The sequence below is a fragment of the Chelonoidis abingdonii genome, chromosome 4 (genome assembly GCF_003597395.2).
Source record: "Chelonoidis abingdonii isolate Lonesome George chromosome 4, CheloAbing_2.0, whole genome shotgun sequence".
Taxonomy (NCBI): Eukaryota; Metazoa; Chordata; order Testudines; family Testudinidae; genus Chelonoidis; species Chelonoidis abingdonii.
The window spans coordinates 67,971,657-68,225,968 of NC_133772.1; the positions used below are offsets into that span (position 1 = coordinate 67,971,657).

The 254,312-nt window shown below is 40.1% G+C and overlaps 1 protein-coding gene and 1 long non-coding RNA gene across 3 annotated transcripts; both read left to right on the forward strand.

Moving 5' to 3' along the window:
* Nucleotides 1-82,032: 82,032 nt before the first annotated feature.
* Nucleotides 82,033-98,289, forward strand: LOC142046652 (uncharacterized). Of its 2 annotated transcripts, XR_012655658.1 has the most exons (4): nt 82,033-82,098; nt 84,556-84,702; nt 87,673-87,756; nt 97,587-98,289. It is a non-coding gene; the product is annotated as an uncharacterized LOC142046652 (long non-coding RNA). The 2 variants fall into 2 exon arrangements; XR_012655659.1 differs by lacking the exon at nt 84,556-84,702.
* Nucleotides 98,290-114,192: 15,903 nt separating this feature from the next.
* Nucleotides 114,193-243,439, forward strand: ANO1 (anoctamin 1). Its single transcript, XM_075065240.1, has 27 exons — nt 114,193-114,272; nt 114,541-114,624; nt 159,231-159,409; nt 164,931-165,257; nt 170,682-170,780; nt 172,533-172,684; nt 174,216-174,270; nt 178,109-178,160; nt 183,128-183,183; nt 184,760-184,801; nt 190,376-190,440; nt 194,939-195,073; nt 199,442-199,602; nt 210,495-210,577; nt 213,735-213,806; nt 215,771-215,848; nt 216,979-217,053; nt 218,919-219,120; nt 220,124-220,235; nt 220,779-220,836; nt 220,932-221,032; nt 221,535-221,680; nt 224,576-224,728; nt 233,162-233,214; nt 236,601-236,785; nt 239,119-239,224; nt 241,916-243,439. Exons 2-27 carry the CDS (start codon nt 114,567-114,569, stop codon nt 242,174-242,176), a joined length of 3,066 nt encoding a protein of 1,021 aa, XP_074921341.1. The 5' UTR covers nt 114,193-114,272; nt 114,541-114,566; the 3' UTR covers nt 242,177-243,439.
* Nucleotides 243,440-254,312: the final 10,873 nt, after the last annotated feature.

Below are 254,312 nucleotides of genomic sequence, written 5' to 3' on the forward strand. Positions count from 1 at the left end.
CATAATTAAACCACCCCCAATGAATGGCAGTAGCTTTGTTAGCAGGAAAGCTTTTCCCGCCAACATAGTGCTGTCCATATCAGTACTTCTGTCAGTGTAATTTATGTCACTCAGACTGCGATGGGTATTTTTCCCCACACCCTTGAGCAACGTAAGTTATCCTGACAAAAGTGCTAGTGTAGACATAGCCTAAGTCATTTAGGGCTTGGCTACACTTGCAAGTTAGTACACAGTAAAGGAGTCCCGTGAGCACTAGCTCACTCCCCATCCACGCTGGCAAGGCACGTAGACTACTCAGACTCCACAGCTAGAGCTCTCCCGGTACTCCACCTCGGCGAGAGGAATAACATTTGCTGTGCCTTGGCTACAAAGCACGGGCATCAGTGTGAATGAGATGTTGCTTTACTGCACTCTGATCGGCCTCTGGAAACGTCCCATAATCTCTTTAAGTCAAGTGGCCACTCTTGTCATTGTTTTGAACTCCTGTAAGACTGCAGAAATGCCCTTTCAAAGCTCCATTTCTGACAGCCAGCGTGCAAGCTGTTACTGTGGAATGTTGTGTGTGAGAGAGAGGCAGAGGGAAAGGGGAGTCTGCTGCTGTGTGAACTTACAAGACAGCATGCTGACCTGCTCTCAGCCCCCCAAAAATGCACTCTCTTTCCCCCCACATATACACAACACACTCCCTGTCCCACTGCATCCCACCCACCCCCATTTGAAAAGTACGTTGCAGCCACTTGCATGCTGGGATAGCTACCACAATGCACTCCTCTCTGTGGCCATTACAAGAGCTGCTAATGTGGCCATGCCAGTGCGCTGGCAGCTGTCAGAGTGGACAGACTACAGCGCTTTCCCGAACGCGCTCCCTTCGACTCCAGAACTCCACCAGGGCGATCGGCAGAAGCACAGTCGACAGAGAAGCTGCGGCCGTTGATCCTGCACCATGATGATGGGAGGTAAGTCGAAATAAGATACGTCGATTTCAGCTACTCTATTCCTGTAACTGAAGTTGTGTATCTTACATCGACCCCCAGCCCCAGTGTATACCAGGCCATAAAGAGATAAGATGGGTGAGGTAATATCTTTCATTGACCTAAGTTCTGTTGGTGAAAGAAACAAACTTTTGAGCTACACAGTGCTCTTTCATAGGAACATGTTGGGGCAAGAATTCCTCTTCTTTGATTGTTAGTTGATTGAAAAACCAGAAAATCATTTGCAAAAAAATTAAATTTTAAAGTTTTGATTTTTGCTGAATCCAAAATGAACCCATTTTCTGACACTTTCCACCATATTTTTACCCAATATTTTTATCCAAATTTGTATTTTTCAATAATTTTAAACAAATTTCATTTTCCAAAACCCAGTGTTGAGTAGGGAAAATGTGATTTTTATTAAACAAAATATTTCTATAATGAATTAAAAATGATTGAGGATAAAATTTGTTGGAAAAAATCAGAAAATTTTTCAAAAAATGTTTCATTTACTTAAAAGCTATTTTTCAATTAAACTTCTAGTGCAAAAGATTTCAACCAGCATCCAGGCTTATACAGTGCCAGGTCTCCAGTCTTCAGTGGGAACAAAAATAAATTCTGTGAAATAACATTTTTCTAATATCTATTTATACTTATGTAGTCTAGGTTAAATACTTTAGGCATGCAGCCTAATTACATGTGAAAATCAGTCACTTAAAAGTACAAATTATAATTAAATGCCATTGTCTGATAAGCATGTGCATGCAAATATACATGAATTTTGCACATGTAGTTGCACACTGAATGTGTTTGAAAGTCTAGCAGTCTGGGAAAAAGTTTAAGCATTAAAAATTACTGTAAGGTAATTGGTTTACATTTAGCTTCTGCATGTATTTAACTGAATATTAATAAAGGAACAGATTAGCACAAAAGCAAAATACCACAAACCCTTAACTGTTCAATATTAGCCTCTGAAATTACACTAGATAACTGGCAAAAAAATGAGTAAAACAAACTGTATTTTCACTTTAATATCTAATTGCATCCTCATGGAGAAGGCAATGGTTAGGCTTGTCAGTGAGCTAAACTTGATATCCATGGTATATCTACATGGCGTCTGGGAGTGAGTCTCGCCAACTGGCTCCACAGACCTGTATTAGCAGGGCTTATGCTACCATGCTAAAAACTAGCTGTATAGATGTTGCAGTTGGGCCCAAGCCTACACCCCCACTCCACGACAACCCAAGTTGCAATGTCTACATAGGAATTTTTAGCGCACTAGAGCCAGGGCTGGTGCAACCATTTAGGCAAACTAGGCAGCTACCTAGGGCGCCTAGTGGTTGGGGGCGCCTGAAAGCCCCTTAAGGTGAGGAGGTGGAGGTGAGCTGGGTGGGGGGCGCGCAGAGAGGATTGCCTGCAATAACGAGGGGGGGGCGCACAGGGGAACCGCTCCCTGCCCCAGCTCACCTCCACTCTGCCTCCTCCGCTGAGCACACAGCCCAGCTCCAAGTCTCCTCCAATCAGCGCTGCAAGTCTCGGCGGGGAGGAGAATTAGAGCAGCGCCAACGTGCTCAGTGGAGGAGGCGGAGCCGAGGTGAACTGGGGCGGGCTACTCAGGCTAGCTTCCCTTGGGGGAGGTCTCCCCAGGCAGGGTTAGCTTCTGCAGGAGGTCTTCCCAGTCAGGGTTAGCTGCTGGTGGGCGGAGAGGGGGGAAGTCTCCCCAGGCAGGGTTAGCTGCCGGGGAAGTCTCCCAAGGCAAGGTTAGTTGCCATGGGGGGGACAGGGGGAGAGGGGTTAGCTGTCCCGGTGGGGGAGGGAGGGTAGCTGCTGCGGGGGGGGCTCCCCGGGTTGGGGGCTGAGTTAGCTGCCATCGTGGGGGCAGAGTTAGCTGGGGGGTGGGGATGCAAGGAGGAAGTTTCCGCTAGGGTGTGAAACTTCCTTGCACTGGCCCTGACTAGAGCAAGCCCCACTTAGACAAGTCTGTGGACTGGGGCTGGGACCTTAATAAGTCATTTCTATTTCTAATTATTGTGATTCTATGAAACTATATATTGACCAATGGCTTTACTCCATCCTTATGAATTCCATATTTCAAATTCCATTAAGGACAATGGAAGGACTCCCATTAACTATTATATGATGATGATGGTAGTGCCTAGGAACCAACCAAAAACATGGCCCATTGTACTAGGAACTGGATAGACACAGCATAGTAGACATCCCTGCCCTCAAAGAGCTTAAGATCTAAATAGATAATACAGTCACAGTGTAGGGGAAAGGGATACAAAGTGAGCTGAATCAGGCCAAGTGCTATTACATATAATGGACTGGGATCTGGCTAGTTAGTACCGTGGAATTCAACATCCTAATTAACACGATGGATATGAGAGAGTTGCTATGTTAGGGTCCAGTCTTTCTTCCTCTGATACCAATGTGCCTTTTTATCACTAATTCAAAGGAGCACAACTTGCCCTTAATCATGACTTTGTGTGTGTGTGTGTGTACTTTTCTGTATACATTTTTATATTATAAATAATTTAAAAAACATATTAACAAGTTTTTGACCTAAAAAGAAAACCAGCTGAATCTTGAACTAAAAGGTTTGTTTGGTTTGAATTTTTATCATTTTTTGGACTGGGTTTATATTGCTTTTTTTGGCAAGTTATAAAGTTAAGAAGTGAACGGTGACAATTCTTAACTGTGCATCAGCATGTAAAGTACCAGAGACTTTACCATGAGAGGGGACCATCAGGGTTTGAGCAAGAATTGCTGGATCTGGACTCTGATCTTGCTTCCTATACTCTGGTCTCTGAGTGAGTACTGTTGAGTCAGGCTTTTAGCCCCAGTAGGGTATTATTAGTAGTATAATTCAGGGGTTTTTCCATTTGCTTCTGGAAATCTCACAAACTCTATTAGTTCCAGGCATTTTTTCATACAGCCATACATAGATTCCATATTGTACCTGATCAATGTTATTGGGCTTTTTGCCTATATAAAGACATTAGAATTTGGATCACTTAGCATTAAAATCTGGATACTTTTGGTTTGGACTTTGAACTAGACATCTGAATGGATTTTGTTATTTTGAAAAATGTGCTTGCAGCCTTCCCCAGTGAGAGAATCTGGTTTTACTATTTCAAAAATGCTGCTCTTGTGACACATGAGGCAATTGGATGAAACTTGGGTCTCCTCCAGCTAGACCTTTTCTGATGAGATTGAGGAAAGGGAAGCTGCTATTCTGAGGATGCATTACAGCCCTCAGTCAGCTTGTTCCAATCTGAAGAGCTGTAAGAATTTTGAAGCATTATAAGCAATGAAAATCCACAGCTGCTATTCACATCCTGAAATTAGTCCCTCCCCAAAAGACTCTTTTGGATGATTATGTGATCCTGTCTTGCCACCCACTCACTCTGCCATTTCCTAAACTCTGATGTTCTTTACAGCATCTCTGGCAGTTAAAAGAACACATGTATCATTGCTGGTTTCTCCTGCCCACCCACTCCCAATAAGATGACTACAGTGACATTTTAATCAAGAACGAACAACGCACAATTTAAGAAGCAGGGTCTGAGGCTTCACCTGTACAGGAAAAATGCATCAGTTTAATTAAAATCTGTTTTTAAACCAATAGAGTTAAACTGATGCAAAGCCCTCTGTAATGGATGGATGACCTTAATTTGGCTTAAGAGTAATTTATTTTGCTTTAGCTTAAACTTAAATCCCAACTGATTTAGGCTAAATGAATAAAAGCTGCTGTTATACAGACATAACTGTCCACACAGGTATTTGCACTGATTTAGCTAAATCACTTTAAATTCACACTTTAGGTTATACCAGTTAAACTTTCCTATGTAGATACAGCCTTTCAAAAAGGGATTTTTAAAGACAACAGTTTTGATTCAATAAAGCACTTTTAAATGAGCCTAAATCCTATTGAAGTCAACAAGATTTATACACATGCTCCAAGTTAGGCATATGCTTACATGCTTTCCTGAATCAGGAACCTAATTTTGTTCCCATTGAAATCAGTAGCAAACTCTTCTTGACTTCAATGGGAGTAAACTGGGCTCTGACCAGTTTAATATTTACCGTGGCAAAGCCCTTTTCCAATGGTTTGTGTGTTTGCTTTATGATTTTAATGAAAGTTGTTTTCTAGGTACGAGTCCAAAATGGATCCTAGTACTCTAGAATAGTGAGGAAATGTGTTTCAACATTCTTTATATACAGGTTGGGTCTGCCTCTGCAAGATTCATTTGGACCTCCTTTATTTTGGAAAAAATTCCACCTGGATCTGAGTTTACAGCTTAGAACCATCTTCATTATGGTCCTGACTCCCTCTTTTTGACTCAGACATGATCTTTCATATATTTATTTTGAGATCAAAGAATGTTCTCCTTTTTGCCCTCAGTTTTGAGATCATTCTGTCATTATAATTGCATAGGCTTACACAAATTTTACCTAAAAAAAGTGGAGTGCACCAATTGCTTCTAGCAATTGCATTTGGGAATTGCACCTTTCCTCTATCACAGTGGTTGAGCTCATTGTTGTGCACTTAAAAGATACTGATGTTAAACGGAATGTATTGAGCCCTGCTACGAAGAACAAAATCAATGTTGTTTTTTTTAAGATGCATAGGGAAAGACGGAGGAGGTCTTTTACTCTAAAGCTTGGTAAAATCTGTACTTGCTACAAAAAAACCACCAGCAACAAAAACTAGCAATATACAGAGTATTTTTGTATTTTAGCTTCTTTCAGACAAATGGTATCTCTTGAAATATTTTCCAGAGTTAGACTCAACATCCCTTACTCAACAGTGCAAAGGTGGAGGGCTCTGGGTAGTAGAAGGACTAATAAGCTTGTGCACTGCAAATGACTTCCTCTGTTCTGCTCTTTATACAAATTCTTAACTCTTCAGGCTATTTCCCTGGTGCTCCACCTGGGATAAGGCAATTTTATGCTTTTGGCACAGTATCACAGTGTAGCCCTTAAATAATAATTATCTAAATAAATAGTACCCACAAGGGAGAGAAATACAGACATAGAGACAAGGGATCAAAGATATGTATTCATCTGAAAAGAGCTGGAGACAAAAGGTACCTCTGCACTGCAGCTGGGCGCATGCTTCCCAGCAGGTGTGGGTACACACACACTAGCTCTGTTCAAGCTAGCATGCAAAAAATAGCAGCATGGATGTTGTGGCACTGGCAGAACTTGGGCTACCTGCCTGACCACAAACCCACCTGGATCCCTGTGTACATATTTGGGCTGCTAGCCTGAGCCACTGCCCACACTACTCCTAGTTATGTTGCTATTTTTAATGTGTTACCTTGAGCGGAGCCAGTGTTTGTCTACCTGAGGTGGAAAGCATGTTCCCGGCTGCAGTGTAGATGTACCTTAAATAAGGCAGAGATCCATAGGGTACATGTACCCCGGTTGAGAACCACTGCTCCACACAGGCTTACCAATGCTGTTGTGAGTGTCTTTTCCTCAAGCTGGGGAGGAAAAGACACTCACAACACCATTGGTAAGGCTGTGTGGAGCAGTGGTTCTCAACCAGGGGTACGTGTACCACAGAGGGTATGCCAAGGTAGCTTTGCAGGTCAGGGCTGGCCTTACCATGAGGCGAACTGAGGCGGCCGCCTCAGGTGCCAGACTGTGTGCCGAGGAGGATGCCACTAGGACCCAGAGTGTAGAAAATTGTGTCTGCTGCTGATGCATATGTATTCTCTCTGCTCTAGATGCACAGAGATGGTGGAGTGCTGTGCTGGAGAAAGGAGGGCACAAGAGACAAAACAGGCAGGCAGGAGAAAAGGTAAGAAGGAATAACAGAAAGCAGCAGGAGCTACAGGGAGGGAGAGGAGGAGGAGCCTCTTAAGTACCTCTCTAGCACCCCCCGGGAACCTGGACTGATTAACACCAACTTCTCAGGGAGCTTCCTGTTTCCTGCTGCTTCCCTGAACCCATTTGAGGAGAACAGGCAGTCAACTGAAGTAGTAGGAGCCAGTTAAGCCCTTAAGACGCTGATATCTTCCCTCACTCAGGCCCTGCTACTGCCTGTTTATTTGTCCCCTTCAACTGAATGTTGAGAGCCACTATAGCTGGCACAGACAGAACAGCAGTCATGGAGTGAAGAAGAAAACACCCTCTGAGCACTTTCAGAAAAGAAAGAAAGCAAGCAAAGGAAGCTTTTCTATCTAAGCAGGAAGGAAGGAGCTCTCCTGAGATACATAGACACAAATGTTCATGGTGAGCCTTGGCCCCAGTGAGGATTGTGAGTGGTGAGGAGATGCCTGATCTTGCAGTTAGTCAGAGTGCAGGTGACCTGGCAGCTACTGCAGCATCCATATCTCCATCTCAATGGATGTAACCATGCACATTCCTGAAGAAAAGTGTAGATCAGAGAAGAGTGTGGTGGAGGCACAAGAAACAGCTGCTGCTGAGTTTAGTTCCTTAAGTCTAGATGATCCAGGACTGTGGACCCACTTGAGCAGTAGCCTGAGGGACTTCCTTGTACTGCATGGGCCACAGCAAGTGAAAAAACTTCATGTTCCCCAAAGACAATGAAAATAGAAAAAAGTTTCCATCCAACACATTTACTGGTGTGAAATCCCCAATGGTGACAAAGTGGAGAGGCCATGGCTTATGTACTCAAAAACCCAGAATGCTGCATACTGTTTTTGTTGCAAACTCTTCCAGTCTAATGTTCCAGCCACATTGGGTTCTACAGGAACAAAGGACTGGAAAAATCTGGCTAGAAATCTGGCATGCCATGAGAAGGCAGCAAATCACCAGAGAGCATTCATAGGTGGAAAGAGCTTGAGATGAGACTAAGATTTAAAGGCCACCATAGATGATCAGCATCAAGAGAAGATTGCATCAGAGTCTCTTTACTGGCAAAATGTTCTGAAAAGGCTCATTGCCATTGTGAGAATGCTTGCTACCCAAAACTAGCACTGCGTGGCACTTCAGATCAGCTGTATTGCCAAACAATGGAAACTTCCTTAAAAATTGTGGAGCTGATGGCTGAGTTTGATGCTGTACTCCAGAAGCATCTAAGAAGAATCACCACCCAAGAAATGTACACACACCACTACCTTGGAAAAACAATTCAAAATGAGATCATACAGTTACTGGCAACAAAATTCAACACAAAGATTGTGGCAGATCTGAAGTCAGCAAGATATTACTCTGTTATTCTGGACTGCACACCTGACATCAGCCATATGGAACAAATGACTTTAATGGTGCGTTTTGTAACAACAACAGAACCTAGTGAAAATGTCCCTGCAATGGTGACTGTCAGAGGGCATTTTCTAGAATTTATTGACATTGATGATACTACAGGAGCTGATATGACAAATGTGCTTCTTAAAAAGCTGGAAGATATGGGAATTGCAATAGCTGACATGAGAGGTCAGGGCTACGATAATGGTGCCAACATGAGAGGAAAGAACAGGAGGAATGGACAGACACGAATCTGAGAGTTAAACCTCAAGCTTTTTTGTCCCATGCAGGGCCGGCTCCAGGGTTTCTGCCGCCCCCAGTTGATCTCTCATTCATTGAATTCGGTGGCAGTTTTGGCAGTGGGTCCTTCATGAGAGGAATCAAAGCTTGAATAGTGAAGAACCAGACGGGCTGCCCCAATAGTGGGCACCCTTTGTAAAGCACCTGCTTCCTTAGCTTGGAAGCCCTGTCCCATGCAGTTTTCATTCATTGAACTTGGTGGTCAGTTAATGCAGCATCAGCTTCTAGTGAGGCTGCTGAATTTTTAATGTAATTCAAAGCATCTATTATTTTTCTCTGCATCAACTCATCGATGGCAAATTTTGAAGCAAAATCTGGGAACATCCTCTCTGACAACTGAAACCACTGAGTGCCACATGATGGGAAAGTCGAGTGGAGGCAATAAAGCCTATCAGACACCAAATTGGGAAGATAGCTAATGCCATAGCTGCCATTATGGAGGATAATGCATGACAGGAACTGTTCATGGGAGAACAGTGGCAGAGGGAAATGGAATCACCAGAAACATACATAACTTCAAATTTCTGTGTGACTTAGTGTTGTGACATGACATTCTGTTCAAAATAAATGTTGTAAGCAAGAGACTCCATGGCGTTGACCTTTAATATATCTGGAGCAATGGAACAACTGGACAAAAAAAAGTCATACCTGCAGTCTTACTGGTCAGATGAGATATTTCAAAATGTTCTAAAGAGTGCACAGAAGTTGGCAGAGGAACGTCACACTGAAGGTATTTTCCTACCCATTCAAGAATACAAGAGTCCTGAAGAAGACATTTTGATTACGAGGCACAGGATAATCCCATAAGAGACCTCAAATAACAATTCAAAGTTAAATTCTTTAACCAGGTGCTAGATTGTGCAATACAGTCAGTTGAAGAACATTTCATGCAGCTCAAGGAACACAGCAGTGTATTTGGAATGTTGTATGATATTCCAAAACTCCTCACTATACCTGAAGAAGACCTACACCAGCAATGCAGGGCACTAGAGACAGTGTTTACATATGATGACGTGCAATATTGATGCGAGTGATTTAGGTGATGAACTGAAAGTCCTTTCAAGATACATTTCAGCAGGATCAACTCCAAAGGCTGTTCTGGAGTATATGTGCACAAATAAAATGACCACCCTCTTTCCAAATGCTTTTGTTGCTCTGCACATACTTCTAACACTTCCTATAATGGTTGCCAGTGGAGAACGCAGCTTCTTCAAACTGACATTAATAAAAACACATCTATGCTGCACAAAGACACAAGAGAGGCTGGTCAGCTTTACAACCATCTCAACAGAGCATGAGCTGGCCCAGACTGTGGACCTTCAGCAGGAAGCAGTTCAAATCTTTGCAACGAAGAAGGTACGGAAAGCACCACTTTGATTATTCAAACAGATAAAAATGCCAGTGTTTACTATACAGACAAGAAAAATTACATTTGCTGTTGAGGCGTTTGAAAGTTAAGTGTTACTTAAAATTTTTGAACAAGGCATTTTAAGTTGTTAGTTCTCCTTTACTGGAGTAGGTAGCAGAGCAGTACCCTGAGAGGAGAAGAACAGAACGAAGGCAGAATTGAGACCTTTCAAAGTTTTGGCCCAAGTGAAGGGGTATGGGGGCATCATTTGAGCTCCTGGCCTCAGGTGCCAAAATGTTGTGGGCACTGTTGCAGGTGTTTAGGGGGAGCTCCTCCCAAGTGTGTGGAGCAGCACAGGGAAAGGCAGTGGAGCATCATGGGGCTAACTGGAGGCAAGCACTGACAGCTCAAATGAATGAGAGATGATAGGTAGGGTAGTGATTGATTGTGAAGGGCCTTGAAAGTGATTATAAGCAGCTTACGTTAGATGCAACAGAGATGCTGAAATGAATGGTGGAGACAATGGGAGTTGTTTAAGAAATGGGGAGGATGTCCCTGTTTTCTATGTATATGTGAGAAGGCAGGAAGTCAAAGACATAATGTGGTGTGTTTTGTCCTTACACTGTATTCAACTAATATGTATTTCCAATTGCCCCCCCCAACTTAAGTCTCTCCTTTTTGTACATTATTTGAGATATTGTTGCAGTTTTTATCCGTTAATTTTAAACATTTTTTTTCTCCTGCATTTTTCATTTTCAAAGCCTACAAAGTACTGTGCTGTTTTTCGATTGTATTTCTTGTCAGGCAGTGCTCCATGCCCTTGGCTACCAATGTCTCATCTAAACACTGCTGGACATTTAAAAAAATCCAGATGTGCCCATATGCTTAGTCACTGCATAATCTTCATTTGATTTCCTGTGCCTGTTGAAACACTCTCCTAAACTCAGAGCATGCTACAATTTAAACACCCTTCACAACCAGTCTCTCTCTCTCTCACACACACACACACCTCACTACGTTAACACTAGAATTGAGCACATGTTTCAACACATTTGCTGTGACTATTCATTTGACTGTTTAAACAAATTTGCTTTAGCTCCTTTTGCTTCACTTTCCCAATCTGCTCTAGCCAATGACTTTACTGGCAAAAATGTGTGTGGAAACACTGAATTTCAAGCAAACATTGAAAAGAGTCACAGGAAGTGAATTCTGAATGTGCAAATTTCAGTATTTGCCGCAGAAATCTAATCCTAAAACCTACATCCATCTAGTCAGATGCAGAAAGTTACCTATGTGTCTGAAGTATAATGCGCAATACATATTTTTTTAATGTAATTCCTCGGGAACTGTCATGTAATTTCATTCTATATAATACAAATGCCAGCCGGAATAACAATGGCAACAGCAGCAATGCACTACCTGCCTGTGAGGAAGATGTTGATAGGATAATTCCTTTTATTCTGTCTTTAATGGAAAATGGAACATATTGAACCTGCTTCTGCTCTCCCTTGTACGCAGTGTACACTGGAGTAATTCTAATGACTTCATTGCACACGTACACGTTCAACATAATCAGGTGCCCTGATTTTTCCTTTATAAAAAAATGTCCTGTTAGGACTAAATGCCAATAATAACATAGAACATATTGGATGAATTAGGGAGTTTTTACAATGTGGATGAAAAGTAAAATATGTATAGTAATCCTATATGTTTCTATAACTTCTTCTTGATTGCAGCGATACAGAAGATGATAAAAAACCTTCCCTTCCAAACTATAGTATGAATGAGTGGTATTATCTTCCTCAGTTCGTATGACTACATGACAAATAAACCCAAACATTAGTAATATAGCTCTAAATATTATTATCCCAAATAAGTTAATAGCACCTATTCCTCAAAGGTATTTAGATACCTACCTCCCATTGATTTCCCATTGGACGTTTTCATTTCACCACCTAAGAGGCCCAGTATAACAGGAATCAGATTGGAGGTTAGAACTCCTGAAGTCCTGCTATAGATTAAATGTGTAGCCTTTGGCAAGTCACTTCCCTTGCATCAGTTTCCCAATGTGCAGAACTAAGAACTATTTACTTGCCTCCCTGGGATACTGTGAGATGTAGTTAATGTTAATAAATTGGCATGCAGATGAACAGGATGATCTTAAAGGCCTTTTCTATACCTAGCTTCTATGAATGCATTTTAATTCTTTGGAGATATAATATGTTAAATCTTGTCACGTGATTGACTGTTATAAATATCTGCATATTTTTAGATGTATCACGGGAAGTCATTATCTGTTGCAGCCACCGCAAGTACTGTAGATCCCTGCATTTAATATATAGCTTTTCAAACATGGTTATTTTCACTATGGATAGAATCAGACCATTCTCACTTAATGGTGCTTATGCAATGTTATTGATGCAGAGTAAATTGACTCTATAAGCATATCAAGGAAACAATGTGATGCTTTAATCCTTCAGCATGTCTAGCTTTGTTGGCAAAACAACAAGGGCTTATAGATATTGTGACTGCTTTAATTTCTGCCCATATCTGGTAATAGGTCATAGCAACTATTTTAAAAAAAGAACTGAAATATTACTATAGGATCAAGGCAAAGGAAAGAACCGATTAGGAACCCACATGAAAAAATGTGAGGTCTAGGGGGCTATGAGGACATTTTGTCTCATGATGTAAGAGTTTTCTCATGGGAAAAGTAACACTTTGCTTAAATAACAGAAAATAGATAGTCAAGGACAATCAGTTTGTTGTTTGATGTAACAATGTTATCTGTTCTTCAGATTTTTTGTTTATGTTCAAGGCATAAACATAATTATTGAAGGAGGTTGTTTCATCTTCCCAGAGTACAAAAGTCCACTTGCTAATTGCCACATCAAATGATTCAGAGAAACCCAATAGAAACCTGCAAATGACTGTGAAAAAATTCAGGCCATCACTAAAGGCTGGGTACCCCTTTTTTTCGTGTGTGTGTGTGTGTGTGTGATTTCCCATCACAGATTAGGTTACTTGGGTGGGGGTCTTATCACACAGGAAGGGTCTGGCTGCAGATTAGTTCTGCACCATTGCAGGTCTGTTATGCCAGTCTCATCTTTGACCAAATCCACGGCTAGCACCTTTATTGTATTTTCGCGATAAGCAAGAACATTGGACTGCCTAAGGAACAAAGAGGGAAGCAGAAGGCCTACTGTGTTACTAAAATGTAACTTCTCTACTTTTGGTCATGCATCAGTGACATGAGTGCCAGGCCCCAGACTCTAACCCCACACAGAGCCAAAAAAAAGCTGTCAGTCTCGGCGTGTTCAAAGACATCTCCTTTGTGAGGATAAAACTATAGTGGCATGGTCCATATACTCACTAAAGCATGCCTGAAGTCAAAAAGTCATAGTCCTCCTTTGTACTTATTGCTGTTCACATTTTCTTTCATACTTGGTGCCCAATTACCACTGCTGTAATTTTTCTCTTGTTGGAAGCCAGATAAGTTTAGCCACCACTTATCCTATCCAGGTCATGACCTAATGTATTTAGACTATGCAAATATAAGTAGCAGTTCCCTTATCAGTGTAACCAGGTCTCTTTAACACTTAGAAAGCAGAAAGATAAATATACTTGGCAGATACAATTTGATCCATTGCTAAGCCTTCCATTTTACCGATGACCTATGGAGCTGGCATTCACACATATGTTAACTATTATAACCTTATACCCTTCAGTTAAGTCACTGAAACTGATCAATTTATGTTTACAAAGCCAGACTTACCTATAACAGCATGCAAACCTCATCTGTAACAATGAACAGTGGATTTTATGTGTCTAGCTGTAGAGTCTTTTATGCACATGCTTCTTGGGAAAAAATTGGCCAGATTCTGATCTCACTTATACCAGTTTTACACTGATCCAATTCCACTGATCTCACTGGAATTACTCCTGACTGACACCAATATCAACTGGATCAAGAATCAGGTTCCATTTAAAACCAGATTCAGACCTAGTGGAAGCCAACTGATTTCAGCACTGCCATCAGAATTTTAATTTTTCTGCATTTTCTGACTTTTGGGGATGAATTGAGCAGCCTTAATGTTACTTTACAACTCTAATGCTGCCCTCCCAGGACTGTTCTCTAAGACCTCTACCCTCTTCTCCTTCAAATCCTTTCTCAAAATCCACACCAGCCATGATGCCTACACAACATCAACCAGCATTTTAATGGTCAGGCTGAGAGGTGTGTGGAAAAAATTGATATTCTGTTATGTATTAAGTTAATTACAAAGCTCTCTGTGTGTTTGTATGAATACACACATAAGCAAGTGTGTGTGTGAGTGAGTGTGTGTGTGTATGCATTTTTCATGTTTTGATCATTTAATTCATCTCCACCTGTCATATATTGTTAGATGGTAAGCTTTTTAATGGAAGGACTGTGTCTACCTCTGTGTTAGTACAGCTTCTAGCACAATGAGAATACTGACTAAGGCCTCTATGGATGCTATTCCAATATCAAAATGATGTATATTATTGCATTATATTTCTTAACAAAAAGTTCAGAAGGAGGTCAAAGCATTTCAGAACTTTCAGATACTGAAGAGGGCATAATCTTTAAACCTCTTTTTAAATATTTAAACCCGTATTAGTGCTTGAGCCACTTTACAGCTACATTAGCATTTAAACAACTTGAAATCCGTAAGTGGCATGAGGTTTTAAAGCACAGTAGATCTTTAAACAACATAATAATCTAAACCACCTCAGATCCTCTTAAAAGCACCATCACTTAGAGAGTCATAACCATGTTACAGTGGCAGAATTGCTCAATCCAGTAATAGCATACATTGAAAAGTGTGTATGGCATTAAGCCCTTTACAGTTAGCCCTTTTAAATCCTTATGACTCTCTGCCTCACTGAAATGAACTGAAAAGCGCATGCTGAAAAGAGGTGCACACTTAATAGGCACCTAGTTAGATGGGCAGAAGATGCAATACCAGATCTGGATGAGGTTCCAGTTTAGAATGAATGGGGTGCGGATTCAAGTGTAAATTCAATAATGTCAAAATCCTATAATATTTTGGTCCCAAATGATGGAAATCTCACAAGATTGGCTGATCATCATAGTATCTGCTTTGTTGAATGACAGCTTTGAAAGACGCAAGGCCATCAGTTTTGTAGCATCCAACCCCTTGAATAGTAACTTCCGAAACCTAGTGTTTAGTAATCACAGAATAAACTTTTAGGCTGAAATTTTCCAAGCTAAGCCTACGGGGACTGATGTTCAAATCTCATTAAAATGAATTGGAATTGAGTACCAAAATCTCCTACATGACTTTGAAAATTTCAGCCTCACTCTTCATTATTTTGTTTTCAGTGTATAATGATATCCAGGCCAGATGATCCCTTATCTCCTGGAAGCAAATGCACAACTTATGTTAATGTTATCATGAATTGCATGGACACATCAAAGGGAGAATAGTCAAAACGGTGTTCTGTGATTCTTAAAAGTGTTCTGCCTGGTAGCCAGATCTTGCTCTCAGTGAAGTCAGTAGGAATTTTGCCATAGATTTTAGCCCATAGATAATATATTGTTAGAACAGTTTTCTAACTGTACAAGAGCTGAATTGTTTGAAGTCCCTTGGTAAGGATATTGTAAGCCTGAATCTCCTCTCACGTACACCAGTGTACACCATAACAAACTCCACTGAAATCAGTAGTTACAGCATTATGAGATGAAAGAAGATTCATGAGCAATATGGAGAGTAGAATTTGTTTCTATGAATTGTATATGCCTTCTAGTGTTATTTCCAGCATCACTATATAGTGTGACTCTTAATATGAAGAGTTTAAATACAATCCCATTCTGTTACCCACATTTTATTAGACATAGAGCAATGTTGGCAAATACCAGAATCAACCCTTTAACTAATCATGGAGACATAACAACATCTTAAGATGCTTCTTTAAACTACAGAGACTTCACAAGCCGTTATTAGGTATTTTGGTTCAAACCGTAGACAATTTTTTGTGATCACTACAGACATCCTCTGAGTATCCCCCTTGAATAGGTTATTATATGCTTTAATCATCTAAAGTTCTTAAATGGTAGTTAACTAATAGAGAAAAGAAGATAACTTATTTTAGGAAAATTAGAAACAACCTACTACTTACAGTGGAATCTTAATCAATCGAAAATGATGGCTCAGATTCATTATTTATTAAGTATCAGAGGGGTAGCCATGTTAGTCTGGATCTGTAAAAGCAACAAAGAGTCCTGTGGCACCTTATAGACTAACAGATGTATTGGAGCATGAGCTTTCGTGGGCGCATCCGACGAAGTGGGTATTCACCCACAAAAGCTCATGCTCCAATACATCTGTTACTCTACAAGGTGCCACAGGACTCTTTGCTGCTTTTATAATTTATTAAAATAGCTTAATCAGAATTAATGGCTGAGCAGAACAATTGGCTCATTTACACAAGCCATTTGATGGCAACTACAAATTTAGATGTGATTAAAGGCACAAAGTCAACCTTCCCACTTAAATATATGTCCATGTATTTGAAGGAATATATGGTCCTTAGTTTCAGATCTGGAAATCAGAGTGTGATCCTACACTCCTTGCCCAGGCAAAGCTCCTATGGAAGTCAAAAAGTTTGTTTGAATAGAGACTGCAGAATCATTCATTAGTATTCATTAATATTAATACTGTGAAAAAATATTGTATTGTGATTAAACTTCTAAGTCCCTATCACTATTAGTGCAGTGTCAGTCTTAAATGTAAGCCAGTGACTGAGAAATGAGTTAAGCTTTTGGTAAGTTCTAAACACTGAGTTTTCCTGACAAGATACAGCAGACAGAGGATTAATACCATTGCCATTGCACTTAATTTTTGTATTGCATTTTCAGCCCAGGATAACACTTTTAGTCCGAATTAGAAAGTAGTTTATTCCTATTTTTTTAGCAGTTCCAATTTTTAAAGGGATCTTCTTCATATCAATGTAATGAGGAACTGTGCCGTGGAAACAAGAGAGATATTCTTGGAAAAAACAATTCAGTAAGCAAGTTCATTCTTCCTTTTAAAAAAGCCCTCTGACTGCTTGATCTTATGGAAAGCTGTATAGTTAAAATCAGGAAGGAAAAGGGCATTACATGCATTTATCATATTGCTTTTCTAGGTTCAAATAGTCTACTTTTTTCTTGCTTCCATCCTTTAATCCATCTCTTTCTCCACAGCTGAACCAAATCTCTAAACATTAGCAGTTTGCTTTTTTAATACATCTCAGACCTAACTAATGAATAGTAATGATATAGGATCCAGCCACACTGAATGCAATAGGAGCTTTGCCATTGACTTAAAGGGTGAATAAGATCAAACCGTTACTGAGCCTTACTAAGTGAACCTATAGGGGTGATAGTCCCAAACCCTATATCCAAGCCCTCCAAAGTTTGGTAAAGTTAGTCTCCAGGTACAGACTTTGCAGTTGTCCCATTCACTATAATCTTCCAGATTCAAATTCTTCATGAATTTAGGGAAGACGGAAATTCGTTCCAAACTCTTTGACTCAAATCTTTCTCTGATTTCATTTTCTTAGAGTCCATATCCTTAGTGAGCACCTCACAGCAGCTTTTGATTGAAGAGCCAGTTTTATGGGATTCGTGGCAGATGTTAAGATATCACTCTTACCTAGAGTTAAGATGCATAGGAGAATAAAGAGTAGGGTTTCTTTTTATTAATGATGTGTCAATGTATGAAGATTCCTGAACATTTAGTAAAGGGATGTCAGGGTGGAGCAGCTGCACAGATTAAGAGCACAGTATCAGAGGGGTAGCCGTGTTAGTCTGGATGCTGCTTTTTTAAGAGCACAGTGAAATCCAACTTCTTTTCATCTTCTAATTTATACAGCTCTTTGTGAAATTACTCCACAGGGCAATGTGTGAATAACTACTAAGTAATGCATGATCCATCCCATTTAAAGGTGATACAAATGGGGCTACCTGGGTTAAGCCATCCCCATCCCTCAGTAGCTGTTGTAGGCAATTGAGCCAGTGATGAGAAAATGCAGTGTCATAAACTGATTCAAGTGATATGGGCTGATTCTTAGCTAATTATTTTATAGTTCATTGACATCCAGCAAATGTGAGAACTGCAAACCTTATAGCCACAAGGTGCCATAAGATAGCTGTAAACAAAATGTCTTTGATCCAACAAATGGTGTGCAATTCTGTACAAGCATCACTATGACAAAGCCTCACAGAAAGGGCTACTGCCAAATAAAAAATAAATGAGGCCCACCTCTGCTATTCCAATCCTGTGCCCATGGGAAAACATTGACATGAAAAAGTCCAAAGCACTGAACCTACCTGTCACACTCAAACCTTCATCTCTGATCCAGTAGATGTCTGTGAATTATAAAAGTAAAAGGACTCCTTCATTGGTGTCAGTATAAAATGAAAACCCTTATGAAAAGAGATCTCGTGCTCTCTGAGTCTCTAAGGCTACAGCTTGTCAGCATAAGATCTGTTGCTCAGAGGCGTGATTTAAATAAATCACATAGGCACTGGTGTGTACAGTGCTATTTCTGCGTAAGAGCTTCTCCCTCCGACATAAATACTGCCACTCACGGGGGCTGGAGTAGTTAAACCGATGTCAGCTTAGAGAGCATTGAAGCAGTGGCAACACTGTAAACTCCCTAGTGTAGCCATGCCCTAAAACTTTGTAATTCAAGGGGACAAGTAGAATTCTTGAAAACCTGTAAAAACAAGAATACAGTTAAAGCACCATGGAATATTTGCAGAAAACTTATACTAGAATCATAGAAGTGTAGGGCTGGAAGAGACCTCCAAAGGTCCTCTAGTCTTGTGCTGAGGCAGGATCAAGTATACCTAGCTCATCCCTGACTGGTGTTTGTCTAACCTGTTCTTAAAAACCTACAATGAGGGGGATTCCACAAACTCCCTTGGAAGCCTATTCCAGAGCTTAACTATATTAGCCATTAAATGTAGAGAGCCTGGCTTAGCTGACCACTTAGTGGCCTGGGATGCACAAGACATGGCTTCTATTTTTGGTTTTGGTACTGGCCTGCTAGTGACTTTGGGCTAGTAATTTCACCTCTTTGTGACTCAATTTCCCTATCTGTAATATGGGGATAATGATATGCTACCCCTTTTGTGAGGGGCTTTGTGAACTATTATTCTTTGTTTCCCTTTAAAGACATAAGTCCAAGAGTTAGCAGTAAAAAGCTGTCTACTAATTGTAGATAAATGTTACTTGCTGTTCCCACAAGCTTTAAGAATGATGTTTGAACCAGGAGAACATTAACTGAATGATTTTTAGTGCATCTGTTTAATAGTTGTTCTATAATTTTCACTGAAAGTAAATATTTATTCTGAAAAATCACAATGCAAGTTATTTTTATCTTTAATTAAGTGGCTCTTAAGTTTTCCTGTGTTACTTGATCTTCTCTTCAGTAAAATTATTGGGAATCCAAAAGATTTCTTGGTATCCATCCTTGAATTAATGTCAGTGGTGTACATTCAGACCAGATTTTAGTGAATTTATTTTGTCAATCGACGTGCAAGTATTTGGAGGAGAGGTTCAGCCTTCAACCATTCTTCAAATGAGACATAAATAACATGTGTTTAAAGGTTTATTAGCACTGTTTACAAAGAATACATAAAATCATCTTTTAATCTGTTACTGACAGATGTGAAGACTGCAAAACATTTACGAGGCAATTTGGTTTGAGATGTTGACCAAAGTGCCACTTAGTTGAGTGAGTTGGACATTTTTCTCAGAGTTTTTTGACATTATAACATATTTTAAAAGTACCATTTTTAAAATGTCCTTGCACAATAGAAATCCAAAGTAAAACTATTTGAAATTATTTTTTCTGTTTAATGTCAGTTCAGAAAGGTGTGTTGAACACCAAGGAAGAGAACCTACATGCTGCCATAAGAAGTTTATCACTCTGTTAGAATGAAATCTCACTGAGTACCTGAAAATAGAGGAATTAGATATTTACCTCATTGTGATAGATATAAAGAAAACCCCTTTTTCTGCATATGTCATTAGAGGGTATTCATATCCACCTCAAAATATAGGAAAACAGGACCCTTTCATTAGCTTTTTCACTGCAGCTTTGTATAGTCAAACCTCTTTTATAGGAAGGGGTTGCTCTTGGGGTTAAGGCACTGGACTAGGACTCAAGAGATCCAGGGTGAGTTTCCAGCTCTGCTGCATACCTCCTATGTGACTTGGGCAAGCCAATTACTCACTCTTTGCCTCAATTCCAATGTACTGCTTGTGTGATGTATCCTGCTCTTCGTTGTCTGTCTCGTCTATTTACACCATAAACTCTTCAGGGCCGGGACTGCCTCTTATGATGTGGGTTGTTTTGTTTTGTTTTGTTTTGTTTTTACAGTGCTTAACATAACAGGGCTCTGATCTCATTTGGATCCTCATATGGGTGCAAATAATTGTTGGTGTAAGTAATGTCATGTACACATGTGAGACTCTGATTTCATCACTAATTGGGTATCTCAATATCCAAAAGCTGTTAATTGTAGCTCACAATTATCTGCACTTGGCAACTATGGGCAAACAATAGGGAACCAGCTTTTAGAACCCTAGCCTTAGCTTCTCTTAGCGTGACCATATGTCTCAATTTTATAGGGACAGTCCCAATTTTTGGATCTTTTTCTTATATAGGCTCCTATTACCTCCCACCCCCTGTCCCGATTTTTCCCATTTGCTGTCTGGTCACCCTCACTTCTCTGTCCCTCAGTTTACTCATCTATCAAATATTGGCTGCAAAACTTAATTAGGCAGTATTTTATAAAGCACTTTAATGATCCTTGCAGAAACAAGGAATTAATTCAAAGCCTATCAATTAATTTTACTCTGATACCTTTACTGCAGCATCCTATTATTATTATTATTGTTTATTTATTATTTATTATAATATTTTAGTTCACCACATCCTCCCAAAGGAGATAATAGAAAAAGGCATGGTTTTTTTTTTCAAGCTTGGGACACCTTTCTCCTTCTGAAGGTTTGATTTTTTACAGAAAGCAAAGCAAACAGCCGAACTGTTCAATTTTTGATAGGAAAAACTTTGACTGAGTGTACATTCATTTAGGTAATTAATGCTTTAGTGCTAGTGGTCAGATATGCAATGGAGTTCAGCTCTGGTCAGATTTTTCTCCTTACTTTAATGACAAAATACAACACTGCGCATCTTTAGATCAATGATTTCTACTTAAGGAAACTCCACACTCTGATTTAGTTGATGAATGTCTATTGATTTATTATTACAAGTTTCTTTATTATTCACATCATAACTTTAAGTTCAGAAATGTTCTCTTTAATCTTATTTGTATTAGTATTCCACATACAGTTTGAGTTTGTGTTCTGAATGTCCTCTGCTCTCACCAAGTTTCCTTTAGAGTATAGAATATTTCCACGTGGGAGCTCCCATCATACCTTATGTTCTGTGAATATAAGCACATGGAATGTTTAGTTCCAGCAGTACTTTCTCTGCCCTGATTTCAGGCTGCATCCTGCTAAAGTTCTTAATACTAGATTCCCAAGTGGACTTTACTAGAAGTTATGGGAGTTCACCAAGATAGGATATGGTCAGTTCCACACTATATTGGAGCCATACCATAATACTTCCTTTATATGCATCTTTTTATCTAGCTGTTCAGCCAGAGGATAAGTAAGAACGGTCTCTTAGTTTTGAGCTCTGTAAATAAGAATTGCTGCAAAATTCTCCTCCCAGTTACATCTGGGCAATTGCATTGATTTACAGAGGAAAGGTGTTATGAGCAAAGGGATAGCCTGGGAAAAGGATAAAAGTGAGACTAAAAGAAGGAAGGAAGCTTAAGACAAGTCAACAAGATATAGGTTAACATGTCATTGGGCTTAAAATTGTGCTAAGTATAGAAAGAACTCAGAGATTTCAGATCTTCCATACAGAGATGGCCTAAGCCAAAACATTCAGGGATCTTTAGATATGGGGTTTTGTTGCAGGAACTTCTCTAGTTTCTAGGCTAGAGATTTTCAAAGGAACCTTTAATGGACTTATGTATCCAACTACCACTGAATTTCAGTGATATTGGGGCACTTAATGCCCTTAGTATATGTTGAAAATCCCAGTCTAAATGTTTAAATTATCTCTTTGCGCAATATTATGAATCCACTACATTTCCTAAGTTCTTATTGGATATCCAGTATCTCCACTGAAAGTGTGTATAATATATAGTTGAAAGCACTTACAGTAAACAGTCTCTAAAAATTGCTGTTCAATATTAGAAGGAAATTCCTTCCTTTCTTTCTTTTTAAAAATATCCTATTACAGCAAAATATCACCGGCTTAGAAGACATGATATAAATAATAGGCCCAATCCTGCATTGTGCTGAGTGACCTCAACTTCCATCAATTTCAAGGGCAATGGAGGTTGCTTGGTGTTCTTAAGGGTCAGCTTCATTTTATATCTTTTTTTGTTCATTTGCTTTCTGAAGAAAAAAAATGTTTCACATGAAAAAATGACAGATCAATAGCCTTATTGCTTGTGGTTGGCAGTACTGCATTCAGATGTCATGAATTTGGCCCAAAGTATCATGAGATTTGCTTTAAAAATCCTGATATTTTAAAAGAATAATAAATGTAGGACTCTGTAACCAGGAGGGCTAGAAACTAACTTTTCAAACAATGAAAGCTGAGATTCTCATGGAGATGTTAAACTACAAGAGCAGGGGCTTTAAGAAAATATTGTGAGACTCACACCAAAATCCTGAATGCTGGCAACACTGCTTGTTGATTGAAGTCCTTTAGTTTTACAATAGAACAAGGCTATTGCAAGCTGTAGCTGTGCAAGCTTCTTCAACAGACTCTTCTGATGTATCTTAAGGCTGAGCCTGGGAGCCCCCATTTTAAGGTAAGAGCGTATTCAACTCAGTTGGAAATACCTAAAGGTCGCTATCAACCTGAGCCAAGTCAAGCCACATAGGAGGTCACAAGCTGTGTTTCCCATTACCAATCATCTTCTCTACCATCCTGTTCCTTGTGATTTTTTTTTACATCTAGATAAGTGTAAGATATTTGAATTTTGTAAGGGGTTGCAAGAGTCCACCGATTTCAGAGGAATGGCATTGTCATACTGTGGGAAAGAATTTTTATTATCCTTTTAGAAATTAAGACTAGTTCGGGAATAGCTCCAAGAATATTATATAACTTATAAAATGTCTTTTTAAAAAGGAAACACTTTGTCTTTATACACACAAAAAAACAAAAACACAAACAAAAACAAAACAAAAACCAGAAAAACCCAGAAGCCTGTGAGATTCCCACCATCTGGACAGAGTTCTTTTTCTTCCCAGATGAATTAGTTGTCAGGAGAGGAATTATTTTAGGCATCAAGTTACCTATGATTGTGAGGGTACGTCTACACTGCACGATTATTTCGAATTAGCTTAAACCGATATTACAAAACAGATCTAATAAAATCGGTTTAGCGCGTCCACAGTGGGATCCCGAAATCGATTGTTTGCGTCCATGGTCCAAAGCTACCATCGATTTCAGGAGCGGTGCACTGTGGGTAGCTGTTCCTCAGCTATCCCATAGTTCCCACTTCCGTGTTGAGAGCACAGTGCCTGATGGGGCAGAAAACACTGCCCCGGGTGGTGCTGGGTACAGCCTCACCCCTCCCTTTGTGAAGGCAGCAGACAACCCTTTGGCGCCTTATTCGCGGAGTGCATTGAGCAAACGCCATAGCACAGCAATCTTTCCCTTTTTTTTTTCACGTGGTGGTGGGGGGAAATAAACTGAGGAGCTGTTCCCTGAACCACGCCAGACACTGTGTTTGAACCTACAGACATTGGGAGCTCAGCCAAGAATGCAAATAATTTTCAGAGACTGCTGTGGACTGTGGGATAGCTGGAGTCCTCAGTACCCCCTCCCTCCCTTCATGAGCGTCCATTTGAGTCTCTGGCTTCCCGTTACGCTTGTCACGCAGCGCTGTGTATCCTGGAGTTTTTTATTCAAACGCTTTGGCATTTCGTGTTCTGTAACGGAGCTGGATACAACAGATTTGTCTCCCCATACAGCGATCAGACCTAGTATCTCCCGTACGGTCTATGCTGGAGCTCTTTTTCGATTTCAAACTGCATCGCCAGCCGTGCTGATCAGAGCTCCACGCTGGGCAAGCAGGAAATGTAATTCAAAAGTTCGCGGGGCTTTTCCTGTTTACCTGCCTGCTGCATCCGAGTTCAGATTGCTGTCCAGAGCGGTCAGTGCTGCACTCTGGGATGCCGCCCGGAGGCCAATAACGTCGATTTCCGTCCACACGAACCCTAATCCGAGTTATCACTATCGAATTTAGCGCTACTCCTCTCGTTTGGGAGGAGTTCCGAAATCGATTTAAGGAGGCGGTTAACTCGATATTAATGACGACGTCGTGTGAACGGATACAGCGTTAAATCGGTATATCGGCCATTAAACCGATTTAAAGTCGCAGTGTAGACCTGGCCTCAGTGACAGACTAACACAAGAGCAGATGCAAGGTTACTGCTGTCTATCCATTATACAGAAAGGAGGCCCGGCTTGTACTTCTCACTGTGAATACTGACTTACATTATTAAAAGAGTAACTAGAAGCAGGTCAAATCCACAAAACTATCCATACTACGTATAATATTCTCTGTCAAATAGTGGATATTTTCTTGGGATATTGCTGAGGGAGGAGTCTTGATTGCCTTACAGTATACTACTGACTCAAAAGTTCATAGAAATATAAACATATCATTTCACTTAAAGAAGAATTGGTATGATAGAATTTAGGCTATGGAGAATTCTGCAGAAACTGTGTCTCTGGATAAAGCACTTGGTTTAGATACTGAAGTTGCTGTAAATCCACACAAATATGGTTACTATAAATAGCAATATTCTGGATTTATTCAAAGACATATTATCATGAGCACTGCAGCATATCTTGAAAAGAAGTCTATAATCATTTGAAAATAGAAACCATTAAAAACTCAGTATTCCCCACCCCAGGTGTCCACAGTAACTGGGCTAAGTTATTCAGCTAGAAGAATAGGGAATGGCTTGCTATTGCAATCACTATGCTTCTATGGAGTCTCTAATGACACCCAACATATTGCTATACCTGTTTAGAGCATATTATATATAACAATATATATCCCTACATATAGAGAAAGAGATATTGATATTAGAGCCATATGAAATACTTCTATGAATCCACATAAAACTTACCTGATTTTTTATGTATATTGAAATTTGCTTTGGTTCCTATATAAACCACAGATTGGTTTGGACGTAAAATCATATGGCAACCCAGGTATACTTGCAAATATCACAAACCTCGGCAATCCTTTGGGTGAACCTGGTCTGAGTTTTGAGTTCTGAATTTGCAACTATTATAACATTCTCCTCTCACCCCTATGGGTGGTATGTGTCTTCCTCAACCTCGGGTTCTCTACCAGAGGCCTGGGAGTTTGAGGGTTCTGCGCAGTATCTTAGCTGTTCCTAGCACTGCACTCTTCTGACAGCAGCTTCTGATGTTGTTCTGGGATCTGTTGGAGCCACTCACCCAGCTAGGAGTCACAGCCCCGAGTGCTCCTACCACCACTGGGACCACTTTGGCCTTCACTTTCACATCTCTCTAGTTCCTCTTTCAGGCCCTGGTACTTCTCCAGCTTCTCATATCTCTTCCTGATGTTGCTGTCACTTGGCAACTGCTATATTCTATCACCACCGCTGTCTTCTGGTCCTTGTCTATTACCAGATGTCTGGTTGATTGGCCAGTACCTGCCTGTCCGTCTGGATCTGGAAGTCCCACAGAATCTTAGCCCTGCTATTCTCACAACCTTCTGTGGAATCTCCCATCTGGTCTTGGAGGGTCTAGCCCATACGCTGTGCAGATGTTCCTGTACACAATGCCAGCCACTTGGTTGTGCCGTCAGTGTATGCTGTTCTGCCTGCATCTTACAGCCTGCCACTATGTGTTGACTGTCTCTGAAGCCTCTCTGCACAGTCTGCACCTTGGGTCCTCTCTAGTGTGGTAGACCCGCTTCAATGGATCTGGTGCTCAGTGCCTGTTCCTGTGCTGCTATGGATCAGTGCCTCGGTGCTGTCTTTTAGTCCAGCCCTTTCCAACCACTGGTAGGATTTCCCAATGTCAGCCACCTCAGCTATCTGTCGATGGTACATCCCATGCAGGGTCTTGTCTGGCATGGCCACTCTTCTGCTGGTCTTCCTCCCATGTCTTGCTGGCTGCCTCAGGCATTCTCTCAGCAGCTCATCTTGGGGGCCATCGTACTTAGATGTCTCCTGGATGTTCCGGGTTTCGTCCAGGACAGTGGCTTTGACGCTCACCAAGCCCCGCCCACCTTCTTTCCAGCTGGTATACAATCTCTGGGTGTTGGATTTGGGGTGGAAACCTCCGTGCATTGTGAGGAGCTTCCGGGTCTTCACATCGGCAGCCTCCATGTCCTCCTTTGGCCAGCTCACTATACCTGCATATATATATAGTTGCCATATGATTTCACGTCCAAACCAATCTGTGGTTTATATGGGAACCAAAGCAAATTTCAGTTACTTTGACTGAAAACTCAAAGTAAAATGTATGGCTGTGAGTCCTGCATAGATTAGAAAAGAAAAGAATATGTATGTGCACTCCATAAAGAATCCATGTATAACTAGATCCCCATGTTAAAAAGCTATTGCATACACAGTGTGTAGATAAAATTAACAGGTGTATATATGTGCATGTTAAATATTAACGACATCTGGCTATTTTCTCTCTACAGGACTTAATGAAACATAAGAGCACTGTGAACTGCAGTAGTAGACAATAAAGAAACAAAAAGAACAGTGCCACCTAGTGGTAAATAACATATTCAAAGTGAAAGACTGGTTTTCCATAGGTGCTTCACTCCAGAATTTTGAATTCAAACACAATTGGATTTAGCACCTTGCCTTTTGCCCATCGCTTTTCATGGTGAACCTGAAAGTGCTATAATATTTTTTTTTAATTTGGGGTTTAGCAAGTTGCTCAGTTATACCAACAAGAAATGTAACTGCTTACAATCAGCAGCTAAAACAAGAAGTTGTTAGACAGTAACTTCAGTAGACACGCATGGTCTGATTCACCATTGTGTTAATTCTGTTTTACACCAGTGAATCTGCCTTGAATTCAAACTCCTGAGCCACGTAACCATTCTTTAGTGGTTAAAAGATTTGCCCACGATCACACAGCAAAAGTGTGATAGAGCCAGGAACACACACGAGGAATATTGATTTAGCAACCAGAGCACACTGCTTCTTAGAGACAGTAGTTGGAATTAATTCACAAGGCCAGTTTTTCACAAATAGATTCTCAACCACCAAGTATGGTTTTGAATGAGCAAATCTGCACTTTTGGAATATGCATGTGTGTTCTATCTCAGCCTCTGTATGAAACATGAAACTGCATTATTCCAACATCTGAAATTCCAGCATAACTAAAAATTAGCCCCTATATTTTATCTCGGGTGAAATCCTGAGCCTATTGAATCAAGAGGAATGTTGCTATTTACTTCAATGGGGCCAGGATTTCACTCCACTGCGCATGTATATCTAAGACCACAGAACATTTTAGTTCTTACTACAAAGTATTTTTCCAAACTCGTGATCTGTTTACCAGTGCAACTAGTAGTAATGACATAATAAAAGACTGATAATTATCTGTAAGAACCATGGACTGTCTGGTACAGTATCTGACAATAAGTAATAAACAATCTGAAAGCTACTCCATTAATTTGCTCCATTGAATTGCTTTGGGATAAGGAAAGAACAATTACAGTTTTGTCATTAGAAGTTAGAACTAACTTTAAAAAACCCTCACATTTTTGGATGTATGCGAGCATCACTGAAAATAAGGAATGAGGGAGAGGAATATTGTTTAGACACATATTCTGCATGGAGTTTTGAGCAAATTTTCTTGGACATTTTCAGCCTAAGACTTAAAGTTACTGAGTTTATTTGTGTCATTAATTCTTGGCTCTTAAGCAATAGTACTGGTAATAAAGGGATTGAAATGTCTTTATCAAAGGTATGTCATTCATCGTAAGCAATAAAACCTACTCTTTGTCATAAATGTTGGTTTTAAGTGTTCTGCATGCAGCCAGGAGGAAAGACGCTTAAGTGAAACATTATAGGTAACTTTCGGGCAAAACTTAAGTAACCCGATTGCCGCTGAGATTTCAAGCTCCTGGATAAACAACCGTTTTACAATGGTATTGAAACAAGTAACTTTAAATTTTATAACACCACACCTGAAAAGACAATTCAGCTGATTTTTTATTGATGAATAAATTCCAATCCCACAATTCCAACTGAAGTCCATGAGTGCTGTGGATGCTCAGTACCCCCAAAACATCAGGTTCAATGTGTTTCAAGTTGGGCACTGAAAAATGGAGGCATCCAAAATCAGAAGCTGCTTTTGAAAGTTTTAGGCCAAAATTGGATTCAGAAGGTCACACAGGAATAAGAACCTGTTTTGTTGTTTTTTCAGACACAAAAATAAGCATATACTTTCTGTCTATATAGACTTTTGTTTTAGATCAGGGGTCGGCAACCTTTCAGAAATGCTGTGCCGAGTCTTCATTTAGTCACTCTAATTTAAGGTTTCGCGTGCCAGTAATACATTTTTAGAAGGTCTCTTTCTATAAGTCTATAATATATAACTAAACTATTGTTGTATGTAAAGTAAATAAAGTTTTTAAAATGTTTAAGAAGCTTTATTTAGAATTAAATTAAAATGCAGAGCCCCCTAGAGCGGTGGCCAGGACCTGGGCAGTGCGAGTGCCACTGAAAATCAGCTCGCGTGCCGCCTTTGTCACGCATGCCAAAGGTTGCTTACCCCTGTTTTAGATTAAGGAAAACAACAAGAAAAAAACTGAAAACCAGGTCTTTGCTGTAACTATTAGAGAAACTCCCTCCCAAAACGTAACAACAACTACATTAAAAATAAAAGTCAGATCCTTTGGCTTCAATGGTGCTATACTGATTTACACCGGCTGAGGAACTGGCTTAAAGCAGCCACAGCACTTCATCACTTTGGGCTAGACTGATGCTCTGAGTATCATAATACTTGTTTGCACTTGCTCCTGTGGGTAGAAAGTTGTAATACTCCTCCCACCCCATCATGCAAATTAGTTCCCCCCTGCTCTAATCTACATACTGCCCACCTAGTTCCTTGAAGAGGGAGTAGCCAGTGTGCAAGGGCGGCACTCCACACCAGACCCAGATCCAAGATCCATAGGCCACAAAGGCTGCCATGAGGCATGTAGGACAAGATCACAATCTAGGCTTTTGTGTCTAGCTATTGAAGGATAAATTGAGTACTGGCAGTGAGTGTGCTCTACCAATAGAGCATAATTTTGTGGAGTTCTTTTAGACATGGGGGAGTTTGGCACAAGATTCAGGAATGAGATATAATCCAACGTGCTATAATATTTCCAGAAAGATGATAAATAAACTGCCTGGTCTAATCTGAATTTCTGGGCAAGAAAAGGACTGTACCACTGAAGAATAGACAAATGGCTCTGGTCTAATGTAGAAAAATGTATTTCCATATTTTAAAAGTAGGTGCTATTTAAATGGATGATTCAATGTGAGTGCCAACAAAAATACACTGGCTCAGCATTTGCAGTTTTAGGATTGATCTTAATTTATTTCAACAAAATAAAGCAGAAGTCAACAACTTCAAAACCAAAACCAAAAAAAAACAAAAAAACAGACAGGCAACAAAGCACAGACAACAACCCAAGTTTCCAAATAAATTTTTGTTTCCTTCAGATGCCTCCTACCCTAGTCTGAGCTCTCTGGAAAGGATGGCCTTTATTCCCTGGAGAAGGTTCCCAGAATATGCCTTTGCTCTTTTTTTCTTAATGAAGAAATCAGTAGCATGCGCTTCTCTATCCTTAATTATACAGCTTCATGGAATAGATGGGCTTTTAAGTATCAGGGGCCTAACCTTGGTCTGTCTCTTTTCTCTGATCAACTCAAAAAAGACAGCTGTAAATAAAACAGCATGGATGGGATTAAAAATCTTGCGAGAGAAATCAGCATTTCTGCTCTCAGGAGGTCTGGATTCCCTGTGCTTCCATTTCAGACAACTGACTACTACAATCTGCCTTTCAGTCCTCAAATTACTGTCCCATGTATGTAGTACACCCAGTTTTAATGCATGTGACCCATTATATCTTAGTTGCTGGAAACATTATGATGTTTCCCTTATTCAGTTTAGCCTTCCTCTTCTCTCTACCTCCTCTCCTGATCTTAACAGACCACTCACCCTTTAGATGATTAGTATGACTGCATGCTAACAGATTCCTGTCCCAAGGAGCTTACAGCAGAAAAGTTCTAGGAGATGAAGAATTAATAGAGGAAAATGATGAGAAAAGAGGTAGATCTGCCAATTGTAACAGAGTGGGCTGTCCTTGTCAGGGTCAGGAGCATAGCCAGTCCTCTTCTGGAGAGAAGCCCAGATGGTACTTGCTGGGGGAACAGATAGTTCAGTGATTTGAGCATTAATCTACTAAACCCAGGGTTGTGAGTTCAATGCTTGAAGGGGACACTTAGGAGTGTGGGGCAAAAATCAGTATTTGGTCCTACAAGTGAAGGCAGGGTTGCTGGACTTAATGATGTTTCAGGGTCCCTTCCACTTCTGCAATACATAAATTTCAATTTATTTTTATTTAAACAGCTGACCCAGCTGGAGAACATTAAGTGATTGCATCCAAGTCCCACCTGGGGGATATAAATGAAGGCCTCAGCTGCCCAACTCTAGGGGAGGGTTTTCATCCCTTCCTAGACTTCAGAGCCCAAGCTCCAGCCTGAGCTGTAACTTCAAAGCACTGTCTATTTTTGCAGCATTAATGAGAGTCCCACAAACCTTAATCTGTTGACTTGAGCTGGGAGGCTTATTCCAAAATCCTAGACATACCCTTAGCTAGCAGAGGTCAGAAGTCCGCATAGTCTCAGTCAAGAACAGGACTATTGTTTTTGTTATTGTTCCACATGTCCTTCTGTTTGTGTATTGAGGGATAAATTAAGCCCTGAGGAAAGGGCTACAAACTGAACTGGACATGGCCGATTGTTTGTTTATCACAGGTTGGTGAGTGGGACCACCAGCCTACACCAATTATACTTAAGGAGAAAGATGGGACCACACTCGCCGTTAAGGCCCAGGTATAAACCCTGATAGGGGAAGCTTTGGGCCTTGTTTATATATACTGTTCACAAATATTGTTGAAGAAGTTACTTACTTCCCTTGAGATTGTGAAAAGAAGACTCTCAACATTTCCTTTGGGTACCTTTAAACAAAATACTTCTTTCAAACTAAAGACCTATAGACTCTGGAATCTCATAAATTAGATCATTTTTTGTAATCAGAGACCACAGGGCCTAGGTCACAGGGATTCAATGGCCCTATCTCATCCATTCTTGTAAAATAGAGTCTGACGGCTCTCTGTTGATGTATAAGCCCTCCCCATTAGTTCATATAAGGATCTGATCTCAGAGATTATGGGGCAGCAGTACTATGTACCCAGGGTATTTCTCCTCCTCTTTGGGTCTTGTGCTGACACATCAGTGTCTCTTCCCCACCTAACTACAGAGCATAGGGGCCAAGGACCCTGCAGAGACCAGAAACAGATATTCTTAAGCAAAAGGATTTCTAAGAGGCTTTCCAGCATGAACAGAGGCAGAAAGATCTGGTAATCTCGTAAGAAGTTGTTCTTGTGAGATTTTCAGCCCCTTATTGCAGTTCCACAAGAATCAGAAAAGAATCCAAATGTCTATAGGCTTATTAGTGATGGTTCAAAATTCAGAACTGGATCCAAACATCTCCCAAAACTAAGGTCCCCCATTTCTTGCTTATCCAAATTAAACCAAGAGTCCTGAGATTCTAACATTGGTCCACATTCTGCCATTACTTTTTAAACAGAACTCCCAGTTTGTCTCAAAAAGCCTAACAACTAATGGCGTAATCTGGTCCATGGTTATTCACTTAGGTTGTGAACCTAGAAATTACATCCCACACAGAGTTGTACTGAGTAGATAAGGACTCTGCAGAAGCTCAGAGCTCCACCTCTATGGAGCTCATTGTAGAATAGAGACCTTAGGTCCTGATCCAATGACTACTAAGTCAGAAGAACTCCTTCCATTGCACATTAGGCTGAGCCTTTAGAGCCCTGTGGTGACATCTGTGAGAGATTGGCCTAGTAACGAAATCTTAGTATCTAAGAAATTCAGCTTCCACAGCAATTGAAATAAGAAGAGGGAAGGAAACATGCAGTTTGCTGACAGAAATAAAATCACACACAGACACAGATAACTGCTTAGCTGAATGAGCATTTACTTGCTGGTATTTAAAAAATGCCAAAAGTGAATCATTATTTCCAATCCTTGCTCTGAAAATATACCCCAGGCCTAAAGCACAGCAAAGCATCATGTTCTAAACTCTGGCACCATATTTATTCACTGACACTAAGAAGTAATTTATTTTAATATGACTGAAGTAATAGATTTCAACAAATGGCCATGAGCTATGTATTAGATGGTGACAACAGCAGGTACGTATATGAATGTGTTATAATTCCACATAGGTCAATGCACAGATTAACAAAGCATTTTAGTCACAATTTAGGTCATAACATACAAAGTTGTCCAGTAGGTGGTGTTATGAGTCACAAGAACTGGAAGTTTCTCCAGAAAACTAAAGTAACTTGAACGTAAGGCTATGTTAACGTTTCATGGGTTTTTATAAAGTGTGGTATGCTAGATTAACTCTTAGAAAGTGGTTAATGAGAGTAATTCTATGTAGAATAAAATAACAATGCATATGGAGTAAACCATTTGCACAAGCAAACTCTGCATCCTGCAAGCCATTTCTTTCACAGGATTGCCATTCTGCCACAAATTCATGATGGTATTGTACAGAAGGTGATGAGGGTCAGGCCCTAAAAGCTGAGAGAATGATGGATTTACCAAACTAGTCCAGAAAAATGTGACTATTCTTGAAAAGAGGAGACCTGAGGAAGGGTGAACCTTTTTGCAACTCACATAGCTATTTAATCCTGTTGCGATTCCTACATAAGCAAGAAGTTACAAAATAAGGATGAGAGACATCAAGTAGTCTCCAACAGTTTACCAGTCAGGGCATATCCTGAACTCTAACTTTGTATCCTTGGTATCTTAGGCATTAGAGAGATACAGTACATTTCAGCTTTATCTCTGACTTTCCTTACTTTTGTGGTTTTGTGGTTCAATATAACCAAGTCTTCAGAAATTTTGACAATTTTAGATTCTTCATACTATTGTATCAAGTGAAACTAAATAAGATGTAGTCAATCTATTTTTTCATTCTAATGCTTTAGCCAGTAAAATATAAACATTCTGAAATATAAATATAAATATAAACATTCTGAAAATGAATAGCTGCTGAGAAAGAGCAATAGCATGGATTTGTCTGTAGCAGAATTATTGTGCCAATAACTATCCGCTTAGGGTCAGATTTTCAAAAAAGCCCATCACTGACATTTTCTATTATTTCAAGGGGAGCTTCTGGGAATTGAACACTTTTGAAAAGCTGGCCACTTCATTTAGACGTCTACCTGGGAGCTGAGTTCTTTTGGGCCCAGGCGTGGGAGCTAGTTCTTTGTGCATTTTCAGATGCCTGAGTCATGTGAACATGAACCCTGCTCTCTTCTTCTCAAAAGTAGGAAAACTGGTTTAATGATATGTTATTGAGGTCCAGAATGTGAGGAAAGGGTCTGCTCTCTTTTGTGTTTCATTACCTCATTTAATGTAACACATGATCTTATCCCATAGGTCCAGTGACGTGTCACTGTTCAGCACGTCACAAGACAATGCAGCCATTGATCCAGAGTCCTTAGGTTTCGGTTTAATTTTGCAAACCAGAGGGAGACATCCCCTGGCAACAGTGAGCTTGTGACTTCTGTCTGAAGGCTGAATTTGACAGTAAACGCTACAAAATTATATATTAACTTACAAAAATCCCTCGGGATGCAAAAGAAACAAAGACTGTTCTTCAGGTCCATCAGTTAATTACGTTATAAACACTAGCCCAATACAATTCAAATCATGGCTATTCTTGAGCATGAGACTATGGCTTAAACAGCACAAAACCACAGAAATGTGAGTTTATTTAACTACTGTATTCCCTGCTGCCTATTTGTTACTCCAGATGTGCATAATGTTTATCAACATCTCTGGTGTTCAGTGTGCTACAAGGCTGGAAGGAAAGTATAACTCCTAATGAAACAAAAATATACAAATGACCTTTTAATGTAGGTAAGGAGTTCAGAGTTACACAGTTGTTATTCCTTAATTGCTTGGATTAGAGCATTAGTGATCCAATGATAGTGCTTTCTTCAACGTGCTTACTTTCTGGTAAAGGGTAGCAGTCACATAGCTAGCCTCCTACTCCTTCATATGCGATTTCACATAGATAAGCCAGTAATGGAAAGAAACAAAAATTGAGAGAAACACAGTCAGTTGACTAAATATCTATTCATCAGCTATAAACATCTATTCAGAGGGTTTATCTCTAATTTGCCTTTCACCACCAGTTACTGTTTTACTGGTTTATGACAATTCTCTTGTTTATTACTGATAATTAAAGTGAGTAATATCAAGCTGTGACAGGGAGTGCTGATTTACCGGGAGTACAATAAAGAGAAATCATATAGCCTCAGCTATTTACTATGTTTAACAAGGGCAGGGTCGACAATACTTATAAGGAAATATAAAAAATGTTGAAAATGTTTGTGGGGCGAAAGGCATCCAAAAAGATGGCATTCAGTGAATATTTAACATGGATCCACCATTTCAGCTATATTACTCTTAATTATTAGTGTTATTATTTCTATTACCATAGTGCCTAGGAGCCATAATCTTGGAGCAGCAAAACCGCATTGTGCTAGGCTCTGTACAAACATAGAACTTTACCTGCTTTGTTTTCTGTTTATACTTTTTTAAAAAGATAGTAATATGTAGTCAATGTGTTTTAAATTTTGCAGAGGCAAAACAAATTGAACATCAAACTCAATCCAGTATGTTTTAGAATTTTAGCTAACTGGCTGTTTAACAAATTGTCTGTATCTAAATCCATAGAAAACATTGTGGTAATAATGTCCTGATGGCGTTCATTTTTGTGCCATGCAAGTATTTATATCATTAGCCATTAATTACAGGTGCAAGAGCTGGAGGTATGTTTAGTTTATTAGCACAGTGTACAGCTCAGAGGTGGGTAGTAGCGTAGCATACCCACAACATGTCTCTGCTTGGACATAGAAAGGCTCACTCATTAGAAAGGCAGTTTCAATGAGTGCTGAATATGTAACCGAAAATGTAGTCAATACACTATTAAGACAGTTAGGGCCTGATACAAAGCACATTGAAATCAATGAGAGTATTTTAGTTGGCATTAGTGGGCTTTGGATCAAGCCTTTATAAAGCAAAGCAATCTAATGCATAACATTGAAAGAAATCCCCATGCTTTGCTGAACTCCAGTGTGTGTGTTCCCTTGTTACTCAGAATTTCAAGCCAAGAAAATTCCAGACCAGGTCTGTAGAAGGTATGGCTTCTGCTTTTTCTACCAAAGTATTAACAATTCTCTATAAAGCAAATTCCAAGAGAAATTCTAAATGTTTAAAAATATTTTTACACTGGTATGCACCAACAATCTTTTCTAAGACATAAGCTGGATATTAATTTCTCTGTTTAGGCTGGCACTTTGCCAAGATTGCCTTAAAGCTTCAATAGGTAGTAAGCAGCATGTTATCAAACAGTTTTATAACGTGACAACCAATACAGGTAGCTGAGCTTTCACATAAACAATGAATATGACTTCTGTTTCTGCTGCCATTTTAAAATAGGAAACAAAGCATAAGAGATGTTTGAACCTAGGCAGCCATTGTTCCAAATACATGCAACTAGATGGCAAAATATTTATTCAGTTTGAAGAACGTATTCTAAAGAAAGACAATTTGATTCTGGAAGACCCACCCCTCTGAAGTGCTAAGCAATTCCAGTAAGATTCTTATGTTCAGTTGCCACTGACATAAATCCATTCAGCATCTCATAGGAAGTGCTTTGCATCTTTAATATGTTATGGACCTGTTCCTTGGTACAGGCTAAATCTGATTTATTATACTGCAAATGTGCAAAGGGACTTAAAGCTGCAATTCCCCTGTTAATGCCATTCACTCACCCCTCTCTGTATTGATTGGAACGGGATGTGGCCAGAATATAGTATGGTCTAGTCATCCTACGCCAGCCCAACAGTTCCTAAGGGATTGTTCCAACCAGTCTAAGTTATAGCAGTCATAGGAGTGCTATAACTTGCATTAGAGCTCAAAGTGGCCTCTTCCCACCTGCAGGGTGAGAGGAGGCAGAAAAGTGGCTTAGACCCTCTTTTGCATCATCTTCCACAGCTGGGCCTAGCCTGAGTTTAGCACCACTGATGATTCAGCCCTACATTTCTAACATATAAGAAACAAAAAGTAATTATTGTCTTTAAGAAGATGATGACCATCAAATTTAAATACCAGTGTTTTGGATAATGTCACACACTGCATAAGGTAGTTAAATCAATAAAATTTGCATGGATGAATATGTGACAATTTTGTTATGAACATACAAAAGCTCTTTAAATTCTATGGTATGAATTAAAAATATATTTGCTGGTTCTCTTTCTGCTTCTGTAGTTTTCAGAAGATAATTCCAGAGACTAAATTACAGTCTGGTGTGCCAACTCATAATTAAATTATTTATACAGTCATAGGCGGCACATAAGGGAGACTGGGAGAAGCTAAGCCTCCCCAAACCTCACGCTCCTTTGGGGGGGAGCAGTGGAGGATTTGGGGCCCCTGGAAGAATCTCTCCCAGCCATAGCTCTGGGGCTGGAGGGTAGCTTTTCCAGTGTTGGGGCCACAGCAGCCGGTGAGGCCTCAAGGGGAAGAGGCAGAACAGGATGGGGCCATGAGCAGGGTTACAGGTGGAAGGTGAGGAATGGGGAAGGGGCTCTGGGCTTGGAGTTCCAGCCCGGGCTGAGATGAGAGCTCAGTATGGTTCCAACTGAGGTTGAAAGCTCGATCCCAGCAGGGGGCTGAGCTCTCAGGCCCCCACACTCCCAGTGGCCCCGTCTGAATTCTCAGAACCCACTTCCCTGGCCAGGACCACAGGGAAGCTGCGAGCAGTGAGTGGGATGGCCTTGGCCAGAAGAGGAAAGGGGGATAGCATCTTCAAGGGGAAGCTTTACCTGACACCCATGTATACAAGGAAGCTGGGATTTTCAAAGAGGCCTAATTGAGTTAGTTGTCTAAGGCCTGGTCTACACTACGCTGTTAAACCGATTTTAACAGCGTTAAATCAATTTAACGCTGCACCCGTCCACACTACACTGCTCTTTATATCGATTTAAAGGGCTCTTTAAATTGATTTCTGTACTCCTACAAAACGAAGAGGAGAAGTGCTGAAAATCGATATACTATATCGGAATAGTGTTAGTGTGGACGGAAATCGATATTATTGGCCTCATTATTTTACAGTAGCTACCCACAGTGCACCGCTCCAGAAATCGATGCTAGCCTCGGACCATGGATGCACACCACCGAATTAAATGCCTAGTGGTGGACGCGCACAATCGACTTTAAATATCTGTTTATAAAATCGGTTTAAGCTAATTCGAATTTATCCTGTAGTGTAGACGTAGCCTAAATCACACTGAAATTCAATGGGAGCTGGACATCTAACTCATCTATGTCTCCAGATTACTGACATCAGATACCTGTATAATAGAAATATTTGGTCCCAGCTCTGGCAGCCAAACTTCCAGGTTCAAAAATCTCCAGAGGCTTTTTAATTGGTCAGGGGCTCAATAGGGACAATACAGGCCAGGTCACAACTGCGACTTTAAATCGGTTTTAATGGCCGATATACCGATTAACGCTGTATCCGTCACACGACGTCGTCATAATATCGAGTTAAACGGTCCTTAAATCAGATTTCGGAACTCCTCCCCAATGAGAGGGTAGCGCTAATTCGATAGCGATACTCGGATTAGGGTTCGTGTGGACGGAAAATCGACGTTATTGGCCTCCGGGCGGCATCCCAGAGTGCAGCACTGACCGCTCTGGACAGCAACTGAACTCGGATGCAGCGGGCAGGTAAAGCAGGAAAGCCCGCGAACTTTTGAATACATTCCCTGCTTGCCCAGCGTGGCAATGCAGTTTGAAATCGAAAAGAGCTCCAGCATAGACAGTAACGGGAGATACTAGGTCTGATCGCTGTATGGGGAGACAAATCTGTTGTACCAGCTCCGTTACAGAACACGAAATGCCCAAGCGTTTGAATAAAAAACTCCAGGATACACAGCGCTGCGTGACAAGCCGTAACGGGAAAGCCAGAGACTCAAATGGACGCTCCATGAAGGGAGGGAGGGGGTACTGAGACTCGCTTATGCCACAGTCCACAGCAGTCTTTGAATAATTAATTTGCATTCTTGGCTGAGCTCCCAAATGTGTAGGTCCAACACGTGTCTCGGCGCGGTTCAGGGAACAGCTCCTCAGTTTAGTCCCCCCTCCCCCACCACGTAAAAAAGAAAAGATTGCGTGGCTATGTGGCGTTTGCTTCATGCACTCCGCGAAAAAAAGGCGCCAAAGGGTTGTCTGCTGCCTCACAAAGGAGGTGTAGGCTGTTACCCAGCACCACCGGGGGCAGTGTTTTGCCCATCAGCACTGGTCTTCAACACGGAAGTGAAACATGGGATACTGTAGACAGCACCCACAGTTACCACCACTTCGAATCGATGGACTTTGGACCATGGACGCAAACAACAATTTCGGGATCCCACTGTGGACGCGCTAAACCGATTTTATTAGATCTGTTTTGTAATATCGGTTTAAGCTAATTCGAAATAATCGTGCAGTGTAGACGTACCCACAAGTATGAGAGTATTTAGGTCACATAGGGAACTGAAGTTCTGGCATAATACCAAAGAAGAGCACCAGTGCAGTGCAATTTATGTAGTGGGCCCAGAGAATGTTAAGGTTTTCTTGCTGTAATTGTTTCATTCTCTTTCACAGAGGCACCTTTCTTTGCAATTTAAACAAAGCTGTCAGGGATTAAGTTGAACCAACTAGCTGCTGATATTGTAATCCTTTTGCAGTTCATTGACCATAACTGAATTAAGCATTGGTCAAGTGCCATGTCACTAGTTCAATGGAATTCAGACTTTGGCACCCTGAAAAAGGCAACAGATGTGCTTTAATTGTTATATAATAACTTCTCTCTCTATATTTTTTTCAGTTTGCTGTGCTAATGAAATCTAATCTCATTGACCCTGCAGACAAAACCATAACATTAAGGACATTAATGGGAAGACAAAGGACCTGAACAATAACACAATTTGGCAAGAATCTAGCAATCAAAGCTTCACAGAATGTATTAGAAGTGACAGATGGCTGGACCTCATTTTCACAAGCCCCCTTTTTTAAGTTAGCTAAACAATCTGAGAATTAATGGCAAATATATGAAAACAACTTGTGTACACATAATCATTCTAAAATACAACTGCTTTCCCCAGAATTTCAGTAAATCAGAACAAAAACAAATTTGGTTCAATTAATTTATGTTGGAATTTCAAGTTATATCAGGGATGAATTTGAATCATAGTACATTATCTTGTGAATACAATAAATCATAAAAGGCCTCAGAGGTTATTCTACATAACACAGTAAAGGAAGTACTGAGTTTATTTCTTCACTTCATGTATAATGTCCATAAGCTCATGTCATGAACTCACTAGTGGAAAACAGATTAATAAAAGGACATTCAGTTTTTCACATATTTAGTTATTCCCTCTTTTGTAGTTGTGCATTTGAGTTTTCCTTCCTAAGTATCATGCTTCACTCTTCTCTTTATCGAATTTCATCTTGTTGAATTCAGACGATTTCTCCAGTTTGTCAGAGGTGTTTTGAATTGTAATCCTGTCCTCCAAAATGCTTGCAACTTCTCTCAGCTTGGTGTCATCTGCCAATTTTATAAGCGTACTCTTCACTCCATTATTCAAATTATTAATGAAAAAATTGAATAGTACCGGACCCAAAACTGACCCTTATGGAGCCCCACTAGATATGTCCTCCCAGTTTGACAGCAAACCATTGATAACTATTCTGAGTATGGTCTTTCAACCAGTTGTGCACCCGCCTTACAGTAATTTAATTAACCACATTTCCATAGTTTGCTTATGAGAGTGTCATGTCATACTTTGTTAAAAGCCTTACTAAAATCAAAATATATCACGTCAACTGCTTCCCCTCCTTATCCAATAGGCCAGTAACCCTGTCAAAGACATCTCTTAGAGGTATTATGAAAATAAATTAATTAGTGTTTGTGAAGCACTCTGATACTATAGTGATGAGTGCCTTAGAAAACCCCTTGAGGAAATTAATAGTTCTATCTTCAAAGCAGGGTTTGAATAATGCACAGTAATTAAGGCCTAAGGCCACACATTGAATAATGAGGAGAAAACAGTATATTGAATAGTTGCTTATTAAGTAAGCATCATCCATCCAGTTCACTATGTGGTAGGACTCCTATGGAAAAAAAAATGAGTACATGATCATATAGTTAGACTCTGTCATAAAACATATACACAAGACGTCCTTTTTAAAGTTGCACAGGCAATGTTCATTCTGGCATTTCCTAACTTTTAAATGCGTGGCTTTGCAACTTTAACAATGTTCTTTTAGCATAGATATATTGTGTGTAGCATAAAAAGAAGGAATAATGTTGGTGTTTAAACTTTTCAGCTTTTGACTGAAACCTTTGCTCTCAGACACGAACAGTTCTGCAAACGTTTAGAACTTCCAAAGACTACAAGTGCCAAATATTTACTAGGAATGCTAGAAAGTATTGTAATTTTTATCTTGTTCAGTATCACAGTCATGAATGGTTCCTAAGAGGTTGTTGTTTTCTACTGGTCAACTTGAGGGGAATTAGTTTAAAAGTTTAGTTACATGCATTTATATATCCCATTATTAATTGCCTTATATCAGTTCGGACTCACCTATTCATGTCTGTGTCAGGATATACTCTAGGAATTATTTCTGGGAAGTTCTGTGGCCTGTGTTATACAGGAAGTCAGATTGTATAATGGTCCCTTCTGGCTTTGGAATCTATGAATTCATGAAATCTGTTAATCTCTACAGCACACACAAAGGAGTAAAAGAACTAGGGTGATATCCTGGCCCAACTGAAGTCAATTGGAATTTTGGCATTGGCTTCAGAAGGCCAAGAATTTCACTCATAGTGTATGTTCACAATTTGTTTTATGTATCAAGATTGCATCAATTACATCCTTATTATGCCATGACAACAAACATATCTGCTCATCTTTACAAATAAGACAGCATCACTGAGAGAGCCATGGCAGTGAATTCAAGGCATAAAATGTCAGGAAATAGCTTGGTATGAAAAGGAAAAAAATATTTTCATGTTTAGAACAAAATTAGTAAGAAGGAAATATTAAAGGCATGCATCCCACAAATTGTTACATTAAATCAGAGTCATGAAGAGAACAAATCTCTCTCAAAACCCTGGCTCACACTTCTCACAGATGTGGTGGGAGTTTTTCATAAAAGGTCTCTTACTCTATTTGGATTTAGATCAATACTTTGTTCAATGAACCTTGACATTTGATCCATCATTACTTTCTCAAGAGGGAAGAAGGAAGATCCTTGTCTTCCTGAGAGCAGAAAACAATGACTGAAATAGGAATACTATATTTGTTGTTATGGCAATTTATTTAAAAAATGACATAACCCAATATCACAGACAGTACAAAGGCTACATCATGTTCTTAGCCTGCAAGTTATGCCTTACTGCGCAACATTGCCTCATATAGCAGCAACTATGGAGTTATGCTTTAAATATAAGTTTGAGGACAATGAATCAATATTTGGATCTGTAATACAGAGTAGAATAAAATCTTTTCAGCATATTCTGAGAAGTTCCAACATACCATAAAACAGTGTTCAAAACCCTTTTCTATTTCTAGTTGTCCGCATTATTCTAGAAGATAGGACTGTGATTAGAGATCTAAATAAATATATATCCACCAGCTGCAAACTAAAGAGAAATATATATCCACCAGCTGCAAACTAATAAGTCCATTGACAAATGGCAAAACAAAGTTTGCAGGGGTTTCCCCCCTTCTTTGCATTTTAGTGTTCAATTCTTTTTTCACACATACACACAACAGCAGGATTATTTTATTTCCTGGAATCACTTTAACTGCAGAATCACAGAAATGTAGGGCTGGAAAGTCCTTTGAGAAGTCATCAAGTCAAGCCCCTGCTCTGTGGCAGGACCTAGTAAACCTAGACTATCCTTGACAGGTTTTTGTGTGACTTGTTCTTAAAAACATCCAATGATGGGGATTCCACAGCCTCCTTTGGAAGCCTATTTCAGAGCTTAACTAGCCTTTTTAGGTAGAAAGTTTTTTCTAATATCTAACCTAAATCTCCCTTGCTACGGATTAAGCCCATCACTTCTTGTCCTACCGTCAGTGGACACAGAGAACAATTGATCACAGTCCTCTTTAGAACAGCCCTTAATATATTTGAAAATTGTTATCAGATCCCCTCTCAGGCTTCTTTTCTCAAGACTAAACATGCCCAGTTTTTTTAAACTTTTCCTCCTTATCAGGTTTTCTAAACCTTGTATCAGTTTGTTGCTCTCCTCTTGACTCTCTTCAATTTGTCCACATCTTTCTAAAGTGTGGTGCCCGGAACTGGACAATGTACTCCTGCTGAGGCCACACCAGTGCCAAGTAGAGCAGGCTAATTACACAAGTGTCTTGCATAAGACACTCCTGTTAATACACCCCAGAATGATATTACTGTTTTCTGCAATTGCATCACATTGTTGACTCATATTCACTTTGTGATCCACTATAACACTCAGATCCTTTACAGCAATACTACCACCTAGCCAGTTATTTTCCATTTTGTAGTCGTGCATTTGACTTTGCCTTCCCAGGTGAAGTACTTTGCAATTGTCTTTATTGAATGTCATCTTGTTGAATTTAGACCAATTCTCCAGTCAGTAAAGGTTGTTTTGAATTCTAATCCTGTCCTCCAAAGTGCTTGCAACCCCTCCCATCTTGGTGTCATCTGCATATTTTATAAACCTACTCTACTCCATTATCCAAGTCATTAATGAAAACATTGAATTGTACCCAAGACCGACCCTGCAGGACTGTACTAGATATGCCCTCTAGGTGATAGCAACATAGTGATAACTACTCTTTGAGTAAGGTCTTTCAACCAATTGCGCACCACCTTATAATAGTTTCATCTAGAACACATTTCCCTAGTTTGCTTATGCATGTCATATAGGTCAAGATATAATACACCTACTGTTTCCTCTCAACCAGTAGGCCAGTGACCCTGTCAAAGAACGAAATTAGGTTGGTTTGGAATGATTTGTTCTTGGCTATTCCTTATGGGGTATATCCTTACACATTGATTGTTTAATAATTTGTTCCAGTATCTTTCCAGGTATTGAATTTAGACTGACAGGTCTATAATTCCCCAAGGTCTTTTTGTTCCCCTTGTTAAGATAGCTACTATATTTACACTTCCTCAGTCTTCGAGACATCATCTTTCTCCAAAGATAATTGCAAACGGTTCCAAGATTGCTTCAGTTAGTTTCTTAAGTACCCTAGGATAAATTTCATCAGGCCCTGCCAACCTGAATACAGCTAACTTATTTAAATACTCTTTAACCTGCTCTTTCCCTGTTTTGGCTTGCATTCTCTCCTTCTTGTTGTTAACATTAATTATGTTGAGTATCTGGTTGCCATTAACCTTTTTAGTGAAGACTGAAGCAAAATAAGTATTGAAGACCTCAACTTTATTGATGTCATCATGTATTAGCTCTTCTTCCTCACTGAGTATGGCACCTACATTTTCCTTCATCTTTCCCTTCTCCTAGAAGTGAACATCTTCTTATTGTCTTTTATATCCCTTGCTAGGATAACTCATTTTGTGCTTTAGCCTTTCTGGTTTTATTCCTACATGCGTCTTCTATTCTTTTTGTACTCCTTCTTAGTAATTTATCCATGTTCCACCTTTTTGTATGATTTCTTTTTGATTTTCAAGTCCTAATGGAGTCATATTGGCCTCCTACTATTCTTCCTATCCTTTCTTTGCATTGTGATAGTTTGCAGTTGTACGTTTAATATTGTATCTTGAGAAACAACCAGCTCGCCTGAGCTCCTTTTTCCCTTAGATTTTCTTCCAGTTCCCTGAATTTGTTAAAGCCTGCTTTTATTGAAGTCCAGTGTCCTTATTTTGTGGCTCCCACTCCTTCTTTCCTTAGAATCTTGAAATCTTGCATTTCATGATCACTTTCACCCAAAATAACTTTCACCTTCAGAGTTGCTACCAATTCTGCCCTGTTGGTCAGAATCAAGCCTCTTTGGTTACTTCCTCCACCTTCTGGAACAAAAATATTGTCCCCAGTACATTCCAAGAACTTATTGGAAATTTTGTGTTTTGCCATATTACTTTTCCTACAGATATCTGGGTAATTAAATTCCCCCACTAATACCAGGTCTTGTGTTTTGGATATTTCTGTTATTTGTTCTAGAAATACCTCATCCACCTCTGTTTTCTGATTTGGTGGTATAGAGTAGATCTCTACCATGACATCACCCTTATTTTTTTACCCCTTTTATCTTTACAAAGAGATTCTCAACTGGTCTGTCTCCCACCTCCTTCTGGACCACGGAACAAGTGTATATATTCTTGATGTAAATGCTGTACTTCCTCACTGTTTACCAGGCCTGTCCTTCCTGAATAAGCAATACCCTTCTATACCAATATTTCAGTCATTAGGCTTATCTGTAATGCCAATTAAGTCATCATTTAGCTTACATACTAATATTGCAGTTTTTCCTGTTTATTCCCCATATCTTTGCATTTGTGTATAGACATCTAAGGTCTTGATCAGATTCCCCCATAGATTTCCCAAATAATATTGCCAAATATTCATAGGGAATAGATCACAAAATATTGGTGTGATGAGTTCGGTCAGAGGCCCCCTTGGGACTGTGACCTGACGTGCTGAGTTTACCTCTGAGCCTGTTTTCCTTGCCAGCCTGGGACTGCAGAACCCTGCCTTGTTGAGCCAGACATGCTAGCCTGCTGTAACACAGACCCAGGTCTGGTCTCATGCCCCCAGAGCTGCAGAGTTTAACCAAAAACTGCTCAGCAGGCATCCTGCCCCCAGCACCCAGACACCCAGCTCCCAATGAGATCCAAATCCCAAATAAATCCATTTTACTCTTATAAATCTTATACAGGATAAACTCACAAATTGTCTGCCCTCTATAACACTGATAGAGAGATATACACAGCTATTTGCTTCCCCAGGTATTAATCACTTACTCTCGCTTCATTAATAAACAAAAGTGATTTATTAAGTATAAAAAGTAGGATTTAAGTGGCTTCAAGTAATAACAGACAGAACAAAGTAAGTAACCAAGCAAAATAAATCAAAACACACAAGTCTAAGCCTAATACATTAAGAAACTGATTACAGGTAAAATCTCACCCTCTGAGATGTTCCAATAAGCTTCTTTCACAGACTAGACTCCTTCCTAGTCTGGGCCCAGTCCTTTCCCCTGGTACAGTCCTTGTTAGTTCCAGCAGACATCTTAGATGGAAAACATCTTAGGTCATGTTCTCATGACTGGCAGCCTCCTTTGTTATGTTCCACCTCTTTTATAGCTTTGGCACAAGGTGGGAATTTTTTGTCTCTCTGGGTTTCCATCCCTTTCTCTAAATGGAAAAGCACCAGGTTTAAAATGGATTGCAGTATCAGGTGATATGTTCACATGTCCTGTGAGACCCCAGCCTCCATTCTTCCTGAGTTGGCTCACACAAATACAAAAAGGTGTGCAAATAAATAAACCATTTACAACCTATTGTCCTACTCAATGGGAGCCATCAAGATTCAAAACCACCATTAATGGCCCATACTTTGCATAGTTACAATAGGACCTCAGAGTTATACTTCATATTTATAGTTTCAGATATAAGGATGACACATGCATACAAATAGGATGAATATATTCAGTAGGTCATAAGCTTTGTAATGATACCTTACAACAGACCTTTTGCATAAAGCATATTCCAGTTACATCATATTCACACCCATAAGCATATTTCCATAAAATATTATGGAGTGCAACATCACAATTGGATTGCTGAAATCCAGATTGTTAGAACATTAGACCTACCACAATATATTAGGCCATTGGTCTATCTGACTCAGGCAGTAACCAGAAACTAGTAGGAAGGAGGAATTGTGTGAGTGTTGGGTGCAAAGGAGGATGCAGCTGCTCTCTTTGAATCTAAGTAAGGTTATAACCAATACTAAGTAATCCTCAAAAGGCTCAGATTGAGGGCTTATATGAAATTTACATAAAACTTTTCAGTCTGAAATACAAGTCTAGAAATGTTATGATAGAAGAATATTGAGAGATTCCTGGAACTTCTGCTTCTGCTCATCTTTCATAACAGTGAGAGAACACCTTTTCTTGTGGTATTTAGGCATTTTGTCTTCAGTCAGGCATAAGTCTGGAATTTAGAAAAAAAACTATCTGAATATTTTAGAACCAAAAAGTCTGAGTTTGAATCTAGTAAAAGGTAAATGTTTGGTCACAACTCTTATTTTTTTGAACGCATTATCCATCTATACTTATAATGGGGAAACAGTGCCATAAATCCATCTTAAACTATTTTTGCTGGCTGCCCGTCAATTAGCTACTAATCCTTCTTGACTGCATTTTTTCTTGATTCTGAATGCAAATAACTTTACTTCTACAGAATATTCTAACACTCTCTCATTCATCACGATATTCCAAAAATCTAACCTGCATAAAGTGAAACTAACAAAATCAAGTTTCATAAACAGTACACATTTCCACTGTAAACATTTTCACTCAGTTCAGAGAATTTTCCAGTTTCACTATGCTAATGCCCCTAGTTCGGCCCAGCTCTGCTGATCGTAAGGTATAGTTACACCAGAAAAAGAATCCAATCTTTGATTTCATGAGATGATGACTGGAGATTACAGAACAGGGCTGATAACACATCTATCCCCTGGGTCTTTGTTTATAAGCTAGGATGTGAAAAGAAATCCCAAAGCCTCCCTCCATTTCTGTAAGTGAAGAAAAGCACAAACTTGCAGATCCAGCTCAGAGAGCCATAGTAGGGAGGAAAGTGCTAGCTACCTGCTTTCCCCAACTGAGTTGGCTTCAGCTCAGCAGATTAAGAGGGAGCATGACTGGGAGGAAAGCTGCTTCCGACATATTGGAGGGGAGGCAGTAAGGATATAATCACATATTTAATTAATTGCATAAAGCACTGTGATTGAGAAGGCTCTTACAAAGTAATAGTTGCAAAAAGTGCCAAGCTAGTACACTGGAGCACAGGGAGGTCTGTATCCTATGTCGTAATGGTTGTTATAACAGCTGGCTAAATTCAACATCAATTGCAGTGGACAAGCAGCAGTTGGGGGCCCTGCTTCTTGGCTGGCCACAAGGGACCCCCACTATAACCTGTCATCACTCATCTAATGAGCTTGAAACAAGAGCAAAGACTTCTTGATCATCATTTGCTATCTTTAGAAGGAGTGGCATGAACTCACAACTGCTGTGTGTGGCAGTCCCAGTTGGAGCTGAGCACTGGGTGCTGATGACAGAGTGTCAGGATCAATTTGCACTCACTCCTACACTCAAGTGGGCAGACACTGTAGATTCATAGGGCAAATACACGTTTGTTTCTCTCCTGGCTAAAGCAACATTTTAAAAAAGTCTTGCAAGTCAAACCAAATTGAAGCTATGATTGTGAAGCCAAATCAAATTAAAACATTCAGTATTATGATTTTGAAAGTACATTATTTGTGTGACTCCTTGGCTCATTATAATTATTTGATTAAAATTTGCTTACTTTTATATGGAGATAAAATACAAGATTAAACAAAGAACATGTCTTGTATTAATCTTAAATATGAGATCAGCTGAGAAATTCCAAACTCATAATGGCATAAATATGTGGGGTCTGAACCTGTAGAATACTAAGCAGTTTCTGTGAAGAGCTGCACATCCTCATCTCTCACTGCAGGATCATGACAGCCTTACTGAGCTTCTGTTAGACTTTTGGTGCCTAAACCCCATTATCTGGTGATCAGTAAGTTAGCTGACTTGCCCTTTGATCATACAGCGACTGTGGTTTGGTTGGTTGCTCCACTGATTTGATTAATATGTCTAATTGTCTATCTGTAGCAGCATCTGGTTAATATGGTAGAGTTAAGGGCCATCCAGAAACCCTGTAATCATAGCTTAGCATTCAAACTTTGGCCTGAGTGTAAGCACTCCATATCGAAGTGGAGCCAGGAAGGATTTTTCAAATAACTGTTTAGAGGGACAAATCAGTGATTTCAAGTCACAGGAATTGAGGCGTAATAGAAGTTCCATCATTCACAGGCTTTTTTTATATCACACCCAGTAATCAATAAGCAATTACATTTGGTGAACAATGCAGGCTATATCCTGGCCTATTTTTGTGGCTAGGGTGCACTTTCCTGCCCTAATTGAGGAAAGCAAGCTGTGGGAAGGAAACCTCTTTAGCTCCACTCCATGAGAGTCCTTCCTACTGGTGCAGATCTGGTTACCATGCCAACTAATGAACTTTCTTCATTAATTTTGAACAGCAGGCTGCAAATCCCAATTAAGGCCCCAATCCTACATAAATGTATGCACATGCTGTATTTAAACACATGCATAGGCCCAGTGATTTCGATAGGACTATTAATATGCTCACTGTTAATCATGTGCATAAAGGTTTGCTCAATTAGACCCCATTTGTGGGGGTAATAAAATCCCCATGTGACTGGTAGTCTTTGGCCAGGAGAGTCCTCACTATTCGGACTGTACTAGCAGGGGTGCTGTTGTACTGTTACATGAGGATTGAGATATGGATTGGTGGCTGAGATGTGGGGGAGAGGAAACATATTTCCTGGATGGAGTCAGTGCTATTAGCTACTCATTGTCATAAGCGTTGTTTCCACTTGTAACAACATTCTGAACAAAAGAATGGGTAAAAGCAATGAGAACTGTGGGGGACGGGGATATTATATTCATGTCTAGGTATATTTGCCCTCCTACTAACAGTGAACCTCACCATGAATTATTACACCATAAATCAGGCCTTAGACTAGTTTAATTATAGAAATGTCTCATTTAAAAAAAAGGAAGAAAAAACTAAAATTAAGGTCCTGACTCTGCAATATGATCCAGGTACATGCAGGGTTCTGCTTGCAAGGAGCATATTACAGGACGGGGCCTTACAATTTCACTGTCTCACTACAGGATACCTAAGCATATAGCAATCTCCTTTAACTTACAGCATGCTCTGGGATTCAGGTTCAGATTCTTTAGAACCACCATTCAGAATCTGAAAAGGTTGATTTGGCATCCAGATAACTCACTTGGGTTGTATTTGACATTCATAGGTGGATGTCTCAGCACAATATCCTTGTGGTATGAATAAAATGAGCTCCAGGCAATTGGCTGTGTGGAGTTTTTCAGGATGCAACTTTATAAAATTAAGGTCCTTTCTACCCTTTATAGACATCAGAAATTCCATGGCACCTTTAGCATTCCCATTCTTCTTGACCAACATTTCTCTTCCCAGCTCTGTTGTGCAATGTACTGTGTGCTGATTGGCTTATCCTTGACTCCAAAGGGTGATACTACTGCCCTATGTAAGTGTTTGCTAGCAATACATTACAAAAGGGCTCAAGACCCAAAATTCCCACCTGGCTCAGGATTTCAGACATCCCAAAAGTTTAGGTGTGTTCAGAGGCAGAATTTTGGTGTGGCCCATTGTAAAGATATGGGCCAGCTATGAAATTTGAATTCAGAATCTCATCTCCTCCAGAAAGTTCAAAGATTCTTCTATCCAGGGTTTTGGTTCAGATTCATCCACAATAATAGTGCTAGAACTTGTTTCTGTTGGGAAATAATATGATCATTGGTGCATCGTAACTCAGAAAAGGAAAATTGCTATGCAGTGACACTTATATATTCCTTACAGTGGTTCTCAAACTTTTGTACTGGTGACCCCTTTCACACAACAAACTTAAGAGTGCAACCCCCGCCTTATAAATTAAAAACACATTTAACTCTATTATAAATGCTGGAGGTGAAGCAGGGTTTAGGGTGGAGGCTGATAGCTCACCATCCCCATGTAATAACCTTGTGACCCTCTGAGGGGTCACGACCCCCAGTTTGAGAACCCTGTTTTACTACATTTAAAGTAGGTGTCTGAGATTTGCATAAACAGGAGCCTGAAGTTAAGCTCCTAAACCCTTAATTAGGCACATACATTCTTGAAAATCATGGCTTATAGGGGAAAAATAACTTAGGATTCAATTCTGCAACCCTTACGCACTGTGAGTAACACTTTCACAAGACAGCAGTTCTCTTACTCCTTATGCAGCTTGAGCAGGGTTTGCACTGAACTCAGTAGAACCGCTCATATCCATAAGTACTACCCAAGGTCAGTAAGGTTTACTGCATCAGGCACTTAGAAGAATTTGTTTTCTGACAACCTTTTCTCTACTACAGTATTTATTTTTCTTATCCCACCTCATTTACTAGATGAGATATAGCAATACCTATGGAGTGCATCACCACTGGCATCATTGTGACAATCGTTCTCCTGTACTGTACTATCATTTCTCAGCTATGACTCACTAACAGGCAAATCAAACTACTTGATTTCTTAATGCCATTTTTTAGATTATGCCACACTATGGCAGGAAGTGCATTGCCCTGTGGACCAACTTACCTTATCCCATATCACTTTACAAAGCACAAGGCTTTCTCGGTCCATCTTATGGGGGAGGTTAGGATGTTGCGGCTGTGCTCAATTCTCCTGGGCCAAATCCAAGAATATTTGCTCAATCCTTTACACTGTCAACAGTCCAGCTGACTCGGAGCTGCCATGTCCTGGAGGGGATGAGGCCATGGGAGTTTTGCCTAACTAAGAACAGAAAAAAAAGCTGAGATTCCCCTGCATCTCCTAATCCTGTATATGTCTTCTGTGAAGGGGACCCTTGTCTCCACACTGTCCCCTGGTCCCACCATCTCCCATTGTCCCCTGGACTGGACAACTCCTGCCAGCTCCCCCTACTTCCCTTGCAAAGATGAGGTGGCAGCATCCAAATCACAGAGGAGGCAGCAGGGAAACTCCCTCTGCTTTGCCTTTAGTTTGGGGGAGGGAAAAGAATGGTTTGCTTCCTTTACCTCTAAATCCATGTTGCTGGGGCCCTACATAATACCTGGGTGAGGTGGAGGGAGAGGCAGCATGCTATGCAGCGGCACTTCCCTATTCCAGAAGCCTGCCCCCCTACACACACACACACATACACACAGAGTGTGATCCACATTGTGCAGGCTCCCATACAGATGAGACGAGAGTATTATAGTGATTAGATCATGGGGGCCTGAGTGAGGACTTCATGATTTGGCCTAATAATTTTACTAGTCTTTGCTTTCATTGACATCAGTGAAGCTTTGCTGATTTACATCAGCTCAGGATCTGGCCCTTAACATTTTTGCTGTGCAGGGTTGGAGATATTAATGATTTAAAACATTACAGACAGCACAACAGTTTGAGCCAAAGCTGATAGTTTGCACACAGGGTTCAGCTACATGTGATTTTTAATGGCTGAAATGAAGGTGTCCTGGGAATCAGAATGTACAATGACAGAGTTACTTTGAATGGCATTGCTTTGAATGCGCATGAAAAACAACCTTAACAACAAAAAACATCTACATTTTACTGACATGTAGAGGCTGCCATCTGGTGGCAGTATTAAGAAATTGGTTATTGAAAATAATACACCAAATAATGAATACATTCATTAAAATTAGCTCTTGTAAAGTAATAAGTTCCTTATATAGGTAATAATGTACATACATTATATACACAAAGTGAAATCAAGCAGACCATTTCAACAGGGACTTACCTTTCAAGATTAAAAGGAGACATACATTGTGATTCAGGGTAATGTTGCCACTGCAATACTCAGCTCTTCAACAATTTCTTCAATGCATTAGGAATTGATATGTTTTCTCTGAATAACAGATCCCCCCCTGACTTTTTGGTGCATACATGTTTATACAATTTTTGTAAAAACAGTTGTTTTGTCTCACAAAAAAATCAACCATTTCAAAACTAGTTTCCATTCTGCACTGGAACAGAAATCAAAGTACTGAAAAGTTCCTAAACATAAATGTCAAAAAAAACAAAACAAAAAGAAAACCACTTTTGTACACTTTCAAATAAAAATTGTTATTTCAAATAGACATTTGAAGTAGTTTTAGTTTTTTAAACAAAAAAGAAAGAAAGAAAGGAAAGAAAAGAAAACAACGTTTCATGTTGGAATGCAACCAAATCACTATCTTGTTTTGAAATGTTGATTTGAAACAAAAAAAAATTGTTTCAACATTGCTTTCGGGAAAATCAAAATTTTTCATTAGAAATGACATTTTCCTGCAAAAAATTTCAGTTTCAACTAAACCATGTTTTTTGGCAGAAAAACTTTCCGCATAAGAAATTTTGACTACTGAATAATTGGAAATTGGAAATTTAAATATATTGTAAATATTATACATGTTTAGGTATCCCGAGCACAATATCATCTGGAATTCCAGTATGCCTCACAATTTAATAGAGTGAAACTCAGAGAAAAATACAAACAAAATCCTTTCTATTCCAAACCATGTTCCATATCATTCAGTGTTACATCCAGCTGTTTATTTAAAATTTAAAGAATTGCTTTAAAAAGAAAAAATACATTGGACCATAGATGAAGGAGTAAGAATAAATTACTTTGGCTAATTAATTATTCTCATATTAATATCATACTCTCTTTATTTTAGTGAGAATATAGTGACATTTCTGAAGACCTTATTCTCCCTAAATATCCGTTGATATTGGTAGGAATGTTGCCTAAGTAAAGACTAAATAATGTGATAGTAGGATGAGAGTCTCAGTTTGACGTATACAGAAGTGGGTAAGCATAAAGATGACCCTGAGCAGAGGGGCAACATAAAACTCTGCAGGCTCTGAGCCTGCACCATGAAAGTCTATGGGAGCTTTGCCACTGACATCAACAAGTGTAGGCTCAAGCCCCTAAGCACTTAAGTGGGTCTTTGTTGGTTCATAGGCCTTGTGCATCCTTCTACCCAGGGGTGAATTTTATTCATACTGTATATCATCCTCCAGCTTCACAAGTGATGAGATATTTCCCCTGAATTTGTAGACACAGAGGTCTTGAATCTTCATTGCATTAGTTTAGCCTCAGATTCTCCAAAAGTCTCTGTCTCTATCTCATCCAGATTGTTGTGTCTGCTCATTATGAGTTGGCAAGGCATAAAAATAGACTAAAATTGTCTGAACTCTCTAGAACACTGTAGCTACCCACATTTGATTTATGCTCTTTCTTCCCTTAAAATCATCAGCACTTCAGACTGTTCCAGGAAACATTGGTGGGAATTCTGTTCTCCTCCGCAGAGATGAATTATGTGACTAATACTGCATACACATACTAGAATCTCCTAATGACCACACATTGCAAAACTTCTGAAATAATGTTTCCAGAAAATGAAGGTACCAAAACAAGCTGCTTTTATTTGGGCACATGGCAGGGTATGATTTCTTCCTGAATGTTCAAGAATTTGAATAGTAAACGAATTGCCCCAGTACAGGATGATGCCTAAGCATGTGCGTGTGTTACTCCCCCTTGTTTCAATAGGACACCTGACATACTTAAGGTTATGGATGTGCTTAAATACCTTTCTGAATCATGGCCTATTCGAGTAGATAGATCTTTACATACTAGAACTTTCAACAAAATAAATGATTCTTTTTCAGGAGAAGGAAGGAAGTGTGGGAGTGGAGAACTGGTGTAAAAAGACTGACAAATACAATGACCACATCTACATATGTAGCCACAAAAACAAATAAATAGAACTGATTGAATGTTTAGTTCTTGGGACTGGGAGTCAGGGCCCCAGAGCTCTATTCCCAGATGTGTGCTAAGTCACTCTGGGTCTAATCCCAAACTCATAAAATCCAGTGGAAATACTCCATGTATCAGATCCTCTGTGTCTTTGGTTAGTCACCGACCCACTATGTACCTCATTTTATTCATCTGTTAATAGGTGAGTACGCTAAGTTAATTATTAATATTTGTCAAATGCTTTGTCGTGGAATGAAAGATCATATTGACATGCAAAGTCTTGTTATAACTTCTTTAAGATTTGGAAGGTGAATATGGGATAACCAATGGATCATCACAGCAGGTCCAAAAACAATGTAATGGAAAACATTAATTTTGGATGATTCCATTTCACAGGGTTCAAAGTGGGCCTGTTTTCCTCCCCACCTCCACCCCTCACAAAATTTTTTGATTTTTTTTAATTGAAAAGGGACAAAATTTTGTCCAGCTATTAATCATCTAGTGCTATGAATAGAGACCATAACATATCAATCCTTCCTCTCTAAACTTGCAGGTTTACTGACACCAGAGTATTATTCCTCTGCATTCATATCAATCTTTGAAAAGTGGTCATCTCTGCACTTTTGTGAAGGACTCTCTTCCATTTTTCACTCATTTGACTCTGTTTTTCTCAGTGCAGTGTTCTGGCTTTATGAATATACAACAGAAACCCAAACTGTGAACAAACTGACCTGGGACTCTTTTGAAAGATCATTTTATTTGATAAACAAATAATAAAATAAAATAAAATAGCATTAAGACAGTTTTCTTTCCTATTGAACTTTCAAGAAAAGCTTCTCCCAAACGGTCAGAAAATGAAATTGTGCCCCTTCAGTCAAATGCCTTGTCTGTAATTTCCACAATAGGGCACAGAAATCCATTTCAAATATTCACCACATTCATTCATTGCCCCTTTCTTCTAAGTGCAGGCCAGTGAACTAGAAGCCATTTTCTATTCTCAGTGTCCCACTGACCAGCTGATAAAAATAGATTCAAGAACTCAGACTCTAATCTCACAATGAGCTTTGTATAGGTGACCCCAAACATCCAAGCGGAGCCCTATTGTCTTCAATGGTGCTCCATCCAGAGGGAGAGGTCTGCCAACATGGAGTTTATTGCAGAATTAAAGCCTATGAATTTAGGTTCACAAAAAATTTCACTGGTAATGGTGATATTGCCTAGAGGCCCTATTCAGAGATTGGGATCCCATTGCACTAAAAAACCAGCTCCTCTACCAAACAGCTTATGATTGAAGTATATGATGAAACACAACAGACAGATACCACAAACAGATGTGGGATAGCACAAGTAACAATGATGCTAACTGTATGTAATAAAACATGGCCGTAGCAAAACTGCCCATCCATAGTCAGGTTTTTGGGGGGACCTTGGCATAGTAGAGATCTGAAGGAGGATAGCATGGTGATCTTGCAGATACTTATGAAGTGTTCCAGCCAAGAATAAGAGGCAGCACTGGAGAAAGTGCAAAGGAATTTGTGGGGAAAATTTGGTTAATGTGCAATGAAGGATGGCATCATTTCTGGAGCAGAGCAAAGGTCAACAGCTCAGCAGCTATGAGAGATCATAGTGGGGTCAGGAATAACCCATGAATTTGCTTAAAATTGAAGACAAGTAGTTTGTACTTGATTTAGTGGGGAAAAAGACCCACTATAAGGATACAAAAAGAAATTGGTGACATGGTTGAAATGAGGAGTCAGGCAGATGACTTTTCTAGCAGGTTTTTGAATGTATTTAAGGATGACAAGATGGCATTTGTCGAGAATAGAATTGGTTGAATTTCGGTCTTTGTCCATGAAGAGATTGTGAGACTAGTTTCAGCAGAATGCAAGTATGCAAGAGAGACCATCTAGGATGGAATTAGAGGAAAGGAAGTCCAAATAGCAAGTGTAACTAGTACATTCATTGAGCTGAGACATGACGCAGGTTAGAATGACTTTGCTCTACCAGTTTCTTAATAATAATAAATATTAGACCTAAGTACAGTGGCATTTTGAAGCAGGTCTGAAGCAAGAATGTTCCCTTAAAAGTAAATAAAGATAAAACAGATAGGATGTTATTTTCTATTAGCTCTCATCACATCTCTTTCCAATAGTTAAATTTTCTCCACACCAGATTTCTGGCAGAGCTGCTCTTTTCTCTCATTGGCTCAATGTGGTTGGAAATCTGAGGTATTTACTGAACACTCTATAAGGTGGAAATGCACCATCCCTGTCTAAAACTTATACATCTTGTCTTTTGAGAAATTTAAATTTTTGCACCAGCTAAAGTCTTCGGTCTGTTAAATATGGTTTTTTAAAACTCTCTTTTTTTGCAATATAAAATGGACGAAGGGACCATTTTTTCTTAAACAAATAAAAGTGTAATGGTGCAAATTTTATTTTAATGACTAGATGAAATCCTGTATTCCTTACTCAACCAAAATTCCCGTTGACTTCAAAATGCAGGACCCAAATACTCTAGTCCTTACTTGTTCAAAGCTCTGACTGACTTCATCTGTGCTCCCAAATGTGCATTTGTGTATGAATATAAGGTAAATACATGCATATATGGGTAACTAACCAAGGAGTAAAATAACAGGGTGAGGGGCTGCAAGATATAACAATGGTGGAGGACAGCTTCCCCTCTTCTGTTAGACCAGAGGAGAGTGCCTCCCTCCTTGGTTTGTGTAAGCAGAGCTCCCTCTTCTGACTGCTGTGATTAGATCTCTCCTCCTATTTTAACTACCTTAGGTAGCTATTTGCAAGTAAATTTTGTCTGTTGTCCCTTGTTGTATTGGATGGGAGTTTTGACTGAGTCGTGCACAGAGTGTGAACTGCAGGATTACCATAAAATAGAAATCTTCGTGGAAAATCTGAACTGATGTGTATAAAAGCCTCTGTGAACAGAACAAAAGATTAATTCCTGAGTTTTTATGTTTATTGGAAAGGGTATCTACATACAGTCAAATATTGCAACTTCACATTGCTATGAAGTAGTTTTCTTTACTATACAAGAATTCAGTAATTATCACTACAATTCTATCATTTGAAAATACGCAGATATTCAAGGATTAGGGACTAAAATATTGCAAAATGGGAATAGGACTGACATTCTACAAAGCTAATGCATCTACTTGTTCCTTAATATAGGTGGCCCATGTTCCCAAAGTTGGTAAACTGGAAGTACAGTTTAGTAGCCAGTAGATGGGGCTTGACATCTCCTACCAAGATATGTTTGGTTTATTTAGATTGGAAAGTTAAATCTTTCTTCCTTTTGGATTCTTTGCAAGCTTTTTTCTGCTTCTGGTTACTTTGAGAGTCTGATTTGTTGCCATGCTGTTATGCATTAGTTGGTTGTTGGTATTATACTGATTTATAGTGAGAAATAAATAATACCCAAATTTTAAGAAGCTTTTGAAACAAGAATTTGAACACTACAGTGATGGGGCCTGTCATGGTACAATTCCCCACTCTGAACCTGAGCGTCCAAAAGATGGGGTACCAGCATGAATCCCTCTAAGCTCAATTACCAGCTTAGTACTTGTAGCGCTGCCACCAACCAGGAATTCCAGTGCCTGGTTACTACTGGTCCTCCCAACCTTGCCGGGGAATCCCAAGACCCGACTCTCTGGATCTTAACACAAGGAAAGAAAATCCTTTCCCACGTTGCCTCTCTCAGGTTCCCCTCCCTGGGTTACCTAGAAGATCACTGTGATTCAAACTTTTTGAATTCTCAAACAGAGAGGAAATTCACCTTCCCTCTTCTTTCTCCCTTTCCAGACTCTCCTGAGAGAGAAAGTATCCTATCACAGAGAGAATAACCTTTCTCTCCTCCTTCCCTTTCTCCCACCAATTCCTGTGAATCCAGACCCAGTCCTCTGGGTCTCACCAGAATAAAAAAACAATCAGGTTCTTAAACAAGAAACTTTTATTAATGAGAGAAAAACAATAAAATTATCTTTAGTTAATTCATCATACATGGTTTTCAGCGATAGACACTGGGAATACCCTCCAGCCTAGTATACAGTACAAATTAAATCTTTCAGCAAAATACAAATTTGAACTCCTTCCAGCCAAATACACAATTAAACTCCTTCCAGCCAAATGCACATTTGCAAATAAAGAAACAAACATAAGCCTAACTCGCCTTATCTCCTAGTACTCACTATTTTGAACTGATAAGAGCCTGATTGGAGATGGAGAGAAACCTGGTTGCACGTCTTCACTCTCAGAACCAGAAGATAACAACCAATTTAACAGCACACAGAACTTCTGTCTCTCAGATTTGAAAGTATCTGTCCCTGATTGGTCCTCTTGGTCAGGTGACAGCAGGCTTCCTGAAATTGTTAACCTTACAGTCAAAGAGATAAAAAGTATATCGTTCTATCTGTTTATAACAGGGCCACAGAATATTTAGGTCAGAGTGGGAAACTGGCCATGGGCCCCTCCTGCTGCTCTGAGCTCCTGGCCCAGGAGGCAGCCCAGCCCCCCTGCATTCCCCTCCACTGCAGCTCAGCTCACTGCACCACTGGCACAATGCTCTGGGCAGTGGAGCTGCAAGCTCCTGGGCAGCGGCTGACCAGTGCTATGAGCTGCACAGTAGCGTGGCTGGTCCAGCTGGCGGACAGCTGCCTGTCTGGTGTTCTGGAGGCGCGGCTGTAGCCCTGCCCGCCACTGGTGCTCCGCAGCACGATAAGGGAGCAGGCGGTTGTGATAGAGGGCAGGGAGTTCGGAGGTGGGGTTGTGGATGGGATGGGCGGTCAGAGGGCAGGGAACAGGGGGGTTGAATGGGGGCAGGGATCCCAGGGGGCAGTCAGGAAGTGGGGGGGTTGGATGGGGCAGCAGGGGGGCAGTCATGGGACAGGGAGAAGGGGTGGTTGGATGGGGCAGGGGCTCCAGGGGACAGGAAGGTGAGGGGGAGTTGGAAGCGGTGGGGGGGGCAGTCAGGGGTGGTGTTCCGGGAGCGGTCAGGTGAGAGGGAGCAGGGGGGTGGATGGGGCAGGCATCCCAAAGAGGGTTGGGTAGACGGGGCAGGAGTCAAGAAGCGGGGGGCGGGTAAGATAGGGGGCAGGGGCTGGGCCACACCTGGCTGTTTTGGGAGGCAAAGCCTCCCCTAACCAGCCCTCCATACAATTTCTGAAATCCGATGTGGCCCTTAGGCCAAAAAGTTTGCCCGCCCCTATCTAGGTGGAGAGAGATGGTAGACTGGCAGTACAGAAGCTGACATTTTGTAGTAAACTCTTTAAAAGCACTGTTTCATATTATTGTAATTCCCAGGTCGTCTTCTTGCTTAAGGAAGTAACTTCTGAAGTGTTCTGCATTCAGAAAGGGTACTCAGCAAAGCACTTGCCTAATTTTAAGCAAGTGCTTGAGTGTGATTGAAGACAACAGAATTTAGCATGTGCTTAAGTGCTTTGCTGCATCCTGGTCTTAACTTATTTACCCCTTTTCACTCTATTGTTTGTGAGCCTAAAAAATACATTTTCTATGCATAGGTTTAAAGGAGTTCTTGGTCTGTGTTAAAGAATAAGGATGGTCTGTCACTATTTCTGTCTCCAAAAAAACCAACAAGTTTTAGACTAGCAACCAAGTATGAGATGTGAAAAATGACATTACTACTCTTCCAGAAATAATAGGGTGTAATGAAGGCTCCCATTCCGAATATAAAGGTTGAGGCTTGTTTACTCAGTGTGCTATTTTCCCAGCACAAGTCTTATGCACCACTTGAGTCTTAGGAATAACTCAGAAGAGAATTTACCCTCCCAAACACAAAATAACAGTTCAGGGCTATTTAGTTTGGGGATTTTGGTTTTGTTAGCAGATCTTGTATATTCTTTGTTCCTGAGCACATACTTAAAGCTCCCCCTCCAGCTGGTTTTTTTTTCCTCTGCAGAGTTTATAAGGACAGTAGACTACTGGCCCAATCAGCTGTCCGTAACTCAAACATGATTCACTGGTGTGTAAGTTGCTTGATATGTAGATATTCAACCTGTGACATTTACTCGTACACAAATAAATCATTAACAAATGGGTCCTTCAACTGTGTTAGAAAAAATAATTACAGAGATGTTATAATGCACCTGAGCAAAATTGATAACATTAATCATTCATAAATTTAAAACTGACAGTCTTCAGTAACTCAGTGACATCCACAAAACAAGCCCATGTATAAATATCTAATTTATCCATTTTTGACTTATCAGATCACTGCTGGAAGACAGAAAGAAAACACTTTTTATTCATGCTAAATAATTGAAAAATGGTTAAAACTTCCCCTCAAAACTTCTTGGGACCAAGACCAAACATGAAGATGTTCAGCCCAAAAGATATGTAGATAGATGATATTTTTTAAGAATGTTGTGGAAAACTGAGGATTAGAATAGAAAGCATATTTCATCCTTCACTAGAGTAGATGCCGCTGTAATTACAGTAACAGAAACAGCTAAACTAGGAAGATGACAGATGATAGGCAGAAGAAGTGGGGGGGTTCTGCATTTAGGATGAGTCAGAGTGAGTTTGCAGATAAAATGCAGTAAAATATTTTGGCTGGACAGTGTGAACAGAAGTTAGATAAGATAAGCCAAGTGATTCTCTGTAAGTGATCAGGTCTTTAAATATGCAGCAGAAGAGAGGTTGTGGAAGGACAGAGACATAGTGAATTATCTGCTAGTTCTATCAGTCTCTCAGTATGAGAGATTGTGGAGGAGATGTTGTGATAGTGCAATATTGCAGCTACAGGGGCAGCACAGTATTACACAGGAACAATTTCAATTTTAAGAAACCAAACTTCATAGGACATTGAATGCCCTGAGAAGTTGTAATTAAAACTCTTCAATGTGAGCTTCTCCAGGCAAGCAAGAAACATGAAGGAAGCAACACTACAATTAAAACTCATTCCAAGTCATCCTGATTAGCGAACCTGACAAAATGGTGTAGCCAAGAAATAAAAATAGAAGGAGCGTTGTCTAGAATTTATAGTAGACAGCTGGGACTCATGCCTCCTGGATTTCCAGTTGTGCCACTGACTTGCTCCCTTCATGTGAGCAAATCATGTAGTCACTCTATATCACAATTGCTCCATCTGTACAATGGAAAATTTAGATATTTATTAAAATCCACCAGTGAGGTCATTATTTTTCAGGTGTTTTGTGATACTTACATGAATGGTCCAATACCAAAGTGTACTTCACTAACCAGGCAGCCTTTAACTTTTTATTCATCCCTTCTTATCAGTGACACACTGGCCTTGTTACCTCATTCCACCAATGGCACAGCAACTTTGATACCCAGTTTGTATCCTTCTTTTATAGGCATCTTTGTGCTTTCTCTCATGCTGCTCCTTACATTTGGGATGCCTTCCCTCAACCAAGTCACCTCCTGCACACCTTCAAATCCCATCTAAAAACTCACTTCTGCCATCTTGCCTCTGAGACGTGTGTAGAAGGAAATGCTAAACACACAAATAAATATAAAAGCTGTTTTAATATAACCCTCAAGATGTTGGTTGTATCAAAAGGCCCTACCCAATGACTGCTAAGTCAATTAAAAGATTCCCATTGACTTCAGTGGGCATTAGATCAGGCGCTTATTGAGTAAGTGCATTATCTTGTTCTAATCTTCTTTATTCTTCCTCTCCCTTCCCACAATTTTGTCTGTTTTTGACCACCCCTATCATCCAGAGCCACATGCACTTTTTGTATCATGTTGAATCTAGATTGTATGCTACTTTGGGCAGGGATTGTTTTTTCTTTTATATAAGGCACACTTATCTTTTGGTGCTTGAATAATAATAAAAAATGTTATTTTAAAATGATGAACCATTTGATAAGAATAAGAAAACATAGTATGTTACATGTTAATTATCAGAAAGAAATATACCTCTACCCCAATACAACGTGGCCTAGTCTAACATGAATTCGGATATAATGCAGTAAAGCAGGGATCTGGGGAGCAGGGCTGCATGCTCCGGCAGATCAAAGCAAGTTCGATATAACATGGTTTCACCTATAACGCAGTAAGATTTTTTGGCTCCCGAGGACAACGTTATATCGAAGTAGAGGTGCATTAAACAAAGTAACAGAACACTTTAACTGACATTAATGAAACCCTGGAGATTCAGCATAGACAGAAAGTAAATGAAGAAACAATCACTAAGAACAAAGGGTGAATCTCAGACAGGATAAGGAAATGTCAGGTTAATCTGACAATTATTTAGCTTCTGTCTTTACAGAGCAGGGAGAGTCTGAAGAACTACTGGCCCATGGGGGTTAGATTTCCTAACATAGAGAGGGTGGAGTGAAAGATTGTTTAGATCATAAGGAAAATGGCTATGGGAAGACTGAATACACTTATGAGGACAAAAGTCTGAACAGTATGTGTAGGTGAGTTTCCAAGGAAGTAACCAAAATTAATGACATCCTTATTGATATTTTTAGATAATTGCTAATTCCTTTGTCCTCTGGACTAAATGACAAGGATAATGGAAGAGGCCCTGATTGGGAGAGAGCCAGAAATGAAATTTGGCTAATACCAAAATTAAAAGCACTGAAGTGACAAAGGGCGGTGCATGATTTTAAAAGATTTGGATTTTTCAGATAAATGAGAACTAGGGGTTGACGTATACAATGAAGGTTTGACATACAGAAGAGACTGACCTTATTTACCAGCCAAATTCATATGAGATGGGTCAGGATTACTAAAGATTTTACTATGACATGTAGCAGAGGTCAATTTCCACTAAGTGCAGTGGCTTCTGTTACAACACAGAAAAAGTAGGCGTAGAAGTCATTGGATATACACCAGAGACGAATTTTGGCAAATAAAGCTTTGGGCAAAAAAAATAGAGCAGGCTAGAGTGGAACAATTAGGAATCATGCTGACCTATGTAATGAGATTACAGGTAGATTGTCATCAGCCTCAATGTATGAAGAGAGAGAAAGAGTCTTATGTAAACAAGTAAAGCTGCCATACAAGGGTCTGACTCAAACTCCGGGAAACTGCCATGATTTGCCATAAAAATCTAGTAAATTTGACAAATTGCATAACACTTGACAAAAATATTAAACTACATTTTCCATGGAGTACAGCATAACTGTGGCCCAGATTTGTAAAGGTTTTTGGGTGTTGCTCCACTCATAAAATACGTAAATAGTCATTGGGCCAAAGAGAATGAGAGACTGACTATAGCCCTGTGGTTAGGTACTCATGAAGCAGGTGGGAGACCCAAGTTCAAGCTGTGCTCCTGTAAAATTTAAATATTTTATAAAATATGGAACAGGTTCAACAGAAGAAAGCTCCACCCCAGAATGTCCCATAGGCATTAGGGCAATCACCTGGGACTTGTGAGACAATGGTTCAAATCCCTGCATTCTGTATTAGGCAGGAAGGGAGGGTGCAACTGGGTCTCTGACATCTTGTGTAAGTGAATTAACCACAGGACTAAAGGTATAGGTTATTCCCCCTCCTTGTTTTTTCTTGACCTGACCTGGCTTAGCCTAACTCCAGGAAAGCATTCCCAGCTGTGAAACCCAAATGGAAGGAGGCACCTACTGCTTTTGTGGGTTGGGGTTTAAGCTCTGCCCTTTCCTTGGCATTTCCTACTGGCTGTTTTAGGCTAATCCCACTCAGAGTGCTGGTTCCCATTTGAGATGCCTAACTCTCCTCATGTGTTGTATAAGAAGCCTGGGTGCCTAGCCTGGTGATAGGGCACCTAAAAATTAGGGACTGCCAACACTTAGTCTAACTCCCCTTTGCTCTCTCCTTTCCAGTTCGTAAGTATATGTCTCCTCTTTTTATATTGCTTTTTTCCTGACTTTCCCCTGAAGAAAGTTTTCTTTGAAGCAGGGTGTGAATGGTGAGCCAAGATTTTTTAACAGTCTGAGTGGGTTCTGCTTGGCGTCTCTACCCTTTTGCTGAACCCAGCCAGTTATGTAAATAACTCAGTAGAAGAATTTTTGCCATTAAAGTAAAGAAAATGTACATTTCACCATTTTGGAGGAGGGGGGGGTCAGTGTGAGGAGTCTCCCCTCACATCAGGTTTTTCCTGAGGTAGCTCAATTGACTTTATTGGGGTTACTCAGGATTTACACTGGTGTAAGTGAGAGGAGAAACTAGCCTGGCCAAGACCATTTATTTCTTAAAGCCATCATGGGGATTATCTTCCATCAGGTATTTTTGCTTTTGACTAGCTTTCTGCAAGTCCAGAATGGTCCTGCACAGAATACAACACTGGGTGGGGGGACCAGAAGACTTAAGCTAAAGAGGTTGGATTAATTCAACAAAAGAGAGAGCACTTTTAAAGTTAGTTCTAGAGGTACTGAAAAAATCTATAATCGAGATCGATGAAACTGAATGAGAAATGAGGCTGAGAACATCACAAGTGAAGGGAAAAAGGAAAATTAAGAACAGACTGAGGATTCAGGCCCACAGATTCACTGACCTTGTAAACAAAAGGACTAATTTTCCAAGTAAGGGCATCAAATAAGTAAAGTTTAATGAGTTAGAGAGGAAGATGAACATTTTACTTGAGAGAGTGGATTTAAGGATTTAGTGACACAGCAGGAACACAGAATAGAGATAAACATAAAAGGCTTGTTCGACCCAGCAACCTTTCCCAGTTCAGCAATTCCGTATGGCTTTATACTTTTATCTCTGATTCATCGTTCTAAACAAAGTCAATTAAATGCCATAAGAAGAGTATTGTTGCACTGGAGGAGTAGATTTAGGTAGGCGAATCAGAGCCAAATTAATCCCTGGTGTAACACTCCTGAAGTCCAGAAGGGTCAACAGTGTTGTGCTAGGCATTAATTTGGCCCATTGACTTTATCTGGAGCTAAATAGCTCTGTATCCATATCAATGGAGAAGTGCCAAAAATAAAAAGCTGTCTCAATCTGGTTCCAGGGGGTCTACTTTCTGTTGTCACATCACGGTGTGTGATGTCATGAGCTGTGAAGCTCTGCTGTAGCAATTCTGCCATAATTTTAGACCACCAAGCTGGACTGACACTTCTTGTTTTAATCTGTGCATGAGAAGTTTGTTCTCTCTCTGGCAGTTCCTTAAAATGTTTACACAGCTTTTTACTGAGTGACTCAAATGGGTCAGGGGCAGAGTAAGGGATTCTCAGGCAGATTATAATGTTTTTTTCATAAACTTTTTCTTTGAAGTTGATGGGGGTGGGGGAGGTACAGTTCATGGCAATGGCCAGATACACAGAATCAAATGAAATCAAAAGGTATGGAAAGTATCAAGTGACTAGTAAGAGTAAAGGACAGCCAAAAACAAGAAGTCTGCAAGAATAAAAATCAGGCAATAAGAAATGTAGTAGATAGCAGTGCAACTTACACATAGCAAAGCATTAGAGAATGCCACCGCATTCATAGATATGGTAAGACAAAATAAAGGATATTGCAATAAACATGTTTCTGGCACAACAGCTGAGAAAGTGAATATCAAGCTGTCTAGAGTAGCACATGACCATGAGTGCCAACCTCAGGGCAGACTGTCAAGGAACAGGTCAAAAACCCCAAACTGGTTTAATGTTCTATAATTAGATTTCACCTACCAAGTAACAAGTGTGAATTCCTAAAGCACTATTACAGCCTTAGCATGGAGTCATAGACAGTCCCCTTTGGCACACCAGTCTAGATTGCCACCCAGGCAAGCCTGCCTTTGTGATACCAAAAATCACAACACTATTCATGTTACCACCAGTCATTTATCCGCAGGTCAATTGTACCTAAGATCTCAAACCAAAGACAATGCTTTTAGCCAATCCAATAGTACTAAAGATTCATTTACTATGAAAAAGAAATAGAGTTATTTTACAAGGTTAAAGCAGAGAAACATACACACATAAATGAAGATAGAGTCTTGGTTCCAAAAGCTATACATGCTATAATATGCAAGCCCTGTGTGTCTTTTAGGGCTAACCCAAATCAAATAGCTTGGGGCTCCCTTGCTTATGCTTAGATATATTGCCCTCTCCGAAATCCAAGCAGCATACTGATCCAGTTTCTTCTGGTCAGGCATTTTTATTCCATCCCCCTAGAGTAGAAGCTGATGGGATGAGTTCAGGCACAGATCCCCTCTTCATTCGTGAGGTGGAGAGAAATCAACAAAGTCTTTGTCCTTTGATATTTCACAGTAGCTCATTTGGTTTCAATGGAACTTCTTGTGGGCAGGACCAGCACTTTGTACTAACTAATGCCTCTTTCCTGTTTGGTGAGCTGTACAATTACAGAGGTTTACAATGCAAACACTCAAAATAACTTTATACTATGGGCTACAGATGTTATAAGTGAGATCAATACACACAGCATCCTACAAGCATTTCATCAAGTCTAAACATTCTTATCAACTTTACATCTATTTTAACAATGCTACTCACAGGTGAGCTAGACTGGTTTCCAGCTATGCATTTATCAAGGGGCCTTGGCCTGAGCTCCTGGTCTGGTCTACCAGCTCCTTGGCTCCTGGTCTACCAGCACCACAGTGAAATTAGAGGCTTTGGGAGGAGAATTTTGTTGTTTTATTTGAACTAGTTTGAGGAGTAAGAGAAGTCTTGAGATGGGATTTTAAGGTGGTCTGGGGTTCTGAGAGCAGCGGACAGAGGAAGACAGGAAGGGTCATCTCAAAAATCCTTAATCTCAAAGGATGGCTAAAAAAAGGGAATCATCCTGTGGTGGGAGCCATGTGGTGCTGACTATGATGGAAGCAGAGTCCAGAGAAATCACAGACTACAGTTGAAGTAAGGGTTAGAGAGAGAAATATAACTAAGGAAGAAAGGCTGACAGAAACCCACCTGTATACAGTTCTTGGGACAGGGACAATGGGAGAGTCCATAGCTCACTCTCATTGCCTTGCAGGGGGCTTGTGTATCATATGGAATGGTGTAACTGGAGAGCAATCACATCCACTTCCCCTCCCTAAGCAATAGTTCATCCTCGGCCACCTCCTTTCACCACTTTAAGCTCTGAAGAAGGGGACCCCCTACAATAGTCCCAGGAACACTAATGGGTTTTAGTTTCTGTTGTTGTATCTCACCTGAAAGGAGCAGTTAATTCCTTTCCCTGCTGTATAGTGAATAGCTCTGAGCTTCACTTGTGCTCTGCAAGCTATGAGTATTTATCCAGTTCTATGGATTTTTCACATCAATAGCACAAAGCTGATATTTTTTCAACAGTTGCTCAGAGATGTTTCTTCTTTAGGAAGAATGATCCCCTTGTCATGTTACAATAGTTACTTCAGGTCCCAAATACGTGCAGGCCCTTTTATGAGATTGTAGGTGTGTAGAGGTGTGTGGCGCTCCCTCACTACCAATCTCAGAGGGAGGCCACTCCTCTTTGCTGCCATGCCTCTGGAGTAGCAATCTATCAAAGGAGGAAAGTTAGCAGTCTCGCGGGCTCAACCCTGTCACAGGAGAGCAGCAAACAATTTCAGGACCCAAGCCCATAGGTGAGGCAGGGTCCCAAGCAGCCTAGAGTTCCAGCCCTCAAGTGGAGTACAGTAGTTAGGGACAGTTCAGGGGTCCAGGCCCTTGGGCAGGGTGGAGCGCCTTGCGATCTAGTGCTCTGGTCCTCATGCAGGGGCAAGCACCACCCACAGTCTATGGACTCAGGCCAGGGGTGAGCACCAAGCAGAGTCTATGGGGTCCCAGCAGGGGTCAGGTGCCCAGCAAACAGTCTACGGTGCCGGTAGTTGTCTCCTCAGGGCATACTGCCAGTGGCAATCCCAGCTACTCCTCCGCATCAGGTGGGTCTGGCAATCCTGCTCCCTGGGAGGTGTCCTCGGGGCAACAGAAGTCTACCACAGGTTCCAGTTCCAGCAGTGAGCTGGAGGAGTCTGCCTCGTCTGGCAGCTCCTGCTCAACCAAGCTACAGGGACTGCCTTTTATGTTTCCTATTCCTGTCTCACCTCTCCACATACAGCATGGTGGGCATGGACTTCCTGGTTCTGCCCACCAGGGGGTATATGGCCCTCCCTTGCTGCCAATCCCTGAGGGAGGCCACACCTCTTTGCTACAGGGATCCACTATGCATTCCTTCTGCCCTTTGGCCAAGAGGGAATAAGGGACAGGGCCATAGCCCTAACCTCCACTTTCTTAAATAGCTTTCAGGAGGCTTGTATAGCTGTCAGTACTGGCTTCAATCTGTTCCCTTAGGGTAAAGATGGGACTCATGCCTGGCATCTGCAAAGCGAACAATTAAGGTGCAGCTTCTTTGTTTCCTCCTCTTCCTTCCTCTTCCATCCTGTACCCATCTAGTTGTTAACCAGCAGGATTATCCTGTGCCTTGTATTATCAGTAATAGATGACTATTTATGTGTGGAGCAATCTGTGATACTTGGGTTTGAACAAAGTGATGCCAGAATGAGATCTCTTGTCATGCATTACATTTCCTACTTGCCCTATTAGCTTTACTGTTGCAGACTGGAGACACCAGAATCACATCTTCTTGCTATTTTTGCTTCATCTCATACTTCCCATTTAAACCACTCTCATAATAATTTTCTCCCACTTTGTTTCAAGCCAGGAAGAAGGCTTGAATACACTCTTCCCTTCTCTTCTCCATCAAACAGTCATTGAAATCCCTCCTTAAAACACACTTCTTCCACTAAGATTTTGATGATAATCCATCAAAAACAAATCCCATCCTGCATGGTTTTGAGACTGGACTGCATCTAGTGAATCAATTTATTATGTTTCTGAACTGTGACACTAAGATCATCCTCCCTGATTGAACTAAACTCATTATCTCTAGCTTGGCTGCATATATATACCTGCCCCTGGAAATTTCCACTACATGCATCTGACGAAGTGGGTATTCACCCACGAAAGCTCATGCTCCAAAACGTCTGTTAGTCTATAAGGTGCCACAAAATTCTTTGCTGCTTTTAAGATCAACCTACACTCCAGGACTGGGACTATGTCTTCCATTATACACAGCAACATGCACATCATTGGTGGTGATAGACATATTATTTTACAATTTAAAGCCCTATAATATGGTTACACTATTCGCAATCTACATCTTGGGAAAGTGATTGGATGCTAGCTTCAGAGACAGCCTTCAGCTATGCAAACAAAGGTTATTGTTAACAATTCACTCAATGAGGCCTGATGACTTGTACTTTTATCTACAGCTTCCTATTCTATAGGAGCATGAAAAGAAAAACTGCTGGTGGTGAATTGCTTTGGATATTAAAGATTAATCACATCTCAGTGCACTTCTAATCATTTTGAAAAATGAATATATTGGCAAAGGAGATCTCCAGAACTGTGTGTACCTGCTGGCTGTGCATTACTGGACCATTACAATCCTAATGCCACTTCCATCTTATAAATGGACTTCTGAGTTTACATTACCTGTTGGTGAGCACAGAAATTAGGAAGTGTAGGGTAATACGCACTAACAGCCTGATCCAAAGTCCATTAAAGTAAATGGAAAAAAATTCATTAGGTTTAGACCTTATGTATGGGAGCCAGCTTTGTCTTTGGACCACTGCATTATAATCTGCATTATACATATGAAAAAGATATAATATACTCTTCATTGTTTTTCTTAGTAGCCACTTTTTTGGTGTATCTAAAAAAATCTGTTTTGTTCAGTTAAATATATTTCTACACTGTATCTGAAAATATGTGACTCTATGAAGATCTTCATACTGGAAGATTGCCTAAACAAGGAAAGGGCCTAAAAGAAAGGAAAACGCCAAGAAAATAATGGATTGAGACCTTCCTGGAGACAAGAACCAGGTACAGTCAAATGCTGGAGCCCATAATTACTTAAAATTCTTTTGACCACTGTATTTCATTGTGAAATTAATCAAACTGTTTCTATTAGAAGCCGGGGATCATTTCCTTTCCTTAGATAAACACTTGAAGGTGCCAGACTCCTCTATGGAATGATAAATGACTTCCTAGACGTCATCATAAAGGAAGTTGTTCCTCATAACTCTTCTAAATCTGTTACACATCAAATTTCCTGTGCCTGGCTGCCACGCTGCGATGCTTTCCAAACTGTGTTTCACAAATTTTCAGTGTGCCCTCGAACATCAGGGCATTCCATTTCTAACTCAATCATTGGCCAAGTTTTCAAAACACAGGAGGCCATAGATTGGATTTGTAAGCTAGAATATTATGTCCTGCCTACCCAGAATAAAAACAAGACACAGTTCAGATGTGTGATTTATGGGCTGTTCCATTTAGTTTTATTCTGTGGTGAGACTGGAAAAAGATGAGATACAGGTTCTACTGAACTGATAATGGAATATGAGATTGCACTTTTACTGGTATTCTCTGTGATTTCATTGACAACCAATAAATATCATAACATCAGACCTGTAGAGTCTTCATCTATTTCCTTTACAACAAAATGGTTATAATAATGATACTTTGAGTTCTATAACACTTTGTATTGGTGGAGCATTCTTTATCAAAGCACTTTAATTCACCAAATTGCTTAAAGCCTAACAATCCCACAGTGAGATAAATTAATATTTTTCATATTCAGAGCTTGAGAAAATGAGATAGGGAGAATTTAAGTGACTCAACTAAGGTCACACAGCAAGTCTGCAGCAGAGTCAGAGACAGAAAGCAGATTTCTTGATGAGCAGTTCTATGTATTTAGCCACCAGATTCTGCTTTGTCTCAACACAGTGATCTAACGTCTTGCTCATTGACGCCAAATATAATCTGGATTTAATATATATCTGAAATCTATTGTACCAGAGGCTATTTTCTTCTGAAAGAATCCCAAACAAGTTATATCTACCTCTAAAAATGTATGTTTGATAGTTTTTTCCAGTAAGTGAATGTAAAGTATGGTTGGAGAAAGCTAGACTTCTTTATACAATTTAGAGATCCTTTTTAAAAAAAAGTCCATTATGAAGAGAAAATTATCCACAATTAGCTAGATGTCAAAGTGTTATAAGATGTACACACAATAATCTGAAGGTGTAAAATCATAGGATACTCTGCTTAGTCAAGCCTAAAAGGCATTTTATGCCTCTAATTTCAATGAACAAGGAAGTTTACTAGAAGAGGAGTCCCTTTAGAGCAGGGATGGGCAAACTTTTTGGCCTGAGGGCCACATCTGGATACGGAAATTGTATGATGAGCCATGAATGCTCACAAAAAAGGAGGTTGGAGTATGGGAGAGGGTGAGGCTTTGAGCTGGGGGTGTGGGCTCTGGGGTGGGGCCAGAAATGAGGAGTTCAGGGTTTGGGACCAAGGGGTTTGGAGGGCAGAAGGTGGATCAAGGTTGAGGCTGGGGGTTGGGACATGGGAGGGCATCAGGGGTGCAGGCTCCAGGCAGCGCTTAGCTCAAGCAGATCAAATCCCATCTCCGGCTCCTATGCAAAGGCATAGCCAGGCAGCTCTGCACGCTGCCCCATCCACAGGTGCTGCCTCTGCAGCTCCCATTGGCCATGGTTCCCAGCCAATGAGAACTGTTGGGGCCACACTTGGGGGGGCAGCATGCAGAGCCCCCGGGCTGCCCCTATGTGTAGGAGCCAGAGGGGGGGGACATGCCACTGCTTCTGGGAGTCATGCGAAGCCATGGCATGCGTGGAGTGGGGCAAACCCCCGACCCCGCTCCTCATCTAGAATGCCAGAGCAGGGCAACCCCCCAGCCCTTCTCCCCAGCAGGAGCTTGAGGGCTGGATTAAAATGTCTGGAGGGCTGGATGTGGTCCCCAGGCTGTAGTTTGCCCACCCCTGCTTTAGAGCCATCTATATTACTGTGTTAAACACTAGTGGAAGTTTTCCTGTTTATATCCTTCCTTTCCTTTACTTCCTATCTGTCAGTGACAATTGTGAGATATGCCACAGGAGTGCTCTCTAGAGAGCTGTGAATAAGTTCATTAAAAGAAATACAACTTTGTTGTCAAAAAAATTGGATGAAACTCCATCTAGTGCTCTACATTCCAATAATATTACATTCAAAAATTATTTGAAAACACCTGACACAATTTATGACAAGAACAATAGAAATGTACTGGAATTGACTCCTACTTCATCTTCATCCTAATGCACCTTCAACCATGAGAAGATGATACACTTAACTTTGGAATTTATCATATGCTTCATGGGTTGCTTCACTGCAGAGAACAGTGAAAAGGCAAAATGGATTTATTACTAATATTTTCAGGACCCATGATCAATTCCTTTCTCCCTTATCTTCTATTGAATTATTTTTGGAAACTGGGTTGCAAAGAATGCCTATACAGATGCTAATTTGTCTAGTTGTGAATCAGGCTCTTTAGTTGTTTTTAGGACTTTTGTTTGCTATTGTACTGTAACAGAAGAAAGGAAGTGCTTAGCATACTTCTGCCTATTTCACCTTAAAATGAATCATTTCTAAAAAGGATTCTTCAATTGGAAATTAATTATTTGAAAGAGAAAATGTTCATATTGGTTTATAGGTTCTGCTTGTGTGGACTGCTTATGATACCAATCGTTCATGGCTCTCCTTTAAATGCAACACCTTCATAGAAGGCATAGGTAACAAAACACTCAGCACTGTAAATCAGAGTATGTGTTTTTAATTTTGTGGGACACCATATATTAGGGGTGATTTTGTTTTTCATCTGGACTTCAATTAACAGAGATATAGATCTCTAACTGCACCTATTATTATTGCGTTGTGCACAGGGCCAGACTGAGGCATAGGCAATACAAGTGGGTGTATAGGGCCCAAGCTCCTGGACAGAGGTGATTACATAAGAATTTCTGCTTGCTTCATTTTTAAAAAAAGATACTTTCTAGCCCTCATAGTTGTGAAGAAATGTTCGAAAACATAACCTGAATGTAACAGGTGCAATGACATCTACTAAGGTCTTCAGACAGCCTGACACAATAGCTCTGAGACACATGAACTACCCCAGACATCACAATAGGGTACTAATTCCAAGACCCACTGCTCTGTGGGACCCATCAACACTAAGGCCATCAGTGCTCCTTGTACTCTACTTAAACAGTTCTTGTCAAAGTCTTTAATAACATCTTCCTAGCCAAAGGTCAGAACCAGTCCTCCATTCGCATCCTCCTTGACTGGTCACTGTCGGCAATGCTTTTCTTCATAAATTCATAGTTTATAAGGCTAGAAGGGACCACTGTGATTATCCAGTCTCACCACCTGTATAATACAGGCCACAGAGCTTCCCTGTTTCAAGCTGAGCAAGTCTCCTAAGGGAGGAGAGCTATCAGTGCTGCATAGAGAGAGATTTGTCTCTACTAGAGCAAGTTAAATGTAGAGAAACTTATTGTGGCTAACATACCTATTAAAGAAAGAACTATGCAAGAGCAGAGCTTAATAAGAGAAGACCACTCATGATGATGTAGAATTGGTTTGTTTGATACAACAATCACCGCAGTTATATGTAGATAGCCATAGAGCTAACTACAGTATGAAAGGTCCACTTTAGTGTGACAGCCTCTTTATGCACCTGATCTTCAAAACTTGTTTGCAAATATATTTCATTTTTTTAATGTAGGCCAAGAGATATCAGTTATGCCTGAGGAGGTTTCAGTAGCGTACCGTAATGTAATGTTAATCCCATTGCATTGAGAGTGTATCAAATATAAACTGCTTCTGACACTTCTCTGCTACAGAGAACATATTAGGGGTTTGTACCTAGAATTGTACTGAATGGTGTTAAGCACTGAAAAGGAACTCTTCTGTTTGGAAGTATTTCAAAAGTACACTTGCACCAGAACATAATGGGCAGTACAGGACAATAATTAGAATTGGCATCTATAAGTTTCTCTTGAGCCTTTTAATGTACATTTATCCTGAACTGTAAAAGGAAGACAAGACTATTTTTTTCAAAAAATACATACAAAATACTTTCTATTCTACTGACTTTCCAGACTGTGTCAAATTTGAAGAGCAAAATAATGTACAGCTATTTGGATTGTGAGCTGTTTGGGGGCAAAGACCATCTTTTTGTTCTGTGTTTATACAGCACCTAGCACCATAAGGTCCTAGTCGCTATGGTAATACATATAATAAACAATATGTGAACTGCACTGTATGTTCACTATTAGCTACACTGCATGATATGACTTAGAGTGTTATATGCTGCAGCCTACATCTGAGAGGTCTCTTGCTTCATGCAAAGAGCAATTACTATCCAGTTACCAGGGATGAGCCTTGGCCTGAATGTCTGGTGCAATTTAAGTGTGTTTAGCTCAAAGGTTTGGGGTTGGGTCCCATCTCTTCTATGTATTTTATTAGAAAACAAAGAGTGGTGTTAATCATTTGGCCCATTGATGTCAGTGATTAAAATCTCCCACCCTAAATAGATTTCCAATTTTTTGCATCAAACCAGTGAGCTATTAAACAACTGAGAAAGGAAAAGCATCCTCTGTTCTTCCTCTTCTAAAGTCCTCCCATGAGTCACTACCCTTTGTGTACTTGAATGTAAATATAGTGTCACAGCAAATTAATATTTGGAGTCTGAATGGTTTATTTTATTGGCCTACACAAGTTATTAAATCTGAATTATAATACATATAAATTAGTGGCCAGTGAGGGTTGTTTAGTTATCGAGAAGCCTTGCCATTGACAGAGTGACCTGTACTGGCTTTCTTGACAGAAAGAGTTGAAGTTGTTATACAAAATTCTGGACAATGTGGTATAAATATTTACCCACCCTTAAAGAGGTGCTGGATTCAGCCTCAGGATGTTAAACTCCAGGAGAAAGTACAAGTTTTCATAGGAAGTCAAGATCATGTTATACAGGGGAAACATCAGATCTTGATGTAGTAAATGAATGCTTGCACTAATAAGGTTATGATAAAAAGAAGCTTGGACTTGTGCTCAAGCACATCTCATTCATGCCTGCAATAAATAAATAAATAAATTAATTAAAATTTTTAAAAAGCATATATCCCCACAGACCCATCTCTGCGTGGGTTCCTATATGGTGCCTGTCAGTGTGGTATCGGAGATGGTGAACTCTCTTCAGTGCTGATACTTGTTATAAATTCATGACAACCAAAAAAGTCCCGTGAAGGCCTGAGACTTGGCTTTCCGTGTCAAAACACATCTTTCATCAGTTTTAGGAAAAATATCTGGTGATCTTTAGGTCAGGGTTTTGTTTCCATACCCCCAATACCAGTACCAGAAATGCAGGCACTGCTGGATAAATTACTGTGGAATTAGATTAGTGGAGTTTTTAATACTTATTTTTTCCCCTTTTAAAATGGCAGTGTGAGACTCAATGTCTTTAGGAAGGCCATGAGCAAGAATTTCAAAAGCTCCCTTCCAAAGCTTTGTCGATACTACCCATTTCCTACCTGCAACAATATCCCTGTTGTCCCTGGATTTTTATTTTTTATTTTTTTGAGGGAAAAAAAATCTAATATGCTTGATTATGTTAACCTGCATGATAAGGAGATGGATGAGTCCACCAAGCTTACTTTTACATGTGACCTACTGTAAATTAGGATACACCCAGGTCTCCAGAGATGAAAAGCTTGTCCATGAACCTATTAGGACACCATCCTGTTAGGCTTGTTGTTTGTTAAACAAGTGCTGAAGTTGTGCTCAGTTTTATAGACGACAAAAATACAAACATGATTCCTGTCCTGAGAAGTGTGAAAACCCCTTTATTGTAGATATTTGGAATGTTGGTCCTTTATATTTTTTACTTTTGTACTACCAGGATGTTTTTTGGAAAATGTGCCAAGGGGTTAAAGTAAAGAGGTTTCATGGGAGGACAGCTGTTGCTCTTCTGCTAAAGTAGAGAAGATTCCCCTTCCTCTCCTTGCTGTGAAAGAACAGGGCTGCTTGGCACATACAGACATTTAAATATGTTCTAACAGGATTGTTATTTATATATTCTACAGCACTGCAACTATGCTAGTCCCCTAAAAAAAAGAAACAAGGTGGTTCCTGAGCAGAACTACTAATGGTCTAATTTTAGACTGGATGCAACAAACAGGTAGCTAAAAAGTAGGGGAGAAGTTGATTGTCTATGTAAGTAAAATGTACAGATGTCATTGTTGGCTCATTTCTTTTCAGTCTCAATAGTGGAAGTGTCCTTTTAAGGAAGGAAGAACATATTCCTAGATCCCATGCTTTAAAGGTTAAGATGAGAAGCATCTTGCACTCTCTCTCACCCCTTCAACCTTCTAAACATAGATATCTTGTACTTTTGTACTATTTGGAAATCATATGTTAAGGGCCAGGTCCTCCACTGGTGTAAAGTCACAGAGCTCCAGTGACGTCCACATGTTTCTAGATACTACTTCTGCCCTAAATAGAGTGACCATATCCCAAAGGAAAAATGGGACACTGTGTAGGGCTAGCCCAAGTCCTTCCACCCCCCTGCGTGGGACTGGCCTAAGCCACTTATCTGAGCGTGGGTTCTCTCTCCCCCATGTGAGGCTGGTGGCACTGCTCGTCCCCTGCACGAGTTTGGGGCTGACATAGTTGCTTGCCCAAGCCCTGCCTGTCTCCTTGCACATTCATCCACACCCCACTTTTGTCAAAAAAGTGGGCATTTGTCCCGTTTGCTCAGGCCACCTGATCAAGTCAGCAAGAGCAAACAGGGCAAATGCTCACTTTTGCCAAAAACAAGTTGGGATGGCCGGGACATGGCTTAAAAAAGGGACTTTCGTGGTCAAAACAGGAAGTATGGTCACCTTAGTTCTAAATAGAGGTTTGGTAACCAGACAAACTTGGGTCAGGTACATGTTTATTGGAGACTGTGTCCTTTCTCCTTTGCTGTTATCTATCTTGCTGTCTGGCCTGCTGCAGTATAGGAGTCAACAGTTCCGACCACCCATAGCGTGTGCTTAGCAGCTGCAAGACATAGATGCCAACCTTCAGAATTCATTTTTCTAGCAGTAATATCTCCTGTGGCTGACTCTTTGGTTGGCATTAGGAGTAAGGTTTGATGGCAACCAGGGAATTTTCTTTAGAACATAGGAGAATAAGATCTCCATAACAATTCACTCCATCTAAGCTTTTCTTATGGGGAGTTCACTTATCCCTTGTACACATGAAAATAGGGTCTTGTCTGATTTTTCTGACACTCCATACATGAGGCACTAGTGGCAAGACTTTGAGAATTCTCAGCATTTATGAGACAAACAGCCATGGCTCACCTTGGGTTTTATGCAAGAAAAGGAATGTGAATCAAAAAAATTAAATTCACAGAACTTTGTGTGTGGCCTTCTCTGCTATGCAGAACATCTTTGTGTATGTTCATGTCTGCCATGGCTTTGAGAAAAGTCTTTTACTTGTATAGCAACAAACTATCATAAGTCAGAGTGTTTACGTTCTTAAGTGTTGTGTCATATTTCTTGACTAAGATAATGAAACAAATTAAACAAAACACCACACAGATTCTTCTGTTAGAAAACTTAACAAAATTCTTACAGATTCAGATTACAGCACTAGATAGATTTGACTAGCTTCATTTTCTATTTGACAAGAAATCTCAGCTGGCATGCTGAAAGCAAATGCTAAGTACAAATATACATTTTTCACATTAAATTACACAAGGAACGATGGTTTAGTTGTTACCCTCTTTCCACCTTCATCCTAACTTTTGCTTGAAGACTTCATTGAAAACCCTAGCCTAAAAGGAGCTAGATGCCCAAATGCTACTGGCTTTCAACAGGAGTTGGGCACTTCACTCTCTTAGATCCAGCCTAAACACAGATACACACATTTTTCACCAGCAGAGGATCTCTACTGACTTCAGCAAAGCTACATAGATTTTCACTAGTAGAGATGCTCACTTGACATATCTCAGAACCCCTAGGACACACATTGAGGGTGATTAATTACATACAGCTCGTGGGCCAGATCGGCAGCTGGTAGTATCTCAGTTTTCACAAGCTGAGATTTGTCCCATAAGTCAATGCATTATGAGTTACCAACAATGGTCATTTTCAAATTTTCTGAGAGAGTCAGTAATTTTGCAGTCTTTGAGGTGCCTTTGGTGGCAAAAGAGAGCTTATAGCTTTTCCAGGGATGTAGATGATGGGTGATCTTCTAAGGGCAAGGTCACCTAAAAGTGGGTGTCTAAATGAATATATCAGCACCCAAACAAGAGTGGCCTAACTTTCAGAAGCACTGACCACCCACAAGACAAAAAACTGGGCCACTCTTATTTAGGTCTGATATGTGGATTTGAAGTTAGATCCTTAAATCAGCTAAGTTTCCAAATGTTGCCCTTATTTTTCTAAATGCTTATCTGAATCAAACCCTGGATTTGGATGTGTAACCTAGATCTGCTCAGCGAGTTCTGTCTCCCTATAATGGTGGCTGAGCCATACATAGAAATGGATGAGTCTACTCCAGCCTTGGCTAAGAGCTGGTTTGTTTAGCTGAGGAGTGGAGGATCATGCTTTCAGATGCAAAGGTCCCATGTTTGATCTCTGCTGCCAGTGACCCATCCCAGGAATAAAAGAAGCTGATCCAACCACTTGTGTCTGAAAACCTAAGTTGGAAATCCTAGCATGAGTTGAAGTCTTAAATTGCTCAGTCATTTTAATCTGTCAATTTTATGTAAAACCATCGGGGGGGGGGCAAGGGAGAGAAACGGTGGTGACACATTAGGGCCATAAAGGCTACTGGAGTGCGAGGGCTCTCATAGCCAAACATGATGATAGAATCATAGGACTGGAAGGGACCTCAGTAGGTAATCTAGTCCAGTCCCTTGCACTAGACCATTCCTGACTGGTGTTTGGCTAACCTGTTCTTGAAAACATCCAAAAACAGATTCCACAATTTCCCTAGGAAATTTGTTTCCGTGCTTAAACACTCTGACAGTTAGGAAGTTTTTCCTAATATCTAACTAAACCTCCACTGCTGCAATTTAAAACCATTGCTGCTTGTCCTATCCTCAGTGGGTAAGGAGAACAATTTTTCACCCTCCTCCTTGTAGCAACCTTTTGTGTGCCTGAAACTATTATCATGTCTCCCCACTCAGTCTTCTCTTCTCCAGACTAAATACATCCAAGTTTTTCATCTTTCTCATAGGTCATGTTTTCTAAACCCTTTTAATTATTTTTGTTGCTCCCCAGTGGACTTCCTCCAATTTGTCCGCATCATTCCTGAAATGTCACCCAGAACTGGACACAATTCTCCACCTGAGACCTTTATCAGTGGAGAAGCTTTTTCAGCCTATGTGGAACGATTCCTCCCTTGCCACCTTCATTCATCTGAAATAAGAATGGGAGTCCCACCGTTTTTTCACTTTCAGTAAATTTTGCCATGATGAAGAGGCTTAGTAGACAAACGTGAATTTGATTCTTCCCCCACACACACACTCCACACAGTCTCGCACAAGGATAAGTTAAAGAGCAAGGATGAAGTAAACAAGACAGAACAAGAACTGTCTTGTTGCTGAGCAGACAAACACAACACTCTATCAGCATATTGTACTAAATGTCTTCATAGCAAGCAGTGATAATAAGATAATTTGCTTTTCTTGGCTGTGCTGATTGGACTACTCCCTATCCCATAATAGGCCTGAGATAGCAACAGCATGCATTTTCTCCACGCTACTGCTTGATTTTTTTTTTCCTAAAAATTATTGATCCCTCTCCAGATGATCTGGATTTGCATCTGTTTCAGCATCCTTCCCTGAGATTCAGTGAGAGAACCATACTCACATCATGAGCAATGCACATAAGTGTCTGGTAGATTGGATTCTTAATATGATGTTCTACAGAGAAACTTAAGTTTTGCAAGTACTGTACTTCCAGAAAAGGAAGTGTGTATAGCAGGAGAATGGAGACTGTATAATGAAACTGCATTTCTCCATCTACCACTTTTGGTTTAATTACATTAAAGGCACAGGAGAAAAAATGGTAAAATACTTTCCCACACCCAGATCTGCAGCCAAAGAAAAATGTTTTTTGCAAAATACCAGTGGTACTTGAACTTGGCTGAATTTCAGCATGGGATTGAATACCTATGTAATGCAGCATTTGGTGCTCATGGTCAAAGCTGATTAGATACTTACGTTTAAATTACAAACCATTATTACACTGGCTGCATGAATAATGGGTTTAGGATTTCAGCCTTTCTTTTTGTGATTAGTTCCCAACCTCCTCTCTTCCACTGCAGGGTAGCAAGGCCTTCATCCAAGGAAAACTGTGATCTCCTCTGTATTGAACAACTCTCTGAATACAGAGTTAAAGCCTGTCGACTCACAATTATGACAAAGAGCAATCCTACGATGCATAAGAGTTGTACCTTCAATTCCTTCTCTCATATTTGAGAGAGATACCATGCATCTCAGTAAATCACCGTAGGTGCTTTCAAATCCACCTGTACTTTAGTATTGTCATGTGGTGGTCAGTAGTCAAAAATCAGCATTTGCCCTCACTGAACACAATATCTGAGATAAACATTGCTTTTCTCTGCTCAGAATAGGAAGAACTTCAGTATCTCAGATAAAATTCTGTGAGTAGCTGTAGGTAAATAGTGACATTTTAGCAGTGTCTAAACCACTACACCTTAAGGACCAGATTGCAAAACGCTTTCCTCTCCATAGACCCCAATTTAGGAAAGCAATTAAGGATATGCTTAAGTTTATCCCTATTCAGGAGGGTACTTCAGCATATGCTTAATATTTAAGTACCCTTAAAGGTATGCTTCTTCAGCAGAGGCCATAATGATATTCACACACATTGTTCCACTGACTTTAGTCATCTGTGTAATTCCTTTCCAGTGTGTGTGGAGGGGTGGGGGGGGGGGGGGTGGAAAAATTTCACAACCTGGCCTTAAACCATCATCATTCTCTAATAACTGAGTAGTCCTGTATATGTACTATTTCTACAGCATAAACTGTGTATGTGTAATCTAAGTATATTTGATATATTTAATGACCTAGATAATAAGTATCAAATGTGGAATTTAAGAGGTTCTTTAGACCTCTTTGTATTTTTACTCACTATCAAATGCATGTTGCCTTCTCAGCTCTTTGCTATTTTCTATTTGTGGCAGTGGTTACACTGAAAAACTTAACCTTTGCTAGTTCACAAGTCTTGCCTTATACTCAGACTAGAACATAATTGCAATACTGATATCAATTGGAAATTCTGATAACTGATAATATTCAATAGAATATTTAAAATGATATTCAAACAAATTCACAAACTGCAGCTTACAATGACTAAAGCATCGGAGTCTGGGCAGTGGCATTGAGTGCCAAAATTTTCTGTTGTAGTCACTATACTTATTTCCAAAAAGTTACTGCAATTTTTTCTTTTCAGACCCTTTGTCTGGCATCCATTTTTAGAAGTACAGAAAAATTCCTCCAGCCTTCTAGATAGCTAAGTCCTAAAATGCTATTAAAAACTGTGTAAATATTTCTGTTGCTGGTGTTCCAGTTACCACAAAGGGTTGCTAAGCTATTATCTTTGTCAGGAAGTTTGTTTTGCCCTCATGAAGGAAAACTGCCAGTCATTTTAATGTGGTTATGCAAATAATATCCTGTTTTTCCAACAGATTCCATCAGAGCAGTCAAAAACACTCTTATCCTCAGTCTAAATCTAGTGCAGGGGTAGGCAACCTATGGCACACATGCTGAAGGTGGCACACGAGCTGATATTTTTTCAGTGGCACTCACACTGCCCAGGTCCTGACCACTGGTCCAGGGAGCTCTGCATTTTAATTTAATTTTAAATGAAGCTTCTTAAACATTTTAAAAACCTTAATTACTTTACATACAATAGTTGAGTTTATATTATATAGACTTAGAGAGACACCTTCTAAAAACATTAAAATGTATTACTGGCACGCAAAACCTTAAATTAGAGTGAATAAATGAAGACTCAGCACACCACTTCTGAAAGATTGCCAACCCTGAGCTAGATCTACTGAATCTTCCTCAGACAACAAGTGGCTCTTAGAAATATTGACAATGTTCTGGAGTGATTGCAAAGGTAAATTTATCTATATTTAACTTTGTCCCTGGAGACCACATCGCACAGAGCCCATGGTGGGAAGATTTTACTATTGCAAAATGAGGAAGACTATTACAAATGGTATATTTATCTCATGTTTATTATCAAAAGAACATAGTTAAACTATGATGTTGCGGTGTTTAATGGAAGGATACAGAGTGTGACACATTTAGGGAAAAGGAGACAATAAAGTGGTAGAGTTAATCATGGTAAAGTGTAAACAAGTATGTAAGCCTTTAACTGACTCTTTTGAACTGTAAATAGACTCCAGGATAGTGAGAATTTTAAACTTTTGTGAGTGTATGCGCACAGAAAGAGAAATGGCGTTTGAGGTCTCCACAGCATAGGCCCTGATTCAGCCAAGCATTTAAGCTTGTGCTTACCTTTAAGCAAGTGGTTAAGAGCTTTGCTGGATCAGGACATTTAGTGAGAGTGAGAACCAGAAAGTGAAACTGAATGTAAACAGAAACTGACACTGACTGGTCTAATCTCATTAGAGACCCAGGTAATTAAGGCATAAAAAGTAACTAGTTCAATTAACATAATGGTAAAAAGTGAAGTGCTAGTCCTTCAAATATGAAAATTATGTACATGCTTATGATTATCCCTTTGGACTGCTTGCATGGGTAAAGTTATGTACAAGCTAATATATATAGTGTGATGGGGCAAGGCCAGATGTCTACAGTAAAGTACTGAGCAACAGGTATGTTAGCCCCAGGCTAAACAAATCCCTAGTACCCTGGTAACCAAATGGCAGTTGCTCCAGGTTAATCAAGGCACCTGGAGCCAATTAAGATCTTTCTAGAAGGCAGTAGAGAGAGCTACTTTAATTAGAACACCTGCAGCCAATCAAGGCAGGCTAATCAGGGCACCTGGCTTTAAAAAGGAGCTCACTCCAGTCAGGCAAGGAGGAGCCAGAGGAGAAGGAGCGTGTGTGAGGAGCTGGGAGCAAGAAGGCAAGGAGCTGAGAGTGAGAGAGTGTACTGCTGGAGGATTGAGGAGGACAAGCATTATCAGACACCAGGAGGAAGGTCCTGTGGTGAGGATAAAGAAGGTGTTTGGAGGAGGCCATGGGGAAGTAGCCCAGGGAGTTGTAGCTGTCATGCAGCTGTTACAGGAGGCACTATAGACAGCTGCGATCCACAGGGCCCTGGGCTGGAACCCGGAGTAGAGGTTGGGCCCGGGTTCCCCCCAAACCTCCCAACTCCTGATCAGACACAGGAGGAGCTGACCCAGACTGTGGGTTCCACAAGAGGGGAAGATCACTGAAGTGAACAAATCCGCCAATAAGTGCAGGACCCACCAAGGTAGAGGAGGAACTTTGTCACAATAGGCATTATTCTAAATAGAATCCTAAAGTCCTCACTTGGTTTTGTTCACTAATTACTTCCTTGATTTCAATCACTGTTTTGCCTGAGTAAGGGCTTCCGGCTTTTGGCCACTGTCTTTTTATTATTCAAGGTAACATACTTTTTTTTATCATCAGATATAAGAAGATATAAACCTGGGTCCAATCTTGAACCAAAATGAACCTCACACTTTAAACTTGAGAAGAGTTCAGTTTATTTGTGTTAATTCTTGCATGCCTCTGCACTGCCTGGTGTGTTCCTCAGAAATGGAGGTTCCAAAATATTGCCAGGAAATATAGTGCAGTGTTTCTGACCTCTCTGAAATTGAGAAGTAATGAAAATCTGATCAAAGGTTTCATGAGATCTACAGTGTGACTTCCAGGCAATTTTATTCAACTAAATATGTAATGACCAATGTCTGAATTGTTTGAGTTTGGCCCATTAGTCACTCATGCTCTTGACACTGGTGACCATGCAGTGACGCAGAGCAACTAAAAGGACAGAAAAATATCCTTTCCAAAATGGTCATGTAATTCTATGATTTTAAACTGTAGAGTAGAATATCATGTGTACCGGAAGGACCATCTTGGTCTTACATCTCTATGGATCAATCCAATCTTTTTTGCTAAATCCACACTAATTGATGTGAGAATTTTGATGGTTAAAGTAGAAAAATCCTGTTGCCTTCTAGAAAATGTGCAAGCTGTTCTTTCAGAAAGAATCATATCTTGACAAAAAGGCATTTAATTAATCAACTTCCCTATTTTTCTTGTAGGTCTAATTACAGGTCTCCTATAAAGACTCTTGAATTGGGTCTGAATGGTATGCCTCTAATGCATACACCTTTTAAAATAGGCATTTTCTCCTAAATAAATGTAAGCATTAATGACAAATGTGCAGTTAGAAGCCCTAGGCTGAAGTTCTTTATATATGCACAGAGCAGATGCAGAAGGCGAGATAGTTGCTAGGCTTGAGAGACTGACTCAGCATCCATAGCCACTGAACGGTGGCTGTGTGAGGCAAGCTTGGATTGCTGTGTCTCTTTCTGTATCAGCACTGTGCATCAAGAATTTCAGTCTAGGCCTCGGTTTGAGATAGTGGCTCAGCATCCTTAGCCTCTCTTCGAAGACTGACAGCGAGGGTGCCAGATGCAATGGAAATAACTGTTCTTAATGTGCTTTAATACTAGGTTCCTTGGTATAGTGCAGAAGCATATGTGTGAAAAAGATGACTTCTATTTGTAGAAAATACAGCAAGATGACAAAGATGAGCCAATTACTGTTTGCTATTCAGATCAGTAATCCCATTAGTCAATCTGACTACATCCATGAGAAAGGTAAGCAGAATTTGAGCTGATTATATAAAATGTAGAAAAACCAATCAAAATTTGAACCAGCCTTCCTTTGGATGGCATGTGCTCTTTCATCAGTCTCTTCTGGGATAATGCATGTTCTAAACTGTCATAATGAAGATGGCAAGGACAAATAAAATGTAACTACAGGACCAGATCTTGTGAACAAAGTTCCCATTGACTTTAGCTGAGCTCCCACTAGAATCAATGGCGGTTTTGCCTGACTTAAGGACTGCAGGATTTGGCCTATATTGATTTGTATGCATGTGCTCAGAGGTTCACTGAATTGCAAAAATATAAATTCCATAAATGTGCAAGACTCCGTCAAACATAGGGATATTTTCCACTGCTGCTTTTCCAAGCATGCTACATTTAGTTTTCACTCATGAAAACCACCATCTTATACTACACAAATGCTTTCCTCTTCACTAATTTTTGGGTGGGAGAGGTTTGAGGTTTGTTTTACTGCATCGTGAAATAGTTTGTGCTGTTTTATTCTCTTACCTGGTTGATGTGATCACAAAAAGTCCATTTAGGGCTAAGCTTTTTGCTTCCATTTCTAACAGCAATGTTATGATGGAGATACATTAATTCAAATATATTCAGCAAGGACTAATGCAGAGATATAAAAAAATCTTACTATAATCCACTTGCATCAGGGCTTTCATTTTATTCTGAGTAACAGGTCAGGGTCAGCCACCTTCTCAAACCAAGTGACCTTTTATAGACGTGATATTCCAGGCCAATCCCCAATTTGTGTCTCTGGAGAACTGTTAAATCTCCTAGCCTGTCTTCTTTATTGAAAAATGGTAGATTTTGGGCATGCCTTTAACTAGTCATGCAAAATATCTAGTAGTAACTTCCAAAAGTATGGGTTCCTATATTTAATTAAACAGTCTTCCCTCAGGAAGGAGAAGGGGGAGCGTATTGAGACCATACCTGAACTGTCCCCCGGACAGAACAACAAAACTGAGTTGGATGTGGACAAACTTGTTACTATGAAATACTGGAATTGGGCTGGGTTTTTTAGATGGTTCAAGGGTACATGCTGAAGGATAGTGTCTACTGCAATGATACAAAGGCCTCATTTTAAGCATTAAGGCAGTACTGTGATAGAAATAATCATGGGGATAGAGGTGTGTGGTTTTATGTATTTATTTAGGCATGTTAGTTTTGGGGGAAGAAAGGTCAAGTTTTAAATATTTAGTCTCTTTAGTGTGCAATTGTCATGCTATGTCCACCATCTTTGAAGTCTTGTTTACTGCTGATTTGGTTCTTTAATATGTGTGAGAATTGTTAAAAGTGTTGCTACATCTGTGAACCAATAAAAACGACCTAAAGAAGTGGAATTTAATTATTTTAATATGTAAGCTGGGGTTTCCAAACGAGCCTGAGGTAGTTTAGAACACAATTCCAATTGCATGTCAAGGGGATTTAGGTACCTTTACTCCCTGACGCTCCTTTGAAAACAACAGTCAAACCTGGATTAAGGTGGAGGATTCAGGGTCTCTTTTTGCAGACTCCATTCAAGAGCTGAAATAATATCACAAATAGTGAACATAATTTTATGCATTAGCTTATCTTTAAAGGTAAGAAAGAACTCCATTTTTCCAGATTGTCTGTACCAAATGACTCCCTAGAGGTAACTAGTGAGCAGAATTGTTTCTAAATAGGGTGTTCAGTAAAGTTTTTTTTTTAAAAAAAACTTCAGTTATTGTAGGTTGATGCAGTTTACCAATTACATTTATGTTTTTCTGTTTTAAATTTAAAGAATTATAATGGGGAATTAGAGGTCCCAGAAGGTTAATGGAATGGGTTTGAACCGTCTAATATGTAAAAGGCTTTGTATCAACTCAGAAGTGACCAAAAATGTATGATTTGTAATTAAATAGGAATCCAGCAGTGATCCATTTATTCTGGGGAATTTGTAAGAAACTTTGTACAGTTCTATTACCTCCAAACTCCGTGATACTGAACTGGAAAGAGATTTTAATAGTGCCTTCTCTGAAAAATACGTTGTCTTATTGTTGACATAGCAATACTAGTTTGTCCATATTACTGAGGTTTTAATGCCATTCCACAGGGAAACACTTCTAGAAATTAAAAGGTAATATGACACAGGGGTTGCAAAGTTTCTACTCATTGTTCTGCTGATGTTGTCACTATCATTGATATGAGAGTCCTCACAAAGTTACCAGCTGTCTTTTACGTAAGTTATGCACTTAAAACATTAATATGACCTATAAAGACCATTCAATGCTTTAACACCCCCCCCCCACTCTCAAAATTATAGACTTGCTCAAAATATACTAGTGTGTGTTTCTTTAAGGCAGCTCAGCATTCAATAATGGGTTTTGTGGTGCTGTACCCAATTAAATGTATTGAGGGGTGGGTAAAGTATGTATTAACATTTTTCTTCAGTAAAACAGACTGTTGTGTTTTACAAGGTAAGTTAGACTTACCTATTCATTACTGTTGCCTAGGAGTTACATTCATTTCAACACCTTTCAGTTGTTTTGTTTTTTTTCTGGTGTGTGAATTTAATATTAATGCACCACTTCCACCTACTAAAGTTCCATGTGGCATGTAGTTTTCACATACAAGTCAGCCAGAGTATCTTGGTCCTTATTGCATCCCCTTATTATTTCTGGTCCTCTCATAATTCCATCATGCTCCAGGTGAAATAACTCCCATTTGTTCTAATGAAACCAGGCACAGGTCATTCAGAAGGAGCTGCCAATCCTGTAGTGGTTTTGTAATTTGAACAAATAGGGACTAGGTTTGGACCATAACAGCTAAACTCTTAAGTACTTTGACCTAAGCCAGGATTTGGACACAGTTGTCTAAAGGTGAAAGACTAGAGCACTGCTTCACTATCTTGCATCCTTGAATATATACACCTTGTCCCACTTTTGAAAGTTCTCTATCTATAGAATGCACTTCTTTGTATTACAGATTTTAAGACGAGAAGGAATTTTATGATTATCTAATCTGACCTCCTGCATAATACAGGCCAAACTTAGAAATATCTCCTTTCAGGTATGTAGTTCCAAAATTCCTGGTTGCGCTTATTTGCTTCTGTAGGGCTACTTGTGAAAATATAGTTTATTCATGTGAATAAAGTTTTGCAGGGTCAAGCCCATCGGTATAGCACAGGAAACTTCTACATTGTAAGAGAAATTTTTGTTTTGAGTGGTTTAGGAGATGTGTTAAATGAATTTGCAACTTTAATGTTCTTATAATGTATTTTTGGATGAAATATCAAAGTTAAGCAATGAAAAGTTAGGAAAAGCCAGATTTAATGTCTCCTGTGCAACCTAAATTCAGCCCCCTTATGTCTATGCACTATGATAGTCTTTAATTTCTAGTTTCAAGTCCTATCTCCAAAGTATGAAGACATTAAAACTTCTCAATGAAATGGTGGTAAGAATTTATTTTTTTACATGGGCAAAACATATTTCTCCTAACCTGCTTTTCAACAGCTGAACTGTTTTAGCTGAAATTTTCCCAAAAAATCTGCCTTAAGCAGATACGCAGCATATGACATTTCAACCCAAATGGTTTACATTCTCATAAAGCATATATACTACTGAAAAACAGGGTCTTACAATGAAAAGTGGTGGATGACCTTAACTATAGACATTGCTACCTATATGGAACTAGCAACATGATGAAACAAGTGTATGTTTTGTTTCTTAGGAAATATTTTCCTGTTTGGTAGACAATATATTGGTGATATGGCATACAGTGAAATGTATTGATAAGTCTGTACGTCTGCTATGTCCACAGAATGTGCTGTATATCTGTATATATAGTATATTTAGATTATTCTTTTTTAAAAAATCAGTCCCTATACATCTATCTTAACCATCATGCTCCTAAATTTTCTGGTCATAAAAAATCATGAACAGGCACAATCAAGTATAGATATTTAAACATAAAAGATATTTTAAACTTTCTATGATAGTACAGTCAACAGGAGCTATGACCCAATATTCTCAAGGTACTTTTCCAAGGTTAGCTACTTTATTATCTACTTGTAGTGTGATAATGCCTAGACAGAGGTCCCAGAAAGGGGACCAGTTCTTGTCCAAGGTAACTATGAAGATCAATTAAATTAGGTGCACATTATCCCTAATATACAGATAGGGAAATTGGGGCAAAGAAATTTGCTTTGCTTTACAACTGACCAGAGTCAATGGCATGACCAGGAACAGAATCCAGAACTGCTGACCTGCAATTCTGTTCTTTCATCACTAGACCTCATTCCCTTTATGTTGTAGCTTTAAAAGTATTACTTCTAAACTTGGTATCTATTTATGCAATACCACGTATTGCCTATATAAATTCTTCTGTAATGAGTATTGGCCTCTTCCGTGACATTCATAATCCATTTCTATAAAAGGAATCAGCTCTAGTAGTACAAGAAATAAATGTATGAAAAGACTTGACAATCCTGATACACGCATTTTAATAGCATAATGGATTAAAGAGTAATGATTCCTTTATTTTATTGATGTATGCACAACTCACGGTACACACTTGGTCAGAGTTTTGTGGGAAAACAGGGTGTCAGTCTGAATTCAGTAATGGTCACATAAATACAGGTTTTTGTACTAACAAAGTTTTAGAATGATTAGCTGGAATTAAGAATGAAAACAATACTGTAGGAGCACTCATACGTGATATAAGCAAAATGAATCATTGTACCTCTCTGGCTATCATGGGCATTAATTTCACTGCTTATAGAATCCCATAAATTACATGGCACTTGTAAGTAGCAAATCCTACTTTAGGATTTACTGTCTGCATCTACTTTAGCAAATGAAAGGAGATAAAAATATTGGGTCAAATTTATCCCTGTTGCAACTCAGCTGAAATCAATGGACTTACACTGAGTATAAACACAACCCATGTTAATCCAGTCTACCTTTAGTGTTTTAGTCCTCTGGAGGGTGAAAATTCATTCACAGAATGAAAAGTATTGCCAAAAATGAAATATTTGGTATTATGTCTGTGACAGGGCCAGGACTGAAGCCCATCATTGGATTAAAACATTTCCAAAGCGTAGCTGTATTCTGTCCTTTTTCATAAAGTAAATATTCTGCTATCCCTGAGAAACTGCACTTAAAAGCAGAACTCTTTTTCTTGCAGTGAGGTGAAGGCTAATTACTAAAGTATAGTAGAAATGAAAGAGTGACCAATAGTCAGCTACCTGGATTTCCAATTAAAATATGACCTACTGTATTTGTCTGTACAGAATACATATGTTAGACTTTCTGGAGTGATGCTGAAGAAGTCATGAACCTGCATTTTTCTCACGATGGATGGGATAGATTGTGTAGGGGTGAGTCCTACTGTATTTATAGCCCCAGTTCTCCAAAAAAGTCAACATCTCCTCCTTTCAGTTACATAGCTACATAGGCAATATTGATGCCATCTTTAACTAAGATTAGGTAATAAGGGTCAAATGCAGAAATCTTTAAGAGTTGTGACTGGGTATTAAAGCTGCTTTTTGAGGGGGGAGGGGGAGGGTCCTAACTAAGAACTTCAGAATTTGCCTTCAGGAATTGTTGTAATAGACCAGAGAAGTACTCTTGCTGTACTTGACATATAGCAAGAATTAGCGTTTTTTGCAAAATTTTGGTAAATGTGTTTTTGCAAAGTGTAACCAAAACACTAAGTTTCTTATAGCTCCAGTCAGAACAAGCTTGTTTCCCATATTCTCAGAACTACTTCATCTCTCCATTTTCTTATCTCTTCTAATTATACCTTTAATATGACTCTATTATGCAGGCAAAATTGGAGGAGACTTTAGCTCCTGCAGTCTGAATTTCTTCAGAGGAAGAAACATCCTTAATGGATAAGTTATCCAAAAAACACTAACAAAGACAGTGAGATACTAGGTCCTTTGGTTGAAAGTAGACGCCCAGTCATGGTCAATGCAGTCTGTAGCCTAGGACTGCTCCTAGATTCTTTTCTCAGTGACATGAGGCTTCCATATAGCAGCACCAGAGAATAATGCTTTCTACCATCCCTAGTTAGCTAGGAGCTCCATTCCATCCTGGTGAACAGTGACCTGGCCTCAGTTATTCATGCCTTTATCAATTCCTGGCTGAAATATAGCAATGTGATAAACCTCGGCATGAAGCCTTCAGCACTTAGGAAAGTGCAACTAGCACAGAACACGGCAATGCATCTCCTCAGCAGCACAGGCTACCCTCGCTCATTAAACTTGTGCTATGTTCTCTGTACTGGTTTCCCATTGAATATCGCTTCAAGTTCAAGATCTCAGTCCTTATTTTCAAGGTGGCAATGGTCTGGGCCTAGGATATCTAAAAGATTGCCTAAAGCTCAGGATGAAGACTCTGTTGGACAATCATGTTCCTCTAGCACAATGGAACTCCCTACATTAAGGGTAATACTCATCTGTGCAGGAGTTAGCACTTTTTCAAAGACCACCCCAAGTTTGTGGACCACCCCACAAGAATTGAGGACCATCACAATCCTCTCAACCTTCTGCTCTAAGAGCAAGGCACAGTTCTTTGACCTAGCCTTCTCTAAGATAAACATGTAGCAACATGTGTATGTTATAAAAATAAATTCCATAATAACATTCTACTGAACACACTCATCCCTCTGGGGACTGGATAAGAGAGCAAACGTGATGGATGTTAGTCACGTCGCTTAATAAACTACTGGAAGGCATTCAGATAATGTGGTGAGCATGATATAAAAATCTATATAGATTAAAATGAAATTAGTGCAAAATACACCAGATTCTGAGAGGTGCAACACCCACAGTTCTCATTTTCTCCCAGTCCCATGGAGAATGAGAAGAGACACCTCATGAGGCAATGTCACGGTTGTAATTTTCTCATAGGACTCTCCTGGACAGCCATATAGTGACTCTGTAATAACATGCTAGAATCTTTGAAGGGGAATCCCCCTAGAACGGAAATATCTTTAGAAGGAGCATCTCACTAACTAAGTTCAAGTCTGTGGGAAATTATGATGCTATGAGCTGTTCTTCTAAACTAGAGAGGAATGATATTTATTTTTAAATTATGGTTTATTCTTGGCAACTCCCCCATGGTGACTTTGTCCCAAAAACAAGACCTTTATGAGACTCTCAGGAGCTGGAAACCCCATTAGCAGTATTTATTCAGTAGACTTGACAAAGACAAATCTGGTTTTATAACTTTTCTCCTCCCACCCAGCTGTTCTTTTCCCTCCTCATTCCAGAGCAGTTACTATCTGTTAATATTAATAACCACTCTGTAGAGATGGAAGGAATAAATCTTCCAAATGAAGAGAAGATCCACTGGAAAGCAGCCCTTTATCTGGACAACCTGATAGATGGCACCAGATTTTATAGTTTTGAAATATTTTCTATTTTTTGTTTTTGTAGGATGGGGCATAAGGCAATGTTGTATGTAGGCATGCAGAAAACTTTGCTAATCTGAGTGCATTGTGTATGTTGTGAATGTATGCATATGTACATACAGACTATGAAGTTACCTGTAATTATGTATACAGTAGATTAGACCATTTTCTCTCTCTCGCCACTGAACACAAGGTGCATCTACTCTCCAAAAAGTGACTGTAAAATTGTGGTGTTTCATGTTAATGACTCAACAATTTCAGTATCAAATGTATTATCAATTTCAGATTTTCAATATCAGAGGTCCCCCCCACACCTCACTGCCAACTCTTCAACCTCAATCTGAGACTTTAGAATCAAGTTTGATTCTATTCTTAATTGTACATAATAAAAAATGTTTGCAGGCCAACTTGTGCCTCCGTGATATCTACGCAGACCCATTTACGTTAACAAGGTTGTATAGATTGGAACTTGGCAAACTCTTCTGTTGATTATGCACAAAAGAAAACCGGATCCAGCTCACAATATTGTATTGGTTTGGTTCTGCAGAGTTAGCAGTAGAAAAGAGCAGAAAAATCTTTAGTGGTTTAAAGGCGGGTATAATTCTGAATGCATGTGTAACCCACACACCTCTTGGGTATGGCGTTCTCTCTCATCTAGTGGCACCAAGATCACTTAGCAAAAGACAGATATTAACGAGTCTGCTCTACAGCTTTAGCTAAGAATCAGTTGGCTTTTAGCCCATGCAGTAGAGGCTTATAGACTGAGCTCCAGAGGTCCCAGTTTCGATCCTACAGGCAACCGGGGTCTGTCAACGTTACACATGCAGTAAGAAGTTGCCATTTTTACAGTCACTTTTTTCCAGAGTAGAATCACACTTCAGTGTGTTGCATGGTGTGCTCACAATTGTATTGGTAGTATGCATGCAATAACCAGGCTTTTATGCCTCCTAGTGATATTTCCCATCAGCACCAACAGTTCTTTCAAAAGAAACTGACAAATGGACAAAATCTTGGAAATCTTTTTAATTATTCACAACATGTGAAACTTCCCCCTGTGCAAGGGGTCAGCAGAGAGACTTCACACACCACTTTAGTCCCTATATGGAGGGCTTAAGTAGGAATAAAATTGTGCATAGATCTTTTACTTGCCCTGTGCAGAAGGGGGGTTAATATCAATCCTGGTGATTACTTTGTGAATTCATCCTCTGGACCTCACTTTGGTATACAAACTAGAGATGGTCCTGAATCAGAACCCTGGAACTGAACTCTGGATTGGACATCCTATTTAATATGCACACCAAAACTCAGAGACAAACATTCCTGAGGCTGCAGGATTTGGCCCTAAATTACACATTTCACTATTCCAAATAATTACATTTCTGCTACAGTCATTGTATTATGTGGAAATTTGCATTTCATTTGAGCCTGAACCAAAAAACGTTAGTGTCCATATTCATCTGAGTTTGCAGCTCAAAGCTGTTGATAATCAGGTTGAATGGTATGAGTGGCTTACCTGTTTGTCTGTGAATAAGTAAAAGTTGTTCAAAACTGCTCTCTGTTAGAGTCCTATAAATGTAGGGCTAAAAGGGATCTTGATAGGTCTTCTAGTCCAGTCCCCTGCACTCATGGCAGGACTAAGTATTATCTAAACCAGGAGTAGGCAACCTATGGCATGTGTGCCAAAGGTGGCACGCGAGTGGATTTTCTTAAACATTTTAAAAACCTTATTTACTTTCCATACAACAGTAGTGTAGTTATATATTAGACTTATAGAAAGAGGCCTTCTAAAAATGTTAAAATGTATTACTGGCACCTGAAACCTTAAATTAGAGTGAATAAATGAAGACTCGGCACACCACTTCTGAATAGGGTGACCAGATGTCTCGATTTTATAGGGACAGTCCCGATTTCGGAGTCTTTTTCTTATATAGGCCCCTCTTACCCCCAACCCCCTGTCTTGATTTTTCACATTTGCTGTCTGGTGACCCTACTTCTAAAAGGTTGCCGACCCCTGATCTAAACCATCCCTGACAGGTATTTGTCTAACTTAATCTTCCAGTGACAGAAATTCCACAACTTCCTTAGGTTATTTGTTCTAGTGCTTAGCTATCCTTACTCTTAGGAAGCTTTTCCTCATGTCTAACCTGAATCCCCTTTGCTGCAATTTAAGCCCAGTATTTCTTATCCTATCTTCAGTGGTTAAGGAGAACAATTTATCACCCTCCTTTTTATGTACTAGAAGACTGTTATGTCCCCCTTTAGTCTTCTCCTGACTAAACAAACCGTATTTTTTTCAATCTTCCCTCATAGGTCATGTTTTCTAGACCTTTATTTATGTTTGTTGCTCTCCTCTGGACTTTCTCCATTTGTCCATATCTTTCCTGAAGTTTGCTACCCTGAACTGGCCACAGTGCTCCAGCTGAGGCCTTATCAATGCTGAGTAGAGTGGAAGAATTGCTTCTCAGGTTTTGTTTACAACACTCCTGCTGATACGTTCCGGAATGTTTTGGGTTTTTTTTTAACAGTATTACATTGTTTGACTCCTATTTAGTTTGTGATCCACTATAACTCCCAGATCCTCTTCTGCAGTCATTTCCCACTTGTTCATCACAGTGTGTGACCTGTCCATTTTTCTTGAACTAAACTTGGAAAGATACTATTAAATTTAGAAAAGGAGAAAGCAAGTTCATATTTTTACTTCACTTTAAAGATATTTTCTATTTTTCACATGAATCTGCAAAGCCTCCATAGTATCTAGCACTTAGTTACTTATTTTAGGCTCAAAATGGCAAAAAATAACATTGACTTCAATTGGAATAGAATCAGAGTCCCCCTCTTATAACTCCGTGGCCAGGCACATGCAGTGTTTTGCATCATCTCCATGATCTTCTATTACAAAGATAAAATAAAGATGTTGGTGCTTAGGCTAGGGAAACTGAAAGAAGCCTGATGAACTTTCTTTTACACACAGCCCTGTTATAGTTTGATTTGGTTTAAATAAAATGTCTTGTGGTGACTTGCTTCGGTACCTCTTTTTAGTAAAACCATCTCAAGCATTCCCTGCAACAACACCCAAAATTTCCAATACAGCTTTGATTATTTTGTATGTTTTTATTTCCGAAGGTGGAGAAAGCTACTAGGGACTAGACTGTTCTAGATTTGATTTTTGACAAAGAAGGAGGAACACTCTGAGAACTTGAAAGTGGAAGGCAGCTTAGGTGAAAGTGATCATGAAATGGTAGAGTTCATGAGTCTAAGGCAGTGGTGGGCAACCTGAGGCCCATCAGTGTAATCTGCTGGTGGGCCACCAGACAGTTTGTTTCCACAGCTGCCTGCATCTCCCAGTGGCCACGGTTCGCCATTCTCGGCCGAGAGGGAAGATGCGGGAAGCGGCAGCTAAAGTGTCCTTGGCAGATGTAAGTAGGGAGAGCTTATTTTACATCCTCCCTCATAGCATACTTTTTATGATTTAGTAGAGCTAGAACCAAGTCTTGCCACCCAACACATGTGCGGGCATTGGCATGTATCTTTGTAAGATCAGCTACTTCACTTATACAAATATCGTAACTGAGTTGGGAAGGTATATGGTGATTCATGTCTGAGTATCAGGGCAGGGCAGCGTTTTTAAATAACCAACCAAGAAAAAAGGATATGCAAACTTACATAAAGACCCTTACATAGTTTAGACTTCTAGTTATTGAAAGTTGTGTAATCAAAGGTAAATAGGTATCTTGACTATAAAGCATACAATTCCTTGGAAACAATTGTCCAGTGCATAAGTTTAACACAATGCTTGTCTAACAAATTTTTCCTTTATTGGACTGTAAGATTCATCCCCCTCATTTAAAAAGATCAAATAAATAAACTTTAGTTTATGAAATCTATGTTTGCATATAAAACTGTTCTGCTGTTCATTGTAAGATAACTTTGGAGACATGGACTGTGTTATTATATCACTTCCATTAAACATTGGAAGCTCATGCTTTTACAAAAAAAATCATACAAACATTCTTCTCCTGTTAATCCAAACAGAGAGGTTGTGAACTGTACCTCAAAACAGAACTTTTCAATCGTTCTCTTTACATATCAGTAGCACCAATATGGTATGCCAACTACAATGTAATGTAATTGTCGTAGAAAAAGAAATTGTTTAAGGCAGAATACCTTCTGCATATAGCTCAGAGGCATTTTTAACCAAAAAAGGTAATATAGCATTTCACTGTTTATAATAGCAACATGAAATACGATGTTTCAAGCTGTTAGAGAAAACATATTTCAACCTTTCCTGCCCATTTCCAAGTTTCTTTCTTTTTAAAAACTGGCTATGATTTTCTGACATATTTATAGACAATTCCATTTTTCACTTTCAAAACATTTTAACAAAGCTTCAGAGATGAACAAAATATCACCTGAGTTCTAGCACTTATATAAGAATTTCTCACACAGTTTGGAACAAATAAACATGTAAAAATCAATCCCAGTGACTGACAGAAAGTGGAACTAATTAAAAAGACCAAAACTACAGAGATCATTTTTTGAGACAAACATGTCTTTTCCTTGAAAACTTATTTCATTATTTATAACACGAGCAAGGTTACTGCTGCAGTGTATCATGGATAACATTAATACCCTGGAAGTGTTTATAAATGTTTGGCATTGCAATGTGTTGGTCATTACCATTACTGTAATAAGATGAATGTAAATGTAAGCTCTGCTCAGTGAATTTCAATCCAGTACTTTAGGCCTCTGTCTTACCAGTGTACCTACACTGACTTCAGTAAAGCTACTCTTTGATTTACACCAATGTAGACAGAGGAGAATCAGTCTCCATGTAGTTTTCATTAAATGTTTTCTTACATAATTCCATTGCCTATTTAACAATAATACATTAAGCTATTCTGTGGGTCTAGGGTCAATGTTGCAGGGTGTTGAGCACCCTCAATTTCCTTAGACTTTGCCTTGCATTAGATACTGGGCAACCCTTGATCAGGCCCTGACACAAGTCAGGCAAAATGCACTCTCAGAATTACACTATGCTGTTATGTTCCATTGTGATCAGAGAAATGTCAGTGAATTTCCTGCTGGATTGGGGAACAGCAGTTGAGTAAGTTTAGGATGAAAGAGTTGTCTTCCTCAACGTGGAAAAAATTCCACAGTCAATGTCATTAAAGAAAAAAACACTTTTTGAAGTAAAATTTTTTATCATTTAATCATATCACTGTCTGTTCGCAAACTTTGCCCTAGCCATGATAGGATGGCCTGTGAAGCTTGTCCTGAAGATGAAATACTCTAACCATTGTTGGCATAAGTCAATTGCAAATTAAGCTTACAAACTTGTTGTTCAAGAAATTCAAGGTATATTCCATTAGAACACTGAACTCCACCTTTATTTATCAGCATGTTTTTATTTTTTCCCCATTAACTTCCTGTTCATATAAATCAAGAGGGTCCAATTTTGACTATAAGTTTCCTTTTATTTCAAGCACATTGTAGCATCTGAAACTGGAACACGGGAACAGGAGACTGCAACTGCACCTTCCACTGCAGAATGTTCTTCCTTGCCACTGTTACCAAGTAAGGAAGCCGTTTGATTATACTACTGTGCATTAAACTGACTGAAATTTATTTCATTTTATAATTTTGATTCTTTAGTATATTTTAGAATCCAGTTTATCTGAAGTTTGTTAGATTGCTCAACAGTTCTGTAAAAATCAAATGTGCTCAGTAAGCATTACAATTTTTTTAAAAATTAAAGCATTAGAGGTAACAAGTTATAGAGCACAAATCTCTGCAGATCCAATTTTGGTTGATGTTAGTGGAAATTCTCTGTGCAAAACAAATGGAGAATCTGCAGCAGAGCTACACGCTGCAGATAACACCGCTATAGCAATGCTGCATGCAACAGTATAGATAAGAAAGACACATTGTGGACTGGAGAGCTTTGCCTTCAAACATGCGTTATTGGATATCAAAGCTTGTGTCCACAATATGTACACTATTAGAGGCTGCTTTTTATTAATGTGTTACGTGGTGTTCGATGAATTCAGGCCATTATTTTTCAAAGGACAAAACAATAGTCTTAGTTGGAAATTGAAAGTAAAATAGAAAGTGAATTTATGGTGTAACCATCAGACTTTTTTTTCAAACTTGTCATTTAGCAGATGGCTTAATAATACAGCTAGTCAAAATTCAGAATTTCCTTTCCAGAGGAAATTCTGACATTTTGAAATATGCTACAAATGGAAATGTTTGAAAATATTTGGTTTCAGGTCAATAAAACATTATTAAAATATTTTGTTCAGATTGTGATTTTATGTAAAATTACAATTTATAATACAACATAAAATACAACAAATTTTAAAACAAAGTTGAAACATTCTGTTCTGATAGGTTTGAAGTGTTCCATTTTTGACCTTATTGAAACTTTTTCAATTTTTTTCTAAGTGAAATTTCATTGAGACATGTTATTGCAGAAAGTTTTGATTTTGACACAAGAGTCTTTTCCAATGCAAATTTTTTGACAAGCTCTAGATAGTAAATTGAGTATCAAGTGTGGAATGTCTCGCTTCCTTAGAACATGTTCAAATCCCAACACAGTTGATTCATACTTCTGAGGTAGCTATATTACCGTGCAGTTTTGTTGCATGAGGATCGTATGGATGACCAGATGTTTTGTGTACATGAAAGATGTTAGGGCACTGTTTGCAATAGTAGATGCTTGCTCTGGTGTCCTTGATTCACCCCTCTCTGTTGTTCATTGTGTTGCCTTCTGATTGGATACCACCCAAAGCAGATGGTTGTCAGTGGTGTTGCACGTACATCTGCCTATAAAATGGCAAGGGATAAAAGTCCGTGATCAAATGTAAAATATCTGTAGTTGAGAAAGAGAGCATAATGGAAAGAAAGCAGCAGGAATCAAAGATATTTCACAGGGGAGAAAAACCTAAAGATAAATATAGAAACACCACAGCAAGTACTAACTGTAGACAAAGGATCAACAAAAACATAGAGGTATCAGTCCTGGGCTGAAGTAGAATAGGTAATGCCTTGCATTTGCTATAATCTAAACTATCTGTCCCAGTTGTAAAGTCTAGTGAATAAACTTATTCCAGTTCATAGGCCATGGAGTTGTGGGGAGGCACTTGGTTCATGGCCTGACTATTTTTTGGCTCAGCCAGACTCCAGTGGTGCTGTGACCCCAGTGCTACTCACTCAAATTTGGAAAGGGTAGAGGCTATTGGGCCAGGGGGTCAGTCTGCTGGAGGTGGTTGTGGGATGCCTGAGAGGGCAAGAGAAGGGTAAGGCAGGGGTGCAAATCTATGCCCCCACCCTTAAATGGTGTGCCACAGCCCTCACAGGTAGTAAGGTGACTGCTATTGGCTCAAGTGGTGCAGGCTGAGGGTAGTTCTGGATAAATAAGGAATATCATGCAATCATATAAGAAGGAAACAAGCTTTTGCAAGTGCAAGAACCTAATCACAAAATAGCTGAATCATGATCATATTAAGAGTAGTGTGTGCATGTATAAGCAGTGAAGGCCACTGATATTTTTGGAAGTAACAAGCCAAATTTTACTCCCTTTCTTCCTCCTTTAAGTACCAGCTTAACATTTCCAAACCAAATGCTTCCCCACTCCCCAATTTCTATCCCCACCAACAGTCTCATATTAAATAAGAGAAGGAGTGGAAGCTAACCTGCTTTGGATGTGTAAGCTCTACCCTTTAGTGACTGGCCCACAGGGATGATAGATTTTCTGCTACTGTCAGTTAGAGCAGAGCGGTCCTTCTCAATCAGGAGTATGTGTACCCCTGTGGGTACATGGAGGTCTTCCAGCAGGTACATCAACTCATCTAGATATTTGCCTCGTTTTACAACAAACTACATAAAAAGCACTAGCAAAGTCAGTACAAACTAAAATTTCATACAGACAATGACTTGTTTATACTGATCTAGATGCACTTAAATGTAAGTACAATATTTATATTCCAAATGATTTATTTTATAGTTTGTGGCAAAAATGAGAAAGTAAGCAATTTTTCAGTAGTAGTGTGCTGTGACACTTTTTTTGTATTTTTGTCTGATTTTGTAAGCAAGTAGTTTTTCAGTGAGGTGAAACTTGGGGTACAGAACAAATCAGACTCCTGAAAGGGGTACAGCACTCTGGAAAGGTTGAGAGCCACTGAGTTAGAGAACATCTCCTTTAGATCAAACGAGGCCTTTGTTTTTGGAGCTGCAAAAGTAGGGGTTTAGTTCCAGGTCTGCAGTAGTATTTGATTTTCCTAGTAATTGTGTCTGTCATGAAAGCGTGAATTCCTTACAATAGGTAAATATTTTATCAATGAGGAGGTCAACCTCAGAAAAGTTAACTGATTAATGGTCACGTAGCACGTCATTGCCAGAGCTAGGAAAGATCAGATCTATTGACTGCCACACCTGTGCTTTAGTCACAGAATCATTCTAAGTTTGCATGATGTTTGCAAGCCTATTGAACTGAAAGAATACATCGTACGCTTTCTTTTATGAGGGTTTATTTACAGTACCAGACAAGTTTTCTCAACCTTAAACTCTACTGGTAATTCTGTATAAAACAAGTCAACGACTAGCAAGTAATAGTTACAACTTAAGCTTGCCCTGTTTTATGAGCACAGGGGAAAAAAGTTTTGTGCAATTCAGTACATGGTGAAATTAGCATAGTTTTCTCAAAGGAAGTGGTGAAAATCCTTGCTTGGAACATTTTATAGGTAGACTGAATAAGGCATTAATATTAATATTACCTTTATTACAGTAGTGAATAATAAATGACTTGTTCATCTTCATATCTGAATCAGTTCTTAGTTAGAAAAATCTGTTTTTAAAACCTGTAACTCATCTACAAAGGGTTTATTCCTTTGAAAAATAGCTCAATCTCTGTTTGTATGGGCTAGGCAGACAGAGGGGTTAGACCAGGGGTTGACAGCCTTTCAGAAGTGATGTTCCGAGTCTTCATTTATTCACTCTAATTTAAGGTTTTGCGTGCCAGTAAACATTTTAACATTTTTAGAAGGTCTTTCTATGTCTTTAATATATAACTAAACTATTGTTGTATGTAAAGTAAATAAGATTTTTAAAATGTTTAAGAAGCTTCATTGAAAATTTAATTATAATGCAGAGCCCCCTGGACTGGTAGCCAGGACCCAGACAGTGTGAGTGCCACTGAAAATCAGCTTGCATGCTGCCTTTGTTATGTGTGCCATAGGTTGCCTACTCCTGGGTTAGATAATTATCCTGAGAATTACAAGGGCATATGAAACCCAGGGTATGGCTACACTTGAAATTTCAAAGCGTTGCCGCCGTAGCGCTGTGGGAGCGCTCCCGCGGCAGCGCTTTGAAGTGTGAGTGTGGTCGGAGCGGCAGCGCTGGGAGAGAGCTCTCCCAGCGCTGCATGTAAACCACATCCTCTATGGGTGTAGTGTGCAGCGCTGGGAACCGCGCTCCCAGCGCTGCCGCACTGATTACACTGAGGCTTTACAGCGTTGCATCTTGCAGCACTCAAGGAGGTGTTTTTTCACACCCCTGAGCGCGAAAGTTGCAGCGCTGTAAAATGTCAGTGTAGCCAAACCCCCAGCAAGGAAGAGAAAGCACCCAAAAAAGCAGGAAATAGTTAAGGACAACATTTCTAATGGTAGAAGTCAATGAGGAAAGTTTAGATTTTTTTAAAAAAATGTTAGAAACAAAAACATTCTGTCAAAGCTATTCCCAAAATCCTAAAATTCCAAAGATTGCTCCCTCCTCATTCATTACACTCAAATGTTATGTTGGCTCATTGAATATGAGTATCTTTTTATGAGCAAGAGTGGAAATAGCAAATAATTGGTAAGTGATCCTTCACATATGTAACTTCAGAACATGACACAGGATTGTGCTGTAGGATTGCAAGAATTAGGAAATCAAGGCATACACTGGGCATTCAGGGCTTTAATTGTCATTTTTCAGTTATATATCCTAGTATATTGCAAGGAAATGCTGCTTCATAACTCAGGATGACAGGTACAACTCTTGGACCATCCCACTGTAGGAGAAAAGTTTTAGAAGCCTGTGACACATCACTCAATGAATAGTTCCATACAGAACAGAACTGGTTTCAAGCTGAGTCATATTTGGGGAAGGAGGGGGTTAAGGTTTATATGTACTCAGTAAAATTCACCCCTGTGAAGAGGGACAATCCAAGGCCTAGTTATCTCTTATGTGCCACTGCTGCCCTGTTTTTGGAATTTTAATGGTGCATAGAGCTCATGCTGACTCTCAGCACTGAGATGAATTTCACTGTGGGTATGTGCATATGCACATGTAAAGAAGTGGCCTTGAATCCAAACTCCAGATTCAGGTTCAGAGTTGACAAATCAAACCTCCACTTTTAAAATGGGAAAGTTCAAATCTGAATTTACATTTCAGGCTCCCAAGTTTAAGAATGTTTGGAATTGCCTATAAAAGGAATGCAAAATTCAGATCTGGAGCTGACATTTGGACTGAGTTAACACCTAATCCTCCAAATTCCACTGCAGTTTTCATTTTAAAAAAAAAAAAGCACTTGCATATCCTTTGGGATCAGTGTTCTCACTCGTACATCCCTGGCATTCAACAATTTCTACTGAGATGTTAAAATAACTTCCCTACATTGTAAAATAAACTGGATTTTACCCTCTGTAATATGAAATTATTCCAATTCCACTAGCAAAAGAACCAGCATACGAGGCACATAACAAGGATTTTTGTTTTAATTTTTATCTAATAAATTAATAAGAGCATATTACATTGTCACCCTTTGTTCTCAAAATCATTTTCACTTTTAAAAGTGTGAAGATTTGCAGCAGGTTTCTCTAATTTAACATGCAGGAGAAAAATTTAATCATTCAACCTGCTCCACTAGCTTGCTGGTGCCCCCTTGTGTTTAAAAAAAACGGATAAATTTTGCCTGGTGCTTTTTTAATCCTTTTAAGAAGTAAACTTCATACAGTAGAACTTGAAATACTGCAGCCAGTTGAAAAATCTAATTTTAAGGGGGGAAAATTGAACATTTGAAGTTATTTCATTTTCAAGGGCTCAAAATGGGTCACGTTTGTTTTTCATAAATGTTTTAAATGTTTAAATGTTATGGAAAATATTGAAAATAAAAATTCATTTTAAAATGAAAAATTTGGACAGTGCTGAAAATTTTTTTCATGTTTAATAACTATTTTTCAAAGAATTTGTTTTACTATCTCTATTACAATGGATCTCTTGAACCAAAAATATTTGTTCCACTATTATAGAGGTATTTCATAGAGACATGATTACTAAAACAAAACTAGGTACCTGTGGAGTGAGATACTACGCAGTATAAGGTTGGCGGAAGCTTGCCCTGTATTCTTAATCAGAGAAGGCATGGTAAGCAAAGATTTATAAGACCTGGGGCCTGATTCTGATGTCATTCCCATATGTGCTATATAGGCATATAGAAATTCTCTGAGCCCAGAATCCGCACCTGTATTATACAAGTAGGTTTGTCTGTCCCTTACTTGCTTTCATACCTTGGGCAAGTCATTTAACTATGCTGAGATTTAGTCTCACCATCTGTAAAAGGAGATATTAACACTATGTACCTTTTTTTTAACAGCATCTTGAGATGAGTGTGAAAGGCTATAAAATGTACCCTGTATGTCTGTCTGTCTTTTGGCACCATAAAAATGTTGTTGTTCATAGCTATATAATATCAACTTAGTGGGTAATGACTACATTTTGTGTTTAGTCATGTAAACAGAGCTAGGAGAAGGGGAAAAAAACATGGCATTCAGGTCGCAGAACTAACACAAATGTATTTGGGAATTCTCCTCTGAGTCAGCAGCAGAATTGTCAAGCACACATTTGATTGGGACTGGGGTTAATGGCAGAAAATTACACCCATCGTATCTGTTGCAACTGAGGTGTCAGTGTGTAGTCCACATTGATTTAGAAGCATAGGATGACATGTCAACAGCATATCTACCAAAAGAGAAATACTAGACTGTGGCACAGCAATTGGAATAGTGAGGTGCGGATGCAGGTTGGATGGATGGCTCATGCAGCAAGTTCTAAAGGATGCCAAAATGCATTGTGCTTCAAAAGGGGACATTTTAAGGCAAATTTTGAAAGGGACCTCAGCCTGGCCACCATGTGTTCACAAGTTTGCTTGTGCAAGTACTGTAGTTTGTGCATGCATTTTTGAATACTATCATCTGTGGAAATATATGATGGTATATACACTGTTATCTGAAGCCCCTTACATTGAATTTTCATCTGTGGTTATTAGGACTTTCCTGTATATACATCTGACTGCTGCCCTGAAAGCAGCACATATTCTGAGAGAGGATTCATTAGTCCAGGCTTTTGACTGAGAATCCCAAGGAGGGTAAGATCCAAATGACCTATCTTCAGCTACCTTTCTTTAGAGGTAGAAGGTTGTTTATTTGAGTTCTCTGGGACAGTCTTCATGAAATTCCCAATCAACAGTTTAAGGCTCAAATGATCCATTTATTAAGGGTGTATGGAGAAGATGAGATTAAAACAAAATGGTCTGCTTGACACTTCTAGACTGAAATATGACAAATTAATCTAGATAGGTTCACCTTAAATTTAAATTATTCTTATTCATTTTTAACATGCTACTGCTTGTGTTGAAGCACGCTGTGTTGCAGATGCTGCACCAGGTGTATTAGTTTTAATTATGTAATGAGATATGTGCAGCATACTTTACACCATTGCTGATTGCTCACATGTGGTTGTGTATGTGCAAACACACTCTGCTCTTGCACTTTATTATAATTGGGAAACAATCATAGCATCATTATTTTATTTAGATTATACAAAGCATAACATGAATGTGCTCATCAAATACTCTTGGCACCTTTGATTAATTTTTTTAAAATATGCTAATATAAACAGACCTGTCAATTCCCCAATAATGCAACACATAGCGATGACAGAAATGACCAAAATTAATTGACTGACCACATAATCTTCAAATGTGTACACTCATCCAAACCCAACACTCATATCCTTATGTGATATTCAGTCCTGCTTGGGTCTATGTATTCTTCCTGGCTAAATTATTCCATATAGAAAGGTTTTGTTGTTGTTGTTTTGTTTTTTTCCCTTTGGGGCACAGACAACAGAGATATATAGGTAGGAGGACTGAAGAAGACTACACATCTGTTCCTTTAACTATCAGCACCATCCTTGCATCTGATTTCTGCACAGTTTATTCCCTTTTTTGAAGTAAACCTTCAGGGGCCATGCTTGAATTTGGCCTCATTTGTTTTTAACACAAGCGCTCTAGAGATGAATTATTTATATCAACACAGGTAAGACAAAGAGTCCTATGGCACCTTATAGACCAACAGAAGTATTGGAGCATAAGCTTTCGTGGGTGAAGTGGGTATTCACCCACGAAAGTTTATGCTCCAATACTTCTGTTAGTCTATAAGGTGCCACAGGACTCTTTGTTGCTTTTTATAGATCCAGACTAACATGGCTACCCCTCTGATACAGCTAAGACAACTGACTTAAAACAAGCCAGAAATATTGACAACAGTAGAATATAGTTAAGGATGAAACATGAATACTTCACTACTTATGGTTGACTGTAAATGGGTTTTGTAATACTTGCATGTTAAATACCAGGGGAAATAATTATTGTATTGGACCCCTATGGCACGAGTGGATGAATATAAAACATGTGATTGTTTCCTGAGACATTCTGTAACCATAGTGCATTTGGTAACATCACCCAGATCGTTTTGCAACATAGTGTATCTTTTTTATACATTTTGTAATGACCAGGTTCTGATAACCTTCACTCACATTGAGTAGCACTTTAGTCCATGAGTAGCCCTGTTGGTTTCAGTGGGACCATATGAATAATAAAATTGATGAAATCTGACCCTAAATTATTTGCTGTCTCTGCATCAAATGTGCCATTAAGTAATTGACACATGGGTAGGTAGGTGTTCTAGTGATTTTATTCCGTGATATGTAATAAAGGTGTATCAATGTTGAGCTGTATTTTTCTACCTTAAATCATTATAGTGGTGGCAAATTGCCTCTGATTTCAATGTAAACCAGAGAGGAAGTATAATTATAGATTAAGGCCAGAAGGAACTATTGTGATCAAATGATAAATGTGCATACAGGAGTGACTGCTGCTCTTATGCTGTTCATATAACTTTGATTATATGTATGCTACCGTCTTCAACTATCCATTTAACCAAACTGCTAAAGAGATGTACTAGAAGGAGCACTGAGAAGGTTTCATAATACCTGAAGTGGATAAAAGGCTTAACCTCTTTTCTATACTTTTTCCTTTCTTTTCGTTGTAAATTGTACAGTGATCTTAGGCAACATCACAGTGTGGAACAGCTCACTGAATTCAACATGCATCTCTGGAGAAGAGTATATTACAAATGTAAAAAAAAAAAATGCCAAAGCGCATAAACAAATACTCGACTCTTTTCTCCATATAATCTAAAGGGGGCTGAAGGAACTTTAGCTGTAATAAGAACCATAAAGGATCTTGCTTTCTAGGCTAAGGGGAACACTGTCTGCTTTTTCTAACTGGTACCTCAGTAGAGTCAGAAAGATAAGATTTAGAATGCAGCAGTGGCTGGCATAGGTAAAGCTTGCCATTCAGAACCTATATTTGGCGTTAGATTGTGACTTGAACTACACACCCATGCAAGGGAGTAAGAAGAGTCATAACTCTCCTTATGCTCTCTTACATAGACCTTAGGTCCAGGCATGCAGGAATAGGTGGCTATCAGTGGGTGGGATAGGGAGGGGGAGGGAAATAACAAGTGGCTTGGTGCCATCCCTCCCCCCACTTGCTAGTGCAGCTGGGCTGGCATGGGGTTTGCTATAATTTCCTTCCCTCCAGAGCAAGGAAGGAGCAAGAGGAATTGTGACTCAGAGGTGTGTCTGAGTCAGTGTCTGTCTGGCTACTCCCATGGCAATGCAGCTTATACATAACTTCTTGCAGTTAATCAAAATCTAGCCTTCAAAGTCCTCCCTGGACCCACAGAAGGCATTACACCCCACAGTATCCTCCTCAGTGGGAGATGCACTGAGTTCCTTTAGCTTCCTCAATGTCTCTTGAAAACTTTTACCAGTACAAATGCTAAAACTTGTACTAGTTACTGTTAGCCTTTGAGAAGACCCCAAATCTTGGCTGCTGTAAAGTGAGCAAAGTAAACACAAGTAATCCAAGGGAGAATGGGGTGTCAAATGTGTTGTGTGTAAGCAGATGCTATAAAATAATAATTTAGGCCCAGATTCTGCAAGCACTAATGATCATGCTTAATTTTAAGTATGTGAGAACTGTCGGGGGGGACTAGTGCTTGAAGTTAAGCATGTGCATAAGTGTTTGCAGGATCAGGGCCACAGTGAACATTGTGCACTATTCATGGTTACTCCACAGAGAGCTAAGAAGAGAAGATCCCAAGGTAGGAAATATGGGGATCCCTTTTTTACTTTAAAATAAAGAGCTTGTATCTGAAACCTTCCTTCTCTCTCCTGCTGCTCTGCTAGCAGGTTTTATTTTCTTCATTCTTCTGTCATTGTTAATATAATAAAATGTTTGCTAAATGACTTTTAAAATGTATAGTGATCCAACTTCCACCTGTTTCATTGTGGATAACCCTGGCACAAGTGTTTATTGAGAAAGCAATAAATTAGTTTGGGTAGCAAATGCCCAGTTTGACATCTTTACCCAGTCCTATGCCCTAAAAATGCACCCTATATCTATTTATAAATTGAAATCTAAATACCTGTCTCACCCTTGCCCGAATGCAGCAAAGAGCTTAAGTCCTTCTAGCAGGAGCACTTACTTACCAGCTGAAAGGTATGTAAGTGTATGCGTTTTTTCATTTGAAGGGGAAAGAAGAAGTCAGCTCCGTACTAGTTACGATGCCTATACAAGAGGGCCCTGATCCTGCACACTAGCATATACGCTTACCTTTATTAGCTTGGCTAGTCTCATTGAAATCACATATTGGTGAGGTGGTGTCATTACATTTTGGGCCATAGCCTCTTGTTCATTTTTTTTATGCAAAACTCCAACTGACTTCATTGAGAATTCCTCAGTGGGAATGACAGGATGTAAACAGCAGGATAGCAAGTGCTTTGAGATCTGTGGATGAAGAGTGCTATATAAAAGTTAGGTATTGGGTATTATATGGTCCTATTGTATTCCTTGTATGTGCCTTACCTGCTGACATTTTGTAACTGACGATTGGAGGTGGGAGGTTATTTCTTAGTGCCACCATTGAAGAAAATACACTAGATATGGGATTATTGTAAACACAACCAGTGTTTTGTTTCATGATCATGTGATTATCTTCAAAGAGTTTTGCTTTATTGCCCAAGCTGTTTTCTTGGGTTCACCTTATTAAAATTCTACCATCAAAGCCAGGAGAGAATTAGTGATCTCCCTGCCACCCATAGAGTTCACCTCTAAGCCATCCATGGGCTTCATTAAAAATAATTCTAGGACAAAAATTATTAAATCATTCCAGGGCAACTGCAAGACAATTAGGGAAAACTCTGAACCCCCATAAAATGTCTGTTTTCTGTGTTTCAAATTATGTGAGAGGAGCCCTGCTATACTATCCAAGTATTCAGTATATTTTTCAGGAGCAAAGTATAAACATTGCATGCAAGTATATGTAATATAAGCTTGATTGCCAAGTGGGGCTGTCTCCTTCCCTGCTTGTGAGAAAGCATTTTTGTTCAAATGGGCAGACATATGAATACATACACTGGTCCATTCCGCTTCCTCCTTGCAAGTACTCACTCCAATGGTATATTGGGGATTATCACAGATGGAGGAGGGATACTGTTGGTAGAGCCCCCTGTTAAAACACTGACAGAACTTCACTGGCATTTACTGAAAGTTCAGTTAGCAGCTGTCACAGAGCCTGTCCCTTAAAGGGGAGTCAGCCTGCTTGCCACAGGCTTCTGTAAGAGAATGAGCCAACTCTGATACACCTGAAAGGAACTAAATCTGTAGGTGGTTGGTTGGCAGCTAATGAGCCTGATAAAGGGTTACCAGGGTGCAGCTGGGATAAGTTATAGAGACTAGAAGCGGGACCAGAACTCACCAGAGCAAAGGCTCTGGAAAGTGTGCTCTGAAGCACAGGTAACTGCCAAGCAATGGCTGGCAAGCCCAGCCTATCAGGAATGACATGCTGTACCAGAAAAAAGCTTCAGCTGTCAGATCTGGGTAGACCTCTAGCTCTGGGGAAGGGCCAGGTAGTGGCAAGATGCCTGATTCCAGGAAAGGGTCTGGGCAGAGAGAGCCCTGCTGGAGTGAAGAGATGAACCTAGGGGGGAATAATCTGTTTCAGGATATCCCTCTTCCAACTATGATGCTGGGATGATGCTGGGAAGAAAGCTTGCTTGTATTTTCATTGGATCTTTGGTTAATAAACTAGATCTCCACTCCCCCTCAGGAAGGCTGCATTGTTCCCTACATCAAGCCTTAGTGATCTTCTAGATGACATTGTGGGATAAGGAGGCAGGGAGCACCTACAAGGCCACACTTAGCAGCTCTCCCTGGCCATTGAGCCAGGACGCCCTGTGACAACAGCCATGCATCTGACGAAGTGGGTATTCACCCACGAAAGCTCATGCTCCAAAACGTCTGTTAGTCTATAAGGTGCCACAGGATTCTTTGCTCCTTTACAGATCCAGACTAACACGGCTACCCCTCTGATATGTGACAACAGCCTTATTCTCCAATGTACCTATGTTAATATTGCACAGGTGCACATTCTATTTGAGTGTATGGTACCTTTTTTGAGGGGAAGATTTTGCTTGCTGTACTTACATAAGTAGTCTGATGTAAAGGGGATAAATAAAATGAGCAAGATTTTTATGCTTTTTTTTCCCCATGAATCAGTTCAACTTAGCATTATAGACTTCAAGGCAAGAAGGGACCTTTAGTCTGAGCTCCATGCTTTGGTATTGACACATTCTCCATTCACAGGATGTTAGTGTGCTATCCAAATCACCTATCTACTGGCATTGCCTGTACAATGGTGAAACCAGAACTGTTTTTTGCTTTATCTGATCATTTTATATCCATGAATGCCCCAACATTCCTTATGAAAGCTACCTGGTACTTTGACATTAGGATATTAAAGAAGTCCATGGTCCTACACTTATCAATGTGGTGAAAAGGATTGTTGTGCTGTATGCCTTGATGATTGTATGAATGCAAATAATCATAAGTGGAAGCAACATATCCTGTAGATGGATGAAGACAGGACTGCTTCTTTGAATGCAAGTCTTTGTCCTCAAATTTGATCCTTTATAAGAGTACATGGCACCTACTGTATTTTTAATTTTCAAGACCTCTAATGAAGGTTTGATGAGTCATTAACATTTAGTATTGTCCCCATTCATCCAGATGTCTGGTTCAACATCTAAAACACCTAAAATAATTATACTGGTTGGCTGGCACAGAAACTTAATGTTTGAAATCTTACTTGTCAGACCAACATTTTCCAAGGCAGTTACAAAACAATTCATCATGAGAAGGGCTGCCTTTGAATGGGTTGTAGTCCCATTCAAGTCATCTACAAAGAGTAGCCTTTATCAAAAGGCATATGCTCTGTGATAACAACCAAACCATGAACGACTACTTTGTTGCAATGTATTGTGTGTATGTTTAGGAAAGGTCCTGATGCCCAGAATCTTCAGAGATGGTAAGAACCCTGATGTGAGGTATTCCACCTTCTTAAAATCCAACTTGCTATTTGCTTACCACTGATGGCTTAACTTTGGTCAGCCCCAGCTAGATAAATGAGTGATTTCACACCCACCAATCATGAAAATATCACTTCTACTCTTTTAACTGGATGCTTCTATGTTTATACAGCTATACTTTATGTATGAGAGTGTTCACAAAAAAGGATGAGTTGCTGAGTGTTACTCTATGCAATAAAACCTAGAAATGAGGTTTATGGGCTAGACTATGATAGAATCATAGAATATCAGGGTTGGAAGGGACCTCAGGAGGTCATCTAGTCCAACCCATGATATTTTGTCACACTGAGTAGCACCTAAACAGTCAGACTACTCACATCTATAAGGCTTTATTTAGTAAAAGTACTGGAATCTGGACCCCTATAGCTGTATTTTCCAAGACTACTATAGGCAGTTGATTTGTTGCATGTGAAGATTTCCAGTTTCTACTTTACAAAATCTATGGGGGGGGACTTGACTTTTTTTTTTATATTTTAAACTTTGTGAAATATATATTTTGATCTTGTGCTGATATTGGGTTCTGCTGTGACTCTCCAGTAGGAATGAATGAAATTTAGCCAAAGGAAAACAGAACTCTCTTAGATATTAAGGGCATGATCCTCTAGCAGTTTATATTCACATGAGTACGCATAACTAGATTAGGCTCAAATATATCACAGATCTACAACACAACATACTGTACTGCTACTCTAATAATAAAGCAAATACTGTACATTTTCAAAATTGCCTAAATTCATATATGCATAAAAATTAAAATTAAAAGGGAGTAAACAATGGGTTTTAAAAATAGCCTAAAAGCACATTGACTCATTTTCAAAGCCTCTCAGGATTACATTCTGTCAAGAAATTATCTAAATCCTAAAATTCCCTTGATTATACATTTACCCAACTGTGTCTTTCCACTCCATCACATCCAATTTCAAACTTATTCTGAGAAAGATTGTTCTCTTTGTTTTAGTACTGCAATGACCATAAAAGCCTAACCAGTTAAACCACCAAGGAAACCTGAGAGAGTGAAATTAGGAGTTTGATGACTGAAGCACTCCTTCAGTGAGAGAGAAAAGGAATCAGCTCTGTGGCCTAGTGCTATGCCTAGAAGGTAAGAGTTTGAGTTCTAATACCATCTCTAGCCCCCATTACTTCTGCAGCTTTGGGTAAGCCAGTTAGAGCTACACTGGCACCCTGCAATCTGCCCTGAATAAGGGGGATACCATAGCTGCACTGCTCCAGGTGCAATGCAGGCATCAAACTGACTCAGTCACAATAGGGTCCTTGCTTCCTCCTTGTTCTGTGAGAGAAGTAAACTGTGTCTGCCTCATTTTGGAAGCAGTGGTGGCCAGTGTATTGGGGAGAGGACAGAACCAAGGCCCAGCCTACTTGTGCAGGAGGGAAAGCAGAAGCCTTGCAGAGCTGCTCTCTCACACACATACCCCACCCACATATAACCTTCAATGCACGTAGCCCACTCAAGTGAGTGAGGGAGTTCCTTTATGCACTTTACTCCCTTGCACAAGTATTCATGAGCTCCAAAATGCTCTGCTTCTGTTTCCCCATCTCTAACATCACTGATGAGGCTCAGTCAGGTCTTTAAAGATATGTAGGCTCCAAGTGGTGCAGGTAAGGACCTAGTGGAAGTTTCAAAAGCACCTATCTGCATCTTTAGGCATCTCCATTAAAAACCAGGCCCTTAGGAATGATGTTAGATGACAAGGCCTACATATTCTAAAAAGAGGGGAAAATAAAGTTAAAAATAAAATTCTGGTGGACACTCAGCCATTAAATCATGATGTTCTGACTAGGCAGTTGAGCACCAGCAAGATGCATGAGGAGGGCGTCCTTACCACAGTCATATTAAATTTTGGCCTTTCCTTAAGTAAAAACCCAAAATGTGCTAAAGGATTTGTTTTCTTTAATGAAAGACTGGTTCAGCATCCACGAAGTCTGGGAAAGTTAAAGAAACAGTTAAACTATGATACACACAAGCAGATTAGGACATTGAAAATCCTCCAAAAGCAGGCAGGTCAGATATTACACAGAGGAGGAAGAAATCAATATCTTTAAAAATTACCCTGTTAAGTGTCATTTGGCTTTGCTGATGTCAGTGAACCACCAAAGACTTTATAGTGCTAATAGCATCTTAATTATCTTTTACTCTGATTACTATCAGCAGACAAGACACACTAATTTTCTCAGCGCCCTGAACACTGAGTGTGATGTCCAAGAACTCTCCCCAACCCCGTTAAAAGTTCTTCTGAGTCTGCAGTGTGTGGTTTCCAAAAGTTGCCTGTGCTTCTGCAGCCTGCTGGAGAAAAAAAATGTTAGTGACCTTTGAGAGGAATTCTCCCTGCATATGTCAGCTGCTGCCATCATTCAGGCAGGTTACTCAAACGCCCAAGGTCAGGTCACTTGCTGCAAATCCACTTTGTTTAAGGTAGATCTTCATTGAGATTTATTATATTTATCTATGAGTGTCATTTGCAGGGTTTTATGGATACATAAGAAGGCGCCTTCGTTGCTGTTTTGCAGGCTGCGGTTCAGCACTCCCCCTCCCCGCGCCCCTTGCCTGCAGCAAAACTGGAGGAGAGAGCCTGAAATCTCATTTGGCCTCCAAGTCTCCATCCTAACGTCTCTCCATTTTCTAGGTACCCCTAATTTCACCCATCCCCGCAATTTCGGAGTCTGACCTGAGCCTGGGATTACCACACCCGCCCGTTCAGCAGTAATGCGTCTCCTCCTGTAAAGGAAATGCTCCTCTCCCTACAATCCCTGTACAAAACACCCAGCTACAGGTGCTCCGATCTAAAATGCCTGTCAACCAACGGTGAAAATAGAGAGAGATCGTATTCGCTGCGCCTCAGGGCAGAGCCACAGAACGGAATAACTAGTTAGTCCAGCAAACACAAGCAAACCAAACCACAGGCGCGGTGGGGACCCTAGGTGATGCCTGGAGCCCGAAGCTGGTCTCTGCGGTACCGGGAGCGGGAAGTGCCCCCAACTCTTCCTCCGGCGGTTCCTCCTGCTGCTTAGGATCCGCATGTGCATGGGTGAGTCCCAGATCCGGGAGAGATTTGAAAAGAGACGCTCCCATCCTCCTGCTCCCGGCTGGATTTTCGTGCCTAGTTCTGCACCCATCCGAGTCACGTGGGGGGCTGGGTTCCCACTGCCTTATGCCTTCAGCAGCAGCAGTTAGTGTGAGCCGGACTCGGAGCAGAGCGCTGCTATTTAAAGTCAGTGCCTCTCTCTTCACCAGGGGGGCTCCTCTAGCAGCGGCTGCAGCAGCGATCGATTTAAACCCCCTGTGCATGACAGAGGCTGCATCTGTGACTTTCTGCGAGAGGAGCAGGGTCAGCTCTTAGGTGCGTTTTAAGCTGCTCTGTTTTCCAGGGCATCAAGTTGGGAATTTTCTCCGTTTTTTTTCCTCCCTTAAATTTGGCTGTCTTCAATTCCAGGGACCCTGCTCTTATTATTAGTGGTGGTAGTAGGATTGCTTGCAAATATATCGTGTGCCAACCTGCAGTAGCTGACTGGCTTCTTGTGCCCATTGAATGAAAGCCCTAAACATTTAAAAATCAAAGAGGGAGGATCCCTTCAATTTCAAATATTCTTTTTGGTACTAATTTGCAGCTGAGCTTTCCAGGCTTGGATAAGAAATGGATAAGGATGAGATTGACCTGCAGAGAATCCCCCCAGAGGCACCTTGGGGGCCACGTAAGTGTTTGTAGCAATGTGGGGAAATTCAAAAGGTCTTAGAGTTTGGATATTGGGGATGTTATTGGAAGGAAGGTCATTTTACTCTAGTTTAGTAATTCTAAAGGAAAACCAGATTATCCAAATGCTGTTTTCCCCATCTCTCCCCATCAGTAGTACCATTTTAAGGAATTTATTAGCAATTTTTATTTAATACTTTAAAATTCCAGGAGCAATATCCTTCTTAGCAAAGTACTGGCAAAATAAAGTCTTTATTTTCTTCTAAAACATAGAACATGATCAGTCATAGCTGCCCAAATATAGCAACTAAAAGCTCATTTTTTACAAAGCTAATCTACCCATGAAACACTGAAAAGTGCTGTATGCGGTAATGATATATAAACAAATACTATTTCAATGAATTCACATTATAAAATCAAAGACAAACAAAGAAGGACTTAAACTGAAATGTCTTTCTGTGTGTGTTTAAATGAGGTGTGCAGCTAATCAGTTATATCTTTGTTAAATAAGGTGAATTGTGTATCCCACTATCATTAAATAACAAGTGCAAACAGACATCTATCGATTGGAGAGTGAAAGTACATTCCTTGGCTGAGAACTTACTTAACATTTAGAACCAAAGAACAGATACCTTTGATGATATGGGACACAGGAAGAGAATTTCCTTGGTTTTCCCCTAGAAATAAATCATTGCCATGTGTATCTGTGTGTGTGTGTGTCTATATGCACACATCACAAATCTTCACTTACTTCATCAATTGGAAAACAAATGACACTATCAATGTTTATAGAATGAAATTTTCTCCTAGTTTAAAGGCTGTTAAACTCAGAACTGAGCTGCTAAACAGGAACATACTGTAACACTTGATAATCCAGCTGAACTGTATACAAACGGAGTAAATTTAGAATGGCAACGTTTATAAATTCCATGCTTTACAATCAAAATTCCAAATCTAACTGTGTGCTACTAAGAATAGCACAGGGAGCCCTTTCTTTACTCCCTTTTTTTGGATTCCCACGGAGACTGTTATCCTAAAGTCTGCCTATTAAACAGGCAAATATTTAACTGGAGTTCAGCCCATTTCTAAAAGTAACACTGTATGCTCATCAAATCTCAGACCAGCCAGAGCGTCTCAGGATAAAAAACAAATAAATAAAACATGTGTGGAAATCAATCTGACAGAAAACAGTTGGGTTTTATATCAAAATACTGCTCTTCCGCTGTCCATTAATTGCCCCCATATTAACATATTTATAGTAGAAGAAGAAATGTAACTTCTTCATTTCAAAGATGAACATGAAAGAGCACTTTGAAATAAAAAGCAGGAAAAACAGGGGAAGGTTGCGTGTTATCAAAGTACATTAACAGTGAAATCAATATGAGGACCAAATGCTAGAATTGTACTAAAAAGAAATACTATTTCTCATGAGGCAGGCAGCTATTTATCATAAGGCAATCAAAGAGATAAGCCAATAGAGCACTGAGAAATTGTTAATAATACTTTAGTGACATTCTCCATTTAATTTACTGATTCACCCATTAGCAGCATGAATTGAATGTACCCAATCGCATCAGTATGAGCAGGGAACAATTTGGTCTCACAAATACATCATGCATTTCTACTGACAAGCCATCCAAAAAGCTTCTTTTGAATGTTTTTAAAATATAAGCCATCTAACTATACTGCAGAGCTATAGATTGTCAGTTTACCTTGGGAACTTTTGCTCCCACTGCAAAAAGATGTAGGTCCCATTCCTGAAGTCTCTACTTGGTCCTTACTCAAGCAAAACTTCCACTGACTGCTTTTGCAATTTAGCCTGGAGTAAGGATTGAGGGACCTATTTTTTAAAAAAACAGAAGAGAATGGGTAAACAAAAGGAAAAATCTGCAAAAATAGATTGACTTATGTGAAACTATAGTTGAGCCTAAGTGTCATCAGTGCCCCTCTGCCACTGACTTGTCAGAAGCCCCTCCATGAATTTTGGGCTTCATTGGTAGCATGAAGGGGAAAGATCAAAGGGGATGAGTGTCATTTGCTGTGTCAGGGCCCCACAAACCCATAGACATGTGATAGTGAGTGGCATTGCTTACAGTTTTCAGCATTCTCTTATGCTGTGGAGTTGCAAGTAGAGGTAGTGCTGGGGCTCCCTCCATAAAGGAGGCATGGGCAACATAATGTCTGAAGGAACAGATCTATGCTGACATAGATAAGATGATACCTGGGGGAGCAGTTTGGAGGCAATAGGCCTGAGGCTCAGGATATCTTTGGGGCTGGAGGGCAAGGTCTCCTGCAGAGCTAGAATGGAATCAAATCCCCACTTCCATGTGTGAAGTTTAAACGATCAACCCCTTCCCCCACCCTCCCAGGAGTGAAATCTTGACCCTACTAAAGTCAATGGGAGTTTTGCCAGGATTTCACCCCATACCCATTTCCTTGGCTCTTCCTCTAGAAGAGATTATTCAGCCCTGAACTGGAACTTCTAGAGCAGGACTATAGATTTATTGTTTTATTACATTTCTGCTCTTGATAATACTTGAGCTTTTTCCACTACCAGTTAAACTGACAAATTATCTCCAGCTAATAATTAATCAGTAGTAATAAGAGACTAATAACTGCTTTGATTTTAGTTAGACTTTCTCTTCCAGCCCTGCAGTCATTCACCTCATTAACTTTGTTTTAATTTGAAATAACATATTCATTTATGGAAATGGGTATGTGTTAAGGCTGAGCACCTCCAGCAGGTAGATTTGATCAGTGACAGTTCTTGGGGTCTGTAGCCAGGTGTCTCACTCTGCTGAATAACTTGCAGTACAATATGTCTAGTCCTCCATAAGCCTGGCAAGCAGGACCAGGGCCGGTGCAACCATTTAGGCGATCTAGGCAGTTGCCTAGGACTCTAGGATTTGGGAGGCAGCATTTTCTTTGGCGGTGACCGCGGCAGCTGGATCTTTGGCTGCCCCGGTCGCCGCCAGCATTTAGGCGGAGGGAGCTGGGGCAGGGGAGCGTGGGGAGGGCCACCTGCAGCAAGTAAAGGGCGGGGCGGCGGCATCCAGGGGAACTCCCCGCCCCAGCTCACCTCTGCCCCACCTCCTCCCCGAGCACGCCATCGCCGCTTCACTTCTCCCGCCTCCTAGGCTTGCAGCACCTAAGCTGAATGGCGCCGCAAGCCCGGGAGGCGGGAGAAGTGAAGCAGTGATGGTGTGCTCAGGGAGGAGGTGGGACAGGGGTGAGCTGCTTCACTTCTTCCGTCTCCCAGGCTTGCGATGCCAATCAGCTTAGGCGCTGCAAGCCTGGGAGGTGGGAGAAGTGAAGCAGCGATGGCATGCTCAGGGTGGAGGTGGAACAGGGGTGAGCTGGGGCGGGTGGGGTGCCTCAAGGCGGGAGGTGGGGTGTGAGGAGCTGCCACAGGATGCGCGCCTCAGGGCGGAGGGGGGAGCTGCCATGGAGGGGGGGCGCCTCAGGTCGGGGTCTCGGGGACAGGGGAAGGCGCAAAGTGGAAGTTTCGCCTAGGGCGTGAAACATCCTTGCACCGACCCTGAGCAGGACAGTTCACCAGTTACTGCAAGGGGTTATGGAGCAAGTGAGTATCAGGAAATAAGTGACACAGCAGAGCTGGTAATGAGGTTAAGACCCAGCATGTTTACCACAACCAGAAGCTGCTATAGCTATGCTCTGTTGTTACGCAACTGTAGTTATGAAATATGGAAGAAGAGTAGCCTGCCAAAACAGAAGACAGAAGAGTCACGCCGGAAGTGGGAGCATTTGTTGGCACCAAGAGGGTGAAAATGTCCTTTTTAATTTTATTATACCCCCTGGATTCTGATGAGAAAAGGAAATACTGGGGACTCACTGTGAGTGGAGAGAGAGATTGTATTCAATCAGAATCACTTTTCTTGGGGAATCTTAGCAAACATTGCAGATTTCAGGGCCTGATCCTCATGCTGAATGCCTTCATCTCCCATTGGCTTCAAGGCACTGAGCACTTCTCGGGAGCTGCTCAGCACCTTGCACAACTGGGACCTTGGCAAGCAGCCCTTTCTGGTGCATTTATGGCAGCCTTCTTCACATATTATTAGAGTAAACCCGACATGTAAATACAAGGGAGGCATTTAGCTCTAATTCATCCACGAGCTGTAGGGGTATTTTCATACATTCTGAAAACAAAGCTAAGTATAACTCAAAGTGCTTAAATGTTCCTTTGTATACAGCTTAATATCCTAATAGATCCAGGTAGCTGTTTTGTTGAATTGCTTGTACAGCCTCGCAATGTATATTGTGAGGGCTGAATCCTGTATGGTGCTGAGGATGTTGAAATCAATGAGAGATGAGGGTGTTGAGCAGCTGTCTGGATTGGGCCTATACTGAATACAGGGACTTGACCTCAGACAAGGTGACAAAGCATTTCAAGTACTGTAGTCATCAGAGATCCATTTCATATGCAGTCACAGTTATTTTGTAGGTAAATAATAATCTATTTATTTTGACTCCATAGGCATAAACAGGCATATGTCATAATTTGTTTTTTTCCCCTTGTGATAATGGCTGGGGTCTTGACAATATACCTCTGGATATATAGTATCTAACTGCATCTGCTAGGCTAGTGACCATATTATGTGAAATTGGTCTGTATACTTTGGGAGATTACAGTAATAGCATGGATGGGGACAAGAGGAAAATGTGTACATGCATATTTAAAATTATGAGCCCCAACCATATTTGCCATAAACATTCTGCCTTTCTAACTGGATCCTAAAATCCAGATGCAGGCAGAACTTACTTTGACTTTAAGAGCAGTTAGATAGTTCCAGCAATGCTTTCATGCATATATCTTCATCACTTGTAGAACACCTTTCACACTGACACCTTCAGTACCTCAGTGGTACTATTAAAAAGTCAGTCCTGTGCCAAAGGTTAGAACACATTGGTATCTGAGAAATTGCTGCTATTTTCTGTTCTAAGTATAGGAAAATGCTGCAATGTCTTAGCTGCTACTCTAGATAATTTAAGTAACGTTTAGCCTTTTAGTAGCAATCAAAATTGGTGGCTTGTCAGTTAGAGCCCTCTCATGCAAACTTTTATTCATGGAAATAGTCCTTGCTAATATTTATATTCTGTGATTGTTAGCACTGGTTAGGACTACTCGCATGTATATGGCTTTGCAGGTTTTAAGCCCTTAGAGTGCAACTCCCCAAGATGGAATTTGTCACTTTTTAAATAATCTTTAAAGTTCCATAGATAGATAGCTATCTTTACAGAGAATCACGGCTTTCTTTTTAGAGGTTACAAGGGAACTTGTAAAACATTTTTCTCCTAGGTCAGTTGCACAACGTAGATGCTTATTGGTCATATTATAATCCTGATACTAGCCTTTTTACAGCACTTTTCAAATTGCTTTACAAAAATTTAAGGAATCATGTCAACATCCTGTGAGGCTGGTAAATATTATCATCTCCATTTTACAGAGGGAAGGATTCAGGCAGAGAAATTCAGTGACTTAATTTTGGCTGTAGATCAAATTAATTTGAGTTCTGAGGTTAAAACTCAGGTGTTTCTGGCGAGCAAGCCTGCAATCAGACCATTCCTGTCTGTATGCCAGGAAATTTGATCAGTATGCATCAGTATGTGCAAAATTCTTTCTCTTGTCCACACTACAGATATTTATTGCCTGGTCTGCACTCACTGATGTCAGTTGAAGTTCCGCTCACAGAACAAGCTCAGAATATAGCATAGAAATCTGCATGGCTGATTAGATCAAACAGCAAAATTCTGTCCAAGGAGAAGAGATTAAACACATTTAAAAGTACCTGGTTAATAATGACAGGAAAGGAAATGCATGGATAAAAATTAAATTCACAAATACAAAATTCAGAACATGTTACCTTAAAAAGGTGTTGTACTAGGTAAATCGCACAACCTCTATCCTGAGCCAGCTATCCTCAGCAGATACTTACTTCAGCAGCATCACAAGGCCAATGTTAAAGCAAGGATGAAAGGCTTTTAGACTCTTTTCTTCACTGTAGCCTTAAATATAAATAGTTGCTCTAAAATATAATTTATCCATGCCATCTTTTTCCATTGCTTTTATTTTTGGGGCAGTTTTACAATCGACTTGAGTGGGATAGGATAGGGCCTTATTTAGGACTCTTAGGATTTGATTCCTTAATTTCAGTGGGGTTTGAAAGCGTTCAACCCCTTACAGGATCTGGGCCTGCTTAGTTTGATCAATAGCAGGAAGAAATCTATTCATTTATGTCTAGTCTGTCATATTGTAATATCACTTCAAGATCTTGTTTCCCATCCCCCCATATGTTTGTGTATAGTGACTGATTTTTTTTTTCTGGACTGTCATGTAGAAATTCAAAGAACTTTGTGCCAACCTAGGGAAAAATTATTGCAATATACGAAAGAAGGAAGTATTTGTGCTAAAAGTCACTAAATTGACCCAAACTGCTTTGTGGTACTGATGTCTTAAAAGGGAATTCTGCACATGCATCTGTGTGCATACAGTTTTCTACTCCTATTCTAGCACCAGAGCCAGTGCAGGAAAATTTTCAGGGAGCACAGCAGACCTGTGGGTGTGTTTCACTGACTTGTGTACATATGCTTCCTGACTTGATAGTGGCATTGTATGCACACACGCACATGGGGTATTATGAGCAGGAACAATCTGCTCGCGGGATAGCTGAGAGATGAACATTCAGGCATGCATTAAAACTGCTTTCTTGAACATGAGTATGGGCCCATTTGGTGGTTGTGTGTGTGTGAGGGAGCTGAATTAGGCCCTGTGTCCTCTGCTCCAGTATTCAAGTGTGCACACTGTCACTATCAATGGAAGATATGTATTGAATGGTTTGGGGGCATCAGATGTAGCAGTAGTGAGAGGATAAGACTGAACAGACTGTGTCACAGCAAGCTATATCATGCAGAATGAAGCCCTGAAACAGTTCAACTCACTAGTGGAAATTATTACATTGCTGTATAAATCCTGCGTTCACTGGCACAGAGTCTGAACCTGGTCTAAAGAAGAAAAATGGTTCTCTATATGTAATATGCATTTCAGCATGTGGTCAGGCAAACCTCGCGCAGATGCTGGTATCTGAGTGCACATTGTGAACGTTCTTTTTGATGAATGACGAGTCAAGGTTTCTAAAAATAAATTAATGGTTTTTCCTTCTTTATTTCCTGTGACTTAATATATTTTATTCAACCATATAATTACCTGGAGACTTAGTGTAGCAGCTGAGTCACCAAGTTTGGATGTGAAACTGAACTGTCTCAACATTTGCAATGGGGTAGAGGATTAGGATCCTGGGTTCGTGATCTGAGTTGAGGATGAAAGGGGACTGGATCCGAGGTTCTGCTGCAGGCTTCTTTATTATACAGAATGTTCACGTTTAATTTGTAGAATATTGGGAAATGCCCTCTCCTGTCCCTTTAGCACTGTGGAGAGAGTTGGAAAAACCTCATAAATAAATGCATCTGCAAAATCAGCAAAAGAGAATCTAAGAAATCTACTAAGGTTGGTTAATTACTAGAATAATTAATCGTGAGGGAGCTTCCATTTAACTATTCCCTCAACACCACTCCTAATATTGATCAGGCTATAGTCCAAAATAACAATTACTTCCACTTCATTAAGTCAAGCAAATATTTTTTAAATAATTTAAGCTTCCTAGCACATACTCTCAGTTCATCATATTGCTGATAACAAGCCCATAATCTTGAATTCAAATAGGTCTGAAGATATATGTATTTCATTCAGGTTTTAAGTAAGCAAAGAGCCCAGCTTTTTGTGGGGATTATCTACTAAAATATCAGGATCTTCCAACCTATACAAAACATAAGTTTCTATGTCCTTGGAAAATACAGGGCCCAATCTAAAATATGCTTGGATGTCAATGGGGAATTGAGGGAGTACATCACTTTAGAGGAGACTCCGAGCACCTCCCAGGATTAGGTCCGCACAGCACCCTGTATATTCAACACAAAAGCAAACCTTATAAAGTATACTATATGTCTGACTAAAAGGTTCATCTTTAGGCAGTATAATGTATGCCTGATATAAGGGCTTGCCTTATAGATATGCTGTATGGACAATGGATGCGGAGGGCTTACTGAAGTCCACTATGCATTGTACTAATGTCAAAATATTCCACCTAATAAAAATGGAATGACTGAATTGTCTAGAGACATGACTTGGGTAATATTAAAACCTCCCTTCAAAATGATAGGTAGAGTCCTCAGGGCTGCTGTGTCCAGACAAGTGATTAAAGAAATTTAGATCATATCAATAACTGTATATTTTTCTAAGTGATATCTACTCCCTGACCTTGTGTGTATTACAAGATAAAATAAGAATTTTCCCTTTTCCCATCCATGCATTCCTTTTCTGGGCTTATGAGATACAGGCTCTTAAGTTTTTGGTACGTACAGTATGTACTATGTCTGTGCATTCTAATCCACATTACTAGCATTTCTTTATAGCCTCTGTTTGCAAATGTATTTTTTATGGAAGGATTGTTTCCTTTTTGTCTTTTTAGGAGCCATAACATGTTTAGCTTTATCCACACCTTAGAATTCCTGTTGTACTGTTTGCTGAAAAATAGAGTTTCTATGAATGTCAGTATATAGAGCCTTGTTAAAGTCTTCTGCACAGGGATGAATTGCATTCATATCATAGATTCTGAATGTCTAGATAATGAAATGAAATAAAAGTCTGAAAGTTGGACCAGCAAAAAAGAAAAAAAAAGAATAGAAGTTAGTTTTATCCTTGGATCCGTGCTTGCGTCTTCCAATTTCTTCAATGAAAGACACCTACAAGTACAACCAGAATTTAGCCTTAATTTTTTTTCGGTGTCATGGGATTGCAGGTTTCAAGGGACATGGAATTCAACGATCTAAAAGTAGAATCTTATTAGTAGGTGACCTGAGTTCTGTCTGAACAATTTTCTAGGTCCTCTGCTGATCACAGGGAAGCAGATTTGAAATATTATTTCACCTTTACAGTCCTAATCAATAATGATATTTGGCAGGCAGTTGAGTCTGGGCTAAAATGCATTTCAAAATGAAAGCTCAGTTTAGGACACGCCTTGGAGACTTAAACCAAACAACAAAGACAAGAAATTCAGTATCATAACTGAAACCCTGAGATAGGTTCAGTTATTGTGCCCCAGTGTTGTGTAGGAGGTTCAGGCTTTCCATAGGAATGTGTTACATATCTGAGCTACAGTACCTAAGGACATTCTCATACTCAAGAAATTCTCTTTTAAGTTGGATGAGGAGGCTAGATTGATCCAAGGGTTAAACACTGATATGTAACATTAATCTGAATAACCTGCTGAGGTGAGTTTATAATGGAATAAATCTTTTGTACTTCTAAAGCACCTTCCAACTACAGATATCAAAGTACCTTACAAACCATAATGAGCTTGCAATGGAGTTGCACAGATGTACCTGGGGGCATCATTTGGAGAAAATAGGCATTGCACAGGTCTTATTGAGAGTATGATTTGGTTTACCAAACCTTTATTACAAATGATTATGCATGAAGAGAGGACTTGACTTTCAGAACTCAATTTGAATTTGCTGGGCTGGCAGTTGAGGGCAAAACTTGAGTAAATCTGAAATGGAGTCAGTGAGAGACAATAAAACGTGGAACCACATAGTGGCATTTTTGCAACGTAGGCTGCTGCAAATTGCAGGGGGGGGAGACCAAAACAGCATATTTCTGCCCAGAATCAGGGGACTGTAATGCTAGTGTTTAAACCATCATTGCAACCCCATTTCTAAGCTGCTCCAGGTGTTCCTCAGCTACAGTTCAGGATCTGGGTGTAAAGCTGTCATGCTACACTCATTAGTTTGGCTATCTGCTTCAAAGAGATCATTGGCTGATCAGCACATTTAGAAAATATGGCTTAATTTTAGGTCCATATTAGTTTCCTCCTAGAGCAAATATGGTCTCAAACTCCGGTTATAACAATAATGGATAATAATGCTAACATCAACTGGAAGAAAAACTGCGTCTTAACAATACCATTTCAAATGATCATCTAAAAGGTATTTTCTCTTCATGCTGTTCCAGTAAATAAATGTGATAGAAGTATGAATCTTGAAGAAAAAAATCACTGCCAGAATATAAATGATTAGTTGGATGATAAAAAGCAGAACCTCTAAGCCCTGCCAATGGAAAAGCAGAACCCTTTTTCACACTTTAGACTTTAAAATTTCCTAGTAATACCTGCTGCATAAATATAAGCCTTTCAAGTTAATTGGTTTTAAATGGTGGGTACCTGCATTTCATTTTAATCTTTCTCCTCTTAGCAGCTTGCTAATAATCCTTCTGCTAAAGAAGATAGGCTCTTGTTTCCAAAACATAACATTTTTTACTTTTCCATTATAAATGAAGGAAGCCTCTTTTTTGAGTCAGTTTCTCTCTCTTGCAATGTATTTTTCCAGAGTAGTTTATCCAAGGCTAGTCTTGCAAGTTTCCAAGGCCTCTGGCTCTAATCCAGCAAAACACTTAAGCATGTGCTTATCTTTAAGCTTGTGAGTAGTCCCAATGCAGGGGCGGCTCCAGGCCCCAGCACGCCAAGAGCGTGCTTGGGGCGGCAAGCCGTGGGGGGCGCTCTCCTGGCGCTGCGAGGGCGGCAGGCAGGCTACCTCCGGTCCGCTGGTCCCACAGCTTCAGCGGACCTCCCGCAGGCATGCCTGCGAAGTCCACTGGTCCCACGGCTTCAAGACCGATGGACCCTCCACAGGCAAACTGCCGGAGGCAGCCTGCCTGCCGTGCTTGGGGCGGCAAAATCCCTAGAGCTGCCCCTGTCCCAATGATCACTTTTGGTGAAGAACAAGGTGGTCAAGTGGATGAAGGCCTGATCCTGGAGTCTCCAGGAATTAAAGATTAATCTTTAATTAAAGATTATGTCATGTGATTAAACCTCCAGGAATACGTCCAACCAAAATTGGCAACCCTACCTTCAGAGGCAATTGAATTTGCACAGTACTTTCCAAGATGTTCTCAGCACGCCCCCCACTAGCATAGTCTAAAGTGAAACATGGGACACTACTCTTTCTTTTAACTACTGAAGGCATGTCTACACTTACCTCCAGAATGATTGATCCAGCAGGGGGCGATTTATCACGTGTAGTGAAGATGTGATAAATCGACCACCGAACACTCTCCCGTCGACTCCACTATTCCACCAGAATGAGAAGCGTAGGCAGAGTCGACAGGGAAGCGTCAGCAGTCAACCTACCACAGTGAAGGCACCGCGATAAGTAGATCTAAGTACGTCGACTTCACTACATTATTCACATAGCTGAGGTTGCGTAACTGAGGTCAATTTAGTTTGGGCCCCCTTCTCAGCCCCAATGTACACCAGGCCTGAGTCACATTACAAGCTAAAGTCTGCATCCCTTTCTCAGGAATATTTTTAATTACTTCAGTGGGTGCTTAGTCTGAGTAAGACGTGTGGGATCCGCCCATTCTTCCTTAAAGATCCAATCCTGTGAGGTGTTGAGTACCCTGAATTCCATGTTAAATTACAAGGGTGCCTGTTCTACCTCCAGTTTAAGTTAGTGAGAGTTTTGCTATTGAGTTCAGTTCAGGAGCAGGAACACAGGTCTAATTGGAATTAAAGGTTCACTAACTCATAGGATCTAGCACTAAATCTTTATAGCAATGTCCAGTCAAAGCAGTCCTGGAGGGTCTGATACTGTTTTTGGTATGTTCACGTAATTCACCTGAAAGCAGTGAAGACCCAGTCATGCAACTGGCTCTCTCCAAACAGACCCCAACACATAGTAAAGTCTGGGGCACAGAACTGCCCACACAGAATCAACTGCAGAATTTAAGCCTGGAATTTTTTGCAGGTGGAAAAACAATACAGATCTATTTAAACCTTACCTACCCTCTATTAAAAAGAATAGTTAAAACAAATGCATTCTGTGTATATACTGCCAGTGGCTCAATACTAATCAACTGAAGAATATTCAAATTGAAAAATAATCAGTTTTCCTAGTCAGAGGGGTGACACATCCAAACACATTGAGAAGAGTGGGTTTCAGTTTCAGCTCAAAACACTGGACGAATTTCAGCCTTTACCAAATGTAATCCCATTGCCCTTTTGTTTCACAGCGGATTTTGGAACAGAATGTTTACATCTTGCCTCTTCTCTGAGTGGCTGTTTCTGTTATTACTATCTTTTTTTAGGAATAGGTTTTAAGACATAAAAAAGATGAAACTACAGGAGATAAAACAGAGACAGAAGTGGAAGGGGAAGGAGACACTTTAAAATAAACTGTGCGCTGGAAGTTTGCATTCTGTCCGGAACCTGAATTAGTTTTGGAGCAGCCTCATTATTTTTAATATCTATTTCCCCACTTGACTCTTTTGTCTGATTTTTTCCTTATTTATCATCTAAGTGACCCCTGAGGGGACACTTGTGAAACAAATACTAATCTCTAGTGAAGGACAAAAATGCAGCATTTGTTACACTGCAAATAGCTTGATAAGTTTACCAAAACCAAACTTTTGAATTCCCATAAATATTTGAAAATCCATCTTTTTGTTGTTGTTGTCCCTCTCCCCTGCCCCCAATGCTGCAGTGTTGCGGGGATCCGGAAGATGGAAGCAAAAAGGATGGGGTGGGGAGATATTGTCCCAGTGAAACTCAGGTTAAGCCAATTTTTGGGTGGCTGCCACCTCTTTCCACTTCCTGTGGTTGAGCAAATGCAGATAGGTTTGTAGTAGTGTAGTCTAACTGTGGGGGAACTGTTTCTCCCACTGGTTCACATGAACTGCTTTGAACTGGAACAGATGTGGATGTACAGAACTATCTGCTCACAGCAACCATTCCATTTATAACTGCAATTTTCTATTCAGGTCTTTATCATTTTAACTTATTTTGTGCTTCCACGTTCTGTTCCAAACCACATAATAAAATAGCCCCAGTTGGGTGAGTTTTCAACTTGCATTCAAAAACATTGGAAATATTATTCCTTGCATGACTTTATAATAGCAAGACTTTTCTGTTCAATGCTTTATTGATAATAGTGATAGGCTGAGGCAGTGTTCATTTTGGATCTGGAGCCTGTTTAAGGTGGGGTTCAGAATGCTGGCTCAAGATCAAACTCAGGCTACTCTGGATTCAGATTCAAGAGTGCTAAAAGCTCAAAAATTGTTCCTTACAATATTTAAACTCAAACTGGTCCTTTCATGAGACCTCTCTTTTATTGGATGATGTTCAAACTAGATGTGGAAAATAGATCCCTTCTTGGTTTGGATGCAATCCCTAACCAGATCAGTAATGACAGATTCAGATCCAGGGATTCAAATCCAATTCCCCTGAAATTCAGGCGTGTGTGTGGATGGTGGTTCAGATGAGCTCCTACACTGTTAAACTCTTCATTAATAAAATTCACCAAGGAATGCTTTCCATTCCATCTTACATAAGAACACAAGAATGGCCATAGTGGGTAAGACCAGTGGTCCATCTAGCCCAATATCTTGCTTCTGACAGTGGCTGGTGCCAGATACTTCAGAAGGAGTGAACAGAACAAGGCAATTTATCAAGTGATCCATCCCCTGTCATCCAGCCTCAGCTTCTTGTAGTTAGTGGCCTCGGGACATCTGTGTTATGAGGTTGTATCTTTGACCATCTTGGCTAATAGCCATTATGGACCTATCTGCCATGAACTTATATAATTTTTTGTTAACACACAGTTATATTTTGGCCTTCACGACATCCCCTGGCAATGAGTTCCACAGGTTGGCTGTGCCCTGTGTAAAGAAGTAGTTTGTTTTAAACCTGCTGCCTATTAATTTCATCATGTGACCCCTGGGTTTGTCTATGGTCAGAAAGAGAATATAGAACTTTTTCTCCACACCATTCATGATTTATAGACCTCTCTCATATTTCCCCCTGAGTCATCTCTTTTCTAAGCTGAATACTCCCAATCTTTTTACTCTTTCCTCATATGGAAGCTGTTCCATACACGTAATCATTTTTGTTGCCCTTCTCTGCTTTTTCCAGTTCTAATATATCTTTTTTGAGATGGGGTGACCAGAACTGCACACAGTATTCAAGTTGTGGGTGTACCATGATTCTATTTAGTGACATTATATTTTCTGTTTTATCTATCCCTTTCCTAATGGTTCCTAACATTCTGTTAGCTTTTTTGCTGATGCTGTACAATGAGCAGATGTTTTCAGAAGTGTATCCAGGGTGATTCCAAGATCTTTCTTGAGTGGTAGCAGCTAATTTGGAGCCCATCATTTTGTGTGTATAGTTGGGATTAAGTTTTCTAACATGCATTGCATTTATTAATATTGACTTTCATCTGCCATTTTCTTGCCCAGTCACCCAGTTTTGTGAGATCCCTTTGAAACTCGTCAGAGTCTGCTTTAGAGTTGACTATCTTGAGTAACTGTGTATTATCTGCAAACTTTGCCACCTCACTATTTACCCTTTTTCCAGATCATGTGTAAATATGTTGAACAGCTGTGGTCCCAGTACAGAACCTTAGGGGACCCTGCTATTTACCTCTCTCCACTGTGAAAGTCTATTTATTCCTACTCTTTGTTTCCTATCTTTTAACCAGTTACTGATTCATGAGAGAACTTTCCCTCTTATCCCATGACTCCTTAAGTTGCATAAAAGCCTTTGGTGAGAGACCTTGTCGAAGGCTTTCTGAAAGTCTAAGTACACTGGATCACTCTTGTCCACATGTTTATTTGACACCCCCGCCTCCAAAGAATTCTGATAGATTGAGGCATGATTTCCCTTTACAAAAGCCATGTTGACTCTTACCACAATGTATTGTGTTTATCTATGTGTCTGATCATTCTGTTCTTTGCTATAGTTTCAACCAATTTTCCTGGTACTGAAGTTAGGCTTCCTGGGCTATAACAGAATCACCTCTGGAGCCTTTTAAAAAATTGGCGTTACAGCTATCCTCCAGTAATCTGGTACAGAGGCTGATTTAAGTGGTAGGTTACATACCACAGTTAGTAGTTCTGCAATTCCATATTTGAGTTTCTTCAGAACTTTTAGGTGAATATTATCTGGTATTTATCAACTTGTTCCAAAACATCCTCTATTGAAACCTCAATTTGGATAGTTCCTCACATTTGCCATCTAAAAAGAATGGCCCAGGTGTGTGAATCTCCCTCACATCGCCACAATTAAGTCTCATAACATTTCTGTATAGTACATAGTTAAATGTTCTGACTCCTGCTGACTGAACTGCAAAGAGGTTAAGGCACATGCCCATGGTTGCAGAAAGAATCAGTGGCAATGTTGGGCTTAGAATTCAGAGATTATTGTCCCCAAGTCCTGTGCTCAGTAAACCAGATCACACTGCCTCTATTACAAAATTATTTTAGTGTTCAATTTTTTCAGAATGACTTCATTTGTTTGAGAATCAGGGGACTGTGCTTGTCAAATCATTTGTTTTTTAGCTCTCCAATTTCAGCCTTAATACAGCAAACAAATTTCCCCAAAGTTCAGAGACAGATAGGATCATAACCCAAATCATAAAAAAAAAGTCATAACCCTCTGGGATTCAGGCTGGGGTCATGCTTTCAAAGCTATCCATTTGAAGTGAGAGTTTTTGCTTCCCTTATTATGGTATTGACTAATGTGCATTTATGGGAATCCTTATGCATGCAGTATTCTCATACTATTCAGTTTGGTATAGTAAAGAACTGCAGGATCACATAGCAGGTTGTCATGTTTTGATGAAAAGGAAGAAGGAGCACCTCCCTTTCCTATGCTGCCATTTTGTTTGTACAGAAGGAAGTTCTATGGTCCATTTAAATCTCATCTGCCCGACGTATGTAGCTTGCTATATTTTTATTTTACTTATTTTAATTCCCATTAAGAGTTTTGCACGACAAGAAGCCACAGGAGTTCAGCTTTAAGTGCTTTTCTAATGCCTTTGAATATGTTCATGATTACATCTTCTACTGATGCCACTAGAAGAGTCCATTCCACAGATTAGCCCCTGAATTGAAAGATTTTCCTCCTAAATAACTGTACTTTCCCTGCATCATCTATTCTAAGCTTTAGCCCTTGCTTGATATATGTGCAAGCTATGAAATTCAGGTGCAGGGTGGTGTCCAGATTTCAAACATTTCCGAAGTTGAGGAAGTTTGGATTTGGAATTGAAGTTTTATATATTACATAGGCAGGGCCTAATTGCAAAATTCAGATCAAAGCAAAATTCAGCTCTGTATAGCCAACTCTCACAAAGTTCATTGGTGTTTGGACTGGGGACATCTCTAGTTTGTTCAGTCTTTTTCTTGAGCCTTTTACCCTGAATTGTTCTGTCCCCTCTACAGTTAGTGATTTATAATTGCCTGATAAAATATTGACAAATGCTAGATTTTATTTAAAGAATATCTAGTGTAGGCAACTTAGTATACAATTGTTGATGGGTCAATTCCACCTTTGTTTGCATTAGCTGATCCCTGTTGACTTTATCCTTTAAGCAGAAGTAATTTTAGGTAGTCTGCTTTTAGTCTAAGACTTTGCTATTTTGTATTCAGAGTAAACAAAGGCTGTAACCCCAAGTGGGTAGAATTAGGTGAGGAAAAGGAATGTGTTCTTTCCTTCAACAAATAAATCAGCTCCTTCTGCAGTGCAAGAGTATATACCAATGTAACAGGGTGTGTATAGTAAGCGTAAGCAGACATATTAACAGAGGGGAAATCTCTGACAAGTTTTAAGTATGTCCCCTGTTCAAGTGATTCTTTTAGCAGACAAGTCTGTCACATTTATTCCCTAATAACTTTTGACAATAGGCAGACATTACCACAGAGTTTATTTTAAGGAAGGTTGTTTAATTTTGCATCTTGGGTTTTTTTCCGGTTACTTTTCCTCTTTTTTTATACAAAAAATCAGGTCATTTATTGAGTTTGAGGTATGGTTATATTTGGGAAGGAAGCAATAGACACGGAGAACTGCTGGACTATATCCGCGATGTCTGGCTATAGGAAAAGTGCTCTCAACTCCCATGGTTTATGCAGACATAATTCCCACTGAAGTTAATGTGAGCTTTGTATACTCCAGTGACTGTAGAATCTGAAGCTCTATCCAGGAATGATTTTATATTCCTGAGTTATCTGTTGGTCATCAGGCAGGGAAAGGAAGACACAATTTTCTTGCACAAGGGAGGAATAGAGTGGTTAGAACCAAGCATCCTTACAGAGCTCCAATTCACCTTGTGTGCAACACTCTTACAGTTGCAATCCCCAGCCTTTCCTGGGCAGAGATTGAAAATTATGTTGAAGAATGCCAAACTGTGTGTCAGAACAGGACACTTGTTCTTTGGAACAAAGGAAATTGAAGCTAGGCTTCCAAAGAGAGATGCTAACCCATTTTGTGTCTTAGCACCATAAACCTGGGTCTGTGGGACCTGGGCTCGTGGACTTGGTTTTTCTAAGTCCATGCTGGAGTGTCCACATGGCATTGTAAACCTGCGCCTACAATTTCTGGACCTCAGTCTCACAGCAAACATGTAGCTACTGTATTGTGAAAACCTTCTGACTCAAGTTTGCTGCTTGAGCTGCATTGCACTGCAAATGAGGGGCCTTGAACCTGAGTTAGAGGGACTCGGACTCTGACCCCAGCAGGGTCCTAGGACCTGAGTGCTTGCTAACCCAAGTGAGACTGATTTTGTGTGTCAATGGGAAGGGGGCTTGAGCTCAAACCTGAGTCAGAGTTCGGGTTTTGAGTGCAATATAGAAAACAAATGCAGATATTCATTGCTTTCATGTCTCTACATTTACTGCTGCAGTCTCTCTGCAACAGTAAACTATAGGCTGAGTAGCTCCTGAGAGGCACTGAGTGCCCTCCACTCCCCTAGCTTCCCACGGTCAGAGGGCGCTCGGATGGAACAATGAGTCAGTATTAGGCAGCTGTGCAACATGCATCTGATCCGAGTAATGTATTCGGGGAAAGCAGGGCTGCCTTGCTTGGGAGAATGATCAAGGATTCAGGAGCAGGAGGAAGATAAGATTTAATTTGGGAATTTAGAGACTCAACTGGGAAGAAGGGTCTGGGAGGATTTTAAAGGGCTTTGGGTGGGATTACAATTTTGGTGAATCATGGGTTACATTTTGCTGAGTTTATTCCTATTTATGCTGCAGTACAGATGTATACAACACTTTGCAGTAGTAAAAATACTCCAAAGAACATATGTTCTGAGGATAAACACAGAATAGTACAATTACTACAAGAACTTAAAAGGCAAGTTGCGGTTGGATGTTAATGCAGGAACATGGAACTATCATACTGGATTAGACCAGTGGTCCATCTAGTCCAGTATCTTGTCTTCAACATTGGCCAGCACCAGATGCTTAAGAAGAAGGTTTAGCAGCAGGCAGCTATGAGATAGGATGACTTGACCCAATGGAAGTTTCCTCCCAGCCCCATTGCTAAACCCCAAAGCATTAGGGTTTTGTATCTCTTCTAAAACTCGTGTTTGGTTTTGTAGTATTTACTGTTACAACTCTGGATATTCTTTTTATCCATATAAATGTCTAATCCCTTTTGGAAATCTGCTAAGATCTTGGATTCAGTTGATATGTTGTGGCAATGAGTTCCACAGGCTAATGCACATTGTGTTAATAAGTATTTCTTTTTATCAAGTTTCCCTTTGCTGCCTCAGTTTCATTTAATGTCCCCTTGGACATTCAACAGGGGTGGGTGGAGGGTTAGAAGTGATTTAAAGGAACTTAGTGAATATTGATTTGGAAGCTGGTTCAATGCCGACTTCTGTAATTGGAAGAAGGCACGACAGCCAGATTGTCAATGGATATAAATCAGAGTAGCCTCACTGAAGGCCATCTATACCAGCTGAGGATGTGGCCCAGAATCAAAGAGTGGGCAAGGGAGTGGTAAGGAGGGAGGCATGGGTGATGATGGGAGGGTTAAACAAGATTTTTGTGATGTTATAGCATACAAATTACTCAATATTGTGGCAGTACAAAAGTAACAAATAAACGTTAATTTGTATTTGTATTTCTCTTGCTAGGGATTGCTTTGCTTTGTTGTATAAGAGCAAACTAAGGAATTTAATTTGAACATGCACAAAAGGAAAAGGAGGGGGGGAATTACGAAATGAAGATTTACTCAAAGTTTTGAGTTTAATATTTAAAACTCAAATATTTTCTTTCACTTAGTCTTTTAAAGGGAAAAATCCTGCTTTCAAAGTTTTTTTACATCCTTTCCAAATGCTTCTGTTGGAGGGGAAAAATCTGCTTTATGTGGTAGCGCTCAGAGTTTGTGTTGAAGTTTGAGCCTGTGTTTTCTTGACACAAAAGAAGACACATGCTCATAAGGAGGGAGAGCAAAGAAAACCAAAAGATAAAGAAAATGTGCCGGCAATCAGGGCCGGCTCTAGCCATTTCACCACCCCAAGCACAGCGGCATGCCTCAGGGGGCGCTCTGCAGCTCACCGGTCCCACGGCTCCGGTGGACCTCTCTCCTGGCAACTGGCAGAGCACCCCCCGCAGCATGCTGCCCCACGCATGCGTTTTGCGCACTGGGGCCTGGAGCCGGCCCTGCCGGCAATCACTTAATGTTTGCACGTAAGTTATTGGAAAACTGTGGGTAGAGCAGGGCACATGGAATCACTTTAGCATGCCAATCTGGTCACAGCAAAGTGTTGTAAGGTTAGATTTGTGCTGGCTTGCTGATCTTGACTCTGGTTAGACAGAAGTTAAACAGAGAAAAATAGGAGGAATAAGGTGATGCAGAAATTGACATGCTGTAGAGGGATTAGCAAGAGCTTTTAGTTCACCTCTTGTGGAAACGATACTCTCCTCTTCTTGCCTAGACTGGTCAAAAAAAATTTTCAAGATCAGGAAGAAGGTCCAGTGATGTGGTAATTGCCTGAGTACCAGCATATAGTGGTAATGATGTCCTTGAAGTGCTTTAAATTCTCTGCCATATTAATTTATTAAGTGCTTTAGGGAATAAAATAAAACAGCTGTCCTGCTATCTGCATATGGACATTTCATTTTATGAAGGTTCTAGTCTGGTCTAACAATCCTGTAACTTCACTAATAGCTTTGGAAAACCCTTTATCACCCATTTGGAGGTCAAAAATTAAAATGACTTTCCACTTCAGAGAAATTAAGGTTTTAATTCACTCTCAAGTCCAGCAAAACAGTGGATAAAGCATAGGGTGTGTATGGGTCTAGGCATGCATGCAATCAAAATGGAGACAAGAGCAGAGCTGTACATGCTCAGAAGATTCAGCTGAATGCAGAAGAGCTGGGGAAGCCAATGCAGAGAGAGGTAAGCATACTAGCATAGGCTATTAAACCTACCAGCATTTTACAATGGTACCAAAGCTGGGATATAAATTTATTTGTGACATCAGTGAAACTTTCTTCTGTCTCTGGCCTCTCTCACCCTTCCTCGATGATACCTCTCTCCTGTTACCTTCACCTGTAAGTTATTTTACAGTAATAACAATGTACACAACACATAACACTAACATACTACAAACTGCTGCTGCACTAGTCCTGTGCTAGAGTGGAAAATAAAAACTTACTATGTAAATCCTAAATATAGTGCTTTACAAGGGGAGGGCTTGTAGTCTATTAGTTTTTACCCTTCTGTTATTCACATGAAAAGAAAACCATGTAATGATCTCTCTGGTGTAAATGAAGTTAATAGTCAACAAAGCATATTTTATGGTGTGTAAAGGGAGATCCCTGTGAGAGGCGGTTAGTGAGAACAAGCCAAACGGAATGCATTGAAGGAGGAATCAGAGGCAGCAATATTACAGATGCACAAGTCATTGAACTCATTAAGCATTTTACAAAAGTTCAGTGTGGAGAGAATTTGTTAAAATTGGGAGTTTGCAGCATAGAATCAAGGAGTTCTCAGTAGATGCAAAATAAATGGAGAAAGATCCAGGTGATCTTACTGAATTTAAAAGATAAATAGAAGGAGGGACACTCTCCACAGTACTATTCTGTGTTCTTGGAACTTCAAAATCTTTGTGCCTTATGTCATAAAATATTATGCAGTATTTACAGAAATGATGCAAAAATGTTGGTTGCAGTATGGTAAGTCCTATTCATTTTTAAACCTTACTATGGAATACTGTAATGGCTTTTGTGTAAACAGGTAATTTACAAAAATTACAGGTTCATCTTTAGATGGAAAACTTAAGACTTCTATCTTGTTCTGAGTGATACATTCTCTTCTTCACCCCAGCATGTGTACATATTCCATTATCCTAGATGTGGTAAAAACATTTTCTGAAGGGCTTTATAAAAGTACTTCCACCTCTTTTTTTTTTTCCTTGATACCAACAGCTCTTGCACCCCTGAAAAGAAAATTGCTAAGAACTAATTAATGTGCCTGTAAGGTAAGAGAGTGTTAAGCTAATGTTTGTAATGGAAGTGTTCAAATTTTATGCACTTTTTGCTTAGATAGCTTTAGAAATTTGTTGCTTAAAGGCAAGGGCCAAGGTCCCACTAGGATCTACAGATGGACTCTAGAGGAGAGAAGAAGATGGATGGGTTAGATCTATGGCTAGGGTTTGGCCAGATTCCAGGTGGTTTCCATTACCTGCATCCTTTATTCTTCAGCCTACAGTATGCATATAGTTCTGACCATGTCCACTGAACTTTCCAGCATGAACGGAAAGGGATGTTATGTCAAAACTTCTTGGACTCTGTTACCATAGATATATTGGTTCACATTCTCCCTTTCCAGCCCTTTTCTCTGAGACAGGGGAAAGTTTATTTTAATGTGCAAATAGAAGAAGCAGGAAGACCGTAGCTCTATCTCTGTGTAATTAAACACTTAAGTATTGCCAGTGGGAAGCAACTGTTTTTAAAGTAACATGATGGAACTGTGTAGGAGTTTTGGTGGCAATAAGCCCAGGTATACTCACAACCGGGAGTACCCTCTCTCTGGCCTCATGTTTCAAATGTCCTTAAGGTCGGCCCCGTTAATGGGATCTGCTTACCTGTTTTTAAAGACCTGATTCAATAAGCAGATATATAACTTAAAGCGGGTAAATCAATGGAACTACTTGCATGTGTAATGTTACATGATACTAAGGCACCGTTCAGCAATGTAATTAAGTCCATATCTTAGTGAGGCTCAAATAGGATGAATGATTGTTCAGATTTTAAAGAAATATATAAAGATATCAATACATTTCATAATCCATATAATGGTAGCCTGTATATACAGATTATTCATACAGGGTAATTCTGGTAGAATGCACTGCATTATAGTTTAAGATTTTTTTTAAATCAGTTCTGCTTCTTTCTGTGAATTCTGTTTAGAGCTGGTTGAAATTTTTTCCAAATTTTGAGTCTGATTTTTTTCAGTTCAGATTTTTTTCCTGGAAATTTTCAATTTCAACAAAAAACAGAAAGAGAGGGAAAAATTTCAATAAAAATTCCAGTTTGTTCCTCTCTTTTTTTGCAAATAGCGCTGGAATTCCTATAGTATTTCAGAGATTTCTTTTTTTTGATATCTCCAATATCACAAAAGAAGCATCATAATGGAGGCATAGAGAATAGTAAGGCATTGATCAGAGTATGTAGGTGCTAATAATATTCTTCTTCGAGTGATTGCACGTGTCCAATCCATGGGAGGAGTATATGTGCCCAGTGTGCTATGCCTGGACATTTTTTTCCCCTGTCAGTATCTGTCAGGGCAGTGCATGTGCCCCTAGCACTCTTGCACCATTCCATTATGGTATACAGACCCGGGCTTCCCTCAACCACCTTCAGTTCCTTTTTTCTGCCCAAGATCAGTATTCGGAGCATATCAGCTTGCTACTGTACATTTTCTCCTACTGCAGGGGGTTTATCTCCCTTCTGTAAATAGTTAGCTAGTAGTACTTGTTTGTGTAAGTTACCATGGCTTGCTTTGTTGTTTTTTATTACAGCTTTGCGCATCAAATCCCTACTATACAAGGGGAATAGTCTCCCAGTACTGGGGTTTATGCCGATCTCCAGGCTTTAAGCCTTGTGCCAGCTGCAGAAAGTCTATGCTGATGAGTGACCCTTGTTCCAGGTGACTAAAGAGCCTTGATGAGAGTCACTTGCAAGATCTTACTCCTTCTGAACCTTCCCGTTCAGGATGGGCATCTGGTATTTCTACCTTGGTTAGCAGTGCCCCTCCAGAAATTGCATTGGAAAGTCTGCACCAATCTCTTTCTCTGGTGCCAGGAAGAAGCACAGAGCATTGGAACAGCATTCCTGAAAAGAGCCGAGCTCCTCCTGATGGTCAAGGTCCTCAGTACCATCTGCTAGTAAACTATCAGGAGGCAGAGTGCCATACAGGCTGTCTTCTGGACTCTCTCAAATTTGCCCACCTAGAACTAGACATTGTATTCCTGCTGAGGCCTCACCAGCACTGGGTAGAATGAGGAAATTACCTCTTGTGACTTACATAGGATGTTTCTATTAATATACCCACAAATTATATTAGCCTTTTTAGCAATTGCATCACATTGTTGACTCATATTCCATATGAGACTCACTAGACCCTGCAAATTCTTTTCAGCAATACTATTGCCTTGCCAGTTCTTCCCCATTTTGTAGTTATGCATTTGATTTTCTTTTCTTCCTAAGCATAGTACTTTGCACTTGTCTTTATTGATTTATAGCTTGTTGAATTCAGACCAATTCTTCAATTTGTCAAGGTCTTTTTGAATTCTAATTCTGCCCTCCAAAGTGCTTGCAACCCCTTCCAGCTTGGTGTCGTCTGCAAATTTTATAAGCATATTCTCCACTCCATTATCTAAGTCCTAATGAAAATACTGAATAGCATCAGACCCAGTACAGACCACTACTGGATCCCACTAGTTTCATCCTCCCAGTTTGACAGCAAACCATTGATAACTACTCTTTGAGTACAGCCTTTCAACTATTTGTGCACCTGTTTTATAGTAATTTCAACAGGACCACATTTCCTTAGTTTGCTTATGAGAATGCCATGTGGGATTGTGTCAAAAGCTATACAAAAATCAAGATATATTAGTTTAAAATTTCCATCCTATCCTCTAGGCAAGTAACCCTGTCAAAGAAGGAAATTAGGTTGGTTTGGCATGAGTTCTTGGCAAATCCATACTGGCTATTCTTTATAATCTTATCATCCTCTAGGTGATTATAAATTGATTGCTTAGTAAGTTGTTGCAGTATCTTTCCAGATATCAAAGTTAAGCTGACCGTTCCACAGTTCCCTGGATCCTCTTTCTCCTCCCCCTTTTGTTTTAAAGATGGATACTATGTTTGCCATTCTTCAGTTCTCTGGAACCTCACACGTCCTTTGTGAGTTCTTGAAGATAATAGTTAATCGCTGCAAGACTGCTTCAATTAGTTCCTTAAGTACTCTGGGACAAACTTCATCTGGCCCAGCCAACTTGAGTACATCCAGCTTATCTAAATATTCTTTAACTGTTTTTTCCCTATTTTGGCTTGTGTTCCTTCCTCCTTGTTGGTAATATTAATTGGATTGAGTCTGGTCGCAGTTTACCTTTTTAGTGATGACTGAAGCAAAATAGGCCTTCTTGAGGTTGTCTCTTATTACCTCTCCTTTCCTGCTACGTAGAGGTCCTATACTTTCCTTTGTCTTTCTCTTGATTTTAATGTGTTTATAGAACCTCTAATTTCCTTTTATGTCCTTTGCTAGGTGCAATTCATTTTGTGCCTTTCTGATTTTGCCCTTGCATGCTTGTGCTATTCATTTGTACTCATCCTCAGCAATTTTGTACTTGTTTCTACTTTTTTGCAGGATTCTTTTTTGATTGTCAGATCATTAAAGAGCTCGTGATGGAGCCATATTGGCTTCTTTTGTTTGCATCAGTATGGTTTGCTGTTGTGCCTTTAATACTGTCTCTTTGAAAAACTGTTAGCTCTCCTGAACTCCTTTTTTCCCTTAGATTTTCATCCCATGGGACCCTATTTACCACTTCTCCGAGTTTGTTAAAGTGCCTTTTTGAAGTCCATTGTCCTTATTTTGCATCTCACTCCTTCCTTTCCTTAGAATCATAAAATCTATCATTTCATAATCACTCACCCAAATTTCCCTCAACCTTCAGATTCACAGCCAGGTCCTTTCTGTTATTCAGAATGGAGTCTAAAGTGTCTGTCCCTCTGGATACTTCCTCTACCTTCTGAAACAAAAAGTTGGCCCTGCACTTTCAGTGTTGGACCATTCCAATTGGTTTTCTTATTTGAATTGTAATAAGAGGGAAGGCTGGCTATTGTCCTTTTTCTATTCCATCTTCTGCTGCTGTTCATAGCCTAATCAGTAAGGGTGTGGACATTTATTTGTAAAATCTATTGGAGGAGACCTGGAGGAGGGAGAGCTCTGAGGCTCTGCCAACCCTGCAAGTCATGAGAATCCCTCTAATGTCCCTCACATCCACTACAGGCATACTGCCATGCTGCGGATGCCCTGTGCTTCTGACCTGAATCCCCCATCCCATCACGACTCTGATGGAACTATGTTGCGTAATCATACCACTCCTCAGCTAACAGAAGATTCTCTTTCACACAGGGAGCTATGTTCCCATAAGCAGTACATACCAGTGAAGATTCTAAATGAGTGTTTTTGATGTTATCAGTGTGTCTAGTTATTGTCACATCACATAGCTCTTGATGCAATATTGCTTTACTCAGGTAAAGCCAATTTTAGGTTTTTTTTTAAAGATAATCAGTGGATAGAAATGTCCATCTTCTCGGCGTGAGCAATGATGTTACCACCAATGATGTCTGTAAATCTTAGAATTGTCTGGCCTTCCTCGATGATGCAATATGATTGATTAAAAATACTATTAAAGTCAGACAATAGCTTGTTGGTTAAAAAACAAAACAGAAAAACCACTATCTCTCACTGATTTATATGAAGCATATTTTCACTTGGGTGTGCTGCTGCCACAGTATTTCAATATTTAAAGAGCACTCCAAATTGTTTATTGAGCTGGTATGTGATATGCCATCCAAAACACCAGGGCCAATATCATAAATCACCCAGATGCAATCTGCATAAAGAAAAGAGCCAAACTGGGCATTAACATACCAGAAAAGTTCCAGATGATCAATGTGTCTCCAGCTATGTCAACATGATCCTAAATTATTATTTTTTTAATAAGAAGAATGAAGACACTAAGTTGTCTGTCTTCAGCTGCTTTTGGTATTTGATTAGCTGAATCTTGTTTAGGAGGCCTTGGGCCAAGTCCTGCACTTGTGCCTGAAGGTCTGCTCAGCCAGAGACAATAGAAAAGCCATCTGATATGACCAGCTGAAAAGGAATCCTGACAGTGCAGTGGAAAAATCCACATGGCAGGCTGGAGTAGGCGCTGGGATGTGCCCTTTCAGCTGGCCCACACTATTCAGTGGTGACAATGCTAGTATACATACATGTGCTTTTGTAATCACAGACACTCAACATCTTTGGAGTTAGCCATGCTCTGTCTGAACTTAATGGTGAAGATATTTATATATCCATCACCAAGGCATCTCCTGCCACAAGCTACCATTTTATCCCAGCCTCTCAAGCTATGAGAAACATCCCAGCACATGAGTCAGGAATATAGGTTGAAGCACCACATGCAATAGCCCCTATCACACACCCTACTACTCCAGCATAGCTCCTATGCTGGAAGAGAAGGGCGTAATGCAGAGCCCACTATGCTGTATCCATATCACTTGGAGATTCTCCTAGGCCAGGGACAAATCTGGCTGCGTTGCTATGTAAAGAAGCTGGAAACTGGTCCAGCAATCTGGCCCTGTATGTGTATGTATTAATTCTTGGAATGTATGCTTTTCAGGCCAGGGGCATTGTCCTCAAATAGGTTAATACAAGAGACAAGATGAGCGAGGTAATATATTTTACTAGACCATTTTCTGTTGGTGGAAGGAACAAGCTTTTGAGCTTCACAGAGATCTTTAGGTCTGGAGAAAGAAACTAGAGTGTCCAAACTAAATAGAAGGTGGGGCAGATTGTGACACATCAGACACATGTTGTAGGAGACCACTTAAAATGAAGAAGGCAATTAACACCTCTTCAGTCAGGACACTGGAAGATTAGTGGGCAACGGGGTGTTGTAAAAAATGGGCCATAAAACCAGTGTCTCTGTTAAGTCCATGGTTTTCAGTGTCCAGCAGAGTTATGAATTTAAGTTCCCAGGCTTGTCTTTTGAAGGGACTGTACAGATTTCCTTTAGAGATGTGGACTGAGAGGTCAGATATGGAGTGATTACTTTGTGAAAAGTGTTTGCCTATGGGTGATATGGTGTTTTTGTCGTATAATTTTTCTGAGAGTTCATTTGAGAGCTTAGTAATTTATCTGGCTTCACCCACATAGTCGTCATCGGAGCATCTGATGCACTGGATGGAGGTATGCCACATGTGGTGACAGGCATGTGTAGGACTCATAAATCTTGAAAGATGTGTTGGGGGGTGTCATAAACTGATGGTTAAGGGCTAATGTCTCTTTTACCTGTAAAGGGTTAAGAAGCTCAGTGAACCTGGCTGACACCTGACCAGAGGACCAATGGAGGGACAAGATACTTTCAAATCTTGGTGGAGGGAAGCTTTTGTTTGTGCTGTTTGTTTTGTTGGTTTTTCGCTTTCGGGATTGAGAGGGACAAGACGTACACCCAGGCTTCTCCAAATCTTTCTGAATCAGTCTTTCATGTTTCAAACTTGTAAGTAGCTAGGCAAGGCGGATTAGTCTTATGTTTGTTTTCTCAACTGGTAAATGTGTCTTTTTGCTGGAAGGATTTTTACCTCTGTTTGCTGTAACTTTGAATCTCAGGCTAGGGGTGGGAGTCCCTCTAGTCTATATGAATCTGAGTACCCTGTAAAGCATTTTCCATCCTGTTTTACAGAGATGATTTTTACCTTTTCTTTCTTTAATTAAAAGCTTTCTTTTTAAGAACCTGATTGATTTTTCCTTGTTTTAGAATCCAAGGGATTGAGTCTAAACTCACCAGGGATTGGTGGGGGGAAAAGGAAGGAGGGATGGTTAATTCCTCTTTGTTTTAAGATCCAAGGAGTTTGGATCGGTATGAAGCCTCTCAAGGCAACCCAGGGAGGGGAGAGTCTGAGGGGAAAAGAGGAGGATGGTTAATTTCCCCTTGTTTTAAGACCCAAGGGGTTTGGGTCTTGGGATCCCCAGGGAGGGTTTTGGGGGAACAGAAGGTGTGCCAGATACAGACTTCTGGCTGGTGGCAATGTACCAGATTTAAGCTAGTAATTAAGCTTAAAAGTGATCATGCAGGTCCCCACTTTTTGGATGCTAGAGTTCAAAGTAGGGGAGAAAACTTTGACAGGGGGGTATTGATCATCATAACAGTGGACATATGTCTACAGGTTTTGCATCTGTTATTCTGGCAGGATCTGGTGCCATTTTGAGTTGGTGTGTCCTGGTCAGTGGAGAGCTTGCTTCTGATGCTGATGTTGGAGGGGCGGGGCGAGGGAGTTAAAGGCCAGAAATTAATATTTTGCTTACATAGAGCAATGGCCTATCCAGTGTCATCACACCTGTTCCACTCTTACCACTGTTGTTCCATCACATCACATAATAGAATATCTCCAGGGCACAGAGTTCCAAAAATCCAAAAGGTTAAGAAAACAGCATGTGAGTAAATTCAAGGGCAAAACCAGGAAACTTTCTACATGAGGATTGAAACAGTTCCTTCCGTAACTCAATATTGCACCATATTCGGTTTTAATCTATAGGCCATCATTTATTACTGTTGCCCTGCACTCTAGTCAAATATTGCTATCAATAAAAGTACTGTGGCCAGCTGAAATGAATTTATTTTCCATTTTCAAACAACAAATTTATTCTCAGTGTATAATAATTTTAAAGGCAATCATTCTGATATGATTTTTGAAGAACACAAAGACTGAATGGTAATGTTTTCATTTCAGAAATAGAAGCACATTCATGAAAACAAAACCCTTTTAGCTGTCAAGCAATGCATGATGCTTTTGAAAACAAGTTGAACACGTTGGTGTGGAACAGAAATTATAAAGACTAAAACAGGAAAGTTTGCAGATAGATTGTAGTTGCAATATGTTGTTGAAACTCTTTTTGGAATTACAGATATGCTGAAGCAAGGTATCCAAAATAAAAAAGAAAATGGCTTTTCTCTAAATATTTTGATAAAAGCACAAACTTTCTATTATATGGAATATTATTTTCCATCATGTTTCTAGATTTGGAGAACAAATATTAAGGTTTAATTCCATTTTATTCCACTGTTTAGTATTCCTACTGAACTATCTGACAAACATTTACCAGATAAATGAACTAATGCACTTGCTTACTATTTCCTTCAAAACTATTTTTCAGTAAAGTAAAAATAGAAATAACATGGTGGAAGCATATAAACTTAATCCCATCTTGGAAGGAGGCAGAAGTGAGGAGAGAGAGAAATAATCCCTCTCTTTAAACTTCCAAAGTAAAACCCTGGCTCCATGAAGTCGATGGGAATTTTGCCATTGTCTTTCCTGGGGCCAGGAGTACATCCTAGAGCAAATCTACTAATAAGAACACAACACTTTCAGGAATCTCCCTGGGAAATGATGGCAAGAATTAATGTATGCTCTCCCTTTCCATATATCTTCATTTGTGCTGTGAATGCATTTCCCATTTCTCTTTTTTTCATTTAAGTTTTCAGAACACATAGTGAGTGTGGAATGCTATGGCCTGCTCTATGCCTTATTATGCTGGCCCAAAGGTTCTACATTGAAGATTCACAGTAATGTTAAAATACCTTTGATCATGAAGAAAACATTAATAATTTTATAAATGACTCCCTCCTCTCTGCAAGAGAACAATACGTTCTCTGTGTGCTGTAAACATATTTGTTTGTAGTCCCTTGTATCATTGATTTAAAGGTTAAAAAAGCTATTTTTCTGAAAAGCAGGAAAAAGTACACAAACAATAAACCTGTTTGCTGGCTGCTTAAATGTATGGTAGTTTTATATATTTTCTATTCACAATATAAACATAGGTTTTATGGGCTCAGTCCTGCAAACACAATTTTCATTGCAATTTGGAAATGAACAGGAGATTTGTCTGCACAAGAAATGCAGAATCTCACCCTGTTTTGGGAACACGATTGCATGAAGTCATTTGTAGCTAAGCTTTGATTGATAATAAGAATGATATGGTAACCATAATGGTTTCTGGTGATCTGTAGATAACACTGACTAGGTGATGATATTCTCTTTTTTGTGTTCTCTCTGGTTGTCAGGTCGTAGTACATCTGAAAACTAGCCTATATCAGCTGGAGTTTCTTAGTTGCAGGTCTTTTTTCTGCATGATGTTCTATAGAAGATAACCAATTTATCGTGAAATTAGTAAACTACATGGCAAAGTCAAAGTTCAACCATGCTATAATATTTTGTTTTTCTTTGAAGCATCTAATACTGGCTGCTTCCAGGGATAAGATACAAGACCACATTAGAACAGTGGTAATATCTGGTATGGCAAGTCCTGTCTGATGTCCTTTGGAACTATGCTGTCAGGAAGCAGGGAGATAGGGATGATTTTGAGAACAGGACAGGCCTAGAAGCATTGTGTATCTGTGCTCATGTACGTTCCCCTGCCACCTCTAAAACTCATGAGATTCCCCAGGTTTGAGGATAGAAGCCACAGCTCATTCCAAGGAATACAATTCGTAGCTGGCCATTGGAACTAGAGTGACAGCAAGTGTGAAAAATAGGGACAGAGGGTGGGGGGTAATAGGAGCCTATATAAGAAAAAGACCCCAAAATTGGGACTGTCCCTATAAAATCAGGGCATCTAGTCACCCTAATTGGAACAATCAAGAAGAAACTCTATGAAGAGAACCTCCAGGAGACTTCCTCTCTTATCCCTTTTTGTTGTGTATAGGAATGGGGTAGTATCTATTCAGATAGCTTATGAGCCCTCTTATGAGACTCCTCGTCTATTATTGCTGAAACCACCGGAACTTGATAGAACAGCAGTGTATATGCATAGCTAGACCTTGTGTGTTTGAATATAGGTAGTAAACATGGTTATTTGGAATCCGACTGCCTGTATGGTGTCTTCATATTCTTAGTGTTGTGCAGAAAGCAAAGACAAAACAGTTGTTTGGAAGGGATACTACCCAATTCCTATACACTGTAGCTTCAGATGGACTTTACTGCAACAGAGGGTGATCTGGCCCTCTATGAATCTTTATTCATTTCCCTGGTTGTAGTAACATTTGTACTTCCCTGACAAGGAGCATGTTGGAAAGTATCGGTATTTAACTTCAACCAGACTTTAAGGCAGCACCCTGTCTACCAATTTCTGGAATCATTTCAATCCATTCTAAATCTGTGAGAGAACATGATGTAACTAATTGCCATAGGTGTTTTTATTTCATCTACAAAACAGCAGCTTAATACAATAGACCTTTGTTAAGGAGGAGACTCTGTTTATGGTGCATACTGTAGACTGCATAGTCATAGTTGGCATCCCTTGTGAGGGCCAAAATATAAAGATTTTATGGGCTGCTTTAAATGTAATTCATTATTTTAGACTAAACATTATATTAATAAGGCTTTGCACTTCTAGTATGCCTTTCAGCTGAGGATCTCAAAGTTCTATATAAATACATTGGTCCAAATTCTGTCTCCAGCCAGCACTGAAAGTTGAGAATATGCTGACAGCTGAATTCTGTGCTCCAAGAATTTTGCTACCAGGATGGGATTCCCCCAGGAATCCTAAACAGGAGCAGCTTGCTTCCTTGAACAGCATATGCCACACATCCAGCTTGTGCACTAGCAGGCTATGGGCTGGACCTCTTCCTCAGCTAGCAGGCTACACCCTCTTGAAGTGCAGGGATCTGTGTGGTATTCAAATCTCTCCTAACACCTCCTGGAGAACAAGCAGAGATTCTGCCCTTTTATCTGGATGAGGAAAAGGCTTCCTATGTAGTCTACCTCCCTTGAACACAATCGACATTAATTAAATTAAAGGCATATTTCATATCCATCCAAGATGGTTCCCAACCTAATGAGTCTTTCCAACCTTATTTCTATTATTATACCCCTGTACTTACCTTTTTTAATGAGAGATAGAAAAGGATCACTTCACCCACCAATGAAATTTAGCAACTTATTAACATCATACAGTAACACTACATTACAGTTTAGAACAGGGAATGAAGAAGATGTCTGAATCCAGGTGAAACTGCGATATCTTTAATAACTACAGATACTACATCTCTCAGCACAGAATTTCTTAATATAGTGCTGAGGCATTGGTTCTGTACAACCTATTGAATCAAGCCCACCCCATTTTGCAATACATGCTATTTATTGGTGTTCTATGTAAATCTCCCATACAAGAACAGATTCAGCTCAACTGCATGTGGATTGAGAGATCTGATAGTATAGGAGTTTAAGGTGAAATGGCAGCATTTAGATATGGAACACTGCTAAGTGACCTTTAGACCACATTTATATGCTTACAAAACCTTCAGTAACATACAGTAACTCCTCACTTAACGTTGTAGTTATGTGCCTGAAAAATGTGACTCTAAGTGAAATGATGTTAAGCGAATCCAGTTTCCCCATAAGAATTAATGTAAATGGGGGGGATTAGGTTCCAGGGAATTTTTTTTCTTGCCAGACAAAAGGCCTTATATACATTTTAAACAATTTTAAACAAGCAATTTAATTCAAGTATTAAATTGGCTGGCAGCCCCCTATCATCTCCCCTATGTCCTGCCCCCAGCGCTTCCCACCTGCTGCAGACCCCACGAATCAGCGCCTTTCCCCTCTCCCTCTGCCTCCTGCCCATGGCAATCAGCTGGCGGGTGGGAGGCGCTGGGGGGGGAGCACATAGGGGGGCTGTGAGCCATGGACAAAGCAGGTGGCTAAATGAAGTTATAGGGGAGCATTGCACAACTTTAAACAAGCATGTTCTGTAATGGAGCAGGGACGTAACATTGAAACAGCGTTAAGCGAAAGGACATTAAGTGAGGAGTTACTGTATATGCTTCTGTAGAGACCCAAAAAGGGTAGAGCCCAGCATAGTATTAATTTACAATAAAAGATATAGATAAAACAATATGTAGTCTACTTATACCTCCACCCAGCAAGTACTAATGCATGTGTTTAAGTTTATGCAGTGAGTTGTCCCATTGATCTCAATGTGTAAAGTTAAGTATGTGCATAAATCATTGCAGGATTAGGGCCTTAGGCCATGCCCTATGTAACTTACACTCTGCTTAGTGTGTGTCCAGCGGGTAGCACAATAAAAGTAATAATGTTTGTACCCCCACTTGTACAAGTTCAGCATTGCAAGCTGTTATGGCTAAGTGCATTTTACATTTTTACTTATTTTGGATTAATAGGAGAAAGCAGTAGTTCGATGTCTGTGATAGCTCAAACATACATATTAAACCAACATATCTTAATATTTCCCTTAATATTCTTCTCTCACAAGCACCTCTGTCCTTTCTCCTGCACTGCTCCTCACACTAGGAGTGACACCCCATCTCCTAGGGGCCATGCAAACTAATAATAATTGCTATGTAAAAGTTCTGTTTAAAAAGAACTATCAGAATTCATAGGCTACAAAAACAATTAACTGCCCTTCATAACCTACTCTACCTTCTTTTCTATTGTTCTCTTTTCTATTGCCCATGGATCCAACACTTCAAAACACACTCACTGGAGTACTCTTTACTCATTTCAGTAAGCCCATTGAACTCAAATGGCTACTCATGTGAGTAAGGGTTGCAGGATTAAGGCCTTTCAATTGTAATCACTTTGCAGGGGTTACAGTGATTCTGCTCTCGATAACAGTGATGTAAATACAGAATGATTTCACTGAAATTATCCCACATGTGTATCAGTATAACGGGAGCAGAATTTGGCTCATTGTTTCTTTTATTTGGCTATAAATTACCATAAACAACTATGGGGTATGTAGATAATAAGAATTGTGCAAATTATGCAATTAGTCATACAAATAAATAGCTTCTCTCACAAGAACCTGTTAATATTGTGTGTAGAATAAAATAGTGGCCTTCTCAGTAAGGTTTTAATGAATCATGGAGACTGAAATCTTCTCCCCATAGGTCAGAAATGAGCCACATTGGTGGGATGGGGTGGCGGAGTGTTCCTTGACATTATCCCTGCTGTACTTGTCCTGGAGACAAGGAAAGGATTTCACTTTCCGGATCTGTTGTTCCTGGATTTTTGCGTTTTTTTTACAAGCACTAAAATGTATAAAGAAAACAAAGAGGAGGTGGTAAGTAGATTAACTTTGTGGGAAAGATTGTTCTCAGCTTAGTTTAAGCCTGATGGAACAGCCTGTACTTTTGAACGTTGCAGGTAGACAGAAAATCAAGGGAAAACCGAGGGTGCTGAGGAAGAATCCTGCTAGTAATGTACTTCCACAAAACCATGCTGTGGAAGTCAGATTTTCAGAAAATTCTGCTTTGAAACAGCAATTTTTCTTTATTTGTAGCAGGCGGAAGAATAGCACAATATAAGCCAAATGTAGAATCTAGAGAGGGGAAAACTCAGTACAAGTAGCAAACAAATATATTTGTTACAGACTACCAAGCAGCTTTCTTAACATGTTTTTTGTCCACAGTTAGTATGATGGGGCCATGACCAGACTCTGAATACTACTGTAATACAATAAATAATAGTAAACATGGTGCCATAATTTTAAGGATTCTAGTAACAAATTTGCAATACCAAAGCCCCTTTTGGAAAGGACCTATAATATGATTTTTAAACAATTATTTCACACAGGTAAAAATGATGTTTATTTTTACTGCCAATCGCTGAATGATTTTTAAATTCTCCAGCATTGCCACTGTAGAAATTGGACCCATATTTCTTACATGGCAATGAAACTAATTCTTTGTTTGACATGAGAGACTCTAATCCTTATATTCATGCAAAGGTTGGCAGAACAATATGCTCTTCTCTGTTGTATTTCAGTGTGTGTTGGGAACAACTGAGGTTTCAAACTTCGATGCATTTATTCCAGCCATTTTCTTAAACAGAGTCCTTAAACAGAAAACAAATGAAGATGAGATAAGAAAAAAAATCAGTTAAATTATCTCTGAGAGACATTTCATTCAGCTATCTGCAATAATTTGTTTACATACAGTCAAGGTGATTTCATGGTATTCTTTTAGCTGTGAACATACTTTACTTAAGAGCTGTATGTTACACTCAGCCTGCCTGCTGATCGTCCATTGATTCTAATTAAAATTTCTGGTTGTGGTTTAGAGCATTAAATGGCCATAAGAACTTATTACTAAAAATATTTAAACAGATTGTTTTGGTATGCAACCAGGGTGTCCAATACTGCAACTCTTATTCACGCCTGAAGTCCTGTTCCCATTAGTACTTCCACTGAAGTCAAAGGGAGAGAGTATTACTCAAGTGAGTTAGGGTTTCAGGATCAAGTCCCAAATTTCCATAAAAGAAAATAATCCATTTATAGTTATGAGAGGACAGTTTGGATGAGAATCTTAACAATCATGTTTCTAAAGTCTGAGCAAAGTGGGGGAGGGATAGCTCAATGGTTTGAGCATTGGCCTGCTAAACCCAGAGCTGTGAGTTCAGTCTTTGAGGGGGCCACTTAGGGATCCAGGGCAAGATCAGTGCTTGGTCCTGCTAGTGAAGGCACGGGGCTGAACTTGATGACCTTTCTGGGTCCCTTCCAGTTCTAGGAAATGGTATATCTCCATTTGAAAAATGTTTTCAACTGAGAGGGAATTCATTGGGGAAAATACTCCTGCACGTGCCATTCCCTTCCCCCACTGTCCCACTTAAATTTTACAATAGTATTTTTTTCAGGGTGACTGTCTTTCTGGTCTTCTTATTCATGATATTCCTCCCTCAGGCTTCTTTATCTTTGGTTCACCAGTGTTTGACCAGTGCTTGATTGTTGTTTTTTTAACTTTTTGTTTTCATCGCAACTGATGTCTTCTGGGGTTTTAAGTTTAATGAGTAGCTCTTTTCCCCTGAGGATTATCTGTCTGACAAAACTGGTTATTACCTGCATGGCCTTCTTCCCAAAAACATGCACCCACACATCTACCTCTAGGCAGAGGTTGGATGACTTGTTGCATACACATTAGGGAAGTAACCAGAGAATTCCATTCACCTTTTTCTAAGAAGGAAGGGGGAAATCACAAGATTAAGTTGACCCTGTATATGTAATGTACCATTCCACCACAAAAATGCAGCCTCCAACAGTAGGTAGTGCCCTGAGGAATAACTGAGTGGTGGACCTGAAAAGATTCATAAGATCATAGCAACTGAAAGCTTTTGTCAGATTCAGAAGCAGAATTACTGGAAGAAAATAAGAAAAACTGTTGTAACACTGTATTTCTAACTGGAATTATTCAGTTGTGATTTGGACTACCTTCTCCTTGTACCCTGGGGCAGCCTGCCTGGACCCTGAGTCCAAAGCTCACCTCTGGGCAGAAAACTGGGAATTGGTTACAGACCTCACTCTCTGGCCCATGGCACTTTGGCTATTATCGGTGCTGGGGGGAGAAGGGGTGTGGTCATAACTTGCTGCTGTTATAGACCATCTGCAAATTACCACTCACTTCCTTCACCTCCAGAACACGCCCACAGAAGTGGAATCATGACTCAGAAGTCTAGGATGTAGTGTCCTAGGGCTACTCCTGGAGTGATGCAATTTATGCCTCAGTCCTTTCGGGGCTGTGCCTAAAGACTACATCTAAGCCTGGAAGTACTGGCAATTTCTAAACTTAAGGGTGTTCAGATAAGTGCAAAGATTTTAGAACTCAAGCAAAATAAACTATTTAAACTTTTCCTAATCTAAGAAGCTTTGAGTTCAGTTTGATTTGAATTTTGAGCAGAGATTTGCTTATATTGTTTGTACCATTTCAACATTGTTTCCTGGAAAAACAAACAAACAAAACCTACTTCATAAGAAACAAAGCAACAGGATCCTCCACAAAAAGGCCACATAGTTTTTGTCATCTTCTGAAACTTTTCAACTGAGAACCTGGAAATCCTGCCACATCATTTCTTTTGGGAAAAGGATGTCTCAGGATCCAGAGGAAAACTCCCTAGAGTGCAGGGACTCCATGGAGAGCGTACCTCAGTCTTTTTATCTTAGTCCCTCCTCCCTAAGCATAGCTCGCCTCAAAATATTGAAGACGTTCTTTGGATGCACCTGTCCCTCCATCTGAACGGCAGAGTGAAAGTTAACATTCAAACCACTAGCACTAAGCCCTGGTGGATTTTCAGCTAAAATTTCCATGTTGCTGTTAGGGAATGATATTGTACACCTCTGAGCTCCTTTTCAGCTGGCTTTCCTTCCCCTTCCAAATGACTGATCCTCTCAAATATTCACGGGATTACAACCACACAGTGTTCAGATAGAGGGGGATAAACCTGTATGGGAGAAGGGGAGAATGCTGCAGCTTTGGCTCCAGTCCCATCATCCTTCCCCAACCTTGCATTCTGTGCCCATTGACCATATTTGGCCTATATTTGGGTTACCTTCATCTCCTTAATGCCTAAATGTGGAGGGAGAGAGAGGTCCATGAGAGATGCAACAAGAGTCCATATTAGTATTTCATCATCTCTGTCCTACTGTCCCAATTTATACTGCTCGCCCCCAAAAAAAAACTGCTGCTGAGAAACAGCAATTATTATAACCAGTTACTCTGTGGATCAAAAATCTTGAATGTGATTTCTCCCTAAAGACACACAAATACAAATCAAGAACCTATCTATCTTCACGAATTGTCAGGGATACAAAGATGTGGACATTAATGAGTAATGAAATTTCCTGCCAATGCCACAGGTCAATAAAATAGAAGACATTTATGCCTAATGTTGACTGTTCACGGGCGTGCCCAGTTCATTGAAACTATTGTTTAAATGTTGTTTAGCCAGGTGCATACAACACCATCATAATTCATATATGGTCAAGGCTGGTGAGACAGAGTACAGTATTTTATTATATACTACATACCTGTAGGTTTAATGAGATGCAAGGGCAAGGATAGAGAAGAAATAACTTATTGGCCCTCTCGGTTGGCCATTGAGAGAGCAGTAGTTATACAATACTTATATGCATCTCATGTAACGTGTTCTGATTGGCTAACAGAAAGGGCTATGATAGTCATACTCCCGGGACATCAAGAATGACCTTAGGGTAAAGAGACAGTGAAGTTGGTAATTTCCATAAAAGACATCATCCTAAGAAAAAATACGAGGTTATGCCCTTGACTCTACAGAGTGAGTGTGTGTTAACATGCTGTTCTTGCTATAGATACTAATATTTCTATAAATGCCACTGGAAATGTTTTCCAAATCAGAGAAAACATGAATTGTGTTTAATATGTTTAAAATAAAATAGGAATTGAAATCCATATAATTTACATAAACAAAAGTCTCAATTTGGAAAAGTGGCTTCAACATTTGTTTAAATGCTGCTAAAGTACAAAGGGGAGGTCTGAGGTATAATGTATGGCCACAAGCCATTCAAACTAAAATTCAGTTATGCTTACTATTCTGAACAGTATCCCAAAAATAAATGTAATGGTTTGCACCAGAGTGCTTTTACCTTTTAAGCCAGGGAGCAAATTTGAATTCACTAATTACATGCAGGTTAGGATTTTAGCTAAATGGCTTGGATTGACCTATCCAACATTAAATTATATTATGACATTCTGATGTAGAAAATGACTGCAAACTTGTTCTAACTAGGATCATATCAATTAAGTACTCACATTTCACATACTTTCTCGTAGTCATAATAAAACAAAATATTTGGTTCCTTACCTACTACGTTTACATTTGTTCTTTCATATATTGCCAGGCTACTGGTGTGCAAACACAGATGTAAATATATACTGGCAGATGGGTGATTGTTTGAATTCACACAATAGCACTGAGTCATCTGGACAGAGTTCCAGTCTGATCTTGCATGTATCCCATTTTAGACTCAATGATTTATGTTCAAAAATGCAACCTCCCAACAAACAGGGCTCAATTAACCACTTCCAATTTTCTCTTTATTTAAGCCTTTTTCTATACTTATGTTTTGCTGCACCACTGTAATTTGATCTGTTTTAGAATTCTTGGATAACTCCTAGACAAACACCCCTCAGTTCACAAACACACATTTTACAAGTGCTGAAGGTATATACAGATTCTTTAGCTTAGGAAAGCAGTAATGATCTGCTCACATGTTCCTGGTAACCTCAAAAGTCCTAATGAAGTCACTGGGATTTTATCAGGCACGAGAAGATTCAGAGTAGTGTTCAATATATGTTATAGAACCATTTGAACACTACATAGCTAGAGAATGAATGACTCAACCCTTAGGATTCTGCAACTTAGCACAGGGATATTACCTTCATATATGTAGGGAGCGGGTGTGTAAATATATATATTTTTCCTATATATGTGTGTACATATGAATGATAAAAATAGTTAATGTTCCACAATATAAAGTTGCATTGAGCTTTCCAGTGATTTCTTGATTTGTCCACAGCTCTACATTCCTCAAAAGAAAATCCTTTTGTTGTTTGAACTTCTTGTTCATTAATGATTTGCTAAGGTTTGGGATCTATGCCCATATGCTAAAGTGGAGTGGCACCTCCATTCTAAAGCAGTGTGCAAGCTGGGCATCGAGGTTCTCGTGAATTGCTTAAGTTACAAAGAGATGTTATAGTTTTGCCAAGAAACTGAAGAGGTGTGGGGAAAAGCACCACAGTTCTAAAGTAGCATGGAGCTGTGCACCAGTATTCTGAAGAAGGTGTCAGAAACACACATCATTCTAAAGGAGTGTGGGTGCTGAGCATCCAGGTTCCCAAAAAGCACAACAGTTGTGCCAAGGTTCTGAAGAAGTGTGGGAAATGTACATAGTTTTAAAGTGGCATGAGAGCTGGGTTCAAGATTTCAAAGAAGTATGGGAACTGAATGGGAATTCCAAAGATTCATAGAATCCGGATCCCATAGTTCCAAAGAAAAAGGATAGCTGCCCCAAATCTCTGACAAGCACAAGAACTATGCCGAGGTGACATACACGTCTCTGCTCACATCCTGGGTCAATGCCTTCACTACAATGGAACAGCTAACTCCTACATGTCCTTCTGTGATACTCATCTAGCCTGCAAGGAATCTGGAAGGTATTATAATATCCACCTTCTAGCCCTGCCTAGCCTAAGTGAGTTTTGAAGCCACTAGATTAATTGAGCCTGGAGCAAGAACTCTCCTCTGCGCCAGTCCTCAAAACACCAAGATAATCATATCACCCAATGAATCTGAACTAATGTAATAATTACAAATAAGATTCTAAGCCTTGCAAGGATACCTCAAAGTCCTTAGTAAAACATACTGGATGTAAGTCTCCAAAGACTTAATGAAGTATGCAGACTTCCTAAAGTCCATAGCAAAGCAGCCAGAAAACAAAGTTTTTAAAAGTCTACAGGTGTCAATTTGAAGAAATTCTAGTGCCATTCTAGCATGTAAAACACCATAAATCTAGGATATAATGTAATTTATATCCTGTAATTAGTCAAAAATATATGTAGCTATATTGAGGTACCAGAATTTTTTTCTTGATAACTTTATCAAAACACTAAAGAAATCTCTAACGACTATAAGAACTACCAACTTTAAGCTAGAGTTACATTTTTTGAAATATCAATAACCTTATAGGGGAAAAATACACAGAAGAACATTGTCATTTCAACAACCAAACATTAGAAAGGCAGGAACTGTAAATCCAGTTCAGAATTTGATAGTATAAAAACACCCAGTTAAGTACTCCAGACAACCTTATCTCACTTTTACTAGCATCTTGGGCAGCGGGGAGGATTAGAGCAAGAGTAATTTTTTGTAATAATTGATTTTATTTTATTAAATTTAATATTTGATCTTTTTTTGTTACTTTTAAGTTACTGTGTCTCTGGGGCAGGGAGGTGGTGGGTTTTTTGTTAACCTTTACTCCAACTTAAAGTACTGGTCTGTGTGTGTACACACACACACACACACACACACACCAGTACTTTAATATATATAAAATATATTTACAATACAATATGTGCAGAAGAGTTCAAGTTTAAATGCAAGTTTTGTTCAATAAACATAATATTAGCTAGTTCATATGTTGGATTGTGTTGTAAATGCTATGTGCTATTAGAAGATCAAACTTTTACATAATCCAGCTATTCTATTTAGGAAAGCACCAACTGACTGCAGTGTTAATTTGCAGGAGTGAGGATTGCAGCCTCAAGCCTTTGTTTACTTTCACTCTCCAGTTCCTCAGTTCTCTGTGAGGTGCTTGTCACTCACATCTTATATATCTCAAAATTGCTACCATTTCCACAGCCCATTGAAGTCAGTGGAAATCTTTCCATTGAGTCTACGAAGCTTTGAATCAAGCATAAAGCTTCTGAGTTCCTAGAAGTAGAACTACAGGTAAATATTGATACACTGAGTAGCTTTTATCACAACACAAAAGATGCTTTAACTGATACATGCTTTGGGTTTTATGCAGGTTCAATGGGAGTAGATCACATTGGGTTTTGAGGTTTTGTAAAATCTATTGCCGTATATATTTCCATGTTGATATTTATTACAGGCTATAATGTTCTGTGATGACCTTTATCACAGTATGTGTTTCTGTAGTGTCAACTGCGACAATAAGTATATGTTCAAACTGGTTAAAAGGATATATAGACTTTTGTAGCCAACCTTTAATTCCACAGTGGAAATCACCTCTACAGACTATTATTGTGGCAAATAATTCTTTACAGATGAGCTAAATCTGAAATAGTAAATTTGAATTTGGCTGAAGGTTGGCAATTTCAGATTAAGCTAAGAATTCATGAACTCAAAAAACCCAAATAACTTCTTTGCCTGTATAACTTGTATTAAAGATATACAAGGGTATTTTATCAGCCTAGTTAAGTACCAGACTCCCTTTTTTCAGCCCCAATTTGCATGCACAGAACTTGTCATTAATTACCTGACTTGCCCCCTTCTGAAAATTTACCTCACGGTTGAAGTATGGGTTGAATAAATTCAGAGAAGAGAAAAACAAAATTTGTAAAATGTTGCAGAATTTTATTTGCAGTGAAATGATGTGCCCTGATTCACCCCTATAGTTCATAGTATTGCCAACCCCAAATGTTCGAAAATCATGAGGCAGGCTCACCAATAATCATGAGATTATGTAAAAATAATAGATTTGGTGTTCTTTTTATTTGCCTTCTGCTTTTTGAACCTCTAGGCTGCCCTGGGGTCACATTTTTGAAGCTTTCTCCACTGCCACAAGGGCTAGAAACTTACTTTTTCTTTAAAAACGAAGGCTGAAATCATCACATATTCACTTGACTCCAGGAGCTGGGCTTTAAGGAAAACAATAATTATCATGAGACTCATGACAAAATCGTGAGAATTGGCAACACTGCTTACACATCTGTTTAAAGGCTAGTTACTTTCCAGAAGCTCTTAAACACACTATAGTGATTGAGATGCAGTTCTCACAGGAGAAATATTTAAAACCAAACACCAAGAAAATTCCACATTTTAAAGCTGAGAAAAAAATTGAGACTTCTGAAGTATATCAGGACCACTGCAGGCAGGAAAGGAAAACAAACACACCCAGGAGCTCTGGGCAACTCTTCCTCTTGAAAATAGTTGGAGGGTCAAATCTTCCAGTCCTTAAACAAATAAAACTCCTACTCTCATCAGCGCCTCCAGTCATAGATATTAACATGTGCTCAGTAACTATACACTTAAATATCTGAGCCATCTTATCCAGGGCTACACATTTTATACGCATTGGCTCAAGGACTATGTTTTCTGACATTCTGAACAGTGCTGAGCACATAGATGGTGCCTAGTGAATAATATAAATCCTGACAATAATTGTTGATTTTATGGACTCTATGGATGCAATTTCTGTTCTTTGCTCTGGAATTGGCCTGAATACAGCTGAAACCCTAAGAAATTGATACATAAACATATCTGATATTTATACAACACTTTCTCTCTCCTACCTTTACTCAAACTCAAAAAAAAAATTACAAAACAAAATGGTCTTGAGTTAAAATGTAAAATTTCACAGCAGCTATTACTTTGCAACCCAGCATATGGCAGGACCTGCCACTCCTTGGGGGTTTAGTGATCTCCTCTCATCTGACTCTTGTACTCTCTCTTTCTTCGTCCTTCCTGACCTCTGGGCTGTTTTTCATGGTGTCAGCCATGACATCCTTCCCAACCGCCTTGGGACTGTTTGGTGGAGTCTCAGAGAGCTGCCGTTCTTGGTTGTGCTCCCATCTGTCAGAGTCCTTTTTTTCAGCAGAGAGAGAGGCTGGTTCAGTGGATAGGGAGCTAGCCCTGAGATACCTAGGTTCTACTCCCACCATGGACTTCCTTTATGACCTCAGGCCAGTGCCTTAGGGACATAGTTTCAAGGTTTTTAGGCACCCAAAGATGTAGTTAGGCATCTAGTGGGGTTTACAAAGCACCTAACCTTCTAGGCACTTGTGAAAGTCTCACTAGATGCCTAAATACCTTTGAAAATCTGGCCTCTAGTTTCTCTGTGCCCAGTGCCTCATCTGTACAATGGGGATAACAACACAGCTCTACCTCACAGAGGGGCTGTGAAGATAAACAGGTTAGACATTGTGAGGTGCTCAGATACTATAGTGATTTGGCCACATAAGTACCACAGGTAAAGTGGGAACTTTATCTATGCCACTGCTATCGCTTCCCTTGGTTTTGGCCCCTTCTTTTCACCTATCCTCCTCATAGCTACCTCTTTTCTGAATGTAACTTGGGCTGTATTTCTTCTGAGTCCCCTGTGTTCTGTTTTTAACACTGCCCCTGCCCAAGTCCCTTGCAAAGGGGTTCCTGTTTTATAGGTTCATATAACAACTTCCAGATGCTTAATTTAATTATCAGCTCTTTCTTATCTTAATCACCCTGCCTCTTTTTGTAAACAAAATATGGACTCCCTACCCCAGGGGCACAAGCTGGGAGCAGCATCTCTCCTCTGCAGAACTCACATGTCACACTAAGACTGTGCTGCAGTTAAGAGCTCTGCCTGGGGCCAGGATGTGCACTATGAGCAGAGTTCCTGTACAAAACTGCCCCCACAAAATGGTGGCCTTGCCTTTTAGGTAAAAAATGTAGAGTCACTTGTACCCAACATAGAGGAAAAAATTCTATTGTACAATGGGAAAATGGCATGCAACATCCACTCTGCTGCTAATGCGCAGAATAATTTTATTTTTAACTAAGATGTATTCAAGTCCCTATGGGGCTGAGAAGAGACCATTAGAAAACACATCTTGAGTTTTAATAAGCACTGTAGAAAGCAATTTAAGTAATTATCCAGAAGGGAGCTGGAAAGAACTGAGGGCACAGTCAGGGTAGCAGGAAGTAAGGCTGAGAGGGGAGGAACAACAAAGCGTGGGAAGAGAGAAGGAAGGCGGGGCAGAGAAAGGCAAGAACTGGTTATGTTTCAGATGGGGTACATTGGGAGGGACTAAGAGTGGGATGCAAATGTTTAGACAACCTGTTCCTTTTTCTTTTAGGCACTGACAGTGCATTTCATGGGGTGGAATTTCTGCCAGAAGATTTTGGTGAGGGTCTGAATAAAACTGCAATGAGAGTGAATGAGAAATATTCCTCTCTACCTGCTGAGGAGAAGGGGATTCACATTATCAACATCCGAGCTATTGAAGACATCGGATACATCCAGCGTGAAAGTACAGTGAGTAGAGCAGTTATTAGTACTTATTTTCTGGGGTTTTGTGCCCTGACTCATCGCCTTGGAATCTGAGTGCTTTCATTCTTGGCGACATCACCCCTCTGCAAAAATATATAAAAGTTAAAAATATATGTTTGGGGATTTGGATAGAGTGAGTTCTGCACTATTCCTTGTCAGATGTGAACAGTTACCAGCAACCACAATACAGGCAATTTTAAAGGGTTTGTGTTGACTAATATATAGGAGGAAGGGAGTGAGAGAGATTGAGGGATCCTAATATGAGCTAAATCATATAAAGGGCTCCTTATTCCCAGATTAAACAAACCAGCAAATGAGGCAATGGCAGCTTTTTGAATCTGTGTGGCTGTATTGAAGAGAACCCTTAAATGTCTAAAAATATGCACCCAAAAGCTACAAATCTACATCTACTTGCATTGATAATGTTACACCAATAACCTGCAGTAGAGATTCCCTGTTGTCTGAATGGATTTTCACTGTCATTTGTTATGCCTTCATTAAATTTTTTAAGTAAAATGATTGTACCTTAAATACCCCTGGAGTAACTTCTAAATGTTGTAATGTAGATGCCCGGGTGGTTAGGAATCAGTAATCTCAAATACATGTATAAGGTCAATATATATATAGGTGTGTTGATACCACTGCTATCCCGTTGATCAATGTTGTCTCATTGTTTTCTTGAAATCCCTTGTCTGTATCCATCTGTTGTCTCTTGTCTTATACTCTTGTCTTTATGGCAGGATCTGTCCTTTTTATTTTTTTTTTCCGCTCCTGTTTGTACAGCATGTACCACAGTGGGGTCCTGGCCCATGTTTAGGGTTCCTAGGCACTATGGTTATACAAATTAATAATATAGATGAGGGAATAGAGGTTGAGAAGGGCCAAAACACAAATGTTAAATGATCAAGGCAAATGTAGTAGAAACAGAATATTATCTTCCACAATGGAGAAAGAATACTTAATTGGAATTGACTTGGGAGTGAAGAATACCACATGAGCAGCCTCTTAAGTGTGGGGATTTAAAACTAAAATGTCTTTTTAGTGGTTTTACCTTTTAGATTGAGCAGTTTGATCCTCATTTGGTGTAAATCAACATAGCTCTGCTTATTTCAATATAGCTACACTGATTTACATCAAATGAGGATATGACCTACCAATATCTTCTCAACCTTAACTCCAGGTTAATGTGGTTATTGGTTTGGGAATTTCCTTAGCATTATAGCAAGAAATTCCTGATATGCTTGCCAGGTGGAACTGTGTATCCTCCCCCAAGTACATAAATGATATTATATTATAGATTACAGGAGTGTAGCTGCTAATTTAATAGAATGGCACCAATATTTCTTCCAAGTTGTACTTGCAAGCTTCTTAAAATCTTTCCACCTTGCCAGTTCAGATGTAGACTTCATGATATCCTCATACTTTACTAATTTTATTGAGGCCAAGTCTATGGACTTCTTAAAGTCCTTAACCGATCAGGTTTTACCACAGTTTAAGTAGGACTCTGGGATGGGGTGGGGCAGGAGGAGTGGGGGAAGGAGAGGGGGTACAGAGCTGAGAATCTCAATGTGTGTGATATATTAACCCAGATTTGGGTTTGAGCTGTGGGGTGGGAGGTGTTTATCTCTGTGTTTCCCTGTCCCAATGATTTTAACAATTTCTAAGTTTAATTTGATTCTGTGCTGGGCTTAGAAAATGAAATGAGCCCATGAGCTGCTTAAATACTTGGCTGAATCCTTTCAGGGCTTATAGTCTCCACAGAAGATCATGGGGGAATGAAAGCTGTACAAATGTGAGTCCATTTGGGACCGAGAGAGGAGGGAGCCATATTTTTTTTTGTACCCTAGAGCATTGGCACATTTCCCTGCTTTTTTAGATCCTCAGTACAGTTCCCATTCTGTTTCTGAATCTTGGTGCTGTTCCCATGCTTTTTTGGAGCATTGGTGCAGTTCTTAAACCTTAGCAAATCACTAGTGAATGACTCCAGAATTAAACCATCTGTACTGTCCAATCCAAACATATGCACTAGAGCTCACCAAACACTCTGGAATAAAACACATTTTAAGTAAGTTGACCATGCTGCTTGGGGGAAATAACATGACAAAAACTATTACAACATTCCTTTTCACCCCCCCCCCAAAAAAAGTGAACAACATCTGTTTTTACTAAGGTGAAAATTTCCATTAGAATCATTAGAGAGAGAGGGCAGGGGAGGGAGGGAGTTTGCAAAGGAAGAGCTTAATTGAAAGAAGTGCTACTGGTCCTCATCATCCACTGAGCCAGATTCTTTAATACAGTTTGTCCCCTTTCTGCTGGCTAAAAGAGATCAGAAAGCAAATAAATCTTCTATGCCATCCTTTGCCACCTCTATTACAAAGGATGTTCTGGGGGCAGGGAAGGTGTGGCCACAGTGCACTGCACTCTGATGATCTCTAGATGATAGGTGGCCCATTGAGTGTGGGCCATAAACAACTGGCACACTTGTTCTAATCTGATGGAACCATCTGCTTGATTTAATGCAGAACTGGCTACAGAACCTGGGAGCTGAAAAATGGCTGCTTTGTGACTTCCACAGTCTAGCCCATTTATTTCAATAAGAATTGAAGACAATCGGCACTTTTCAGAATTGGCCCACTGATAGTTACTGAGCACCCCAGAAAGTCCCATTCACTTTGTGGGAATAGTAGGTGCTCATAGGATCAGGCCCTAATTTTTTTACCTTTTAGACCAGACTGCATTTTATTGAGGAATTCATTTGACCCCAGTTTTCAAATTAAATGAGACGTGATCATGATGGAACCCTCAGAGTTCCCAGGCCTTTCGAGAGTGGCTGTTGCACTTAAGAGGTTTAACTGCATGAAGACTGAAGTATTTTGTATCCCAGAATATTTTTCTGTCACAAAATCTGCACATTTTTTAATTGCCCCCTGCAAACTGAATGTCATTCTTGAAGGGGATGCTGAGGAGAGGAGCGATCCCATCTGGGCTCTTCCCCCATCAACAACTGAACAATTAGTAAATTATGCCTTGTTACCATTAGCTATGTTGTTATTATGCTCGTAAACTAAGAGAGACTTTTGCTTGGTCGCCTCAGCCTGGTTCTCTATTTAAAGTGTTTATCGGCTCCCTTCCAACTCGGGCAGGTTGGGAATTGCTGGCCAAAGTCAGAATATTGCCTGAGTGTAAATTGCACAATGACTTCAGAATTTGGCCTAATAATAGGCAAAAATCTTGGGCCCAGATTGTCTCCTGAAGGCACTGGCTTACATTAGAGGAAGTATGGAACTGCCCTATCCCAGAAGGAGTTCTAAGTCAGCAGGTTCCTGCAGGTTTGAAGGACAGTAGGTTGATAGTGCAGAAAGAGAGAGAGGATGAAGCCTCTTTAAATCAGCCTACCCATTCCAATAAAAACTGACTTTTTAGCAGAATTTACATATTTTTCGTGCATCCTGAAGGATTTTGTTTTAATCTGGTCCTAAGAACTTAATATTGAGTTTATTGTAGGCTGTAATCAATTGCACTCTGAATGTTATGAGCAGGGTCAAACCTTGTAATACTTTGAATTAAAACCTCACCAATAGGTATGACCAGATCCTTCAATTAACATAACTGTAAAGATAAGCCCCTCACCTAAGACAAAAGGAATACGTGAACCCACCTAGGAGCTTTTGCTGAGTGTGTTGTAGGTCCAATGTGAGTGGAAGGAAGGAGAGAAGGCTGAACAGACAGAAACAGGGAGAGACAGAAGCCTGGTCTACACTTAAAGTTAGGTCAACATAGTGGAGTGCTGTAAGGTATCCTGACCTAATCCGTGGTGTAGACACAGCTAGGTCAGTGGAAGAATGCTTCCATTGACTTAGCTACGGTGATTCAGGGCAGGGGAGTTTCTACAGAAACAGAGATACCCCTTCCCATCATTGTTGACTCCACTACACTACAGCAGAATAGTGGCACAGCAATGGTGATGTAGCTATGCAACTGTAGCATCTATAATGTAGAAACGGCCTAACAGAGAGAGAGAGCCAAAAGGAGCAGCTGAAAGTAGGGTATCTGACCCTGGAAGAACCTGGATGGGGTTTTTCAGTCAGGGATGCAGGCTGAAAAGAGTGTTTTTGGTGTTTGTTGAGCAAAAGAAACTGTTTCCTGGTCTTTGATTCCTTTTGCATTTAGAGACACAGGACTATGTACGTTTTTTGTAAATAAACAAAACTGCATCAAAGAAATATCTGTTACCAATTTCTGCTCCCAACAGGGACATCCCAGGGCCCCAAACTTTGACTAGGCACTTGCATCAAAACTGCTAACAATATGTAGCTCTCTTCATTTGAGGATGGCCTCTTTGTGAACACAATTGTGTTCCCCCAAATGCTTGCATTCACTGTCTTATGTACCAAACAAACTGCAGATGCACATATTGCAGTTGGACATTGATGGCCAATTGCTTTCATTTGCACCAGCAATTTATTACAGAGGGAAGTATTTCTTGCCTTAAAATTCTGCCTGCTAAATTAAAAGCCATAAAATGTACAAGGGCCCCTGAACCTTTGTAGTGTCACTGCTGCCATTAGTATTTACTATGAAAACAAGTAAAATCTATTGGCCAATTTCTCCCCTTGTAGCTATGTGTCCACATCCAAAGGCAGAATTTGGCATCGTGTGAGAAATACAGTGTATGAGAAAGGCGTATAAATAGTGTTATGTATTAATATTTTATTAATATTAATTTTTGTATTTACCCTGTTGAGTCTGGAATTAATAAAAAAATGATTGATTTAGGGTTCTACTGGAGTTGGAGTTTCAAAAATGCAGTTTCTGGTATCTCATAACACCAGTGTAAATAGGTTTTAATTTGCAGTGAATTATTCCAGTCTGGCGTACATCTCTTTTGTTACCATCAAATTGCAAAGAGACATGGACGGTACATGAGAAAAAAATCAAACTAAGCAAGGACTGAACTTGGTTCCCTGTCTACTATCCACTTGCATTTTTGGCTCAGCTACATAGCCAGCTGGCTCCTGTTAGTCTCTCTGTAAGCTGATCTCTTTCCTCAGATGATGCAAACTTGCAGCCATAGATAAGAGAAGTGAGAAATGTTTGCACATGAAATTAATCTGTTTATCAGAATTAAAACATAGATGTCTTTGGTGAAGGACAGATGATCTTACTGGTGATTAGCCTACAAAGGGAGAAAATCAAACCCACCAAGTAGCTCACTTATGAACTAGACATCTGGTAATTAGATTAAATCCCAGTCATTTTATCTATTTATTTCTGACCAATAAAACTCCAACTCCAAATCAAGAGAATTGCAGGTGTTAACTTGCAAAATCTTTGACTAAGTGGCACAGGAGGCAGTCCTCAAACTCTCATGTATTTGAAAATAAGATGTTCTCTGCTCTGTACAAGGAGAAATAATGTGAATGTGGTTTCTTTTAATATTTGTGTGTTTGGTGTCCTTGTCTCTAAGAGAACTAATTACTCTTCTTCCCTCTCCCATTGTTCACAGTTATTAAATTCTCTGTGTCAGGATCCAGATGCCAACTGCAAACATGGACTCTATTTTAGAGATGGCAAGAGGAAAGTGGACTACATCTTGGTTTACCATTACAAGAAATCCTCAGTCAGTAAGACGCTCACTAGACGAATTTATCACAATGACTCAAATGCCCGAAGCGTCAAACAGGATCATCAGCTTCCTGGGAAGGCTGGGCACCTTGACGTGGGAGAAAGTGAGACTCACATGGACTATCATGAAGATGATAAGAGATTCCGCAGAGAGGAGTATGAAGGCAACCTCATGGAGGCTGGTCTGGAATTGGAAAGAGATGAAGATGTAAATAAACTTTTGAACTCTTTTACCTTAATAAGATAAGTAAGGGCCAAATACTGAGAAATATCAAGCAGTTCCTGAGAACTTGAAACCCCTGTTGACTCTTGTGGGAGTTACAGATGCTCATGGCCTCCCAGTATTGACTTTTATTTTTTGTAGCACCCTCAATTCCCTTTCATACGAGTCATCCTAGCAACTAGGTTGTCAGCCCCTAGTGTAGTTGATCTCCCAGTATATAAGAGACAGTTTCTGAAGTGAAGGTTTTTTAATTTTTTTTAAATTCATATTTTAATTTCTCAAGAAAAAAACGTGATGCAGGCTTCTCATGACATTTTCATCCTCCAGGAATTGAAGTACTCTGAGCAATTAGCGAAGAAAAAACTGGAGCACTTCTAGAACTGTCTTATCTGATATGAATATGCAACTTACTATACTTCTAGACAGGGCCGTCTGGGGGGGGGGCAAGTGGGGCAATTTGCCCCAGGCCCTGCAGGAGCCCCCATGAAAATATAGTATTCTATAGTATTGCAACTTTTTTAATGGAAGGGGCCCCCGAAATTGTTTTGCCCCAGGCCCCCTGAATCTTCTGGATTGCTTCTAGATCTTAACTGCCTGAAGTCTGCACTAAATTCAGATGGGTATCAACAGCCCCAAAGAGCCTGATATGTCGCTGAGATCAGTAATGAATAAACCCTAGTAGTTGTGAGAAGAGTACACATTACCTCAATTTTTGTCTTAGCATAATAGGATATAACTTTTGCTTCTTCATAAATGTAATATAATACAAACTGATAGCACATTTTGAAACCACTGGGAAAATGTTACTCTATATGCTCAGTAGTAATATTTAAATTCTCTCAGCTATTCATATTATATATAATGTTCATAGCATCAATCAACTTCATGGCCTAAACAAACAAATATACTGTGAACACATTCAGGACAGTAGCATATATAGCCTCTCATGGTGTGGAGGGGCTGAAATGAATGGAATCCCCTTGGCTGTTCACACACTCTCCTCTCACTTAGTCCACACAAGGCCCTCCATGCAGACGCTACAGGTTTCTGTGGGTGGGGGTGGGAGGATAACCAGACAGTGGCATGGAGAAGTCTTTATGTAGCATTGTCCCAAGACAAACCAGTTGAGAAATTCCCATGGAAATGAGTTCTGACCCTATTAATATTAAGCACCACCCCCTAGGACCTGTCTCTTATTGTCTATAACACGCCTCCCCTCTCACCCCTGAGAGATAGTGTGGGGTGATAAGGAACAAGGTGGCAGGGAGGCATGGTTCCTGAGGGAGTCCTACTGCTGGGGAAAGAGAGAAGCCAAGGGAGTACCATAGAAGAGCCAGCCATCAGTGAATGTCCTGGACATCTTTGCAAATGGCCAGATCAGACATGTGTGAGTTTTCTCCGCAGATCTCAGGATATCCATATATTTTGGAGAGCCCTTTCTCCTATCCAAGGCCTGCAAAACCTGCCTTCTCTCCCTCAGGAACTCAGTATTTCCCTCCAATTGTACCCCTCTTATGGGTTTGTCCTGGCCATAGCTTTCTCCTCCCTGTTGGAGAGGAACTGAGGACAAAAGTGGAGTGGAGGAGGAGAGAAGGTATAGAAGAGGTGACCAGTGTCAATCCTTACAGTATTTAATACATCTCAGAGTTGGGCTTCTGAACATCATGGGCTTTTAAAACAGCAAATACATTAATATAGACATTGGGGTGGAAATTGTCATGGAATTGCTAAAAGTGATCTTTAACTGATCTACATGGTACTCTTCATAATTAGCCTCCTTGTTAAAATATGTAGAATTTTTAAAAAATCTGTATTTTAAGAGACTTTTTGAAAGTCCTTAAGATGGACCCACATCAAACCCTGAGATAGGAACACCCCTGAACCTTTTGGACTTTTCAAAATCGAGATGTGAATTTGACCTAACCCTTAGATTGAACAACTTTCTGTTGCTGTGTTTAAAATATTGACCTAGATCTGAAGTTTCTCATTTTAGGACCATCTCTTGAAAGTTCATGTTATGGTGTATCCTTGGTTACAACAGAAGTCACTGACACGTTAATATTACAGCTAAAACTGAGCGTGAAAAAAAACTCCAGCTTCAAACACCCTTTGAACTTTGGTCAATATCCAAACTGCATCTAAATTCTGTGGATTGGGCCCACTTGTAATTCCAATCTGTTTGAAAAAGAGCTATTTACACTGAAATTGTCACATTTCAGTTTAGCCTCCAAAGGAATGAAATCTGTTCATGGGGGCCTTGTAAATGGTCTAGATTAAGTGCTAGATTAAGTGCAGATTTCAGATCTTATTTCATCTTTCCACTATAATTAGAGATCAGTGATGCTGTATATAACTCCTTTCACCTGCACAGCAGAAACAATGTGTTCTATTAAAAGACTGTTTGACTATGTAAAATGATTGAGGGTGTATGTGATCTGCTGCCAGTGTGATTAGCAAAGATAGCCATGGTCAGATTCATTTCAAAGGAAGCGACTATGTTTTAATTAACTGATCCAGTCAATATGCCTGAGGTTGCAGAGGGAGAAGGTAAACATTTTGTAAGTTTTATTTACAAGATTTAAGAGCTGAGTCTTAAATCTGTGATCTGCTCATTAAAAAATCCTCAATATATCCATTAAACATTCATGAATGTATGGATAGGACAAACTCTGGAAAAGTAAAATGAGTTTCCATTTCAGGTTCTATATTCCCAAATATAAGTAACAAGAGCCTTCCATCTAATTTGCCAACTACCATAGTAGATTGGCAATTTCCTTGTGCCAAGTCATGCAGATTAAAATAGTTTACACGGCAGGGTGTCCCCACCTCTGACATGTAATACTGCTTTAAATAATGTTGAAGGTCTTTGAGTTCAAACTAGGACATCATGCATACCCATCCCGAGGTACACTGTCCTCTCAATACAAGATATCAAAACAGAAAAGAAATGTACAGAGATGAGAGCCACAGGGATCTACCTCAACTTTCATGTCCAAAGCTTGAGTGTAAGGCAAAAGGCTTGCAGCTACTTGCTTGAGTCTGAAAGGCGTTATTGAGAGAGCCATGAAGTCACACTGCAGATCTTTAATACTAGTAAAAGTGAACATTTGTTAAAAGGAAGACCTATATTAAGTTGTTTAAATTTTCTTCTGTGAAGTTAACTCATAAATGTTTTTGAAGCTATGACACATTGGAGGATGGCAACTATTTATGTCCCCTGAATAATGTATTTCCAGAAAGCTGGTGCAGAGTATTGCAAGCTGAAAACAAGCTTTTATACTTGCATAAGCAAGTACAGCAGCGAGAATGGAAAGATAAAGCCAGAAAGAATGAAGTCTTTTGCTGTTTAAAGCTATACCTCAGTTTAAACGGAATAGCCTGTTGATCTGATCAGTGATAAGAACCATTCACTTTAATGCTTTGAAATGGTGAGGGGAGAAAACTACTATCACAATATAATTTATATTTAAATACATGTGCATCTGACAAGGGCCTGAAGGATCATGGGTGGCTGTAGGTGTTGGAAAATCTCTAACGCACATGGCTGAGGATGACAAGAACAGGAATCGGACAAGGCACTCTACTTTTGCTGGTTGCACACCTTCCTAAGGTTCCCCTTTTCAGTGGCATGATGGCATCTAGACAATATATTTGGGGGGAAGGAGGAGGAAGATGTTTTTTTCCTCATGCATATTTGGAGTTTCCAGCACTTCCACTGCACACGGGAACAAAAGGCCCAATGCTGTTATCTGTCATCTTTGTGAGTATATATACTTTTGAAAGCATGGAATCACCCCAGGTTCTTCCTTACTTTCAGTGTTACAAGAGAGATGGTCATGCTTTTGAAGATTCCTGTTCTTCAAATACCTGTACTACTGGCCTTAAAATTCTCAGCAGACTTAGTTGCCTTTGCACATAGATAACACAGCTGTTCATGTGAAAGCTCCTCCATTTATGTGCAGGCCAGAGATGAGGCAAGTAGGTACTTCAATAAGGAAGTCAAATCTTCTCCGCAGCTTTTAGGTCACACAATACAAAAATATCTGAAAACCCAAATATTACTTGTAAACTTGGCTGCCAAAGGAAGGCAGAAAATAGATGGGAGCAATTCCCGTGGTCTGTATGTGTTAATGAGCTCCATGGCTTCCTCTTAACGCTAAGTGCTGATTTTGAAGCTTAGCAATGTGCCTCAAATCAAATGTCACCAGTCTGCTCTTGTGAAATGCATTGGCATGTCGTGTCTGTTCCACTTTGCAATTACATACTGCACTCAGTACATGCAGCTCAGAAGCTGCAAGCATGAACTTTCTCAGCAGCTGAGTCACTACTGGGGGTAGTAAGGAACAAGCCCCTGAGAGCAAATTTGTTTGTTAAAAATAAGTTGTATAATAGAAAAGATGAATGAACCCCAACTCTGCATGATTGAGCAGGGACAGCCAACCCCATCCCTGTATGCTAGCATTTGGAGGGTGGGGGTCAGGATTGTTATAGGAACCATTACACCAACTCTCTGCCTCTTCACATAGTCAGCTATGCTGGCTTTAGGACAGCTACATGTCAGCCATGCAGTACAAAGTGGCCCTAATGCAGGGAAGAATCTGGACCAATATATGAAGAAATTGGATATTTTCCTATAAATCTTTCTGTAGTATTAATATAAAAGTTTACCATTTAAGCTCAGATGTATACAACAACTCTGCAAATGAAGCATTTTTGCCTCTTTCTTACAAGAAGACTGTCATTCTGATCCTTAGAGGTTCTGAGCATATGCTGTGAGACGCCGCTGACTATCCTCAACTCCATTTACATCAGTCCATTTAACACCTTGCACAAGATGCTCAGACCTCATAGGATCAGGCCCTTTTGGGTATGTCTACAACCCCGCCACCTCGCCATGTCCTAGAATCCAGTCCAGCCCTGCTATGAGCCCAAACACGTACATCACAGTTAAAGTCCCTTAGCCTGTGAGCCCTGAAAGCCAAGTGAGCTGGCATGAGGCAGCTGTGTATTTTTAATTGCAGTGTAGACATACTCTTGTCTGATTCAAATGTGAGTGACTGGGTTTATTTTCCTTGTCCTTAGCAAATACCTTTTATTTTCCAAACAACTCTTATTTTCTCACTTTAAAATAAGATAATTATTTTACCTTGGGATAATTATTTTGTTGGAGGACAATGGTGTTTCTTGTTTGTGGTTTGAGCACCTTGTGGACAGTAAATCAGATGATTTATTCAATGATAATATTGTTGGTATTTAGAAGCAGTTGTTTCCCAGTTTTGTTTTAAACAGATGAGATTTATAATATTGTCTGTTGTGGACTACTTGATTCCTCCATGTGTATGAAACTGAAAGAAAAATAGCATCATATTTTATTTCATCTGAATTGTTGTCTGTCTCCTCCTTTTTTAGACTAAAATACATGGGGTTGGATTTGTAAAAATACATGCACCTTGGAATGTTTTGTGCCGGGAGGCAGAATTTCTGAAACTCAAGATGCCCACAAAAAAGGTTTGTGATCATTTTCTTTTTCTCCAAGAGTCATACCTCCACATACACACAGAATGTACACTCAACACTTATGTAGGGCTTTTCATCCTCACAGCACTTTACAAGCATTAACTAATCCTCACAACAACTTTGCGAGGGAGATAAGTATTCCTATTTGCCTTTTACACATAAGGAAATTGAGGAGGAATGCCTAATTAACTTGCCTAATGCTACAGAAAGAATCCTGTTCATAACTGGGAACAGAAATCAAGAGTTCCTAGTTCCTGGTCTTATTCTTCACATGATACAAATGAGTTTGTACAGTATCTCATACCTTCAGCATATTTTGAAATGGTAGATTGCAGCTGATAATGGACTCTTAAATATACACTATGTGGAATATTTATTTTTTCTTACTCCAGCAAAGCCCCAATCCTGAACACACATGTGGGAGTAGCATTTTGCATGCAAATAATTCCGTTGAGCTCAGAGACTACTTGTGTGCATAAAGTTAATCATGCATGTAAGTGTTTGCAGGATCTGGAACTAAATTAGCTTAGAATAAATTACTCTTTGGAATATTTGAAGTATCATTATAAAAGTGATAGTGTATTTTCTCCAGAGACCAAAATTTAAATAATCTTTGATATGAAGCTGTACTATTCAGTGAACATAATTTAGAGGTGGATTAATATTTAATGATATCTCAAGTGCCAGTTCCAGACACTGCAGAGAAAGAAGTCTCTAATGGAACAAGAGACAGCCTCAAAACCCAAAGTAATTTATTGCAAGTAAAACTAAATTTAAACTTTTGGTTTAAATATTGTATTAGTGGCATCCTAGCCCACTTATCGCTTTATTTACTTTAATTATGTTTCCTCTTTTGTTAAGGCCATTAAGCTCCTTGGAGCAATAGTATCAAATAGGAAAGAGCATTTTTGTCAAGAGAGTAAGTGAGAGGTTTCTAAGCTTTCAGGCCATAGTCTAATTATTGCCTGTACCTAGCAGAAATGAGGAATGAATTTTCACTTGGCTGCACCTAGAAATGAGCTCAAACCAAACCCCTTCATCTAGACACGTCAGGTAGTTTGTATCTGGCTTTAGAGCAGAACTTTGTGGCTCAGACTGTGCAGTTTATTCTTTTTTTTTAAATCTTCTAAGACAATTCCTGTATAACTTTGGCACTTGTTTGGTACGATAGGCCCAAATTGCCCTTACTGCACTGGTGAAAAGTAGATCCACTTTGGTTCCATTACATGAAAGCTGCAGGATGCTAAAAGCCTATAATGCATGGCATTCACATGCAAGCTTCCCTGGGCAACCTAGAGGTCAGAAGTATGCTCCTGATGTGGTTACACTCATTAGTTCTTGGGAGAAGGAATCCATTGCTATGTGGATCTTCCAGTCCTTGCTCTCACCCCACAGAGCGGCTTATGATGGCCACAGAAGTTACGTCAACCTTTAAGCTGCTGTAGTGGCCACAGAGTAGTTCTATGATTTTAGCTCTGTGAAGCAGTCAGCCTTATCCTTTGGAATGAATAAGGGGCAGGATTTGACTCTTAGGGAATAATTGAACTCTGAGTTTGCTTCAATTTGCCCCTTTCGTCCATCTGTTTCTCAACCTTTTAAAGAAGGTAGAGCAATAGCACACTGCTCCTTATTAGTTTATTTGAGTGTATTTATTTAAATGATGGTTTTATTCCTTATACTTCAGTACTTTTATTAATAATTTGATAGCAATACAGTATTAATTGTTCATTTCCTTCTTCTCAGGTGTATCAGATAAATCAAGCCCATGGTCTTTTGAAAAAAATTAATTCTGTAATTCAAAAAATAACAGAACCTATCCAGCCAAAAGTAGCAGAACACAAACCAGAGACAGTGAAACGCCTCTCTTATCCCTTCTCCCGGGAGAAGCAACACTTGTAAGTGAAAGCTTCATCTAAATTAACTGCTTGCATCAACAGGATCAAGTCTTTGTAATACCACTTGAGACACAGGCATGAATAGGTTAATCGAAAAATGTGCATCAGCACTGATATTGCAGAAATGATCATTAAAATGGTCACTTTTCCTTTTCATAATAAGTTAAATCTTATCTAGTTCACTGTGCAGGAATCGGGCTTTTTAAGAATCTCTGTGTGGCATTTGCATTCATTTTAGCTGTCATATAATATATGTAGCAACCCTCCTGACCAAAGTAACAAATATGCCTTTTTGACTACAAAGATAAATGTGTATCATAATACTTAGAGTTTTACTATGGTCCTTTTCACTGCAAAAATAAAGTGTTCAGTAAGATTTATAGATGGGAGTGTGGCTTGATAAACATAACTGATAGCCTCCTTAATAGTATATGGGCAGGTAATGCATGTATTGTGTACCATCTACAAGAAGAGGGCTTGATATGGCTCTCTTAGAAGTCAGTGGGAGTTTTGCCATTGATTTCAACAGCAGCAGGTTTGGGCCCATTAAGAGATCTCAAGAATAATTGAAATTGTGTATATACGCATGTCAGGAAAAATGGAAAAAGCAGAGGGTGGCAAAAGTTTTGTGTCCTCTGGAAACCTCTGGCAAGACTATTCTATAGGCCCTCCTGGTGTCTCATCCCAGGAGCAGAGAGGTTTTAAAAGGATGTGGCTCTGGGAGAAGAGGCGTGGTTTATATGTATACCCAAACACAATTCCCCAGAGCAAATAATAGTCTTTGGGCACAGCATTTCCACCAAAGACATTTATTTTTTATCTTTAGTGGACACAGAACATGAAAGGGAGCTGTGCAGTAGGATGGTATCAAGCAGAATATGGGTGCATGTAAATGACATGTTTGCAGAGTATGTCTCCTTTGCTATATGTCCAGAGTTGTAGAAATTGACCTGATATGTGAATTTATCGCATGAGGGATGTTCATCCAATAAAATAATTGGATGCTAGAGTATTACAAAGGGTCATATTTAGTAACTTGCCCTTGAATTGAGAAGGATCTTACACTTGTCTGGTCTCACTTTTTTTTTTTCCCCAATAAAACTACTTTTAGAATAATTATGGAATAAAGGAGGCAAAAGCTGAGCCAGCATAATTAACAAAAGAACTCTTGGCTAGATCAAAAAAATCACTGGGTGAAATGCTAGGTCAGTGTTATGCAGGAAGTCAGAGTAGATGATCATAACAGTCCCTTTTGGCCTTAAAAATCTATGAATCTATAAAACCAATGAAACCTGTTGCCAAACCCCCTAAACTGTGGAATTTGGGACTGGCATTTCTTTTAGAAGGGATATTAGATTAGATTCATTTTATATTTATTCATTGACAATAACATTCATCATAAGCAGTAAACATTACTGTTCAGCAGTATCCCCAGGATAAATGAGAAGAGGTCACCAAGTGTAGAAAATGATAGGCAGCTTTTTACCTAATGAGCATTCTTTTTTTTCTCTCCTTTCTAATGTTTTAACAGATTTGATTTGTCTGACAAAGACTCCTTTTTTGACAGCAAAACTAGAAGCACAATAGTAAGTATTGTATTTTAAAATAATTTGCAGCAGGGTTATTCCCATAATTATGTGGGTTTCAAGTGCTCCTTTGCGAGTTTTAATCCAAACTCCCAGTACCAAATGCCACTAATTGTCAATGGTAGAAATTATTTAAATAACAAAATGAAGCATTTCCAGGGCACAGTTCTAGTGTGGCTGCTAAATACTGTTTGGAATTAACAGTACAGTTTTGATTCTATTAGGCTTTGTCCACACTTATGGTGGTGTGTAGAGTACAGGCACTACACGTGTAGAAACATGCTGCTATGAAAGGCAGGGTGCGTCCACACTTCTCACTGCAGCGTGTAGCTACATGCAGCAGTGAAAGACTCTGGCAACGGGGAGGCAATGAGGTGTCTTTCTTCACTGCTTTCCACCTGCCAGAGCCTTTCAATATTGCCGGAGCCTTTCACTGCAACTGGAAAAGTCTCTGGCAGCAGGGAGGCAGCGGGACACCACACTGCTAAAAATAGTAGCGTAGACATGGTAGGTGCTGTCTAGGCATGTTGAGAGCAGCGTAGGCTACATTCACTGGGGGTTCAGGTATTTTGGGTACTCTACTCTGCTTGCCTAAGCTGTGCCTCACCATTTACACTGCTGTTTATACACATGCTCACTTTGCGTGCAGTGTCTGTACTTTACACACCACCAAATGTGTAGATAGAATCTCAATAATTCTGGGACACACCATGAACTAATGGATAGAGCACCAGACTGGGACTCAGAAGATCTGGATGCCTTTCCTGGCTCTGCCACAGGTCTGCTGGATAACACTGGGCAAGTCACTTCCCCTTCCTATGCCTATATTCCCCTATTTGTAAAGTGAGGCTACTGACCTACTTTGTAAAGAGCTTTGAGATTTACTGATGAAAAACGTTATCTAAGAGCTACGTATTACTGGTACAGTTGGATATTTTTAAAGCAGCATTGGGCTATGAAGCAGAATTTACATCTCCTAGCTTTTAAAATAATATCTGTATTTAACAACAAAAATGGCATTAAACCAAGCTTAACAGAAACAGAAGTCACTGAACTTCAATCAGAGTTATTGTCTGAATGACCATTCCCCTTTATTGTATTAACTTTTGACATTCACTTCTATGGTGCACTTTAGGCAGTGCTAGGGTAGACTTTCAGAACTCTAATAATATTTAGCAGGTATATAGACTCTTTCATCCACAGAGTTCTTTACAAAGGAAGTCAGTATCATTCCCCCTCGCCCCCATTTTACAGACGGTGAAACTGAAGCATTTGGGAGTGAAGTGACTTGCCCAAAGTATACAGTGAATTAGTTCAGAGTCAGGAATAGAATACAGATTCTGCCTCCAGAGCTGGTGTTGTCTTCACTAGACACACTCCCTCTTCTACTGCTTGTACAGCATTTTATAAATTTGCCCTAATATACATCCCTGCAACTCCATTGCAGGACTTAATGCTCTGTGTGTAAAAGTGCCATAGAGAGACAAGGTGAGTGAGGTAATACCATTGATTGGACAAACGTCTATTGGTGAGAGAGCCAAGCTTTCAAGCTTATACAGAGCTCTTATGAAGAGCTATTATTATTTATTAATTGTTTTGTGCCAGAGATGTGCAATGCAAATAAAAATAGTCCCTGCCTCCAGAACATTTACAATCTAGGGACTAGATTGTGCCTTAGGCATGTTAGAGGTAATGTAGTCTAGTGGATAGGGTACTGGCTGTGGAGTCAGGAAACCTGGGTAGTATTGCAGGCTCTGTTCTTGACCTATGATGTCACCATGAGCAGATAATTTTACCTTTTCTGTGACTGGATTTCCTCCTATCTTCTGTCTGTCTTGTCCATTTAGTTTGTAAGCTCTTCTGGGCAGGTTGTCTCTTACCATGTTTTCACAATGGAGTTCTGGCACTACAAAAATACAGAAAATAATAATGGGGTCCCCAATCTCATCTGGGACCTTTAGAGGCAAATAATAATAGAGGAATAATTCCTCTGGGGTGCCTCTAACTTCCTGCCAACTTGTTTCCTTGCTCATCTGCTGTATAAACCCTGAGCATCCCCAGACACTATAATTCAGGTAGCCCTTACACAGCTATATGATGGCAAGGGAATCCTCACACACAGACATGCCCCTTGGCTGTGTCAGGGTAAGGTGTGAGGGAGGAGTAGTCACAATATAGCCCTAAATTAAGAAAAGAGCAAAGAGAGGAGATAAAAGGTTTGGGCAGGGAACAAAGACGAAAGGAATATGATCAAGCAGTCCCTTGAGAAGCTAATGCATGTGTCTCAAGATGGGAGGAAGATTGGCCTAGTGGATAGGGAACTTGATAGGGCTTCAAGAGACTGCAATTCAATTTTCAATTCAACCACAGGTTTCCTATATGAACTTAGGCAAGTTGCTTAGTCTACTCTGTGTCTCAGTTCTCAATCTGTAAAATGAGGATAATATTTTCTTACCTCATTTCAATGTTGCGAGGATAAAATCCACCCACGATTATGAGGCATTCACATTCTGTGGTGGAGTCATATATGTACCTCATAAGATATAAGCAAAGACATCCAAAATTAACCCTTTGAATGTTTATATGAATAGGCATGTAATTTACAGTGCCAGAGTATACTTGGGCATCCTTAGTACGTAAATTCTTCACTAAATAGATCTCAAAGATTCTTTTGGCTCCATCCAGGTCTGTATGGTAGAGTCCTTCAGCATTACACTTCTGAAACTGGTGCACTCTCTCAAAGCACTGACTTATAAATGTGGCTGCACTATCAAGTTATAAACATTAATTGGCCCTCTCGAATATCTTTAAGAAGGTCAACAGCACCCTCGGCTCCCACCTGCCTTGAACGAAGAGAGGAATGTCCCATATATTCACCTGCCTATTCAGTTCAAGAGGAAAAGGAAATTGCATGATGGTGCCCTAGGCTGGGGAATGGTGTAGAGGAGCGAGAGCAGGCCAGCATCCTGAAGAAACCACTTTGTGGTTCTCCTGACTGGACAGGGTAAAGGGGAGTAGGGTGCTGTCCCTCACAGAGTTCATATATTATTTCATTCATTTTTAATTACAAAAGAATTTTCCCTAGCCTCCCTCCAGGTCCAATATGTGCTTCATTGTATGATAGCACAACTCTTTACTGAAACAACAGGGATGAGTATTCAGCCACTCAGGCTGCCTGGTGGAACATGCAAAATGTTCAACAATAAATTAAATAATAAATAAATGCCATTTTTGGCACTGAAGTCATAATGCCTAGGAAATTTTAGTGTCAAGTTATTTTATTATGTAACTCAGTGATTGAAAAATGGTGAGTTTTTGGAGCTTTGCTTAGATCTAATGGGCCAGATCCTCAGGTGATAAAATATGCACAGCTCCATTTTAGTCAATGAAGCTATGTCAGTTTACACCAGTTGAGGATCTAATGCTATATGCCAGGTTAGTAACATACAAGATGCTTGTAGGAAAAGATCTTTAATCTGGGATCTATGTATTTCCTGTGGTGCCTATGAATAGCATCACTATCATAGTGAACAGTTAAATCTAACCCACTTCCCCTCAAACAAATAATCACATATCTTGCTAACTGACAGTTTAGTCATCAAGCTTTTTTTCCCTTTCTACAGATACTGTATATGAAAACAACAACATTCCTTAAAACATAATAATATCAAACTTTTAATAGAGAACATTAATTTACTAGCTGTGATCAACAGCTCAATTATGCCAAAAACTTTTATTTGGGTTGTACTTTGAAAAAGATTCATTTACACAGAAGATCTTGATGTTCAATGGCAGTATCTCAAGTAACGCTTTCTTTTCTTCCATCTTGCTAATACAGGTTTATGAAATACTGAAAAGAACAACATGTACCAAAGCCAAGTATAGCATGGGTAAGGAACTTTATGTAGATTTGATTTCAACATCATTTTCAGATGTCACAAATGTTTGCAAATTGCAACTGAAGGGATGGTTTGTTCATTTGTTTTTGTTTTTATCCTCCATATTTTGATTTAAGTTCATTTAGCTTAGTTATTGTGTTTGTGATTTATGTTTAGTCAGGAACATTTTTCATCTGTAAAGATTCAGATTCATTGCTGTAAACTAATTTTATGGTCAGATCTTTAAGTAAGTTGTAAAGCAAGATTAATATTTTCAGGCACAAAGAGGTCATTCGCAAAAGGACTGGATGACAGTATAAAACACTAAGATATGGCCCCGCAACTAATAATGTGTGGTCATTTCTTAATGGCTAGGGTTTCAGTCCTATCCACGTTGAAGTCAATGAGAATATTACCATGGACTTCAGCAGCTTCAGGATCGCAGTCTAGATCCAGCCACATAATTCCAGTCTATTTCAATAGTCACCTAAAATTGTTTTCATCTGATAGCTCTTTAAGGGCTTGTGTGAAATAATCTCAGTTGACAAATCTTCAAAACATTCTTCACTAACTCAGCGGACAGGCCACGTGTAGAAGTGGGCCTGGGGACTAGATTAATCCCTCATCACTAGAGGTAGAGGTAGTCTCTCCAGTTCAGTGGCAAAGTGGAAGAGTAATATGGGGAAACTTACACTACTGCTGCCTATGGATGTGGGATTTTAGCCTTCAGAACTGATCCAACTGTTAAATTCACTGAACAGGAAGAAATAAAAATCAGGTCACCCTGATAAAGACCTGCTGACCATGTATCTCCTCTTCAGCTGTTTTATAGTCTCTTTAACACTGATTATGAAAAGCAGGGATCCACTAAACTATGGCACTGAAGTGAATAAATAGCTCATAATAAACCAAATCATGTGTGGCAAAAAACTAAATTTCCTCAAGTCCAGTCATCTCCACACCTGATATCCCATGGAAGCAAAAAATCAAATGGAAGAACTGGCAACTGTTAAAATATTCATTTGTCCACAGGTAGTTAAATACAAGTATGGAAACTTGAATTACAGGTAGCTCTGAACAAATATTGACAGAACTGCTGTTAAGAAATCCATCAAATAATGGAGGGATGAGTAAGCCAGAAGTGGTTTGTATACTCTGACTTTGCAATTTAAGTCCCAACCTACAGTGTACAGGTGGCAAGTCCATATATACCTTAAGATTACTTTGGCTGCAACCAGGCACTGTTCCTGTAACATGAGAAATCCAAATTCAGGAGTGGCCTCTCTTTCTCAAAGCTCCTGCTGGATCGGTTTTATAGCCAAAATAACAAACTTGCACTGTGGCAGGGGAAAGTCCCACAGCTCAATGTGGAATCTTGTGCTAGAGCTGGCTGCTTGCTTGCTTTCCTGGTCAGAAACAGGAACCACATTAACAGTTATCTGAATGAGGAAAAAGATGTTACATTTTTGGGTCCCCTTCCTTCTACCGCCTTCACCAGATGCGGGCATGGAAAAACCACACACAGTGCATGATATAAAGAGGTGATTGGGCCATGTAATCAGTGGGTGTAAATCAGTGTGGTTCCATCTGACCTTGTATGTTTGGTCATTATATAATCAAAGAAAGTTTTGGAACAGATTTAAACAAATACTAGTAACCCTGGGATATATTGGAAGTGCTTTCCTCTGAACTTTGCTGCCAAGTAGAAATAACAAAGCTGGCCAGTGAACGCTCTCTAGTCTTTGCTGTTTATTAGTGCATACTTGTGAAACTGCGAATTGTAGTCCAAAACTTTTCATGTCCATGTGTAGTAGGTGGGGTGCTTAAATCTTCAGCAGTGCAATCACTAGGGCTGAGCATTACCTGCCTGCTACCCATTTCTAACTGAAGGCAATGTGAAACCTGCAGGTAATTCTTACTGCTTGATAACTGTGCAGTCTTTGTAGGATTTTTTTTTTTTAAAGCAGGGCCTGTCATAAACAGATAGCTAAGGGTTAGTGTTTCTTTTACCTGTAAAGGGTTAACAAAGGGAACCAAACACCTGACCAGAGGACCAATCAGGAAACCGGATTTTTCAAAGCTCAGGTAGGGATGTTAGTGTGTGTTTTTGTCTGTGTCTCGGTTCTGGTTGCTCTCGGCTCTCAGAGTGAATTTTATCTCTCCAAGCTCTCTAATCTTCTGTTTCCAATTTGTAAGTACGTGAAAAAACAATGTAGGCTTTATGTTGTTTTTTTTGTAATTACGTGTGTGTAGTTTGCTGGAATGTTTTAATTGTATATCTTTTGAATAAGGCTGTTTATTCATTTTTCTTTTAAGCAATTGACCCTGTATATTGTCAACCTTGATAAGAGACAGTTTTATGTCTTTTTCTTTCTTTTTATAGAATCTTTCTTTTTAAGACCTGTTGGATTTTTTTTCCTAGTGGGACTCAGGAGATTGAGCCTGCAGTCACCAGGGAATTGTGGGAGGAAAAGAGGAAGGGGGGAAGGTAAATTGTCCTCTCTGTTTGTAATTCAAGGAATTTAAGTACAGTAACTCCTAGTGTACCCAGGGCGGGAAAAATTGGGAGAGGTAAAGAGCAGGAGGAAGTGAGTTATTCCTTTGTTGTGAGACTCAGGGCATCTGAGTCTTGGAGTCCCCCAGGGAAGGTTTGGGAGACCCAGAGGGCGCCAGAGACTGGAAAAAATCTGCTGGTGGCAGTGCTATCAGATCCAAGCTGGTAATTACGCTGGAGGGTTCATGCAGGCAATCCACATTTTGGACGCTAAGGTTCAGAATTGGGATTATACTTATATAGGGCCTTGAAAAGTGCTTGGAGCACCTCGTTGAGGTGGAGGACACTCAAAGCAACTCCTCCAGCAGTCATTTAATGCCTTGTAGATCAGGGCCTCAATGAGCTTGTAAAAATGCCCACAGTACCAAAAAACACACCTTTCATTGGTTCATGCTCTTAGGATATATCAACACTGAAAAGCACATCCATGTCCATGGATGGTAAGGGGGTTTGGGCATGTGTCAGAGGCTGTGACCACATGATAGTATAGACCAGTGGTTCTCAAACTTATTTGATCGGGCCCCCTTCTTTGTGTCTGTAGTTGTTTATTCCCCGCCCCCCCATGTATATATACCACCACCCAGCACTGAAGGCAGACAAAGAGTAGTGACTGCTGGCTGGACACCCAGCTCTGAAGGCAGCGATGTGCCAGCAGCAGCACAGAAGAGAGACCATGTGAAAAGTGATATTCATCAATATTCATCACACCTCCAGATGATGGATGGGGCAGGGAGAGAAGGAGAGCCAAGCCTAAGTGGTGGGGCTCCAGCTGTACCCTTTATCCCTGCCTCCCGGGTGTGCATGGCCTTTCTGCATGAGCCTCAGCCACCCGGGGCTGACAGCCAAAGCTCTTATTTAAAAAAAAAAAAAAAAAAAAAGCACACAGTTCATGCCTCCCTTGGCACATTCCCATACCTTCCTTGGGAGGCCTCCTCCATTGTTTGAGAACTGCTGGTGTAGACATACCCTATATTTCTCTATATCCAGATCCATGCTGTTATGTCAGTAAGGGATCAATAAACAATTGTCTAGATAGAACACACCACAGTATGTCGGGGAGGGGGGAGTGTTTTCTCTTTGTAATATTCTTAAACTCTTATTATACACACTGACTCAATTTTGATTAGGTGATCATCAGCTCCGTTGAAATCAATGGAGCAATGTCAATTTACACCAACTGAGGATGTGATCTTAAAAGTCATCGTTCAAGATTAGATAGCAGAGTCACCAAACATATCTTCAGTGGGTAACGAGACCCAGTCAAACACTTGTAGAAACTCCATATTTGGCAGTAGCTATATTAATGCCAACAGCTATAATAAAACTTACAGTATATAGAAATTATATACCATAGCCTCCAAGGATCCGTGTCCTGCTAAGCAATCTTTGGAATTCTGTAGCAAGATGAGATTTCTAAGTGCATTCTTCACCCATTGCACAATTCTAACTATATGTATAACTTCTCCTGTTACGTCCTCACTTCTCTTAATTTATCCCAAAGTTAAAGAATGAGATCACTCTCCACAAAGCAGAGAATAAACTCCACAGAACTCCCCCACTCCACACACATTACAGATACAGCATTAACTGCTTTAAGGCTCATGCATGTAACTAATAGACAAATGTGTAAACAGGGACAGGAGAGGGAAGAAAGACGGAAACTACCCTTTTAAATAAAAGATGGAAATGTGGTAAATATGGTAAGTATTATGCCAAGGTCTTTGCAAAGACTTTCCCTACAACTTTGCTAACCAATCTGAAAAACTTTGAGTGTATGAGGAGTGCGTATGTATTAGAGTTGCTAACTTTGTATTTCAAAAATAAAGAACTGTTTTCTTAGCACCCCTTCCCCGCCGCTCCTCCTGATAGGAGTAGCAGTATTAATACCACTAATAAGCCGTACTCACCTACATTTGCCAGGTGTATTTCTTGCTGCCTTTTGCAGCACTCAGAAACTCCCGATTTTCTTGTACACAAAGATTTAAAAATAAGGAACGTCTCTTGTAATAAGAAACTGTTGGCAACCCTAGTAGGTATGTTCCCTTACACAATCAATCCAGCCATATTCTTCTTACAATCCAGCTTTTGGCTTTAAAATCTGCAGCCTTGCTCTTCAAATCAGACTGACTTTTCAGAGAATGTCATTTATTGTAATGACTGATTTCAAGTCGTTGTCTCCTAATTCTTCACTCTCATAGATATGACTTCCTCTTACTCTCTGCAGTTTTCCATTTTGTAAAATGAATCCTGTTTAATGATCTGTATGAATGAAAATGAAACTATATGGAGAGGAATTAGATGGCAGAAGATTTATTAGCTAACCAAATGAATGCTATTTTGAAGGAATTCTTAAGAAATGTTGGATGTTAACTTGAGACTGTCCAAATTTAAAATTGTACATCGCTATTATTCTTTGTCTTTCAAGGAATCACCAGTCTGCTTGCCAATGGAGTTTACAGTGCTGCATATCCTTTGCATGATGTAAGTGATCTTGGAATATATTTTACATTTCTGCAAATCTGACACCAACAAATCCTTCATGTGTTATATATTAATGCCATCGTCCCAAACATCTTTAATGTTTCACAAGCTTAATTTCCTGCTCTGCTTTTATAATGAGTTTCCACAACTTGTACAGTCTTTACCTGTCAGCTGTGTTGACTTTTAATAATAATACCTGCCAAGTTAGTTCCCTGGTCATCAAAAATGCTACTTTAATATAAAGTTAGTGTAGTTATTAACATGGCTTGGCAAATTAAATACTTTTGTTAGTTTTTGACCTTCTGCTCCCAAGGACTCTGGCACTATGGCGAGGAAATGTATTAATATCTGTGACTCCAAGTGGCTAATTTCCTAGTCTAAATCCCCCTGGTACACCCCTATATAAACAGCAAATGTCAGTGATTGTATGTATAATGGGTTGCCATTGGGGACGTGTCCAAATACTTTAATGTACAGTGCCAGTAGGGACTGGTAGGATCAGAGGACAGTAAGGAATTTTACATAGAGTCATTTACCACAGGTGCGCTGATGTGGATCTGTATCAGGTTGGTAGTGACCCAAAGATTTCATTTTCTGTCTTGATGGCCTTATAAAATGACTTGGGGATCACTATCCATGCCAAAGTGGACTGATAGGTACACCACAGTTAGCATTAACTGACACCCTTACCCAAGAGACTGAGAAGTGGATGGCGCTGAAACATTTACAGATGGTCCCTTCCTGTATAGGCTTCATGAACGTCAACAGAGCAGTGCTTAATGCCCCTGCTGCATCTGCTCTGTGAGTGTATAGAGGATTGTGGTGTGAAGATGAAGTAACATCGTGGTGGAAAAGGTCCTTTGAACCTCATACTCCTCTCACTTGCAGGGGGTTTAAAACTAATAAAATTTCTTTGACTTGAATGGGGTTATCACTGGTTTACATTGGTGTGAATGAGATCAGAATCCAGCCTTTTGTGTATCTGGCATTTATCACAAGCATCTACTATAGAGATACTATTTAGCGTTCATAAAAGATTAAATAAATTCTATTACATGTACATGCTAATGTTCTGCTGTGCTTTGTTAAACACATAGACAGATTCTGATAGCCACTGATGTGTAAATTTTATTTGTTCTATAATTGTATTCCTTATCATATTTAGAAATGGCCCCAAATCAAAGCCCCAGACTTAATCACCCCTGAGCTTTGGGACAGTTTGGATATGGGTCAGCCTTTTAAGCCGGTCTCCTCTTTTTATAATGCATGAACTAAACCCCAGATATCACTCAAATGTGGGTCTATCTCTAACCACATTCTTCCCTTAACATTTTTAGGCTGCCTTTATTACTTATTCATTCCTTTTACCCAGTGACCAACTTTATTACTTTTTCTTAATGTGCTTGATGACAGAAGACAAAGTGTGCCATGAGAAATGACCCCATATAATACAGCATTATTTAACAAATTGCCTTTCTGTTTTTGATTCATTATGAGAGTAGGATAGATGGTATGTGAGATGCATAACAGCTCTGGGTGTGACTTGTTGGGTGATGCAATTTTTTTTTTTTTAAAGGGTGACTACGAAGGTGAAAATGTTGAGCTCAATGACAGAAAAGTAAGTTGATATATGCGATTCAGCAAGTTCTCAAGAGTGTTAGCCTCACAAGTCACACTGGACTTTTGAATTGGAATTGGACATTTGCCAAGATATCATGGAAAGTCAGTCAGTGCCATATAGCAGAAGTATTTCTAAATGTTAATTTTACTCCAAAATGGATGTGTATAAATTACCCTATATAATAATGGTGCATTTCACATCATGATAGGAAATGTGTCAGCATTTACATTCTAATTTCTCTTAAGGTTGCTGTGACATTAAGTACAATCTGGACTGATGGAAAACTGTGTCCCCTCAATTCTCGAACTTGGGGTGCCTTTTACACTGCTTTGCTGTGAGATCAACCATTCCTGGCCTGCTCACACATACATATGTAAATCACTCCCAGCTATACTGCATGAGTGCTATAACCGGCCACCCATGAATTATACTGCAGGGCAACACCAGCAAGCTCACAGTCCCAAACTTTTCCCCAGAAATGTGTATCTTGTACTGCCCAGCACAATCCTGGACAACACAAGCTCATATAAAGTATATCATTTCATTAATAGAAAACCATCTGCACAAATCCTGTTATCCCCAAATTAAGTTTCCCAAACACTTCAATCCAAACACCCACTGGTTTAGATAAAACAATAAAGCAAGTTTATTGACTATAGACAGATTTTAAGTGATTGCAAGTAATGAGGCATAAAAGTCAGAATTGGTTACAAAGATATAACTAATGCCTAATTTAACAAGCTACGTGAACTCAAAGCAAAGGGTCTCTCTCACCACATGTTCTAGCAGTCTTACTGGCTGGTTCTTTCAGCCAGGATCCCTCCCCAGTCCAATAATGCTTCCTTTGTCCTTCAAGTGTTGTCGATCCCATGAGTAGAGGTGAAGGGGGAGAGAAATTGGGGCATCGGTTCCCCATTCTTTATTCTTTTTCCTCTTCTTTGAAACAGCTGGGGTTCAAGAGACAAAGTCTTTGGGGATGGGAATCTCCAGCTGTTTCTTTGCCAAAATGTAGATTTCTCACTCGCATCCTTTTTCCTGCTGAAGAATGGCCACTTAACCAAGTGATAGTCCAATTCAATTTCATTGACCCCTGGCTGAACCATCAGTTTGCCTTTTGTCTCTGAGGAACTAGTTTGTGGCTGTTTCCCCAGATTTAGAATATCTCTTAGTAATATCATATAGTAGAATCTTATAACTTTACATACAATGTTGCCACACATTTTACCAGGACAAAAATTATCAGCAAATCATGAGTTTTCAAACGGTACCTTACAAAGCATAGTCTGTACAAAATTTATCATACTCTTGAAAAGAGGGTACCGACTGTCACAGTTGCAAAGCTTAAGTTCAGGCCAACACATATATGAACCCTTTTAGCCAGATTTTGATCCCCTTACTTACACTGAACAGCACTTAACTGCACATATAGCCACGCTCGTCTGGAGTAAGGGGATCAGAATCTGACCCTAAGGAAATAATCTCAAAAGCAACCATTTTGATACTTAGAATTTATTGGACAAAAAAAGATTGCCTGGTTTCAAACAAGGTTTTGCTGTCATGTAACGAAGTTAAGGGCTAATTATTATCTTTAAGTCCCAGCCTGTGTTAAGAGTGCTGCAGTTCATCTTCCCAAAGGGCTATACAGGCAGTATTGGATCTCACTTTAATTCCTGTTTAGCCAAGTTCATGACTTAAAGGATGTTATTTAAGTGTTACTCTCCTGATGCAGGGTGCTTCAGACTGGCTGAGACTGACTGTGTTTCAAGACACCATGTTAGATGATATAGATAGATATAATTTCATCAGACCTTTTTGTTATCTGTTTTTAAATATATAATATTTTTATAGAAAATTCAAGAGAGCAGGAATGAGTAGGAAGGTTATAAGATAGGTATAATAAACTACGGGAGGACAATTGCACAAGATGATATTTGGTACATATATAGTGTTCTGCAAGTATAATCAAATTAATTCTCATAACGCTTCCGTGAAGAAAGGATTCCATTTTGCAGACAGAAAAATTGAGACAAAAAGCTTAAGGTCAAAGTTTTCAAAAGAGGACACTAAGGGCCTCAGTTATTGGGTTTCTAAACCTGAGACAGCTTGGGGCTGCCTTTCAGAATTGGTGCATACCCACAACTCCAAATGAAGTCAGTGGGAAGTGCGGGTGGTCAGCACGTCTGAAAATCAGACAAAAGACATCTCAGGTTGGGCACCCAAAATCAGAGGGCACATTTGGAAGTTTGGATATGCCAAAGACCACACAGAATGGTCATTGGCAGAGCCAAGATTCATAGTCAAATTTCTGACTTCTAGTTCTGTGACTAGCCTCTGCACTCTGCTGCCTTCTCCTTTATACTTAAGTTAAAAATATCATGTATGTGTAATTTTCCTTACTGAAAAACAAGTTATTTAAACAAAAGCAAGAGCAAAAGACTAAATTTCTTCAAAACCTTTGAATTACCTTCTTGACCAGTGCCTTTCCAAGGCTCACTCATTCCACAAATTCTGAAATATTTACTCTCTGCTGACATTCAATTCCTTTAAATAGTTCTTTGGCAAACTGTCATGGTTCTTAATAATTACTCTTGAAACTCTCAAATCTTATTTAGTAGTTGCTCAGGCCTTACATCTTTATCACAAAACTAATGAATAATTGAGAAATAGCCCTGAAATAAATATTAGCACCATTGCACTGATGCTTCGTAATCACTGATTTGAAGCTGCACTCTGAATAACAGGCAGCTAAACAGCAAAAATGGTGTGATAGGTTTATATTTGAACTACAAATATAAACCTTTCAATTTGAAGTGTCCTCCAAAATTGAAAAATATGCATTGATGCAAAATCTCTTTAATTCAGTATCTTTCTGATAAATTTTGGAAGACCATACTAAACATACAAATATATAGACATATCGCCTACTTTTGCAAAAGTGTCTAGTGATTTTAGATGCCTCACTTTTTGGGTGCCCAATTTAGGAAACCTGAAAGGGACCTGATTTTTATAAAGTGCTGAGCACCTGCCCAATCAAGTCAGGTCCTTTTTATAATGTTGCAGTTCAGGCACCTGAAAATCAAGGTGCCCAAAATCAGTAGTCACTTTTTTAAAATTCAGCCTATAGATCTCAAACTAACAAAACTTTTGGTGATGTAGCAAAAGAATCTGAATCACTGGTGTAAAGTAGATTAAAATAAAAATCTAAACAGCAAATCATCATGAATGTTTGTGTATAATAAAAGGATGACATTCAACCTTCAGTTCCTAAAATGACTGTTCTTACTGTTGTTCTCAAAAAAATAAATGTTGATTGATTTGGGTTGCAGAGAGGAAAATGAGCAAGCCACTTAGTATTTACTGACTAAACATCTGTTATGTAAATAAAAATGTAATTATTCTGAATGATTTGAACACATTTAGAGAAGAAGTGAATTACAGCAGGCAAGCTTTGAAGGCTTTAGTAATCACTCTGCAAGAGAACTGCAAAAATGCTCTAAGAATAATGTTCCCTGTATGATCTCCTTTGCTAAGACTAGGCACATGGGAGAATACTTCTGAGACTAATTTGGGCTGCAGTTAGACTGCCAATGAAGCTTTTGGTTTTATTTATTTATTTATTTATTTTATTTCGTGGTAGAATTGTAAGCTTCTGAGATGTCAGGTTTCACCACATCATGGTTCAAATAACCTAATGACTTTAGGAAACATCAGCCTGTCATTACCTATTCTTATATGAACCAAATATCTGAAATTGGTTTATCTGCATCTAAGGGAAATTATTTAGAATTCTTGTGTCTAAGACATACAAGTTAAAAGCCTTTTATTGAATTAATTATTTAACAATTAGGCAATGCTAGTTTTTATGATTTAATTATTTTGCATCTATGAATCAGTTTAAGCACTCTTTGGTCTTGTAAATGGGCCAGTGTTCACATCCCCATTCTCAGCCCCCCATGGGCTATTTATATTCCACTTACTGTTTTTTAATAGTTAATTCAGAGGAAGAGTTTGACTTTAAGCCCAGCTTTAGGTAAAAGTGATGCATAAGCTGCACCACCCAGGTGGATAGCCTTGGTTGGCATTGACATACAGAGGCACATCTCCAAATCAAATCCTGCCCAGCTATCCCTGTGTTGCAGGATAGGTTAGTAATTTGCTGCTGGCCTATACCCCCATTCCAACCAGAAGTATGGGTGATGGGGCACAGGCTATGCCCATATCCATGCCCAGTCACCTACCTCATGCTCTGGTAGTGGGAAATAACTTGCTTGCTTTCTCATGTCTGGAACCAAGATGCAAGTAACCTGTGATAATAGCTGGAATGCTAAGTTGGTTAAAATTAAACTAAAAACAAAGGAAAAAGAGATGCAGTTAGCAGCATATTTTGAAAGAATCCTGCTTATTATTTCAGAATGTACTTGCTGATTAAATTAATCTGATTCTGATTCTCTGTGCTACATTTGATGTTTTGTTTTTTTTCTTACCAAAAGTTACAGTTAAGAAAACATGTTGATAGCAATCAACTCATGCATTTAAATTTGAGAGGTTTTACCATTGCCAAATGATTGAATGAAGACTGTGGTGACAATTAGAACAGACAGACCTATTCATTGGTATTGCTTGCATGGATTAATCATTGTTATATTGTTTATATTATTAATTCAAACTAAAGAAAGAAAACTAAAAAAAGAGACTGTCATTGTACTGGAATTCACAGGTAGATCATAGGAACCTAGGGCTTTATTTTTCCTGGTTCTGTGTGAAGAACTTTCACAGAAATCAATGAGATTTTTGTACCAAGACTAATATTCTGTGGCAAGATATTGACCTTAAAATGTCCTGAATGGCAAGAAGGATGTCAAGTAGCCAGTTTAAAACCTCCTTGTTCTCTCTCCAGAATTGGACTGGGTCAGGAAGAATCAAATCTCAGAAGTGTAGTCTTGTTTACAACGTAAATTATATAATACATTGAGAGCTTTCAGATGAACCTAGTTTTGTGAGTATTTCATTTCATTTTGTGAGCCATTAATGGTGACCTTTATTTTCTTTGGCCCAAATCCTGACTGAAAATAATTAGTGAAGATCATTGTGTTCTTCTTAAGATCTTAAATGCAGTTTCTTGGACACTTCAGTACACTTCCCCTCTACAGATGCAAAATATTAGTGCAGCAACAGCAAACTAGGTCATTCTAGTTTGCTCTCTCTCTTTCATAACTCCAGAGCAACCATCCTTCACTCACATCCATTCTGCTAAAGACTTGACTGATGTATGATTTGCAACAAATCATAAAATCAAGGTTATCCTCCCACTTACATCTATCCATTAGTGCTGTTGTTGGAGAGCTTTTAGTGCAGTAGAATTCATCATTGTAGCATGCAGTGTGCCAAACCATCAAGTTTGTTTTTAACACTTAATGCAGACGCATGTATTGGTCGATTTGAGGTATGTGCAACCACAAGAAGAGCGAAATCAGAGCACAACATGAACTGTGCAGTAACTTGGAACAAAAGGAGAAACGGCTCATTTACATGATGCCCTATTTTAGCTTTCATTTGTGATTTATTTTACAGCTCCTGTGTGAGGAATGGGCAAGCTATGGAGTCTTTTATAAATACCAGCCAATTGACCTGGTGAGGTAAGGAGAATTCTAAATGTCCTGTTTCCAGGCAGAATTTTAGACGTTTCATAAAGTTTTATGCAGTGTGATAGAATCTTTGGATTGTCATAAACATTGATCCTGGAGCCCTTCCCCTACCTTCCACCAGACTTCCCTCATAAAGTTAACAGATACAGATACAGGGCCTGATTCTCTCCCTGGATTCTACTGGTTTCCCTGGTTGGGGATTCCTGGCAGTGGAAAGTCCTCCCTGGGGGATGATGAAGAAAGACACAAACCTTCCATAGACTTGGAGTCCTTGATGCAGCTCAGAGTGAGAGGGGGGCAGAACTTGCTAGGGGTGGGTCAGGGCCGGGGCACCCAGTATACGTGCTGGTTCCCTGGCTAGAACATAAAGCTACCTTCCCTCCGTAGCAGGGGCGGCAGGTTTGTATAATTTCTGGTGGTGCCCAGAACAGGTCCAAGTCCCGTCCCCCCACCCCTGCCTTGTAAGCCGATATATATCCTGATGTTGCTGTCACTTGGCACTGCTGTATCTATCACCACCGCTGTCTTCTGCTCCTTGTCTATTACCACGATGTCTGGTTGATTGGCCAGTACCTGCCTGTCCGTCTGGATCTGGAAGTCCCACAGAATCTTAGCCCGTGTTTCTCCACAACCTTCTGGCCGAAATCTTCCCATTTTGATTTGGGAGGTCTCAGCCCATACGACTGTGCAGATGTTACCTGTACACAATGCGCTAGCCAGTGTATACGTATATAAAAAAAAAAAAAAAATTTCCCTCTCCCTATGGGTTGGTTGTGTCTTCCTCAACCTCGGGTCCTCTACCTAAGGCTGGGAGTTGAGGGGTCTGCGCAGAGTATCTAGCTGTCCTAGGCACTGCAACTCTTCATGACAGGACAGCTCTGATGTTTTTTCTGGGATCGTTGAGCCCACTCAACCGCAGCTTAGGAGTTCACAGCCCTGAGGCTCCTGACCCATCAGTGGACCACTTTGGCCTTCACTTTCCACATCCTCTCTAAGTTCCCTTTCAGCCCTGGTACTGCTCCAAGCTTTCTCATATTCCTTCATTCCTGAGGTTGCTGTCACTTGGCAAGTCTTCATTCTATCACCACCGCTGTCTTCTGGTCTTGTCCTATTACCACAATGTCTGGTTGATCTGGCCCGTACCTGCCTGTACTGGTGGATTAGGCGAGTCGCATGTCTCGTTCATTTCTTAGATACACTTGCAGTGTCATCCATGTAAGAGAGGTGGCTGATGGAGTTCCCACTTCCCTGAACCTGTACCCTGTGTCCTGGTCCCTTGTGTATTATCTGGCTGAGGGGGTTTAAACCATGTCAGAACAGCAGCGGGCAGTGCATCACCTTCGGTATATGCCACACTTTGATGGCCACTTGTGCAAGCTGCCTTGATTGGACTTCTAGTGTTGTCTTCCATAGTCCCATTGATGTTCTTGGGAAGGTCCTTAGTGTCCTGTTGACTTTGTATAGCGCCAGACAGTCACAGATCCCCGTGTGCCGGGCATTGGAGTCGTAGGCTTCTTCCTGTAGTCAATCCAGCGTGGCTCCAGATTGGTCTGTCTAGATCTTGGGTAGGAGGGGCGGCGAGCTTGCTCTATCTATGAGCAAAACTTGGTCGTTTTGAGCCTCATGCGTATTGGTTCCAATGCCTTTCTGAGCTGTGCTGTGTACCTGCCCATGTGGTTCTCTGTAGCTTGGCCAGCTATGATCCTGATAGGACTTTCCATGTTTGGTGGAGCCATTATTGGCCGGTTCGTTCCCCTGCGAGGGTCTTTGCATGATGAGCACTGTCCTTCCTTGTGTAAGCCATTTGGTTGTGGGAGACCGTGCTCGCTAGCGCTGGTTCATCTGGCTGCAGGCCATTCAATGCCTGCTGTTATTTATTAGCCAGTAGGTGTGGATCATGTCTGGTCCAGGTGCTGTCAGCTTCTTATGTTCTTGACCCGCTGCTGGAGTCTCTACTGTGGATAGTGACTGGTTTCTGTTTCTGGACGATTGCTGTGCTCTAGTTCTCAGTCCGCAGCCACTTGCATGGTGTTATGGAGTCTTCTCTATTCTCCCATATGTTCTTTCCAGCTATGTTCGTTTCAGCTGCTGGTGCTCTGCTGTTTATTGTGGGCGATTGCACTAGTTGGGATACACTTGGATGGTTTCTTTGGAAGAACAGGCATTACTTTTTTGGCCTCTGCTTCATCTAGTGTAATCCTCTTAAGGCCTGGTCAGCCAGTGCTAGAAAGCCTTTGTTTAGCAGTCCCTTAGGGCTTCGGACTGGAGTCAGTCCCTGTGTTATTTTTTCAGTAGCCGAGTTCTTATCATTGAATCTCTCACCTTGCTGTAGTTCCACCAGCTACTAACTTCTCTCCGAGTCGCCTGATCTTATCCTCCAACTCATATTTCCAGGGTGGGTACATACTGTTGGTTCTTCCTTGATCGGAGCCAACATCTCCAGGATTACAGAGTGCGTAGCGGTATACCCAGTTCATTGGTTTGAGTAGGCGTTAGTGAGGGTTATCAATGAGGCGATCTATTGGCATCTTCTAACATTGCTAACTCTGATGGTACTTCTTCCACTGAGCTTGGCTGATCGATCTCGCCGAGGAAATTGACTGTAGCTAGTTCTCCATATCTTATCCTCAATATCAGCTGCTTGCTGCTCTGCCAACTAAGAGGGGGTGCGTGAATTTCAGCTTCAGGTGTGGCTTGCACATCCACTATGTTCTTCCAGGTCTTAATTGAGTCTGGGATGTAATGTGAGAGTTGGTCTATCTCAAGCTGTTGGAGAGCAGCTTTCCTCTTTTACTATGTTGAAGCGTTTGGTAACATGCTGTCTCTCAAGTCAAGTGCGGATGTAGGTCTTTGGTCATCCATAGTCCCCTCATTTGTTTCATATATCCCTCTCCATTAGCTACTTGTTGTAGCTAGCATTCCCTATCATTCCAGGGTTCTTGTCCGTCCCTGAATGGTTTGTTCAGCTAGCCCACTTAATGTCAGACTTGTCCTGGTTCCTCAACCATCTGGCGCGACCTTGTTAATCTGAGGCGACGTCCGAAAGCCGGGCATGACTCCCTAGTCGTGTCCGACTCTCATATTTGAGGTAGGCCAGGGATGGAAGCAATTAGGGTCTTTTGCCAAGGGATCCCTACTGGGAAAGTTGGGTACCCCACCAGAGATTGGAACCCGTCTCTCGTAAGCAAAAGGCGGTCCTCCCGTAATCAAAGGGTGGCGCTCTAAACCACTACGCCTATCCAGTCCTTATATATAGCGTGATATAGCATAAGATCATGGAGAAATAGCTGACAGTCAATCCTCGAGACTTACCAAGGCTCCAAGGGGAGAAGACCATCAGATAGTATGTTAGAAGAAGCAATAATCCCTCATTACAATCCCTACTGCACCAAACTCAAACCAATGAACTGGTAATATGCACAGCCTCCGTATCCTGAGATTGCTTGTCTACACGATCAAAAGAACAACCAGTAGTTCCCCACCCTGGAAACATGAGATTGGCAGGACTAAGATCAACAGGTGACCGAGAGAAGAAGTTAGTCAGCTGGTGGAACTACAGAAGGGTGTAGAGATTAAGGATAAGACTCGGCTACTGAAAAAATACAAGGGCCTGACTCCATTTGAAGCCCTAGAGACTGCTAAACAAAGGCTCTCAGCACTGGCTACCAGGCTAAGGAGATACACTAGAGAAGCAGAGGCCAAAAAAGTAAATGCTGGAGTCCAGGCACCATGGGCCCATATAACTCACTGCCCCTGCTCTGTGGAAGCGCTGTGGCAGGATATTATAATATCTAGATATTTGTGCTAAGTTCTTACAGTGACTATAGACCATTAGACAGACCTACAAAGTATAAAAACCAGAAAGTGATGGGTCCAGATGAGAAACAGACATTTAGAATAATTACAGCACCCCCTTCAAGTGACTTAAACCAAAAGGTGCATTTGATTTTACAGTTAAGTTTACATTAAAGTTCTAATGGGAACAGGTGCAAGGCTTTCTTTTTCTAAATTCCCACTTCACTCTCTCTCGGGTTGACCATGCATCACAATACATTCAAAAGTCTTGCTTACCACAATGGGAATTTAAGGTGCACAAAAGAATACAAGATTTTGATTTTTTCTTCTTTTTATTGAGGATGAGGTTTTTTGTCATTGTTGAGATTCAGGGACCATGGAGTAATTTCAATAAAGAAAAGGGCAAAATTTTTGTTTAGGGAGATTTAATCATGGTTAAGCTAAATATATCAGTTTAGACCCAGAGAGGAGCAAAAGAGTTTGGCTAATAGGAATAGCTGACTTCTTTGGTTCCTCCATCACTGGATTCATTCCAAGAGGCATGCAAAAAGGAATCCTAGGGGAAATGCATTCTAGCTAGTCAAGAGTTTACTTTCCCCTTCAGGCTTAATACTGCTATGATTCGTAATTTTAGCCATGATATATTTTAAGATATAGTAAACTTTTCGTTGTTTTTTTCCTCAATGTATTTCAGAAAATACTTTGGAGAGAAGATTGGACTGTATTTTGCCTGGCTGGGAGTTTATACTCAAATGCTCATTCCTGCTTCCATTGTAGGGGTTATTGTGTTTCTGTATGGCTGTGCAACCGTGGATGAAAATATACCAAGGTAAAAAAAATATGCTAATACTCACTTTTATTTCTTTACACATCCAAACAGCATTCAGAATCCAGGCTGTTATATATGTATGACACCAATGGTAAATTCAAGCTTTATGCTGGTGCTGAGTAGGGTTGGAGCAGTGAAATCTTCAGTCCTACCTGGGACCAGGCCATCAGCTGGCATACTGGCCACGGCCCTTTTGCATCACTTATGCAGTGTGATTGAATCATTAGAACTTCACAAATACAGATGGTGGAGCCCCTCCCCTACCTATCAGCCTGCCTTCATAAAGTTCTTTCATGGCATAGAGAGAATTCATACTGAATCAATTTCAAAAATGACAATATGAAACTTAAGGAGCTTGATCTATTCAGTTTATCAAAGAGAAGTTTGAGAGGTAACTTGATCACTGTGTACAGGTATTTAGACATGGAAAAGATACCTGATGGAGAGGCTTTTTATTCTTGGTGACAAAGACATAACAAGATCCAATGGCTGGAAGTCAGCTTTGACATAAGATGTAATTTGCTAGCAGGGAGGATGATTAAACTTTGAACATCTTACCTGGGTGGCGGTGGACTCACCATCATTGTTTAGAGTCTTTAAAATGAGATAAAGCAAAGCTTCTTAGAAAGATATTTAAATTCAGCTTCTGGGAAAAATTCTGCCTGTGTCTGCAGGAAGTCACATGGGATGTAGGATGGTCATAGTAGTCTCTTGTGGCCTTAGAGTCTGTGAATCCTGATGTTCATTTGTTCCCTTCATGGGCCTTGGAGAGAACAGAAAGCTCTCTCCATGCTCGAAACACTTGCAGCTCTACATCAAGACGATGATTATGAACAAATCTCATGCTTCAGGGATTCAGTCAGTCACCTGCAGGAGTCAGGAAGGATATTTTCCCCCAAAGCACAATTGGCCAGATGTATTTGGGGTGGGAGCAGGGGGCAGTCACCTTCTTCTGAAGAATCAGGCAGTGGCCACAGCTGGAGATAGGATTTTCTGTGTCTCTTCAGAGTATTAGTCTACCCTGTCTGGTGTCCTTTTCCTTAGAAGCTTGACTGGTGTATCTTGTTCACAAGCACAAGATCCAACTGATCACCACATTTGGGGTTGAAAAGGAATTTCCCTCCAAATCATATTGGCAGGGACCTAGCAGGTTTTCACCTTCCTTTGCAGCATGGAGCACAAATCACCTGCTAGAATCATCTGGGCAAATCTCACCTAATCAATTCCCTTCTATTTCAGGGGCCTCAGGATGTTGGTGGCACCTCAGTCTCTCCTGTTTTCTGCTTGTGGCACAGAACAATTTAAACCCAAGTATTTGGCTCAGTATAGGAGTAATAGGGTGAAATTTACTAGCCTGTGATATACAGGGCAGACTAGATGATCTAATAGTCCCATCTGGCCTCAGATTCTGTGAAATCTATGAAAAGATGTACAAGGTACACAAATTCACCCTGTGCAGCCAGTCTTTCTCCTTTGCACAATTCCAGTGCAAGCCTTGCCTATCTGCGTCAAGTTAAATTCCACACTTAGGCTGCAATCATAAACACACAATGTGACTACTCAGGTGTATAAAGTCAATCATGTGTGTTTGCAGAATCAAGGCTTTAGTGAATACATGTGCCCCTATCAGATAATTTGGCAAAGTTTTAACATCACTGAATTTTCTTAGCTGTTGAAGTAAAGATACAATTAATCATAAAATAGAATGTCCATGCCAGCAATTTAAGAATCTAGGCAGCCTGGCTCTGGAACAATTATAATTGAACTGCTGCATCATAAAACTTCCATATGCCTGATCTGATTGATGTGAACTATTTCTGGCCATTGGAGATGAGAAAAGATTAGATTTCTGGGCATTCGTTTTAGTTTGTCAGGTATAGTGGAAATATCACTGCTGTAGGATATGTAAAATAAATTAAGATAACTGCATGATTTTGTACTGAACAACAGTTTTTCCTTCTGGTACTTGGTTAAAGCAACTAAAAGCCCAAAATAAAATGCTCCATATCTATGAAAGTGTAGTGTCATTCAGGCCTAGAGTTTGGCACACTGGGAAGCTAGTCACAACTCACCATTCCTGGAACCAGCTCTATACCAGCCTCTGTCTGATGGACTGCATTAACTTATACTGTCTGGCAATGGCTCCCAAGTGTCTATCTGCCAGCTTGCAATTGCCAGAGCGCAGTCAGCTTTGGCCACACCTCCTGCATGCTTCATCCATTTGAGCACTTTACACGTGATGAGTACTCTTCCACACCAGGGGAATCTCTAGCAGGGAACATTTGGCCTCTTTCTGTTCCCTTTTAATGCTGGAGCTCTGCAAAGGGTTTGAAGCAGGTCTCGGGACTGAGCTCACAATATCCAATACTTGGCAAAAATGCTATGTTATCAGTATTCTACCACCTTAATAATCTAATAGTGAATTGTTGTTGTTATTTATTAATACAGTGCCATAGGTGTGCATGACATTGTATGGATATTCACAGTATTCATCTAAGAGTTTGTTCTCCACAGTAGAAAGATAAAATATGTACAGAACAAAATATGTGTTCTCAGAAAGTAGAATCTGGAAAACAGCTGTGGGTAAAAAACAGATAACTGTGACCTTCTATTTTGTCTACATGCTAAGCTTATGATGAATCAACACTTGCTTAGTTTTGAGTTTATATACACTTAAATCTCCAGAGATGTGACAAAATAATCATGTGTGGCCTGTTGATGAGGTGTGTGCTAAAAATAATTTATTTTAGCTCACTTGTTGACAGCAACTTTTCTGTCCTTTTTCATAATTGTGAATCAGATCATTATATAAATTAATCTTAAAAGAACCTTTAAAAAATTGTGTAACCAGAACACAGACGATATGTCTGTTATAAGGTAGTGGATAGCATCTACTGTGAACAACAAAGACAGCTCAAGAATATATATGTCTAAACTAGGTAATCTGGTCAAATTAGTAAAATCCAGGTGCCTGGTGTTTTTTAATTATACTTTTTAGTTACTTATTGTACATTTTCAAAAAAAGCCTCTAAATTTGCATTTCCAGTTTTGCTTCCGTAATCTGTTTCATGTGAAAATGATAGAAATTTAGATATCAACCAGGAACAACGAGATCTGTGTCCACAAATCATGTAGTTGGATGTCCAGGGGAAATTTTCTGGTCTGATAGGGTTGCTTTGCATCACTCCAACTATTGACAAGTTTAGCAGCCAGCACAGAAGCTACTCTGATATCCCCTTACCAGCCTCTGGCATAGCGGTTTTTTCTGTGTAGTGGGCTCATCTTCATGCCCCAGCTGCTAGAGTAATTGCTGGGAACCATAGGCAGTCATGCTTAAAGTAGAGCAGTCCTCTTCCTGCTGTACTTTATGCTGAGCATTGGCGCAGGTTGAAATCAATTTTATCTATAACCTCTCTAGTCCTATCCCTAGCTTAGCTCAGAAGAGCTAGGGAATCTAGCCCCTAAACTCCATCACTTTCGCATGCTACTGATTGCACCTGCAATTGATTGTAGATGCAAAATTAGCATTTCAATTGAGGCGCCTTAAAAAATGTGATGCTAAGATCCATGAATGTAGTAGTGGTTTAATGACAATTCCAAGATACTTTTTCTCATATCGCACAGCAAACTTTAGACCAGACTGCCAGACAGTCTCTTTTCCCCAGTAAATAGAGTGCTGGTCAAAGCCAAAAACATTGGATCAATTTCATTTAATGTGCCTCTTCTAACATTGTTGCCTTGATCTGAGGTCACATAGTCCCGATAGTGTAGTTTGAGAGAGACAGCTAAGTAAGGGGATCATTTTGAGGACAGTAGAGAGGAAGGACAGTTTTGTGATTAACGCACTGGAGATCGGAGTTCAGTTTCCAGGTCTGCCACAGACTCTCTCTCTCTCTCTCTCTCTCTGTCTGCCTCAGTTCCCCATGTGTCAAATGGGGTTAATACTTATTTTTCTCCTATCTTTTGTCTGCCTTTATTTACATTGTAAGCACTTCAGAACAGGCTCTCTCTCACACTTTGTGTTTATACAGTGAATAGCATAAGTCCTGATTAATTTCCTCTTGATGTCAAAGGAGAGACCCCTGTTGACCTGAATGGGAATTGGATCGGGCCTATAGTGGGACCCTGATGTCATTTTGGGGATTCTAGGACCGACCATAATACAAAATAAGTAACCATACTAAGAAGAGGTTGAGAAGTGAGAAGAAATACGAAGGGAGCATTTGGCAGTCCTGCAAGTTGAATGTGCATTCAGTGACCGGGAGCATATACAGAGGACAAATGTCTTATCAGAAGAGAGAACCTGTGCATGGCATATGAAATGTATTAACCCTTACTCTTTGCATTTACTTGTTGCTTTCCTCACAGTATGGAGATGTGTGATGAGAGAAACAATATCACCATGTGTCCTCTATGTGACAATACATGCAGTTACTGGAAAATGAGCTCTTCCTGTGCCACTGCTCGAGCGAGTCACCTCTTTGACAACCCAGCAACTGTCTTCTTCTCTGTCTTTATGGCTCTGTGGGGTAAGAAATTTATGGCTTTGACGTGGGGTTTTTAATTCTCTTAAATACATGAGGAAAAAAAACTCCAAAAAAAGCAAAACCAGTATTTTTAGGCTTGGACAGTTAATTACGTCAAGTTCTTTCCCACCCAGCCCCCTCCCCCTTCTTTCCAATGAAACTGTCGTCCCTAAATTTATATTCTGGACTGAAGGTTAAAATTCAAGCGATTACTCAGATGAATATAAAATGAAATTGTTAAGCATATGTCATAAAACTGCTGCATGGCATGTCTAGATTTCATTAAGAGGATTGCATAACTTGCCAATAAAATCTATTTACAGAGCCAACTTCCAAATTAGAACATTGCTGAAAAGATGTATAGAATATGTGGGGCAGAGAGGGGAAAGAGGAGCATGATGGCCGTTTGTGTCTCAAAACAAAACATGACTGAGTCTTGCTGTGCTCATAAATGCAATTAAGTTTATCAGGAAACAGACCTGGACTAGTGGTCTGCACAGAGGACCATGAACCTGAAGCTGCTGCGATCTAATTATTTTTCGAATGCTGACTCCTTCTGAATTCTTGAGCAAGTTTCTCTGCTTCAGTTTCCACTTGTAAAATTGAGTTGTTAATATTAGCTGTCCCAGGAAAGTATTGTGAGAATGGATTAGATAAAGTTTGTAAAGTGGTTAGAAGCACTGTGTAAGTGCTAAACCTTATTCCTATTGTCTCAGCTAGATTTCCTAGTGTGGACAGTAGCCCAGATGGTATCAGAAAACCTCTGCACAGGCTATTTATGTTGAAGAGAGATTTAGTGCTGAGGTAACCCAAGGACTTATTCCTTTAGGATAGAGAACTCAGTTAGTCAGGATCATTGTCACTGGTGGGAAGCACAAAGTAATAGTTTCCTTTTAGCTGGTTGGCTGAACAGAGAGAACTCCAATTTCTAACATTACTAATCTTTATGGGTGACATTCGCTTGCTGGTGGAGGTTTCATGTAAGGCCTTTCTGGTTATGGAGCCGTCACATTGGCCCTGCATGAGGGGGAATACCAATTAAGTGACTAATCATATCCTCTGCAAGTCATGGGGTTTCCATTAGGAGAGTTGGAGATAGATAGTCTGGAGCCACTTGTGTACAGAACTAATAAACCTTGCACGTAGGGAGCACAGACGAAGGCTAGCTGCCATTCCAGCACACAGGCTGCATTTGAGCCTCATAGCCTGCCTTCAGCTTGGAGGCGGGGGCATGGATTCATTCCCAACATCCACCACATTGAATAGCCACAACGTCACTAGTGCATCACCAAAAGCAGCACAAAGAGATCTTTGCCTATGCAGGCTTTCATGTATGAGTACTGATCTCCATTTTTGATACTGTATCTCATTTAGCTCTGGAAATACAACCCTAGTTTCCATTTACTGAGATGTTATAGGGAACCATTTTTTTATTAGCAGTAATTTAAGATGAGGTTAGTGTATCCTTCAATATAAAGTAAGAACTTTGTTTTCCTGGCCACAGTCATCAATTTATAGTAGCTGCACTACCATCAGCTATGACTGAATATTCTATTCAATGTAAGGTAAGGTTGGAAGTGGAGTGGGTACCTACTATATGGTCCTATTGGTTTAAAATCCACTCAGCAAACAGGTATAATAAGATAATCCAGAGGAAATCTGAAGAGGAGAGGTGCAGAATCTTTGGAGATGAGTGATCTGTTATCTTGAACAGCATCTTGTCATGTTACATATATTGAGAAATGTGATATAACCCGGAGCAGTATGCCAACCCATGTCAGAGACTTTAAATAGTCTGATTCTGTCATGTGGGTAATCAAATATCTACTTGCATGCTCTCCCTCTCTCTCTCTCTCTCTCTCTCTGTGTGAATTGACAGGTACTCCAATTGGTCTGTGACCTACTCAAATATATCATGACATGGAAGATTGCCTGGGTTCCATTCCTTAGAAGAGTATATTAGTCCCCTCCACTCATTTTTTGGTGATTGAAGGGGCAATCTCTATTATTATGCAAAGTCAGAGTAAACAAACAACTTGGGGGGGTGTTGGCAAAACACCTCCCCCACAACTGCTTGCGTATTTGGATTCTTGTGTATCCTCCATCACCAGAGCATCTGAAAGCCTCACAGACATTTAGGAAGTTATTCTTTGGAGCAGGGAAGTATTGCCCCTATTTTACAATGAAAAACTGAGATATACGGCGATCAAGACCTCGATTTTCAAAAAGGATTTAAACGTATGCCTAACTTAAACTCTTGAATTTTTCCATTAACTTTAATAATACTACATATATGCTTAAGTACCTCAAAGCAAGGCCTCAGGCCTGGATACATAAAGGTACATAGCACCTAACCCCCAGAACTGGGCAGCTATGTACTGCTTTTAGAGGCCACCATGATCCACAAAATTCCCTCTCAGCTGCCTATGTTTTTTGGAGTAAGGCTATGTCAACACTACTGCCAATGTGAGAAAATTGATGTCGCTCAGGGGTATAACTATTCCACCCTTCTGAGTGACCTAAGTTTCACTGACGTAAGTTTTCATGTGCACCGCGCTATGTCGGCAGGAGAAATTCTCCCACCAGCATAGCTACTGCCACTCGCTGGGGTCAGTTTTTTATGCTAACAGTTTTTTATGCCCGTCAGCATAAAGTGTCTTCACCACATGCATTGCAGCACCATAACTGTAGCAGTTCAAGTGCACTACTGCAGCGCTATACATGTAGACATCCCTTAAGGGTACGTCTGCACTACCGGATTATTCTGATTTTATAGAAACCGGTTTTTTAAAACAGATTGTATAATGTCAAGTGCACGCGACCACACTAAGCACATTAATTCGGCGGTGAGCGTCCATGTACCGAGGCTAGCGTCGATTTCTGGAGCGTTGCACTGTGGGTAGCTATCCCATAGCTATCCCGTAGTTCCCGCAGTCTCCCTCGCCCATTGGAATTCTGCATTGAGATCCCAGTGCCTGATGGGGCAAAAAACATTGCCGCTGGTGCTTCTGGGTACAGCCTCACCCCTCCCTCTGTGAAAGCGGCAGGAGCCAACCGTTTCACGCCTTTTTTCCTGGGTGAACTGTGCAGGTGCCATTCCATGGCAAGCACGGACCCTGCTGAGCTCAAGACAGCAATCATGGACGTTTTAAAGACCTCGCGCATTCTCGTGCAGTCAATGCTGAACTGGGACCTGCAAAGCCAGGCGAGGAGGCGGCAGCTACGGCAGCGCGGTGACGAGAGGTGATGAGGACATGGACACAGAATTCTCTCAAACCGCGGGCCCCTGCGCTTTGGAGATCCTGCTGGTAATGGGGCAGGTTCTAGCCATGAACGCCGATTTTGGGCCCGGGAAACAAGCACAGACTGGTGGGACCGCATAGTTTTGCAGGTGGGACGATTCCCAGTGGCTGCGAAACTTTCGCATGCGTAAGGGCACTTTCATGGAACTTTGTGACTTGCTTTCCCCTGCCCTGAAACGCCAGAATACCAAGATGAGAGCAGCCCTCACAGTTGAGAAGCGAGTGGCAATAGCCCTCTGGAAGCTTGCAATGCCAGACAGCTACCGGTCAGTCGGGAATCAATTTGGAGTGGGCAAATCTACTGTGGGGGCTGCTGTGATGCAAGTAGCCAAAGCAATCACTTAAGCTGCTGCTACGAAAGGTTGTGACTCTGGGAAATGTGCAGGTCATAGTGGATGGCTTTGCTGCAATGGGATTCCCTAACTGTGGTGGGGCAATAGATGGAACCCATATCCCTATCTTGGCACCGGAGCACCAGGGCACCCAGTACATAAACCGCAAGGGGTACTTTTCAATGGTGCTGCAAGCACTGGTGGATCACAAGGACGTTTCACCAACATCCACGTGGGATGGCCGGGAAGGGTTCATGACGCTCGCGTCTTCAGGAACACTACTCTGTTTAAATGGCTGCAGCAAGGGAATTACTTCCCAGACCAGAAAATAACAGTTGGGGATGTTGAAATGCCTGTAGTTATCCTGGGGACCCAGCCTACCCCTTGATGCCATGGCTCATGAAGCCATACACAGGCAGCCTGGACAGTAGTCAGGAGTGTTCAACTACAGGCTGAGCAAGTGCAGAATGGTGGTAGAATGTGCATTTGGCCGTTTAAAGGCGCGCTGGCGCACATTACTGACTCGCTCAGACCTCAGCCAAACCAATGTCCCCTTTGTTATTGCTGCTTGCTGTGTGCTCCACAATCTCTGTGAGAGTAAGGGGAGACCTTTATGGTAGGGGGTGGGAGGCTGAGGCAAATCACCTGGCGCTGATTACGCGCAGCCAGACACCAGGGCGATTAGAAGAGCACACCAGGAAGCGGTGCGCATCAGAGAAGCTTTGAAAACGAGTTTCATCACGGGCCAGGGTACAGTGTGACTGTTGTGTTTGTTTCCCCTTGATGAACCCCCCCCCCTTGATTGACTCATTCCCTGTAAGCACCCACCCCCCCTTCGATTACAGCTTGCTTTCTAAGGAAATAAAGTCACTATCATTTAAAAATCATGTATTCTTTATTATTAATTATAAAAAGAGGGAGAGAACTGACAAGGTAGCCCTGGGTGGGGTTTGGGAGGAGGATAGATAGGAGGGAAGGAAAAGGCCACTAAAAAAATTTCATAATAATGACAGCCTTTTGGTTGGGCTGTCCACTGGGTGGAGTGGGCGGGTGCACGGAGCCTCCCCCCCACGCGTTCTTACACGTCTGGGTGAGGAGGAGGCTATGGAACATGGTGAGGGGGAGGGTGGTTATACACAGGGGCTGCAGCGGCACTCTGTGATCCTGCTGCTGTTCCTGAAGCTCCACCAGACGCCGGAGCATGTCAGTTTGATCACGCAGCAGCCCCAGAGTTGCATCCCGCCACCGCTGATCTTCCTCCGCTGCCACCTGATCTTTCTGCCGCCACCTCTCATCTCGAGCTCTCCCTCCTGTCCTCACGTTGGTCCCTCCTGTCCTCACGGTTCACTGGCATCTTTCCTGTATTTGATACCACGTCCTTCCACTCATTCAGATGAGCTCTTTCATTGCGGGTCACTTCCATGATTTCCGAGAAACATTTCTTCTCGCGTCTTTTTTTTCCGCCGCCTTATCTGAGATAGCCTTTCGGGATGGAGTAGGGAGGCTTGAAAAATTTGCAGCTGCATGAGGGAGAGGGAAAAAAGGGAGAGAAGTATTTAAAAAGATACATTTTACAGAACAATGGTTATACTCTTTCACGGTGAACAACACTATTCACCTTACATAGCACATGTGATTTCACTACAAGGTTGCATTTTGCATCTTAATATTGAGTGCCTGCGGCTCTTTGGTGTTAGAGATCTCACAGACGCAGGTCCGGGCAGCAGAATTCGGCTTGCATGCGGCCATGGTAAGCCATTGTCTTTCGCTTCTGCAGCCTTCATATACCAGTGCCCTCCTTTCCCAAATAGCAAGCAAAGCCCGTTGAGTGCTGCTTCTTTCCTGTTAACGTGCAGCAGCAGAAAACCACTCCCCCCATCCCTCTGGGATGATCGCTTTAACCCTCCCCTCTGCATGGCTGGTATCATGAGATCACTGCTAAACACCCCCCTCCCCCCACCTTGCGTGGCTGGTAGCAGGGGAAGATCCCTGCTAGCCAAACGCGAAAAAGCTCAGCGCCAATCATGCCCCCCTTCCCCCTGCTTGGCTACCTGCAGGGAAGGATTTCTTTTAAGCACAGGCAAACAGCCCAGTAGGAATGGCCATCTCTGTCCCCTTAATTAAATTCCTGAATTTCAACCAGGTTACCATGAACGATATCACTCTCCTGAGGATAACACAGCGAGATAAAGAACGGATGTTGCTTGAATGCCAGCAATCACCGGGACCATACGCAGCTAGGCTTTGTCATGCAATGATACCAGATTACTTGCTACATGCATGGCGTGGTCAAGTGTCCTACCATGGAGGACGGAATAAGGCTGCCCTGCCCAGAAACCTTCTGCAAAGGCTTTGGAGTACCTCCAGGAGAGCTTCATGGAGATGTCCCTGGAGGATTTCGCTCCATCCCCAGACATGTTAACAGACTTTTCCAATAACTGTACTGGCCGCGAATGCATCCCAAGTCCTCAGGGCAAATTAATCATTAAAAAACGCTTGCTTTTAAACCATGTTTATATTTACAAAGGTACACTCACCAGAGGTCCCTTCCATGGCTTCATTGTCTGGGATAGTGGCTTGGGAGGGCTGGGAGGGTAATTCCGTCAGGGTGAGAAAAAGCTCCTGGCTGTTGGGAAGAACAGAGTGCTGTGTGCTCTCTACAAGTTCGTCCTCCTCTTCCTCCTCATCTTCCCCATCCGCAGAATCCTCAGCCATGTTTGCAATTACCACCCCCACCTCAGAATCCATGGACAGGGGTGGGGTACTGGTAGCAGACCGCCCTAGAATTGCATGCAGCTCAGCATAGAAGCGGCATGTTTTTGGCCCTGCCCCGGACTTTCTGTTTGCTTCTTTGGTTTTCTGGTAGGCTTGTCTGAGCTCCTTAACTTTCACACAGCACTGTACTGAGTCCCTGGTGTGGCCTTTCTCATCATGGCCTTGGAAATTTTTTCAAATGTTTTTTCATTTCGTCTTTTGGAACGGAGTTCTGTTAGCATGGAATCCTCTCCCCATACAGCGAACAGATCCAATACCTCCCGTGCAGTCCATGCTGGAGCTCTTTTTTGATTCTCAGGAGACTGCATTGTTACCTGTGCTGATGAGCTCTGCGTGGTCACCTGTGCTGGTGAGCTCTCCACACTAGACAAACAGGAAATGAAATTCAAAAATTTGCTGGGCTTTTCCTATCTACCTGGCCAGTGCATCCGAGTTCAGATGGCTTTCCAGAGCAGTCACAATGGTGCACTGTGGAAAGCTCCTGGAGGCCAATACCATCGAATTGCGGCCACACTAACCCTAATCCAACATGGCAATACCGATTTCAATGCTCCTGCTCTCATCGGGGATGAGTACAGAAATCAGTTTTAAGAGCCCTTTATATCGATATAAAGGGCTTCATTGTGTGGACGGGTGCAGCGTAAAATCGGTTTAACGCCGCTAAATTCGGTATAAACGTGTAGTGTAGACCAGGCCTAAAAGTGCACTCTACACCTATGTTTCTACCTCTGGCCATGTGAATTAAAGATTAATCTTTAAGTAAAGATTTTGTCATGTGATGAAACCTCCAGGAATACATCCAACCAAAATTGGCAACCCTACTCTAGGTACCCAGATGTCTATCTCTTACCCTAAGCCCCAGAGTAATCCACACCCAGGGGAAGACAGGCATTCATTCATCTAACTTATCTGCTGGGCCTGATCCAGTAGGTGTGCTCAGAGGCTGCCACATAACTTCACACAAAACAACTGGGGGAAGGGAAGGTTTCTTATAAGCTTTAGCCAAGTGATGAGGGTACTTACCTAGGAAGTGGGAAACCAAGGGCTCAAGTCCTCCCTGTGCCTGAGGGGGAGAAGGGTTTTGACCAGCGGTCTGCCATCTCTCTAAGATCCCTAACCACTAAGCTATGGGATACTTTGATGAGGGATACTCTCCTGTTTAAGTTGTTCCACTTTAAATACATCATTGATTTAATATTATTTGGGCTGGAGGAAAAGGTAGAATCACTGTGTATCCTAGTGGTTAGAGCACTAAGTGGTGAGGTGGCAGATCCCTCCTCATCAGGCAGAAGGAAGTGGACTTGAACATGGGGTCTCCCACACCCCAAGTAAGTACCCTCACCACTGGGCTAAATGTTACAGGGGAGCTATCACCCACCCCACCCCCAGCTGTTTTGTATGGAATTGGGCAGCCTCTGACCACACCTACTGGATCAGGCCCTGCAGACAAGTTTGGCAGGGGAACCATTATCTTCCCCCAGTTCATGTATCACAAGCAGATATAGGCACCTCCCTGTGAGGGGTGGGCCTCAGGACATATCAACTATTCCATTGGCTTCTGGCCTAGGTTACTGGCTTTTGTGGATTGCATTCCTAGGCACCTATGTCTCCCCCTTCATCATATAGGAAGCCTAGGCACGTAACTCAGGACTTGTGGACTGCGGTGGTGTTCCTATAATTATCTGGGTGCCTGAGACCCTTTGTGGATGTGGACCTAAGTGACTTCCACAACATCACACAGGAAATCTCTGGAAGGGCTGAGAATGGAACCACAATACCCTGAGTCACAGGATTGGGCCTTAGCTACAAGATCATCCTTCCTCTCATACATGGCCAACCTGCTTGGCACCCATACAGTTGTTCCACATCTGCTACTGTTGCTACAAGCCAATAGCACACTGTGCTTCCCAAACACAGGGTTTTTCCCATACCATAACTTTGTTTCAGTGACTTACTGGTCTTTCTTACGACACCTCCAACACACATGCTGTAGTGCTGTGGAGACAAGAGTCCATTCATTAGTTATCAGTAAGCTTAAGATTTTGTCAGTTATTTTTAGTAAAAGTCAGGGACAGGTCACGGACAATAAACAAAAATTCACAGAAGCCCGTGACCTGTCCCTGACTTTTACTAAAAATAACTGTGACAAAATGGGGCTGAGCCCAAGCCCTACTGTGGGAGAAGAGCAGGTGGGTCCCCCTGCTGCCCAGGGCAGCTGACAGCTCCAGATTTCCCCACCACGTGTGGCAGCCGAGAGCTGCATGGGCACCTGCAGTGGCTCAACCTTCAGAGCCCCACCACCACCACCTATGGCTGTTGAGAGTTGTAAGTGGCCCTCCCTCGCCTGCAGCGACTCAGAGATCCAGGGTTCCCCTGCTGCCCACGACAACTAGGAGCTGCGGGGATCCCCACTGCCCACAGCGGCTCAGAGCTCTGAGGCCAGCAGCTGAGAGCTCTGGGTCCCCTCACCATCTGCAGCTTCTGAGATCCCCTCTGCTGTGGCTCAGAGCTTGGAGCTGCAGGGACCCCCTGCCACAAGCAGCACCTGGGAGCTACGGTTCCCCCATCTCTTAAATTAGCAATCTGACATTGATTTTCTGTCCCCTAAAAATAAGGCCTGAATTTGTGTGGTATGAAACCTCATCCAGAATCCCTCAAAATCCAGCTCAAATAATGATCTAGAAAGCAGTCTAACAGAACCTTTGAGCTCAGTTTGTGTTTATGGGCACAGATGAAATGTAAAATGTATGTGTGTTTGGCAGAAAGTCATTCTTTCTTTGCTACTTCTTTGAACCTGCTGCAATCAGTTGGTGCTTCTCATATGAGCTAACAGATGGCTATGTTTCGGATGTAATATTTTCATTTTACATTTTTCTATGTTGATGCTGTAGAATGATCTCTGGTAACAGCATGAAACAATGTGTCTTTCATTTTCTCACTGTACGTGGAAACTACAGACCACAATGTAAGAAATCTCAGGGGCACAGAGGAGGGGCAGGGACTCAAGGGTTATATCACAGACAGTTTTACGATATAATTATGATGTTACCAATTTACAGGAAGCACAAGATTTGTAAAGGAGTTCTGCTGTAGGCTTTGTACGTGAGAATTTCACTTGGAGGACTGATGAACGCTAAAAGCACAGCCTGATTCCAGTCACCCTTTTATCTATATTAGTCTCTCTCTCCCCCTCTCTGCCTCCAACGTTTTATTGAATATCATGGTACATCTTGTTGAGCACATCTGTTAGTATTCACTGCAGAAGAATTCTCGGGAGGTTAGCCTTTCTCAATGGACTTGCTTTCATAATTACTTATTTACTGAACTGTGCTGGTTTGTTCCCAGCATTAAAATGTATGTCCTCTGAGAACTTCCTCCACCTCAAAGGCACATACACTGATAAAAAGCCGAAATTTGCTGCAACTCAAGAGTTGTTTTCACATTGCTCCTTTTTCCTGGATCTATCCCGTTAAAAACAAAATGACTGCTGCACCGTGGATCCCCTTACAATGGCCATTAAAAAGCTCCCTATTTCCAACACTTCGAAGGTTTGGGCTGTATGCAGGTTTTGTATAACTATTTTGGATAGGGCTGTAATTATTTATTGAAACAGTTATACTAATACAACCTCTAGTGTGGACATATTTACATCAGTATAAAGGTGCTTTATACCAGCATAGCTTATTCTCCTTTATTCTCCTTCCCTAATGGGAATAAGTACCTTTATACCCCATAACTGTGTCCACACTTGGGGATGGGGAAGAGGGGTGTCGTGCCACTTTAACTATACCAGTATAGTTAGAGATCTCAACTGTTGTGTATGGATAAAGCTAATACCATTCAGACTGCTAGGCAGCCATATACAAATGATGCCTGTAATATCATTACGGAGACAAATATTAGTTAATTTTGATTTGGGCACCTAACTCCCCGAGGTACCTTTTGAAAATCCCAGCCTTAATTGTGAACTTAACTATCCACTACCAGGAGCAAACAATGGTTTTGTGGGTATGTGAGAATGCATTTCTTTTGGCTCCCATAGTTAAAAGTTGGCTCCCAGAGTCTGGCCCTTAATATTTACCAAGTACTCCTACTGGGGAATTCAGAATTCTCGCTAACATAAATTTCCATTTACAATTTTTTAAAATAATTTATAATTAAACAGCTCCTGAAATTAAACTGCCCTAATAACTAGCCACCTTCTGTTCAAACCTAATGGAAGTTTTGGATGTACCAGATATGCAAAATCAGGCCCTTATGCATAATAGTTTTACTTATTAACATCTTGTAGCTATCAGGCCAATTCTGCTCTCAGTTGTTCTCAGTGGAGATCCTCTGGATTTACACCAGGGTAACTGAGAATAAATTTGACCCAACACACCTAAGCAGAAACTTCAAACAAATTCTAACCCACGCCAATTTGATTTTGAAGACCTTATAAATGATCCAGATAACTATGCTGTAACAAACTATTTTTAATTCCCAGCTGCCACTTTTATGGAACACTGGAAGAGAAAACAGATGCGTCTCAACTATAGATGGGATTTGACTGGGTTTGAAGAAGAAGAGGTTCGTTTTTAAGTTGGTTTGGTTTGACTGCATTTCATGGTTTTGTTTTGTTACATTTTAACTTCAATAATTAAACTGTAAGTGGCGCCTTACTCTAAACTGTTAAGACTTTGCTTTGTGGAATACTGCAAGATTTTTGCAGTAATTCCCTGGTGCAAAGGAAAATCCTATATCTGAACTATTTCTGAGTTTTTTTTATTGTGGATATATTGCTAGCACATCTTGTTGCCATGGAAGCATAACTGTATATCTACAACACCCCTCATGCATGTGCACACACACTTTTTAGAAAAAAAATATTAGGTCATACCTAGTAATGCAGACCCAAAATATATAGCTCATGCATAATTCCCTCAATTATCCTCAAGAAAGGATATTAAAAGCAGAGAGACTTACTCTTCTCTTAGCTACTCTGCTATAAGTCAGGAATGAGTCTGTGAAAGTTAATAATGTTTACACCATTGTAAAACCAGCATGAGGAATCAGGTTCTGAAAATGACATAGTTACTTCATTCAAGTTAATGGGAAAAGCTCCCATAAACTTTAATGGTGCAGGATCACATTTTAATTAGGCAATTTTTGTGGAAAATATTGCAGGTACATTGTATGGAGCATTGTGTAAAAATATTAGGACACAAATTTGGAGGTTGTCTTTGCTGTGTGCCAAAAGACATATTTGGGAGTGGTTAAAGATAGGAAGATCCAAGCAAAAGAGTTTGTTCTCCCTCTCTCTCTCTCTATTTATAACTACAACTGCCTTCCATGGACTTTGGATCAAGGGCTTTGAAATGCAGATCCTCAAAATGACTCTTTTCCTTGTATTCCATAAACATTTTAATATTTAGCACTCTTCTCTCTCTCTCTCTTTCTCTCTCTCTCTCTCTCTATATATATAGATATATATAGAGAGAGTTCTAAATATATAGTGTCTAGAGAGAGAGAAGAGTTCTAAATATATAGTGTCTAGAGAGAGAGAAGAGTGCTAAATATTAAAATGTTTATGGAATACAAGGATCTGCATTTCAAAGCCCTTGATCCAAAGTCCATGGAAGGCAGTTGTAGTTTATCAGTGACTTCAGTACATTTTGGATGAGACTCTAGCTGCACAATTCATTTGAGCATCTTTGGCGTACCCAAAACACCCAGAGAAGATAAGGAGGAAAGTTTAGATTTATTCCATCTCAGGTGTTTGGGTTTTTTAGCAACAATATTTAGATTGCAAATTGGAATTGAAAGCAGTGGGAGTTCTGAGCGGTAAATATTTTGGGCTTTATTTATTTAGCCCAAAAAAACATTCAAAGCCATCACTCAGCTGCAGTTGTTCCACTAATTTCCATGAGAGTTGGACTGGGCCCTATATCTTTGTAAAGTTCATTTCTTGGAAGTTATGCCTGTAGTTCTTTTATTAAAAATATGGTTGCCTGTGCAATCTAGACGTAGTGATTATATTCACAATAAATACTATTCAATTATGGGAACGTATTTTAGGAGACCTTTTATTAAACAATGTGTCATGCTACCTGATGGGCCTGATGTTATAATTCTACAAAAACTTTCTCAAAAGAAAGTTTGGTTTCTAGGGCCCCAGTCCTGGTAAGTGCTCCGTGCAGGCATATCCTGTGCCAGAACACTGCAGGATTGGGGTCTGCTATTTTACTGAATGACAATATGAGGATTGTTTTTTATTTCAGGCTGTTGTAAGACGACTGTCCTTTTATTTTTGGTATCTAATTGTTAGCATACATGAAAATGGAAAGGATTATCTGTATCTTTCCAACAGCTATCCCCTTTGTGAGTGTGTTAAGAGTTCTCTGCAGTAAAAACAATGTCTGACCAGAGACAGCAGCTGTTAATAAAATATATTTTACTCTTCACTTAATATGCTCCCGCTAGCTAATACAGCCCCTTGTTTAACAGCACACTTAACGCTCCTAACTTTCCATTGATTTCAATTGGACTTAAGCAGATGCTTAAATGCTTGCTGAATCAGGATCTCAGATGACATCCAAAAATACTAAAATATTTAATCTTCTGTTTGGTACATTTGTTCAGTAAACTCTTTCATGCATTAATGTTAGTATATCTTCAATATGAAAACAAGAGCAGACTGATTTTTCCTGGTTGTGTCTGTCCATCCACTCTGTCTATCATGTTGTTCCATATGATTTAAAAATAAATAAATTCAGTGCAATTTGCAACAGTTCAGTAATCATCTTTTTTTGTTTGTTTTTTATGTTTTTTTTTTTTCTGGTTTCCTGAAGGAGGCAGTCAAGGTTTGAAATTTTTTTAATTGCTCTACCTTTTTTATTAGCTGTCTGTCAGTGAAAGGTATCTTTTGATTCAACCTACTTCTTTTTTCCAGCATCTAATTTCCTTAAAGCTCCCACTACAGTGATTCTTTCTTTCCTTTTTTCCAGTGGTTGGACTTCTTTTTTTTCAAATTCATTCTATTTTTCCATCCAGTGCATTCTTGTGGGTACTTTTGGAATCCTTCAGCTGTCTCGTTCCTTCTATTTTGGGTTATTTTTCCTAAATCTCCTCTTTTCATTGTATGTGGTTAGTCTAATATGCAGTGTCTGTTGCATTGCAGAGATGTACCTTTCTAGGAATGTTGCCGTAGGTATGAATAAATTTGGTGTTAAAGCTTGAACCACCTGAGGGACTCAGTGGCAACTTGCCAGTACCCCAAGAGCTGCACATATTTTGCCTAAATTATAGCAGATAACAGCTACCCTTCATGAAGCATGGTTCGTAGAGATTATAGTTTGTAGAATATAATGTTTCATCTTGATCCAAATGGTAATGTCTCATATCAAGATGGGACATCACATGTTGTGATCTGTAGTCTCTGCAAGCTGCACTCTAAATCACAATGACCCACGCTTGATCTGCACAGGGTTACATTTCATATATTCTGTAGAGCTTTTTTCTGTTTCCTAAACATTTATTCCATGGAGCAGAATTTAGAATTATATAGTACTTCAAAGATTTTAGCTCCAACATGCTATCATCTTTACAGTAGTGATATGTATAGTAAATTAGAATTCCATATGAGAAATGGGAAATTAGTAGGAACTGGACTTATCATTTGTTCATATATAGATGAACTAGGAAATAGATATAATTTCTTTACTATTAAATGTGACTTATTTCACAGGCTCATCCCAGAGCAGAATATGAAGCTAAAGTATTAGAAAAATCAGTGAGAAAAGAATACATACGTAAAAAGGTATGCTAACAATATTTATGTATTTAACCACGTAAACTTCTTTGATGAATAAATCCATTTACAGTTGACTTGACCGAGATTTTGGAAACAAAAATAAACATAAAGACACTGTTGTATATCACGTGTAAGCGTATATCACATGTAAGCGTCCAAACATTTCTTTAACCATTAATTGCATTTGCATTAGCACATACGTTTCATATATATAAAGCTTTTATGAAAATAGAAATTAATTCAGTGTTTGGGTATAAGATGTATTTTAATAGAATTCTTCAACTATCATTTGAATTCTTATTAGGCTGTGGATAAAGTTTGAGAAATCTATAACTGAACCTGGTATCTTGCAGTATTATAAGTAACTAGAACTTCTCAGGAGAGATTATTATGCCTTCCTAGCATCCATCATCATAACAACATGCTAATTGTTTGGGCCAACCTTGCAGTCCTTTACTTATTCCAATTAAAGTCTGGCTGAATAAGAACTGAGCAAAAACTGAATGCTGATTCATATCTGCAGATTTTCCCACAGGAGAGGTTTATCAAAGAGGAAAACTCAGTAAGCATCTCTGATGGATTTTCCTCCCTATTTTTCTATTGCGAAATTAAGATTTGCTTTCTCCTTTGTGGCATTTGTATTCATTGGAATGGACTGTTCACAAATTTAAAAATGCCTCTAAAAGACACATGTTCAGCCACTGGATTGGAATCTGGCTTTCTGCACTTAGGTCTTGAGATGTTTGTGGCTTTTAAAAATCCTATGGCATTTAATAAAATGGTTACTAAAATTATTATTATTATTAATAATAATAATAATAATAACCCCAATTTCCTGGCTGAATTCCAGCTTGGGCAATCACCTTCCGCATTTCTAAATATAATCCCCCTGCTATCTTAGCTGTATAAGGTATCCTTCACTTCTGGTCCCAACTTTTTTTGTTGTGTTGCGGTTAAACAGTTGCTACATGTCACCCCAGAGGTGGCTGCATTTCAGTGGTGCATGAAGTGATACCTGTGAGTAGCTTGTACAGCATAGCAGACGTTTGGATTGTGAGACACACTGGGATCCTTCAAGACAGAAGGTATTATGTAAATGCAAGCTATTAGTATAGCCAGTTACTATATGACAATTAGGTTACTTAGTGGTGGACACCTTAAATAGACTGGACTGGAATTATTTTAAATTTGTCTGTTTTGTTTTCTTACATGCTTACATTTATGTATAGTTTGACCATTCTTAAACAATGGCATCAGCTGGTTCTGATACATTTTAGTTAGATTATAGCAGAAAATGTTCAAGTTTAACCTCTTTTTAATACTAAAAGGTTTTAATTTCAGCGTGGAATACCTTACATGCAGCATTACTTTAAAAAAAAAAAAAAAAAGCTTTTTTGTGATGAAGAAAGAAGATCTGAATACTTTGTTTTTATTTCCCCAGCCAAAGTGGAAGGCTTTGAACTTTTTTTGTTAAATACTTTAGAAATACAGGTCTCACTCCTGTAAATTTCTGCCTAAAGTGCCAATGTATTAAAGTTCACAGTAAACATCCCTTCTGAGACCTCTTGGAAGCCAGTCAAACCATGAAAAAACAGACCAGAAATTCCTGATATTTCTCAGACCAAACCTCAAAATGAATGAAAACTTTCAGAAGAGAAGCCTTTCAGGCTTTCTTTATACATCATGAAGAAAAGGAAGAAAAGGGCATGAGCCTAATATTTTGTAAATTCTTTGCAGGTCACCTTTAAAAGTGGGATTTCTTCCAAATAGTGGGTTGTTGGTTTTTTGTTTTTGTTTTTTAAATAAACCTGAAGCTGGAACACAAAGCAATGAGCGAACTAATAGAGTACTTGTTGCTAAAATGCACTGTGTACTTAGCAGAGAGTGTGTGGATTTATTTGGCATTGTTAGTCAATGCTTTGTAACGTTGTATCGCATGGTCCTTTTTTGTTTCCTTTGATTGCCATCAGAAGCGTCGACATTTGCCAGAAGAGACAGGAAACAAATGGAGACAGAGAGTTAAGAGAGTCATGGCTGGGGTGAAATTGGTACATTTCATTCAAATTTATGGAGAAACTCAAACTATGAGTAATTATGGAAGACACAAATTGATTGTTTTTCTCAACAACCTTTGGTTGTTGAACCTTTAATATTCACATTCAGTTGTTATTTTCTCCTCTCTTCAGCACTCAGATAGACACTGTGTTTAGGTGTAGTGGGGATGGCACTGCATGGCTAATCTTTGGGTTACCATATTGAATGGATGTTGAATTTTTGTAATGAAGCATGTGCCACATGTTTGACGGAGTTGCCTGCTGTTCTATCAGACAACATGCATGTAACTTTGAATGAGATATTGTTGTTCAGTACAATGTAGTGTCATCTTCTTTAATGTTACTTTCCTTTGACATTTTCTTTCTGCCTTTAAGAAGTCATTCTCATTCTGCAAACTTTACAAATGACATTAGATCAGAGATGACTTTCTAAATGAGATTGTCCTTCCCAGATAGATTGTGTGATCAAAATTAATAGAGTGATCAAATATAGTAAGTGTGATCCTGCAGAGATTTTGCATGTGAGTAACTTAACTCATGAGTAGTCGCACTGGCATCAATTTTATTCATGTGTGTAAAAGTTACTCATATTCAGATGTTCACAGGATTAGATCCATAGCAAAGCAAAATCAACCCTGGCTACATTGCACTGTGGGCCCAATCCTGAACAGCCTCCTCCATGTGAGCAATCTATATTGCAATGGGACAACCTGTAGGATTAAGTATTCCTCATGTGAGTAAGGCTTGCAGGGACAGTCCTAATGGTGCTTTATTGAAAACATATTCTAACAAAAAAAGTTTAAATCTTTTCTGGGAAAGGAAAATAAATTATTTTACACTAGGAGCAATCTAATTTCACAGCATAATAGTTTACTTTAAGTGTGTTTCTCAAAAAAGCGGTTCAGACTCATTTATACAATGCAGGGTTTAGCACCAAATTCAAGCTGTAAGACTTTACCTGTATAAAATTGTATCTTTAAACACTGTACCCTTCTACCGTCTAACTGGTTGTGTGTTTGACTGTTTTCCTGTGCCTTGGTGTGTTTGTTACAAGAACAAATAGAAGGGATCTTTTTAGATGCTGTATTAAATTACAGGGTGGTTTTTTTTCTTTCATATTTTAGACTGATAAAGAAAAACTGACATGGAAAGATCGTTTTCCAGCATATTTTACCAATTTTGTTGGCATTATCTTCATGGTAAGTATTTCCTGGAAAATATTTAAGATTCACCTTAGTGAGTCATTGTGAAATCTGCCTTTTACAATGGGCACCTTTTTATCTAGGAGAAAAAAACTACACAATCACTTTAAAGTTTTTAAATCATTTGAAAATTATTTTGCTCAGGTGGTACTTGACTTTTGTTTTGCTTGTATGTCTTGCTTTCATAGTGTCTTTAATGAGGACTGGGAAACAAAAGATATATTTCTCTATAGAACTGTTCGCTTCCCATGCACTGCTTTGAAAGGGATGGTAATTTACCGCACATAGTCTGCTTTGGAGAGTTTGTCAGTCAGGGATTCTTTTGGATTACGAGTTCCAAATTAAGTATGTCTTCTCTTACATCTGAGTCAGAGCAGTTGAAGTTCACCAGTCACATAACAACACAGGGTCTGTAACTCAGTAGATGTGCAGAAATTGCTGTAGTTATTATGACTCAGATTGTCCCTTCTCATAGTAATACCTGCAGGAGGGGTGGCTGGGGATCCCCACTCCAGAGTTCTTAACTAATTGTTCCGTGGAATTGTCTCCATGGAATAAGTCCTGGGGTCTCCAAATCTGGATACTCTAAGGGAGGCCAGGGGTGTTCATATGGAGACCATGTGTTTCCATGCCAGTTCTGATCCTTGGTGGCTATCAACCCCTCAGCTCCTTAGCAGCACAGCTCCAGTACAGCCTCATTATCAGGGATTCCCTCTGGCCTTATCTGTCCTCCGCCTTAGTGTGTGTATATGAGCAAGAGAAAAGAGAGACTCTCAGTGGAAAAGATAATATAGGCCCTAGGCTATATTATTTCTTCCTGGGAATCTCTGTGAGGATGAGGAAGGACAAAATTGTCCAAGGCCCTAGTCTATACTTGGCCTATCCAGTTCCTGCCTCCTATACCAGTGTGTAGACCCATGGAATGGCTTCTGAGGGGGCAGAGTTGCTACACAGGTAGTTGACTCCCCACTTTTGCATTTCAGGTAAAGCAAAGAACTCATGGAAATGTTTGATTCTGGGAACAATGATCTAGGCCTACATGTGGAAGAGCCCATAGTTTGGTGTTTTAATTCTTTATTTTGAATGGGTGGGCCTGCACCATTTGGGATCAGAGAACAGAAATATGTTCCTGAAGTCCTCTTAAGACCCAATCCTGAGACGATCTGAGTGCCTCCTGTAATTGCAATGGGAGCTAATCACTTCTCAGGAAAGTGCTCAGTATCTTAGAGGAGCATGTTCTTAATATACTCTTCCATTTAAGCAGTGTAACAATTTAAGCAGGGCTTTTTTCCCAAATCTTTCAGGAGTCAGCTATATTTTTCTAGGTTTTATTGTACTCTTGAAATAATATGTAGCTGATCTGCAGCACCATTACTTTTAGTTGTATCTTTGAACTCTCACAAAATTGGAAGTCTCAGAGGGACATTCAGAAGTTTAGACACAAAGAAAAGCTAAGCTGTATCACTCTCAGAAATATTCTCCTCTTCGTATCTACTGGCCACATTCATTCCTGGATTTTCCTTTACAATAAGCCACTTAACACATATCCGTTAATGTTATGAGCATCAATTAAAAGTGAAGTGGACCAATATTAATATAAACTATACCTCTAGCATTTGCGTGTAGATTCATTTTTATTAAGTGCTAACACCATGATATGAAATTATTGTTATGATCAAAGTGCTAGGAACAGAGGATCTGTGCCAGAGCCAATTGAAGTCAATAAGAGTCCTTTCAGTAATATCAGTGGGATTGGGATCAGGCCCAGGGAGTACACGGGAGGCATTTCAGAGTTAAATCTGCTTGCTGATGAATGACAGTGGGGTGTTTTTATAACAGATAATGCCATCTTGTATTCCCAGATTGGACTGACATTTGCTATCGTGTTTGGAGTCATTATATACAGAATCTCCACAGCAGCAGCCTTAGCCCTCAGCTCAACTCCCTCTGGCCGGTCTAGTGTTAGAGTAACTGTCACTGCAACTGCAGTTATTATTAATCTGGTGGTGATCATCATTCTGGATGAAGTATATGGCTGCATAGCCAGGTGGCTAACTGAGATTGGTAGGTATAAATCATTGTCAGTTCTATTAGATCAGTTATTTCGTAAAGTACAAAAACTACTTATTTACATAGCATCATTTTCTAACTTCGGACAGATGAGCAAAAACAGGAAATTCAACCTAAGGCTGCAATTCTATCTCCTTAGCTTAAAGAAAAAACATCGAAGGGCACATGAAATTGATTTTATTTTTAGCTGCTTTTTCTCTCCACTGCTATTGCTCCAGTTATGACTGGGCAAAGTGGTTCTGGATAAATTAAAACTCTTGTGCCCAGTCATAACTTATTTTGGAGATGCAACTTATTTTGGGTCTTTCTAAGGTTTGGTAATGTACAGATACTTTTTCTTTTTCACTTCCAATCATTATTTATTTAGCACAGAAAATATAAAGCCATGGAAAAAGGAAGTGCCAAAACACTGTGGAACCAATTTTCTTGTGCTATTTTTAGACAGGACCAGAAGCAGAAGGGCCAAAAATTTTATCATGTTTTATGCTAGATCCATACTAATTTTACAGACACAAGTAGTTTGGATATTGTCATTGCAAGTGAGATTGCACTCACAAGTGAGATTGCAGACACAGAGTTGTTATCAAATTGGGCCTATTGTTTGAGAGATACTGTAAAGTAGGTCCCCAAATTACCTTTCTTTTTTCTCTAACCAATTTTCTTATCTTCCCCTGCCATAACTGTTTGTTTAAATGTGCAGTTCTGTCATCAATACAGCTGGCATGTTCCCATGGACTTCACTTGAGGACAGCCCTCCTGTTTTGTTATGCTTTTTTGTTGTTTTTTAAAATCAGAATAAGTTATCTATGTGGCTTGTTTCTTTTCCCATTGCCTTCGGTCAGATCAGGTTTCTCCACCTCAATTTAAATATGTTCATATTTCCTTAAGGGGATAGTTGTTTGAATTACATTAGGGAGTTTTCCAAAGTCCCAACTTCGTAGACTCTTAACGCTTTCCAGTCCAGAAGTTTCCTTTATGTGTGTCTTGTTTACTTCAGAGGTCCCAAAAACAGACAAGAGTTTTGAAGAGCGGCTGATCTTCAAGGCGTTCCTTCTGAAATTTGTCAATGCCTACACTCCCATTTTCTATGTTGCTTTCTTCAAAGGCCGGTGAGTAACCTAGACATGTAGTTTGAGATTATTTTTGTATGCCCATGTTCTGGTTGAGTCTCGGTGTGCAGCTAGTACTGGGAGTCTTAAATACATCTACAGATAGTGTGTGATCCATAGAATTTTCTCTCTCGCTCGCTCTCTCTCCTAATGCTTCCCACTTTTCTTTCTCATCTCCCCATGTTGTCTCATTTTAAGTGAAATTTGTTTATTTTTCTTTTTTACATGTACTTTTAAAATAAGTTTGCAGATATGTGTCTGTAATACTTAGGATGTACCTAGAAAACTTCGTAAAAACTTTATAATTTAACTAATTCACCAATTAAATTTAAAACAATAAAATTAAAATATTCCAAACACAAGTACCTAAAATTGTCCTTTTTGAACTTTACTATGTGATGACAAATTATTAACTGATCCTAAAGTCCTTGTACATGCGTAACTCTCACTCAAAGCATTAGCTCTTTTACATGGAGGACTGAAGGATCAGATGTATAAAAAAGGTAGAACATAATTCCAATCATTGTTTCCAAACTCTCCTAGATTTGTTGGACGTCCTGGAGACTATGTCTACATTTTTCATTCTTTCCGAATGGAAGAGGTAATCGCTATTCAGCATTGATCAAGAAAATAACAGTGAATCACGATCAGATGATTTGGCAAAAATGCTGACTTAATCTCCTTTCTTGGCTTTAGTGTGCCCCTGGAGGTTGCTTAATGGAATTGTGTATCCAGCTTAGTATTATCATGTTGGGCAAACAGCTGATTCAGAATAATCTCTTTGAGATTGGTATCCCGTAAGTAACATAGTTACCTTCATTTTATACCATTCGTAAAGTACACTGCATATCAACCTTTTATGATGCAAACATCTGGCTTCTTTTGGTTTATAGTCCTCATGCAAGGGATCTGTACAGTAAGACTATGCCTGCAATATAGCTGCACCTTTGCACCCCACAGCATTTTCAAACTCCTCGTGTGTTTTTGTAACATGCAGACTTCTTAGAAAAGTGTTAAAGACTATTGATTTTATACTCTTTACAGCTGAGTTTGATGTTCAGCATTTGGTTCAGTTGTTAGCAGATTTGAATATCAGTGAGTGCTGATCCCTAATGACTTGTCTTTACCTTTGGCTTTTACACAGTTTTTGTACAGATTATGGAAACTGATGACATAAGGCTTTTTTGTGCCTATTGCGTGAATTTAACTGTCATTCCTGAAGCATCCAAACAGGGGTGGGGTGGGGTGTGTTTTAATGGGGAAAAAACCTGCTAAGATAATCATTTTTGTTTCTTCCAGAAAAATGAAGAAATTAATAAGATACATCAAATTAAAGCGACAACGCTCTTTAGATCATGAGGAGCATATGAAAAAAAAACAACGCTATGAAGTGGACTATAACTTGGAGCCTTTTGCTGGGCTTACTCCAGAATACATGGAAATGAGTGAGTGAAGTGGAAAATAATTAAATTTAAACTGTAATGACTTTAACTGTGGAGACGGTGAGTTGAGTTCTTTGAACTAGCAGATATGATTCATGTTACACTACTTAATAAAAATGTCCTCCCTGGCAGTAACTGAAACCCTGCTGGCTCCTACGGATGACTAACTGGTTCATGTGGTATGGCATAATGGCCTGGGTGTACGTATACTACTGTCCTAGAGTGGCTAACTTAGAGAAGAGCCCTATAACAACAGCTCAAGTGGAAAAGGGCTGGCTTCTACCTCCCATACTATACATTTGTGGTAATAGCTGACAGCCATGGTTCCATATACCTCGATACAGTACTGAAATACCAGATGTTATCTGTTGATCTTTGTTACAATAACAGTAACACACAGTTTGAAATATACTATATTTATAGCACCATGTACATTTGGCTCCAAGAGACAAATTTTACTTTCAGTTGCACCCGTGTACACCAGCGATAATTCCACTGAAATTAGGAGAGTTAATTCTGGTTTAAGAGAGCACAATATTTGGCACTGTTACCTGAATTCTGGGCTGAATCATCACAGATACTCCGGCGATCTCACACAGATCACACACAAATTGTTATTAGTAACTAGGGCTGTCAATTAATCACAGTTAACTCACGTGATTAACTCAATTGCACTGTTAAATAATAGAATACCAATTGAAATGTATTAAATCTTGTGGATGTTTTTCTACATTTTCATATATATTGTATTCTGTGTTGCAGCTGAAATCAAAGTGTATATTATTTTTGCTTGCAAATATTTGCACTGTAAAAATGATTTAAAAAATAGTATTTTTCAATTCACTTCATACAAATATGATAGTGCAGTCTCTTTGTAATGAAAGTGCAACTTACAAATGTAGATTTTTTTACATGACTGCACTCAAAAACAAAACAATGTAAAATTTCAGATCCTACAAGTCCATTCAGTCCTACTACCTGTTCAGCCAATCGCTAAGACAAACAAGTCTGTTTACATTTAATGGAGATAATGCTGTCCTCTTCTTATTTACAATGTCACCAGAAAGTGAGAACAGACATTTGCATGGCACTTTTGTAGCTGGCATTGCAAGGTATTGTTTGTTTACATTTAATGGAGATAATGCTACCCTCTTCTTATTTACAATGTCACCAGAAAGTGAGAACAGGTATTTGTATCGCACTTTTGTAGCTGGCATTGCAAGGTATTTATGTGCCAGATCTGCTAATCATTTTTATGCTCCTTCAAGCTTCGGGCACCATTCCAGAGGACATACGTTCATACTGATGATGCTCATTTAAAAAAATAAGTGTTAATTAAATTTCTGACTCAGACCTTGTGGGAGAATTGTATGTCCCCTGCTCTGTTTTACCCACATGTTGGCATATATTTCAAGTTTATAGCAATCTTGGATGATGACCCAGCATATGTTGTTCATTTTAAGAACACTTTCACTGCAGATTTCACAAAACGCAAAGAAGGTACCAGTGTGAGATTTCTAAAGATAGCTACAGCACTTGACCCAAGATTTAAGAATCTGAAGTGACTTCCAAAATCTGAGAGGGATGAGGTGTGGAGCTTGCTTTCAGAAGTCTTAAAAAAGCAACACTCCAATGTGGAAACTACAGAACCCAAATCACCAAAAAAGAAAATCAACCTTCTGTTGGTGGCATCTAACTCAGATAATGAAAATGAACATGTGTCGGTCTGCACTGCTTTGGATCGTTATCAAGCAGAATCCGTCATCAGCATGGATGGATGTCTTCTGGAATGGTGGTTGAAGCATGAAGGGACATGTGAATCTTTGCACATCTGGCACATAAATCTCTTGCGACGCCGGCTACAACAGTGCCGTGAGAACACTTGTTCTCACTTTCAGGTGACATTGTAAACAAGAAGCGGGTATTATTATCTCGTGAATGTAAACAAACGTGATTGGCTAAAGAAGAAGTAGGACTGAAGGGACCTCCAGGCTCTAAAATTTTACATTGTTTTATTTTTGAATGCAAGTTTTATTGTACATAATTCTACATTTGTAAGTTCAACTTTCATGATAAAGTGATTGTACTACAGTCCTTGTATTAGGTGAATTGAAAAATACTATTTCTTTTGTTTTTTTACAGTGCAAATACTTGTAATCAAAAATAAATTTTAAGTGAGCACTGTACACTTTGTATTCTATGTTGTAACTAAAATCAGGATATTTGAAAATGTAGAAAATATCCAAAAATATTTAAATAAATGACTTTCTATTATTAACAGTGCGATTAATCACAATTAATTTTTTAATCGTTTGACAGCCCTATTAGTAATTGATTAATTAGTACTTAATTTAAGCATAGAGTGTCAGCTTACTGTTGTTGAAGCAGTGGAAAGGTGGCTGTAATCCACCTTCCCATTCCCCTCATCCTGGAGGATGCTAAGAACTGCTCTGTGTTATACTGGTTGCTGCAGTCTCATAAGGACCATTCCAGGATTGATTGAAGTGCATTCCAGCCCCACTCCCAGCATGACTCCTCCCTGCCTCTGACATACTCCCTGTTCAGATGGGGAGCAGGTGGCCTAAAGCTGGCTAAACCATCTTTGCATCACTCAGGGGATTTAATTATGTCAGAAGAATTCCCAAGTGCCCCTTTAGGGCATCTTCATGGTTGGTTTGTGCTGCCTGACCAGCACAAACTATCAGAACAGGAACTTATTGGATGAAGTACCAATTAATCAACTATATATTGAAATTTGTGTGAGATATAACTCGCAAGTGTCTCTCCATGGTTAGGGTTTGTAGAAACATTTAGGGGGTAAGCATTAATTTGTTGTAACACACCAAAGCACAGTTCATAAATACAGAGCGCTCTGAGTGACACAGATTCTCTTTTCAGTTATCCAGTTTGGATTTGTAACCTTGTTTGTTGCATCCTTCCCACTGGCCCCTTTGTTTGCGTTATTGAACAACATCATTGAAATACGTCTAGATGCAAAGAAATTTGTCACTGAGCTTAGAAGACCGGTTGCAGTCAGAGCAAAAGATATAGGTAAGTAAATTATCTCATGACTAGGCTATTTGGTAATGTTACTCCTTTTTTTTATTTATTGATTGATGGCAGGAATTTTTTTTATGCTGTTGGCTTAATTAACAGGAAGTTCTTTATAGTACAATTGAAAACATTAGAGTGTAACTTAGCTATGAATTGTCATAACTTATCAAAGCTTTACTTTTAAAATATTAAGAGCAGATTAATCTTTTATTAAGTAAGCATCAAACATCTGAGGATCAGGAATGATCAATAAAACAGTGAGATATAGTGCATGGTTTTCCCCATCTGTCGTTCTTCCTGGCCATGCAGGTTTTATTGCGGAAACAAAAGCTTCTGCATTAAAAACTCCAGTTCCTCAGCTGGGCAGGGGAGATACATAGGGGCAAAGGGGAGACTGAGTGACTGCTGAAACATGTGGGAGTTATTTCAGCTGCTTGCTTCCTGGCCAGTATGAATTCTGGGACATTGGAAGCTAGACACAGCAGCGGACCTGGCTCAAACGAGGTCCTACAGTTGCATAGAAGCACAATACCAGATCTGCTACCTGAGGATCTCTTGACGACAGAGGAGATGAGAGATGGATTTGCCCCTGCAAACTGTTTTCCCTCATTACCAGTTAATTGGATGCTGGAAATTCACAAATAGAAAACTCATTGAAAAGAATTATTCAAGTTATAGTGTAAGTCAATATGAGCAAAGAAAATCTACTGTTAATTACCATACAATGTGTTCCCCAGTTTGGGGGCATTTCTAAATGCCCCCCATTGTGCCTAGGTATTGAAGGACACGTGAGGGATTGTCTCTGTGGTCTTTTCCATTCCTTTTGTCAAGTTTTGCCCTCACCATCACATCATTTTTTCTGTAGTTTGTGTGAGTTCCCTGGCTTCTTCAGCAAGTGCTGTGTTTTTGAAATGTCTGCTTGTTGTAAATCAGTGCTATTGAGATCATTTAGGAGAATTTCAGATTAACTGAATTTCTGCCAAGGTTCCAAGGGCCAAAATATCACCTTGTCATGAGGAAAACCACACGAGGCTTGAGACAGGAATCAACAGAAAGAAAGGAGGAGCATGCATAATGAGAGGGGATGTTCTAGCCAATAGAAATCCTATGCAATCATTGGCAGTGAGCAGGGGCCTGCTCCTGCTTCCCACAATGAGCTCTTCACCAAGCACAACTTGCACACCTCCCAAGATTGGCCTTTAAACAGGAGCAGGAGAAGGCCCTATATCTGATTCTGTTACAACTTTGCTGGAAAAACAGATGCATTTGTCTACTCACCTAGTTTTTCTGAAACATGAATTAAGTCACTGTTGCTAAATAGAGATATACTAACAATGACCAGATTTAGAATAAATGATGAGAAAGGTGGAGTTGACTGTATGCTTATTCATAGGTGCTAGAACTAGGAGTGCTGCCGCACCACCTGATTTGAAGTGGTTTCCATCATATACATGATTCACAGTTTGATTCATAGACTCATAGACTCATAGACTCGTAGGTCAGAAGGGACCAATATGATCATCTAGTCTGACCTCCTGCACAAAGCAGGCCACAGAACCCTACCCATACACTTTTATAACAAACCCCTAACACATTGATGGTTATCGAAGTCCTCAAAAATGTGTTTGACAGCACCTCAAGCTGCAAGAGATCCGACGAGAAGATACCCATGCCCACGCTGCAGAGAACGGGCGAAAAACTACTCAGGCCCTGCAAATCCGCCCGCTGGAGAAATCCATTCCCCAACCAATATGGCAATCAGCTAACCCTATGAGCATGTGGGCAAGACTCATACAGCCACACCCAGGAAAGAATTCTTGCATAACTCAGATCCCATCCCATCCAGCATCCCCCAACACTTGAGCAGACTATCTGCTGATTAATACCAAGATGCAATTGCCCAATTAAACTATCCCATCAGTATCATCCTCTCCATATCTTATCAAGCTTAAGTCTTAAAGCCAGATAAGTCTTTTTGCCCCCTACTGCTTCCTCGGAAGGCTGTTCCAGCACTTCACTTTCCCTAAGTGTGTAGAAAAGCCTTCGTCTAAGTTCAAAGTCTAAATTCCTAATATCATTATTCTCCCATATTCGGTCCTTGTGCTACATTAGTACTAAGCTTAAATAATTTCCTCTCCCTCCCTAACGTTTAACCCCTGATATATTTATACGAAGCAAGCAATCCCCCGCAGCCTTCTTATTGGCCGGCAAACAGCCAAGCTCTTTGAGTCTCCTTTCTAAGGCAGGTTTTACCATTCCTCGGATCATCCTAAAGCTTCTCTGTAACCTGTTCCAGTTTGAATTCATTCCTCTAAACTGGGACACCAGAACTTCACGAGACAACGACAGAATATCTAATGGAGATGACTAATGTGGGGTTCACTCCACAGACAGAAAAAGACAGACTTTCTTGTAAGTGTAATATATAAGATGACGACCACTAGAGGTGTGAGTGAGCTAACACATTAACACCATAGGGAATAGTCAATTAGCTGCTAATGACCCAATCCTTATCCATCCTCTACTTGTCAATATGACTTAACGCCTGAAGGGTCTAATGGACTTATCTATAGCATTAGCATGTTAATCGCCTCAGAAGATTCCACAGCTCTCTTAAGTCGTATTGTCTATTGTAAGTTTGATCTTTCCTTTGGCAGAAATTAGACCGGACCCTGACTAACTCTGTCATTGAGTATGGGTTACAGAGAATGGCCTGGAGTGCTTCATTAAAGACATCGCTGACCACTTGAGTTGTCTTTGAACGCAACCAATACCTTATGATTTCCTGATGTCAGACCTTCGATCAGATGTCATTTTCTATTCTTTTGTGTCACGAGGATGTCGGTTGGCCAATGTAATACAATCTGGCTTGACGATGGCTTGGCAATTCGTAGCGGCACACTGATGGAAAATATCATGTGGATAGGAATTCGATGTCAAGTGGGAACGCAGCCACCGCATCCAAGGCGTGTGGATTAGATGTGTAGATTTCTATCGAGAAGGATGTACTACTCTTCATATATAAAATTCATGTGGCCACAGCAGGCTGGATTGTGAAGTCTTGTGTCAATGTAGCACCATATTCCGACTACCAAATTGGCTTTCTCATGTGCACAATAAGCAAATCTCATAGAAGGATGTAGCTTCCATCTCATCTAGCATGGCCGAACAGTTTACAAAATCTCAATGTCACCTCCGCCAGTTGTGGTAGCTCGTACAGAGGTGGGATAGCTCCTATAAATCTTTCGGCTCTGTATAGTAGTAACTCCCGCCGTTTAGCCTTCATGTGCCTCTTAGAGTCAGACAACAGTACCGCGTGAAAGTGCACAGATCCGCATTTATGACCTTAACGTGTGGGCAGACCTATTGAATTATAAGAGGTGTTATCAATCTTCAGACGTACTAACAAGGACTGACTGAAGGAGATCCTCATAGAGTGTAAAGAGCGGCGAAAGAGTAAGTAATGAGACAGGTCATAGGAACGTTGCTGCTGTGGTTAATGACAGTGTCGAATGGTATATCACTAAAAGAGATGATTTAAAAAACCAAATTAGTCACGCACGATTTCGCGCTGAGGCCTTTTAGTCTCTATTAGAGAACTCCTGGTGAGGTAAGTAGTGAGAAGCGCCAAGGAGAAGATAACACGCTGGGAATTACAACTCATGTAATCACCATCTCACCACCCGTGCTAGACAACGTAACCTCACTGGCCCACTGCCCCGGACACAAGATGAGGGAATTAACACCTTCCATGACTACTGAGATAAGCCCAAATAAGAAATCTTACAAGTTCTGGGTATTCGACGGGGACACTTCGCGCGCTCTCAGAAATACTGCACAGTTCCATGATCAAACACAAACCTCTTCTCTTTGCCCTCCTAGCATGCCCTTCCCACAACGCAACTTTCATCCTTATCTTTCAGTGGCACACACCATACGAACGGTGTGGGGCTCACCAATCTAAAGCTGTAACTAACATCCACATGTGGGAACCCATGTCAACTTTCAGGGGCCATACCCCTCAGTCCTTACACTACGCACAACTGGTAAGAGCTTAGTATACTCTCTTGCTGAGCTAGCCTCTGATTAGATTAGTCGGATGACAGCCAGCCTACCTTCCCGACTGGCAGTCCCTGGCAAATGACGAGGAGCTGCTGCTGCGAGGGTCTAAAGTAGCCTGGTTGCGAGGTCTGAGGACAATTCACATGCACGAGCAATGCAGACTGAACCTCAGAATCGCCAGCCTGGCCATTCTGGTCATGCTCGACAACGATATCGCGAGCATGATGAACAGGTCTGCGTTCAGATTTTTAATCGGAGCACTAGGAAGGTTAGGCCCCCCCGCATTTATATAGGAGGTAGAGGATCCCATGAATTGCCTTCCCGCCGATCATTCAGCGGCCTGTCCTGTCTAAATCCCTGTGAAATTGCTTTCAGCTCTCGCAAATACACCTCAGTTACCATTGACCTCAAGTCCTGTAATCTACTTTCCTCTCTCCTTTAAAAATTTTCCAAGACTTAACATACTACACTCTTCAGTTAGCGTGATCCACATCAGTCAATGAGAACCAAGAACTTGAGCCTCAGGTCCTCTGGAGTAAATGAAAAGCTTTACATGCCCTTGAGACACCAAGATGCATCCAAAAAGGGTGTGGGAATAGCAGGGTCCCGCTGAACTAGCTCAATCCACGGAGTTCCCGGTCACTATGTACCTTTTAACAAATTATTTCTTTTTTCTGCCCATTCTGTCACTTTGAGTAGTAACGTGAATGATGCAGACTCATGAACAACGTTAGCAATTCTCAGCGTACGGCCACAACCAAAAATAAGCGTTATTGCACATTCTACTGGGCTTTCTCACCTCTTAACAGTCACTGCATCTAACACACGAGTGAGAGATTAAAGATTACTATTTTGTTAGCGGAGTCCATAAATAAATGGAGCTCAGCTGCATATTTCGAGTGCATCCGCTGCCAGAAAGCTCCTGACGGTCAAGACTAAATTTAAATGGAATAATATACCACTATTGACCAAGAAATGATGAAATAATGTCTTGATCTTAATGTTCTGCATTCTTATTTCTGCAATGCTTGGCAAACTGCTTCCTTGACCGATCTTTGTGAGTCATAAAACTACTATGTGCAATATACTATGGGAATTTTTATTCTATAGACACATACGGTTTTGAAAAATATTGGCTTTCTGAAACTGAGCAGTTTTTGTCAACGAATGGAAACTCCAAAAGGTCACTGAGAAACTAAGAAGTGAATAGGTAGATATCCTCATTCTGTGTTACCTCTACCTGCAAGATGCGGTAAATATCCACCTCCAATATCCTCATTTCCCGTTTATCATCATCCTGATGATCAATTCACTACATTACCTCTTCGCCACATCCACTACATCCTCACTAGTTCTATATTAAAGACACTTGAGGGCGAGTACTATTTAGATATTGGGCCAGCCTAGATTATCCTTTAACGCTCCATTCATCCTCAGTGATAGCGGGCCACTTCTCTTCTTTTTTGTTTTCTTTTAATTTATCGTGGATGTAAGAACCATTTTCACTCTTACAGCAGTAATTCATAAACACTATTCCTTTTTGTCTTGTTGACTTTTTAATTGGTTTATTCTCCTTTTGAGGCAGTCCAGTTTACATGGGCTTTTAGCCTTCCTCATTTATCCTACATGTTCTGACCTCACTAAGTAGCTTCCCTTGCAATTGCCGCCTGTCATTCCACTCCCTGTAATGCTTTCTGCTTTATTTTCGCTTAAAATATCCCCTCTCTGGAGATCTTGCTCAACCGCTGGGCCCTACAACGTCTCCCATGGTTTTTTCCCCTTTTTGGCGGACAGGGCTGCCGACAGTTGTCGCAGCATGCGACTTAAAGTATTATCAGGGCCCTCTCCGATTTAATCACAGTTCCTCCATCCAATCCACTTCCCAACTATTCGCTTATCTTTAAAATTAGCCCTTGAGAAGTCAAAAAACTATATCCCAATCTACCTTATGTTTATTCTCCATCTAATTTGAACTGAATCAGCTCATGATACTCGAACCAAGGTTTGTCCCCTACCACCATTTCTTCTACAGGTCTCACTGCCACCAAACAATTCTCCAATGGCATCCCTCTTGTCGGTAATTCACTACCCTGGTGAAGAATCTAAATCTGCTATCACATCCAGAAAATCTGACCTATTTATCTTGCAAGCACTTTGTCCCCCAGTCTATGATCATGGAAGTGAAGCTCTCCATCGATCAGCACACTTTTCACTTAGTGGTTTACTTGGTTTAAAGACATATAAGAGGTCTCTATCCATATCCAATCAGATCCCGGACATCTGAGCACACCCACCAGCACTATCTAGGGGAAGGGCCTAGTAGCTTTTTTACCCGGTGTGATTTTTGCCCAGACCGACTCTGTCTATCCATTCCATCACTTCTTATTTCATTACAGTTAACCTCATCATTGATGTACAGTGCTACCACCACCTTTGCTTTCTTCCTGTTTTTTCTAAACAGTACATAGCCTTCGATACTTGTACTCCAGTCATGAGTACTATTCCACCAGTTCTGTTATCCCTATAATTTGGTTTCACTTCCTGCACCAGTAGCTCCAGTTCTCCATCTTGTTACCACTGAGCTCCTCGCATTATGTACGACATTTTAATTTTGGCGTTTGGCCGTCAGTGACATTCTTTACCCCGTTGTGCACAGTTCTAACCACCAGCTCACCTGTTAGTCTAGTTTTTCTACTCCCTATTCCTCCTTGGGTCAATTCTTCGGTCCACAAGGGTATCCCCTCTCACTTTGTTTACTTCCCTCTCCAGGTTAAATTCTGGCGTGGAGATCTCCTGGACATCTCCCAACCATCTCCCCCTACTTCTAGTTTCAAGCTCTCTTAATGAGGTGGCGAGCTCTCCATCCTAAGAAGTCTATTTCCCTCTTACTTAAGTGAAGTCCATCCCGAGAGACAGTCGTCTGTCCGTAAATGCTTCCCAATGACTGTAACCACAGCCCTCCTCATAGCCCACTGCCTGCCATCTGTTAATCGTCACATCTTGTCACTCCTTCGTCGCCTGCTCTTCAGGAACTGGCAGAACTCCGCTGAAGATCACCTTGAGCCTCGATTTCCTTTGAGCGTCTTCCCCAGTCTGGACATAGTCCTCCTTGATACAGTCGAGCGAGTAACTAGCCGTATCATTCGTTCCCACATGAAGGACAATCAACAGATTCTTTCCCGCTCCCGCAATGCCTCTCAGCACCCCCACTATACAATTTGTTTCAGGCACTCCTGTACTTATTAGTTGCTCCGGGTTTATCTTAATTGCATAGGATTTTCTAGGTTACAAGATGCTAGTCCCTGGAAATTTTATGCATAGTAAACACGCACCAGATCAGTAGATGTTAGACAATTCATCTTGATTGTCAAAGCTACAGAAGCTCGAGTCCCAGCTGGGGTGCTGTTTTGTCATGAACTGTGGCCTTATACATCCAGATGCCGGAGTCATTGGCACAGATCAAACCTATGACATTCAGTACCAAAAGCATGGGCCCCTAGTACTTGAGCTAAAGGAGAACTCTTTTACCTGCGATTAGTAACCAGAAGATTATTACAATCCTGGGGGACAGTCGCAGGTAGGATACGTTATCAGATACACAAAATCAATGTGTTATACCAAGACACCACAGAATGTAAGGAGAGACTGGGCAGTGAGACTGGATGATCTCTGTGCATTGTCCTTCCACCACACCTCCAGAGATGATACTAAATTAATATGCTGTCAGTATAGCTTTTGAATGCACAGCCTCCGTACTGTAGAAACCAGGCTCAGGGGTTCCCAGATACAGTGAAGTGGGCAGCAAGGAGAAACCTTACCAGAGTGGCTCCACTGGAACCATGCTGCTGGTGAGGAACGCAGAGGCAATGCAAAGAAATAAGGCATCCATGTGGAAAGCCCTGGTTTATGACAGATCCCTTAAGACTGGTATTCTCAATCGGGCAATATATTCTGCAAAGGGATCTTCTGTGGAGATTCTCGTTCCCCATGTGTCATTTTTTCCTCCTTCCTACCAAAAATTATTTGGGCCCATTTGATCAAACTTCCTGATTTTTTTCCATATGTACCCACTACTCTCTTCCATTTTGCAGTAACCTTGCCGTCCCTTCCCTTCCCTTCCCCCACAAAAGAGTGGCTGCTCAGGAGCTTTTAAAAATGAGGCAGGTGTCTAAATATGAATGTATGGAGCCATATTTTAGGTTCCTGTTGTATGAAATAGGGTTTGTTACAAACTGAAGACATTAAAAACCTAAATAAAGCTGTAGTGATGTGCAGTCATGAGACGTGGCAGATACATGATATTTTCAGTTAACAATGACAAGTTTAACAATCTGAAAGCATTCACCACCATGTTTGTCTTTCCCTTAGGAATCTGGTATAATATCCTCAGAGGTGTAGGAAAACTTGCTGTAATAATAAATGTAAGTAATTCTTTATCAGTAAAATTTGAAAGCAATGGGCCTGATTCTCCACTCCATTACACTGGTTTTCTTCTAACTAATCTCCACTGAAGTCAGTGGAGTCACATGATTTAAAGCAAGCTAATGGACTAGAGAATCAGGTCCTGGGTTTAGTTTTACATAGTCACAGTGTATCATACATTATTTATGCATTATAAAAACTTACAAAATTAAAAGGTTCAGCACTAAACACTAATTGGCAATAAAAGCCATAGTAAACATGATCAGTGGTAGCCTTGCATCTTTTCCCAGACTATTTTTACTGCATCTGCTGACCTTAAACTAGCCTTGCTTCCTAGTAGTCTAGATATTTTGCAAGTATCTTTCCTTGACCACATTTTTAAACAAATGCTAATTAAAAAACCTGCCCCCCCTCTACACTTATTGGGCCAGACCTTCAATTGGTGTACGTCAGTTTAGCTTGACTGCATTCAGTTTACACCACCTGGAGATCTGTCTCTTAATGATGTGTTCCTATAAGGAAGACAAGATATGATCCATGTCCTTAGGACTCTGTGTAGCTACAGAAATTAATAAGAATGTTTTCATTTACTTCAGTGAATGCAGACTAGGCCCTTAGGAAAACATGCAAGACTACTTTGTGTCATACAATCAGACTGCTTTGGATCATTTGAGTCTTCAGAAAACTTTTAGACTGGGGTTAAAACAGTAGAATACTCTGACTTTTGTTTACATTTACACATTTGTCTGTGTTTGTGTCTGTGTATATATTTAACACAGGGCCTCTGAGAGCAGGTTCGGGCCCCGGGGAAAAAAATTTCGGGGCCCCAGCAAAGGCGGACTGGCTAAACAGAGCTGATGAAGCCAGGCCCCTTTCTGGACTGCCGGGCCCCGGTAATTTATACCAGCTTCCCTCTCCTCTCATCAGCCCTGATTACATGTGTTACACAAACAAACACTATTTCATCTCACAGTCCCTTCACACCCAACAAAAGTTAGATCTGTGTCAAAGTTACAAACAAGGTGAAAAGAGGGTCTAGAAACAACAAGAGAGGAAACAATGCTGGACATGTGACTCATTTTGAATACTGTGCATCTGTGGAGTCTCTGGTTTTCTCCCAGCCTTAACTTCTAAGGATGTGTTTTCCCCTTACATTATCTTATAAATAGATGTGGATGAAATCTTTCAACCAAACTTTTTTCAGGAAAAAAATGCAGATTTGGGTCAACTGAAACATTTCGCAAATTTGTATAGATTTTGTTGTATTGCTTTGGTCCCAAAAAAAAAAACCTACAAAAAAATTCTGAAAAAGTAAAAATGTTTCATTTCAAATGAAACATTTTGATTCAAAATGGCCTTTTATTTTGAAATTACCTTGAATTTCATCTTGTACAAATTTAAAAAAAGGCTCAAAATCAAAATGAAGCCTTTTGTTTTGAGTAGAACAAAACATTTTGTATGACCCAAAATGATTTTTTTTAACTTTTCTATTCACTAAAAGTTTTGAAAACTTTCATTTTCAGGTCAACCTAAAATTATTTTCTTGAATTTTTAGACTTGACAGAACTAAACAAATCTATTATTTGTACAGCTCTACTTTTAAACTCCTTCTCTAGCTACTAGACAGTTGTCACTGTGGAGTCTTCTTCCAACTTAAAGGAGAAGATGAGAGGCCACTCAGAGGCCTGTGCCACTCTTGAAGTGGTCCTCAGGATAGCAAAGAGTATATAACCCTCCAAGCAGGTTAGCTCCACCATGCACCTCAGTAACTTGGGAAGTGCTTTCTCCACTGAAGACTGATCCAAAACCCATTGAAATCAATAGAAAGACTTCCACTGATTTCAGAGGACTTGGGATCAAGCCTTCATTTCCAAGCAGGGAAGTCTCACAGAGGCAGCACCCAGAATTGCTGACAGAGCCAGTTCCCAGTCAGTCAGTCTTATATTTTGGTGTGCTGCCTTTAATTTCCCCTTTCTCATCTTTCCTGCTTCTCCTCTTTTGCCTTAGAAAATTCTTCCTATTCTCCCACATTCCTCCCTGCAATCTCTCTTCAGGCATTACCCACTGCTGTTCTCCTTACTTTAATCTACTCTCTGTTTTCTATCGTAGCACAAGTAAAACTTTTTGTACTGCACATACATGAGCTGAGTGCAAATTACAATCTCTTTCATGATAGCAATAAATGAGAAAAGCCAAAGGTATTGAGAACACAACTAAATTGGCTGTCCTTGTATTCTGTGTATCACGCTTCTTTATAAAACCTGAGGATAATATGAAATTTTAGTGACTGTAAAAAGGCCATCTGGCCGCATGCTTGTTGTTTTATCTTGATCTAGTTAAAAACCTCATTAAAATTAACAGATTTTTGCAAAGCAGAGGGCATTTAAAGAGTTGATTCACCATAAGTTATTTGCAGCACATAAAAGTACATCCAGAGCTATCAATCAGAGCTTATACAATCCATCTGGGACCAGTTGTAATTGGCGCAGAGGGAAACAGCATGGTGTTTTTGCTTTTTAGCAATGTTATTTTGAACAGTCATAGACTTAACATAATTAATACATGACAGCAAAGCACAGTAAATTGTAAGACACCTTTAAGGTTGGAAACATTACTGGTATTTAATAAGAAAAATACCTGCTATTTATTTATTCTACTCATTTATCTAAGAATAGCAAAAGACCAAAAGAAAAAACCAAACAAAAAACAACAACTCTGCAGTCTAAGAAACTCTAGAGTCTGGGTCTGATCTGATTGATCAAGTTGTAGTGATCTTTAGCAGTTTTTGCTACAAGGAGATCTTGTTCCCTTTTTGTTGTGATCAGCTACTATCTGATATGCAGGGCCAGTTGAAACACATTTATTTGGAGCCCCCATCTTCAAGGCCCAAAGCCTGGTCTACAATCTTCTCTTTCTGTCTACTCTAAACACAGAATGTGAGGGCTTGCGATAGTGGTTGGGAGGGAGCTGAAGTGGGAACAGAAAAAGTAGTGTGTCCAGGACTAGTGCATGTGTTTGTGGAATTTGAGGAATAGCGGATAGAGGTTTTGTGCTACATAAGGGTGATGGGGACTGAGTAACGAAAAAGGGGACAATGTCTGGATTCCCCAGGGAGCTCAAGTATTTACATAGCTTCAAGCTGGCTGAGATCTCTACTTATAGTTGACACCACGCAGCTCTGGAACTTGAGCAGCAAACATCACATTGATGGGGTTTCCATATCCTTAGTGACCATTGGGCTGCAGACTTAGACTTATTGTCTGAATCAGCCCACTGCATAACATTTCTTCAACTCATAAGCATTATGTGGGAAAGATACACTTGCGTATGTTATCCACTAAGCATTATCTGAATATTGCATTCATTCTTTACTCTTATGGCTTAGGCATTTGTGATCTCATTCACATCTGACTTCATTCCACGCCTCGTGTACCTGTATATGTACAGTGAGAATGGCACCATGCATGGCTTCGTGAACCATACGCTATCCTCTTTTAATGTCAGCGATTTTCAAGGAGGAACAGCTCCAAATGACCCAATGGAACTTGGCTACGAGGTTCGGATATGCAGGTACTCTCTTGAATGATAGTCATTTTAAATTATTTTCCCTGTTGAATGGAAGTACTAGCTTCTTCCTGTGTCTGGTGGGACTCATAGTTACACAGTCACATACCACCTGATTTAAGTCCTGTTATAGTCTATTGGTAGCTCAGTCTTTTTTATCCTATATAGAGAGCAGTTACCATTGAAATCTTTGCATATAGGTAAAGTTACCACAGCACTTGCAGCATATGCATTGCTTAGTTTGAAAAAAATGAGCTTACCATGTAAATGTTAAAAACTTGTCAGGGCATTTGCAAAGTGTTTATTGCTGACTAAGTATTTATCAACTATTTGCGTTAGAGGAGGGAGCAAAAAAAAAAAATACAAACCCAAGCCTCCAGCATTGTATGTAACTCTTCTATCCAACTTCAGGATCTAGCATGATTGATGAATTTAGGAATTTACAAAGTCATAACCATCATCCTTCCAGCTCAGGATAGGGCAACACCACTTCTTAATCATCCAAAGCTGCTGGTGAATCAGTGCAAGGCACTTGTCTCCTTTGCTTGACCAAAAAGCCTCTGCGTCACTTCCAGTCATTACAGAACTAAGGAAGATACTGGTAATCATATGAGGGTCTTCTGGAACATGCTACATTTTTGAGGCTTGTAAGATATAACATCACATAATGTTGTGCTGTGACATGATGTTTTGATGCAGTCCCTTCACAGCATACTGATGCTTTGGGGCAACAAGATGACATTTTGCCAAGATGTCACAGTATTGCATCATGATCCAGCTTGGCAGGAATCGATTTAAATCGGTAGATATCAGTAAACATCGATTTCAACTGCCGCACTGAAATAGATAGGGGAAAAAATATCCATTGGTTACAAATGATGCAAGTGCAGCCTCCCCCATGCACCTTGTGTCTGCAAAAAATGGATGCTTCTGGCTCTGCAGCAGCGCAGAGAGACATCTACAGCCTTGCTGTCACAGAGGTGAGGGAATGGGGCCATGGCAGAGAGGCTGTGGAGACTCTCTATGTGGCTCTATGGGGCCAGTGATGCTAGATCCCTTCAGCCCAAAGTGCAAGGAAGGCTATTGTCCTGGTGGAGCAGGGCAGAGCAGAATATTTCAGCTGGTCAAGAAATCTGGGTCAACATTGAAATGCATTCTTTGCCTAGGCTAACTTAGATATGCATCAGCTTCAAAATGTCCTCAAAGCCTGCAATTGGGGATCAAAGTCAAAAGCAGCAATGAGAGCAATTCAAACAGCAAAGATAAGGACAAAGATTGGAGACATTATAGAAAAAAAATATGGGATTTTGGTTTGTTTCTATTGGAAAATGACAGAAATTGACAAGAGGGGGAAAAAAGGTAGATCATTCAGAGTTTTTCTTAATTTATACTATTTACAACTATCGAAGAAATCAAAAGCTACTGTTAATATGCCTATTAAAATTAAAAATCACTTTTACTGTGACATGAAAGTGAAAACCAACTAGAATCAGCAAAGTTATCTACTCTTGCTACCTTTCCTTTCCGCTGTATCCCTGAGGTGATCTCTCTGGAGGGAAGAAATACCAGTTTGATTGAAATGTTTTCAATGTAAAATTATGACTAGAAGGGTAGAGTAGGCTTCATGGCCCAATACACAGCATCGTATTTTCTTTTCTCCTTTCCCCACAAATCCCTTTTTAATTCCCATTCCATCTTTTCTCTCACACTCCCTTTCTTCTTGTAAAATCACATTTCAGGATATAATTCCTGCATACATAGATAATAGAATGGTACTAATTTAAATTCTTCCATTTTTTGGTCAGGATACTTTTTAAAAACAAAATAAAATTGCTGTTGATACATCAGATTCATCGAATATATAAGCCAGTGATATAATGAAATTCTTTTCTCATACCCACTCAGCAAGAGCTTGGCTCCAATCTTCTGTTCTTCCTATGTGTGGAGATCTAAATATTGGAGTTCTGATCCACCATATCAATCTGAGATCAGTATTTTACTCTTATAGCTGAACCTGAAACACAAAATACCTCCCAAACTTGGAAAAAGTTTAGGTTGTGATCTGAATTTTACAGCTCAGCCCCTCTTTACTCTGAGTTTATATTGTTCATACTGATTAGAAAACAAACATTTAAGAGTCGTCATCTTCTAATCCACATAAAATTTGAAGGCTGTGTGTTAGTTTTGTCTTGTTTGGCTGGATTTTTACACAGCCTTTCTGTAAGAGGGATTTGTATCAAGGAGGTCTGAATTAGACTTTAATGCATATTCCGTACTAAATCCTAATTGTGTGAACATTTTAAAACAACATCCTTGATTTATTATGTCTTGTTTTACAGATACAAAGATTACCGAGAACCCCCATGGTCTGAAAACAAATATGAAATTTCAAAGGACTTCTGGGCTGTCCTAGCAGCAAGATTAGCATTTGTGATAGTTTTTCAGGTACAGTTTGATGTAAATCTTTTCAGACTCCTAACAAGGAAAGAGACATCACATATACATACATAAAACTATTCCTTAACTAAATGAGATGAATATCATTTACCAGTCAAAGGTCCTCCCTGAGGGCACTGATCTTCACAACCTTCTCAAGCATGATGCAAAGCCACAGAACAGCCATGGGATGTATCCCCCACAGGGATACACTGCTCCCTGCACCACATGCAGTGTATATAGACCAGTAACTTTAATGGGAGGTGAGACATCACTCAGGTCACATTTAAATCCTACAAGCAGGGGTTAAGAAAGATTTAAGAGCAGACTTGGAGTAACCAATGTGCACTCAGTACACTTGCACAGGGCCCCCAACATAAGGGGTGCTCTGCTCACTGGATTTGATGGCATTGCAATGGGCCAAACTTGAGTGGTGATGTGACCCCACGTCCCATGTAAAAATTATACTCATTCAAATTTGGCCTGGCCGCCTGCCCATCTTGTTCTGTGAGTGTGGGGCAGGCAGTGGGAGTGAAGAGAGTCACTGGGCAGCCAGGATTAGGAGGAGTCTCCCTAGCCCAGGACAGCACAGAGTGCTGGGCTGGGATGGGGAGGAATGGGGGTCCCACCGGTGAGCCCCCAGGAAGATCCCAAGGCAGTGGGTGAGGGACTCAGGGTAGTTGTTGGTAGGCTCTTGGGCAAGTGGAAAGGGATTTAGGGCTGTGGGTGAGGGATGGAAGCAAGTGGGGAATGTTAAGCAGTGGGGTGAATTGTGAGGGCTGTTGGAGGACAGTGGGGCATGTTGGGGGGCCAGGATGTGGGGGCTATGGCAACAGGGGCTGTGATTCTGGGGGCTTCAGTGGGGAGGGATGTATGTCAGGGCTGATGGGATACATGGAGGGCTGTCAGGATAAGTGAGGACTGGGGAAGGGTTGTTGGGATATATATTGGTCGGGAGGTACATTTGGGGCTCAGTGTGGTAGGTATGTATGGGTTGGGTGTGCTTCCTGAACGGCCCTCTATTCATGTTGTGCAAATCTGGCAACAGCTGGAGCAAAATTCTGAGCTGTCACAGCATCCCTCAGGTTTGCAGCCACTCCTCTGTCATGACAGCAGATGGTGTGGCAGTCCCTGGGCCTAATTTGAACCTCACCACTCCCAAGTTCTTGTGCTTGCTTCTCTGTGGGCGGCCCGATACAGCCTAATGGCCTCCCTCCACACAATCACCCCTTGGGAGGGGTAGTGTTTCCTAATGGCCAGAGTCTATATAAATTACTCCCAGCATTGGAGCAGTGCAGCCCAATGGCCGGAGTCCATATAATTTCCCCCCTCACAGAGGGTAGTGTGGCCTAGCAGCCAGAGTCCAGGTAACTTGCCCAAGTGTCAGGAAGTGTGGCCCAAGGGCCAGAGCCCATATAATCATCCCTCTCAGACAAGGTAGCGTGCCCTAGTGGCCAGAGTCCATATGATTCCCATGGTGTGAAGGGCTGGTAGGGGGACCCAGGCCACGCTCTCCACCGGGTCCTGACTCAGGGCTCTGATAGTGGCAAGTTCCCCTTGCCACCAGCTCGGCGGGATCCACCCAAAACATGCTAAGTGTCTGTGCGGCTCTAATGCCATTTTCCTCTAAAGTTCCCCTGGGCATTTCCTACCATAATCTCTGGGTTCTCTGCTTCGGGGGATCCTCTGTTCAATTCCCCTCCTGTGACGTACTCCGTCTGGCATCAGGGTGCATCCCAGCTTGGCTGGCTTCTGGATCCTGGAGCGCAGGCTGTCCCTCTTTGGAAGCTGACAGCGTGCCTCCTTGCCCTCCAGTGGTCAGCCCAGACTGAACAGCTCTGCAGGCTTTTATGCTTGTTCTCCAGTTGGAGCATGCCCAGCAGAGCCTCAGGGGCATGGCTTCCTCTGCTGGGCAGGAAGAATTAACCCCTATGGTATCAATGCAGTGCCGCTCTGCCCCATCACAGTCCCCAATTTCCATAGAACACAGGGCCTCAAAATTCTTTAAATCAAGCCTGCTTAAGTGGTACATAGGCTGCTATGATGGTCCTGAGTGGATTTCATCTACAGTCATTTCTGGAGCAGGCCAAAAAATGAATTTCTAGCCATGGAAAACGCCAAGCTTTCAAAATTTGATTTCCTCTGAAATTGGGAGGAAAAAGCCAAGATCTCTGCATGTTTTGCTAAATAAAAATATTTCATATAATGGATTATATAAACATCAAAATTGAAGTCAAAACTAAACATTTTGACCTTATTGAAATGTTTTGATACTATTCCATCAACATTTTTGACAAAATGGTTATGTTCCCATGAACTGTTCTGTTTTGTCAAATCAGCATTTTGTAACAGTGAACTGTTCCGTCAGAAAATCTCAGCCTTCTTAGTCATTTTTCATGCACTGTTAACGTCAAGCATAAACAGCCATATACCAACTACAATATTTCCCTCTGTATTCTCATTACTGTATATTTTCTGCATCAGTCAGGGAGACCTATCCCTACCATTTTCCCCTAGGTCGCCTAATATTTATGGAAAAGTGATGGTAAAGCTAAATAGCTGACACATGGAACTTTCAACATGCTTGTGACAAAGAGAAAGGCCCAGCCTAGAATATTGTCCCTTCTGAACTACAATAAAAATCTAAATATTTTCATTTCATTTGACCTTGCTAACATTTTCTTCAAATCTATTTTTCAGAACTTGGTCATGTTTATGAGTGACTTTGTGGACTGGATTATCCCAGACATTCCCAAGGATATTAGTCAGCAGATTCATAAAGAGAAAGTTCTCATGGTGGAGGTGTTCATGAAAGAAGAACAGGGAAAGCTGCAAATGCTAGAAACCTGGAAAGTCAAGGACATGAAAAAAGGTGAAAACTGTAACAACCACAGCCCCAAGCTCTCAAGGAGCCAAAGCGGGAGCATGTCCTCCTGCCATTCATATCACATTGATGTATAGAAGAGGAGGGTAGTTTTGTTTTGTTGAGGCATTCCATTGAGAAACAAGCCATCACTTAAAGGACAAGACTTGATTTATATACAACCAAGTGAATGTTTAAGTATGTGCAACCATTTTGCTCCCATCTTTGTGAGAAGTGCACTTCTTACAAATATGGAAGGCCACATTCTGTTTTGGATAGGAATTTTTTTTTAAAGTAACGCAGGGAATTTTTATATTTCATAGTTAGATAACACTGTGGATGTTAGTGTGTTTTAACAAAATGCTGGTACTTAAAAATGTTCTCTGAGAATCTGACTTTAGCTTATTAATTAAGAAATAACCAAAGTAAATTTCAAATAGTAATTTTAAATCTTTTTGGCAGTCCATTCCTGAAAGGCTTTGGGCAGATCTACAAAACATAAGCAAAGTTAATTTTACAATGTTCTCTAGCATTTCATTTAACAGAAGAAAGGAAACAATATAAACCTTATATGCCATCTTCAATTTCAAAAGATGCAGCTCAGCTCCCCTGGCAGACATAGTCTGGATTTGAACTTGCAGATCCTAGGCAAACAAAACTCCCATTGCAGTCACTAGGCTACATACACTGAAGCTGGTGCAGGGTAAATTACCCATTGGGAGATTCACACTATTGACAGGGATGTGGGGCGGGAGAGAATAGCTTTTTTTTTTTTTTTTTTTTTTTAAAGCTGGGACTGTATAGGGACCCTGCTAGCAGTCTGCTGTGCACTAGAGTCTTCCATTTGGGCACTTCCCCACTCAGAAAAATGAGAAGATGAAGTCAGCGCAGAGCATGTTAACCTTTATCCCAACTCTGCGCACCGACAGCTCTTCACTGACCCAAAAAGCTTGTCAGGTGAATGATTCATGTTGATGCAGGTGCTCCAGTGCCCTGGACAGTATTGTGGTCTTGTTATAGTCTACTAAGGGTTCTGAAGCAGTAGCAGCACAGCAGCAGCACAATTTCATAGAATTTCTCAGCAGCCAGAGCACTGTGGAGCATTTTCAAAAGTGTCCTGAATTAATGAGCACATGTATAGCTACAGTAATTTACACTGCCCCGCCTAATATCTAGGCACCATTGTTGCTGAAAGAATACACCGAATCCACCTTTTCCCACCAGCTCCTTCTCTACAGCTCACTCTCCTTTGCAATGAAGAGGAGGTCACACCATCACAGCCACTTTGCTTGGCTACAGTGTCCCCAACATGGCAGACTTTCTGATCCTAATAGCATCTACTATGCCAGGAAGAGTAAGGATAGATTCTGTGTGAATATGATCTTATTGTCTTTAATGGAAGTTTTGCCTACTCTGGAACTACAGGACCAGAACTTCAATTACAGGACTTTTATTTTGTCTTAAAATATGTTATCTTATATATAATATATATGTCATTTCCTTAAAATAAATCTAAAATCCTTATTTGGAATGCATATCCAGACCCCATCAGTGCAACTCTTTCATGTATAGTACATTTTTAGATTAAGGTTTGTCTAATGATAAACTGCACTTCCTAATAATATTGGTGCAATTAACCTCATTCCCTTTAACACCTTCTCTCGTCCATGGCACTTATACTGAAAACGGGAAGCTAAACAATAAACTAAACCAAATAACTAAAATAAAAACAAAACTTTCAGTCTATCTACTGTATGGTTTGTTACAAAACCAAATGTCAAAAGACTTATACTTCATGAAAATAAGTGTGTGTGGGGGGGTGTCTTTTTTCTTTTGTTTGCCAAAGTAATTTAAAGATTTAAAATAGATCTTTAAAAATACCATGCTTTGTTTTGTAATATTTATTGGTTTTACTATAAAGTATGTGATTACCTTCAGATGTGTTTTTCTGTAGTCTGTTCAAAAAGACACCAGAAGAGAAATTATGTGGAAAGAAGTGAATTATAATAACCAAATATTGTTAAAACTAATTTAAAATAGTGATCCAACCAAAGATTTTTATTAATGAAGGGCTTATATTTTGTTAATGCTTGTTTCTCTAATATTTTGACTTGCAGGAATGTCACTATTTTTTTTAATTATAATTTGAGATGTTTAGTAAAATAGGGCCAAATCCTGTCTGATTTATTCTCACACAGAGTAAGCCCTGTGCTTGATAGTACAAGATTCAAAATCAGGCTCACTGACTGCAGCAGAGTCACTAGTATGAGTAAGACAAGCAGAGTTTTGTCCATACTCCATATAGAAAATATAATTGTTATTTCATTCATTAATAACCTAAAAAGTCTAGAAAGAAACAAACAAGTAGACATTTTTTATGAAGATAAATCTTAGGGAATTTACTCTGAAGGAATTTCAACTGTATCTAATATTCTTGGCTTAATACTGACATTCCTGTAAATAGTAAACTATACCCAAGTACATATTTGTCATAAATTTTATTATTTGCTGAAATCATAAGAGTAACTGATGGTTATACATTCTTTTGTACAGTAAATTGTTTGTTTGAAATGAGATTTTGTATATAAATACTGAATTACTACTTAGATGACTATATAAAAATCCTTTCATGGAAACCATTTTTTAAGAAAAGTAAATGCTTTAATTTTTTTGTTGAACATTTATTCAGAATAAATTTAAATATACAAGAGTTTCTCCTGTGGGACAGATTCTATTCCCCATCATCACCGCAGACTGTGTGCAAACATGAGTATTGTTGGAATTGAGAGACGTGGAAAATGAGTTGAATGAATGCACTACAGTTGGCATAAATGTGGTAATATTGTTACATGCACTACTCTTTACACCAGTGGTGGGCAACCCGCGGGCTGCACGCGGGCCGTCAGGGTAATCTGCTGGCGGGTCGCATGACAGTTTGTTTATATTGACCATCTGCAGGCACGGCAACCTGCAGCTCCGAGTGGCTGCGGTTCACTGTTCTCAACCAGTGGGAGCCTCGGGAAGTGGAGCGAGCCTCAGGCCAGGTCTACACTGCGACTTTAAATCAGTTTAATGGCCGATATACCGATTTAACGCTGTACCCGTTCACACAACAACTGTTCACCACGACGTCGTCATTAAATATCGAGTAAACGGCTCCTTAAATCGATTTCGGAACTCCTCCCAGACGAGAGGAGTAGCGCTAAATTCGAAAGTGGTAACTCGGATTAGGGTTCGTGTGGACGGAAATCGACATTATTGGCCTCCTAGAGGTATCCACAGTGCACCACTGACCGCTCTGGTCCGCAATCCAAACTCGGATGCGGAGTGCCGGTAAACAGGAAAAGCCCCAGACCTTTAGAATGACATTTCCTGCTTTCACGTGTCCAGCTCTGATCAGCACGGGTGGCGATGCAGTTCAAATGCAAAAGTAGCTCCTGCATTGAACTTACGGGAGATACTAGATTGATCGCTGTATGGTGAGACAAATCTGTTTTATCAGAGCTCCGTTAAAGAACAGGAAATGCCAAAGCGTTTGAAAAATAAACTCCAGGATACACGCGGTGCGTGACAACCGTAACGGAAGCCAGAGACTCAAACGGATGCTCATGGAGGGAGGGAGGGGCAATGAGGACTACAGCTACCAGTCTCCACAGCAGTCTCTGAAAACTATTTGCATTCTTGGCTGAGCGCCCAATGTCTGTAGCTTAATACACAGTGTCTTGCGTGGTTCACGGAACAACTCATCAGTCTCTTCCCCCGCCCCCCAGCACGTGAAAGAGAAGTAAATAAATAATTCCTTGAGTACTGTAATGTCACCTCTGTGTACTGAATGCTGCTGGCAGAGAGTACGCGAGGTGTTGACAACGGTCAGGATACCGTTTGTGATCTCAGGGTCCATGATTGCTGTGCTATGGCGTTTGCTCAATGCACTCCGGGAAAAGGCGCCAAGGGTGTTTCTGCTGCCTTCACAAAGGGAGGGGTGAGGCTGTACCAGCACCACCCGGGCAATGTTTTCTGCCCATCAGGCACTGTGCTCTCAACCCGGAAGTGGGAACTATGGGATAGCTGAGGACAGCTACCCACAGTGCACCGCTCCTGAAATCGATGGTAGCTTTGGACCATGGACGCAAACAATCGATTTTGTGATTCACTGTGGATGCGCTAAACGATTTTATTAGATCTGTTTTGTAATATCGGTTAAGCTAATTTGAAATAATCATGCAGTGTAGATGTACCTCAGGGATGCGCTGGCTGCTGCTTCTCGCAGCTCCCATTGGCGAGAACAGTGAACCCGCGGCACTCTGGGAGCTGTTTGCAGCCATGCTGCAGACGGTCAATGTAAAAAACTGTCTTGCGGCCCATCAGTGCCTGACAGGCTGCCCCCCACTGCTTACATTGTGCTTTGTCTGTGGGCATTAGTGACGAGCTGAGAAATCATTCTGCATTATACATGAACCAATCTGTTTATAGATACTATTGTAAGCAGAGCTGATGCTTAGGGCCTAAGCAGTTGTTGGGGGAGGGGAAGGCTCTATTATTATTAATGTGTTTGGGGGAGCAAAATATTCCTGTTGAGGGCCCCAGTGGACTAGCACCAGCACTGATTGTAAGCCCCTTGTGTGAGATGCTGACTGCCCTTATCTCCTTGACTTCAGTCAGAGCTGAGGCTGCTCAGCACCTAAGAGTCTTCATTAGCATAATTTTAATTGGACTCCTGGCAATGATATGTGTTTAAATAGCAGGTGAAAATGTTATTGTATCAAAGGGTAAAACTAAAGCAGTAACACTGGATCATATTCAATCTCTTTGCTTAATCATCTAGATTGTGGAAGAGTTACAATCTCTTCCAAATCTGACCTTAGCGTCCAAAAATTCTCTTTATCAATGGACTCGGAAAATCTGCTCCAAGCTTATTACAGCTTGGATCTGATCTCGCTGCACAGCCAGGAATTTCCAGGGCCTGACTCCCTCTGCTGGTCTCCCAAAACCTTCTCTGGGGACACCAAGACTCAGAAGCCTGAGTCTCCCACCAAAGGGAAAACACCTCCTCCCCTTGCTCTCCTCTTTATCTCATCCCAGCTCCCCTCCCTGGGGTTATCCTGGGCGATACTGTACTTAACTCCTTGAATGCAAAACAGAGAGGGCAATTTACCTTCCCCCCTCCTTCTTCCCTGAGGCTATGCATTCAAACCTAGTCAAGCTAACTCAAAGATTTCCCCTCCCTTCATTCCTTAGCCTTAACCAGATAAAACCTCAAACAGGTTTTAAAAAGAAAGCTTTATATAAAAAGAAAAGAAAAAAGACATAAAAATACTTCTGTATCAAGGTGACAATTATACAGAGTCAATTGCTTAAAAGAAAAATATGAATAAACAGCCTTATTCAAAAAGAGATACAATTTAAACATTCCAGCACACACACATGTAAATACAAAACAAAACATATAAAAGCCTATTGTTCTGCTACCTTTGTACTTACAACTGGAAACTGAAGATGAGAAGCTTACAGATAGAAAAAGATCCCTCTCATAGCTGAGAGCCAAAAAGACAAAGACCAAAAAAATTCCTCCCTGAGCCGGTTTCCTGATTGGTCCTCTGGTCAGGTGTTTGGTTCCCTTTGTTAACCCTTTACAGGTAAAAGAAACATTAACCCTTAGCTATCTATTTATGACAAGAGTGGAGAAGATAAAAGGGGAAGATTGTGCAGATTATATTCTTATTGCAGTTGGCAGACCTGTTCAACTAACATGGATGGATTTAGCAGTTTAATTTTCATGTTCTCCAACCTTTGGATTGGAGTTTCCAGTAGAGCAAAAAAGAAAAAGTTCTTTCATACCAGTCTTCTCTTTCAGCCCCCAAAATCTGCAATTCAGCTAACTTTGATCAGTGCACTTAGAATTTAACTAGAAAGTAGCGTGTAATGTTCTGAGATACTGGATATTGAAAAGTGTTCCTAGACTACACACAGACACTTTAAATAGTTTATTTTTAGGAGTTTAGTATAGCATGCAAGGCCCCAAATCAGAAAAGCATTGAAACACACACTGAACTTGAAACATTAATCAGGCTACTGAAACCAATGTGCAGTGTTTTATATTATTCTGCTTGGGCTGGTGTGTTATCTGTACAAAGGTAAGGCCTTAGTTTTGTACTAAAGATGTCTTATCAAGTAGACCAAGAACCAACTTTAACAATAACCCATGTCAAACAGAGTCACAGTTCATTTTATTCAGGTAATAGATTTGGACCAGAGTGAGCAAATCTTGTAAAAAGATAAGGCATTGATTAACTGGCAGTTTGCTTGACTCTGTCACTTCTGAAAGACTGATGACAAAGTAGGAGGTAGGTGTGCCATACAGATGAGAATTCACTTAGTTATCTAATGCTAATGAAAGCTCTGTTTATATTCTTGTTGCAAGTGGAGGCAAGTTTGTTGTTTCACCTTTCAGATAACAGTTTGAGGAATGATTATGTTCATAAAAGATTAAACGGAAACAGCAGTGAGCATTAATTCACAACCAGAGTGCTGGGAGTGAGGAAGAAATAATAGTACTAGTTGCAAAGACTTGAATGTGATTCTCAGCTACAGTGTGGGCAAGAGTCCAGTGTGTGAAGATGGGTAGCACTTACATCTCCCTCAGCTGAGTAGTGCATTAACAGGAAGGTGCCTGCTCTCTGACATCCTATCAATTAGCACTCTAAGGTTGCTTCCTGCAGAGAATGTCAAATGCTAGTGATCCCACAAATGCAAAACCAATTTTATCCAAGGGACAAAAAAATAATTTGAATGCAAAGATGTAACTACTGAATATGTGAAATAGACTAGTCATTGTCCACTGTGCACTTAGCCAGTGGAGGCTGAAGGGCAGGAAAGATTAGAGTTGGAAGTGTTTAGCAAGAACATTTTAAAAATATTGCTATAATATACTACTTATCTTTCACTAACAAAAGTAGGAAAGACAATTTCTGTTTGTATGTTTGAAGTGGAAATTACTCACACCCTATTCTGTTGACATTACAAGACTAAACGTTCTGGGTTTCCTTGTCATTGTGTTTCTAAGATACTGCACTACAAATACTTTGCAGACTTGAATTGCTTGAGGGTAAATAAGACTCAAGTCAAGGCACAGATATGCTTTTATTTTTAACCCTTCAGTGATGTATGGTACTGTAGCTGCTAATGATCTTTCTGGTTGTTGCATGATATTTAATAATAATAATAATAATTAATAATAAAAATGGGCTTTTCATCTTCTTGAGAGGTTGGGGCAGCTTTTAGATAATTTGAAAGCATTTTAATTTTCCAATGACATTTTCAGAAGTAAAGAACTATCCTTGTTTTTATCCTTATGTGTCTTAAAATTCACTATTATTCTACTTATCTTGTGCAATTATTTTCACATGTAAGCTATTTTTCATGATTTAAGCACAATATGCCATTTTTAATACAGTAATAAATTAGAGTAGTACTTTTTTATTTTAGCCAAACAGACATGTACTTAGGGAAAGTAAGCAATTATTTAAAGGGGCATCATTTTTTAAAAAGACCTAAAGGACACCGTCAAAGTATCTCTTAAATTTTGACATCCTCTTTTAGGGCCTAATCCAAAGCCTATTGAAATCAAAGGAAGTCTTTCTTTGGCTCCCTTTGACTTCCGTGTAAATCAAATTACTAAGAAAGGGAAAGTTGACAGTTATGAATACAAATCAGAAGCTAGGAATTACAGAAAATTGGTAAGGGAAGCAAAAGGACACCAGGAGAAATCAATGGTCAGAGAAATTAAGGACTATAAAATAGAGGTTTTTAAGTGTACTGGGAATAAAAAGAATCCTAATAATGTTTAGTAGATGGAAATTGTAGTCAATAATAATGCAGAAAAGGAAAAAGTGTACAATAAATATTTCTGTTCTGTATTTGAGACACTGTTTCATGTAGTCATATCATATAATAGGGGTGAAACACTTTCCAATCGGAACACAGAATGTTAAACAGCTACAGTAACTCCTTCCTTAACATTGTAGTAATGTTCCTGAAAAATGCGACTTTAAGCAAAACGATGTTAAGCTAATCCAATTTCCCCATAAGAATTAATGTAAATAGTGGGGGTTAGGTTCCCAAGACATTTTTTTCACCAGATAAAAAACTATATATTATATAGATATACACACAGTATATGTTTTAAACAAACAATTTAATACTGTTCACAGCTATGATGATTGTGAAGCTTGCTTGAGGTGGTGAAGTTAGAGGGTGGAAGAGGGAGGGATATTTCCCAGGGAATTCTTTGCTGCTAAATGATGAACTAGCACTCAGCTGAGCCCTCAAGGGTTAACACACTGTTGTTAATGTAGCCTCTCACACAAGGCAGCACAAACACAGGGGAGGGGAGACAGCATAGCAGACAGAGACAGACACACACCTTGTGTGTGGGAGAGAGAGATACACACTGCCCCTTTAAGTAAGCTGACCCACTCTAAAGTGCATTGTCTTTTTAAATGGATCAGGAAGTTGAGACAGCTGCTGCTGCCCCAAGCTCTCTATGTCTCTCTCCGTCCGTGTCCCCTCCCTGCTCTATATGGAAAAGGGGTAAGTGGGGTGCAGGAGCTGGGAGGGGGGGCACCCTGACATTAGCCTCCTCTTCCTCCACTGCACAGCAAGCAGGAGTCTCTGGGAGCAGCCCCAAGGCAGGGGGCAGGAGTAGCACATGGCAGCAGGGGGAAGAACAGCTGAACTGCCAGCAATTGATAGCCCCCAATTAATAGCCTGCTGGGCGGCTCCAGTACAGGGAACTTAGGGGAGCAGGGAGCTGATGGGGGAAGTGATAGGGGGCTGCCGGTCTACCCTCGTTACAAGGCCCCATCAGCTAGCTGCAATGGGCTGCTCTTCCTGCAAGCAATGTACAAAGCAGGCAGCTGCCAAACGACATTAGAAGGGAGCATTGCACAACTTTAAATGAGTATGTTCTCTAACTGATCAGCAACGTAACAATGAAACAACATTAACTGGGACGACTTTAAGTGAGGAGTTACTGTACTAACATTAGACATTTTTAAATCAGCAAGTCCAGATAACTTGCCTCTGAGAGTTTTAAAAGAACTGGCCAGGGCACTCACTAAATCATTGATTTTCAATAACTCTTGGAACACTGGTAAAGTTACAGTGGATTGGAAGAAAGCTAATGTGCCAATATTTTACAAGGGCAAACTGGACAACACAGTTGATTATGGGCCTATCAGCCTGATATTGATCCCAGGTGAAATAATAGAATCAGCTGATATGGAACTCAATAAAGAAAGGAGGTAATACAAGTAATGTCAATCAACATAGGTTTATGGAACTAGATCCTTTCAAACTAAGAATATATTTTATTGATTAAATTAGAAATTTAAATAATGGTAATAGTTTTGATGTAATAGATTTCTGTAAGGCATTTGACTTGGTACTACACATTTTGATAAAAAACTTCAGCAACACAAAATTAACATGGCACACATTATATGGCTTAAACACGGGCTAACTGATAGATCTCAAAATGTAATTGTAAATTGGGCATTATTTTCAAGCAGGTGTGCTTCTAGTGGAGTCCCAGAGGGATCCATTCTTGGCTCCATGCTATTTTAACATTTTTATCAATGACCTGGAAGAAAACATTTGATAAATTTTGCAGATGACCCAAAGACTTGGGCAGTGGTAAGTAATGATAAGCTGGGCTCAAGCAAACAATGTGCATTATAAATATGGCACAAAGTTATACATCTAAGAACAAAGTATTTAGGCAATGCTTAAAGGATGGAGAACTCTAAACTGGAAAGCATGACTCTGAAAAGACGTGGGGATCATAGTGGATAATCAGCGGAACATGCGCTCCCAGTTCAATGCTATGGCCAAAAGAGACAATGTGATCCTGGGATGTTTAAACAGAACTGTTGAGTAGAAGTAGGGAAGATATTTTACCTGCATATTTGGCACTGGTGTGACCACTGCTGAAATACTGTATTCATTGCTGGTATCCACAATTCAAGAATGATGTTGGTAAATTGGAGAGATTTCAGAGAAGAGCTACAAGAGCAATTAAAGGGTTAGAAAATGTGCTGTATAATGAGGGACTCAAGAAGCTCTATTTAGCTTAAAAAAAGAAGGTTAAGGGGTGATTTGATCAGGGCTGGTTCTAGGCACCAGCAAAACAAGCAGGTGCCTGGGGCGGCACATTTGCAGGGGCCAGCATTCAGGCCATCCTTTTTTTTTAACTCACTTCCTCCCCTCTCACAACCCTGCAGAAGCAGAGCCATGGAGCAGCTGGGGATCCAGCATAGGAGCTTAGAACCCATGGGACCCTGGGAGCTGTAGTTCCTTGCCTACCTCCCTCCCTATAGAGCCAGCCCTGCAGAAGAGCAAGAACTACATTTCCCTTGGCAGCTATCAACAGGAAAGGGAGGGGTAGGGAGTGAGGTAACTAAGCCATGCTGCAGCTTGCTGTGAGTTGAAAGGGGTGGCAGTGTGAATGGGGAACAAGCATGCCCAAGGAGTAGAAGGCTTTGCCCCAGACTAGATTAGGGATACTAGTGTGACCTCACCTTGCAGCCCCCAAAGAAGGAATTGGGTGGACTAAATGGACAGTGCCCCTCTCTATCTGCAGCCTAGCAAGGAAGGTACGTGGATCCCACTAGAATTTAAAATAAAAAGTAAGGGAGGGGAAGCTCTGGACCTGGGCAGCTTTAGATACAGTAGAAGGCACTTAGAAGGATTTCCACTTCTGAGCCATGGAAGCAGAAATTGACTTTTCCTTTCCAGCTATAGCTAATATTCAGAAAGGGAATCTAGCACCTGCCTTCCGGATTTGAACACCCTCAAAATTCAGGAGTGCCCAAGCTCAATTCGGGCAACTGTTACTTCATTTCTCCCAAATCAAATATACTGATCCACTGTAACTTGCTGTAGAAAAAGTAGGATAAAATTGAGCAAGAAATGCTTCCCAGTGGTTTAAGAACTGAACTTGCTATTTTCAACAGCCATTGCTTTTTTTAGTAGTATTATTTGTTTAAAAGGAAGACAATGATATTGCATTGGCAAATTCCCCATAGAAATAAATTGTGGAACAAAAGAATAATAAAGGCACCTCAACTTTTCATCATTTATGTAGGACAGTCTTATAATATGCATCCAGATATCCTCCAATCACACAGGCTGAAAATTATTCCACTTTACTGCAGTTGTGTAACCATATGAGAACCAATCCTGTCTGTGTTCTGTGCCCATCCAAAATGACCCGCCCTGGGAGTGAGTTACCAGTGACCCAGGGCTGGGACAGCAGGAGGGTGCAGGTTGTGGGGAGAGCCAGGCTGGGGCAAAGCAAAAAAAAGGGGGGGGGGGGGGCCCCCCCGGGGGGGGGTTGGGGGGGGAAAGGCACTGTGGGGGGTTGGAAGGGGGAAAGCCCAGCGTGGGGTGGCAGAGTGTGCGTGGAGGGGGAGAACCCAGGGCTGGGGCAGCAGATGAATGTGGGGGGGAGCCCAGGGCTGGGGGGGGGCAGCCAAAATTTTTTTTTGCTTGGGCAGGAAAAAACTAAAGAGCGGCCCTGATTTGATCACAGTCTGTAAGTGCGACATGGGGAACAAAAAGTGATAAGTTCTTCAGTCTAGCACAAAGAAGTAACATGACTCAATGGCTGGAAGTTGAAGTTAGACAAATCAGATTGAATGAGGGGCAAAATTTTTTAACAGTGAGGGTAATTAACCAAGTATCAGAGGGTAGCCGTGTAGTCTGGTATCTGTAAAAGCAGAGAGCCTGTGGCACTCTATAGACTAAACAGACATTTTGATGCAGTTGCTTCATGGGTGAATACCACTTCGTCGGATGCATGTAGTGGAAATTTCCAGGGCAAGTTATATATATGCAAGCAAGAAGCAGGCTAGAGATAACGAGGTTAGTTCAGTCAGGGAGGATGAGGCCCTCTTCTAGCAGCTGAGGTGTGAAAACCAGGGAAGAGAACTGTTTTGTAGTTGGCAAGCCATTCACAGTCTTTGTTAATCCTGAGCTGATGGTGTCAAATTTGCAGATAACTGAAGTTCGGCAAGTTTCTCTTTGAAGTCTGGTCCTGAAGTTTTTTTTGCTGCAGGATGCCACCTTGAGATTGCTTGTCTCATGTGGGGCCAGGAGGTTGAAGTGTTCTCCTACAGGTTTTTGTTATATTGCCTCTCTGAGTATCTGATGTGTCCATTAATCCTTTTCCGTAGT

Coding starts and splice junctions, on each gene's coding strand:
- ANO1 (XM_075065240.1), top strand. CDS start 114,567: ATGGATAAGGATGAGATTGACCTGCAGAGAATCCCCCCAGAGGCACCT. Junction 178,161..183,127: donor CAAAGCCAAGTATAGCATGG/GTAAGGAACTTT, acceptor TTGTCTTTCAAG/GAATCACCAGTCTGCTTGCC. Junction 236,786..239,118: donor TACGAGGTTCGGATATGCAG/GTACTCTCTTGA, acceptor CTTGTTTTACAG/ATACAAAGATTACCGAGAAC.